The 288,358-nt window shown below is 41.7% G+C and overlaps 6 protein-coding genes across 14 annotated transcripts; 3 read left to right on the top strand and 3 right to left on the bottom strand.

Annotated features, from left to right (window-relative positions):
• Window positions 1-161,425: 161,425 nt before the first annotated feature.
• Window positions 161,426-170,611, top strand: N6AMT1 (N-6 adenine-specific DNA methyltransferase 1). The gene is made up of 6 exons (XM_060273624.1): window positions 161,426-161,928; window positions 165,531-165,617; window positions 166,551-166,641; window positions 167,278-167,361; window positions 167,865-168,006; window positions 170,034-170,611. Exons 1-6 carry the CDS (start codon window positions 161,798-161,800, stop codon window positions 170,138-170,140), a joined length of 642 nt encoding a protein of 213 aa, XP_060129607.1. The 5' UTR covers window positions 161,426-161,797; the 3' UTR covers window positions 170,141-170,611.
• A 1,139-nt stretch (window positions 170,612-171,750) lies between these two features.
• On the bottom strand, window positions 171,751-206,541 carry LTN1 (listerin E3 ubiquitin protein ligase 1). Its single transcript, XM_035116569.2, has 30 exons — window positions 206,382-206,541; window positions 204,247-204,450; window positions 203,387-203,485; window positions 202,784-203,014; window positions 201,192-201,244; window positions 200,346-200,526; window positions 199,955-200,128; window positions 198,722-198,912; window positions 198,046-198,193; window positions 196,031-196,798; window positions 194,031-194,072; window positions 193,547-193,739; window positions 192,312-192,551; window positions 191,284-191,437; window positions 190,893-191,043; window positions 190,333-190,534; window positions 188,878-189,037; window positions 188,541-188,645; window positions 184,511-184,653; window positions 183,947-184,082; window positions 183,474-183,615; window positions 179,409-179,622; window positions 178,458-178,695; window positions 177,691-177,765; window positions 176,648-176,834; window positions 175,778-175,949; window positions 175,441-175,661; window positions 173,965-174,159; window positions 172,963-173,130; window positions 171,751-171,976 (listed from the first exon to the last, which is right to left on the bottom strand). Exons 1-30 carry the CDS (start codon window positions 206,421-206,423, stop codon window positions 171,914-171,916), a joined length of 5,292 nt encoding a protein of 1,763 aa, XP_034972460.1. The 5' UTR covers window positions 206,424-206,541; the 3' UTR covers window positions 171,751-171,913.
• Window positions 206,542-208,679: 2,138 nt separating this feature from the next.
• RWDD2B (RWD domain containing 2B) lies at window positions 208,680-213,862 on the bottom strand. 2 transcript variants are annotated; one of them, XM_035116576.2, is made up of 5 exons: window positions 213,729-213,862; window positions 212,288-212,516; window positions 212,138-212,205; window positions 211,439-211,801; window positions 208,680-209,500 (listed from the first exon to the last, which is right to left on the bottom strand). In XM_035116576.2, the coding sequence occupies exons 2-5, from the start codon at window positions 212,492-212,494 to the stop codon at window positions 209,266-209,268; spliced, it is 873 nt and encodes a 290-aa protein (XP_034972467.1). In that variant the 5' UTR covers window positions 212,495-212,516; window positions 213,729-213,862; the 3' UTR covers window positions 208,680-209,265. The 2 variants fall into 2 exon arrangements, with proteins under 2 accessions (XP_034972467.1, XP_034972469.1); XM_035116578.2 differs by lacking the exon at window positions 213,729-213,862 and adding an exon at window positions 213,436-213,648.
• Window positions 213,863-213,927: 65 nt separating this feature from the next.
• On the top strand, window positions 213,928-231,409 carry USP16 (ubiquitin specific peptidase 16). Of its 3 annotated transcripts, XM_035116572.2 has the most exons (18): window positions 213,929-214,239; window positions 216,892-216,994; window positions 218,227-218,408; window positions 218,798-218,901; window positions 219,829-219,932; window positions 220,162-220,349; window positions 220,779-220,874; window positions 221,506-221,636; window positions 222,324-222,411; window positions 222,862-222,940; window positions 223,552-223,643; window positions 224,190-224,243; window positions 225,326-225,505; window positions 227,146-227,806; window positions 228,437-228,531; window positions 228,766-228,852; window positions 230,455-230,611; window positions 230,709-231,408. In XM_035116572.2, exons 2-18 carry the CDS (start codon window positions 216,934-216,936, stop codon window positions 230,831-230,833), a joined length of 2,484 nt encoding a protein of 827 aa, XP_034972463.1. In that variant the 5' UTR covers window positions 213,929-214,239; window positions 216,892-216,933; the 3' UTR covers window positions 230,834-231,408. The 3 variants fall into 3 exon arrangements, 2 of the variants coding, with proteins under 2 accessions (XP_034972463.1, XP_034972464.1); XM_035116573.2 differs by lacking the exon at window positions 228,437-228,531 and having other exon boundaries at window positions 227,146-227,178; window positions 230,709-231,409; XR_004692664.2 differs by lacking the exons at window positions 228,437-228,531; window positions 230,709-231,408 and having other exon boundaries at window positions 213,928-214,239; window positions 230,455-230,515.
• A 983-nt stretch (window positions 231,410-232,392) lies between these two features.
• On the bottom strand, window positions 232,393-245,001 carry CCT8 (chaperonin containing TCP1 subunit 8). 2 transcript variants are annotated; one of them, XM_035116574.2, is made up of 16 exons: window positions 244,838-245,001; window positions 242,999-243,089; window positions 242,638-242,717; window positions 242,048-242,197; window positions 241,466-241,646; window positions 241,046-241,107; window positions 240,246-240,383; window positions 238,736-238,914; window positions 237,396-237,462; window positions 237,227-237,314; window positions 237,006-237,121; window positions 235,737-235,808; window positions 235,496-235,660; window positions 234,183-234,302; window positions 233,809-233,907; window positions 232,393-232,588 (listed from the first exon to the last, which is right to left on the bottom strand). In XM_035116574.2, exons 1-15 carry the CDS (start codon window positions 244,895-244,897, stop codon window positions 233,815-233,817), a joined length of 1,662 nt encoding a protein of 553 aa, XP_034972465.1. In that variant the 5' UTR covers window positions 244,898-245,001; the 3' UTR covers window positions 232,393-232,588; window positions 233,809-233,814. The 2 variants fall into 2 exon arrangements, with proteins under 2 accessions (XP_034972465.1, XP_034972466.1); XM_035116575.2 differs by lacking the exon at window positions 233,809-233,907.
• Window positions 245,002-260,993: 15,992 nt separating this feature from the next.
• MAP3K7CL (MAP3K7 C-terminal like) lies at window positions 260,994-285,215 on the top strand. Of its 5 annotated transcripts, XM_035115821.1 has the most exons (7): window positions 260,994-261,371; window positions 261,653-261,700; window positions 264,001-264,085; window positions 264,896-265,004; window positions 272,689-272,750; window positions 281,719-281,834; window positions 282,913-285,215. In XM_035115821.1, exons 4-7 carry the CDS (start codon window positions 264,935-264,937, stop codon window positions 283,091-283,093), a joined length of 429 nt encoding a protein of 142 aa, XP_034971712.1. In that variant the 5' UTR covers window positions 260,994-261,371; window positions 261,653-261,700; window positions 264,001-264,085; window positions 264,896-264,934; the 3' UTR covers window positions 283,094-285,215. The 5 variants fall into 5 exon arrangements, with proteins under 5 accessions (XP_034971712.1, XP_034971710.1, XP_034971711.1 ...); XM_035115819.1 differs by lacking the exon at window positions 264,001-264,085; XM_035115820.1 differs by lacking the exon at window positions 264,001-264,085 and having other exon boundaries at window positions 261,653-261,723.
• Window positions 285,216-288,358: the final 3,143 nt, after the last annotated feature.

Raw genomic sequence — 288,358 nt, 5'->3', positions numbered from 1 at the left:
AGGCCACAACTTTATTGATTACAGATGTAGAGTGGTATTGGCTTAGGCATTGGATCTAACCGTCTATATCCGACTCCAGCCCACTCTGCTGGCAGTCTGTGAAGGGTTAACCACCATTGGGTGAGCCCTGCGATGCAGATCAACTAGGAACTCACCCCGGGGCCACCACTAGGGGCATGCCTTAGGCCCTCACCTACCACTGCTTCGGACATGGCCACGCCCCGGACACCTTAAGGGAGTACCCTTCAGCATTTTGGGGGAGGTGATGGCAGCAACCTCCCCCACCACCTGTAACCTTTCAGAGATAATCCAATGCCTACCGCCAAAATCAAAGCTGTGACAAGTTGCTACGAGGTAGGCGGAAACCACCAGGCCAGAGCCAATTTGTCAAGTGGGAAAATTCCTACCAGGCCCCTCAACAGCGACCAACCGAGGTCCATAGCAATGTCGGAAGGAGAGACCTGCCTAATGGGAGGGAGGGCGGGAAAACGCAGCAGCTGGGGGGTCCTGTAAAAGAGAGAGGCCGATTCCCGGCCACGTGCTCGCTTAAATCAGCGAGCCATGCCCCCTTGCAGCGTCCGGATTGGATGCGCCAATGGAGCGCCGCAGCCAGGAGCTGGCCAATGGGCTGGGGGGGTGGCAACCATTCCCCCCTCAGATGTAGGCTTCGTGGTGCCCACAATCTCCCCTCCTCCTACGGCGGAAGGGACTTTATTAAAACTCAGTAAGATCTAGCCCAAAACAACATAGATGTAATGTAAGAGAAGACCATGATATTTTATGATATGTGGCAGGCCTCTTAGTTAAGTGATAGCTAATTCGTTCCTCTCCTGCTGAACAAATTCCTGCTAGATTTGTTCTCAAATATATGTGAACTTCAAAATGTTCAGTGGTCTGGATGAGTCGAGTACAAGCACGCACATCTCTAGATTTGTACTGGAACCTTGGCTGAAGATATTCTATATGGAAGGATCATGAAAGTTGGCTGTTTCAGAAATTCCCAGTATTTCCTGATTTCATATGTGTTGGAGGAAGCATAGCAGTGCAATACCACAAGCACATTTGTGACATTTGAGCATTTGCACGACTCTTTGATGGTTTTTCCTGCCACAATCTTCAAGGAATGAACAGCATAATATTAATGCAATATTTTACAAAAGGAAAACATTGTTATCTTTGTAAAGAGAATGGGGGAATCCTCTCCTTTCCTACATCTCAGACGTATTTCTACTTAATGTTCTTGGTACCACAGTTCATCTCCTTACTTCCCATACAGTATTTATGTTTCCACTGTTCTTCCATCATGGAACACAGGTTGGTGTGACTAGGGTTCTAAAAGCAGTCTCTCATCACCATCAGGCACAAACCAGACACATGCCTGCTTAAACTTGGCAAGGTCTTTCACTATTATGCAAGGAAGGACCTTAGGTCAGTGGAAAACATACATTATGCATACATAAGATCCTAGCTTCAGTTATTGGGAAACAGTTGCCAGTCAGAAAGGACAAGCTAAGCCCAAAGATGGAAGGAAGAATCAGCTCCGACAAATAACAATTGGCAATTAAAATAAATGGAGTATGCAGAAATGGTGAAACTTACTGGAAGAATAAGAAAGCAAGAGAGACTTTTTAAAATAGAATGAGGAAAATTTATTGATTATTTGAAGAAACATTGTAAACAAATCAAAACATTAGCAGGTCTGATATAAACATGTGCAGTAACTGATAAAGATGGGGAAGGTAAGGGGAAATTAGCATGGGCGTACCCAGCGCGGTGCAGGGGGAGGCAGCTGCCCCTCCCTAGAAGCAGGGCTGGTGGGCAGAGACGGAGGCAGAGCACAGCCCGGCGGAGCGCGGGTTTGCCATTCCCGCCGCGCCGCACCCTCCCTCCAGCTCCCCGGCGCGCCCTCAGGCAAGGCCAAGCACGGCGGGGAACCAGAGAGCGCGGCGCGGCGGGTGGGAACGGCGAACTTGCGCTCCGCTGGGCTGGGCTGTGCTCCGCCTCCGCCTCCGCCCACCAGCCCTGCTTCTAGGGATGGGCACAGCCCGGCGGAGCGCGAGTTCGTCGTTCCCGCCCGCCCCACCCCACTGCGCCCTCCCTCCAGCTCCCCGGCGCGCCCTTAGGCAAGGCCATGCACGGCGGGGAACCAAAGAGCGCAGCGAGCGGGAACGGCGAACTCGCGCTTCGCTGGGCTGTGCTCCGCCTCCGCCCACCAGCCCCGCCGGCAGCGCTGCTCTTGGCCGGCTTCTTCCTTGGCGCGGGGTAGGCTGGCCCCGGCAGGCCGGCCGGAGGGGCAACAGCAGCCCAGCAAGCTGAAGGGAAGCGCTGCTGCTGCTGCTGCTATGTGGGGCTCATTCCTCAATCTTCCCGCCCTTGCCCGGAAAGAAGTCCCCAGCCGCAGCTTCCTCTAATTTTCCTGTGTGCCTGAAGGAGGTGGCTCCTTGTGAGGGGAGGCGGGAAAGGCGGCAATTTTGTTCGCCCGCCGACACTGTTTGCCGCCCCCAGCCGGTGGAGGGGGGTGGCCTCGGCCGTGTTTGAGGGCACCTCTCTGGTGAACATGTTTGTGCTACTCGGATCTGGGCCGCCTCTTCAAGCGCCTGCTCGACTCCAAGGTTGGCAAGGGTATCCCCGCTCTCCCTCCCCCCCCTCCACCTCCTATCTCTCTCTCTCCCTCGTCTCCGTTAACTCGGAAGTGAATTGAGCTAAAATCAGAGCAGAGCTTCCTTCCTTGGAATTGGGGAGAGGTGGGGATGGTCCTCTTCCTCTCATTCCCCTTTCAATCCACTGCTGGTGGGTTTCACTACGAGCATGTGCAGCGTGCCTTTCTAGCTGCAGGGCAGGATTACAGCCAGGACTACACCCTGGGTCCCGAGTTTGATTTTCCAGCAGGAACATAGGAAGGGAAATAAGAGAGTGGAATGGGTGGTAATCCAATAGCCAGGCTTAATTGGAGGCGAGGGTCCTCAGGACTTGGCTGCAGGACTGCTTAAGTCCTGAGATGTATGGAATGCTTTGTAAAAAGTGCCTCTGAGCATGTGCAAAAGTAACTGCTGATAATGACGGTGTGAACCCAGATTGCGTACTGTCTTTGCCCCTTTAATCCTGTGGACTCTCATCATGCATATAACACTAGGGGTGTGATTGCTAGAATTAACCCCTAAAGCTTCTGTAGCTCTGCTAGCTGCTGTATGAGGAACTGCATTTATCTGGACCTGTCTGCTCTGCTGGCACTTTGGCATGCTTTTAGATGACACTTTGGCATGCTTTTAGGTAATTTTGTGCAGGAGTTTAGTGAGCAAACCTCCCCCCCACCATGCCAATCACCCACATTGATCACTGATAGCCTTTTCGACTCCCAGTGCTGATCTCTGGCCCTGTTTGTGCCTGGAAAAACCTCTCGCCGTTTTTGATAGGCAGGTGGCTTGTGCCTAGGGCAATCTATGCACATAATGAAAAGCACGTAATAAACACTTACTGGAATTGTACCACTTTAGAACGCAAGGGAGCAGAGCATAATAATAATAATAATAATAATAATAATAATAATAATAATAATAATAATAGTTTGTTTGCGCTCACCACGTTAAACAGCAGCAACTGACTATGCAAAAAACGGCACACATGAAAAATGACATTTGCTTAGATTCCCTTTTGCTGACATTCTCAATTTTTATGCACTGAAAGTTTGGGATGTAGAAAAGGACTCCCATGTGTTTTCTGAAATTCACTGCCACTGCAAGCTTTCCTAGGCTTGTCAGTCGGTAATATCTCTGAACACAGTGATGCAGTATTGTGAGTACCTGTCCATTTCATTTCTCTCCATTTCCTGATTTTTCCAATCTTAAATTTGGTTGTTTCTTCAGCAATTTGCAAATTTTTCCTTAAAAAGAAAAACCCCTCAAAAAAACCTGCAGCCTTTCAATGCACATTTCTTCTAAAGCTTCTTGTGTGACATTACATTTTTGCAAGTAATTTCTGTATTTTGTATGTTATTTTCACCAATATATTGATTATGATGCAGATGCACATGTTTCCCTATTACTTGCATTCTCCTTCGTTTTGGAGGATCACTGCAAAATTTGGATACATGTGGCCCCGCCCCTACTGTGCATTGCCCCCCCTGCCCCCCCCTAGTTTTGATCCTGGGTACGCCCCTGGAAATTAGTAAATAGATTTGAATTGGATATGCAGTAATAAAAAGATATAAAATAAGTAACCACAGAAAGGAAGGGAGGGAAGTCGAGGGGAAGATAATTTAGATTTGTAAAGATTTTGTTTTTCTTATTTAAAATATTTGTAAAAGGCAAAAATGGGGGTGGGGGAATTAAAGGACAAGCTGAATTAGAGGAGCAAATAGTGTAGCCTTGTTGAAAGCATGTTCCTATCTTCCTACCACTGTTGGAATCAAAACGAACAATGATAGCAGTAAATAATAGGCAAAGGCACACTTACTGTAAATGATAGCATTTCCTGATGCCCTGAATTTCTGATCAGGTACAGGAGTTTATTTATTTATTATTAATGAATAAGAAAATATATTTCTGTAATAGTTTGCTGATTTCTGCTTTAGTTAGATAATATTCCATTTTTCTGTATAAAGATGTGCTTGTAAACAGCTTTATTTATTTTTTCATGAATAGTGGTATACAATTGTTTTTATAAGAAATTAAAATAAAGGTCTTGACCATTCTTTTCACAATTTGTTGACAAAGCAATACAGATGTCTAGCTTACCAAATGGCTATACCCACACTGGGGTAAACTGGCAAACAATCAGTTGGAGTGTATGTTTCTAGTAGGGTTTGTGAAGCAGTATATGAGAACTCAAGGGTATTCCGGAGAACTTAAAAGCCTGTAAAAATCCAGCCCATCTCTGGATTTTTAAATGAAGTTTAAAACTTCATTTGCTGTAGGACAGTATAGTGGTCCACCTTCTTGGGAGGAACAAAGGGTAGAGTAGCAAAAGAATGAGATGGGGGTTCAGATATAAAATGAAAGGTTCGCTATGAGCAAATTACTCAGTAGCAACTTGGAGTGGAGGTGGAAACAGGCATATGGAAAACTAAAATACTGGTTTGTTAAAAGAGGGAGGCAAGAATGGAGAATGATTAGGGCAAGCTTCTCACAGCACCTCACAGTGGAAAAAGATTTGAGTGAATGCTATTTTTCTCCTATAGAATGAAATTATCATCCACTTCCAAAGAGCTCAAATAGCACCCAGGACAGCGCTATTTCCTCTCTTGTTTTCAATACTGATGAAGCAAAGGGGTAGAGTCTTCCATTTACTTTCTTATGGCCTTTTATATCAACTCTGGTTTCCGCCAGTAGCTTATATTCATGGATGGGTGGGCAAGGCAGGAAACTCAGATATTCCAAGCAGAGAGCTTGGTCAATCATCAACAGTCAACCAGCAATTGAGATATTTCAAATATGGATGCCTCCTACAGGACCTGGACAAACAAGTGAGATTCCAGCTAGTCATGCCCTTTCCTAGGATACTCTATTCCCCCCTCTTCATTTGTATGTGTTTTCCTCACCCTCAACAGTTGGTAGGCATTCTGTTCCCACTGAGATGATTTGGGTCTAACCACCACCACTTAGGGGACTCCCCCCCCCCAAGACTTTTCATGGCTTGTGTAAACCATTTTGGCTGCATAAGGGTCCACACTTAGAAAATGTGTTTGCTTTGAATATATTATAGGGCATGGTTACACTGCATGTCCACTGCTTTCATTGGCACAATACTTGCGAGTGGTTTCAGAATTGCTCTCCTTTTGCTCTAAATGAGACAATCCACATTCAAGTAAATAGCCATTTATTAGTGCCTTCTTGCTTTCCTGCTATTTTGGAGCATGATTTGCCTATTGTTCTGTAGGGGAAAATGTTAAAAAACTAATACAATATTCTATGGAATATTTTATAGCTTTCCCCTCATTCCTCCAAACTATTGGTTTTATATTCTTTTTCTGAAAATATAAACATATCTGCCCACTCGCAAGCACTACTCTTTTTAAAACATACGGATTCTGGTAAAGCATATTCTATATTCACATCGTTAAAGCCAAAGAAAATACTAAACACTGAAAGTAGTTAGCAGAAAAAAAATGTCTATGTAAAAATGCCTGCCATGCCATTTGACTTTATTTTTACTGAAATGTTACACCTCCGAGAACTCCTACAATAGATACTGATATGAAATGAATATATACTGAAATGAAGAGACATAAGCAGACCTCAAATAATGAGAATGCCAAGGAAAAGAAACCACTGAAATGCCACCTCTTAGTGTGTTGGCCAACAACTTGCAATCCCATCTGCTATATTGATTATGTTACTTAATTCAGTGGGGCTTACTTCTGAATTGGCATACAGAGGATTGTATTGACGGTGTAGACATAGGCCATTGATTTATTAATCCCAATGCATTTGGGGCAAAGACCTCTTCTTCCAGACCCTTCAAGGGTCCCTGTTTTCCGGAGACATCCCCAATTTGGAGAAGCCATCTCAGTTTCTGATTTGATCCCAGAATGTCCCACATTTCCTTAGGACGTCCCTATTTTCATTGGAGAAATGTTGGAGGGTCTTCTTCTTTTGTGATCACTCATAGCCAAGTAAGATTGTTTTCCATAAACACAGTTTTAACAATGAGTCCGTAAGTGACTGCGGAGGCCAATTCTGGATCCACATGTCCTTCCACAGTGGGGACATTGGTTTCCAGGTGGAAGTTGATCACGGTGTGGATTTGCCAAGCATGCCTTCCTCTTAGCATGTTTCTCCCTTGCGTTCTGAGTTTGAGTGTCTTCAAAGCCCATGACACCTTTGGTAAAGGCTGTTCTCCAACTGGAGTGCTCGCAGGCCAGTGTTTCCCAGTTGACAGTGTTTATACTACATTTTTTTAGATTTGCCTTGAGACAGTCTTTAAACCTCTTTTGTTGACCACCAGCATTACACTTTCCATTTTGAAGTTCAGAACAGAGTAGTTGCTTTGGAAGATGATCATCAAACATCCACACAACATGACCAGTCCAATGAAGTTAATGTTGAAGAATCATTGCTTCAACACTGGTGATCTGTGCTTCTTCCAGTGCACTGATATTAGTTCGCCTGTCTTCGCAAGTGATGTGTAAAATTTCATTTTCTTACTCTACTTACCAACTACCATGAATAGGTAATTTACCATAATTTCCGCATATTATGACGTCAAAGATGACAGACCATGCCTAGGTACCCAACAGCAGGGATGAAGAACTCTGCCGGGACAGAGAATACAGGAGATGCAGGCACTCCACAGATACTTACCAGAATCCTTTAGGACAAGGAAGAGGAATCTGTAGTGCTTAGATATTGTTGGATTCCAGCTCTCAACAGCCCTAACCAGCAAGGCCAGTGGTCAGATAAGATAGGAACTGTAATGATTTAATTTGATGTCATCTGTTGCTGAAATGTTTATCTGACAAAGCATCCTTTCCTTCTTAATTGCACATAATTTAAACACAATAACAATTACAAATGTCACTATTGTAAAATAAGCCATTATTCTTGTTGACCTTTATAGTGTCTGACAAAAATCGTGGAGGGGGGGGGGAATCCATCCACTCTCAACCAAATATAATTTCTCCTTTCTGTTGACAATAATGGTTTGGGCAGATTTGTTTCTAGAGCCTATTTACAATAGTCATCACTGTATTACTGTTGCTTACCGGTATATCTTTGGGTTGTATCTTTTAGACATAAATATTTAGTTTTGGTCCATTGTTCTTTAAAAAAATCATTTGGGATTTTTGGGAGTTTTATATGAAAAGACTGTTCAATTAGGAACTTGTTTAATATTGCTAAAATGCATTGTAGTACAAAACTACTTATTTTTTGCTCCATTTTAATCTCATCCATCTTTGCCCCCCCACCCCCATAGCAATACGTAGGAGTTCCCCATGAAGAGCACTATTCAGAGCTTCCACTAGGAAGTTTCTTTGTTTAAGCCACAAGTGGGGACATTGGTGACAATGACAATCTAGTGTTAAGGAAAATACAGTTGACAGAGGAAGGGACAAGTGAAACCAAGAGAGCCCATAAATAAATTGTGGCTGCCTAATTTGAAAGAATAGGGACCCAGGTGGCTCTGTGGTTAAACCACTGAGCCTAGGGCTTGCCGATCAGAAAGTCGGCGGTTCGAATCCCTGTGACGGGGTGAGCTTCCGTTGCTTGGTCCCAGCTCCTGCCAACCTAGCAGTTCGAAAGCACGTCAAAATGCAAGTAGATAAATAGGAACAGCGGGAAGGTAAACGGTGTTTCCATGTGCTGCTCTGGTTCACCAGAAGCGGCTTTGTCATGCTGGCCACATGACCTGGAAGCTATACGCTGGCTCCCTCGGCCAATAATGCGAGATGAGCACGCAACCCCAGAGTCGGTCACAACTGGACCTAATGGTCAAAGGTCCCTTTACCTTTACCTTTAATTTGAAAGAATACAGCCATAGTATTTGATCCAGAGTAACCTCCTTGCAAATTAACGAGTCCTTTTAATCCTCTCTCTCTTTCTTCCTCCCTCTCTCCCTCCCTCCCTCTTTCTTCCACAGATGTAAATTCATTTAATGAAGCACACTGGGCCAATTTTTCAGGGCTGATATATTATGCTGGTAGCTGAGTGACGCTGAAGAATCACCACCATTAAGATAACATTTCTTTTTTTATCCTTTCACTGATTTGGAGATCGTGTGCCCAAGAGAGGCCTCCACACCTGGTTCTCTGATGAAAGCCGACCAGAGGTCTGAGCTGTGAGTGGAGATAAAAACTGCCATTCTGAACAAAAGCCTTGGCATTTTTTCCTCCCACAAACGTTCAGTAAAGGTCAAGCTTTGCAGGCTTGCTATTTAGAGGAGCAAAAGTGGAATAGTCAAAGAGACAAAAAGTTTCAGAATTCAATGGCTGATCACCTGAGAATGAGTTTATTTAATCCAGAGGTGCAGAACCTCAGGCCCAGAGGTCTCATGTGGCCCCTCCAGGTCCTTAGAACAGGTATAGGTAAACTCAGCCCTCCAGATGTTTTGGGATTACAACTCCCATCATCCTTGACCACTGGTCCTTTTTGCTAGGGATGATGGGAGTTGTGGTCCCAAAACATCTGGAGGGCCGAGTTTGCCTATGCCTGCCTTAGAACTTCCCCAGGCCACAGTCGCTCCCCAGCTGCAACTTTCCCCCCCCCAAGCTTCATTCCCTTAAGTGGTTCCACATCTTCTTTGTGCATTTTTGTCTGGCTGGGATGCATTCTTGAACTCAGAAAATGACTCCTTCTTGGCTGACTGGAGGATAGAGAGGGGTGCATAGAAAGGTTGTCTAGCAACTATAACTCTCATCAGCACCAGGCAGCATGGCCAATGGTCAAAGATTATGTGAGCTGTAGTGCAAATCAGGTGTAGGGGTGCAACACTGGTGACCTGTGCCATTTATTTTTCATAGGAGAAATGTTGGAGGGTATGGCTTTATGTGACTCCCAAGTCAAAGAGATAAGTAACTATACAACCTTTAGAAGACATCTGAAGGCAGCCCTCTATAGTCAGATGGGTGGGGTACATATAATAAAATTGTTGTTGTTGTTATTGTTGTTGTCGAATCGGGTTTCCCTATTTTCATCAGAGAAATGTTGGAGGGTATGCAGTCCTCTACTCATTTTTGTGTCCAATTGCACCTTGCAATGTCGTCCTCCGAAGGTTCTTCAAAAAAGAGTGTGACCCCTAAACTGGAAAAAATTCCCCACCTCTATAAAGGATTCCAAAGGAATCCTGTCCTTTGTCAACCAGTGAATTTGAAGCCCTTTGCTTATTGTGCTTCCTCAGAGGCCTAAACCAGGCATCCCCAAACTTCGGCCCTCCAGATGTTTTGGACTACAATTCCCATCATCCCTGACCACTGGTCCTGTTAGCTAGGGATCATGGGATTTGTAGGCCAAAACATCTGGAGGGCCGCAGTTTGGGATGCCTGGCCTAAACAATCCTTGTTTGGTTTCTGATGGGTCATTGTGGCAACTACAAAGTGGCAAAGGTAGCCTTTGCTCTGGTTTATATAGCACCATCAGATTATACATTTGAAGCTGTTTGTTCAGCATGTGTATTCCATAACAATCAGAGAAAAATGCATTTTTTTCCAATATGATATTTAAAATGGGGGGAAAGGAATTACTGAGGGCTTCTTTTCCTTCTGGCAGAAAAGTGTATTGGAAAAAGATTAACTGAGCCAATGTGAAAATGTCAAACAGTTGTTATCAGAATAATAAGAACACCATGGAAACAAGTTGTCTTTATTTTTAAGACAGGCAGTGGGCCTTTTAATAACACAATTTTGGTATCAACTAGAGATCAATGCATCTAGATCAGTAGTCTGTAACTACTTTTCTCCTTTTAAAGATGTCTTTCTATTCCATCTACAGAGATCGTTGCAGTCAAGATACTGTCAGAGCCTTGAGGATGGAAAATTAATCCACAGAACTATCACCACCATCACAACTAATCCAAACCTTACAGAAGAAATTCTAGTATGAGTTAGTGTTACCCGTCATTTCAATTCTGGAGTCGTCTACCCATCGATCCAAAATTATATGCATATCTATAAGTAAGCTTTAATTTGTGTATAAATTATTGGTGGGCATACAAAATGGGCCACATGCATGGGTAATGACTATTTTCGATCATAGTAGAACATGATTGCTTAAAGGATGAAAGCAGAGTGCATTTTCAAATTTTAAAAGAGAACAGGTTGTATGTTGCAGCATACTCGAAATTAACTGCATGTCTGTACTGTATAGATCTGGAGCAAAAATTTGACATTGTATTCTGTTCTACTTGAGCATTACCTGGACATTTATTTATTTCTCTCACAGAAGTCTATCTGCATAGCTTTGACTGCATAGCTTTGACTGAACTGTGCCTTCTGACTGCAAATATTTTCTTTATGCATATTCCACAAAAACAATTTCTAACATGTGGCTGTGAGACAGGAAGACCTTTTCCAGACCAAAAAATGGTCATGAACTTGGGTTATCCCCAAAACAACTCAAAAACATATTTGGTGAGAGGTGGTTGAAAGAATGGGTGATTGAGCCTTCAAAGTATATGGTTGCCTGCCTAGACTCGGAACCCAGAGAAGATAGTAGATTGCACTACAAACCTGCTTGCTTAAGAGTTGTGTGAAATCATAAAATTAGGAATTGGGGATGGTGGTCAGTAAATAGGATAATGAGATTATGGTAAATCTCTTGCATTTGCAAACATATGAAACTGATATGTACTTCCCTTTTGAGACAGAAAAAGAAACATTTGGTAACAAATAGGCCATTTAAAAATATTATTTGGTTGCTGGAGGAGTGACTGTTTAAGCCTACAAAGTTTATTTTCAGCAAATAAGTGGTGACCAAGTAAGATGTTTACTCACCACAGGTAAGGCTGGCAAAAGGGTTACATGTCCAGATATATTCAGTTATTTCCACACTGAGTAGGCGGTTGACCAACATTTATATAGGACTAACAGCTTTATTTGGACTGTGATTGCTCATTTTAACCAATACACACACAGAGAGACACACACACACACAGTGTCAGAGACTCAAAAATGGTCCACTGCATATTGTAAAGGGAGGGAGGCAGGAACAGTTTGCATAGCACTTTCATAATAATGGAAGGGGGTGGGGGAATACAGTGCTATTGCTATAATGAAATAACTAGGCACCTGCTGCTAACTAAACAATATGAGGGTTTATACATAGTACCAGCTCTACCATTAGGCAGAAGAAGGCAACTGCCTTGGGCAGCAGCTGATGGGAGGCAGCAATGACAGCCCCTTGATGTTTTATGAACAAATGGTCATTGTTTGCAATACTGCAATAAAACTATATATAGAAGCATCTGGGGGCCACTAATGGCCAGAGTGCACACCAGCATCCCACCAGATTCTCAGGGTCAAAGTGACCCCCTTGATTACAGAAATATTAGTCCTATTCTGTAGAGCCCACTCTGTACACCTGATGAAGTGCTAAAGAGAATTTCTGTGGCGATTGATTGGCACCTATTTCCCCCTCCCACTTGCTACTTTTGAACTCTCTTCTTTATATGTAGAGTCGAGTCTATATGGTCTCTTTGCTACATCACAGTCTTTCTGTTTCTAGAGATTCTTAAGACAAAAAGTAGAATCTCAAGGAATCCACTGGAAACCTCAAATATCAATTGAAACATGCTCAGGGTTTCAAAGCACTGCCATACCTCAGTGCTAAGTGCAGATCAGGTCAGTTTAAGGTGTAACATAAACATTTTATGTTTCTTGTTATAGTGCTTCCCATCTACATAATTGGGTGATTGTAGCAAAATTGGAAGTGGTTTGCACAATAATTCATAATTTGCTTAACTGATGCTAGATAATTTCTGCTCTCCTGTGAAATTGAATATATTTGAGTTAGCTCATGCATCATTTGTTTTAACATAAGGTTACCAGATCTTTTTCAATGAATCCGGGGACAGTTTTCAACTTCCTACTAAATAGATGGATTTTGTCAGGGGACTGACTTGTAAATCCAGGGACTGTCCCAGGGAAACAGGGATGTCTGGTAACCTTATTTTAACATATACATGGAATTTTTTTAAAAAAATGATATGATGCCTCTGTTTTTAAGAAGCAGTTATTTAGATCCTACACAATATACATATTTAATCATCTAGATCCTTTTATAAACTTATTGGCCTTGCTAGTCAGAAGATTTATGGGCAATCTTCTAATAATTAGTTCCCATGGTAACAAATCTTTGGAAGAACCTGCAAACATTTCTTTCTCAACGCCAAGACTCTGGTCAGTTATTGCCTCAAGGCAACTTACAGAGATGGTCCTGTTCACAGAAATCTGATAGGAAGACTCATTACAATACAGATATAGAAGAAGGATGCTAGAAATTTAATACGCAGTGACAAGATTTTTTGCAATCTAGGCGCTGTTGCAGCTAACTCATACTGCAGATCTTTAAAAGTATAATCTCTATGGTTAAAGTCTTATCTTAATAGGGATCCATATCATTCGGAGGATTGCTAAATAGGCAACACATGGTTCCAGGGGAGGCATCCTAGCGTATGGGGCTTAAACCAGGAGCTCCATGGGTCAGCCAAGCCCCCTGTATGCAATAAGGTGGGATGACAGAAGCACAGAATTGTCTTGTCCAGTATATCAAGATATCTCGCAGGATAGCTTGCTGCTGCATATGGTGGAAGTCAGTGACTACTGGACTGCTGCCTGCCTATCTGCTCCAGGTTTACAGTGGTACCTCTACTTACAAATTTAATGTGTTCCGAACGCACATTCATAAGTCGGAAAAAAATTGTAACTCGAATCCCATAGGAATGCATTGGGAGAAAAAAATCGTAAGTCGAAGCAACCCTATCTAAAAATTCATAAGTAGAAAAAATCCTATCTAAACCGCATCCAAGATGGCGGACGGAGCTCCATTTGTAAGTAGAAACATTCGTAAGTAGAGGTACCACTGTACTTGCCTAAACACCTGACTTCAAATGCATCTATTTCAAAATTTGCTTGGTTTCATATTCAGTGTGCATTTTAGATGTGATTCTGCACCTCTTATTCTAGCCACTACTAGTCCAAAAGAAACTCCTCAAATACATATAGAAGGGGAAATGTAGAATTTTCCAGAATGCTGTTGTGTTCAGATTAAAAAAAGGGCCAAGCTAAATCAGGAGGTCTAAACAGTGAAATTAGTAGTAACATTAGATATGCTCTTTTCTTTTAAAGAAACAAAACAATGTCATAAGCAACAGGAAATTAAATGAGCAATTTTTTGTTTGCTTCAGTTAAACAGAGGTGGGGTTTTTTAAAAAAAACTAGAGATAAATATGTCATGCTGCAAGAAATCTTTATATATATATATATAAAACCTCAGATAAAGTCATTTAGCAACAACAAGAAGACGACGTTGACTGCTGGATGTCCATCATGGTAATAGATGTGGATATAGAGCAGTGTTTTTCAACCTTTTTGAGGCAGAGGCACACTTGTTTCATGAAAAAAACAAGAGGCACACCACCATTAGAAAATGTTAAAAAAATTAACTCTGTGCCTATATTGACTATATATAAAGTAATTTTTCAATTTTTCCCACGGCACACCAGGCAACATCTCGCGGCACACTAGTGTGCCGCGGAACAGTGGTTGAAAAACACTGATATAGAGGACTCTGCCATTGAGAGTTGCTTGTGTATACTTTGAAGCAAGTTGGGGAGCAAATTCAGTGTGGTGCAAACCCACCAGCAGAGCCAGTCCAGCACTTTTGCAAATGCGTGTGCACCACACCAACTTCACTGTTTCCTCTCCCTCTCTCCATGACATTCAGGCATAGGTCAGGGGAATGGCATAGCCCTGCCATGGCATCCACTACTGCCTGAGAAGTGCAGTATTATTGTGTGAGATATATTCAGACCATTGTGTCCACATTTATTTTTCATCAAATGGCCCCTTAAAATGGCCTCTGCATGACAGATGCACCATATGCCAAGTTATTCCTATAAACTGACTGGCCACACAGAATAGCCCTGTGCACCCAACAACTTTTACAGTACCAATCAGTAATTTACCTCATTGTATATAATTGTAAAGGGACGCAGGTGCCGCTGTGGGTTAAACCACAGAGCCTAGGGCTTGCTGATCAGAAGATTGGCGGTTTGAATCCCCATGACGGGGTGAGTTCCCGTTGCTTGGTCCCAGCTCCTGCCAACCTAGCAGTTCGAAAGCATGTCAAAGTGCAAGTAGATAAATAGGTACCACTCCGGCAGGAAGGTAAGCAGCGTTTCCGTGTGATGCTCTGGTTCGCCAGAAGCGGCTTTGTCATGCTGGCCACATGACCTGGAAGCTGTACGCCGGCTCCCTCAGCCAATAATGCGAGATGAGTGGCACAACCCCAGAATCAGTCACGACTGGACCTAATGGTCAGGGGTCCCTTTACCTTTACCTTTATATGATTAAAAAATTCCTTCAGTAGCACCTTAAAGACCAACTAAGTTTTTATTTTGGTATGAGCTTTTGTGTGCATGCACACTTCTTCAGAATGCACACGAAAGCTCATACCAAAATAAAAACTTAGTTGGTCTTTAAGGTGCTACTGAAGGAATTTTTAAATTTTGTTTCAACTCAGACCAACACGGCTACCTACCTGTAACTTTATATGATTGTAAGTAATCTTTTGTCTACCTAACATTCCTGATTTGGGGCTTGTTTGTTTGTTTGTTTGTTTGTTTGTTTGTTTGTTTTTTTTTTTGTTTTGGGTTTTAGCACTGTGCAGGCAAAGTAATTAACATACAGGAATTTGATTTGTGTAGTAAGCAAATACATATCAATGGCTCATAAAATGGGGACACTGCCACACAGAAACAATTTCAAGTGAGCTCTACATGGTAGTCATATTGTAAGATGGATCCCTAAATCTCCCATCCATTAAGGAGGAATAACTACTGCTTGATATTGAGACCATAAACTAAGAATATTATTCATGTACCTAGACAATGAGATAATTCAGGAAAGTGGCATTAGTCTGGAAGTGGTTACAAGATTACAGAGCATAGCAAAATAATCTCATCTTGTTTTCTCTGAGGGGGAAAAGCAGGTCTCTCGTGTAAGGTTCCTTTAATACAGTTGCACTGACTGCCCTCCATTCTGAAACATCTGCAGTTGCATGTGTACTTTTGGTAATTGAATGGTCAAGTCAAAACCATATTTGGTTTTCACCATCCAATTCTGTTTAATATAGGTAGATATATATGGAAACATGTGGGCAATGAAAGAAATATTGCAGTCTACCAATCTAGGGCAGATTTATTTTTATTCTCTGGGCGAAGTCATATAATCCACTCTGAGGATGCAATGTCTTATTGGGGCAAAGTCTTCCTAATAATTTTATGGTCCATATGTTATAAAGATCTGGTTCCAGAAAATGCAAAAACCCAAAAATAAAACATGCAGCTATTCATTTTGCCTTTGCCTTCCATTGCATCTCTTTGACAACTCACCTAATGTCTGGAGGGACAACATCTGCAAGAGGGAGCCTACTGTACTCGTAAACTCCCCATACATTTTAGAACCCTGATCACACAGGTTTCTAAACTGCTGAGGAATCTTCACAAAGACAGCAGGCTCCCTGCTGCAAATGTTTGCTCTGAAACATGTATGGGGTGGCCGGGCCTGGCATGGGAGTGTCATAGAAGAGGCAGGTGCAACCCCCTTACACAATTCTAAATGCAAGACAGAACTGAACATGTGTAACTTACATATCCTTCATATCCTTCACAGAAAACCTGACCTTCAGAGGCTTTATTTTTAAATAAAAATAAAAATAAACACAATGGTTGCCATAAGACCCTCAAAAATTCAGGAGTTCAGTCAAAAGGAATAGTTGATGGCAATCATATTAGGTGGGGCCACAAGCTGGCAGTTCTTAAATATGGGTGCAGGCCTCCATTGTGAGGGAAAGCATCTGGAATCAATATTTTGCCCAGATTGTCCGGAGTTTTGGGCTGGGTTATCATCAATATGCTGATGACACCCAGATCTATCTGTTGATGGACGGCCACCCTGCCTCGGTCCTGGACACACTGACCAAGTGCTTGGAAGCTGTGGCTGGATGGCTACGTGGGATCTGGTTGAAGCTAAATCCTTCGAAGACAGAGGTCCTCTGGCTGGGTCGGGACAACATGGGGTTGGGGGGCCAACTCCCATCTCTTGCAGGGGCTCAATTAGTGCCAGGGCCTTCTGTCAAGAGTTTGGGTGTAACCTTCGACGCCTCCCTTTCCAGGGAGGCGCAGGTTGCAGCCACAGCTAAGGTGGCATTTTTCCATTTCCGCCGTATCAACCAGTTGGTCCCTTACCTCTCTCGCCCTGATCTGGCCACAGTGATCCATGCGACAGTCACCTCCAGGCTTGATTATTGTAACTCGCTCTACGCGGGGCTGCCCTTGAAGCTGACCCAGAAACTCCAGTGGGTGCAGAATGCTGTAGCGAGGCTCCTCACGGGGTCCCGGCTGCAGGATCACATTCATCCAGTGCTTTACCAGCTGCACTGGCTCCCGGTGGAGTACAGGATCAGGTTTAAAGTGCTGGTTTTGACCTTTAAAGCCCTATGCGGCTTGTGACCCTCATACCTACGGAACCACCTCTCCTGGTATGCCCCGCGGAGGACCTTAAGGTCCACAAGCAACAATATTCTGGAGATCCTGAGCCATAAGGTGGCCAGATTGGCCTCAACTAGGGCAGGGCCTTTTCAGTATTGGCCCCAACTTGGTGGAACGCTCTTTCACAGGAGACCAGGGCCCTGCGGGATTTGTCATCTTTCCGCAGGGCCTGCAAGGCGGAGCTGTTCTGCCTGGCCTTTGGGTTGGATTCAATCTGACCCCTGTGCTTTCCTCCCTCATGGTTTGGATTCATGGATTACAGTATTTAAAATGAGGCTGCATTTTAAATTTTAATATTGTATTTTAATCTGTATTTTAATTAATTGTTTTCTTTTCTTTTTCCTGTCTTATTGTAATTTTATTAGTGTTAGCCGCCCTGAGCCCAGTTTTGACTGGGGAGGGTGGGGTATAAATAAAAAATTGTTGTTGTTGTTGTTGTTGTTGTTGTTGTTGTTATTATTATTACTATTGAGGGATAGGATCCTGAGAGAGACAGAGACTTCCTTCCCACACCAGCCAAAATATGGGTGGGTTGAAAGCTATCTAGCAGTGGGCTGTCATTAATTTACATTGGATTTGTGTAACTGTTCTCCTCTTGTCCCACAAGTTTTAACTTGATTTGGGTTTTAAGGGAAGTCAGCAATGTCTTATTCCATTCTCCCTTCTAAGGCCAATGTTGGATCCACAGGACTGTTCACAAAAGCATCAAGTTGCATGTAAGCAAAATTTAAAAGTTTTGTGAAACACTTCCTTAAGCCAAGGCTGTTTCTGGAGAAGGGTAAGAGGTGACATGTCAAAAGAAAGAGAAAATACTTAAGTTCGTTAAGTTTTTAAAAATTGAAGTAAACTATATTTTTGAAATGCACTATATTACAATCTTTCCATCTTCTTGAGATCTCATTGGAGATACCTTCAAAATTCCATCATTCTACTACAATATTATTTTTTCCATCTTCTGATCAGTACCTTTCCAACTCCCCCATTACCATCAAGGAACAGTTTAGTTTCCCCCAGGTGTTTATGTTAAATACCATTCTCACTTGTTTCTTATATGCAAGTATAATACAGTCATACCTCGGTTTAAGTACGCTTCAGTTTGAGTACTTTCAGTTTAAGTACTCCGCGGACCCATATGGATTAATCCACTTTCCATTACTTTCAATGGGAAAGTTCGCTTCAGGTTAAGTACGCTTCAGTTTAAGTACAGACTTCTGGAACCAATTGTGTACTTAAACCGAGGTACCACTGTAGATGAGATCCAGACTTGGTCATGTTTAGAGTAGATCCAATGGCTCTAGCTCAGTGGTACAGCATCTGCATTGGATGCAGAAGATACCAGGTTTAATGCCTGAAAAACAGAACTATGGCAGGGCAACTGGTTCCCCAACACTGGGCACTGAGCTGCAGGGCCCCCACAGAGCTTTGCAACTATGACATAGTGCACTTGCAGAATGGATGACGAGAAGCGGGAAGGGCCAAATTTGGGGCTCACACAGGGTGCCTCTGAAATTTGAAGGACCAGAGTCTGCCCCGCAGACAATACTAAACAAAATGAATCCATGGTCTAAGTAAGTATAAGGCATACTCCTGAAGTTACATTGACTTCAAAGGGCTGACTCTAAGCAAAATGAACTGGTTCTGACCCAATAGGTCTAAGACAGGTACATGCAAGTTCTCCCTTCTTGCTGTCTAGCTGACTCTGATTCCTAAGGAATCATGGTTCCTGGATGGCAATCATGCTTTTAAACTCACTTGGCACCCTGTTCCTGTGGCTTTCTGACTTAAAGCCCAGTCCCTTACCAATTTCCTTTGTACTGAAACCAGCTGTTGAAAAGGCAAATCCCCAAATGCTATTGCTTGAAAAAATATAAGTGGGGAGGGGGAAGGATGCTGTCAAGCAAGGAAACAACCTGAGGTTTTACTCTAGTTTTGATGCTAAGAGCACAAGAAAAGTAAAGGGATTTACTTCAGACATTATTTTAAAGTGTAAAACCGCTAATATCAGAGCTACTGCTGACTGCCAACTTGGATCACCCTCCGGCCTTATCAGCTATATTTTAATCATCCAACTTCAAAGACATTTTCTCAGAACTGATACAGACCTTTAGGTCTTTTTGTTTTGAAGATTGCTAAGTAAACATGGATATTATCTTGCTACAGAGCACTTTTAATCTCCCATGTTAAACTCAACAACATTTCAAGGGCTCTGGTGCAGCAACAGCCAGAAACAGCAGAAGGTATATTATTGCTGACTAATACAACAGACCAAAACAGAAGAGATGTAATATGGCTCCATTAACATGTTTGTGAGAGTGTTGCCACTTACATCAATGTGAGCAGTGCACCCATTGTCTGAAAGTACATAGGGCTTGCCCACATTGGAATTTATTAAATGTTTGCAGCTGTTTGCATTGCCATTTAATTTGAGTAGTCTGCATGACATTGCCCTCAAGCAACCGTAATCTCAATGTTTTCCCCTGTAAAGTTGGTTTTACTTGATACAGGGATAATTCAAAAAGTTGTGGGAAAACGAGCTCCAGACAGCTCCACTCAAGGTCACATATTATTTGTTTTGGTGTTTTTTGGGTGGGTAGATCTATCCTCACTTTCTGTTACTCCCTTTTCCACGCATACTACTTTCACTTCTTTTCCAGCCATGTTTGTAACTATTTTGAGCACATTACTGAACTGAGCTAGCCATGCCTTTGGATCCCTCAGATTTGCACAAAACCAGAAAACTGCACAAGGAAACCACATTAAAAATCGCATGCCAAGAATTGGCAACTGTCTGACTATGTGCTTTTGTGCATTTCCTGGGCAGTGATCTTAAAAAAAATAAGTACACAGCTATCTGCAAACATGCCCTGTTGGTACTAAATTGGCATAACAGAACCAACAAAGGCAGAGATAAACACAAACAGGAACACCTACTAGAATGAACAGGAGAGAACTAAATTGCTTCTTATATACAAATTCAAGTGTGTACTGTAGTGAGGATGTGGACTACTCTGGTCTTATTAAAATGGAGAAAAGGGGGATTAACAGCTAAATAATGCTCAAATGTGGACAAGTCTGTAGTTTTTAATGGAATGACGACACCTAATTTTCTCTAGACTGAGCCCAGTGTGTTTGAAGTGGAAATCATAGAAATCAGTGGTAACATGAGGGAAAATTACTTCCTAATGCTATCATCACACTGAAACAAATGTTGGACAGAAATGGACAGGCACTTCTGCCTCAGAAATAAGACCATGAAAATAGTAGAAAAATAATAAAGAGAAGGAAGCTAGTTTCTCCTAGTCTTTAAAGAAAAAGAAAGTCTAAGATTTTGGGGGCAGGGAAAGAAGAGACCACAGAGTTCTGAATGCTTCAGTTCTAAGGAAGGAAGTCCCATAGATTTTAGTGAATCTTACATCCCTATAATCTGTTTGGAATTACAGTAATAATACATTTCTGAACAGCAATCACTTTCTCAGCTGGACAGGTATTGAGTAATTTCAGAGACAGCTTACTTCTGACAAGCAGATGTTGAGGATTAACCAGAAAGGATGGTTAGCACCATCAGGCCCTGGGTGTGAACCCGCTGCTGGAAGGTGAAATACTGTGGCAGAAGGGGCATTGGTGAAATCCAGGCATAGAAATAAAATTCCAGTGGCTATATCTGGATTGCAACAGAGGAATGCATGAGGAAGTTGGTTGGTCCTCATTTTTAAGTGGACCTGACCAAGACTTCCCAGACTAATACATGGGTCAGAACACAGTTATCATTCGGCTTTTGCACTCCAAATTGTGTGATGCATTTATTGGCTCAAAAAAAAACAACAACCATACCATCATGCATATAAAAAACTGTGTCCTAAGTTAGAATGCATACAAGTACATATACCTTCAGAAAAAATGTATAACTTTTGTCTTATCCACATGCATCTGGGAATGAATTCCCTTGAACTGGATGAAGCTTATATCTGGAAACCACAGAAGAATGAGATCAGGTCCTGCTTGTGGCATTTCCATGGGTATCTGGTTGGCCACTGTGAGAAAAGGTTGCTGAAGCAGATGAGCCATTGGCCTGATCCAGGATGGCTAGTCCTATGTTCTTAAGCTGTGCAGGACTTTTTAAAAGTGGTCACCAATAATACCTTGAATCGTGCTCAGAAATGGACTGGCAATTTATACTAACAATCAAGTAGGTGGTTTCTGCACATGCTGTAGAGGGAGGTAATGGGAAGATGGTGCTTGTCAACCTAGCCTATCTAGAAGGAAAACTCTGATTCCAAACCTCTGCTGCCTTGCAAGATATCTTAGGGAGAAGGGCAAAGGAGTAAACCCCACACAAATCCAGAGTGGAGTCCTTAAGCACCTTGTACATCTTGTTCTAGAAACTCCTGCAGCCAAGCAGGTGCCAAACATATTGCTCTGCTTTCCTTTGGGCCACATCAGTGAGACCTTGTTGTCTGGGCAGTCCTACTGTGACACACACCACTCTGGCTTGAGCCCCAGGGAGGTCACTTCTGTGCTGCTAACATAGCAGTTTGACTTCAGCCCCAGAAGCACCCTCCATTGTGTCTTGAGACAGGATGGATGCCAACAAAAATGTTCATAGCACCTGCTCCGATTAGTAGGTTACTGGCAACATGCTGAACTAATGGTCAGTTCTGAGCATTTTTTTAGATGTAACTGCACATGTAGCCCTTAAAATAATCAACTCTGGATGGTACCGAACCATCCATTTCTCTTGTCAGGTTATCTCGAATCATGAGGATTTACAGTTGGTACATCGGCCTAAGTATTGAAAGATGCTCTGTGTCGTGGTAGCTACTAGCCTCCAGTGAAAGTGCTAGAACTTGAACACCCTCCAAACTGCAAACCTGTTCATTTGGAGGAGTGCAACCCCATCTAGAACTGACCAAACATTGTCTTTCTAAGCAGATGTAGCTTCAGTCTTGCCAGGTTTACATTTTGGATTTCAGACAGCAGCTTAGCACTTCCACAGACTTAGATGTAAATGTGAAATTAGTATGTAATCTATACACTCATCCCGAGGGTTGTATTAAATGAAGGACTACTAAGAATAGATCCACTGAAACTAACTTTAGTCATGCCCATTAATTTCATTGGGTCTACTCTGAGAAGGACTAGCACTGAATAATACCCCAAATCTCATACTGATGTTCAAGAGCATGAAAAACCAAATAAAACGATGTAGAACCCCATATCATAAACATCACGGGACTGTGCCACAATCCCTTAGCATCATGTACTAGAATCAGCCTTCCATGTAGGAATGGAACCACTAGAAATCCATGCCTCCAGCTCCCAACCTCAACAGCTTATTTAGAAGGAAACCATGGTTGACACTGTTAAGAGAAGCAGGATAATTATCTATCCCTTTCTCCTGGCAAGGCAGTTTCTGTGCCAAAAGTAGGCTTGAAGCCAGGCAGAAATGGGTCTGGGCAATTGGCCTTCTCCAGGAATGCTTGGAGTTGCCAAGCCACCACCTGCTCAATCACTTTGTCTCAGAAAGGAATATTTGCAATGGGAAGATAGTTGTTAAAATCTTCAGAGTCTAGGGAGTCCTCACAACTGCTTCTTTCACGGCAGCCAGGACTCCCTCTTTCAATGAAATATCAATTACCAGCTGGATTCAGCTGGTCAAGAGTACTTATTTTGCCAGGTTGTTGTTGTTGTTGGTGGTGGTGGTGGTTGGTCTTTGTCCTTTGATATGGATTAGAAAGAAACGTATAATGAATTTCACCTCAAATGTCACTTCACAATTAACTCCATAATTTTCATATATTTCAATTGCACTGTGCTTTGGACAACAATAATAACTGAGGCTGATCTACCTCTGAATATTTTCCCCTGTTTCCCCCATTAAACCCATTATTTGAGAAATACAACACTGCCATCTATTGTTAAATATTTTGTTTTCTTTTCTTTTTGCCAAATCAATTGACATCAGTCAGGATTCAGATTCAGATAAAATTGCATGGTCACAAGTGCTTCTTCTTCGCAGTAGAGCAAGGAGTGTTGTGCAATATTTGTAAAGCATAATGTGCATAATGTATCACAGAGTTTAAGAGGCAGTTATTTGCCCCAAGGAGCAGGCAGATAACAGCAAACCTTGCCTGGGCCAGTTCACTCCAGTAGAGATCCCTCCGTGGGCCGGATCACTTCCGCGGCCGGGATTTTCAGCATCTGCACAGACACGATTTCTGGTGTCTGTGCAGATAGGATTTTCGGCGTCTGAGCACACACAGATGTGATTTCTGGCACCGTGGAAGCGAGCCCCACACCACGCTGCGCCGGTTTAGCACAGCGTACGGGGGCTCACTGAACAGGTGGCTCAGTTCGGGGGTGACCCATGGGCCTTAGGTTGCCTACCCCTGCTCTTGAGAGTACCATGGACTGCAAGAAGATCAAACCTATCCATTCTGAAGGAAATCAGCCCTCTCACTGGAAAGACAGATCCTGAAGCTGAGGCTCCAATACTTTGGCCACATCGTGAGAAGAGAAGACTCCCTGGAAAAGACCCTGGTGTTGGGAAAGATGGAGGGCACAAGGAGAAGGGGACGACAGAGGATGAGATGGTTGGACAGTGTTCTCGAAGCTACCAACGTGAGTCTGACCAAACTGCAGGAGGCAGTGGAAGATAGGAGTGCCTGGCATGCTATGGTCCATGGGGTCACGAAGAGTCGGACACGACTAAACAATTAAACAACAACAACAACAACAAATAGTCAGACCAATATGGGGATCTTTTTTTCATTACATGTGTTTTGCCTTCTTTACAGAGCACATTACATTACATGGGAACTAGAGGGATGTTCCAAAGTCTTCCGGGGGGGGGGGGGGCTTTCTGCATTTTTGGAAGTGCCACTCAAGAATGAGGGAAGGTAAGGTATGAATCTGAAAGTGGCAGTTCCTTCTATGAAGTAAAGCATATCTGGATGTAAGCAGCTGACCAACAGGGAGTTTCTTACACATTTGTGGCTCTGCATAGGAGAATGGAATTTAAACATAATAAATGTAATAGATGAGTGAAGTGTTCTAAGGTCAAAAGGAGTCAAGGAGAACATCTGGACCAGTACTGCATGATCAGAGAAGTCCAAGCAGGCTAGATCCTACTAGATTTTGCAATTCCCCAAATTCTTTCTGTTCAACGCAAGTTGTAAAATTCAAAAACTAATTTACCTACTCCTTTCTTCTTCTGTGGCCAATAAAGATACTCATCAGTACATCTTTTGAAGGACAGGGTAAAAAAGATTTCATCATAGTGAGACTGACAAACCCCTTTCCTTGCAGGTAAAGCAATAATAGTTCATGTCTTTAAAAAGAGTTCTACTGCCATCCTGTGCCTGGAAGAGAAAATGTATCACTCCAGAACACCAACGATTAAGCAACCAATTTATGCAGTCTCACCCGTCCTTTCCCAAAGTTTAGATTTTGCATTAAAGAGAAACAAATTCTGCATTTGGAATTTACTCAACTGTGCAATTCTGGAACCATTGCTGTCCCTTTTTTTGAAGGGCTGAGTTTGGAAAGGAACAGCTGGAAGAATGAGCACCTCAGAAGGTGTAAAGGCACTGTAAAATGTAGGCCTGAGTCAAATGTGAAATAGCATAATCACCTACACATCACCAAAAAGAGAGAGATAAAATGCATTATACGAACAAAGGACAGGTGAGGACACAATATCCCATAAAAATTGGCACATGTAAACACAAGTGGTGGTGTGGGTTAAACCACAGAGCCTAGGGCTTGCCGATCAGAAGGTCAGCTGTTCGAATCCCCACGATGGGGTGAGCTCCCATTGCTTGGTCCCTGCTCCTGCCAACCTAGCAGTTTGAAAGCACGTCAAAGTGCAAGTAGATAAATACCGGTAGGTACCACTGTGGTGGGAAGGTAAACGGCGTTTCCGTGTGCTGCTCTGCTTCGCCACATGACCTGGAAGCTGTCTACAAACAAACGCCGGCTCCCTCGGCCAGTAAAGCGAGATGAGTCATCCGTGACGGGACCTAATGGTCAGGGGTCCCTTTACCTTTACCTTTAATATATGTATAGTGATGCTATTTTAGAAATAATTACTATAACTTAAGTAGAAAGACAATGCATCTCATAGTGGAGAAGACTGTGACCAGGTGTCCTTTAAACCACACTTGGCCTGGACAGCACTTCAAGGAGAGGACCTCTGTACAGTCCACTTGCCCACCCTAATATGAAGACAACAGGATAATAAAATGAAGGGAAACTTCCAGGCTGACTTTGGGACATACAGGAAGACATCTATCTCATTGGTGGATGACGGGTCTTGTAAGATGTCTGAGTTTCTCCGGAATTGACAGTAAGCAGTAGCAAAGTAGGCAGTGAACAAACCAGCAAGGCACTAAGCTGATTTGTGGACAAGGAAGTGGGTGGAGGCTACATCCAGGAAGGCGAGAAGGTTAAGGGAAAGCACAGAAGCAGGGACAAGATGAGGCACAATCAAGGAGCCTATCAGGAAGCAAGCAAAGGATGTGTAACACAAGCTCTGTCACCATAGGAACCAACACAGATACAGCAGAGCTGCAGGACTGAGCATTTTACCCTGTCCCTGAGGTCACATGGTTGTTGTCATCCCTTCATGTGAGAAGTGGTCAGTTAACACCATACATTTAAAGCCGGGAACCTGCTTTATACAGCTTTATACAGATTCCCTTTTTAGTTATTTTCCAAACTGCTAAAAGGCTGCCACAAGGGCAACAGAGCCCTTTCAGCTACAGTATTTTAACTGTTGCAAACCCTAAAGTTCCAGTATGCATTTGAATTCCTTCCACAAGATAGTGACAGACTGGAAGTACCCAGTAGCTTCAACTGATACTTCTTAACTACTATTTTAAAATAAATGCACGGGGTTGAGAGACAAAATGTAACAATTCTATTGCGTTCTAGTTTTTAAAAGAACTGTTTATTAAGACTTTCCATATCAAAGAAAAACAAGAAAGAAACAATTAAAAAATTGGCAGCATATATACCTATACTGTCGGTTACAGCAAAACATAAGAGCAAAACAGGTATACAACAAAACATTTCTATTATTCACCTAGCTTTGACCTCCAGTCTGGTATTCCCACCTAATGTTTTCCATTGGGATATAATCTAACATTCCACCTACAAGGCAACTTTAAATAACACCCACTTATATACATACATGAACCGCCTGTGTCTTTCCAAATAATTTGCTCTTTTCCAAAATCTAATTTCTCTATCTGAATAATTCTAGTCCAAGATATAGTGCAAAACATGCTTTGCTCAGGACCAGAACTTATTGAGCTCCTGCAGCCTCATAAAGCTTATGAGCATTTATATAAGAAACATATTTCAGGCCCCTATGCATTGTGAGAAAGTATCAGACCATAAAACTGTGGCATTATTATCTACACAAAGCTTACTGTAGGCAGTTTTAGAGTTTACTGGCAGGATTCATGGTTCTAAGACATCTGGCTTTTCTGATGGAAGGATACCAAAAGAAGGGAGTTGCTAATAAAACTAAAAGGAAAAGAAATCTCCTGAATATTGTGATTCTTTTCCCCTAAAACATGTGGCAGAGGCATGGTACACAATGGGGATGATATAGGTGTTTTATTAAGCCACACATTTCCAATGGCCTACATAAGCCACTTTTGGCTTTACCACAAGCAAATAATGAGTTTGTCTCAAATTAATGGCAACGCACATTTTGTGTTCCATCATACATTCTACCTATTATGTATTGTGTATTATATGCTTATACTGAGCTTCTTAAACACTAAGGTAACATCCATGTTGCTGTTGTTTAGTCGTTTAGTCGTGTCCAACTCTTCGTGACCCCATGGACCAGAGCACGCCAGGCACTCCTATCTTCCACTGCCTCCTGCAATTTGGTCAGACACATGTTGGTAGCTTCGAGAACACTGTCCATAGTAACATTCATACCATGCAATTAAAACATTCTTATATCATTTTAGCAGTCATGGCTTCCCTCAAAGATTCCTGGGAACTGTAGTTCGCAAGGCTGGATTACTATAATGTGCTCTATGTTAGGCAGCCTTTGGGGCTGGTTCAGAAGATGCTGCTGGTTCAATTTCAGCGGCCAGACTGCTGATGAGAACTTCTCATCAATAATATGTGAGCGACCCCATTGTTAAACCAGCTGCACTGGCTGCCCATCTGCTAACATGCCAGGTTCAAGGTTCTTGTATTAATTTACAAAGTCCTGAACAACTTGGGGAGCAGGGTACCTCAGGGATAGCCTGAACCAGTCATCCCCAAACTGCGGTCCTCCAGATGTTTTGGCCTACAACTCCCATGATCCCTAGCTAACAGGACCAGTGGTCGGGGAAGATGGGAATTGTAGTCCAAAACATCTGGAGGGCCGAAGTTTGGGGATGCCTGGCCTGAACCCTTAGCTCAGGACTCAGCTATACAGCTGCAAATAAAATACTTTGAGTGTGTTGTAAAGTGCATGATGCAATTGTGACACTAGATGACAACTGTGAGCTATAGCAAATTCTATGCATATTCCAAAACGATTTTTTAAATAATAAAATAAGCATTTTCACAATGTTTTTAACATGTGTATAGATTCCACCTAAGTCACTAAGATCATCTGCAGGAGCATCCTTGGTCATTCCCCAAGTTGGTGAAGCCCATTTGACAACAAGAAACTGAGCCTTTGGTGTCATTTACCCAGTCCTCTGGAATACTATGGAATCACATAGAAATTGGAAGGGGTTAAAAATGGCCTTTGATTACTAAAGTCAGAATCCTGCCTAAAAGTACTGTTCACCCCAGCGTGGACAACTGTCCAGAAGTGCAGCATGGCTGCAAGAAGGCTGCCACTCAACCACAGTTGAGCTTTTGATGCGCGTCTCTGGTGCTTACTCTGGTGGTAAGCACTTTTCTTCTACTCAAGATTCCTCTGAGATCTTGGCATTTCATACTACAAACTATTCATTCAACCACATTGTAAATTGCACTTGTTTTACTTGTGACATTTCATAAACTGCCCTGGGATCATTCAATGAAGGCTATGAGTGCAAATACTAAACAAAATAGTGAATGAAACCCAGGTATCTGACAGTTGAACTTTACCACAGCAGCATTAGTGTCTTTGTTGTTTTATTTTTAATTTTTTTGTGGGGTGGGGGAACCCACCCTTTAGGACTGTGCTTATATAATCACTTGACAGTTTTACAACTGCTGGGAAATCTGTTTTGATTTGTTTCTAGGTAACTGCTGGATTCAAAACACAAGGAAGATCAGAATCAAAAATTGTAAATCTCTTCACAAAGAATATATATGTGCAACTCTAGAAAATTTACAATGGTTGCATTTTGTTATAGCCCTCGAGAAGTAATAAAAAAAACACAGAACTTCATTTATTACAATGTGTCAAATAAACGACCGCTTTAATATATTTTAGCTTCTACCATAAGATTTATGGTTCACATGAACTAAGACTGCTCACCACGCTATATTTTAAAGGAGGCTTCCTTTGTGTTTTGCCTCTCCCCATTTTGGTAAGCTACTCATTTTGCATGACCTCAGATCATCCTCATCCTTGCAATCTCACGTGGAGCAGCCGACTGTAATATATTTATGGAGATGTAGTAGCAAAGGAAACTAATGTCAAAGCATCTCAGAACACATAAAAACCAGTGTTCCTTATCCTTTTTCTTCTTCTTCAACGTTACATAAGACAGAGCTGTGTTGTCTAGACAATCACCAGTGTTATCTGTCAAGTCTCATATAAAATCAATGGTACTGCCTTCTTTGAAGATAACGCACAACAAAGCTCTTTGAGGTGGTCATAATTCTAGCTGCTTCTTATCCCACCATATACTGTACTCATGCTCTCTTCCTGCTCTTAGTTCCCTCTATATCATATGCACTGCTCTCTCACCCATCCCCAACTGTGATATGATGGCCTCAGTCTGGCTAGCCAACTATTATCACCTACCCCACCGCCAGTATTCCTTTGTAGCAGCCAGCCATATTTGGTAACCACATTGCTCCACTCTTGAGGCCAAGTTTCATTATAGGTGAAGACAGTCCTCACATTCTCATATAGTGGAAATGGTTGAGAGGCCATTTGTTGTGTTCCAGGGCATTTGTTTTCATCTGGGAAGGTGTATTCCTCCACCAGTAGCATTTGGCTGGTACTGTGTGCTTGACATCCAGACACCACCAGGCTGTGGGGCAAGGTAGTGATGAAGTTGGCACAATGAAGCACACCAGCAGGATTCATCGGGGATTAGATCCTGCTCAACTTGGCTGTGTGCCCTTGTTCCGCACTGACATCAGCTGATAGGTGGGGGTAGTTTGGGAAAACGGTCTCACAGGCCAACTAGGACCCCTTGGTGGGCCTAGGCTGCTTGGCCTTCTGAGAAGCCAGAAGAGTCATGGTGCATGAAAAATTGTACCTCTGAAGAGTGCTTGCTGAAGGCTCTAGTTCCACACACACACACACACACACACACACACACACACACACATTATAAAAGAGAATAGGGGAACTGAGTGTACAAATATGACATTTCCTAGCATACTACTATCATGCTGATCTGAGTTGTTGCCAGCAAAGCACCATTGTTTGTTTGTGGCTAACTCAATCAGGATTGTGCTAAACAGCATAATCGGGCCAGCATATATATGAAAGCATGCTATACATTTAAGGGGAAGGGTCATAGTTCAGTGGGAGAATGTTTGCTTTGCATGCAGAAGGTCCCTGGTTCAATCCTCAGCATCTCCGGAAAGGCCTGGGAGAGACTTCTGTAAAGCCACTGCCAGTCAATAGACAATACTGAGCTAGATGGGCCAATAGACTGACTTGGTATAAGACAGCTTCCCATATTCCTAAATTCCCTTTTTAGAAAGTTGGCCATTTATCTATGGCAAACGGCAGTAGTTTTCAAATTCTGTGCCTTGTGGGAACAATTTCCACATTGGTTTCACTGCAGAAGTGCCATCATCAGCCATATAATCACTTGTGGGGAATATTATGGGGTACAGCTACGGTATATTCTACAGTACATGTTCAGTTCCTAGAGGCAACTGACCAGGCCTGTTGGGTCTCACTATGTGTTACAAAACACATCCGACACTCTCCTAAAGCTGACCATTGCAGGACAATGTTGATAATGGGTGGCCAAGCCCTCTTTGAGGAAAGCTTGTCCTTCCATTTTGACTCCCTTGTGGAGAGATACCTAGGAGCTGAAGAGCCAGGGGTAGGAACATACACTATCCCAAGTCAGTCTATTTATCTCGGTGTTCCCTACTCTACACTCACTCACTCACTGGTGCTGGTTGTCCAGAGTTTCAGTCCCAAACTTTTTACATGAAAAGCATCTGTTTTGCTGCTGCTGAACTATGACCCTTCCCCCTCAGAGGGATCTTTATTTTGATTTCATTTAATGTGAAAATAACTATAATGTATTATGCATCTTTATTTTTCAAAAGTATATATGTAAAATAATTTGCCAGACTTGGGGAATAAGCAAGTATTTCATAAAAATCAACAGAAACAAAAATGGTAATGCAATTAGCTGGTGATGTAATACAGTTGCTTTTGTTGAGGATCGGGGTTTGGTGCATTTAAGCTTTCCACTTTATTTTTTTGTTTCCCAAGGTGAATTAGAGAATTTTCCACTAGGCTCCTGGGTTGTAACCTTTTGACCTGGAGGGGTCGTATTATTTCCTGATTTACAAGATGGAGCCAGAAAGATAAACCAGACTCTTTCCATGGAACTCTACTGCCTCCTGAGAATGGTCAATAACAAGCAAAATTTATGGACAACTACAACTCTAAATTTACATCTGAGGTACACCTCCTTAGTTTTAAAAAATGAACTCTTCTATCAGCAGTAAAGCAAAAAAACAGAGGTGGTGAAAATAATATTTTGACATTTATATGTAAGCTGAGCACTGGATCACATTACTTATAGACTTTTCCACATGGGGTAAGTGGAATAAAGTAGAATGTACCAGCAACAAACAATTACAATCTCATACCCCCCCCAACATTTCTCTGATGAAAATAGGGAATAATAATAATAATAATAATAATAATAATAATAAGGACCCAGGTGGCGCTGTGGTTAAACCACTGAGCCTAGGGCTTGCTGATCAGAAGGTCGGCGGTTCGAATCCCTGTGACAGGGTGAGCTCCCGTTGCTTGGTCCCAGCTCCTGCCAACCTAGCAGTTCGAAAGCACGTCAAAATGCAAGTAGATAAATAGGAACCGCTACAGCGGGAAGGTAAACGGCGTTTCCGTGTGCTGCTCTGGTTCGCCAGAAGCGGCTTTGTCATGCTGGCCACATGACCTGGAAGCTATACGCCGGCTCCCTCGGCCAATAATGCGAGATGAGTGCGCAACCCCAGAGTCGGTCACGACTGGACCTAATGGTCAGGGGTCCCTTTACCTTTACCTTTTTAATAATAATAATACCCTGCGCATATGACTGGGTTGCCCCAGGCACTCTTGGCTGAACCCAACACATATAAAAACATAATGAAGCATTAAATATTTTTTTAATTAAAAAAATCCCTATACAGGGCTGCCTTCAGATAGCTTGGGGGGTCACATAATGTCATACCCTCCAATGAAAATAGGGACAGCCTACCATACCCTCCATTATTTCTCCGATGAAAATAGGGGCATCCTATGATCAAATTTGATCATCCTATGATCAAATTACTGGGGCAGCTTCTGTAAATCTGGGGCTGTCCCTGGAAAATAGGGACACTTGGAGGGTCTGTAATTGGAAAATGAAATAAAGTCATAGGAAGATAGGAGGTTGCCTTATACTGAGTAAGACAATTTTGCCCATCTAGCTCAGTATTGTCTACATAGATTGGCAGTGTAAGGTAAAGATAAAGGACCCCTGGGTGGTTGAGTCCAGTTGAATAACCCTAAAGGGTTGCCCAAGAGGTCTATTGATTCATTGCATATTTCCAGGACAGATGTGATTCAAGTGTAAGATGAATTTTAGAAAGAATATTTTTCAAGATGCTGTCTCTTTGTTGGTTTATGCAGGCTAGCTGCTCTGCTGCTTGCCTGATATGGTATGGAATGACTGATGATCTGATTTTAAGCACATTTACTTGGAAGTAAGTCCTGTTGAGTTCTATGGGGCTTACTTCCAAGTAGGGATGGATGAATGTATTAGTTTCAGAGTCTCTCCAGTTGTCCTTTTCCAGTCTTTAGTTTGGTTCTTCACATTTCCATACGAGTGGGGGTGAAATTAAGTTCCCATGAAGATTCCTTAGCATTTTAGTGCAAATTTCTCCTAGCATACACTTGTATGCAATTTTGCCTAATATACACATTTTTGCAAAGCAATTTCCCCATGTATAGTACATTTCTGCATGTTATTTTCAGCAGCATATGCAAGGTTTCTTTTCTTTTTTAAAATGCTGACCCAGAGCATGCATTTTTCTACATGTCATGTGGCCAGAGAAATGCATTGCAAAATTCAGAACGGTGCACATTTTGCAAGATGGCTGTACTTCAGTTTGTACATCCTTTCAGAAAGTACAAATTAGGTAGGTTTGCACTGAAATGAGAGATGAATCAAATTTCTTCCCCATCCCTGATTCCAAGCAATTGTGCTTCAGTTTCAAAACAATTCTTTCTATTTTCTTCCATGTATGTGCGTGTTTGGAAAGAACACACATATATACATGTTTATAGGTAAAGCTGATTAAACAAAATCGAAGTAAAAGAGCCATGCAACAAAAAGTAGATCACCCTATGAAAGAAACTGAGATCCATTTTTTCCTTGGCAAGGCGAGCACAATGTTAGATGGCTTAGCTTTACTTTCCATACCATCATAACACACAAATAAACTCTGAAGCAAAAGATTCCCACAACTAAAAGAATTGCTAGCATAATCTACACATGTTTTAAAAACATGCACTTTAAAGTAAAAAAGAAACAACCAATAGCTTCCATTTGCATATTTTTTGTTTGGGTCACAAATCCAAAGTCATAGTTTAAACTTTTCCTTAAGATATGACATATGCTTTATTCTGGCTCTCAAAAATTTAGGAGCGTTCTCACCTATTTCCATGACAATCAGTGCAACTTTTGACTGACTCTAGTAGCCTTTGAAGAAAACATTCCATGCAGGTATATGCGACAGAACTTACAGTCCAATGGTATGAAGCATGTGGGAGGTAGTTGGGGACTCCTGGGATGTTTTCCCCTTCTATCTTCTTAATTGTTGCAAGCATTCTTTGGGCTGGTTGCGTCCATCTTCAGACTTCTGGGCATAGCTGCCAAGTTATCCCTTTTTTTAAGGTAAATTCCCTTATGCTGAATAGGCTTCCTCGTGAGAGAAGGGAAAACTTGGCAGCTATGCTTCTGGGGCTTGACAATATCTGCCAGATGGCCAAGTGAGCATCTGTTCATACATTAATAAGGCTATGAACTGCCCTGAGATCAACAGGTGAAGGGCCCAAAGAATCTAGAATGCCCTCTTCACTCTGCCAGAGATAATAGTAATTTTATTCCTGTAAATGTTCTGCTCTTGGGAGAGTAAGGAGAGTATGCAATCCACTTCTACTTTTTCTCTAGGTGTTATCGGTTCATCCTTCTGGACAACAGGTAAAAAATGTGAGAGCAATAGTTATGGTCACCTGGAGTGGTTTTCCCCTTCTAACTTCTTAAATGTAGGTTAACCTGAATAATAGTTTGTTCCTTGGGTTGGTGTTTATGTTTTAAATCTAAACATTTCATCTCTTTCCCTTACTTTTTCAGGAACTTTCTGCTCTTACCAGTCTGGTCTGGGAGGATGGGAGAACTTCCCCACAGAGGAGCCAAACACAAACTGGCTCTGTCTTCTGTGCTCAGAGCGTCAATCTCTATTATCTCAAAAAAAAAAAAAGAAGAAGAACATTTACGGTAAGCAAATTCCTGTTTTTCCTTGATTGTACAGCTGTCTCAGTCTTCCCTTATCTAAGACAGGTGGCTCTCAGGTGTTTTCTGGAGTGAGTACAAACATGCAACACCCTGCAACACATACATCTACAGCTAGTAGTAGTACAGTCCATATATGTTCTTCTAAATGTGTAAATTATTTCTACTTTACTATGAACAAGGTTACCAGAATGAAAATACTATTGCGTTCCCTAGTAAAATTCATTTTAAAGAGCACATTCTTTTTTTACTTTAGAATATAGAAATCTGATCTTTAGGTGAGAGTACAATCTCACTATAGCAATATGTTAGAATTTGCCCTGGGGAAAGTGTATTTGAAGTAAATAATAACAAGTAATATTTCTCCCTGAAAACTGTGTGTAATAATCAGAACAGCATGTGAAAGGCCTTCTCTTACCCTTACACTTGAGGCCAAATCTAATGAAGTATGTTTGTGTTGGCTGTGTTAAGTTAAGGAGGTGTCAAGACTAGGTACAAAGGTAGGAAATGGTGGAAATGGCACAGAACACTAATGCCCTTGTTGCAATATGGGACAATGGAGAGTGACACACTTGTTCAAAGTTCAGGGGGACTTGTAATCAAAAGCAATAAAAGTCAAGACTTACCATACTCATGCACAATGATAAGTGGGTGAACCCTCATTAATTAAAGAGAGTGCACAAAAGTTCAAAAGGTAGGCCACAACCTTTCTTGAAAAATAAACTGCTGTTTTCTGAGACAAGTTTGTAAGCAAAATCTCCCATAGCTCCTTTTCAGGAAATGTCTGTTGCTATGAAGGCCATAGCTCAGTGGGGAAGCATCTGTTCTGCATGTCAAATCCCAAGTTCATTCCTCAGTATCTCCCATTGGACCGGGAGTGACAGCTGTATGAACTCTAGAGATTCACCATGACTCCCTCAGATTGCCTCTTTAATCAGCATTCATCCAGATTTGGTTGCAGAAAGCTTACGAGCAACTATCTGGCTTTCATTGAACGTTTGCTCTGCTTTGTTTACAGGTAAAGGTAAAGGGACCCCTGACCATTAGGTCCAGTCATGACCGACTCTGGGGTTGCGGCGCTCATCTCGCATTATTGGCTGAGGGAGCCGGCGTACAGCTTCCAGGTCATGTGGCCAGCATGACAAAGCCGCTTCTGGTGAACCATTTACCTTCCCGCTGGAGTGGTACCTATTTATATACTTGCACTTTGACATGCTTTTGAACTGCTAGGTTGGCAGGAGCTGGAACTGAGCAACGGGAGCTCACCCCATCGCGGGGATTCGAACCGCCAACCTTCTGATCGGCAAGCCCTAGGCTCTGTGGTTTAACCCACAGTGCCACCCGCGTCCTGCTTTGTTTACAGGGTGGTTAAACAATAATGAGCATTCATCTCACATTCGTTCTGAGTTGCCTATGGGGTATTGATGTCATCCCATTGGTCATTCTCTCATCCCACTCTTTTCAATGCATTGCCCTGATTCTGTTTTAAAGCGGAGTAGTTGAATCCCTCCCACAAAATACTGGATACCCCTTCAGTGTAGACAACATTGAGTTCCATGGACCAATTATCTGATTCAGAATAAGACAAGTTTCCAGTCTTCCTGGCATGCCAAGTTTAATTGGATGCTCCCAAAGGACACCACACAGTCAACGCTTTTTCAGCCTAGAATTTGTATGATTAGAATAATTCATTCAATTTGTCTAACCTCTACATGTCCACTGTGGTCACCTATATCCATCATTTTCGACTACCAGGCAGAAGAAAATTGCAAATGAAATGTGACTGGTTGAGGGAACTCTTTTTGGAGTTCATTCAACAAGGAAGGTTTTGAAAGACCTGGGCCTTGTGCAATTCCCTCCAAACTCCAGCTGCTGCTTTAAGCTATTTGGCATCTACAGCACAAGAACACCTGGGTGGCACAGCTGCTGTTTTGCCACCCAGGTACACCTGCCTGGAATGGCATATGTCAATCATTTCATACAGGGAGATGAGAAAAGTGTCTGAGACCTTCTGTGATGAAATCAAGATCACTGCTTAGGTTTTTATGATTTCCCACACCTTGGCTCAGATCCCAAGATAAGATAACTTAAGAAGGATGGCTCTTTTTTCTGCCCACTTTCTTCTGACTACATAATGTATACCTTTTCTATTTTGGATGTTTTACAGTGGATATAAGATTGTTGTGTATTATGGTGAAATGTGATGTGCTTCTGAGAGAGAAAAATAATAGAGTTTGCATTTTTTTCATATTCCAAAGCAATGTACTGTAAAGTGATGCTGGGATATGAAGCCTCCTTTCTTACATTTTACTGTCCTTGCTCCTCTAGCTTCTCACACTGTCCTGCCACACAGAAATCAAGATGGCTGAGTGCCAGCATGAAAGTAAAATTATGGAGAAAGCTACTGGACACCTGCAGCTTAGAACACCTGGATTACACACCTGCTGCTATGTTGAGCCATCATCTGTCATGATATATGCCAATCTTATCACTCATTGAGATGAGAAGAGTATCTGAGAATCTTCTATGATGAAATCCAGAGCACAACTGAGGTTCATTTCCCACACAGAGTTCTCTGCTCCATAAATGAATGGTTGACAGCTTATGTGGCGGAGCACTTTGCCTTGCTCTGAACCAGAAATGTTCTGTTTGTACTCAAATCCTAAACACTTAAGCAACATCTTATAACTGAGAATGGAACATTTAACATTGCTGTCTCTCCAAAATCTTCTTCAATCTTCTGTAAGCCACTTTGGAGGTTTACTATCAAGGGGACAGGCAGAATATAAATAGTTTAAATAAGTAAAATACAAAAAAATTGCTCTCTTGCATTATGGATGTTACGTCCAACCCATCGATCCTGATTGATCAGTCGATCAGGGGGTTGATCTTGGTCAATCGCAGGCCCAAGGCAGCCCGAACACAGCACGTTCCTCAATAGCCAGAAAGATAATGGCTCCAGCCCCCACCTGCCCACCTGCTCCCTTCCCTGGGTGGTAGATCACTGCTAGTTTTTATATTGGATCGTAGATCACACCCTGCTTCTTGTTGGACATGCCTGGTATAGATTGAATAAACAGGACCTGCTCAGTGTGAAGTTCTCCTGCTCAGGGAGCCAGTCAGCCATGCTGGTTTTCAAGATGCTCCATTCCAGTCCTCCCCTGTATATCTCTCCCCTTCTGCCAAGAGATTCAACCATCACTGAGCATGCTCAACTCCTCTATTGAAGAAGTTTTTCTAAGGGTTGAAAAAAATACTTCTGCAAATTTTGGAACTCCCCCCAAACTTGTTGATCTCACTTTCTTGCATGTGGATTGTGGCACTTCGATTACAAAAGAACTGAGTATGCTATTAGGATAACTCTACCAAGTTTGCCTTATCTGTTAAGCAGTTAGCAGTGAACAGAGCTGAATATATGCAATGTAAGTGATGTAAGGAACATACACAAGCACACACACACACACACCAGCAGATTGAGATAGCAGTTCCAAGAGAAGATTTAGGTTTGAAATGTAGTTCTTTGCCCATGGAGGACAGGAAGTGACTTGAGCAAATCTGCTTGGCCTTAATGGGTCTTTCTGTTCATGTTGAGAGTGGGGAGGATCAGTTTTCACTTTTAAGCTGCCCAAATGGGAAGCAAAAGTGCTCTGGAAAGCCTGCACTGACAAGAAACCCCTCAAAATATACTGTTGGGACACTAATCTTAACTATAGTAGGGGAAAGACTTGCTGCAAGGAATCAGCAAGGAATTTCTAGAGCTGGCACTGGAAAAGTGGTTCATCACTTAACCAATACATTTTTTTAATTTATCTGCACACAGATTTTGCTGTCTTTTCTGGACTGACTTACTAAAACTAAATGTCAGAGAAAGGTTTCTAGGAGGAGCCTTGAGCTTCCTATCAAAGGAGTTTGAAAATGGTTTGCGACTCTGGGAGCGTCATCATACATCCTCACTTCTCTCCCTTGGCAACCTCATGTGCTCTCTACTTAGGTACGTCACTGGGGAAAGAGTCAGATGCTAGATGGTAGCATCTGCCATTAAAATTGGAACTGTTGCTGGATGGGATATGGTCCAGAATATATCTGAGAATATGACTGTTTCAAAGGACCTGATTTCCAAGACAAGCCAGCCCAAGACATTTTGCTGCAAATATAGCATCTGCTCCCACTTCATGTACAGATTGCCAATTGGACATGATTACAGCATTGGCAATGGGACAGCATCCTCCTTTGCACCTGAAGACACCAAGGTAGTTTGGGAGCTCATCCACACTTCCTCTTTCCCCTCTGATTTGTCCTAGGGAAAACTGCTCTTAAGCACTCAAATTGGAGCAAACAGCAATTTGGGTTTTCTGCAGATTGACGCTGGTTCCAATTTAGCACTAAAGAGCAGGTTTGCCCTGGGAAAGGGGCAGGATAAGCCATGGGGCAAGTGTAAGTGTTGATGAGCCCTTAGCAGACATGAGGCAAGAACTGGAACTTAGGAAATAGCATGAATTACTTAGCTTTAGTCCATATGTGCTAGTTTTAATCAGTAGACTAATCAGCTAATACTTTTGTTTAACTATAGTGTGCGTGTATGTGTGTTTGTTTGTTTGTGTGTGTGTGTGTGTGTGTAATATTGCATTGGATATAGCTTTCTATGCTGCCTTTCACACAGTTCAGTCCTAAAGGCAACTGCCCGCTGGGGTTTCCTTATATATTTGTACGGTGACATAGGAACATGCACTTGCCATGCATAATTAACAGCATGTAGAATTCATACAAGTGCCTGCAAGGAAGTGGCTTCCGCCTAGGAAATCATCAATATGTGAAGTGGTCCTTATTTCTAGATTAGAGTGTTGCATTGTGGCAAATCTCTTTAGAAACAGTGGTTGAGTGCTGAAATTTGAAACAGCAAATAACTTCAGTTTAGTTTCTTGTTATCAGTAATTAGACAAAGTAGAAATGAGCTCACATGTCATGCATACCTCCAAGATATCCTGACTTGTTTTGGAATACTGTAATTGCATTCTGAAGAGAGAATATTCCTGGATCAAATTTACAGCCCTACTTTGAGAAATGTTTCATTGGATTGGCATGCATTAGTGGTGCCTTTGCATTTGAATTTCACCAGCTTATTCTAATGTACAAAAAAGACCATTCACCTATCACTACCTTTTGAATGCCGCTTTCTAAGACTACCTAAATAAACCTGAGGGAATGGTCTAAGAGATAGAAATTAAGCATGGCATTAATATAAAACTGTAGATTAATGAAGCAGCTTTGCAGGAAAGCAGCTCAGGTTTTCCTGTTTCCTTGGTAGCAGATGTAAGCTGTAACGTTAACTACTTAGACATCTGTATCCTTAGAACAAGTTATTCCTTTGGTAACCAATGTAAACATGAGCATGCAGCTAAGGGCTCAAATCCCTCACGATTCAATAAATGCAATTGAATGCAAGGAAATTATTTAATCTACTTTTTAAAGTTTAATAATCTTAACTTTAATGGTAGAGCTTACAATTACTGTATAGTTTTTCATTTCTTAACCGGAAAGAAAACATTCTTTTGTCATGACAGAAATTTATTCTCTAGCAAAGGTACTTAGGTATGAATAATCACATTTGATCCTTCAGGGCATTGTTTTCGTTGTTGTTCATTAATAATAATAAACATTTTACAAAAGTTATTAAACAAAGCAATCTAAAAAGTTGGGATTGCCAATTCCCATGCTGTTTTCAAAGTGTAGCTTTTGATTCTTCTAGCTAGTTGCTCTAGAGGGGTGAGTGGAACACTGCCAGACTTGTATATTACTATAACTATAACTATAACTAACTGTTACTATACATAATATATGCCAGCTCACTTATCTGATTTTAGTACTGATAAAAAGGCCTATGGGATAAAGAACCCTCTGAAACTGTGAATACCACCAGCATCCAACCTACCACAGAGGCAATAAAAATTGAACACACACCCCTTCTCTAGCCCCTGCTTGACCATGGATTTACAGTCACTACCGGTATGTCTTACAGCCACTGCAGTAACAGAAATAACTCTCTCAGTGTGCAACCCAGTTCTCATTAAGGTTGCTATATAATCAGATCCAGGGAAAGAATTGCATTGGGGGGGGGATGTATTTCCGAGCTGTAAAGGTGAAAAATGCAATCCTACACATGTATACTCAGAAATAAGCCTTATTGAATATATGGCGCCAGGAAAATGTGCTGCCTTTATGCGGAACGTAAGGAAGAGCTCTTGTTTGTGACAAACAATGGGGTTTATTTAAAAAAATTAAAGTACTGGGGTGTGTACCCAATTCTTGAAGTCTGTTCTAGGTTCTGCAGGCCTTATACATGGGGTCCCTTCCATATGTACAAATTCCATTATTCTAATGGAAAATACTGAGGTGCTTATGGGGATGAGGAAGATCATGTTGCCTTTGCACCTCCTTGCTCTCCAATTGACTCTGGAAGACATATGTGGGATTTAACAAAAGGCTTGACTAGGTAGAGGAATTTGGCAGCCCAAACCAGAGTGTCGTTTTTTATTTGCACCAGGAGTACTGAAATGGCACCCAAGTACATGATGGGTGACTCTCTAGCAATAAAAAGTGTAATGGTAGTAACTCGTGCCAAAAGTGGATACTGCCAGTTTTTCAGATCCTAGTACACGTAATTATCTTCCGTGACACTTGTAAAGCTTTCACAATGAACATATTTCCCACAAGTACAAAGGCAGATTGATTTTGACTAGCTATCCCTGTACACCAGCTGAGAGGTAATGAGTTTAGACATGATTTAACTACCCTAAGCAATGTGAAATGGCACAGGGGCATTAATGTCTTTTCCTGCTTGCTGAACTTCCCATGTTTGTTACTGTTTCAGTGACCTCAGTTGCATTCCTCTATGTTCCTGGACTACTGCGCGTAGCAGTACATTTTCTCCTCTGTTTTAGATGCTGTTAGGTACACGTGCTTCAAAAAAAAAAGGAGATGTGGATCGGCGGAATGAACTCTTGACGCTGTTACATGTGATCATCTGCCCCAAATCCTTTTGATGAAGAGTGGATTCCAAACTAGACAGATGGTCCCCACTTTCCCACACAGTCAGAAGTTTGAGTGGCAGTGCTTCCTGGGGTTGGCTTCCTTTAGAAGAGTAATCCCTGGAAACTTAAGTTATGTTCACATTGCCACTTATTCTACATGCAGTGCACTCCCTTTGCTAGGTTTGGTAGCCACACTCACATGACATTAGGCGCAACCCATGTCGTTCCTGTACTTACTAGACAAATATTTCTGTTTGTTGCATTTTTTCCTTAAATCAACTTCAGCTTGACTAGAAACAGGATACGGAGTTGGCAACAATGTAAACATTTGAGACAGCCATTGCATGTGCACAGATGAGAGCACACGCACACTTCATGAATAGGAGTTCCAGAGGTGTGTGATCAGCTACTGTGCAACACTGTGCAAAGCTTGAAGAGCAGTGAAGGAAAGCAGTTTGCAGTAATGTGAACATACCCTTAGTGTTTTGGTACTACCACAGATATACAGTCAAGCATAAACAGAGGAAGCAACACACTTTCCTGATAGCTGATGAATCCTCAACCTCACATCAGATTCCCAGGGAGAGCCACTGCAAAACTCAAAATGCTTTCAGCCACTCTCTCTCTCTCTTAGGGACCCTCTATTGTTTAGTCATTATAATTTGTCCTTGTGGTGGTATCAAGGTGGTTTATCTGTGATCCCGCTTTCAATTTTGCTTGGAGCTGCAGATGTTTTGGGGTTGACATAACTGCTGATCAGCAACTGTTGGGAGATTCATTCCCCATCTGCAGTCATAGGTTTATTGTATATCATATGACTGTATGTGTTTTGTTCCCGCAGAGTGGATGTGACGTAGACAGGATGTTTGTCTTACTGTGTTCCTAAGTGGGACTGTTGTTTCCTTTGTTCTTTTCTTTACTGGCTGTGATGCCAGAGAGAGGGGGCCATAATGTAGAGCTCCCAGTCTGTTTATATGTAAATAAAGCAGTTAAGCCTTATTTACTGGCTTGTGTGTGTTGTTCTTCAAGTTTGTGAGAGCAATCGCAATTTGCTCTGTGGGTCCAGTTTAGCCACTGGCCCCCAGGGACGGCTTGATGGTATCAAGGTGGTTATCTGTGATCCCGCTTTCAATTTTGCTTGTACCTGCAGATGTTTTGGGGTTGACATGACTACTTATCAGTAACAGCCACAATCCATGCCTATCTACCTCAGATGATAATTTTCCATACAATGGAGAGCCACTCTTGGAGTAGCCCAAAGTGACCGAGGTTCAAATCCCCACTCAACCGCAAAGCTTACGGGATGGTCTTGGGCCAGTCAGCCCCATTCAGCATAACCTGCCTCAAAGAGTTGTTGTGAGGTTTAAAGGGCAACCCCTCTTTGCTGCCCTGAGTTTATTGGAAGGAAGGAAGGGTAAAAATGCAATAAACAAAATTCACTTTCCTGGTAGATTGGAAGAAAAGAAAAAGTAAAAATGAGTCATGATGAGGTGAAAGCTGTTGCCATGATTTTTTTTTAAAAAAAAGCTGACCACATTAAAAAGGAGCATAAAGTCATAGATCTAGCTCTGCCCCGTTGTTATTTCAATTTGAGCATATGAACTTTTTCCTTCCTTGTAACCTGTACTTGCTTTCTGTGGCCAACTTTAGTTTTACAATGCCACCTGCTTTGGAACAGCAACTTGTACTTGGAACTTGGCAAAAGGAAATGCTTCTATTGCCAATTTTCGATTAAGATTTTTTTATATATAAAAATGTTTTGCGTTACTTCTTCAAGGCAGCACGATAGAAAACCCTTGCAATTTTTTTGTAGAATTACTCAAGAAAACACGATCCCCCCCCTTCCATTAAAAATCATACTGGGTTTTAATTGCAAACACAACAGCTTAGTTCACATGTCATGAAAGAAACCACAAAACAAACCACGAGCCCAGATTTGGATGACATGCTAAACCAAGCCATGTAGCAGAGGAGCAAAATAGTTGCGATCTCCTCTCCAAGAACCCACAGGCTTGTGTGTTTACACTAAGCCATGGTTTGGCTTAATGGTTTATGTAAACAAGGTCAGTGTGTATTGGTTGCATGGATTAGATCTTTTCTGATTTTGCAGACTTCTTAAATATTCTGCTGGACTTTTGTGGAGGAGGATTGGCTGATTCCATCCCAAATTTAAATGCTCTGTAGGATTATCCACACCCCACCCCACCCCTGCCATATGATTAAATTGCTCAGGCTCTCCAGTGGAACCAAGATTTAACACAGCAGCAGCTATCCTGTCTAGATAACTGAATGAGAGGTACTGTACATCATTATGTTATGCTTTTTAAAAGTTTTGTAAATTGCTTAGAGAATTTTTATGTAGCAAGAGACTAGTATATTGGACGAATAACTTCTGTTCATCTTGCCTTACTAATATTTCACAATCCTTCAGTGCCCACTGGGATGCAAGTAGGGTTCCCAACTTTTAATGTCAAATGTTGTGCCACAAGTGCAGGTCCTGGGGGCAGAACCTAGGTCAGAGGCCAAAGCCCAGTGGGCTCTGGCAGAAGCAGAGGTAATGCAAAGCCTTTCCTTCACTCCTATGGCATGAGAAGGTAGACATGGTCAGCTAGCCTATGCCTCCTCCTTCTTCCAGGGTGAAGAATTTGTACAGTGGAATCAGGATAGCTACATAGCCAACTTTCAAGAGGACAGCCATCTCTTTTAAGGCATCATAGGAAGGGCTATGTGGTGAAGTCCAGTTGAAGACAAAGAACCATAAGAAAAGAGGAGGGGCCTTGAAGTTACCCATCAACACCACTTGGACAGCAGACTGAGCAGGCACATGGGTCACCTGAACCCAGTTCTTCTCCCTCCTCCTAAGCAAAGCATTTCCTCCATTATTAAAAGCAAATGAGATACAGCAGTACATGAGACTCGCAAGGGCAGAATGCACTGAAGTACACACAGGTCCAACTGGGCCCGATTGCGAAGGAGGGGCCTTAAATTCAGTTCTCCATCTACTAAACAAAAATAGTGTTTCTTTGTTGGTGAAGACCAGCAAGGTTAAAGCTCTACAGAAGCATTACTCACATCTAGGGCACAGCTAAGTACAGCCCAGAATGGTGCTGCCTGTGACATTGGGCTTCTTTCTTTGGCAACCACACCATGCGCACATTCATTGTATGGAATGGCCAGTGTGCAAGCTCCACACATCAGAACATCTACCCAACTCGGTGCTGTGATCACACAGAAACTTCTTACAAGGGGAGGAGCTTATGTCCTGGTTTTCCTGTACAAACAACCGCACACAGTGCAAAGTTGCTATAGAAAAAAGACTCAATGTTGAGTTCAGGACTGAATATGCAGCCCTGTTATCAGAGCTGCCCTACACGCAAGTAACATGTGGATAGTGCTACTGGCAGCAAAGCATTCTGTACATAAAAGCACACCGCAGCAACAATATATCCATTTCTAACAGGATAACGCCTGGCTCCATAAAATAATTCATTTAGTTGATCCTATTTGTATGGTTTGGATTGATATTTTGAATCTGTATAATACCATATGATTGCTTGCTCTACTGAGACGCATTAAAAGCATCTGAGAACTAAAGTACAGTTGTAAAACAGACCAGGCTCTGCCAATCCAGGTTCCTGTGGGGTCTTTTGTTTTGCCAAAAACCTGTCATCGGTGCACCTATCCCAAGCGGAGGCATGTTGCTGCTAATACTTCTGCGGGTCTGGTTACTGCACATGCACCAACAATGGTTTTTCCAGAATGGCAAAACCCTTCTTAAAAATATTTAACCTAAGCTGAAATGCAAAACCTCCTTTTCCTGCTTGCGCCCACCTATATTTCTAAATGATTCCCATATGCTTTGGGATTCACAATTGTTGCCGGAACACAACAGTGGTGTGATTGTTGAATGGCAATCAGGGCAGTTCAGGTCAAGCTGGATGTGTCAAATTATCTCAGGTTTCTAGCCAGAAGGCAAACTGTTCACTTTTCCACCTACATATATCTTCTGCTTGCCCTCTGCTGTGGTGACTAATGAGTGAAGAAAAGATTGTATATAATTCTACCATCATGCTTTTATGTATTCACTGGAGAACATATTTTCAAGTAAATTCTAAGTCTAATGAATTTCACAGATCATAAACTGTACAGATCTAAATGGGAAGTTTTCTTCAAGTTGGCTATCATGTTGTTAACTCTCTCCATCAATTTGCAGTCTGCTAATGTGTGGTGCTCATGTTTCCTCCTTCCCTCATCCCCACGTTGGATCTATAGAATCTATACATTCACAAGTATAAGATTTTAGCAAAAAGAAAACATGATGCAATAGCATTTTAAAAAACTTGGTGCTATGACCTCAGCAAAGTGAAACATTCCATGCTCACAAAAACTTGGTTGTTAGAAGTCTAATAATGCTTGTAGAATGAGATCCAAATCCACTTGTATCTTACCCTCCACATGTTGAAAACACAGTATAGGGATATAATTTTAAGGAGGAAGATGGTTGGGAGGAAAATAGTTTAGTAGCTGATCCACATCTCAGCATTCCAATGTTCTACATTTAGTTGTCATGCCTATAAAATTGCATTTTCCACCAGCTTTTGAAAACAAGAACTTTTCTTTGTGTAAGAAAAAGATGAAGCTTGTTAAATGACAAAAAATTTCTAAGGCTTCTTTTTTAAAAAAAAGGAAAACGGAAAAAATAAAAATCCTGACTCATGAAAACTACAGCAAAGTAATCAATAAAATATGAGGGTGGTTATAAAAACTATGTACAACTAAGGGAAAGAAGATACATATTTTTTTTAGCAGTGAGGCTAGTTCGGAAGAGTCTTGAGCATGTTTAGTACAAGTAGGCATTTTCTCTTCCAGGCTAGTTGGATAATAGGTTCTGCTAAGTCGCAATATTGTTTGACTCAGCAAAAAGCTGACTGAACAGGTCACTGATTGGCTAGCGTACATAACATACATCTCCTTAAAAATCCCTAAGTTTAGTATCTGGCTTGATATATATTTTTAAAAGGCAGAGAAAATATGGTGTATAAATTTATATATATACTTTTTTTAAAAATTAGACAGGCTGCTGGAATCATGAAAGGAGGAGACTGATATCTGAACCTGCATTCAATGGATTAATACGTATGTCTCATGCAAACTGAAAAGTGTGTTCACATGTGGGCAAAGAACCCGCCATGACTCCTCTTGAAATTCTGTATCTGTCTTCACAGCAAGAGATACTTTTGTTTAGCTCATAAATGGTCTGTTAAAAACACCAGAGTTTGTGAGCATGTAATATGTTGATGAAGTGTCTTCCTGACAAGGTTTAGTTAATCAAAGGAACTTAATATTGCAAAATTGTTTATATGGCACCAGCAGAGATTTGCAGCATGATGAAAGCTCCATTTAAAAAAAGAAGAAGTAACTTTGCCACTTCAATTAACCTTAAAATAACTTAACTGGTCTCTAATAGGCCAAAAAATTGAGAACAAAGAGATGCTTGCTGAAAGTTAATTTTGTTATAGTACCACACTGCGCCATGAAGATTATGGTATACATTTAAACTGGAGTCCCACGCCTCATTAAGACAGATACTTAGACAACATTTTACAAGGCATTTAATCATTTAAGAACCAGAAGAGATTGCAAAGTTATGAAAGCTATGACAATGCAGAATGTACTTCACCAAGCAGAGAAGCTGGGCAGGAATAATTTTCCAAACCATGTTGCAAGATTGTATAAATACTTTATGAGCTGAAGATGAGTGAAGTTGTGTGTTTTATTCCAGCAGAGGCATGAATGTGCATTGAATTAAGCCATGAAATGACTTCTTCGCAAATAGCTGGAACTTGCCACGGTGAGGAACAATTTCAAAATAAAGTGCTTGAAAAATATAGGATCACTGGATTTTTTTTAAGTTGGAGTGCAATATACTGGCTCCCATTATACTATGCCTTGCTCTAAGCTGGTCCCTGGAAGAAACATGACATTCAGAATCTTGGACACATTAAGCAGCTACCCCTGGAATCCTGTGCTTCTATGTAGATTGATGAGGAGGTGTGAAGTGGTTGGTTCTCTGTTTTGCCCATCCACTCTCCTGAGACTGGGCAAAGAATTTAAGTGAATATAAACAAACCACAGTTCCCAGGAGGCAACAAGATCATCCGTTCACCCTTCACATGATGCTGTGTTTTCAGTCTGGTGCCACCTCCAGCTCCAGACTGTTGCCCGTCCTGCAGTGCATCTCTGGTCTCCTGCATCTGACAGGAGATGTTTTGGCCTCTTCCAGCTGGTACAGTATTCAAATTTGCTGCCTGTGTTTGTGGCCAATCATGGGCCACATGGCTGTGAGTATGAATGGGCCCATTTGAGCAGAGATTACAGATAACTCTGATTTGCTTTTTTCACAATTCTGTCATTTTCTGAATAAAATTTTGTATTCAACAACTATTGGGTGTTTGCACTAGAGAAAACCCTGGAATTACGATCTCTCTGTGTCATGCTCACTAAGGGGTCCCCACTCGCCACACATTCCACCTAGCAAAACCTCACACAGAACTAAAGTAAAGCAGAGATTCCTCCAGCATACTTTCAAGGGTAGCCATTAAAATGTCCCGAGGGTAATCTACCAGCAAGTTACTTTTAAAGTTCAGATTTCAAAGACATCAGTGTACAAGAGATATGAGCACTTGTTACTGTTAAGTGCATCCGCTAGACTAAACAAATCATGAGAAAATAATGTTGCATGGCTCTGACTGGAACTGTAAATTAATGAATAATGGATGTGAGGCCAAGATCTTCCTTACTATTTATCAAGACTCATTCTGTTAAAGTATAAATGCTCCTTGAAAGCATCACAAAGGGCACTGCTTTCCATTGCTAGAATTTTACAACTAGTAAACATGCAAACTGGAAGTTAAGGACTTAAAGACAAATACATGCCCCACCCCCCCAAAAAAGCCCCACACATCAGCCTATCCAACTGATCGTAGGTGAGATTAGACCTTTTGACTATTGAGGACTGCACATTGTGCCTCTTGTCAACCCCTCAACCATGCCAGAAGACAATCTCAACAACCTTAGATTTGTTCTGGCCACCACTAGCCTGCGTCACATGTAAGGACTTCTGACGTCAAGCATGTTCAGTACATCCAGAACAATTTAAGAAGCTGTTGTTGTTTTAAAAGAAAGGCTGGAAAGAAGATGAATGGAACCAATGGGGAAGGCTATAAATATTATTTTGGTGTGTCAGTATTTGCAGAGATGTTTTACAAGTATTGAAAAGGTTCCATGGATTTCCTCAGTATTTGAAGCTTTGAGGACACCATTTGAATATACGATGGAATGTACAAATTGGTCTTGTTTGCTCCCACTTGAAGGGAAAATTGTGACAGGAAAAGCCAATTCATTATGGGCATCGCAATGAATCAGACTACTATGCAATAGCCACATGAAAATTTGGGTATGTGAATCCACTCTGAAAATTAAGCCTGCTGAGTCCTTCCAATTTTTCCTTCTGAACTGAGCCTGTGAGAGAACACTTTTCATGAAAGCCATCACTATCTACAGAAATCACTGTCTCGTTTCTTGGTGATTATTCAGAAGGGCTGAAAACAGGGCAGGGGCATGTTTGCCCATTCATAGTGAGTAGCAAAATCTGATTGGGTACATTAAGTTGTGATGTCATCACATTCATAAGACTGAACTTCTGATTGACCTGGATCAGTGGTCCAAGCAATCACAAGATGATAGGTTTGCTGTTATTTGTTTTTTTAAAAAAGAAAAGAAAAAGAAAGACAGTAAACAATGTAAGAAACATGGACAAGAGCACTTTTGTAAACTCTCAGGACTGTTCAGAAGCATGCCTTAATAATGTTTGCTTGTTAACATTTGTCAGTGGAATAGCTTGCTTCCTAAATTCATCCCCTGCAAACTTTGATGAGGAGTCTTCTGCAAATATTTGATATTCAGCATCAGCAAAAGATTCCATTTGAATGTGCAAAGGCACCTTGAGGGGTTTACCAAGCTCTTTACCTTTCCCTAGCCTGGTTACAACAATCAACATGCATTTCATCAGGAGTAAAAAGTTATCATTGTTAAATAACTTCTATGCAGGCCTTGTTTACTTGGAAATAAGGAATGCCACTGAATGTCCAAATCCTAATAATGGAATTTTATTTTATTTTTTGTCATTCTCATATACTTTTGTTTCTCTTGTGATATTAAATATAACTGGGTGCTCACTCTCTAACCCACTTTTCTACTTCTGTCACACAGAAACAAAATGCAGGTGCTTCCAGGGCTAATATTGATCTAACCTACACAACTCACAGGACTGAGAATTAAAAATGGAAGAGGGTCCTGAATACCTGTGGTGGTTCTGAAACTTTTAGGTTTTACATTTTATTTGTTATGAATTCTAGGTTGCGATATAGTTGAGCAAAGCTAACTTCCAGACTCATCGGCTCGCTGGCATGGAGATATAGGGCGAAGGGAAGAAGCTAGCTCAGGGCCAGCCCTGTGATGAGGCAGAGGGAGGCAGCTGCCTCAAGTGGCAGATACTGAGAAGAAGGGAGGAGACAGAACTGTCAGTGCCTTGTAGCCTGCCCTATACCTGCTATGGTACATCACTGCTGTGGTACATCACTGCTGTGGTTTTCCCAGTAGTGATGTATGAAAGTGAGAGCTGGACCATAAAGAAGGCTGATCGCTGAAGAATTGATGTTTTTGAATTATGGTGCTGGAGGAGACTCTTGAGAGTCCCATGGACTGCAAGAAGATCAAACCTATCCATTCTTAAGGAAATCAGCCCTGAGCGCTCACTGGAAGGACGGGTCCTGAAGCTGAGGCTCCAATACTTTGGCCACCTCATGAGAAGAGAAGACTCCCTGGAAAATACCCTGATGTTGGGAAAGATTGAGGGCACAAGGAGAAGGGGACGACAGAGGACGAGATGGTTGGACAGTGTTCTCGAAGCTACCAACATGAGTTTGACCAAACTGCGGGAGGCAGTGGAAGACAGGAGTGCCTGGCGTGCTATGGTCCATGGGGTCACGAAGAGTCGGACACAACTAAACGACTAAATGACTAAACAACAACAACAACAACATGTACCTTGAGGGAGCGCAGCATCATGTCATTCACCTCAGGCAGCAGAGTGTCTTGAGTCAGCTCATTTATTCCACAAAGGAACTGAGGAGAAATTTATTTTCATCATGATAGAGGGACCTATTGTTTCAAGAGTACTTTACCATGAGTTATACTAACTAGTTCCTCAAAGCAAATAAAGTATTTTATGATGTGGCTTAGTGGTTCCACTTATGCTTCTTCAGGAAGTCAAAAGACCACAATACAAACCCTAAAAGAATTAGGGTGTTTTTGATTAAATGTATGAAGCTTGAAACTATGAAAAGCTTTTGTTTTGTTTTTTTAAAAAGAATTCTTGCTTAGCCCTCTAAATTACATTCCAGAGACCTACCGTGTTTCTCACATTTTAAGACACCGTCTTATAACTTTTTTCCCTCAAAAAAACACTGGGTGGCTTATTTTCAGGGAATGTCTTGTTTTTATTACGTCAGGAGCAGTGCCCCTCTTGCTCCCTGGCTCCCTGCGGGGCAGGATTCTTGACTGAAAGAAAAGGACGGGCAACAGCCACCACCAAACTCCGTGAGAGGGAGTCTGAGGGAAGGGAAGTGTGTGCGTCCCTGGCCCAGCCCTCTCTCCCCGGCCCTGGGATGTTCGTGAGGGAGGGAGGGAGGGAGCTCCTCCGAAGGGCTGCTCTCTCTCTCTCTCTCCTCCCAGGTGGGGACTCACTTAATAGCAATCTGCTACACTGGAGCTTCTTAAATTTAAACCAGTACAGTATAATGGAATCTATCTGTGTGATGCAGTACGTATAGCAAATAAGGATCTCTACCAGCCAGCCCAAGACTTAAGAGCGAAAGTTCCAACAATGTAGCACTTTGTAGCACTGATAGCAAAGAGGCTACCGGCTGATAAGAGATACTGTAGAAAACAAGGCAGTTGAGCAGCAATTAAAATGGTAAATGGTAGCAATTGTAGCAATTGAGCCAGCAGGAAAGCGGGGTGAGATAATCTGCTGGTCCTAACTGCTTCTCTTACCCACAAAATGTTAACTTTTAGCAGCTCCTAAACAGCGAGAAGCCACCGGCAGCGATCCCGGTACCAGTAAAAATCCTTAAAGGGGCAGCTCTACAGACAAGCAATAGAAAGAAAAAGAATCCTCACTTTTTAAAAGGTTTTTAAAAGGGGGGAAGGTGGGGGGAAGCGAGAGGTGGGCTCTGTGTGTGTGTGTGTGTGTGTGTGTGTGTGTGTGAGAGAGAGAGAGAGAGACACGCAGGGGAGAGAGAGAGAGAGAGAGAGAGACGCGCACACAGAGTCTCTCCCTAAAGGGGAAGGCAGCGTCTTCAATCGCCCCTCTTTTCTTCCTCCTGTTTCATCTCCTCCCCACCGCAAATGCCACTTTTCTCCTCTTCACTCACACAGCCTAGCTAAAAAAAAAAAAATCGAACGGGAGGGGAAATCACGAGTCTGCAGCAACCAGCAGCTATGGCTCTTCGGTGCATTTTTACAAGCTTTTAAAAGAAATACGTGTCTTTGGAGCGACAGCAAAATGGGGAGAGATTTTTAGGGGGGGGAGTTTGCTGGCGGGAGGGGGGAAGGGTCTATCACTATGTCTTATTTTCGGGTTATGGCTTATATCGCACAATTGCTTAGAAATCCTGCTATGTCTTATATTATGCCTACGTCTTAAAAAAGGAGAAACACGGTATTTAAAACGAACATTTCCAGTAGAAAAGAAGCCAAGAGAAAAGGGATCTGAAAAACCAGCATGTGTGTTCATGCTTACTGATGGACAAGGATTATTTTATTTTTCTAAATGTTTTAATCATTTCAAGTTATATGAATAAAGATATGAACATACAACACAAAAGAAGAATTTTTAAAAAAAGAATAATGCAATTATGAGTACTGACCAATAATAACAGCACACTCTTAGTTCCAAACACTGATAAACTGACTATGTTTTTTGCATAAATTTGCCATCTTGTTTGACTGATATAGTTTGTATGTTCTGACATGTTGGCAACTTCCCATGATTATTTTCATTCATACACAAATGCTGTTTAAGGTCACCAAAGAGCAAAACCAGAAATGTTGATGATTTTTATATGTACTACCACAGAGCCTGTACATTTATGCCTGTTTGCCTGTTAATTGATTTAATTAATGTATATCTTTTAATGTGTTCAAGGTGACTGATGAAGTTCAAACAAATTAATCTAAATCAATACATAGAAACTCCCTTTGTTGTAGGAAACTGATGGTGGAAACTGATGGTGTCATGTGTCCTCAGCAATCATCCAAACAGGCAGCCATTCTTAGTTCCTTCCTCTATGACTAGAAGCTGATGTTTGTGTGCCAGGGATCAACAAATTGTTCAAAACAGGGTGTTTTTTGTGCTGTAATGAAATTTTCATGCTAGGATAAAAATATAGAGAACACAATGATATCTACAGAACAGAAGAGACACAGAGAATGGAATGGTTCTTAAGAACGATGATGGGACAGGTATGAAAACAAAGTGCTAAAAGCACTTTCCATGTACTGAAGATGGCTCAGGTTGTCACCTTTCCCTCTATTCAGCAAATGTAGATGTAAACCAAAGCATTCATCCCATGCTTATATACATTAGGAAGACAGATTATTTTAACATCCTGCAATTCTCTGCAGACAGAGACATTCTGGCTAGAATTGACAGGTATAGGTATCATTTGTATTAAGGGACAGACAGTAATCATTCTTCTTTCAAGGGGTAGTCATTATACAAGAATTGTTATTATTATTTTTAAAGTATTAAGAGAAGCATTAGCATTTAAAAAATCAGAGGGCAATGGTGATGAATAGTAACTCCCCATTTCGGCACAATGCAGAGACCAGTCTTGCTTTACAGATTTCATCCACAGATTTACAGGCGCACTTTCTCGGGCTGCAACACCAGTTTATTTGGCTGTTGCTTTGCCCTGGCAAGCCATGCTCCAAGTGATTCACAACATCAGAAAAGTTTACCTAATGAAATATAGCACATATTTCAAGATAATTCATCAACAATTGCTAGATGTTTCTATACTACCTTTCCAGTAACCCAGGCACTACTTAGGGTAAAGGTAAAGGTAAAGGGGCCCCTGACCATCAGGTCCAGTTGTGTCCGACTCTGGGGTTGCGGCGCTCATCTCACTCTATAGGCCGAGGGAGCCAGCGTTTGTCTGCAGACAGCTTCTGGGTCATGTGGCCAGCATGACAAAGCTGCTTCTGGCGAACCAGAGCAGCGCACGGAAACTGCTAGGTGGGCTGGGACCGAGCAATGGGAGCTCACTCCGTTGCAGGGATTCGAACCGCCAACCTTCTGATCAGCAAGCCCTAGACTCTGTGGTTTAACCCACAGCACCACCTGGGTCCCTACTCAGGGTAGCTTGTAACAATTTAAAATCACAGTCCAATGAAAATACAGTATATTAAAATTCAAAGAAGAAAGCAATAAAAATACATAAATTCAACAAGAAATAAAATGCAGTGTTAAAAACCCATTTAAAAGCATCACCATAGGTAACAGGAAATAAATTTATTTTCTTAAGTCCTATGTAAATGAAGGTAATATTGTAAATCCAGATTCATCCAGTACTCATGCAAATGGAATATGTCGTCTGAGTCAGCAATCATCTCTTCACCAGTCCCAATCTGATTTCAAAACACTCAGAATTAGACATCCTTAATTGCGGGGAACATTGTGTATTCTTTCCTACTAATCAAATTTGTGTTTTCCTTACTTGCCTTTAGCCAGTGCCCTGGCTAAAAATACAGTATGGGTTGCAGTTTAAAGAGTGTAACAAGCAACAAGCAAATTAAAGCATTCAGTTTTCCATTCTCATTAAAAATCATTCTAAAAAGGAATTTGACCAAACTGCGGGAGGCAGTGCAAGACAGGAGTGCCTGGCGTGCTATGGTCCGTGGGGTCACGAAGAGTCGGACACGACTAAACGACTAAACAACAAAAAGGAATGACATACAATTCCTTTTCCCCCCCTGTTATATTTCAGCACATGGTTTCTCAATGGGTCAGATGCTCTGTAAATCATAGCCTTAACTGTACTTTGCTATTTTCACTGGTTCAAAGGATGAGAAAACAGGTTATGCCATGATTCCAGTGTTATGGCCTTCTAGCACTTCATTTGTTGCAAAGGTCTCATCCCTAGTTCCCCAGTCAGCCGCCTCCACCAGCAAATCCTGGTCTTCAGGATGCATTTATGTGATCAAAGAACCGGGTAGGTTTGTTTCCCATATTTGATTCCACATGGCCTTTGATCATTTACAACAAATTCCATTTAGGAGAAAAGAAAATTATCTTAGTTGACAACTAAGAGTTGACGCTCCTGTAGCACTTGACACTGAAAACAGCAGTTACCACTGCAAATCCAAAATATAACTTCATTCTAAATCAAGATTGTTTGCTATCTTTTAAAAGTATCTTTCCAGCACATGTTTCAGACCATGCAACACTTTATTAGGAGTGTTATAAATAAATATTGCTGGGAATTCTTCATTTGTCTTTGGGTTTTATTTTACACAATGTTGAGGGGTTTTCAACTTTGCTTAAATAAAAAACCAGCAGTTTTACCAAATAATCTCAATGCATACAAAACTATAATGGCACTCCTCAAGGTAAATTGTGCTGATGTACCATGGTGGCATCACAGGTCACAGCAGAAAGTTTAAACAATTTCCCCCTTCCACTGGTTGTGAATATATATTGTGATTTGTCGATAACAAGAAAAGCACCATGCCCGCATAGATATTTATGTTAGGGTATTCCAATCCACCTTAAGAGCAGGCGGGGAACTGTTGCATGTCACACATCTGCGTAATACACCAGCATTGTATGCTGGGAACTTCTATTTGTGTGTAGCTTTCTGTTTTGCTTTGGACACAAAGGAGATCAGACATGTTTCTCTTTGTCCTGATTTACGCTTAATAAACCTGCTTGTAAATATGCCCACACAAGCCTCTCGTGCCACTTCTGCTGTCTGCAAGTGTAGTATGCCCAGGCTTCTGAAGTCTGGGACGCTGATTTATGCTGCACCAGGGATCGGAGATCGCCCGGCACTTTGGCCGGCAGGGCTGGAGCCAGCTGGGGGCCTGCCAGTTGCCCCCGTTTCCTTGGTCACGTGCCAACAGTTTATATACTAAAAGTATCTTTGCATAATAGCTGATTTCTAATTTTAACTTTTGACATGGTTTTTATTGTGTGGTTTTATGTATAAGTGTAAACTTTAATTCTTATAAACAGTAATATATAAATGTTTTAATAAATAAACTAAAAATGAATAGCATATATCACGAAACAGGGGGGGGAACTAAGTTGAAAATACTTGTTCTCCTATCAATTCTGCAAAGCTAGCAAGAAATTCAGGGCAGCTTTTAAAAAGCATAATCAATACAGAATGTTCTCCAAACCAATTATAATGGCACCATGTGGAAATGCTTCTCTTTCCATGTCTCTTGCATATTATATTTTAAGATCTCTAGGTGGGTCACAAAGTGCTGCTTCTCCTAGAGCACTGAATGGCTGCAATCATGTGAATCACTTACTTGGAGATAATGATCCCATGGATCCCATTTGCTCAGAGGAAATGGTTGATGGGTTGCAATGTCCGTTCCATGGCACAATCTAATGCCACATGTAATTCTTATTTAGAAACACCTGCTTTTTGGCTTGGTCATAGCTTCCCCATAATACCATTGTTTCTAACCTGAGTAGGAGGGGAGGAAGCAAAGGAACCATTTAAAAATGTTTATCAGAATTACAGCATTTATTTCATAATTGAAATAACTGGCTTCCCAGAAGCAGGAGATATTCAGCTTAGAATACGATGGTGATTATAAGGCCAAATCTTACATTTAATGCACTCTGCTGACTTACTGGATTTCCTTTCTAACCATCACATTAAAGTCTGATGTTACAATGAAATAAAACTTTTCTTACCTTGCATGTACGTCAATGGCAGGAGATCACTTTTCAAAACCTGCTTCAACTCCCTGATGACTCAGCCCCTCAGCATTTTAATGCCTACATAATGAAAGGAAGTAATCCCCCAAGTAAACAGACAAATTGCACCAAATTTATACAATAACTCTCATTTGACATTGTTTAGCATTAACCTGAGTTATGGCTTCTCTCTCTTTTTGTTTACAGTTCATGACCCATTCACAGTGAAAAGTATAATCCATGGGGAAATGTTTGAGCTTAGAAAAATAGGACATTTCTAATATATGTGTGTAGAGCACTATGCAGAAATGGGACAACGATAATAGTAACCTAACAATTACAATTTATGTCCCATTATACTCGAAGTCGCTGACACTGATTGCCTGAGCTGGTATGATGGATTAGAAACTTCAGTTGCTCTGGTAACAAAACAGCTTGCTGCAAAACCGAATTGAAGATTGAATATTTTGAGAGTACCGAAATGGACAGAGCCATCCATCCCCAATGACAAGAAAAAATATTGAATGCTTCATTCTTAATATAAAACGGGCAGCAAAAGAGTAGAGGTAGTTACCCAACTTTACATAACACAAGCAAGTCTTGGAGACTAGGACAGGATAGAGCAAAATTCAGTTGTTAATGCTGCTATGCCAATCCATACTCATTTTTACATAAAAATAAGTCCAATGTTTTAAATGAAAATTATTATTATTTTCATTTACTATGCCTTCCATAGTAGCATAGCCAATATTACCTTCCTATCACAGCACCAGATATGTCTTGGAGGCGTAAGAGGGTTAAACTGAGACTGTTGTTTAATTCCAGAATTCCAGAGAGAAATTCAAGTAATTATTAAAGGAATAGCTGGTTGCCAGCTGTAACTGACCCCAATGACAATGCTTCTGGGGTATGTAAAACAGCAGGTTCAGAGTAATGTACAAATTTGGTTCATTCATCTTATATTGACTGCAAAGGTTTGGAAAACTATTGAGCTAATTCTTCCATTGAGCTTTATTCTTCATTGGAATCAACATTATACAAAAGAATGCTTTGATGGATATTATAGATATTTTATAAAACGTACTTATAATCTTATAACCAGTCTCTTAATGGAGGAAAATGTCACACTGAAATCAGTGACGTTTGTTTCCAAGCCACAATCAGGATCCAGGCAAAGTTAAGTTCGTCCTATCAACTTCAGTGGGAGAGGTTTAAGTAAGGGCTCTGCCATTAATATCAGTGGAACTTCAACAGCATAATCCTTTGCCTGCGTACTCAGAAATAAGTCCCTTTGGGTACAATAAGACTTACTCTCTGGTAGGTGTGTGAGCTGTATGAGCTCTCTCTTGTTCATAGGGAATGTGGATAAGTAATTAGAAGCACTGAGTCAACACTAAATTGTTTCACATATTATTTACAATTTGACAGGAAGGAGGAGGAGGAAGAGAGGAGGAGAGGAGGAAAGAAAGGTTTGCACCATATCCCAAGATGCCATGAACAGCCAAGTGAAATATGGATTGTCAGTCAGTTTGAAATGTTTTGAGTAATTTCCATCTTCTTTTTACAGGCTACACTTTTAAGTAAGGTCCATGAAAGTCTTACAAATATTCCATACTTAGTGCAGTGGGGAGCTTTCCATTTCAGTAGTTTTGTATTAATTTTGTATTAATTCATACCCCAGCTCTAGGTTTCAAGACTGATGGCTATATAAATAAATGATCCAAAATAAATATTGGATTAAATGAAATGTATGCTAAAACTTCAGACCCACTAAGCATAGCAGATGGAGACCTCAACAGGAACTAGTACAAACTGGGCAGGCTACACAAGCCAAGGAAGCAATGCCATTCAATACGCAGCTTTCTTCTCTTTCAGTCACATTGCTCCCAAACATGCAGTCTGACACGACTTCTTTCTTTCATTCTCTTCTTTTTTCTTTTATAAAATGTATTCACTACCTTTCTGTCAAAAAGGCTAAGATGGCAATGTACAATAAAACATGGCAGCATTAAAACAGCAGTCAAACAATAAACAAAACAAAATTCAGCCCAGCAGTGTAAAGGGGAATGTCTGAACTAACTAAAAATAAGCTCCCAGTAAAGAAATAGTCAAGTTCTGAATAAACAGAAATTTCAAAAAGACACGGGTAAATACAGAGATTATCTTAAAAAGCACTGCCCTCAGATTAACACCGGGACTTGTTTTGATTAACTTTTGCAAAACAAATTATGGTGTAAAGGTTTAAAATAGAAAGAAAAGGGAAAACATGAAGGCAGACCCACATTGAGGATGAAGGAAGTCAACTAGAAGAAAAGAAGAACTGAAATATGGTTATATGTTCATTATTTGTTTTGTACTTGCTTTTGTATTTTCTTTTAAAGCTTTCTTTTTTTCTTTTTTAGTGTTGTGTGTGTTTGTGTTGCAAATACACACACACACACAAGTACATAAAAAGGTCTTATCAGTCCATATAAAGCTGAGCAATGGGAAGAGTGGCATGTGGTCCATGGACTAGTGCAAACTTTTTCAGCCGGGGGCCGGTCCACTGTCCCTCAGATCCTGTGGCGGGGCGGACTATATTTGGGGGGGGGTGAACAAATTCCTATGCTCCACAAATAACCCAGAGATGCATTTTAAATAAAAGTCCATGGGTAGGCAAACTAAGGCCCCGGGACCGGATCCTGCCCAATCACCTTCTAAATCCGGCCCACAGACGGTCTGGGAATCAGCGTGCTTTTACATGAGTAGAATGTGTCCTTTTATTTAAAATGCATCTGTGGGTTATTTGTGGGGCATAGGAATTCATATTTCCCCCCCTTTTTTGTTGTTCAAAATATAGTCCAGCCCCCCCACAAGGTCTGAGGGACAGTGTACCAGCCCCCTGCTGAAAAGGTTTGCTGACCCCTGATTTAATAGGTTCCCCCCATGAACAATCCATGTTGAGGTGAGCAGCAAATTCTGAACTAGTTGAGACTTCCCAACTATTTTCAAAGACAACCCATTCCAGTAATTAACCCACAAGGTTAATATGGGAATGAGAGACAAAAGAATGGATGCAGCAGTTTTATCTGGTAAAGGGCACTCTTTGTTGCAGCCACAATCTGTTCATCCAGGAGTAATGCTGGGTCCAAGAGCACTCACTTTCTCTCAGACATGTAGATATACACATACAGCTGCAAATCTGATTTTTCAAGAAGATTACTTCATTTATAGTTAAGGACACCTCCCTCAAACCATGTAAGCATTCATTGTGTGGGATGCCCTTCCCTCTGAGATCTCTCTGGCATCAACTTTGTTTGCATTTTGACACCAGGTTAAGTCCTGGTTATTTGCTGAAGTGTTCAGAAATTGTTGATCTTACAACTTTTTTGATTGCTGATTGCATTTCAAGATTATTTTGTGGTTTTCTCTGCTCTGGATTTTATTTGATTAAAAAAATATCCTATCATTGTCATTTTAATTGTTTGTGTGCCCTGCCCTGAGATCACAGGGCACATTGTAAATGTCTTGACTAAAATAAATAAACTGGTTGAAGCTGCTATGTAGATATGTCGTTGCGGTACAATTCTCTGAGAAACACACAAGGGCAACTTCCCAGAGAATTCTGTCCCTAGTTTTCAGACGTCATTGCATTTTCAGAAAACATTCAGCTTCCTAGAAACTTCTTGGAATTGGTTAGGACACAAGCCTCATTTGTACTTTTCTCTTTTTCATCTTGCTTCCCCCACTCTACTCATCTTTCTTTCTTTCTTCCACGATCATCATGAGAAAGGAGAGGTGATTCATCACAAAAAGGGACATCTCTTGCCCTCAAGTATTGCATGTAAAAGCACATGCATTGGTATGGCAATGACCTCAAGTGGCTTCTTTCTATCATCACATGATGTGAGTTCACTAGTAACAGCTTGAAAAATCACAAGCCATATAATTATGTAAATCAGATCAACAGCTTTCGTAAGACCAAATGTTGCCAATAGATCATTCTGTCCATAACATAACATGTTTAATACGTCTTTGGTCACACTGGTTATATTATGTTAGGTTTATCAAACCTGATTCGAATTTAAAATAGCACTCTGTTAAAATGGAAGATTTTGCCACTGTAATGGGAAGCTATATTGATGGTTTCTGCTCTTCTAAAGCTCTTTGAGATACTTTTGCCACCATTTGCTGAAACTCCATAAATGAAATATACCTTTAGAAGGGTGATTTAACGTTAGTGGCTTATATGTAGATTCAAATGTGTTTTTTGTAAAAATTTGGTTTTGCTGACTTCAGATCTAAGATTTAACACTACCTAAAGCCTGGAATAGTTCAAAGACTGCTATACTGAGCAATGGATTTGGAACGAAGTCAAAAATCCAGATGGGATGAAGCCAGACCAGACCACTAGTAATTGATTCCAAGTACTTGGTGCAACAAACTCAAAAGATGTCTCACACTTCTCACTATCATGAACATTTGATACCCATACTCAGTAATGACACTGCACATCAGCTTTTCTAATGACAACAAAGATATATGGCACCCGCCAAATACACATGTTCACCTGTGGCATAATGTTGTTGTTTTCTGCTACATTACTGGGTGGGGGGTGGGAGAGGGAGTCTCTTTTTCTAATTGTACTTGCAAAGTTATGTAAAAATTCAATTTTTAAGAAACAACAGTTTGAAAAATAAATAACAACATTGCAGTCTTCAAGTCAACCTGATACCTATTGTTTAAAGCTTTTTATTCAGCTTTGTCTGACTTGTACAACGAAAGAAATCAATTCATACTTTCTGCAGTTACATTCCTTTAACTTTGCTGCTAAAAAAGGCAATGATGATCCCCAAAAAAATTATCAGAGAATAGCAAATAATCAAAATTGAGTTATTTTTCTTTGTTATTTAAAGCAGGTTTACAGGCAACAGCCCAATACACCACAGCTTTCCAAATATACTTAGAATAGAAGGAATTTCCATTTGCACTTTAAAACTGAATCTATTCTTTTAACAAACACACACACAAATTAAGAAGAGTTTTGGTGAGTTTTGTTAGGCAGGAAATCCATTATGGAAGCATGCATGCATTTCCACCAAAATACAGAGTCCTAAAGTATGTGATGTTTTTGTAGTTCACTGTTGTAGAAGTCTCCTTCCGAAAAAGAGCCTATGTAGTTACAAATTCTTGATGGGATGCAGGTAGAAGGCAACTTCCCCATTTCTCATTTCCTACTCTTACCCTTTCTGTATACACCTCAGTCCCAGAATATTGTGGATTCTAGAAGGCAAGTGCCACCAATAAATAAGAAACATTGTTTCTAGCATGATGGCAGCTAAGCAGCAATGGTGAGGTCTTCCGTCCATCACTAACATGTGCCATATGGTTCGGAATCACCCAGAAAGCTCAGTTTAATAGGAACTCGGGATCTAACTCACCGGGAGCAAGTTACATAAATGCCACATTCCAAAGGCATGTTTTCATTGATATTATGTGTCTGCATGTTTGACATACAATATTCCCTCTTTTCTTTATATCCACGGGGTTTGTTAGTTTAAGGTAGTACCCAGATGGCAGCTTTCTTTATGCTTGATTTAGCACTGTTGCACTTAAGTAAGAGGGGGAAATACTTCAAGGCAGAGGTACCTTCTTGCATTCATTCTCCCTCCACTGACCTACTAGCAGCTGGTATGTCTTCTGGATTAGCAAATTTACATGGGACTTGCAGATCCCAGGGCCATTCCGCACATTCATGGCAGCAAACATAGGTTTGACATAGAATGGGTATATAGACAGGGACATCACTCTCTTGGCTGAGAATCAGTGTAGTTTTAAGAGTCTCCAGGTCCAGTACAAAGAGCATAAGAAGGGAGAGCAGGGACCTTGAAGTTCCCAACAGCTGTTAATCAAGCAAGCAAGCACACAGGTCACCTTTGTCACAGTCAGGACGCCTATGTCCTGGCCAGGCCTGCACCCAATCTTGTTTTTGTAACTAATCAGAGGCAGCTACAGTTGCAAGTGGCAACAAAATATCTGTGAAAGGAAGAGGAGCAGGTTTGCTCAAGTGTGTTGCAGGTAGAAATACTGTTTGTAATTAACAAATAAGAAAGTTTTGAGAATTTAAATTCTAGATTATAATTGATTATTTAATTGAGAAGGGGATTATAACAAAAATACTGGGGCCTAATTTGAATGGTAGAGTGCCTGGTATCGGGTGGGCAGACCAAAGCAGTCGTCAGGAGAGCTATGAGATTCAGGTGAGGGTCAGATGCCTTGTCAATCCCAGCAGGTATATAACAGGAAGACCTGGCCTGCCCAGGCCACCATGGTATTTAATAATATTGTATGTTCTTTAAAGGAGAAATTGTGAATTGCAGAATTTTGAATACCCATCATCATCCTTGGCTTCACTCAATTTTGTTTATAATTCTCTTCCATTTTCTTCTAGTTGTGAGGGTGGGGGGATGGGGAGGGGCCTCACAAATGGAGTAGCCTAGGGCCTCTTTTCATCTAAATCCGGCCCTACCTGTGGATAATCCTGATGCCTTTTCATTCCTAATGATGTTACCAGAAGTATAACGGGGTCCCAAAAGGGATCCTAATTTCACTTGAGAACAGGCAAACTATTTTCTGAATTTCGGGAAATGGCTCTCAGTTAGCTGGAGCAAATTATGAATCAAGCAGAAAAAAGTTGAAAGCAAAAAGTCACCATCCACCTTTATGCTGGCCCACCCTTGCTACCCCACCTGCTGGGGTATACACTTCAAAAACAATATCTGTAACCTAAAAAATGTAAAGTGGGGGGGGGAGCCTCAGGCTCACTCAAGTCAATACACTTGACATTCAAAAAGCCCTCTGAGCCAGATTTATTGAATTAGTTGCACTAGCAGGAGCTAGTACTAGGAGCCCAGCTACTGCAATGGGGCTTCCCCCATCTCCTTCCTTCATGTTCCTCCTCAAATGGTTTGGGGGGGGGGGTCAGTAGAACCCCAGAACAGTGTGGAGGGGGATGAGAGGGGGGAGTGTTACCTCAGGCAAGTACTGGCGGATGGAGGAATCTCCTTAATGCTACTTTGAATTCCACCCTCCGTCTAGAAACATTTTAAGATATTGTGCTAAAATATATGTTATTACTCAGAAAACAGAAATCTGCGTAACTAACCTTGGAGCACAATTGTTACTTAAGGCTCTTTCGGATAATTCTTCCCCATTCTGTCATTTGCTCTGCCTTTACTTTAGGTGTTGTGCCTCAACCTAGGCTAGTCAGTGGCTCTAAACTACTACAGGTACGCTATATTACTATTATCTATAACCACCAGAGCCAGGGGCAATTCTGTACTGGCACAGTTAATTGAAGACTGAGATCTCTTACATAATATATAGTCTTGGCAAGCACCAAAAAAGACTCACAGAGAGTGGAGAGGTGTGGAACAATTTCAAAACTGATGTCTGCATCTCATCAGTTATACTATTTATGGCAAGAAAGGAAAATTTACCAGAAGAAAAAGACCTGGGCTGCAATCCATATCAACACATTGCCATGGTGCAAAATATTCAGGAGAAATCTAGAATCTGTCAGAAAGCTGGACATCAACATGTTTCTTTCCTTTTTAAAGAGTTGGTTTAACATAAGTACAATGAGTAAATGTGTTTTTTCCCCAATTTTGGCTAAATGACTTGCGTAAAACTGGGTGCCTGAACAAAGGATAATAGAATCATCTAATATTATAGAGTTGGAAGGGACCACAACGGTCATCTAGTCCAACCCCCACAGTCCTTCCCATCTTTCAAAAATATTTTAGTCTGATTATGAAATCATTCCACAGCTCCAAATAGCAATGACATTTGCTTGCTTCAGGTGATTGATTGATTGATTGATTGGTCTCCTGGGGGGGGGTATGCAATCAATCAAATCTTATGTGTGTCCATGTCTCCAATACCTAAGTATTTAAATAAATGATTTCCTGGGCAAAGTCCTGTGGTTGCCCATTTTTCCCTCTGGACCTGCTTACCTGAAAAGTAAGCAAATATCAATAGACAATTATAATCACAGGAACAGAAGTGGGTCCCAAAAACACAGATCTCAGGAGTCAAATGCCAAGAGGTGCCATACCTGCCAAATCTTTCATGGAGAAATCCAGGATCAGCAGCCACATGACACCGGAAGTTGCCGGTGTCGCTTTGCCCATCTACGGGCACCGAAAAGTGCCGGCACCAGAAGTCGTGCCGGCACCAGAAGTCGTGTCTACGCATGTCCAGAAGTGCAAAGCGACACCGGAAGTTGCATCTACGCACTTCCAGACATGTGTAGACACGACTTCCGGCGCTGGCCATTTTCTAGTGCCCACAGATGGGCAAAGCGACACCAGAAAAATGGCCGCTGACAGGAGCCAAAATAAGGGAGATTAACGGGAGAGGAGCTCAAACGGGAGACCAGCAGGAAAGGGTAAGAAAAAAACGGGGGTTTCCCAGGAAATACAGGGTACTTGGCAGCTATGAGAGGTGCATCTTCTGCAAGGTGTAAAGCATTTCTATATTTGTTCCTTTCACTGAAGATGCTTGTTATTGGCATCTATCTGTCTCAAGAGACAATAGTGTGTGCCTCGGGGGGGGGGGGGAGTCAAACCACTGAGGAATCACAGTGCCTGCTGTGGATGTAGAAACTGGTGACTCATAACTGCTGCCTCCTGTGTTGCTTTTGCTGCAGTGGGAGCACCAAAGTGAACTCTCCAGAGCACAAGCTTGGGCAGTGTGTAGGGAGGTCCTGGGCTTCCCAGATGACAAGACCCCACTCTCAGCCTCACTGATGTAGTCCAAAGGAAAGCAGAGCAATTCGTTTGGCACCAGCTTGGCAGTAGAATTTGCCAGAAGGAGGCATATAAGATACCAGCTAACCGTCATGGGAACTTCACTCCAGATTTGTGTAGGGTTTACTCTTTAACCTTTTCTTCTCCCAAAGATATCCCACTAAGCAGCGGGTATTAATTTTATCTCAAGGTTTACTCCCACAGACCTATGAATGAGTATAGCTATAAGACAGCTGAGATTTGGGATCAGAGTTTTCCTTCTCCTATATAGGCTACCTTCCCAGGTTTATGGGCCCCCTCTGCCCCTCATTTCCCTATACAGCATCTCCAGTAAGTGCCTTCTTGGCTGTTGGACCCACTAATGGTCTTGTCTGCTCAACCCTCCAGAGTCTGTATTTATATACAGGGGAAGTCCCTAACTCACTGAGAGTTTGAGACCCATCAGCTACCCTCACCTGGTTTAGCTAGCCAGTCGTAGCCATTTCCTGGGCTGTGGCTGCTGTCACATGCTCACAGCTTTTAGGAGCCACAGGTGATGCTCTGCCTGGACAAATAAGAGGATTCTATGTCTTATTTTCGGGGTATGGCTTATATTCTTTGAATGCTTAAAAATCCTGCTACGTCTTATTTTATGGGTATGTCTTAAAATATGAGAAACAGGGTATCATGCATTCATTCATTCATTCATAGGAACAGTACAATATATTTTGTTGTCTGAGGTGGAGGGGCAAATTATACTGACACCCACTTCTAGAGTCAATGTACATAGTATCCAAAATCATCCATGTTGCACTCACAAACATCCGCTTCCCGAGAATCAGTCGAGGCAAACTTACTGCATCAACTCTGCTGGTATCTGTCCAGACACCCACCCACCAATTTACTGCTTCCTGACCTCTTGCAGCTGGGCTATGGTAGCTGTGTAGCTGAACCCATAACCTATTGGGAATCTCAGATGGGATACAAATGCAGTGGAAGTTGCTTCCAGTACCAGTCACCCCATGGAAACAGCTTAAGGTCCAAATGGTTTATTGTTGCAAAAGACAAGCCTCAGTAAAATAGTTCTGGACCTTGTTATATACAGCTTGCAGGTTTTTGCAGCTACAGATACTGTATAGGCAAATACATGCAAGTTCGGATACATACATTAATCACAGATATAGTTGAAGCACTGGGATTTTACCATAGCAACTGGCTTGGCTGACTTTGCACCTGTGATTTAATCATCCATTGGGTGATTTACATTCATGAAGGAAATTAACCCCTTCCCAGGTCCAGTTGCTGTGTTATCCCCACTCTCAGAAGTGTGGGAAATGGCATCCCAGCAGGGCGTTTCTCTGTGTTAGCTCATAAATTGTGGAACTCTAGATGTGTTTAGCATCTTCTTTGTATACATACACTGAAAACACACCTCTATACCCTGGTCTTTGGCAGTTCAAAGTATTGTGTTTTGTGGGACCCAGTTATTTTGCTGAATTTATGCTGTTCTGCCAGGAATGGTTTTACTTGTTTTTGTAATTCTAACAAAGGGGGGTCATTGTTTTGATAACACTGATAACTTTATGTTACATTGTTTTAACTCCCTCTCAAAGTTTATGGAGAAGAGCAGGTAAAGAAAGCATATAAATAGAACAATCGATAACTGAGCAATAGGGGATCAAATTTTCAGTTAAGTTGGCTGCTATCTGCTATGAAACAAAGTTCGTTCTTTTATTTAACGTTAATAATTAATTTTCTTCCATGATCATCTTTCTCTGAAAATGTGAAGACATGCAGTAGAAACAAGTTGCATAGATACAAATGTGGAAGTGTGAAGTATTCTCAGTCAGAGGCTACTTTTTTGGAAGAACACATGTATAAAAAGGCAATCACATTTAGACCTCATTTTCACTTATCCTGTTTTCTCTGGAGCAGAGATGATTTGAAACAGGATATGCATCATACTGCAGCTATCAGAATTATCTGATCTACCCTGGATTTAAAAGGGTTTGGACACTGTGGTGACAGCTGAAATTAATGAGAATCTTTGGAGGGGCCAGGAAGGAAGGGAAAAGGTCTGATCCTTGAGCATTTAAAATTTACAGTCAAAGAAGTGATGACTGTGGTGTAATATCATAGGTGTCTAAAAGCTTCTTTATGGCTTTACAACCAGAATCTTGTGACCCATTCCCATGCATAAAGGTTCTAATAGCAAAACTCAGCACCATCTGACAACGGGCTACTTTGAGTTACATTTCTCAAAGCATTAATGAAAGGGTTTGATGAAAACATGACCCTCCAAGAACCCTATGCTGTAGGTGGTAATAAACATGGCTTCTTCTACTCCTGTTGTTTTTGGATCTGCACTATTTCAACACAATCAAGTTCTCAACAGCCCATAATGGTGGCAGGATGATGCTCTCCCACTGATCCCATTTGGCCAGGCACATGATTAATGTGGAAGAGATGGTACCAAACTTCCCCATCATGTAAAGTGATTGGTCCCATGGGGTCTGCCTGGATTCCACATCATTCAGAGGCAAACTGGTCCAGCGACTCAAGTACACTATGTGGGTCAGACAGAATCCATGACAGTTCATAAAGTTCAGTTATGGATGGAACCCATACAAATCACCAAAGCACTCCAAAATGAGTCCTCACACCCTGGACAGATTGGACTTCTGAAGCATGTGGTGCTGAGAATTTTACCACATGTCAGGCACTGATTTTGGTAAAATGGTCAGCCTCCCCACAGTGATGGGAAAACTAGTGGTTGTATCAGGTAAGCTAGAGTCAGCCACATTTAGACGTCAGTTTCACTTTTGCTCTTTTCTCTGGATTAGAAAACTCTCTTAAAGTGCTGGGGTCAGACTGACAAGACACTTTAAAAGCAGAGGGCAGCATGATTTGGAAGTGCTCGTCTTGGTTTCATCTGTGCGAAGAAAACAAGTTCTGCAAGTTTGCAACTGATCCTATCTGTGGACAGCACTCATTGGATACTGCTCTGTGATGTCCCCGATTAACCTCACTGTCCTCTGCAAATTCTGGAGCAGTTTTGTGCTTTTTTTAAAAAAAGGATAACATTACTATTTCTATTGATGAATTTATTACAGCAAGAGATATGTGTGGATATGTACTCATGGCTTTTAATGTGAAAATTAAAAGCAGGCAGCCTGTCTGAAATGAGTGGGGAGTGGGGGTTAAGAATAACAGCTGAACGAGCATTCAGCTTGCTGGTATGTACTTCTTCTAAATCAGCCGTTGCCAAACTGGGGCCTCTGTTTGGGGGCTGATGGGGGCTACAGTCCAAATCTTCTCGAGGATACCAGGTTGCTGACGCCCTTTTCTTTCAGCTGAGAAATCTACCATAAGTTCTCTTTCTTTACTGTGTTTTCTTTAACCATAAACGCTCCATAAACAAGCCTTACTTAGCTTGCTAGGTGGTTGTGAAGACAGAATAGGAAAACCCCACGAACCTCCTCAAAAGAGGAGCCTTTACTGGTGACAAATAAATTAAAATGAATTTTGCCGCAGTCTTTTTCTTCTTCTTTTCAATCTTTATTTTAAAGCGCATCTGTGATTTTATCAAATGTCCTTTAGTGTGAATGTCAACATTCACAATTTATGTTCAGACATGATCACTGAACTTATCAATGGTTATGTCATTCAGGGTCATGCCTTGAAACAGCTATGCCTCCTTGATAATGAATTGAATGTAAGACTAAACTTAAGAAGGAAGCCTGTGCTGCACTTCTAAACCCCACCCCATTGGAATTTGTTGGGACAAACTCCAAACACCTTCACGGACCTATTTTTCAGCTGTTACCTCAATTATTCAAAGTGTTCCTTCATCTGTTGACATGATCACATATTGCAGTTTTCATTTATCCTCCCTGGGCCCAACTTTCCTTCCTGTAAAACTGCATATTCTAGAAACTGAACTGTTATGAAACCACAAGGATAATTCAATAAACACATTCACTATAACAGCACTCTTGCCAAGTATTGCCATGGCTACAATGTAAAATAAATGGCTTGTTAAAGGAAATAACAGATAATGCACCTGATTTGATTCTGCATATAAATCCCTGTTTCAATAGAAGTTTCAGCAAAAGGACACTGTTTTCAAGGCCACATTCACACAAGTAGCTGGTTGAGTAACCTTGAATCAGCTGCCCTAATCAACATTTTGTACAGTATTTGTGTCTAACCTCCTGCTGCCACACTCTAGAAATGGAGCACAGAAAAGCAGAGCACTTCAGGCCCATGCTTTGATTTGTGCACAGATTGGGCCTGCAAGTAATTTCTGATCTACTAGTGAACGCAGGTTGCCATATGTGTAGAGCTGAAAAAGGTCCAGGAAAGAGCAATCAAAAGGAGATGGTGCAACTCCTATATGAAGAACAGTTAGACCATTGATGGAGGGGGTTAGCTTAGAAAAAAAAATGAGGGAAAGAGGACATAATACAGATGTATAAATTAGGCCATTATAATCTGGCTTGTGGTGGGAGTGTATGCAAGTGTTAGGATAGGTGATTTGAGAGGTGGAATAGGATAGGATTCTTACTTCAGTCCCATTTCTTTTCAAAATATGAATTAGTCTTGTGGTTAAACTTCTACCGTGCTCTTTGGGGCAGCATGTCCTTCAATAAAATCTGATTTTAAGCTTTATTTCAGTCGATCGATGGATTTTATGTTTTAATGTATTATATATTTTGATGTTAGCCACCCTGGGGAGGGCTGGATATAAATAAATTTAGTAGTATTTTTACTTTCTTGGGTTCCATGATCACTGCAGATGGCGACAGCAGTCATGAAATTAAAAGACGCCTGCTTCTTGGGAGAAAAGCAATGACAAACCTAGACAGCATCTTAAAAAGCAGAGGCATCACCTTGCCGACAAAGGTCCGTATAGTTAAAGCTATGGTTTTCCCAGTAGTGATGTATGGAAGTGAGAGCTGGACCATAAAGAAGTCTGATCGCCGAAGAATTGATGCTTTTGAATTATGGTGCTGGAGGAGACTCTTGAGAGTCCCATGGACTGCAAGAAGATCAAACCTATCCATTCTGAAGGAAATCAGCCCTGAGTGCTCACTGGAAGGACAGATCCTGAAGCTGAGGCTCCAATACTTTGGCCACCTCATGAGAAGATAAGACTCCCAGGAAAAGACCCTGATGTTGGAGAAGATGGAGGGCACAAGGGATGACAGAGGATGATATGGTTGGACAGTGTCCTCGAAGCCACCAACATGAATCTGACCAAACTGCGGGAGACAGTGGAAGACAGGAGTGCCTGGCGTGCTCTGGTACATGGGGTCACGAAGAGTCGGATATGACTAAACGACTAAACAAACAACAACAACAAAGTAGTATGGAAATAGTCCAGATTTATGCAGTGAAAATACAGGAATGTGAAAAAGCATGAGAATAGCAGATAATCATATTGCCAAAAAACCCAAAAAGGTCATATTAAGGGATAATATTAATATTAAGGTCATATTAAGGGATAATATCTGCCCAGTTAGCAAATTTCACTGATGTAAGTAACGTGTGGTTCTTCAGTATGATCCAGAAAAAGTAATCACACAGGCAATTTAAAATGTGTATAAACTTTATCATGGAAGCCAGTAAATATAATCTGATATACCTCTTGTTCTTCTCTTCTGTTAAGGTTTCAGAAACAAAACATACAATCCATTCTTTGCAGTTTGTTTAATCAGATAAAAACTAATTATTATGGTACTTGTGGCTTTTATTTGAAAGTGTTTGGCATGTCTTTGGGGAAATACAATCCAGTTCAAATAACTTTGCATTGTTCATGCACTACATTTTTCAAAAAAGATGCAATGTAAAAGAGCCAAACACTTCGAACTGCATGACCATCAATGTTTAGTTTGAAAATCTATGTATTGGAGAGTCTCCTAACCATATTTAGGTAAAGGTAAAGGGACCCCTGACCATTAGGTCCAGTCGTGACCGACTCTGGGGTTGCGCGCTCATCTCGCATTATTGGCCGAGGGAGCCGGCGTATAGCTTCCAGGTCATGTGGCCAGCATGACAAAGCCGCTTCTGGCAAACCAGAGCAGCACATGGAAACGCCGTTTACCTTCCCACTGTGGCGGTTCCTATTTATCTACTTGCACTTTGACGTGCTTTCGAACTGCTAGGTTGGCAGGAGCTGGGACCGAGCAACGGGAGCTCACCCCGTCACAGGGATTCGAACCGCTGACCTTCTGATTGGCAAGCCCTAGGCTCAGTGGTTTAACCACAGCGCCACCTGGGTCCCATATTTACTCAGAAGTAAATCCTATTGAATTCAATGGGGCTTACACCCAAGTAAGTGCAGTGTTTGGCCCCATCTACACTTAACATTTAAAGCAGTATCATACTACAGTGGTACCTTGCTTCTCAAACTTAATCCGTTCCAGAAGTCCGTTCCAAAACCAAAGTGTTCCAAAACCAAGGCACTCTTTCCCATAGAAAGTAATGCAAAAATGGATTAATCCATTCCAGACTTTTAAAAACAACCCCTAAAACAGCAATTTAACATGATTTTACTGTCTAACAAGACCATTATAATGAAAGCAATAAACAATGTACTGCAGTCACACAATCAATCAATCAGTAGCTGAACTGGGTTCCACACAGTCACAAAAACAAAACAAAAAAGAGCCGCAAAAACAAAAACGCAAAATAAATAGCAAAAACGGACAGACCTCAGCGTAACACTCAAAACAGAAGTGTGGCACTCAAATTGGAAGCATAACACTCAAAACGGAGCACGTTCACATAGCTGCCAAGTTATCCCTTTTTTAAAGGGATTTTCCCTTATGCTGAATAGGCTTCCTCGCGAGAAAAGGGAAAACTTGGCAGCTATGCTTTCAGCTTCTGAAAAAAAGTTCACAAACCAGAACACTTACTTCCAGGTTTGCAGTGTTTGGGTTCCCAGTTGTTTGAGTACCAAGACGTTTGAGAACAAAGGTACTACTGTACAGTACTTTAAACAGACATGGTTTCCCTCAAAGAATCCTGGGAACTGTAGTCTGTTAAAGGTGCTGAAAGTTATTAGGAAAGGCTTATTCCCCTCACAAAGCTAGAATTCTCAAAGTGATTTAACAATCCATCCCGCTTCCCATGGAACTTTGTTCTTTTAAATTAGTCCTACAAAAAAAAATTCTGCAGGATGTTTTGCAGATAACGTTTAGTAAAAGGTTTTTTTGGGGGGGGGTTGTCCACAAAAATGCAAAAATTATGTAGTCCTGAGTCACTTACTGTACCATGAAATTTATTTTCTAAGCCCTTGACTTCAATTGAGCAAAAACATTTTTAGACATTCATGCTCCTAGAAAATAAAAGATAAAGTTCTAAACAGCAAAGATACAGCCATAAATGTGTTAGGTGGCACCAACCCTCTACGCATGTTCTAATTTTAGCACAAATGATGTAGTGTGATATTTCCACTAAGGCAAATGTGAGGAACTGGGCAAAGCCTTTGCAAATTGCCTTGTAACACATTGGTCAAATTGTGTCCCTCCTAATCTGTAACTACATTACATCATGAGTCATTCAAAGGAAAGGGTAGAGTTTCCTGTTCAATTCATTATAGAAAACAGAGTAACATTTAGAAAGTACGTAAAGAACAAGAAATGAGAACTGTACCTCTCAGGTACAGATCTTTTTCCCATATGATTTTCTCTCATTTTTACATCATTATAACTACTGGTAACTGGCTGTGACTTATTTCAGCTAATTTTATTTTTTAAATTACGGAGCTGTAAAGACAGATGTGACAGAAATCTCAAAGGAGCTCAAGCAGCAATACACGTAAAGCAGGAATGGGAAAACTGTGGTCCTCTCTTCAGTCCCAGCAGGGATACAGGAGCTGTAACCCGACAACAGATTCCTCATTTTTGGTATATGGAATCATATAGGCTGAAAGCAGAAACTTCACATGGCAGCTAGGCTTGTTGTTGTTGTTAGTCGCTTAGTCGTGTCCGACTCTTCGTGACCCCATGGACCAGAGCACGCCAGGCACTCCTATCTTCCACTGCCTCCTGCAGTTTGGTCAAACTCATGTTGGTAGCTTCGAGAACACTGTCCAACCATCTCGTCCTCTGTTGTCCCCTTCTGCTAGTGCCCTCCATCTTTCCCAACATCAGGGTCTTTTCCAGGGAGTCTTCTCTTCTCATGAGGTGGCCAAAGTATTGGAGCCTCAGCTTTAGGATTTGTCTTTCCAGTGAGCACTCAGGGCTGATTTCCTTCAGAATGGATAGGTTTGATCTTCTTGCAGTCCATGGGACTCTCAGGAGTCTCCCCCAGCACCATTATTCAAAAGCAGCTAGGTTTACAATATATTTAAAACTATTTTGTTACATGCCAAGTGACCACCAAATTGTTTTTAACTGTCAGGGGGCTTCCACGGGGTCTGCGGGAGGAGGGGAACCGGAGAGCAGATTACAGGGAGCCTCGGCCCCTTCTCTCCAGCAGTACCTCGTCCAGCCAGGAGAGCAGCCAAACCTCCAGCAGGGAGGAGAGGGAGGCAGCTCCAGGATGTTAGGTCTGAGCCATCGCACCACCTCAGCCAAGAGGTCTCAGAGAGGGAGACGCTACTTCCGTCGCCCCAGTTGCGCAGAGGCTTTAAAGAGGGGAGGCGGAGGCTGGGGGTGCCCAAGTTCTTATGCTGGGGTCGAAACCCAATAAACCTGTTAAAAGACAGGTGGGAGTCCGGTGTCGTTACTTGTGAGCAACCACCCCACGATCGTGACATTAACCCATATGTTTGGGTGTAGCAAAATTATGGATGATTAATTATGCACAATATGTGAAAAAGAGTATATTGCACTTGTAATATGTATAAAAGAGACAGGCCTCATGTACTATATTTCTGCAGCATCTTTATAGATATACATACATCAATACATACTCATATATATACAATCATAATAATGGTTGATGTGCTGGTTACATTAAGAAACTTGGTGTGCGGAGGCTTATGATATGTATATAGTGTCATACATATAGTAATTCATATAATATGTAAGGATTGTTCATAATATAGTGGAAATAAGTTCGAGATTTTCCAAAAATTCCATCCCTATCTGCAATCAATGTTCAGTTCCTCTTTTGTTGTGTGCCTTTTAAATATCTTTTTGCAAAGCTTCTCTTGGTGAACACTGCATTTTTCCTCCCATCAGACTACTATATGGTGTTTCGGTATTACATGATCTAGCTAAAACAGGAACTGCCATTTCAGGAAATCTTAGCTAGATAAATTGTGACACGCTATGAACACTATCAAGTTGTCATTCTGATGTCCTGACTTGGCTCATGAGAGGAATTGGCTTCGGTCAATCATCTTCCTAATGGAAATGACAGAATTCTTTTCCCAGGAAAAGTTGTTCGGGTGTAGCAAAAGGAAGGAAATGACCACAGCTTGTTGTAATGGGAGTGGGACAACACCCCCTGACACTTTTCTTTTATATCAAAGTTGGCATCTTTGAATGAAAAATCAATGAGTTCAACCTCAGTCCAGACAAGACTGAGATGTCGATTTGACATCATGTGGATGGCTCATGCTCCCCTTCAAAGATCACAAGCATACTTAGAGGCTACTCTGGGACCAATCTTGGATTGTGTCCACTGTGGCTACAGTGCCTTTTTGATGCTTCAGCCAACTGAGACAACCCCTCGATCATTACAACCTATCTGGCGACTCTTCTGCTGTCTTTCAGGCTGGATGGGTCATTGTAAACTAGAGGTCAGCAAACTTTTCAGCAGGGGGCTGGTCCACTGCCCCTCAGACTTTGCGGGGGACAAGACTATATTTTGAAGATAGAGAAAATGAATGAATTCTTATGCCCCACAAATAACCCAGAGATGCATTTTAAATAAAAGGACACATTCTGCTCATGTAAAAACACCAGGCAGGCCCCACAAATAACCCAGAGATGCATTTTAAATGCATTTTAAATAAAAGGACACATTCTATTTTAAGCCGTATTTTAATAAACTGTTTTTTTTTCTATTATGTTTTATTGTAATTTATATTCGGTGTTAGACCATCCGCGGGCCGGATTTAGAAGGTGATTGGGCCAGATCCGCCCCCGGGCCTTAGTTTGCCTACCCATGTTGTAAACCCTACAGTTTTGATAATAGAGTTGACTCACTGCTGCCTCTACTGGTGACAAATGGTAATTTTAAGCCAGAACTCTCCAATGACCTTGCGTCAATATGCAAATACATTTTTATTTCTAAGAACTTTGGCCCATAAATTGCCTTGTAAATATATGGGAACTGGTTTAAAATTATTGCCTTCATTTATCAATTTCAGGGATGAGTAGCCTTTTTTAGTCTGAGGGCCACATTGCCATTTAGGAAAGCTTCTGGCGTCTACTGGCCACTTGAATGTGAATATTACATTACCTGCATTCTCACACAACCCTCTCTTGTCTTCCATCCAGGAAAGCAAGAAGCATTATCAGAGTTCAATAATAAAATGAAGACTTTTTATTACTTTTCCAGCAGGGATTTTCATCTGAAGTTTCATTTTAGAAGTTATAGTTAACATACCATACTATGCAATTAGTGAACAAGAAAAAGATTTAAAATAAATAAATAAATTGTCCAGTAGCACCTTAGAGACCAACTAAGTTTGTCATAGGTATGATCTTTCATGTGCATGCACACTTTTTCAGATACACTGAAACAGAAGTCACCAAACCCTTATATATAGTGGGAGGGTGGGTTGGGGTTTTTCTCAGAAGGGTAGTAGATTGGGAAAAGATTGTGCCTTCTCTGTGTGTATGCCTCTATGAGAGTACATTTAGACTTCAGTCCTGTGTGCACATTCTGGGAATAAGCTCAAGTGAGTGGGACTTAATTCTGAATAAGCATGGAGAGAATTGAACTGCACAGTGGCAAAAAGAGACTACTTTGTTACTAGGGGACTTAAGCACTTTGTCTCCTCCAAAGGCAACATCTGATGACTTTTAATGTGTTCGGAAAAGTAAACTCTGCAATGTGTGGAAAGACAGTTTGGGGTCCTGAAAATACACAGAGTGCTGTGTTACACTTATTACATAAATGTGAGCTACAAATGCACTCATACCTTCAAATCACATTAGCAGCACTGTGTCTTTTATAAGCATCTCCTGGTACTTATACAAAGCTACTCTCCATGGTCTCTCTTAGCTACACATGGAACCCATCTGCTTAGATATACAACATGCCTACAAGTAGCCATGTTAGTAACTCATTGCAATGAGTTTCAAAGAGGTGCTCCTGGAAGGTTGCGTGAAATTTCAGCAAAATATCAAGTGATGTTTGCCAATGCTTACTCTAAAATATAGCACTTCACACGTGCTGACATCCCGCAATGCCAGCTAGACCAAACAACTCTAAAGGGCAGAAAGAAAAAGCCTCTTCCCGGCTTAAAGGGAGGAGGAGTTGTGGGCTGCACGCGAGACTCTCGCAGGGGGGGAATGGCCAGCATTCCCCCCAGCCCATTGGTCGGCTTCTGCCGGGGGCTCGCCTGCGGCGCGTCCAATCGGGGCGCGCTGGGAGGGGCTGCCATGCCTATATAGGCGAGCCCCCGACAGCGTCTCGCCCTCTTACCTTCGGATTCACCTTACCTTTTCTGATCGCTGCATCGGCTGAAATCACTCCAACGGCGTTTTTAAACGCCACTTCTTCCCTTTAGGTCACAGCTGAAATCTCTCCAACGGCGTTTTTAAACGCCACATCCCCTTCGCCGGGATCACAGCGAGGCTACCCCTTGCGGGGCTGCTCGGGCGCGTCTGCCGGCACCGGCACTCGGCTACTGGACCGCCAGAGATTCCACGCATTTTCCACGCTCGAACGTCGCTTCTACCGCCCGCGATCTCCATTCTGCCTCACTGCGTCGCCTCCCGGATATTGCCCTTCGCGAGCCGCGCCGCGAGCCCCCGCATCGGCGCGACCGTTTGCCGCAAGGAGCCGCTTCCCTGCGCTCCTCATCGCGCTGCTTCTCCCCGTTCTGAGCCGCATCGAACCCTCGCTTCACTCCAACGAGGGCCGTTCCCCCCGCGCCCAGCATAGCGAGGCTTCTCAGGCGATCCGGATCGGCGTGGCAACGTCGCCTCCCCTGTTGGCGGACCTCGCACGATCTCGCGGCTGCTGCCCGCCTGGCGCTTCGGCGCTGGAGCACTCTGTCGCGTGCCGCACCTCTCCTGGCGCGGCGATAGCGCCCGGCATTTTCTGCAAGACGCGGTAACGTACTGGGGATCTCCTCCTTTCCTGGGCGGGCTTTTGGGTGGCAGCCCGGCGGGATTCTTCTTTAAGTTCGGGGGCTTGTTTGGGGAAGTCACCATAGCTACGGCCGCCATTTTGTGCGCGGCCACGTGTCCTGCCTCGGCGGCCATTTTGTGTGTGTGTCATTACTGCCCGGCCCGATCACCGCTTAGTGTGCGCTCGTGCGATCCTTTTTCGGCCGCCATTTTGGGGGAGTTCGGCGCAGGTATCAGCTGCCCGGCCCGATCGCCATCTTGAGTGCGGCTGCGCGTCATTGTTTCGGCGGCCATCTTGAGAGGGTCGCCCCTAGCGGCTGCTGCCTGGCCCGAGAAAAAGTCCATTTGTGAGCGGACACGGCCCCTCCCCCCTCTACCAGCCCTCTTGTGTAGCTCGCCGCTTGCGATAATTACGCGCACTCTTCTGCTTTGAGAGCCGCGCACCCCCCCCACGTCTGCCAAACTCGGGGAGGAACGCTTTATAGTATTTGGTACCCACTACTCTTTGGCAGTCGCTATTTGTTTCCGTTGGGTGGTTGTGGCTTTCAATTAAACTGCTTGCGTTGCTTTAAGAAAGTATTTAGCCATTCGTACTTTAGCTCAAGCTGTGCTGCAATTTACATCGGTAGGGGTAGTATATCATCACAAGTTGTGAAGGCTAGTAGCCCCCCTTGCGCACGGCTCATGGCCTTTTCGGACTGATTGGGGTTACCTCTACAGTCCTCCAGTGTAATTGGTCCGCTGTTTTCACGAGTTATTATATGTGTTTGTATATCTTGGTCACGTCTGATATTTTGCTGGATATTATACACAGAATATAGCAAATTACTGCGTCGGATAATATACCTCAATTTATTGGTTTAAGAGCTCCCGCTTGAATTCCCCATTGGTGCTGGATATTATACACAGAATATAGCAAATTACTGTGTCGGATAATATACCTCAATTTATTGGTTTAAAGAGCTCCCGCCCGAATTCCCCATTGGCGCGTGGGAGGTGGTAATTTTATTCATCTGCGCACTCTAGTAGCATATACAGTTGCCTTAACTCTACAATAATCAGCTCTCTGCAATCAAATGCTTAAACTCATCAGGACATCCATCTGACGGGCGTAATCACTGGCTGTATTTTACGTTGGGACGCTAAACCTTGCATTATTTTTCCTTCTATGTTATACTCCTAAGGTTTTCAGTTTGCACATCTTTATCAATTTAGTGGACGCCATTTCAGCGGGGCTAATTTCCCTCATCTGATTTGTTAATTCTCTGTGGCTTCATCTTGGGGGCGCATTCCTGTGAGTTAGCCTCCCAGGTAGCCCTGGGATTGAGCTGCTTGCTTCCTTTTCACTTTCATTGCAAATCCGTGTTCACTCAGACTAGGCGCGATGGCTCCAAAGCGGAAACAGACCCAGACCGCACCAGCAACTAGCAAAAGGCGCGCCACCAATGCTACCACTGCCAGCGCTCCTACGGTTACCCCTATCCCCATCCCTCCCGAAGCCTTGGCTACCTTGTTTTCTGGCTTTCAGAACTTCTTTCAGCAGGTATCAAGGCCGGGTGCTACAATACAGTTGCTCCCTGCTGAGGGATCTCAGGATTTCGTTGAAGACACGCCGAGAGAGGACGAGGCGCGCCCCGGAACCTCAGCCTCCTGTATTACAGCGGAACCTGGTCGCGTTGGTACCAGATCCCAGTCGGCTTCCGCTGCGCTAACAACTTCATCCGACTTGGCGGCCGTTGGTCCTTCTACACCTAGCTGTAATAATCCTATTTCCCAGTTTTCCCTGGGTACCCCGACTTGTTTGCGCAATCTCAATCTTTCTCAGGGCACTCAACCTAGGTCAAGGAGCCTGTCTTCAAATACCACCTCTGATGGCGAGAACTTGGAGCCTGCGCAGCCCTCAAGTCTGGGAAATAATACGGGTCAGTCGGATCGGACGCGGAAGGAAGCACCACAAACAACCAGCAAGAAGAAGACCAAGAAGATCAAGCACACGGATCCCCATGACGACTCAGGTAATTCTTCTAGTTCGGACGACGACGACCTTACCTTAGAGGGCTATTGGGGCGAGGGCGAGGAACTTGTAGGTCTGCCTGCTTGGGCGCACGAGAGGCGGGCAAACTCGCACCGCAAGACCTTCAATGGTACGCTTGAGTGGCGCGACGGTGCGTTGGTACCAGAGGTTAAGAAATCCACATTTGTGTCTTCGGATTTCATCTTGGGTAATCACTTGTCTAACAAAAAGCGTAACAAGATCCTTAACGGTGATTATGTGGACATGTTTACTCTCCTTCCTCCAGCTAAGATGAAGGGTAAAGGGGAAAAAATAAGAAATAGTTATGGCAAGCGTAGATACAGGGAGCCCAGGGCTGAGCGGACCTTCGAAAATTGGCTGGACGGCTTCCAAATTTATATGGGCACCATTGTGGCCTGCTACCCAAAAAGGGCAATGCACCTCCTGGCCTATATGGCCCACGTCAGAAAAGCTTATGCCCTAGCCGGTGAAGGTCCGGCACTCCTGTACGACGAGGACTTTCGTAGGAATGCCTCCCTGTTGTCCAGTACCAGGTGGGATTTAAGGGACCAGAACTTCTGGGGCGAGCACGTGGGCCCATACATTGAGAAGAAGCAGCCAGACACATTGCGACCTACAAAGTTGGATTATAAAAAATCAACCCGCCGCCTTGTGTGTTGGGAATTTAACAAAGGCACCTGTAGCAGGGCCTACTGCAAGTATAGCCATGAGTGCGATAAATGCCAGGGTTCGCACTCAGCCGCCGCCTGCTTCAAAGGTCGGCAGTCCTTTCGAGGGAGGCGCGGTAACTCTCAGCAGGGGTCAAGAGGTGGATCTGCAGCCGGCCAGGGCGCATCAGGTAACCGTTACTGATCGGTCCTTGGCTTTGGCTTACTCGCCGATTAAATTAGACCCCCTTAAATCCTTGCTTGCACACTACCCTAATAACTCAGCAGCCAAATATCTATGGGAAGGTTTTTCCTCAGGTTTCAGAATTCCAGTTGCTATCCCGCCCCTGTCGGGCGATCCACCAAATCAAAAATCTGTAAAAGAGATGCCCGAGGTCGCCAGGAAAAAGATATCTAAGGAGGTTGCTGCGGGGAGGGTTGCCGGCCCATTTAACACACCCCCTATCTCGAATCTACATATTTCACCATTGGGCATAGTTCCTAAAAAGAACCCCGGGGAGTTCAGACTCATTCACAATCTTTCTCACCCGAAGGGTTTCTCTGTCAATGACGGCATCCCCCAGGAGCTGTGCACGGTCAAGTACGCCTCCTTTGACCAGGCTATCAAACTTATTAGGCGGTTTGGCAAAGGCGCCCTCCTGGCAAAATGTGACATCGAATCGGCTTTCCGACTTCTCCCGGTACATCCTCGAGATTTCAGGTGGCTCGGTTTTAAATTTGAAGGGGAGTACTTTGTGGACAAAGCCATGCCCATGGGCTGCTCCATAGCGTGTTACGCATTCGAGTCCTTTAGCACATTCTTGGACTGGGCCCTCCGTTTCAGAACTGGTTTGGAGGGTGTCACACACTACTTGGATGACTTCCTTTTTTGTGGAGGAGCTAATAACAATGATTGTGCTTACCTCCTAGAAGCCTTTGCCTCCTTAACCGCTTATTTAGGAGTACCTTTGGCCGCTGGAAAGACGGAGGGACCTGTGTCTACCATAACATACCTCGGAATCGAACTGGACACAGTGACACAGACTTCACGGCTACCGGTAGAGAAGTTGGCAGCTCTAAAGCGGACTATCGCAGAGATGCTACCCGTTAAGAAAGTGACCCTTAAACAGATCCAATCCCTCCTGGGCCATCTTAACTTCGCGTGTCGGGTAGTATCTCCCGGGCGACCTTTCTGCGCCAGATTGGCCAGGCTATCAGCTGGCCTCAAAAAACCGCATCACAGGGTGCGTCTTAATAAGGGGGTAAAATCTGACATGGAAATATGGTTGGCATTCCTGGAGAATTATAATGGGGTGTCCCTTTGGCAGGATAATCTGAGGCTCCGGGTGGATTTTCAGGTGCAGTCTGACGCCGCCGGCTCCCTTGGGTTTGGTGTTTATTTTCGGGGCCGGTGGTGCGCGCAACGGTGGCCGGCTGAGTGGCGAAATACTCCTATTACCCGCGATCTAACCTTCTTGGAATTCTTTCCCATTGTCGTGGCCGTGCATTTATGGGCGGAGGAGTTTAAGGATCACCGTGTATGCTTTTGGACCGATAACCAGGCTGTCGTTGGCGTCCTTTCCAGGCAATCCTCCCGATCACCGAGGGTTATGGCCTTGCTGCGTGCCTTCGTCCTCCTATGCTTAAAATTGAACATTTATTTTTCAGCTAAATTCGTACCTGGAATCAATAACGATATTGCGGACGCTTTATCTCGTTTCCAGATGGACCGCTTCCGCTCTCTAGCACCAGAGGCTCAGGAGTTGCCGGAGGCTTTCCCGGAACACCTTTGGAATCTTGGGAACGAGATGTCTTAGAGGGAGTATTGGCGTCGGTTGCCCCCTCCACTCTTAGCACCTACAAGAGAGCTTGGTCCGATTTTAGTAATTATAGGTTAAAAACATTGGGCTCTGGTCCTAACCTCCCCCCCAACAAACAGGAGGTCCTGATGTATCTAGCGAACTTGAGGCAATTGGGCAGGGCTGCAAAGACACTTCAGATTCAAACTGCTGCTATCTCATTCTTCAGTAAGGCCAGCTATTCCATTGACCCGTGTGCAGACTTCTTAGTCCGGAAGGCTCTAGAGGGTTGGCGCAGGTTACAGCCTCCGCGTAGGGATTATCGCAAGCCAATAACCTTTGATATTTTGGCAAAAATTCATAAACTTCTTAGGGTCCTTTGTTGGTCCAAATATGAGGCAAGGCTTTTCTCCGCTGCCTTCTCGATCGCCTTCTTCGGTGCCCTCAGGGTAGGTGAAGTGGTTTGTGAGGGCCCGCCCAATAGATGCAGACGGGGCATTCTACTAGCTGACTTGTCGTTATCAAACAGAGAATTGGTAGTCTGCATCCGCCAGTCTAAGACTGACCAACAGGGGAAGGGTACTTTAATGCGGTTACCCGCTACGGGTCACATTGGTCCTTGCCCAGTAAAAGACACCAGGCGCTTCCTCCATTTGAGGCCCACCTCGCCTGGCCCCCTTTTAATTCACGCAGATGGCTCCCCCTTAACCCGCCACCAGTTTACGCGCATCATGCGCCGGGCAATTTCGTCTTGCGGCCTAGCCCCCTCTGAATATGCAGCCCATTCCTTTCGAATCGGGGCAGCCACTACGGCTGTGCACATGGGTTTGTCGACTGAAAGGATTAAGGATATGGGCCGGTGGAAGTCCAACGCTTACAAGGGATACCTTCGTCCCGCTAAGTAGCTTCCTTTTGCTACACCTGGCGGCCGCACTTATGTTTTTTCCTTTACTTCGCTTTCAGGACGTCTAACTAAGATCTGGATGGTGGGCCATAGCATCATGCATTGGGCCCGGGCGCGCGCTTGCAGACGGAACCTTGGCCCTAATCTCGGGCTGCCACGCTGTTTCAAAATCACTTGGATTACTAGACGGGGTATGCGTTGGTCCGAATTCCTACCGGCTGTGCGGGCTAAGGTTGCCTTGCGGGGTCCCCCCGACATCATGGTGGTGCAACTTGGCGAGAACGATCTGGCTTATCGGAAAGCCATAGATTTAAAATGGAATATATTTCAGGACTTTGACGAACTGTTGGCTACTTGCCCGTCCGTGACCATCTGTTGGTCTTCGCTGCTCGAGAGGCGCATTTGGCGCGATTGCGATTCACCAGCCGCGGTGAACAAAGCAAGGAAGTTTTTGGATATGGCTGTGGCCAAAAAGGTGCTGGCCTTGAATGGACTCGTGGTACCACACCCCGCTATAACCTTCCATGAGGAACGCCTTTACCACACAGATGGCGTGCATCTTTCTGATGATGGCAATGATACCTGGCTGGCTGATGTCCTGGTGGCTATTAAGGATTGGTTGCGGAAGTAGAGGTATTGGCGGCGAGCCCTTTCGGGCCCGATTGGCGGTAGGCATTGGATTATCTCTTGAAGGTCCAGATGTGGTGGGGAGGTTGCTGCCATCACCTCCCCACAATGCGGAGGGGTACTCCCTTAAGGAGTCCAAGGGGCGTTGCCAAGTCCGAAGCCGTGGAAGGTGAGGGCCTGAGGGCACGACCCCGAATGGTGGCCCCAGGATGGGAACCTAGTTGATGTGCATCGCAGGACCCATCCAACGGTGGTTAACCCTTCACCGACTGCCAGCAGAGCGGGCTGGAGTCAGATATAGTCGGTCAGATCCAATGCCTATGCCAATACCTCGCTTCTTCCGTAATCAATAAAGTTGTGGCCTATTCGACCCATTAACCTTATGCTATGTGTCCCGTGTCTTTATTTCTTCCGGGAGATCGCGTGCATTGCCACACAAAGCCTCTTCCCGGCTTAAAGGGAGGAGGAGTTGTGGGCTGCACGCGAGACTCTCGCAGGGGGGGAATGGCCAGCATTCCCCCCAGCCCATTGGTCGGCTTCTGCCGGGGGCTCGCCTGCGGCGCGTCCAATCGGGGCGCGCTGGGAGGGGCTGCCATGCCTATATAGGCGAGCCCCCGACAGCGTCTCGCCCTCTTACCTTCGGATTCACCTTACCTTTTCTCCCACCCACCTCCCCCCGTTCAGGCAGGGTTTCCCTCTGGACGTTACCTACGGACTTCGGTTGGTCGCCGTATTCGGGGCCTGGTAGGAGTTTTTCCCACCTGGCAAATTGGCTCCGGCCAGGTGGTTTTTCGCCTACCTCGTGGTAATCGTCACAACTTGGTTTTGGCGGTAGGCATTGGATTATCTCTTGAAGGTCCAGATGTGGTGGGGAGGTTGCTGCCATCACCTCCCCACAATGCGGAGGGGTACTCCCTTAAGGAGTCCAAGGGGCGTTGCCAAGTCCGAAGCCGTGGAAGGTGAGGGCCTGAGGGCACGACCCCGAATGGTGGCCCCAGGATGGGAACCTAGTTGATGTGCATCGCAGGACCCATCCAACGGTGGTTAACCCTTCACCGACTGCCAGCAGAGCGGGCTGGAGTCAGATATAGTCGGTCAGATCCAATGCCTATGCCAATACCTCGCTTCTTCCGTAATCAATAAAGTTGTGGCCTATTCGACCCATTAACCTTATGCTATGTGTCCCGTGTCTTTATTTCTTCCGGGAGATCGCGTGCATTGCCACACAAGCAAATTCTCTTGAGCACCAAATATATGCAGACTACAGAGAAATTCAGCTGAATTCGCTATGTCATTACAGCACTCTGATGACAAGCCATTTCATTAGTAATATCTGCTATACAAGTAAAGATGGAAGAAAATGATGTGTTAACTCATATCTGAAGATTTTCCTTATATAAAAAGGATCTATTGCATTTACATGTGCCATCTTAAAGAGAGAGAGAGCTAATATTGAAGTAAAATGTTCAGGCAGGGATAATGGGGCAATTTGATCTGCCTTATTGAATGTAAAAAAAAAATATGGGTTTATTCATTGTACTCTGCTAAAGTAAATTGTTGGACCAATATTCCCATAAAGACAAAAGGATCAATCAGTATAAATTAATAACAATGAAAAAAGAAAATGGAGGAGATGGAAGATGGAAATGCCTACACACCACTTGATGTTTATGACCACCAGGAGCAAAACAGAGAGTTTAGAAGGGATGGAGAAGGACAGCTGTAATGGAGCATGAGACTCTTAGTATCAGGTTCATGGGTTCAAGCCCCATGTTTGACACAATACACAGATGTAAACACAGCTATCCTTTCAAAGTCATACTCCTTCAGATTTTGCAATGCAGCCAGTTCTCCAGCAGAGTAATGTGTACAAATATGCATATACTGGGCTAAAGCGAGATACAAATGAATACATTTGTGAACATAACACATACAAATGCATTATATTGGAGGAAATTGCTTTGCAGAAAAGTGTATAATAGGGGAAAATTCATACAAAAGTGTGTATAATAGGAGAAATTTGCACTAAAATGCTGGTGGGTTTTCATGGGGACTTTTTAATAATATAATAACAATTGGAAGCTGATGCGGAATTGTGGAGGACTAAAATTTGTTTGTTGTTTTTAAAAGTTCAAGTTGGAAAAATGTGAAACTGAGACAAAGCAGAAATTGACAGACCTGCCCATCCCTATAGTGTCATAAACTTATAAACCAACAGTTTCTACCTACAGACATCTGAAAGGTTCGTCCACAACAGAATCTTGGGTTTATTTGGTGTGTTTTTTGAACTTTATAATAGGAAAGAATTTCATCACAAGGACTAGACTATACTAGCAATTTTTCCTCACCCAGAATGGATGTTTTCCTCTTTGTTTCTAGTCAGAGATTCTCATTTCAGCATTTCCCATCCTGTTTACAAAATTAGAGGCACTTTTGGCACCACAGATTCATATAGATAGATATATCTTCAGCATCTTTAGCAGTTCGACATGGAAATTTCTTTGCACGGGCCTGTTGCCCTGCAAGCATTTTGCAGACAACAGTAGCACAGTAAGAAGAGCTTTGAAGCAGACACAATCAAAGCAAGGGGTGTGGTTGTGTCTGTGTGTGTACTTGCATGCTTGTGCATGTATTTATGCATGTGTGAGCCTAGATACAGTTTGCATCCATTTCAGAAGCAGCAACATACTCTTTCTCATGACAAAATAAAAAAATTCCTTCAGTAGCACCTTAAAGACCAACTAAGTTTTTATTTTGGTATGAGCTTTCGTGTGCATGCACACATTTAAGCGGGGGCTGGCAGAAGACATAACTTTAATGCAGGGGTCCCCAAACTAAGACCCGGGGGCCAGATGCGGCCCAATCACCTTCTCAATCCAGCCCGCGGACGGTCCGGGAATCAGCATGTTTTTACATCAGTAGAATGTGTCCTTATATTTAAAATGCACCTCTGGGTTATTTGTGGGGCATAGGAATTCATTCATTTTTTTTTTCAAAATACATAGTCCGGCCCCCCACAAGGTCTGAGGGACGGTGGACCTGCCCCCTGCTGAAAAAGTTTGCTGACCCCTGCTTTAATGGGTAGAAACAGTCAACCATTCACACAGTAGTCGTAGGTCTTCTTCTGCTCCACTGACCCTGTGGGTTAACAAATGTAGTGCCCAGAGGCACACATGTGGCCACAGAAGCCATCCCAGGTGCTCTCTGGGTCCCATTTCTCTATCCCTCCTGAAATTAGGCATGAAAAGAAGCATTCTCTTTGAGCGAATAGAATTGGGGTGTGGGTGGGTGTGCATGTGTTGCCCACAACAGTTTTATCCAGTTTACAAATGTGTCCACGGTTTTAAAAATATTGGCAATTCCACGAATTACTAACTTTTCGGAAAGGCCTGGCCAATGTTCCAAATAATGTTTAAAGTGTACACTATTGCTATCAATGCACTGGTGGAGTTGGCTGTCTTATTTATATAGCATGGCTGTGGAATCTCTGACTGATCGTACAGTAGGATGAGGCTAAAGCTATGTCCTGGCACAGTCATAATTTGTACAAGTCCTGCAAGATTGAAATCAGGGTAAAGGTAAAGGTAAAGGGACCCCTGACCGTTAGGTCCAGTTGCAGACGACTCTGGGGTTGTGGCGCTCATCTCGCTTTACTGGCTGAGAGAGCTGACGTTTGGCCATAGACAGTTTTTCCGGGTCATGTGGCCAGCAAGACTAAGCCACTTCTGGTGAAACCAGAGCAGCGCAAGGAAATGCCATTTACTTTCCTGCCGGAGCAGTACCTATTTATTTATTTACTTGCACTTGGTGTGCTTTCGAACTGCTAGGTTGGCAAGAGCTGGGACCGAGCAACTGGAGCTCACCCCGTCGTGGGATTCGAACCACCAACCATCCGATCAGCAAGCCCTAGGCTCCATGGTTTAGACCACAGTGCCGCTTTGCACCCACTTAGCAAGCTAACAATGCTCATCTCCATGCTGCAGAAAGCTTTGACTGCTGTTTTATCTGTACTGAGCTGAGGCTACAAGCACGGAAGTCAATGAGGTTCCCCTCCCCCTCCAATGTCCTCCCTACCCCACTGTTAACAGATCTAGGGTTGTATGATAACATTTGATTGATGGATCACTTTCCCACCTCACAGCAAATCTGATCCTCGGTGAAGGCGTCATGCATAAGGCCAGCACAGCAACTTTGATGGTGGTCGCATAGAAACAAACAAAAAGCAACTGAGCAAGTGAATAGGAGTTTATTTAGAAACTGTAGGAGCCTGATGTCATCTATGGGCAATGCTCGCTCTGGCCCAGGCTTCTAAAATATGAGACACACATGTTGCACATGGTGTTCTCTCATTTGAAAATGGCACAGCCACTGCAGATTTAAAACACTGGCTGTGATCTTGGAGAGCATCCAAGAGTTATATAATTTATCAGACCTCCCCTTGCCCTTAGACATCTGGGAGGTTTGCTTCATTTTTGAGGCTATGTGCTCCTACGGTTTCATTCAAGCAGTTTCACTTCTGACCTCCCAGCCCCTCCCCCTTGCACCCACCCAACTGCGAGAGTGGCTTAGCTCATGCACACAAAACCCACTTCACATAATTCCTCTGACTGACAAGGGACAGAAAACGCTCAGTATGACACTTTCTTGTAAAAGCATAGCTGCATTATGACTCCGGGATTAGAAAAGACACGAGCAACTTTCAGGAAAGGCCAAACTCCTGGAAGAAATAGGATGACAGAAGAGTTGTTAAGGCAGCTGAAAGGCAAGATAATGATTTATTGACAGGTTGGTTTCATTTAAACAGGCTTTTGGCCAGGCTGCTTCAGTTACAGGTGGTGATACATGCTGAGGAAACTATATGTTTTCCTCAGAATTGAGGTCTAAGTTCAGAGATAAAATAGAAAAAGAGAAAAAAAATACACCCCAAGTAGGACAGCTGACAAAACGTTGCAATGTTCCCCAGTCCCTAAGAGGATGTTCCTGTTCAGGGTTCAACCCATTCTGGAACAGGAGCTCTGTAGTCCTGTTTAAGCACCATGCCATAGAGCTTCAGGAAGGGGGAAAGGATATTCCCCACTTTCCTTTCTTTCCTTTCTACACACACACCCCACCCCTTCCACCACCACCAGAATGCCCCCTTCTTGCTGAACTCTGTGAGGGAAAGTCATTCTGCAAGGCCTTGACCCTTATCTTCTCTGCTCCAGGGGAAGGGGAAGCGAGCAGCCATGCTGTGCACCAAAACTTGGCAAGAGGAGGATATTCCACTAGCAGTGGAAGTGGTGGGGTAGGTGGGCAATCTACTGCCTGAGGCAGCTGCTTCACCCCACCTCATGGGTGAGACAATACTGCCCACCTAGCATGGTCAGTTATCAGAGGTGATGGGAGTTGTAGTCTACCGGCATGTGGAGGGGCACAGGTTGTCCAGTCCTGCTTTCGGCCCCTCTTTCTCTCTCACACACACACTTTTCTCTCTCTCTCTCTCTCTCAAACACATACACTCCAGGAACACTCCAGGTTTGTTGCAGAGCTTCCTTTTCTTTATTAATGTGCACACTTCTCTGTTTGCTATGTTGAAACAACTCCTTTGTTGTAATATGGCTCCATTTCACTCCCAACCTGATAGGCACTCAGCCACCTGCATTTGCTAATGGGGGAATTATGTGATGCTGTGGAGGGATGCGGGTGGCGCTGTGATCTAAACCACTGAGCCTTTTGGGCTTGCCAATCAGAAAGTCAGCGGTTCGAATCCCTGCGACAGAGTGAGCTCCCGTTGCTCTGTCCCAGGTCCTGCCAACCTAGCAGTTCAAAAGCACGCCAGTGCAAGTAGATAAAAAGGTACCGCTGTGGCGGGAAGGTAAATGGCATTTCCGTGCACTCGTGGTTTCCACCACAGTGTTCCCTTGTGCCAGAAGCGGTTTAGTCATGCTGGCCACATGACCCGGAAAGGTGTCTGTGGACAAATGCCGGCTCCCTTGGCCTTAAAGCGAGATGAGCGCCACAACCCCAGAGTCGTCCATGACTGGACCTAATGGTCAGGGGTCCTTTACTTTTACCTTTTACCTATGTGATGCTGTACCAACTTTTTTGTATGTCTGTAGCTACACAGTTTAATATATCTTTTGTAAGTGAACAAAATACAGAAATATTTAATGGAAATCCAAAAGATATATGTTCTATGTCATTCAGAGCATATATTGACTGAGCTATGGAAGGCTACATTGGCTGTGTATACACCATACATTTAAAACCTGAATTCTAAATCTCTGGAACCTACCCTGGAACCTGCTGGTGAAGTGCGGGGAATAAATTTATGATTATTTATTTTTGTTGTTGTCATTGTTTCTCCCCCCCCCCAAAGAATCTTGGGAGCTGTGGTTTTCTGGGAGTTGTAGCTATGTAAGGGGTAAATGAATATTTTTTGTGTGTTTGGGGAATTTTGTGTTTTAAATGTCCTTTAAATGCATGGTTTGTTTACAGGTCATGTGTGCATCATTTGATATTTGGGGGGGGGGGTAAGGGAAATGCTATTCAAAGAACAGGACCCAGCTAGATAACAAATGGTGTAGTAAATAATATATCTGCAAGTCAATCTTTATTTATTTTTTAAAAAATCCACGTTAATAGCAACAAACACACTGAACACTGATGAAACGCCAAATGCAAATGTACAAAAACTTTAAACTGTTCAAAATCGCCTGTTCTTTCCATTCTTATTTTGACATCCTGACCTCTGCTACTGTAAAAACCAAAGAACATCTCAACACTGGGTGATATTCCAAAAGAGTTGGGTTATTTTGCTTCAAGCCTACCTTGGAGCGAAATAGAAACTGAAATATTTATGGGCTGAAGTATTGGTTTTTCATCTTTGGGACCACAAATCATGTAACTCAAGCTGTATCTGACATCTTAAATAAACTCAGTTGTCTACAGACACCCTCCCACTAGTTGGGCATGACATAATATGGCTGTCATGAAGAGTTTATAACTGAAATGAGAGACTTCATGGCTCTCTTTTTTTCTGAAGTATAATTTCGCAATCAGGATGGAGAGGAGGAATTAGAGATGGCAGTGTCTCTGGCACTGTAATCCCCAAAGCAGCTAAACTGTAACCCTCAAGCCACTTTGGTTTGGGGGTACACCTCTCAGCTGCTTCACAACTATTTTTACTCAGAACTAGTCCAAATGCATCTGCACCAGTTGACAGCATATTCGGAAAATATCTCCCACTTTGGCCACATAAGAAAATAAGTATAACTGTATAAGAATGTAAGTATAACAGAAGTATAACTGAGCAGAATCCTCTTCTGGATTAGACCAAAGGCCTAATCCAGGTTCAGCATTTTGTTCCACTGTGGCCAGCTAGATGCCTCTGGAAAACATATACAAAGGCAGTAGCTGTCTCTTACTGTCCTTCACATTTGTTATTCAGACCATTTGTCCATGCAGTCCAGTGTTGTCTTACTCCAGCCTCCAAATGTTTTGTACTACAACTTCTTGACCATCATTCCTGAACAATGGCATTGCTGGCTGCAGCTGATGGGTGCTATAGCCCCAAATATATTGGGTAGGAATGGATATATCAGTCGATTTTGGTTTCTCACAGTTTTTCAGTTTTCCAATCTTCAGTTTTCAATTCTGCAATGATTTACATTTTAAAAACCTTATGACAATTTGTCAGCATTTTTGTGAAAATTTCTCTTAATGAACACATTTCTGTATGCAATTTTGACTTTTATACACATTTGTGCATGCAGTTTTATCTAATATAATGCATTTTTTACATGTTGTTTTGTGCAGAACATCATCACAAAATTCAGAGAAGAGCAAAATTTTAAGGATAGTAGGATTTTAAGTCACATATTGCTTTGAGAAGGGCAAATTAGGTGTTTTCTCTTTAAAGTGGAAACAAAATCTATTTTCTTCTCCATACACCCTCCATTTCTCCTCCAGATTCTCGGGGGAGGCTGCCGTAGACAAATTCACACTCTCTTCTCACACATTTTTGCATGTTTTCAACCCTCTCAACACATGAATACATGAAATACATGAAAATTGCATGTATTGAATTTCAGGCTTAACTGTTGATAGCCAAACCAAATATTTTATATGCAAAGACAAGGACTTGATTATCAACATAAAAGAGCTGACAGTGCAATAGTAACCTTTCTAACAGAACTAGAAAATCACCCTCAGTCAGTTCACATTTCATGCATTATACCTTACAGTTAAAAGTGATTGCCAAGACAAAGCATGACATCTCTACAAATTAATTTGCATTTTGAATCAATAGAGAGGAGAATGAGACTTCAGTCAGTGCAAGGAATCAGACTTTTGATCAATTGTCAAGATCAATTGCGTCAACTGAAATAAAACTGAAATAAGAAGCATACTGACATTATTCAAATAAGCCAAGTTCTTCAGTGGATTTAAATCCAGTGAAATTTCAGTGCAGGAGTAACATTTCAGTAGTAGACAGTGTGACTGAAGGCATTACGCACACAATCATCAACAAAATATTTGTTTTCTGTTATTTAATGTGTGTTTCAATAGTAAGCCCTGGTTGACAAAATGCTTGGAAAGCGCAGTTACAAGACTCATACACCTTGGCACGCTAGGGCATAGGACCATATGTTCCCACTTCAAAACTTGTAAATACCAAGGGAAGAACTTTCATGTGGGACTCAGCCAGCAGATCTTTTTCATCCCCATGTAAATCTATAAGCTGCGGAAAGGTGAGTAATTTAGGCTCCAATGGAATCACACAGTTGAGACTTTTTACCAAAATGAAATATAAACCAAATTAAAACAAAATAATTGGATGGAACCACTTGGCTTCCTAAGGATCTTGGGATGTTTTGTGAGGCTACAGAGAAACCTGTGGGTCAGAATGGTAATCTGCACTATGTGGGCAGCCAAAGAGATTGAAATCTCCACCGAAACGCAAACACTACAAATATCCGAGAAGTAGTCCCATTTCTGGTCGTAGAATTATTCTAAGTGAAAACACTGTTTAGCTATCAGAGTTCCAGTATGTTTGTTCTGTATCAATGCCATGAAAACTCAGCTGAAAATTCAATTACTGATTTACATTGGTGCCCAGATGGCAGAGAAGAGTACCTGTAACCTGCATATAGATCGTGTTTAGTGCTCAGATCCAGCATTTCAGATGTCTCCCATGGAGAAACACATCCTGAAAAATGTTGCTAGTCATTTCCCCTCCTTGAATTCCCTTTAAAGCAAAAAGCACCTGATAGACCTCAACTTTTGTTTTACGCTTTTTACTTTAGCCAAAAGTCTTAGCAACTCTGTTCCTGGGTCTTTTCAACCAGCTGCTGCAATGAAAACTCTTGGTGGCACTGAAGCACCTCCACTTTGGAAGAAAGGTGAAGGCACCTCAGAAGTTCAGACGCTTGGGGAAGCCACAGGACCATCTGCTTTTCATACCTGCCCATCAGCCTAAAGACCCAGGATGGATTGCAACATTAAAACAACGTTAAAACCAAGTTTCATATCGTAGAATCTGCTGCCCATCGTTACATTTTTTTGACCAGATTCACCTTCCAATCCGCAACTGGGACAAGGCACTTAAAAAGCATGAAAGTCAGTTGTACTTTGAACACAAACGAATCAAGCTGGTTGATTCAGCTGCAGCTGATTCATCTATTCAGTGTGCCTCGTTCTGTGAGCCAACACAGCTACAAACAGTCTGAACTAGTTTAGAACTGGAGAGCAGGCACCAGGTGTGAATATGGGAAAGATTTATTTCAAACAGCTTTGAAGGTGTTTTCATGCAATGAGATAAGCACATGAACATTTGGAGACGCCTCTGACACAGGTAGAGTGTTATTTACTAACTCAACAGACACTCTATGAGGCACCTTACCCCCTTTGCCTTTTGGCCAACATTTATCAATTTTTCTGGCTTTTTTTACCCTCTTTGTTTTAAATCATGAAAACATGTTGTTGTTTTTATTCAGTGTGCCATTCCGTGTAAATGCATAGCATTGTGAGAAATGTTATTCCAGCTCCTTTCCTCTGTTTATACCAAAGAAGCAAAATGGATGCTTCAGAAATTGTGGGTTTGTTAGCACTGTATTGCATGCATTATCTTTTTTTCCTTTTTCAATGCTTAATGTTTTGTTATGTTATTGCATGCATTATCAACTAAATATCTGGCATGACCCAGGAGGCCAGCTCCTGGAGAAGTTACTAAGAGGTGTGACCTGGCTCTGTCCAGGCTCCCAGGCCTCATTGAGAATAAAGTTTGATTCATACCACTCCACTTCTGGTGAGTTATTTCATAAACCACAGATGGCTTTGCAGACATTGGCCCAATTCATGCATCTTGCTTCAAACTTGTCTCACCCCCTCCACTTCTTAATTGCTCTGTTATTTAAATGGGATTGTTTTATTATGTGTTTTCATTATTAATGTATATATTTTAAGGTTTGTATAATAGGTTTTTACACTTTGTAAACCACTTTCAAATCTGTTTTGGCATTAAGCAGTATATAAATATAATTTAATAACAATAATAGAGTGACTTTCTGGCACAATGCTGCTTCCTCTGCATATTTATAGGAGTAATTATTTTTCTATAAATATAACCATCTTGAAAATTCTCTTTTCAACTAAAAAGCAAACTTTAATATATGCAGTTTCTTCCACAGATCAAATGTCAAGTTTTGATCATAAACAAAGCATTTTGTTGGATGGTTTTGGGGTTTTTTTTTTAATAAGTTGCATAAACACAAGGGTCAAAAGCATATCCAGTTGTTCTTATTTTTAAAGGAATGAAATATGAAATTCTTAAATAGAAAACATGCACAAGCTTTCAAACTCTTAAAATGTTGCTAATAGGGAAAAACTGTAACTCACGCTGCATGGTGGAGGTTTTGCCACTACAAAGGAACTGCTCTGGCTAAATTAAAAAATAAGATAGAAACAGCCTATGGCCTCCATTAATGTGGCCCTAATTCAAGTCCAGTTCAGAAATTCGTAAGGTTAAATGCATGGACGGGAATCTTACATCTCGAAAGAATGACCGTTCCCCACATAAAAGGGGAGGCGCAGCCCCCTGGGATCCCTGGGGCAGCCCTGGAAGTTCGGAGGCCGGCGCTGCCTTCCCGGGCTGGATACTGGTGATCTCTGGCCATGCAGTTACCTGTCCAATCCAGCTCGGGGAGGCGTTGCTGGGGGGATTGGCCAGGTAGGAGGAGGTAACCTTACCTTGAACACGGCTGAAGCAGAGTCATTCCTGGGAAGCAGTCGATGGCTCCAGAAGCATGCAGGTGCTGCTACAACAAGGCTGTTGATGAAGGGCCAGAAAGGAATTTTCCCTGCATTGGCAGGTTTCGCCTTTCCCGTAGCAATTTGTCACAACTTTGGCGGATGCAGGCCTTGGGCGGAATCCTTTAGTCATCTACATAAATGGGGGTGGGGGCGGTGAGCCCCCACCCCACCCCCATTGCGGTGGCAATAACAGGGTTCCTGTAAATGGGGGAGGCATTGACCATATGCAATAGGCTGTCATTGCTCTCCCTCTCCAGCGGCTGCAATCGAAGGGGGGGCAGGCTATCTGCTTGAACATACGTTCTCCAGAGCTAGCCCAACCCCCACACATGCTGGATAACTCTGAAATTACCCAGATCCCCGGCTGGGGGCTGGGAAGCATATACGCCCGATGCCTGAGCCAAGGTCTCCCTACATCCAAATTCTTAATAAAGTTGTGGCCAATTTTAATCCCATAAAACATGGTCTTGTGTCATCATTCCGCTCGGGGGCTGCCTGGGGGCTTTGGGGGACTCCGTCTGACCGCGCAAATGCCTACTTGGATAGTTCTTCCTTGATTGGGATCCCTGTATGGTTGGAGGAACAGCTGGGTAAGTAATCTATTTGCATTCAGCTGAAACATGGGTAGGTACCATCATGCAGGCATCTGTGCTTGGTGTATGGACAGGGACAGGGTTAGAAGCCATAACTTGTGGAGGAGAATTTATAAATAGCGCTTCATAAATGAACAATTCAGTAATTTCTCAATAAATCCATTTTTTCGGTAAATGAGACTTAGACCAAGCATTGAAGCACCACAGTAATAAACATTTTGGTGCCATTGATTTCAGTGGGAACAAGTTAAGCACCTGCTTAATTGTCTTGTTAAAACAAATAACATGATATAAAAATGCTTACATTTGGCAAAATTGTGCCTACTGTGCCTTTTGCTGAATGTCTTTCGTTTGCTGATTCATAACTGAATTTGTTGTCTGAGCTTGTTAAGCTGAAAAAGAGGGCAAATCTTCTACACCTTGGAAGACAAACTATTTGATGGGAGGCGTGTATTCAGTTTGTTTATCCTTTCAAAGGTCTGGTTTCATAAATGTACTGGATTTCCTAGTCTGCTCGCAAACTAATAATCTAATTAGACTGGGAAGTCTTTTTTATTTTCAAAATAATTGCCAAATTAAACTAATAACAGTGCTGTGCCTGAGAGCTGAGAAACATAAATTATAAAAGATGATGGTGATAATAATCATGTCATAATAGGTCTGGCATTTTGATGTGCAAAATGAGTGTCCAACGGCAAAGTTAGTATCTTGCATTACAGCACAGGTGTTAATTATGGCTTTATTCATATTACTTGGCATCTGACTTAGTGAAGCTTACTATGAGAAAATCAACCATTTTGATTCTAGTATATCCATGATGCAGAGATCATGAAAAAGTCAAATACAGTGGTACCTTGGTTTACGAACTTAATGCGTTCCAGAAGTCCGTTCTTATACCAAAGCGTCCTTAAACCAAGGCATGCTTTACCACAGCAGCGGGGGACTCAATTTACTAATGGAACACACTCAACAGGAAGCACAACATATTCTGCTTCCAAGGCAAAGTTCACAAACCAAAACACCTACTTCCAGGTTTGCAGCGTTCTTAATCCAAGTTGTTCATAAACTAAGCTGTTCTTAAACCAAGGTACCACTGTAGATTTAAAAGTATGGGCATGTGCCCAGTAATCACAGAAGATGTATCTTACGATGCAAAAAAAAACCCACACCCAAAAAGTCAGATTGCCTATATAACATTGTTCTCTAAATGGTGTTGCATTGACCAAGGAAAGATGAGATCTTGGGAATTAAAGGCAGGAAACCATATGTGAGAAATGTGAAGAATTTGGAATCACCATGAAGAAAATGCTCAAGAGCACCCTCTCCCTTTTCTGTTCAAGACCCCTTTCCTGAATCCCTTCATACAGCCATCAATGGAGACTCCTTTAATTCTCTATATTGTTTTCATAGGACAGAGTTCACAAATCCCTTCTACCCTCTCACAGGATCTGCTGGACATTTGCTTTAGAAGGCATCCCCATTACCTCAATTTTAAACTTTTGATGTGGCAGGCAATTGATAGGGATTTCAGCTATCACATTATTCACAATTCCAAACAAAATATAAAAAATCCTTCCAGTAGCACCTTAGAGACCAACTAAGTTTGTTATTGGTATGAGCTTTCATGTGCATGCACACATCTTCAGACACTTCAATTCCAAATACAGTACTGTAGTTAGGGAAGTCCACAGCAAGACCCTCTTGTAGGCACACTGTTGATCACTTTCGCACATTGAAGCTCTAGTCTTCCATTCTAGCCCAAAGAAATTTGACCTCACTGAAGAATTGAAAAATTTGGCCTTTTAAAAATAGCTCATTCTTCTCATTCTCCAAGCACATATGGGATATGTCCAAAAATGCTGGCAAAGCATGAAATTAAATCGCCCCCATCCTTTTTTTAAATTCAAAAGTAATCAAACAGAAACTAGCCAAAGCATTTTTTTGGCTTGAGAACAAGGGCTTTCAAATAAGAAATTCCAAACAAAGCATTACTTCCATCATTTTGTAAAATTGTAAACACCTGAAACAAGAATGTATACTGAAAGTACCTCCTGTAGTGTTTATAAAATAACCAGAGTCAGCTACTACAATAGCAAAGTACTAATGCTATGTAACTGAAGATATTATAACACAGTCTAGCTAGTTGCCCATCAATGGCTGAACTGAACATGGAAATCTATCCATATAGATTGGTTGTATCTGAGTGAGTTGGTTGGTCATGTGCCATGTCTACTTTCATGTCCTATTTCCAAGCAGTTTTGAGCTCCACTTTGCTCTTGTTCTCTGCTTCCTTTGTGAGCTTTACTTAATATTATTTAAAAATATGAAAGGATATCATCTGCTAACAACAGGCACTGTGAAGGAAAAGGCAGGCCTCCCACCTGAGCTCAAAAAAGTAGTAATTTATTTTGTGATGCACACCTAATGTGTTCAAACAAATGTCTTTTTACAGGGGCATGAAACCAAATGGCACATATGTATACTGTTTATAATATTCCATTCTGTTTGAATGGTTTTATGGATTTTATAATTATAATGGTTTGATTTGTTTTATAATTGAATATTCTATTGTTGTTCCTTGGACTTTATAATGAAGGAGTGTGGAGATGAGGGTAAGAAATCTTATTGATGTAACAAATGCTATATAATTGATAACAGCCACATTTCAAAAACAAGGGTGAACAATGTTAAACAATGTCAACATGATACTTTAAGTGTAAACTATTTCCTTTTTCTCCAAAAGTAATAGCTTTAAAAATAATAATAAGTAATAAAATTAATGTAACAAAATCACACTCTTAAAAAATGAGCCCTCTAAGTAATGTAATATGAAGTTTGAATAAGACATGGGAAACAATGCCCCTAAGATAGAACTTAGTTTAAATGTGTTTGCTGTACTTCATTCTATGTGTGACTCTTTGTAGTTGCCAGAATTTTGTTAGCTTTGATGCTCCTTGTAATGAGTTAAATATACCTTCTGTTACTTCTGTATCAAAAGTTGCTACTATGTGTATATGCTGCACTTTCATACATATGCATCTGGTCATTGGGCTGCAATGGTTCTGCTTCCTTCATCGCTTGTCATCATCTCTTTTCTTTGCATTCCATTTGGTATTTCTGTAAATGCACCTCTCACTTTCTGACTCCTTCAGCAGGTAATAAGCAAAGTGACCATCTTCAAAGCTGAGCAGTAACTTTTACTCCTTTCATGGGCGATGTCCTGTAATTTGGCAACAATAAGGCCAGTGCCTACCTCTTATGATTATATTTCCCGCTGGGGTTTTTTCCCCCTAATTTTGACTAGGCCTTCAGATAAAGGATATTTGCAGCTAGATGGGACATGGTGAAACCCATATGTCCACAAAAAGCCTTTAAAACAGTAATGATGAAATGGGGTGTCACTAGCTGTTCAACCCACTTCAGTTTTGTCATGTGGTGTGTTTTTTCCCCCAGTTACCTGAGCACGCATGACATCTATTTGCAAGGTGCAATTGCTATAATAAAAGTGTGTTTTTCTATTGGGAGTGGAAAAAATTATTGACATTAACACCAGTGCAGCCGAAGCTGAGAAATGGGGAGTCTGAAATGACACTTCTCATTTGGGAATGTACAGAGTAATTATATAAAAAAGCCCAAGCTCTCCAAAGTGCTATTACAGCACCAGCACCAGCCCTTCTCGCCATCCCTTGGATCTTGACACCCACAATGCTGTTGTAGTCTACTGAAGACCACTGCTGTACCTCTTTTCGTAGTTGTCATTGCCACACTCCCTGTTTACCAGTAAGTTAGAAGGGAAGGTGCTCTCAAGGACGGCAGGATGGGGCTCCCTGCAGGCCTTGTCAGATTCATTACCATGTTCCCAATATTACTTATGGCAAAGATAATCAAGAACCACAAAGGCAACATTAGAAAAGTATTATAGGTACTATTCACTCATATTTATTCTATAAAATGATCCATCTGCTTTTCTGAAGACAAAAGCAATGAGACAACTGATGGAATCGCTCCTTTTTTTAACCAGCAACAGCAGTAAAAGTACCAATTATACAAGTTTAATGATAACACTGGTGCCATTGCTAACTTCAATGAGAACATATAATGAAACCAAATGAACAGCCCTGCTCAGACATTTTTGTGGGGAGAATAGACTCAAAGAATCCTAGATAAGACTAATGGCCCATCCTGTCTCTAAAATTATATCAGGGCCAGACATCTTCTAGGGGGAAAGGAGCAAAAGGCCCATCACATACAATTATATTCTTCAACTCAAAATGAGTGCTTGCCGTTTTGAATTATAGACGTTTTTACAACTATGCAGGCATACTGAGTGACATTCTTCGGTTTCTTTATTATACACTGTATAGTATCACATTTTGGATACAAAGAGGAGGATGCTTCTGATCCAAATTATTATGGAGTGGCATGTGCCATATTGCTTTTAGCTCAGAAAGCAAGGTATAAAATTTTGAATGGAATATTTCTGATGTCTACATCGACAGCCAGAATGGAATGTTACATTAATGAGAATAGGAGGAAATTGACACACAGCTGACAGTCCCAGTGAAAGTCTGTTTAAAGTAAATTGGAAAGCTAAACAAGGCAGATGAAATAATAAAAGAAGGCTGGCTCTTCAGTGTGATCTAAATCAGCACAACTGTATTATACTAATGGAGCAGTGTTAAACTGGAATGTACTATAATAAACTATCTAATTTGAAACCTATTGAAGTGTTAAAGTCTGCTGTCGGCTATCACATGTTTTAAAATGCCCACTGATTTCCAGTTTGAATGGGAATAACACAAGCAAGAGTCCCATGAACTGCAAGAAGATCAATCCTATCCATTCTGAAGGAAATCAGCCCTGAGTGCTCACTGGAAGGACAGATCCTGAAGCTGCGGCTCCAATACTTTGGCCACCTCATGAGAAGAGAAGATTCCCTGGAAAAGACACTGATGTTGGGAAAGATGGAGGGCACAAGGAGAAGGGGATGACAGAGGACGAGATGGTTGGACAGTGTTATCGAAGCTACCAACGTGAGTCTGACCAAACTGCGGGAGGCAGTGGAAGACAGGAGTGCCTGGCGTGCTCTGGTCCATGGGGTTACGAAGAGTCGGACACGACTAAACAACAACAACACAAGCAACAAGAGTTTTTCTGCCTACATCTTTATCTTACCCTATATCCTGGGTTATGATTATTCAAAAATAACATTAGAGGGTGGGAAAGGACTGGTGCATTGATTTTATTTTATTTTTCAAAACTGTATCTTTCCTTCCTCTAGGCCAGTCACAACTATTTTCTGTACCAAAGTATACCTTAGTCTGAAGGAAAAACTAAAAATCAGTTGAATGAATACAGAAGGCTGGAGCAAATATTTGAAACCTAACCACTGTTGAGTGAGGCAAGAAAATGAAGCATGTTTGACTGCCCTCTAAATCCTCTACAGTACTGTGATTTGGCGTTGTGAAAAATGCTCAGTATTTACTCCTGGATTTCTGGTTTCAGCATTTGTCATTGAGAATGAAACTGCAGAGGGGCTGTATTGATTTCCCAGTACCACTCTGGACTCCAGACTTGGTCCAGATCAGGTGCCTATGCTTTGGTGCACAACACTGGCGTTGTCACATCACATTTCAGAGCTTGGAGGCAAATGATGCTATATCCTTCAGGATGATAATGAGGATCCCTCTACTGTTATTGAAGGAACATTCTTACCAGTGTGCCTATCATCCCAGATGTAAACAGCTTGAATATCTGGGATGATAGGCACACTGGTGAGAATGTTCCTTCAATAACTTCAGCCAGGTGTTAGGCCATGGAGGGATAGAGGGCAGCATTGCCCGCAGCACTCCTGATCATCATTGTGGTGTGGATGTGATTCATTCAAGGCACCCCAGGGTGCCACGGCACACTGGTTGAAAACCACCAACTTACACAGTAACTTGATAATTACTTAGGAAGTAGCAGTTACGATGTGTTGCCCATGAAAAATGAACAGTGGTACATTTTTTAAAGCTATAGTAATTATTTTAGTTGAAGGTTTAACTTTAAAATTGAATAATAAGGAGTTAGTGATGAGAATTCAATGTTCTCTCATGATTGCCAACATTATGGTTCTTTTGCTTAAAACGTGCTTACACTGTTTCTGTAATGTTTTTATTACATCATTTATATCCAGAGAATGTAACAGAACACAATACCCATTTTTGAATAGGCATGATGTGGCAAGTTGGTAAAAGTAGGCCCACACTGGCCGTGGATCACTGATCATTTTTTGAACTTCATGTTTATACTGTAATGCTATTTTAAATTTTGGAGGGGATTAGGCTGAGTGCCTGAGGGGCTCTCTTCTAATTATTGGAATAGTCAGGCTAGCTTCCTGGTCAGGTGACAGCCTGGGTGATGGGACATTAAGGGGAACAAAAGAAGGGGCTCTATTCCATAATCTAATGGGTAGTTAGAAGGACAAAGGCAGATTGGAGAGCAGAGAGTTGAGTGATGAGATTTAGAAGCTAGAAGAGAAGCTGCAGACTGGGAAGCCAGAAAGAGTCAGAGCAATGTTTGATTTCTGTTTGAATCCAAGGTTATTGATATATCGCCCAGGCTTAATCCCAGATTAATTTCCCCTCTATATTAGTTTGGACCACAATGAAAAAGGAAGTATGAATTGACAAAGCACTAATCTCTTTTTTTTCTTTTCCTGTGTGGCATAACCATAAATCCCATTTTAATTCTAAAAGGTAAATCCTAGCATTGTTGCTTTCATTATTTTAAAAGGGAGGGTGGGCTGAACATGTAGTGCCAAGATACAATAATGCTAAAACCTTCATCAACCCAAATGTTAACACATCAAATAAATGAATAAATATGCAACACAAAAAAGTTGATGATGAGGTGATCCAGTGCACAGTTATATGCATTTAAATCTTACTGAAATTGATGGGGCTTTAAGGCACCACACGGAGTACTTAACTTAACAGAGCGATTAACATCCCTGATCCACCACACTGAAGGGGTTTTAGATATGGCAAAGAGACAACTGTCCTTGAGGCTGCTAGTCTCCAGTGGTGAAAGAGGTCCCCACAGGACCTGTCAAAGTACTGCTGCAGCAGTATTCCTGCTTGTGGTAGCTGTGGAAACCCACAAAATGACAGATCTGGGATAATCAAGGAGCTGCCCAGATCCTAAGCCAGTCCACCTACTAGCAGTGAGCCCAATCTGGGCATTTCTATAGCACCAGCCTAGAGCCGGCATAGAAAAAAAAAAGGCAGGGAAAACCACCACCCAACCTCTCTCCTGGCCAGATGTAGCAGTTGCTTCCCCAATTTGTTCAGCCCTGCCACTCCCAAATGAGAATAAGGATTGCTTCCAAAATCCTGCCTGGAGTCAATCAGACATAAACATCAGTTTGCAGACTTGCACCACAATGTAAGGTGTTACGCATGGGGAGATTATTTATTGCAGACAGCAAAAACACTAAAATGCCCCCTATGTGGCCATACATGCACCATCTCTATTATGGCAGTGGTCATCCCAGACCAGTTTTATTGAGAGAACTCTCTACTTTAAAAAGTTGCCCAAGCTTATGAATCTGTTTCTTTATCAAAGCTGCTTTCTGGTTCAATTTAAACTCACTGCCATTTTCCGGAAAAACAACAGCAAAGCAACCGCTCCCCTCTCCCCTTGAATTTTAATGTATTTTTTTTCTGAACTTGTCCATACCCACAGTGGCCGAGCTTCATGTTCCGGCACCGGGGGGGGGGGCGGAGAGCAGGCACGGGCGGGGCTGGTGCGCATCCTGGGGCCAGGACATGCCACCTGCTGAGGTATGGCGCCCAGCACGGGCGGGGGGCAGCCACGAAGCACCCCACCGGGATTGCGCTGCCGGGGGCGGTGCGCTCCCCCCCACTCCCCCCACTCCTCTTCCTAAGCCAGCACATGCCCATTGTTGACACAGTTACACTTTTTCTGTGTTGGATTCTGATACGCTCTTCTGCGAACAGGAGGGGCTGAGATGCTGCAGAGGGTCCCATTAGAGGTAGGGAGGAGATTCTATCTGCTGATCACAGTCTCCTTACATCCTCCTGTGCTCAGCTTTCCAGGTGCCACAGGTAACTTCTAGGAGAAGGAGGAATTGCCAAAAAATTCCTGCTCCCGCCCATGAGTAGAAGTCAGTTCGTGGTTGGTCTGGATCCAACAGCCTTCTGTTATTTTCCTACCCATTCTTATCTCCCATGGATTTTCTTCTGGTTCAGTCATGAATTATTCTCTTTATGTAATTTGAAGATTATAGTGACAAAAATGAATTGCATGGAATGATTTATGTGTTAAATTAAATATTGCTCAAGAGCGGTAGCACAGCTTGAACATTCAGTCTATAACTTTCGCTCCTGATTATCCTGAAAAGAAATTAATTGAACTTGTTGCTTTCAAGTAGGTTTGACAATGACATCATCATTCCTCCTATAGCTCTCCTTTTTTTAATAAAAAAAAAATCAACAACCTTGATGCGTGTGCCAATGAAAGTTCTGCACGTACTTTGCATTCCTGTACGCCCTGTCTCTAAAGAACACTGGCACTGGAAGGGAGTTTGCCTGCAGGACACATTAAATCATGTTCCATGCACTTTTGTAATTCTTCTATTAAAATGTTAGTTGGGGGGGGGGGAGAGAAAAGGGAAAAAAATTTACCCCGGTAGCATCCTTCAGAGGGTTATGTTGTGGAAAGAAATAATTTCAGAGCGCTTTCCAGAAAAGAAACATTGTAATGTGTTTGTCGTTTCTCAGCATATGAAACTTGTATAAACTATGCAACAACAACAACAAAAATACAGGAAGGAAATCCTAAGAACATAAGAACCCTGATTGACCAGACTAAGGGTTCATCTGGTCCATGATCTTGATTCTCATAGTAGCCAACCAGAAGCCTCTAAGGAGCCCATAAGCAGGGTTTGTGTGTGCGCCCATGGTAATCAATCAGTGATATGCTGCCTCTGAACATGAATGTTCTGATTAATGTTCAAGGCCAATGAACTTGCTCTCCATAAATTGCCTGATCCACCTTTAAAGCTGAAAATATCCACACTATCACTGAATATTATAAACAATGGCATTTAAACAATGGAGTTATTTTAATTTTAAAAAATAAAGTTATAGAGCGGGACGTGTGCAATGTGAGTATGGCAGCTGTGTTTAGGAATTGACTCTGGAAGTCTCTCTCCAGTTCTTCAAAAAAAAATTGGGAGGGGAGATGTTTTCATCAACGAAGAGGAAAGGAGTCTGCCAAGTTAAGCAAATGTGGACTCTGGATAGGAACAGGCATATGGAATTAGATAGGAACTGGAGATGGCTTTGCTTCTTTTGTCCTAAAAGGTTTTTGATGTTCTGCAGGTCCTACTAAAAGGTAAATTGCTTTCCTTCTCTAATTTAACACATGTTTCAGAAACCAGCTCTGGTCGAAGCACTAAACCATCACAGAGATTGGAATCTTTTAAATATGTCTAAATTGTTCCTAGAGTCTTTAATGGACCACAGTGAAATTATTGAGTTAAAAGCATGGTGGAAAATGGAAGCATCAGCATTTTGTGAGTAACACCATTCCTGAGGGAGTCCCATGGCTAAAACTGCTATCTAAACACATGTTCACATTTTCCACTTTAATATTGTGGAAGTTGTTTACTTAAACACCACGTGTGTTGGGTAGCCATTTTTTTCTAGCCCCTCGTTACATCGTTAAATCTCTTTCCAGTGGGCATTTCGAAGCTGCTGTATAAAAAATAACACGTAAAACTTGTAACATCATACAGAAAACAGTGGAATGAAAAAGGTGATCTATTCCTCTGCTGATCTTGACATCCCAGAGGGTCTGGAGGGAAGGAGGCAGCCTGTCAAATATTTAAATGCAGTGCTTTTTTTCTTTAAAAAAATGTTTAGGGGTACTCTCATGTTGACTCAAGAAAATCACCGTTTTATAGTTCAAATCAGGGAAAATGAATACAGTAAATGGACAAAAGTACGATTCAATAAATGTTTATGGGTATGTGTTCCCCCACATCCTCCCAAAAAAGCACTGTTTAAATGTAAGAAAAGTCTCAATGACAACTTCTAATTCTGAATATGGGTGCAGTTGTTTATTATTATTTATCATTATTATTATTATTATTATTATTATTATTATTATTATTCAAATCCAAATTTTATTCATTAGCATCAAGATAAAAGAAGCAATACAATAAATGTAGATAAAGTATGTATGATACTTTGCATCATGACAATCCAGCTAAAGCTACACTCAAATCAGTTGAACAATTAATAGGGATGCTAATCAGTTAAACAATTAATAGGGTTTTTAATTTTGAGGTGGCATACATTGGTATACAGTTAGTAATTTTTTTAGACCAAATGTCTACATGCAAACAACACATATGCATTGTTCCAACATAGTTGCTTCACACAATTAATAAGGAAAGGATCTGGAACATCCCTCTGTGGTTTCAGAAGAAGATCTTGTACTAGTATCAATGGGCATGTATTAATGAGGAGGAAATGATTTCTTCAAACTAAGTCAAAGTGTAAAGTACAAAAATTCAGAACTAGTTCCTTGGCATTCCATTAACTGAAACAGAACAATGTCATGTTACACCAGATGAAAGCCTGGATCTAAAATTCAGCATGCAAAGTGTTTTTGATTTCCAGATGAAGCCATTTCTCTTGGTGGAAAGTTCCTTTTAAATAATGTGCTACAGAATCTGGTTTCAATGGAGACTTCTAATTCTGGTTATGGGTGAAGTTTGATTTTTCTTTTATTTGGTTCCAAACTTTTAAAAGCATGTCGAATGGCATTATTACTCTTTATACCAAATGATTCCATGTACTAGCATTTGATATTAATATGATTGGGGCTCAGTAAAACAATATCTCTTATATACACAAAACCCTGGGCATCTTGTTGCCATCAAGTGGTTGGCTCCATCTGTTATGGTGACAGTCTTATCATGTCACAGTACAAGGGCAGCATAGACTGCATCTGGAAAGCTAAACCTTTGAGTCTGAAATGGAGACATTTGGTTAACCATTTAAAATGAAGATATAAGACTACAGATAACCATCTTAGTACCAGCTACTCATCACCATATAGGGCCAAACAGTATTTCAGAATTAGCATAAATTCATCTCCTTTTCTTTTTTTTTAACTTCACCACAGACTTCCTACAGCCTGTGGTTTTGTATTTATTGTATAAGGTCACATCACCCAGATCTAAATGTCCCAGGACCAATTTACCTCTAGTGATTGATTCTCCTTAATTCCTAGACCTAGGCTGTGTACACGTTACTGTTTACTTTGGTTCCAGTTTGTTCCCACCCCTGATGTTTGAAGCTGGGTACACATGACATTAGCCACAATCCATATGTATCCCATAGTTTCTTGAGAAATACTGCCATCTAATGCATTTTCCCTCAAACCAGCTTCCATCCATTTTGAAAATGTAAGCTGTAGTTAGGTTGAGGTGTGTCCATTTGGACAGCCATTGTGTGTGCACAGGTGACAGTGCACGCACAGACGAATAGCATCATTGAATAGGAGTTTGGGGCAGGAAAACAAATCAGGTAATGCACACCTGGTGACGATATCCCTGCCACCTCCCTGGTGTGTTCACAAAGCTGTGTTTTAAGACACTCATGTGTACTGATATAGGTGACTTTCCATTTTTACAGGTTTGGGGAGTTAGTCTGGCTGATACCAGTGAGCTCCTTCCAAACCTGTGATCCCATGTACATGGTTAGAATCTATGAGAGGAAGCCTGCTGAACTTCTTGGTGTGAAGCTCTTTATTACACCTAAGGGTTAAATATATATACACAGTGCTAACAAACGCATGTCCTGATACCATACGGAAGGTAGGCTTCATTTGTCTGAATAATGTTGGGTCTATATATGTGGTGGACATATAGGATTAAAATTGGCCACAACTTTATTAAGATTCAGATGCAGGGAGACCTTGGCTCAGGCATTGGGTGTTTATCCCTCCCAGTCCCCAGCCAGGGATCTGGGAGACTTCAGGGTTATCCAGAATGTGTGGGGATTGGGCTGGCTCTGGAGAACATATGTTCAAGCAGAGAGCACCCTCCCCCCCGGTTCGCCACCACTGGAGGGGAGAACAATGACAACCTTTTGGCGTATGGACAATGCCTCCCCTCAAGACCCCTTTAACGGGGAACCCTGGTATTGCCGCCGCAAACATAGCTGCCAAGTACCCCGTTTTCCCCGGTAAAACCATGTTACTTGTATATCAGGAAAACAGTCCAATGTTGTGCTCATTAGTATTACAACCTCAACAGTAACTTCCATATCTGAGCAAATCTTTAAAAATCAAATGCTTTTTACCGAGACAATAAATATAGCTATCTGATACGTGACAATTTCAATGGGAAAATGAAATTGAATTCCATGGACCTGGGTTTTCATATTATTTTCAGTTAGCTGAATGGAAAATAATAAATTAATTAACATATGGTTTCAGTTTTTTCACAACTAAACACAAAAGAATATCAGCTTCCTTAATTGCTCATACTTTACATCTATTCAAACTCACCATGTATTGATAATGTGCTACAGAATCTGGTTTCAATTGAGTCTTCTAATTCTGGTTCCACATCAGGTTTGATGTTTCTTTTATCTGGTTCCAAATATTTTATAGCATGTCAAATGGCATTACTTCCCACGAGTATATAGCTAATGAGGCTAAACAATTTTACAATCTTATAACAACTATCATTTGTGCTTTTTTGTGCACCAGTACTATTGAAACATGGTACATACGTTTATTTCTCAAGCTTTGTTGAATCATAGAATTGCAGGATTCTATGGGTCATGCAGTCCAACCCCCTGCAAAGCAGGAATCTCAACTAGCTCATACATGCCATATAACCCCCTCCCATACAAAAACACACATGTGGAGCACTGGGGTCCTTTGCATCTGAGCAAAGGGGTATTTAGGAATACAGTGGTACCTCGGTTTACAAAAACAATTGGTTCCGGAAGTCTGTACTTAAACTGAAGCGTACTTAACCTGAAGTGAACTTTCCCATGGAAAATAATGGAAAGTGGATTAATCTGTTCCAGACGGGTCCACGGAGTACTCAACCTGAAGCGTACTTAACCCGAGGTATGAGTGTAATTGGTTCCGGAAGTCCGTACTTAACCTGAAGCGTACTTAACCTGAAGCGAACTTTCCCATTGAAAGTAATGGAAAGTGGATTAATCCATTCCAGACAGGTCCACGGAGGAATTAAACTGAAAATACTCAAACTGAGGTATGACTGTAGCTGTTCTTCTTTCTTCAGATAACTTAAGCATCCCTTCGGTAGCCGATAAAACAAAAACAACTAAGTTTTGCAAATTTGATTTACAATAATTCTGTTCACATTTTTTTGGACAAGCTCTAGCAACATGTGAGTAGGTGTCTACTTGCAGAAGGGGGCTTTCCCTTCCTCTTCTTCCTCTTCTCCAGTTCCCTTCCTGCAACTTCTCTCCAGATAGCTGAGGGACACCCCTCCCCCACGAGCAAATTTTGAGGGTGTACAAGGGTTGAAGTTGGGGGGGGGGAACGAAACCAGAAGTCTCATTACACAAGAGGATTTCCATTCCACAAGTGGGTAGACATTATTAGATATTACCCTATATAACCTGCTTTACACATACAATATTACATATACAATATTATCTTCTCACTGCCACACTAGCAGCATCTTCACACAAGCAATGGATGTGGGCAGGTCTCTGACATTAGACAAAAAAGTCATCATGTATTGAGGAGTGCCATAGGCGCACCAGAACTCCAGCACATGTAAGAAGCCAATGATCTGGTTCAAATATATGGAATGATCCTCCCTCTGTTGCTACTCCTTTCTATGAGTTTTTAACACTGCAAAAGGTTATATTCACACAGGAAATTTATGTATGTGAAGCATTATGTGTTTATATCTATGTAGTATCATGTGCCGTATTGACAATGCAATAAATTATATTGTCACATAGAAAGGGTATCCTAGGAACAATTTAATTTTAGTAACAAAGTTAAATAAGTTGCCTCCTATTTTATTTAAATAAATAAATAGGAATCCTGCTAAACAAAGTGAACATAAAATATCCATTGACTCTATCATGCTGTTAGATATTCTGAAGACACTCGGGAAATTTAGTCCACATGTGTGATATTTCATTCCAGAAAAGCTATTAAAAGTGTTGAACAATTTTGTACATCTTTGCTAGTTTGGTGGGTGTTAAGTACCACCTGAGGGATGCAGGTGGCGCTGTGGGTTAAACCACTGAGCCTAGGGCTATCTGATCAGAAGGTTGGCGGTTCGAATCCCTGTGATGGGGTGAGCTCCCGTTGCTCGGTCCCAGCTCCTGCCTACCTAGCAGTTCGAAAGCACATCAAAGTGCAAGTAAGTACCGCTCCAGCGGGAAAGTAAACGGTGTTTCCGTGTGCTGCTCTGGTTCGCCAGAAGCGGCTTTGTCATGCTGGCCACATGACCTGGAAGCTGTACGCCGGTTCCCTTGGCCAATAATGCGAGATGAGAGCCACAACCCCAGAGTCGGTCACGACTGGACCTAATAGTCAAGGGTCCCTTTACCTTTACCTTTAAGTACCACCTATACATTATTTTAAACAAATTCTCTTTTATGGATACGGTAAGTTTTATTCCTAAATTCCATAGTCTTGTCCATTTCACATATTTGATATTATATCCTAGGTCCAGTGCCCATTTAGTCATGACCTCCTTAATTTCTGCAGCTTTTGTATGCCATTCCAGCAAAAATTCATATGCTTTAAACAACATCTTTGTAAAACCTTGTAATACCCCAGTCTCCAATATTGATCTATCATTATTAAAGCCATAATCTTTTTTATCTTTGAGGAATATTTCATTAATTTGGTGATATTCCATCCATCCTGACAATCTAGGTTTTTGTTCTTCATAAGGTCTGATTTTGATTATATTATTGTCTTCTTTCAACAAATCTCTATAGGTTATCCAATCTCCTTTCATATTTAATTTTTTAATTGAAATGTAAAAATGGGTGCATCATTGAGGAAAAATTCTATTTCACAATTATCAGGAGTGTGGAATCCATTATTTATTGTAGGATTGACTAGAAATGTAAGATTTTATTTCTGTACATAACCTATAGCTCCAAAATGGAACTCTGTCCCTGATCCTACCAGAATAAGATTCAGATTATCCAACATTTAGCAGTTAACTGTATCTCATATAAAGCAGGGGATGGGGAACCTTTTCCAGACCTTTTTGATCAACCTTCCATGGTCCACATGCCAGCTGTAGGAGAGCCAGAGGCAAAAGTCGACAGAACAATGGATATGATGTTGACTTTGTCAAGTAGGCTAGTTTTATACCTGCTTTCATGTCTCTCTCCATTCTGACAAACGAGGTTTTATTATAATTCAAGGACACATTCCAGCCAGGAAAAAACACATGCAAGGGTGCTAAGGTAGGCTGGCGAGGTGTGCCTGAGAAAGTGCAGGCTGGGGAGAATCTTGAGGGCCAGGTAGAGCCCTGGAGGCTCAGACCTGAGGTTTCCCATCCCTGCATATAAAGGATAAGCAGTAGCTCTGGTTCATTTTTATATAGCAATCAATATATTTGTTCAGTATAACTTAGCAGTGGTTCCCTGGGTGTGGCAAAGCCACTATGCTAGCTTCATTGGAGAAGGGGAAGGAAGCAGTGCAGCAGTGGGAAGGTTAGTGCAGTGCAAACACACCAGTGGAGCCAACTTACTAAACAGCTACCCACCTGCCAGGAAACTAGCTTAATGCTTCCGCCCCATCCAGCGAGGCACTTCTGGGGTAATTAGAATATCAAATATTCATATTCGCAGAACACAGCTCCCTTTAGAATGATGGCACTGTAGCTAATGAATCTCCCCTTTCCCTCCTTTCTTTTTCTCTTTGCTTATACGTTCCTTCATATTCAGGGCTAAAGCTGGCATTAATAAAACATCGTAAAGTAAGTCACCATCAGCCCAACACCACGACGGATTAATGTGCCAAAAAGCTCAAGCAGGAGACTAAATGTAGCAGATTCCAGAGCAGACAGTAAGTGGAAAGCTGGAGAAACAATGATCCCTGTGACATGGCCAAGTGCTGGCTCACATTTATTTCCTATGAGATAAATCCCAAACCAGCATATCACTATTTCTTTAGTGTCATTTTTGAATGGAAAGAACCAAATAGTTTTCATAGGAATCCTCTCTTTCATTGAGACTGCAGCCCATTTGACCTGCCCCTTGGATATTAACACACACAAACTTTAACTGCAAAAGCACGATCCTCAAAGGAGCAAAAGAATTATCCTCTAGATACTTTATCAAGGTGAGATGAAGTGATTAGATCTTGGAGTGTTAATTCCAGATCCTAATGTAAACCCCAGTTGCATACTTGGTTGGGGCCCATTTCAGAGGTTGGCCCAATGCTCCACCCAGACTGACATGTTGCATAATACATTATGGGCAATAAGGCATGTTCACTAGGGAAAATGAACCTCGGTCAGCCCCCACCAGTCTGCCTTCTTACAAGCAATCCAAGGCTTGTCAACTTCCTCCTCCTCAGGTCTCAAGTTTTGCCCTTGTAGAGCTCATCATGGAAGATGATGGGGACAGAACTAAATCTCTTGGATCTGCCTGTCATGACTAGGCATCTGCCTAATGTTGACCTCTCAACCTTCTGCCCTACTCCAAGTCCCAAGGGACAACCACCACAATTGGGTAATTTAATTGACAACAATTTTATGTATGTACTAAACACACGGGTTCAGAATCATCTGCCTATTATTTCTATGGGATGTACTTTCAGTAAAAGTTCTGGGGGTTGTGGCAAAAGAGCTATTTTTCATCTACTGTGTTCCCCTGAACATCTCCTGTGACAAATACAATCCAGTCTGAATTCTCTCTTCTTCTCTGCTATTTAAGAAGTAAGTGTGTGTGTGTGTGTGTGTGTGTGTGTGTGTGTGTGTGTGTATTCCCCTTGCTTTCTGGCAATGTGTGTGTTTGCATAGTGTTTTCGAAACTAACCTTAGGAAGAAGGGAGAAATAAGAAAGAATGTGCCTTCAGAATGCTAATAGCACAGGTTATTTACTTGGAAAAGTCACAATAATAATACTAGGTTATTTGTTAAGTTATTCTGCTATTTTCTGAAGCATCCACTCTCATGCATTACCACAGACTCCAGAAGGTGGGCATTTCATGATTAAAACCATGTGTCATTAGCACTGACTCTATGCTCCATAGTTGACCGCCATGTGCTGTTGTTCATTGTGCAACAACCCTTCCTTGTGTTTTTAAAATGAATGACCTTAACTGTATTTTTCCACAACACAAGCAAACATAAAGGCCATGAAATTAGGGTTTTAAAAAAACATATTAGGGATTTTTAACATATTATACTTATGACTATAGTTTGCTTCAAAATAAACATTTCCAGACTCTCATCCAAAGAAACAGTTATATAATGAATAACACATTAATTATTCCTGATTCAACTCAATATCTACATTGAACACAATGTGCTTTGTTTTCTGTTGATAAATCCTGTGCAATCTTATTTAACTGTAGCTGTTATGCAAGTGAACTCTATTTTCTTCCTTCCAAATATTCAACTGAAATAAAAGAGTTGTGTGTATTTCTTGCTCTCTACACACATACATACTCAACTGTACCTATACTGTAGATTTCAGACTGTATAATATTACCGGTATGAGGAATATGTCTCATAATCCAGTGGCTCTGAGTGTGCACATATGCTCCAGCAATTTCTTCTTACTCTCAAAATAATAAGGAAGGAAATGGCCAGAACATAATAAACAGACTTTAGTTAGTCCTTTGCAAGTTCTAGAAATCTAAGTAAGCAATACAGGTGTCCCCCCCACTTACACAGGGGTTACATTCTGGGCCCCTATGCACATAAGTGGAATTGCATAAAGTGGGGTAAAGGTAAAGGGACCCCTGATCAGTAGGTCCAGTCGTGACTGACTCTGGGGTTGCGACGCTCATCTCGCGTTATTGGCTGAGGGAGCCGGCATACAGCTTCCAGGTCATGTGGCCAGCATGACAAAGCTGCTTCTGGCGAACGCCGTTTACCTTCCCACTGTAGCGGTACCTATTTATCTACTTGCACTTTGATGTGCTTTCAAACTGCTAGGTTGGCAGGATCTGGGACCGAGCCATGGGAGCTCACCCCGTCGCGGGGATTCGAACCGCCGACCTTCTGATCGGCAAGCCCTAGGCTCTGTGGTTTAACCCACAGCGCCACCCGAGCACCCTCTAAAAATCCTCTAAATAGCTATTTCCCCCTGCTCTCCAGCTCTCTCCCCAATCCAGACCAAAATATCTAGGGTTGAAGGCAGGAGGCTGAAGGACGTGAGGAAAAGCAGCAGCAGCTGCTGCACTACCCTGCCCATCAGTTGTTAGGTGTGGTGACTGAGCAGCCTAAACAAAGCCCCACTGTTCCTCTAGACCAGGAGTCGGCAAGGGAATGAACCTCGCCAGGGCTGGTTCACTCCGGCAGAGATCTCTCTGTGGGTTGGATTGTGCATGTGCATTAGCGCATTTCCAGCGTCTGCTAAACCGGCACAGCACGGCATGGGGACTCGCTTCTGCGGTGCCAGAAATCGCGTCTGCGCAGATGCAATTTCCTGTGTCTGCGTAGACGTGATTTCCGGCACTGCGGAAGCAAGTCCCCATGCTATGCTGTGCCGGTTTAGCGCAGCACGTGGGGACTCACTGAGCGGGTGGTTCGGTTTGGGGGTGGCTCATGGGCCAGTTAAACAAGCCCTGTGGGCCTCTTGTGGCCCATGGGCATTAGGTTGCCTACCCTTGCTCTAGACTCTCTAACATCCTCTTTGAGCTCCGGAGTGGGGGAAAACATCTCACATGCCACAAGGACTCTCCAGCTGTCTCCCACCATTTCTTGGCATCATTCTACTTATTTATTTCCCGGAGTCACGCCTATATGCAGTCGCATGCGAGTAGAACACACATAAGTGGGCAGAATGCCTGTTCCATGAGTAATTAGCCCTGGCTTCCTGGGTATTAGTGCAATGCCTGATATCACATGGGGTTAGGGTATACATCTTGCTAACAACCAGAATGAAGGAAGGTATCTTTTGTTAAGCTATCTCATGTTTGCCAGAATATGTAAACCACCAGCCATTCAGAATGTTTGGAAGCTCTCGCAAACAGCAGCCAATAATATAAGGTCTACATAGTGGGATCTTCTGGTTTCTTAAGCTAGTGATGCATTGACATCCTATGTCAGGTCTTTGGAAGTTAAATTCTAAGTTTATAATTAGGAAAATGTGAAAAAGGAAGTTAAAGGAGCAGCCATCTTATGAGCTCAACATGTTCAACTCATTGGTCAGTAGAGGAATATCCTGCATTGTTTGACTGGAATCTTCAAGTCCATAAAATGCCTAACAGGAATTCCAGTTTGACTTCGAAGTGAGTGCAGGAAATAGTGGATGACGGAAGGCATCAAGCAGTGCCACCACCAAATGATATATATTTTCAACTAATGCTTTAAAAATATTGAGTGGAATTCAGTGTTGTGCTAGTACAATAGTTTCATCAGAGCAAACGTCTATGCTTGACAGACAGAACAATCTCCACTCTTCTCCCCCATGTACTATTAAGAAGCTTTCCCTCCCCCCAATCCCCCTCTGAGCAGATTTGGGGGGCAGGAAGGGGGAAAGCCCCATTGCACTAGCAGGACTCATTGCACTGACTCCCACTAGTGCAACTATTTAGTTGAATCTGGGTCATAATGTGCCGATTCCTGTGTCTTGTGAAAAAGAAGATAAGAAACAATTTATCTACTAGATTAAGTTCTCCTCCAGATTTCCTTTGTATCCTGCATTCATGATGTTTTATGCTCCTGAAGGGTAATAAGTGATCCAGCTTTCAATGCTGTTGGCATTGCAAAGGTTTCAGGGCAGTCATGTGGTTTTATTTCCAGTCAGTGCATGTAACCTCTTTCTGACATCCCGTAACTTCTTGTACTACAAATGTTCTAGCTCTACTTGTTACACTATAGTGCAAGAGTGCCCCTCTGGCTGGCAATACAGTAATGCAATAGCATTGGGGAAGAATCAGAGCAACTAAAAATGCAGACTGTGTGGATGGTCTAATATAAATCCACTACTATTACGCCATTATTGCATCAATCACGTTTCCAAATAAACCTGAAGACACACACACACACACACAGACACACAGACACACAGACACACAGACACACAGACACAACCACCCACCCAAATACCAGTCTGGATGAGCCCTGTAAATTCTGTGTCCTTGCAGGGTTAATTTTGTAAGTTCATTTTACGTACTTTTAAATAACTGAGTTTAAAAATCAATTCCAAAGCCTGCGTCAATTAGGCATTACACGAAGGACCAAATTAGCAAAGCTTTTGCAAGATCCCACGAGGTGATATCTTCTCCATGTGCACACAAGCAAGCTGCAAACTGGCCAAATCACTCTTTAAAAGGCTTGATGCTTTGTCAGAATTTCAAGTCCACTTGAATTCTACACAGTTAGAATTCCTGGCTAAGAAAATACAGAACTGAAAAAGAAAGCAGGTCCAGGAAAAAAAGTCATGGAAAAATCCTGACAGCAGCCACTGGTAAACATAGCAAAATGTGGTGTTTTGACCAAATAAGCTGCACACATCAGTATCGGACAGCATACCATTCCCTTATCTGATGCATTTTCAGATGGCTGTTTGAGCACTTGAATGGAAATTTGCAATTAAATAAGTTTGCAGAAATGGATGGTAATGTATGATGAAATATACTTCCAAGCTTGTCCTCTGCTGCTCCACTCGCAACAGAGAGAGATGCTGAGATTTGGATGTTGCAAAATTCTTCTTGAGTGGGCTGTTAATGTCCCTTGCATTCCATGATAAAATTTTATAACTACTTGCTTTTCCTACATTTCATGTACTTAAAATAAAACAGCCTCGAGAGGCTCATTACCACACACATAACTCTCGCACTGACAATAAACTCTGCATTCCTCTCCTTAATAAGTACAGCCTTTAAAACAGTCGGGCAAGGAGAAACAGAAAGTGCATATTTCACAAATAATAAACTTCCTTTCCTTTGCCAGCCCCCTTTTCCCCCTCCCTTTCTCTTTGGTTCTTTTGTTATTAAACCACATAACGTATCCTCTATGAGGTTTTAGTTATCACTTGGAGAAAAGGAACTATTTTAAAAAGCCTAATTTCACATTCCACTTTAACCTTGCTGCTTCTTTTTCACCAAGAACACACGGTCGGTATTTCGTCCAATGATATGAAGGGGTCAAAAGAAATATTGGCACAATATTTGTGAATCTTTCAGTCTCATATTTAACCAGAACTTCCCTCTGGGATTAAATTTTGTTTCTACTTCAATTTTAATATCACTTCTTAGGGGCCCTGAGTTCTTGCATATATTTCCTATGATGCATCCAAAATTAATCACTGTCAGAGACGGGTGGAATGGGCAGTGAACCGATTCGTTCAGCGCAGACTGTGCTCATTTTCTTTCTTTCTTCTTTCTTTTTTTTTAAACAAAAGACCAATGGAAATTCTATCCCACAGAGATGAGCCATATTAGTGAAAAATTCAGGATTCTAATATAGCCAAAATATTGCCTTAAAAAGCATTCACACCTAAAGCACTCTTGCTTTAAGTCAGTGATGGGGAACCCCCCCCCCCAGCTGTCATTGGACTACAACTCTCATCACCCCCAGCCAGCATGGTCAGTGGCTAAAGATAATGGGAGTTGTAGTACGATGCAATCTATAGAGTCATGAATTCCCCGTTTCTGGTTTAAGGACATTTCCAGACAATCTGTTATAGTGCCATAAATATACCATTGTTACCCTGAAACCTTTCCTTGAGGAAGCGTTGTTATTGCTTGTGAATATGTCAGAGTGAAACAGCAGTATTTTTGTTGCTTGAAATATGTATTTTTTTTCTCAGTGAGGACAGCAATTGCCATTCATAGGGCTCCATGGTATATGACTGCAGAAGCATTCATTAGGTCCATGTATTTAGTCTCATAGCCTGCTGACCCTCCCTATTTCCTGAGACTTTGGTTTTAAAAGACTTTGAGCCATGGAAGCCGTTTCCATTTGAGTGGTTCAAATCTCACTGACTCACTTGGTTACAGTGGTACCTCGGTTTACAAACACAATTGGTTCCGGAAGTCTGTACTTAACCAGAAGCGTACTTAACCTGAAGCGAACTTCCCCATTGAAAGTAATGGAAAGTGGATTAATCCATTCCAGACAGGTCTGCAGAGTACTTAAACTGAAAATACTCAAACCGGGGCATACTTAAACCGAGGTATGACTGTATCAGTGCACCATTAGTTGAGATGGGTATACAGTGGTACCTCTGGTTAAGAACTTAATTGGTTCCAGAGGTCCGTTCTTAACCTGAAACTGTTCTTAACCTGAAGCACCACTTTAGCTGATGGGGCCTCCTGCTGCTGCCGCGCCACCGGAGCACAATTTCTGTTCGCATCCTGAAGCAAAGTTCTTAACCTGAGGTACTATTTCTGGGTTAGCGGAGTTTGTACCGGTAACCTGAAGCGTTTGTAACCTGAAGTGTTTATAACCCAAGGTACAGGACTTGGGCTAGAATTCTAATTCTTCAGAGAATCTAAGGCAGCAAAAAGAGTAAGGTGCGGCTTGTTAAGGTATGATTCGATGACAAGTGTTCTGATGCAATTCCCAGTGAGGTTTTTTTGTGAATGGTGCTATGGGTGAGGAGCAACTTTCATATTTGTGTATAAATGTTCAAACGTTCCTTCTGTTCAACATGGATGTGAAGTTCCTGCACCATTTTGCCTGTAGATGAAGATGCAGTTCTCACCTCCTGTGAGCTCTCCTATGGAACAGATTGTGTGGCAAAATGTCTGTGCAAATGTTTCACAGTATCCCTCTCCATGACTGCATCAGCACTCCTACAGTTGCTGCAGCCAACACAGTGAGAGAGAAAATTGCATGTTCACATCCTTTGAATGGCCCTTTGGGTATAACTTATGATAACTTATCTCTCTGTTTTTATCTCATCGCAGTTTTATAGGCTCTATTTTTCTGGCCATAGTTCAGGACTGGGTGTGGGTATATGACATCTAGATATGTCTGAGTAATTGTGGTTGGCAGACCCTATTACCTAGAGGCAATGCAACTGGTTCACTCGATACAGCTTAGAAGTTTGAGGCTCCTCCAGACTATGGCCACAACCCAACACAGTTAAACGTGATTAAATCCACCAAAGTCAATAATGTGCTGAGCAGATGGCCACAATTATTTTCGAAGTTGTTGCCACAGTTTTGTCACTGGGAGTCAAGACATTTTAAGCCCAAATAGCTGTTTTGCTGCTGGACTATCCCAAGTCACCAAGCAACTATGGCTTGCCAATGTGATTCCCTGTCATGGATTGGCTAAGCCATAGCTCAGTGATAGAACATCTGCCTTGCACGCAGAAGGCCAATCCCTGGCATCTCCAGATAGAGTTGGGAGAGAGAGATTCTGTAGTTCTATTCAGTACAGGTCCAAGACTCCTTGCCCTCTCTCACGACTTTGTAGTTCTTTAGAGCCACCTGACTTGCCTGAGCCACACAGCTGCCATAGCAGCATTCACGTCCTTCCTTCGATGACAGTGACAATTAGCTGCTCTGTTCCTATTGCTCAGCAAGCACCATAGGTGCCAAGTTCCGGATTGAAAGATCCGGGATCAACAGCACCGCGGCACCGGAAGTCGCTTCTACGCATGTCCGCAAGTGCGTAGAAGTGACTTCCGGTGCCGGCGCAGCACCAGAAGAACATGGCCGCTGGCAGGAGCTCCGTAATCCGGGGGAATACGGGGTATTTTGCCATTCGGGACACCTGTGGGAAACGGTAAGAAAATACGGGGGTTTCCCAGGGAAAACGGGGTACTTGGCAGCTTTGGCAAGCACCTCTCTCTTTTTTTAAAGGGAGCAGCCACAGGTATTTGCCTTCTTCTGCAACATTATCTCCTCCCCTCCCCAGCTGTACTGATTGGATGACATGTAAAGTGCATATTGTTCAATTTGTGATCTACATGAGGGAAACCATAGCACAAGGGGGAAAGTGTGTATTGACTGATCGTCTACAATGTTAGCAGCTGCCACTAGAAAAATATGGTGAGGAAGCTGGTGCGCTGGCCTACAGGCTAGTAGTTCACCACCCTTGATATATTTTAACTCTGTCATTTATGAGCATATAAACCTAGATCATATGGGACTTCGCATAAAGCCTTACTTATTTAAGCAACGACCATATCATTTTAATACAAACTCATCTTAGTCAATTTTCATGAGGTGGAATGTGAAAAGAATCCATTCAGTAAGGAGTGTGCAGCATTTCAGAGATTCTTCTCCTGTGTATACATACAGAGAGAATGGGGACAAAATGATTAATAGTGTCCCACTGTCCCTTTTAGGCAAGTTCTGGGAGAAACTTCAGCAGATTTGCTGCCTTGAGGTTTCTGTGTAAAAAACGAAAATTAGCATTGGTTCTCTCAAAAGGCCAAAGTCAAAGATTTCATAAACCTCAGCAAGCCATTCTGTAAACCAAATTCGAATGCTGCACTAACAATAACAGAACGGTAAAACTGGGTCAGTTTTGACGTATGCTAGTTCCACTCTAAGGCGTAATTCGGTGACCTTTTTGGTCCCAAGTGAATCAACACAGAAAGGGAGAAGAATTGGCCCCTATCCACAGGTCTCTGCATGCATGTTTGCTGCTGCTGCATGCTTGCTGCTAAGTGTCAGGATTACCCAGCCCTAACCCTAAATGGGTCACGTTGTCAGCTATTTTTGGGGAAAGGAGAACAGCCCATTTTCCTCTCCAACCAAACAGATCTTGGGTACTATTTTTCAGTGTCGGATTTGTTATTTACTAGGCACAACATGTGAAATCAGCTTACCCTGAATGATATCATTGGTCCATCTTGCTCAGTACTGTATTCTTTCCTCTTTCTGGCAGTAGCTATCCAGGGTGTCTAGCTGAGGTCCTTTCCATCAACTCCTACCTGATACTCTTAAATGGAGGTGCCAGGATTTGAACATGGGACCTTCTGAATGCAAATAATGTTATTTATTACTAGATGATAATGGCTTCTCCAGAAATGTTCCAGTCCAGCAAGGCATACCATGCATACATCTCCAGGTACTGGAGGCAAGTTGGAGAGTGAAAGAGAAAGAGGTCACCTTTAGCTGGGGTGGTATTCATGTTCCAAAACTGGTTTCCATACGCAGGTCACCCTAGCTATACAAGGGTGAAATGTTTCTATCAAAGTAAGGAATAAGGAGCTTGACACATTGAATTTTCTGTAGTACTAGTTACAGGTAGGTAGCCGTGTTGGTCTGACATACAGTAGTCAAAACAAAATTAAAAAAAATCCTTCCAGTAGCACCTTAGAGACCAACTAAGTTTGTCAAAGGTATGAGCTTTCATGTGCATGCACACGAATGTACACTATCTGAAGAAGTGTGCATGCACATGAAAGCTCATACCTTTGACAAACTTAGTTGGTCTCTAAGGTACTACTGGAAGGAATTTTGAATTTTCTGTGTGAGACATCATGTGTTGTCCACTTGCTTAAACAATTGACTTCTGCATGAGCAATGGAGCTTCTCCTTTGCCTCTTCTCCTTTGTAGCAACCAAAATCTGCAAATTTGGGGTGTGCGTGAAGAAACCTTGTTTTACAAATGGATGCCTGCATGTACTACATCAGCTCTCAACCTTTGTGTGTGAATGAAATGGCACTTTTACCATAATATTTCGACGGCCTTAAAGCTCTAGAATCAATGACCAAATACCATTTATTTTATCATCTTTCAAGGAATATGAGCACCTTCTCTCCACTTGTTAATCCAGTCATAGAATCATACCAGTATGTTATTCAGCAATATTTAAACCAGATGCAGTCTGCCATTCTTTCTTTTTTTTCATTCCACTGTGCTTTGCTAAAGTGCTGCTTTCAATAAGAATTGTTGCTTCAATATATTTAAGGATCAGATGTCACCCAATTGCAGCCTCTGATGCAAGTTCTTGGGTTACTCTGGGCATCACTAAACAGTCTCTTAAGTTTGGATCTTGGAGGAAGGGTACAATTATACATGTATTATTTTCCTTAAGTAAATGTTGAATAAATCACTAGATGGATGACTTGCTGCAGAAGTGCCAAACATAGATACTTTTGGTCACATGCAACTCCCAGACTTCATTTCTCTGTTTCCAAGCTTTGGTCACCTGAGAGCAGACATTATGACTCTAAGGCCTAGTTCACATTTTTTTAATGTTCCAGTCAGAGCATCTTCTTTTCAGCACAACCTAATGAAGGAAGTAGTATCTGATCCAACAGACCTACACTGATTTGGTCAAATGATATTTTATTAACTTTGCTCCTGCAAAGTTCTCTTATTGTATGAGGAACATGTTGCAGAACACACCAAAACAAAGGAACAGGGGCACAGGAAAAATATTGTTCTGGGCCCAGAATACCTTAGGAAACATCATCATTTTCATGTCAATTGAGATTACCAGGGCAGCTCTTCTCAGATCTAAAGTCTTGCTTTAGAACAGTGGTTAGATCTGTCAATAGAAGGAGCAAGCCTTTAAAATGCTGTCCCACCCACCCCAAAGAAAACATTGAACTCATTCAAGAAACAGTGGAATGCCCTGTTGTTTAGAAAAAACATTTGGAGAGCTACCTTGAGTGTTTCATTTCCTTCTCTAAAGTGCCAGTGCTGGCTTTTAATTTGGTTTTTTGTTTCTTGGTTTCTGCTGTGATTTTGAAGTATACTTTATTGTTATTGCCTTTCTATCTTGTTCTGTACAAGACAGTTGTAAGCATTTTTCAGTATTGCTGATAATGGATGATCAACATATGATTGTCATGTTCATCATCATTATCTAGGCTTGGGGGAGAGGAAGTTGTGTCTCTGTAATTTGGTGAGCATGTAGCAAATCCATGGTGGAGAAGCCTTGGGCGCTATCAAAATATATGTCCTGAGTTCCCTTCCGCATCTTTCTCTGTCACACAGCAGAAAATTCCCTGCACCTACATATGTTTTAAATGACACCCCTTGAATCTATTATAAACTGTCAAAATGCATACCTGACATTATTAGGCATATTTTCCACAGGCACAAAATGTAAATCACCAGCTTACTATTAAGCAGCAAAAATCCATATATAATTAGCTGCATTTTGGAAATGCAGTTCTATGCGGTTTTTTAAAACAAGAGTGTTCCAAGCCCACAGTCACATATTTCCATAATTTCATCATTTTTATTTGGATGTGAATACAGTTGTATTGTGGCATAGAATCTGCCTCTCACCAGCCTAAACTGTGGTCCTAAAACAATAATTTGGTTTGTGACATTCTCAGAATTAATGATTAAGAAGAGCAGCTTGAACAGGAAATAATGGAACAAATGTTTTAACGAAGCATTGGATGACTTCAATAGGTCAAGATGCAGTCAACATTTATTAATTATATAGGGGTAGAATCAATTCATGCTTATGTTAGCATTCTACTTTTGTCTGCAAATCAGGCCAAATCTGCAAATATTGGGCCAGGAGTGGCAAAACCAGTACAATTCTTCCTTGAAAAAGAGGTGCCAGAACTCACCATGAACGCCTCCCTGGTTCTCTTATAACAGCAATGGCATTTACCTGAGAGGTGCCAAAACTAAGTTCCCGTGTATTCTGGCTGGGGGGGGGCAGTGGCAGAGCTTCATGCTCCGGCACCGGGGGCGGGGCTGGCGCCCGTTCTGGGGTGGGGGGTGAGGCACGCCTCCCAGAGGGGCGGAGTATGCATTCCAGGGCCGTGGCGCACCTCCTGGGGGCACGGCGCGCCTCCCGGAGAGGCATAACACACATTCTGGAGGTGGGGCGTGGGTTTGGGGGCGGGGTGGGCACCCGCTATGGCGCCCCTTGGCGCCCACCCCCATCGCCCCCACTGCCTCTGTCTTCCTATGCCCCTGGGGGTGGGGAACAGCCCTGGGCAAGACCTTCTCTGACAGCCCACTGCTTGGATAGCTTGCGGGCAGGGAAGAGAGAAAGTGGATGACAGAGAAAAGAGAGTCTCCCTCACGTCTGGCTCAGGCCCATCCCCCATTAGCTTTGGATACACTCACTGCTTGCCAGTATATGGACCCCCAACAGATAAGTGATGAGGGAATGTAGCCCTTGACAGCAAAAAGGCCACCCACCCTTGCATTGCTGTGTTGGGAAAGTTCTAATGTCAGGCCAGAATCTTTTCTTTAAACCTAGAATAGCATCATAGTATTAGAGGGTGGTGCATGAAGCTAGATTGCTGAAACAGGACTGGACAGAAGTAACACAAGTGGCTGATTCTTCATGAGTACAGCTGAGATTCACAGGGCTCTGCCTAAGATCCAGAAAAGCAAGAAAGGGGGAAACATTCTGCTATTGTATTTATTCTACAGGAAATAATGCAATGAACTTCAGGATCTGAGCGCTATCTGTTTCTGCAAATGTGACATTTGGAGGAGAAACACATTATTGGAAAACCAGTGTTCCATCCTGGTGTTTTCCAAGCACATCCTCCAAATATGAGTTTTTGCTGCTGAGACCAGGATCAGCTTAAGACATTTTGTTGCCTGAAGTGAAGGACAGAAGGCACCTGAGGCAGCAGGCCAGATTGGGCCATGTGCAAATAGAGGAAGGCATTGTGTGGCAACAGGAGAGAATAACTGGAGTGCTCAGAAAGAACTCTCAAGGCCAGGGCAGTCTCGAGCAGGCCGTGCGGCCCTGGTGCTGAGGGGCGGAGATCGCTTCGGTGCCCCCGCCCTCGCAGAGTGCAGCATGGTTTCCGCGCGGCAAAGCCGCCCAGCCTACCAGCCCGGCGCCCTGGCGCACCGCGCCACCGGGGGTCTACCTAGAGCCGGCCCTGCTCAAGGCCAGCTGCTGCCCCTCATCCAGCATCTGCTGCCAGAAGCAGCTGCCTCAGGCCACCCTGAGGTGGTTGCCTCAGGCATCCCTAAGACATACAGCAGGCTAACAGGAAGTAATTTTTTTTCACTGACTGAGCCAGTGTGGTGTAGTTGTTAAGAGCGGCAGACTCGTAATCTGGGGGACCGGGTTCGTGTCTCCACTCCTCCACATGCAGCTGCTGGGTGACCTTGGGCTAGTCACACTTCTCTGAAGTCTCTCAGCCCCACCCACCTTACAGAGTGTTTGTTGTGGGGGAGGAAGGGAAAAGAGAATGTTAGCCGCTTTGAGACTCCTTCGGGTAGTGATAAAGCGGGATAGCAAATCCAAACTCTCTCTCTCTATCTCTTAAATGACCCTTAGTGTGGCATTGTTGTCTTTGAAGAATGTAGACGAGGGAATAGAGAAAGCTAAATTACCTTCGTAGTTTCACAACATGCCCTAACATGTTATAGTTCCTCTGGATAATTGTCTGAGGAAAGCAAAAATGTTTTGTGCTATAGAGAAGTGAAGATCAGAGTGCGGCTTTGAAATACATTCTATTAATGCAAATAAAACTATATCAGAGAATGTTTTAAATTCTCACTCCATGATAATCCTTTCAGGGTTCCCCCGTCCCCATCCCCCGCCCCCGCCCCCCACACACTGGAGGTGCAATATGTAGCTATGGTGCAAAAATAATCCTTCCTGCCTAAAAAACTGTCAGCTGGTGGTCTGTGTTGTTCTCATTGTTAAGACCTTCAAGTAATTAAGATCAGATTTCCTTCATTTCTTTTAATCGTTAATATTTTTAATAGTCTTGGCAGGTTTCAAAAGAAGCAGATTTTCAAATGAAATCTGTTAAACTTAGTGGTAGGAAGCTTGGTATTTACATAGATTATTTCTCTGTCCCACAACAAGCAAGCATTACCTTTGCCATTTCTATTTCTAAATGACACATTTATTTTGCACGTTTATTTCAGCTCTTATATTCAGCTGCAGCCAACCATAGGTTAGGTCTATTACTGTAAAGCGGTAAAGGATTTTTGCCTTCTAGCTGCATCTGAAAATGTGTTCCAGAGATTTGAAGGATGCTTCAGAACAGCATGGTAAGTGGCACAGATAGCCACTCATGGGGAGCAGGGAGAAGGGAGAATTGGTGAAAATTCTCTTACGCCTCCACTGGAACAAAAGCCATTCCACAATGAAAACAGCAGCAGTGGATTTCACACTGATCCACACCCCAAAAAGTTTGCCACCCAACAGTTCAACAAAGCAGAAGTAAAAAGAGGGTGGAAAGGATGTTGGAGCTGAAAGTAAACAGATGAAGAATATATGTTTAGTTCAACTGACACATGGTCACTTTCAGGAAGGTATCAGGGCTGTGGGATTGTGTCAAAGCATTCATGGAAATTGTGGGCTTTAGAATTGTGCACAAATGCCCTCTCATAATTCTCCACCCTATTTGTGGACAGAGAAATTAGAAAGGGAGGCATTTTACCCAATTTCTCCAGGCACACCTTCTTTACAGACCTTGAACTCCTTGTTGGCTGGCTGTGTTTCTATGTTAAAAGTGTCAATGGATGCTTGGGCGCAAGCAAAAAGAACTGAGATCCTACCATATCTTCCATATGCCAGATATGGAAATGTGAAATTAAAACAGATATACTGAACCAAGCTGAAAGCTATGTATTTAATAGTTTTGTAGAGGAAAACATCATTTTTAATCTATGATGTTATTTGATCAAGATTTGAAACATGGACTTTGTAGTTCACTTACAGGTTTCATAGTCATTATGTTACATTGGACTACTAGGTCTTTTATTAACTGGTGACTTTCCTACACGGGGCTTGCCGATCAGAAGGTTGGCGGTTCAAATCCCTGCGACAGGGTGAGCTCCCGTTGCTCGGTCCCAGCTCCTGCCAACCTAGCAGTTCGAAAGCACATCAAAGTGCATGTAGATAAATAGGCAGGAAGGTAAACAGTGTTTCTGTGTGCTGCTCTGGTTTGCCAGAAGCAGCTTTGTCATGCTGGCCACATGACCTGGAAGCTGTACGCCGGTTCCCTTGGCCAATAACACGAGATGAGCGCTGCAACCCCAGAGTCGGTCACGACTGGACCTAATGGTCAGGGGTCCCTTTACCTTTACCTTTATCCTACACAGCTATTGAAGCACAAGTTGCCCAACTTCCGCCTTCTTTGTTTTTTGCATCTGATTGTCTTGGAATATACCCTGTATGCCACAGAGGTTTCCATTTTAGGGATAGGTTCCCCATGAGTTAAAAAAGAAGAATTATTTGTGTGGAAAATAGACCTGAAACCAAATAGCCAGATTTTAGGTTGTGTGTTTTCTGGTGACATCAAATCAGCTCATAAAAGAACCTACCCTAAGTGTAGGTTCCAACAGCTCCATTCATTGCATTGGGTGGGGCAGTACCACAAACTGTTTATTGTTCCTTTGAAGCAGAGCCACTGACTGAGTGGCCCTAGCCTATACCACCAGTTCTAGTGTCTGCAGTGTCCTAACACTTCCATGAGATGATACAAATGGAAAATTATTCAATTTGCACCTGCAGGGAAAATAAGATGTTTTTATAACAAATAAGTGGAATCTGTTTTCACTTTCTTTCCAATTTCACCTGCTAATTGCAACCATTTTGCAGTACAGATTATGACAATTGATGTCACCTGCCGCCGTTTTAAGTGGTCCCAATTGGAACTTTTGAATCGACAAACAAGCTCCTTGTACTATAGTTTCTTTCATCAATCTTCCCTGTTTTACATCTGCTATGTATATTTTATACTTCTATATAAACTCATTTCTCTCTGACCCAGAGCATATATTTTCAATGTAAACTCTCAGCTGTATAAAGACCACCTATATCTTGCCACCCACATTTTCCAAAAGTGTTTCTGAAGGAAAAGCTCTCTGTTTGCTTTTTGTAAGTCGACGGCCCTACCAATATATATAAGATGCCCCAACTGGGAAAATGATGAAGAAAGCATACTTCTGTGCTGGTCCAAATCCAGAATGGGGTTTTCCCCTTCATAGTGAAAAATGCAAACATTCAAAACGCATGTGGTCATTGCCTCTTGAGCTCTTGTACAGATGGCTGAATTTCAGGGGACGGGGTTCTGTAAGGGGGAAGAGCTCATTCAACACTCAAGAATATATGTTGCAGAAGAGGGACCCTATATCAAGCTGCTTGCCATTTATTTATAACCAAGCCAGCTCTGTGTGACTTTTTGACAAGCTCTTGATAAGTCCTGGACTCAAATCTAAGATTAAGCATCTTGCAACCATTATCAGAAGTCTCTCTCTTCTAATTTAATGGTAGGAATACCTTAACCCCTCACAATATACAAATCTGGAAATGGTTCTGGCTTTTTCAGTGCTACAAGTGTCAGAAAAGCTAGAAGCTAAACAACAACAACCCATTCATGGTGGTAAAAGTGTGAGGACATTCTCTGGTGTTACCTTCTAGTAACAAAGGAAGAGAAGGAGCCATGTGATTTAAAAAAAATAAAAATGGTTATTTATCACGTGCTACTTTTATTTATTTATTTTGAAAAAAGTACAGCTTACAAAAGTCATAATGAAACTGCTGAAGACAATAAAGCATCTACAATGCTGAAACAGAAAAATGTAGGGAGTTACTATGCATAAGGAGTTTGCAAAAATACAGTTCTTCACATGAAAGGGGCTGATGAAGACATACCATTAGAACAAGGATGAGCTGATGGGGTCCATCAAGGGTCTCGGGTCCCCCATCCCTGCATTGCAATGTGGACGCAAACTTCCAAAGTCACATACATACAGCATAGGAGTGGGGATGTAAACTTGGGAGGCAGAGAGAAAGTCTTAGTATAAAAGAGAGAAACCCTATGTTTGAGGATGAGTTGGAGTGGTTTCCCTGGGACTTTCCATTACATTTAGGGGGGGGCATATATAGGTTGTTCCCAAAAATTATCTGTTCAGGTGTATTCATCCATCCATCACTGGAAATTAGAAGGGTGGAAATCTTCAGCGCCACTTAAGTGACATTCAGTTGTGAGTACGGAAGGAGCAGGTAACTAACTATCTGTGGTCTCCTCTTACCTACTCATCCATCTTTTCAGAAAGTGCTTCAATTGGTCTTTTAGTTACTGTTGAACTGGAAGCAAACAAAACAACAGCCACTCAAAATCCTCTTCTGGAATGCTCACCAACCTTTCTTGTGTCACCAAAAGCGGAGTGGAAAATAAGCACAATATGCAGCAATTAACTGATGAAGATTTTCATAGGGATGAACTTTAACATTCAGCTGCTAATTCAGCTGTTAGAAGCAAAACTAAGTGTCCAAGTTCAAAAGCTGGCAACCATCGTTCAAGCTATCAGAGACTGAGTAACTAAAAGCACCACCTGTCTTCCAAGGTAGAATGTGGCTTCCTAATACATTCCTTTCAACCCTGGTAGATGTTTAGGAAGACTCCCCCCTGAAGAAGTTATGTGCCTTGAACAGTTGTATGACAGCAAAAGGTTAAACAGGTGCAAACTTTCCTATCATAGCTCTATGTTGTAGGGGAAAGTGATATTTTGATATTCTGCTTGCCATGTAGGTATTAAAGTCACCAAGTCTCTTTCCCAGGGGGGGGGGGGAGTGAACAGAGTATCTCTGAACTATGGCAGATGCTAAAACTGCAAGAATTCTCTCTACCAAGGAACTTGTACAATATAAATTCCAGTTGGGGGTGGGGAATAAGACAGCAAAATGCCTTCTGTGAGCTGTTTTGTCAAGCTGTGGTTTCTTCCATATTTGAATATTTGGCTCCGAACAGTGTTGGATCTGTTTCTCATAAGAATTTTTAATATGCTGCTCAGTGAAAAGAGAGAGCAGAATATGATGTAACAACAGAGTATAAGCACTGAGAAAGAGATACAGATTAAGGTATCTTATTTTGGACTGGAGATAGCAGATGTTGACAAGACAACAGCTGTCCTAAGTGTGTCAACACATCCGAAATTTCCACCCACGTCTAGCCCACACATTAATGGGTGAACCCAGGAAATCTCTGCGCTGCTAATCTCTGTAGCAGCTGCTTTTTAAAGAAGACACACACACACACACACACACACAGGGTTTGTCTTCCAAAGCTTCTTCTGCAGGGTCCTCCTACAGGTATTCTTTCCTTTTGGAGCTGGATGATAGCTCTCAGCTGACTCTTTTTCCTTGTGCATTATGCCAGATCTCTATGTCCATTCTATATGGCAAGTACATTAGTAATCTGGATAAAAGTGTAAGTGAGGGAAGGGGAAAGCTGCTTGTTTTTATGTCCAATGATTAAAACATGAGCATAAGACCAAATTGTATACATCTTTTTAAATGAAATGTCTTTGCTTTTAAAAAGATCTATCTATCCCAGTGCTATGTATTCCTCTTATCAGCCAGCTGCTACTACCAGGAACCTCTCTGCAGGCCCAAATGATCTCCTGTAATCAGTGCCGGATTTATGTATAAGCTAAACAAGCTTTAGCTTAGGGGCCCCACTCTCTTGGGGGCCCAAAAAAAAGTTTAAAGGGGAAAAAACTTGATGTACATTTCCAAAATATAAGATAAAAAACAAATAAAATAAAAACTACATACAGCAGCAGTGTTTTGTTTTGCTTTGTGTTGTGTTGTGTTGTGTTGGCTCCTATGGTGTAAGTAATGGGCCCTGCCTGCTAGCCTGCTCCCTAAAATATCATTGGTTTGCTCATTTCTAAAGGAACTTTTGCTATTGCCAAATGCCAATGTGTTTGCATTATTAAGTTTGTTGTGAATAAAAAATCATTTTAAGTTAGAGCTTAATAATTATTTCACTATTAATATACTACTTAATTGTTCAACAATTACTTTGATAAAATACATATTTTGTTATGTGAAATGGCTTTAGATACCTATTAGTCCATAAATTACCATACAGCATATATTCAACACAAAAAACAGTGGCAATTTGTTGTTGACAAAGGACAGCTGGACATATAAAGGGCCCCATTACCTTCAGTAGCTTAGGGCCTCATCGAATCTAAATCCGACCCTACCGGTAATTGCACCTGGTGACCAGAGGTCTACTGCCTGATTATGAACGTTCCATTTAAGTAGAGGCTTTGCATAGCTACATTATATGGTGTAGCCATATTTAAAAGAAAAATGGCAGAGGCTCACACAAAGGTCTTTTCCTGTGGCAGTGGTGCGGCTTTCTCTTAATGTTCAGCACCAGCCACTCGCAATATCAGTCTTCAGATAATGGGGTAGGACCAGCTTTGTTACCATGGAACAGGCACCTGGTCAGCCATGGTGAGACCAGGATGCTGGACTATATGGGCCACTGCCCTGATCCACCTGGTTTTTCTTATGTTTTTACATTATGCAGGCTTCTGCATTGTAGGAGCACATCCTCATGCAAGGCAAATGAGGCTGGAGGGCAAAACGATGGGGATTTAAAATTGGTTAATGGCCCTCTAAATGGCATGAGTAGAAAAGGAAGGGACTTGTGGTCCATTCCACGGTGATATTATTGGCACTGTTGAATAAGCACTTAGACTACTAAAGCAACCTTCATCCTCACTGTAAACCGACCACAGTAAATAGATTGGGGAGAAGACTGTGTTTCCCGGGAGCTTGGTGTAGCATTTTGAGCAAGCAGAGATTTCTCTGCAATCAAGTGATGATAGGGTAGTTCAATGGCTGGTTTAGTGATGGATGCACAGACAAACCACAGCACTTAGAGAAATCGTAGGGGTTGTCAAATGGTCAGACGAAATCTCAGAAGTGAAGCTGTCATTAAATCGCCAGGCTCAGAAATGCAGATGGGATAACGAACATGCAACCAGGAGTATTGGTGAGTTGACAGAATTGAGTGGAGGGCCATTGGCCTTCCTATGGATAAAGAAGCCCCTTGTGGTTGGTTGGTTGGTTAGTTAGTTGGTTAGCAAGGCAACTGCAGTTACGGTTGTTAGAGGGTCTGGTCTCAGTTACTTTAAACATCCAAAAATAAACAGCTTTTCTCATAAGGATCTGGTGTCTGTCTTGTGGTGGGAGCTAGAAAATACCTCTATACCACTTTTACAACAGGAAGCACATTAATTTGCTCCGTAGCACTACTAGCAACCTGATCCTTACCATGTTCCATTGATTTCAGTAGAATTTACTTCCAAGTCAGGATTCACCATCGCAGATGCTCAGCCTTGAAGAACTGAAAGAGATAATCTAGTCCACCGGAGCAAATTGACCCATTGAGATCAATGGACGAATTAGTCATTACTAACTCAAGTCCAATGATTGCAGTTGGTCTACTGTGAGTAACACTTAGTTGGATACCACCCAACAAGGAGTATATTAAGTGTTTCTGGAGGAAGTCATTTAAAAACACGTTTCTACTTTTAGAATCAGGTTGCCGGATTTTTTTCAATGAATCCAGGGACACTTTTCAACTTCCTACTAAATAGATAGATTTTGTCAGGGGACTGATTTGTAAATACGGGGACTGTCCCCAGGAAACGGGGATGTCTGGTAACCTTACTTTAGAGCAGGCATCCCCAAGCTTCGGCCCTCCAGATGTTTTGGACTACAATTCCCATCTTCCCCGACCACTGGTCCTGTTAGCTAGGGATCATGGGAGTTGTAGGCCGAAACATCTGGAGGGCCACAGTTTGGGGATGCCTGCTTTAGAGGGAACAGAACAGCTGATTTACACCTCTGCAATCTGAGAGAGATGTTAGCAGGAAAAAGCTAAAGGAATTGGATATTCAAAAGTAATTGATACCTTTGATATAACATGAACAAAAGTTGCCAGAAACAAAAAGTGAGATCGGCAAAGAGAGGATTGTTTTTCTTGGATGGGTTTTAGGTGCGGACTTCTTCCAAGGAAAGGTAACATGGTGACAGAAGCAGTGGTGTGAACACACAAAAACAAAAGCCTTTGATAATATTTTGACGTTTTATCATGTGACAATAAAAATTTAAAGTTCCAGGAAACTTAACAGACTTTGGAAGGGAAATGGTTATCCATGTGATGCAGAAACTAAGGTAAAATTGATTTTCCATCTCATTTTCAAAAATAAATTGTCTCTCGGTGTTATGCTGCCACCTTCAGCATGTAAACTGCTGTGGAGACATTAGCAACCTCGAGAATGGGATACATTCTGTTTCAGAATATTACTGCATGAGTTTTGGATTTACTGGGGTTGAAGCAAAATAACCTTCCTTATTAAGGGGTCCTCTCACTGGCAGCACCCCACCTGCTCCTCACTCCTTTTCAAATTACAATATTGTGTACTGTGGATGACATGCACTCTGAAAGGGGTTGTAAATTTGAAATACGCAACAAGAAAGCTCTGTGCCAGCTTGTCTCCCTCTGATCTTGGGTGCTGTGTTGTGTCATGCTAGTGCAGAAAAGGCAATAAAATCAAATATTGTTTAAAAATAATCAGTGCCTTTAAGATGCAAGCTATGTTTTTTAAGTTATTTTGTGGGATGCTGTTTTAATTCATTCATTTAATATATTTATAGCCTTCTCCTCTTGCCTACAAAGGCTTCCCAGAGCAGCTTACACAGAGTGTGTGCAACAAGGTCTTCAAGCTGACAAGGAATTATCTTTCATCCCAGCTATGAACATGGTTCCTATTGTAAACTGGGAGAAATATTAAAGCATCTCGGTATATGGATCAAGTTGGGCACAAGGGCTGCCACTGATCTTTCAACAGCCATCAGATATACAGAAATTGTAAAGATTGTAGAGCAAATCCTTTGTATGCACAAGGTCCCAGGTTTCATCAATTTGAATTCTGATTCTGACTTCTGTGGATTTAGATACCCCTCCCAGTTTCGTGTCATCTGCAGATTTGATGAGCATTCAGTCCTATCCTAGTCCATTGGCCATTACAGCTGAGGTGGATGAAAGTTGTGGTCCAAAACATCTGGAACGCACAAGGTATGGGGAGGTAGTCTAGCAACTGAGGCACAGGTGTAAAACAAAATATGAAACAGGAAATGAAGGACCCAGTGATCCTGACAATTTATTGTGTTGTTCCAAAATCAGGCACCTAAAGGAGAAATGATGTAAGAATTTGTACTAGAATTTCATAATATATTTTGTGATGACAGTCATTCAGTGTAATGGCTATGAAAATCAGCGCATACACATAGAAAACTTTTTTAAAAATAATAATACAGTGGAACCTCGGTTTATGAACACCTCGGTTTATGAATTTTCGGTTTATGAACACCGTGGACCCATCTGGAACGGATTAATTCATTTTCCATTACTTTCAATGGGAAAGTTCGCTTCGGTTTATGAACGCTTCAGTTTATGAACAGACTTCCGGAACCAATTACACCCATGCTTCAGTTTATGAACGCTTCAGTTTAAGTACTCCGCGGACCCGTCTGGAACGGATTAATCCACTTTCCATTACTTTCAATGGGAAAGTTCGCTTCAGTTTATGAACGCTTCAGTTTATGAACAGACTTACGGAACCAATTGTGTTCATAAACCGAGGTACCACTGTAATACGAATTCTCATGCATGGCTGAAATCCTACAGACTCGGTAAACTAAGTTCTGCTAGAAAGATACAAATTACGAGTAAGCATGTTTGGAATTGAGGTGTTAAGTATATAGAGTTTTTTGTTTTGTTTTTTAGTTTTTTAAATCTAACGGAACAGTGGAGCCCAAATGTATTGCTGACGTTCAATTGGTATTTCGATACTCAAGTGTACTGTAAAATAGCCTGTCTCCTTCTGTCATGCAAGACTGGCCACAGACTGGAATCAACGTACTGTGAGGTCTCCAAAGCCAATGTCACTGCCAGATGAGGTATGTGTGGACCACTCTGTAAAATACCTCAGACATCCTTTCCCCAAAGAGGAAAAAAAAGTTGATGAATTAAAAGAAAAGGCAAGTAAAGAGTGAAAGCAGGTTCTGCTAAAGGGCCCTGATGGATTCTAGAATCCAGAATATTATTATTCCTGTGGGAGATCCATAGTTATTAAAGGAGTGTTGACAGGCAAAATTCCAAAAAGGGTTTAATATATGAGGAATGTATTTCTGGTCATTACCAAGAATCCAGCAATTTTATTACGAAGGGTTCGACATACTTCTCCCAAGCCCAGGGAGGCATATTAGTCACTCAAGCGAAGAGTGTGTTAATGGGTGTCACTATAAATGGAGAAACTTTTTTTACCTCTCGTCGTGAGCACCTCCACATTACCTTTTATTATATACATGGTTTCAGAAGCTTGTAAAACATTTTATAGAATTCCACAGCAATGTGCTGAAATATTGCTGCTGTAAAAGTATAAATTGGACACTTCTGGAACTTTGCAGTGGCAACGAATGCATCAGCTTTTAGTATCCCTACTGAAGTTGTAGCTCAGGATATTAGAAGTGGGACTTCCTGAATATTACCACTCTTTTCAGTTGATAGAAAGGCTCTGCCCGTTTAAATCTCTTCAATAATTAAAGCATATGGACACCTACTGTTAAAACTTATAAATAGCTCATTAAAAACAATCTGCATAGTCAACATTTTGGCCAAATGCTTACTGTTGTATTGGTGGTGGAGGACACACATCAGTATTACGGAAATATGCTTATTGCTGAAAGTTCTGTTACGATGCCTGCAAAAGATTTTATGGGTGCAATAATTTAAAATACCTTCATTCTTTTCAACAATAAAAATATCACACAGCACAATTCTATGCATGCTTACTGTAAGTTCCACTACGTTCAATGGCAGCCTGAAGTCAGAGTCCTGGGGCATTAAGACTAGACTGCAATCCTAACACCATTTACCTAGGAGTAAACCCCATTGAATTCAATGGGACTTACTTCTGAGCAGACATGGTTAGGATTGCACCCAAGCATTGTAGACCCATTGAAATGAATGGGCATGACTAAGTTAGATCCCTTTGATTTCAGTGATCCTACTCTGAGTATCATTTAGCTGAGTATTGAAGCAAAACTGGGGTGGAGGGTCTCACTTGAGATTAAGGAGCGAGATGAGTATTAGAAAAAATATATATGTGTGGATAAGCTCAACAGCAAAATTTTCAGAAAATTGTATCCCTTGTTATGAATCATCTATACCTAAGGAAATTTTGCTGCTATTCCTTTGGATATTTTAAAAAGTCAGATTTTCTGAGGTCTGGGGACAAAAATGGAAGCTGAACAGTGAAAATAGAAGATAAGGTGTTTTGATCAGTTTGTCTTGTAGTTTCCCCATAAAACTGAAAGAACAAATCATGGCTGTCCCCCAGCATTCAAGCTCACCATAGGCTACCAATATCCATGCATTGTGGTCTGCCTGGAGCCTGATAATCAGCCATGTTTTTACAGCTCCAATCAAGTAGTGGACATAGGGTGTTGCTGCATACATGGTGGGCTGCTAATCTGACTTGAGGGTTACAAGTCGTGCAGCCTTCCTGGAAGAGTTAAACCTTTACTCTCTGCATCAAAAAATCTAAGGTGATGTTAGACTTTTAATGTAGCCAGGCTGCCATCATGTGGTTTATGTGGGAAATGGAAGCTGTCCTTGTGGGAAAGGACTTTAGGGTTAGCAAAAGCACAGATATGAATATGCAATATGCATTTACGGTAACCACTTTTGTCACAGATAGAAAGCATGAAAGTTTCCACAGCAAATTGATTCCACCTATATCTTTGAATTTGCTCTAATGTGCAATTGGGCCTTGCAGAAGTATAGTTGCTAATGTTTAGGCTGAGCCTTAAGACTCACTTCAGTAGCAACCACCAACCCCAAAGTCATGGTCCAACTGCCATTACAAGCCAGTTATAACAAGGTTATAAAAATCACATGTTATAGGCAGATAGTACACAAAAAAAGCAATATTCTCTAAATATGTAAGATAAGAAATGTTTAACAAGAACAGCATACCCTCCAACTTTTCTCCGATGAAAATAGGGATGTCCCATTCCATCATGATAATTTTACTATTTGTACACCACACAATCCTACTGGGTTGCCCCAGCCACTCTGGGCGGCTTCCAACATGTAAAAACATGATAAAACAATAAACATTTTTTTAAAAAAACTTCCCTATACAGGATTGCCTTTAGATGGCTTGGAGGTCAGATAATTCCATACCCTCCAACATTTCTCCAATGAAAATGGGGACATCCTACCTAAGGAAAAGTGGGACATTCCGGGATCAAATCAGAAACCAGGATGGCTTCTCAAAATCAGGGACATCTCTGGAAAATAGGGACACTTGGAGGGCCTGGTACATACAAGGTAGCCTTACCCCCTAGATGACATTACAGGTGCCATCTTTGCCCCTTTCCAAAGCAAATGTATATATTGCCTACTGGCACTGATCACACATCAGCGGGGGGGGGGGGGGCATGGCCAGTTAAAGCCTTGGCTTCTGTAAGCAGGGCTACCCCAAACATTCTCAAAAGCCCATGCACACGCTCAGTATGTAAGGATATAAGAATTGTTGTAAGTGGGCCTTGAGACCAAAAGGACATATCCACCTTGACTCTGGCAAGTGTCCTGGACAAATGTGCTAGTCTTTAACTCTGTGTGTATCGTTGACTTGCAATACCAAGTTGGAGTTTCAGTTTCATCCTTTCCCCACATCTTAGGAAAGGGCTTTGTTTAGAAAGAGCATCTCAGACACGTTTGCACCGTGTCCACCAATAGTTATCAATACCTAGCCTTTCTTGCTGCCAGAGGGCAGTCAGAAGGGTTGCACAGATATTAAAATATTGGGCTGATGGGTCTGAAAACAAAACCGGCTGTTTTTTGAAGAATACACAATTCAATACAATCAGTGCTTTTTCAGGGGGTCATCAAGGGTAAGCAGTACCAGCACCTCTCTTTTTTGTCATTAAAAAGTATGGCATTTACTGTAACAATTTCATGGTAAGTACCAGCACTTCACTTTTCTAGGGGGAAAGCACTAAATGCAATAAACAGCTTTCCTGAGAAGATTTAGCTTATGAACAAAACAGCAGGTTCTTACAAATGTTTGCACCTGACAATTTAAGAAAATTCATTTCCTAGAGATACCATGCATTGTATTGTGCCATGTCAGTTTTGAATTTTTGGGCGAATAGTCTTAAAAATAGCCCCGGAACTTCAGAATCTTGCCAACTTTTGTGTCCGGATTTTCACCTTTTGAAATATGGCAACCCTACATAATGATCTCTGGGATTTGTAGTTGTCTCCCTGATTGCAACCTAGAAGATGGGCAGTCCATGAATGGATGTGTCATTCCTTTTATCTTCAGTTATTAATTGAGCCAACAGAACTAAGAATGAAATCTATAACTGAACCACATAAAATGTTGAAAATGCGATTCCAAAGATGGTACAATTTCACTGCCATTTTACAACCTCATGAACAGGCAGAAGTTCATTTCACACCAAGAAGAAAAACATATTCTATTATCGATACTTGATTGTGTTCTTACTTTTTGTCTGCTAACAGCATTCCACATAGACAGTGGACTTGCTGATCAAGCCATAACATCTCAAGCACACAGTGACCTGCCATAAAGTTCATGATGGCACATGTAGCATCATTTCAAAAGAAGGCACCCATATATAGTCATTTAACATTTGCTTTGTCTATCCTAATCCCTTAGGAATCCAAGTCATGTGAATCTGTGTGCCACCTTATTGTGTCTATTTTATGTGAGTGCCTAGCAAATAACTGGCAACTGCAGTACATTTTATATAAATGAAATTATTGCATTGCAAGTTCTATAACGGAAATTTCCAAGTCTGTTTTCACTGCTATCAGTGGAACATCTCTCAGGGACTTGATTACAATGAAGATCAAGCCAAAAGAATTCTTGTAAGTCCCATGATTTCACAATGACAAGCTGCCAGGCTTGGGCTTCATATATTAGTATATTCAAAATGACACTAATAAGATTCCCCAAACCAGGCAGCTATGGTCTCAAAAAAAAAAAAGTATGATACTGCCCTAATTGTCCCTTAAAATATGAAAATCAAATCTTACAGGGTTGTGCGGGGAGAAAGGATAGAGGAGCCAGAGGCAAAAAAAACTGATGTCTTTCTTAGCTGTATTGGAAAGTATTTGTGTGTTTACAGGGCACTTCAGGACTTCAGAACTTGGTTTTTGAAACCACAATGTAGCACAATGTAACAGCAATCTTATATTCCAATTACATCAGCATACTACAGTTTGGGTTGCTCATCTTTTGTGTATTTTCAATTCGCTGGTCACGCTGGTTTATAACTTGATGCTACTCCAGAAATTGTTCTCTTTCTCTTTCTTTTGCATAGACACACATGCACACACAATTTGATATTCAAGGTGGGCATCATACAGACACAGCACACACCCCCTTCTGAATTACATTTTGTGCATTAAAAACATTCTGTATTTCAGAAGACTTATCCAGCACATGGGATGTCTTCATGGTGCTGGGCCGTGTCACATGTTCACGAGCATCATGGCGCCCATTTGGAGGATATGCTAACATATACTGAAACTTAATCACTGGATGATATCCAATGTTACTCATACTTAGAACAGAACTATTGAAATAAACAGACTTAATTAGGCCATGTGTGTCTGCTGTGACTATCAACAAATGATTGATGCATTTGGCGTCATTGATGCGTCTGGCATCATTGTTTGAAGAAAGACCATTTACTGCAGGGGTCAGCAACCTTTTTCAGCCGTGGGCTGGTCCACCATCCCTCAGACCATGTGGTGGACAGGACTATATTGGGGGGGGGGGGAATGAATGAATTTCTATGCCCCACAAATAATCCAGAGATGCATTTTAAATAAAAGTACACATTCTACTGCATCAATAGGAGTATAGCATCTAGATCAAGGGAAGTAATAGTACCACTGTATTCTGCTCTGGTCAAACCTCACCTGGAGTACTGTGTCCAGTTCTGGGCACCACAGTTCAAGAAGGATACAGACAAGCTGGAACGTGTCCAGAAGAGGGCAACGAAAATGGTCAAAGGCCTGGAAACGATGCCTTATGAGGAACGGCTTAGGGAGCTGGGTATGTTTAGCCTGGAGAAGAGAAGGTTAAGGGGTGATATGATAGCCATGTTCAAATATATAAAAGGATGTCATATAGAGGAGGGGAAAATATTGTTTTCTGCTGCTCCAGAGAAGCGGACACGGAGCAATGGATTCAAACTACAAGAATGAAGATTCCACCTAAACATTAGGAAGAACTTCCTGACAGTAAGAGCTGTTCGGCAGTGGAATTTGCTACCAAGGAGTGTGGTGGAATCTCCTTCTTTGGAGGTCTTTAAGCAGAGGCTTGACAGGCATATGTCAAGAATGCTTTGATGGTGTTTCCTGCTTGGCAGGGGGTTGGACTGGATGGCCCTTGTGGTCTCTTCCAATTCTATGATTCTATGATACTCATGTAAAAACATGCTGATTCCCGGACTATCCACGGGCCGGATTGAGGAGGTGATTGGGCCGCATCTGGCCCACGGGGCTTTAGGTTGCCTAACCCTGAGCTGATTTACTGTATCCCCAGCAATGGCAGTTGCTGCCTGGTGCAGCTGTGGAGGCGCCTGGGGGGCAGGAATCTTCTGTTGTATGGCTACCAGTGGCGTCTTCAGCCTCAGCTGGTTGCAGGGTCTTTAGGGACTTCCCACTCAAATTTCAAATTTAAAACAACCAATCAGAGCCCAATGAAAGCTTGAGACATTCCTACACCCCTCAAATGTCTTTGTCTAGTCTAGTGTGATTAACAGGGCTTTTTCTTTTCAGCCAGAGTTCACTAGAGCTCAGCCAGGGCCGTCTTGAGCAGATCGCGCGCCCTGGTGCTGAGGGGCGGAGATCGCTCCGCCGCCCACCCCGCCCTCGCAGGGCGCCCTCCTTACCAGGTCGGCGCCCAGCTTACCAGCCCCCCGCCATGGTGCACTGCGCCACCGGGGGTCTATGTAGAGCCGGCCCTGAACTCAGCTCTGGCACCTCTCAGGTGGGTGCCACTGCAATTCTAAGAGAACAAGGAAGAAGTTCATGGTGAGCTCCAGCACCTCTTTTTCTAGAAAAATAGCACTGGTGATTAATGTCACCAGTGAGCCTATGAGGTTGAGCCCCTGCCCCAGCCTCCCTTAACTCAAAAGGGAGTTTGGTAACCAAGATTTATACCTTGATTGCCTTTAATCATAACTATATCTGCCAACGGGAGAGCCAGCAATCGTGACTAGTCCTCCAATAGCATTTTGAATAGTTTTCAAAATGGCATTTACCAAGCAGCATCAGGAGCTGCTGTTTGAGAAAGAAAAGTCCAAAAGTTTGACTTTTCTCAGGCACATGGAGCTATTTGTGCAATTCTTTCAATCAGGTCCACAAAAACATAAGTCTCATACTGAACTGCAAAGCAATAATTAACTCATAAATTTTGGTTCCAAACCCCAACCAGCAAGATAGTTTATTTACTGGTGTAACTGGTACAAAGGATACTGCAAATAATTTTTGCCAGATTTTTTTTCTCGTCTGAATAACAAGAAAAGCAGCTCTTGGTGTACTGAAACCAGAAATGTCAGTGTTTTGTTATACTTTAATAACAGCCCAATTAACCATAAGATAAATTTAAACAGAATAGAACATATGCATTTTCTAGTCTGGCTAAACAGCATTTGAGGGAAACATTTGTTTGAGTTCAGGAACATTTCCAGAATTAATGCCAAATCACACTATCTCAAAGGGGAAAATATTTAAATTGGCTGTTAACATATTCTTGATAGCAAATCTTTTCAAGCCAAATACTCGATGCTGTTTTTCACTTTAGTATGTTTTGTTCAGTACTCATTACCACTCTAAGAATAATCATTTTTCTTTTCATAACTGCTGGACTAATTTGGTAGTTTTGTGAACATTTCACAATGTCATACAAATCACTTTGGCAAATTTACTTAAGCATGTTCTTTACTGGGCATCTTAAAGAAAAATAACCAGTGGCATAGGCCCATGACTCAAATTCTTGGTAAGCTATTTATTATGTCTATGGCCATATGCTGGTCTCCTACTCCTGCCCCAACTTCTTAGTTTGCCCCACTGAATGATGGATGGTTAAACAGAGAAACAACCCAGCCAACTTGAACAAACAGTTCTAGCCTCTTGATATTCCTGGCCTCAATTCTAAAATCAAATAGGTTCCAGTAAGCTAACAGAGAAGGAAGCGGCTTTTTTCTTACCACACACTAAGGAATCTTGATTATGTAATATCACATTATCTTTCAACCCAGGCTTTCAGCTTGCTGCATTTTTGTGACATTTTGATGATGACATTGCAGGTCACTCTGCTAGACACTAATAGTTGAGATTGGTGCACAAGTAAGGCTGTCTCTAAAGTGGGTCTTTAAAGAGCAGTCAGAGTCAGTGCTAATGGTGAGTCAGAAGATCTGGTTTAACTGGTGCAATTGCTAAACTTTTTGGATGCCCCTTAATGTCACTACTTATCCCTAGGGAACTTTGTCAACTGTTGGGCTATGAAGTCCTATTGTGAATGCTTTAATCCTCACTTCCTAAACTTCCTAAACAGAGAATATATCCGGAAGTCACCTCAAAAAAGCATGCTTCGTTTTTCAACATATGAACTGAAAGGGCAGGTAACATAGTCCATCTACTACACAATCTGCCTTCTCATAGTGCCTCGCTGGAGGAAGCAGAAACATTTCAGTCAATGTCTTGCTCTTCAAGCCAATGCTGGCTACTAACACTATTGCAATATCACTTCTGATAACTGATCGTTTTATGCACAGCCATTTACTGAAAAGACATAGAATCATAGAATTGTAGAGTTGGAAGGGACCAAAAGGGTCATTAGTATTCTCATTATTGTTGTACCAACTCAATGAGAAAAAGGAATTAAGACTCCTGGGTCAGGATGTTCCCATGTTATCCACAAGTACTTACAAGTGCTAATGAAGTCCAAAAGTATATGTGATAATTAGATATGAACAGAAGAACAGGAAACCTATGAGATACTTTTAAAAGCTCTAGTCAAAGTCAAAGTCAGAAAATAGGTAAGATTGTTGTACTAAGCAAATGGTGAAGGATATGAGCCAGCCGTATGGTATTAGCCACAGTGGAGACCTGCTTTTCTAATATAAAAGACACTAGGCTGTGTGTTAGTTTAAAATGAACAGCTAAGATTGTGTATGGGCACCAATTGGCCGCCAAGCTGAAGCCTTGTGAATTGAATCTTTCCTCTTAATAACTTTCCAGCTTTATTTTGCTTTATTTTGATATTTGCTATAACACATTTCCACAAAAGATCAATGGAATGAACATCTTAACTTTAAAAATAACTAGAAAACAGCATAAATAAATAAAACACTTGTGTTCTGCTTTTTTGTCTAAAAGATCATGAAGGCAGCTAACAACAAATCACAATAGAAAATAATACGCATAATTTTCACCAAAACAGATTTTAAAACATTGCAATATTTCTATGAAGGCAAACCATCCATTTTGTTTTTTCTGAGCAACTTTTCAAACAACAACAGAGAGGGCTGACTATTTACCACAACCTGAAAATATATGTGCATGTTTATAGGCATTTCCAAGTTTCTGGAAGAGGGAGAAGGGGAAAGGGATTTGAGTTGATTCTTCAAGTCTGTATTTTTAACAGAACAGTTTATTTTGCAATTTAACATGTGCTGAACACATAACACTCAAGGACTCCATTCAGGAGGAGGGGGTCACATATTTTTCCAGCACTAGGGGCTTATATAAGTATATAGTTGGAAGCACTCATAGTGGTATCTGCTTTTCAGGCCAAGACTGATTTTTATTTGGAAGTGGAAAGAAATGAAACAAGGAAATGAATGGTATACAAAATTTAGTAACACTCTACAAGCCAAATGAAAATGTGTTGACCTCATAGAACAAGACTCAGTCACTGATTGAAAATAATGATTTATAAATGATGGCCTTAGATCTATCTATAGGCCATGACAACTCTGTGGAATGATTTCCAAGTTGTTCACAGTAAGTGTTGATGGTGCTGTAGTGCAAACTAGCTCCAAACACCAAAGGCTGATTTTTTAATAGATAACTTTGTACTGGGGTGGGGAACCCATGGCCCTTTGGGTGTCACTTGACTACAACTCCCATCATCCTTCACTATTCGTCATGCTGGCGGGGCAGATGGCAGTTGGAGTTCAACAAAATGTGGAATTACCGTTATAACTGGTTTGGGAGGGCAGATTTGTTCAAATGAAGCCACAGTCAAATTTGAAGCCACAGTCATGGCCCTATGTTAAGGATTGTGTTCTGACATTATAATAAGATATCAGGAGGGAGGAGGTCCTACAGCTTATAGTTAGAAAACAGTTCAATTGAATTATTTGAAATTTAGTAAGTTTGAGGATAGTCCATGTCAGATTTGGGGTAGAAAGGATTAGAAAATGGCTATTTGCAGTGAGTTAAATATGTGATGAGCAACTTCAGAAGTCAACAAGTGGGGGGGGGGGGTTTGAATGAATTGTGTGACCTGTTTGTAGATTTACTTATTTTTAGGGCAATTTTGTAGTCAATGTTACTCAATGTAGTAAATGTTACTCAATGAGAGCTCACAAGAGTGTTCTCCGCACATGCTAAGTGTGAACCTGCTGTGAGAGAACGTTAAATGTGAGAAAGGAAGAATGGGAATGAGTGACAGCCAGAGGAATATAAAAAGGTGTATCTGTGTGAAGGACAGAATTTGGTGGGGGGCGGGCGAGGCCACAGCCTTAAAGTGTTTACAGTTCGCGTGGTTCAAGAGGATAGAAGTTAGGTGTGAAGGAAGAAATCATGGGAGATGAGTAAGAATAGTTTGAGGGGCATGAAGGAAAGGGGGCAATATATCTGAGGTGCAAATTGGCTGGATTCTGGTGAGCTGCTTTTGATGGCTGGATTCTGGTGAGCTGCTTTTGAAAGTCGAGTAGAGGCTTCAGAAAAAAGGGAGGAAGGAGATTTAGGGGGCTTGAGTGTGCTTAATTTGCTGAATTTCCCATTTTTCTATTGCAACTTTTAAGACTTGCCAATTGACCTAAAAAGCCACATTGGCCCACTCCTGCACCTTTAACAAACATAAAATGTACAGGAATCTACTGGAGTGATTGTAGAACTTGGAAACCAGCATGAACCCTCACTAATTTCACCCAGTGAACGAGTTGTTAAATGAAGAGAAGAAGAAGCAACCAGAGGTGATGGAATGCACCCTATTTCTCATCTCTCCCACTGTGTTTTCCATTGAGGTTCTCGTTTCAGTTTGAAGTTTGCCTGATGAGAGAGTTGTTGGCACAATCTTCTCAAACCATAATTCAATGTGGGTGGCATTGGTTGCCATTTGGGTACTTGTAACATGGAATGGTGGTTTGAATAGCATGATGGTTTCAGTTGAATGGGTTTACTAGTAAAGACACAAATCTGGGACTTGGGTCCACTTTTGTCACTTAACAGCACTCTTTCTCCAAAGCTAGTGGCAAAACTGGAAGTAACCACAAGATAGATTACCATACTATACCAATATTGCCTGCATAACATGTCTATTAAAACCTTTGGAAAACTTTGCTTTGAAAATACTGTATGGTATTTGTAAGGGGGAGGGCTTACAGAGAACAGCCCCCCCTCATCCGAAGCAGCCCGTCTCCCAGCAGTCACGAGAGCAAAGGGTCTGATGGAGGGAGTCAGGAAACGGAAAGGGAGTGCCAGACCTCTGGCAACATCCAAGAGCCCCTGCTCCATAGGCAGGGAGAGAGGGAGGGGGAAAGAGAGGACAGGAATCAGTCAGAATGGAGACCCTCCCCCCCCCCCCCGACGCCGGAATTGAGGAGGAGGAGAAAAGGGAGGTGCTTCACAGTTCCAAGGCTTTTATGTTGGTCTAAAACGCGGAGAGGGGGCAGTGCAGGAATCTGACTCGAGCGAGTAGACAAGAAACAAGCAGCTCGTTACACTGTAAATAATGTGCACTAATAAAAGCTTCTGAAAGACAAGCATGTGGAAGGTCGTTACTCAAGAGTAGTCACAACAACCCTGACAGTATTAATTGTATGTGAATATTTATTTATTTTTAATTATTTAACTTACTTACCAAATACCTATCTAAGAATAAGGGTCACATAGGCTATTATCCTTTCAAGAAGAGCTGACCGATAATAGATGCTTTTGTGAGGAATAAGCAGTGCTGGATTTATATATAGACTAAGTAGGCTGAAGCCTAGGGCCTCTAAATCTAGGGGGCCTTGCCAGCCTGCCCACTCCCCAGTGCCGCAGTCTCCCTTCTCCCAAAATTGTAAACACAAGACTTCATGCAAGGGCAGGGCAACTCAGGCCCAGCAACTATTAGACTCAGGGCTAGCCAGTGGGGCCCAATTTGAAGCAGTGGGGTGCAACTTGAATTTCTTTTTCTTTTTTGTCTGCAAAATCTTATAGATGTAAATAAAATCCATCTAGATTGCCCTGGTGCAGGGGCCCCCTTAGGAGCAGCCCGCAGGGCCCAATTTGGCCCAGTTGCTCCAATTGCCTTAAGGTCAGCCCTGATGAGACTGTGCAGGGGTTGGACCAGGCATCCCCAAACTTCGGCCCTCCAGATGTTTTGGACTACAATTCCCATCTTCCCTGACCACTGGTCCTGTTAGCTAGGGATCATGGGAGTTGTAGGCCAAAACATCTGGAGGGCCGCAGTTTGGGGATGCCTGGGTTGGACTGACAAGCCCTGCACATTCTAGGTCCCTGGTGTCACCATTCAGAGTACAGACTCAAGGACTTGTTATGGAAATAAAGGGGGGCACTTACTGGAAATCAGTTTTGTCACCTCCTGCCCCCCCCAAAAAAACCCCGAGACAATGAGCCCAGCCAGCTTTTATTCACAGTTGCATAACACTAAACTACAGCATGGCCATAAACTTGTACGTTCAGCTGCTGAAATATACACCCAATATGTAGCAATGGAGATTTATGTTACTGCTTTATGAATGAACACTGTGTTTTATGAATGGACTCTGTATTTTGTGAATTACCTAAGAGCCACCAATAGGGAGCTCTGGAATCTGACAGCTAACCAATTGGGTACTACCAAACAGTGATCCCTATTGCTGAAAGCAGGTAAGCAGCAGGGAATGCTTCAGCTCAGCCTTTGCACTGTTGACTGAACACCCCCTGCTGTGCAGATAATGGAGAAAGCTTGTAAATTGTATCCCTTCTGGCATCCTGGCCAACTCTATTATGCTGGTGTAAACCCTGGTGCACCAGAAGCACAGAATAGCAGCAAATAAAATCTGCTCATACATCAGCAACTGATAAGCAATCTTGTTTGTCCTCAGTAACCAAAATTATATTATTAACATATACAAGCAGAAAAGTTGTTTTCCTTCATTTGCAAGGAATCGTACAAAACAAAGTAGCACTAATAAAGAAAAGTTCCAGGGTGGCAACAGAAAGCAAACTAAAAATGCTTTTGCAGTTCATCAGAACTATCCAGCAATATCAAGTTATAGGAAAACTGGTGCTATTTACTGTAATCCTTCTAGTTGGTTCATTGGTTTGGCAACTTCCATGCACATGACGTGTGATGCTAATTATTTTCCCCAAGAGTTAAATGATAACTAATCAGAGGCAGCTACAGGAGAACTATGAGATTCGGGTGAGGGTCAGATGCCTTGTCAATCCCAGCAGTATATAAGAGGCCTGCGGACTGCCCACTTTAAAATCAATTTTGTGCCTTTCACAAAGACCCCTGGACCTATTAGCATGTAATTTGGCAGGTTTGTTGCCCAGAGACACTTCTCTTGTGTCTTCAATTTTCAGCCCAATTGCCCACAAAACACAAGAGGAGATTACATTTAGAGAAACAGTTTGTAGCAGTTAAAAACTGAAGCTAAATGGTTTACAAAATGCCTAACAGACTAGGATTAAGCTCTAATTGGCAACTATGCAAACTGAAGTGATATCATACTTGCAATTTTATTACTATACTAGGGAACCACTTTCAAATAGAGGACTTTCCCCCCTCCCCCAAAAAAAAATCAACTTAATTTTTTGTTATCCAAAATACTTTTTTCTCAAAAGAACAAAGCATACCAAACAGACAACCAGTTAATTTGAACCAGGGCACATCAGAACATGGCAGAACATATTTGCAATGCATGGCAAGAGCCCTTGTGAAATAGTCTCCACTGCATAGGGCAAAACTAGCCAAACATCTTGCAGGGGCACATTGCTTGTCTGATGGCACTCCCCCTACCTAAGAGACACATACAAGAACATAAAACAGAACTTTATAAAATCTCCTGTGCCACTGTGTAGTATGCCTATCTCACATGCAGTCTGCCCCAAAGCACAACCTAAATTACTGAAGTGATGCTCCCAGTTAAACCATTTGAAATACAGATACATGTGCCATTTCCAACAATATGCTAATATTCTTTTTAAAATTCCATTTCTGAAACTTAAGCATCCATTAATATTTCATTGGATTTTTAAAAATGGCATCAGTTATGCTAAAAATATCAAGTGTTTGTCCTTTTGCAGCAGTCAATTTTACTTCTCCTTGTTTTTCCTTCAGATTTCCATCCATCCCAAAAATAGGTTCAAAATTTTATTTGCCAGCAGTCTACATTTTTTAAAAAAATATTCATATAATTTAAAACTGTTTCGGTTACAGTTGTTCAATAAATTAACTGAGAAAGTTTGACATCTAGAGACGCCCTTGATTTTAATTAGAACTGAGGTTGCCTGATTAAATTAAGTTCGTATACTGTGTTCTCTTATCCTTGAAATAGAAGATGTGAGCTAAGTGATTGCATTGCAATTCCAGCTGCCAAATGAGATCATCTCTAGTTTTTTGCTACTACAAGAGCACCTCCTGCTGCTAACATTATAAAATCTGTATTGCTAGTGTCAACTGTGAGCAATGTTTATATGGCAGTGAAGATGTTTGAGCATCTTCACTGAAGATTCTTCCAGGTGTGCCTTTGCGGATGTGTCAGGTTTGAGGCAGCCTTGGACGAGGTACCCTCTGGTGGACTCTCTCAGAGCTATCCTAGGACTGTTATGTCCTCGATTGTCACATCTTAATGTGCCATACATGACTATGCCATATGTCTATGGCTAATAATTTTGTACAAACTGCCATTAATGTGCCCCTAATATAGAAACACAAGAAGTAACTATAAATTACTTTTGATGACTTAGCACTGCATTGCTGTTTATATATTTGACATATTTCCCCCCTAAGAATGTGCCTGGATCATATAAAATAATTACAACTAAGCCAATTGCACTCATGAGTAATTAATTCAGTTGTAATTTGAAACAAGACCTGGAACCATTTGATGGATTTAGCCACAAGGGACAGGTGAAATTGTAGTAAGCATTGCTCCCTCAATTGGGCTATAAATCTATTCAAAGGAATCCAAGAAAGTTTGGCAAAATTGTGCTAAAATAAACTGACTTTTATAGAGATTGCAATTTTTATTTAAGCCATATCCTTTAAGTCCTATATATTAAGGCAACTGCAAATAACACAAGCAGTGCTCCATTGGAGCAGCAATTTACTTTAATAACATTGGTTTCCACTGCTGACAAAATGTTTTGTAAGAAACTCCGGATATAGCAAGCAATTTATAGTGATTTGTGGAATTAAAATACTGTGTGTGTGTGTGTGTGTGTGTGTATGAAAAGTGATTATTTATTTACTTACTTAAAATGAACCACACAATAAAACCAGCCATCATCAACATATATATATTGTATATGTGTGTGCTTATGGGCTTAATTGTCAAGTTCCTCTATCAATAGTGCTGTAAAATTTCTGATGGCCCCCATCTGGAATATTTCACTCAACAAAGCAAAATTGCTGGATTCTTTTAAGTATATAAACTAACCACTATAATTTTCTGGAAGAAAACCTAATTGTATTATTGCTGCAAAAGCAGAGTTGGTGAAATCTAATACCCCTTGGCTGTGTACTTAACAAAAAATGGCTTTTCTCCTTGTTCAGGGTCCAATTAACCATGAGACATTCCTGAGCAAATGCCTAGCTCCCATCCTCATTTTACCAAGGGCTTCTATCAGAACTGCTGTTTCATTAGTAGCTCCTTATCAAGGACATTCCAAACATCAGACTGAGCTCAAACAATTCTACCTGCTGACAGTTAATGAAATAGCCACATAATGCACTTTGGTGTACTGTATCTCAGTGCTGCTCAGTTGCCATCTTGTGAACTCAGAGTGAAGATATAAAAATATATGGGTCATGTGGATCTATACATTTTCAGACCAAGGGAGGGAGGGGGGGACACACACCATTCAGAAAACCCTGAGAAGGCACACACAGAGACCCACCAAAAGCCAACCAAAGACTGCACAGGGCCCACATGCTGCTCACACATGAAAAGAGTTGATGAACTGATGTCACAGTGTCTCCATGAGATTAAGTGGAAGAACAATCCAGCCAGGCATTCCTCCAGTCAAGATTTTAATTCCTTATGTTGCTGTCTCTGGTGGTGTCCACATCATGCTCCTTCTGGGGTAATTTGCCACCCTTGGTCCCCACCTTGCACTCAGCTCTCACCTGTGGCTTGTAGAAGCTATCAGCATGTGACAGCAGCCGTACTCTGGGAAACAGCTTTGAATGGACATCTAAAATCAGGTAAGAGTAGCCAGTGGGTCTCAAACCCTTGGTGAGTTAGGACTTTGCCTGCATGTGAAGACAGCCTCCAGCGAGTTAAGCAGATAAGACCAATAGTGGATCTGACAGTCAAGAAGGCAGTTTCTGCACATGCTGTAGAAGGAAGTGTGGGGCAGATGGGGTTCATCAACCTGAGAAGGTAGCCCATCTAGGAAAAAGAAAACTGATCCTAAACCTCTGCTGTCTTGCAGCTATACTCATCTGTGAGAAAGCCTTCAGGAAATATCCATACCAGCTACCTTGCAGGACATCATCAGGAGAAGACAAGGCTAAGGAGTAAACCCTACACAAATCTGGATTAGAGTCCCTAAGACAGTTGGATGGTGACTTCTGTGCTTCCTTCTGGCAAATCCTGCAGCCAAGCTGGTACCAAATGTATTGCTCTGCTTCCCTTTGGACCACATCAGCGAGGCTTGTTATCTGGGCAGCGCAGGACTTCCATACACACTGCCCAGACTTGCATCCCAGGGAGGTCACATTGGTGTTGCTAACACAGCAGTATGCTTTCATCCCTGGAGATGCACTCCATTGTCTCTCAAGACAGATGGATGCCAACAACATGAAGTTACTCGCAAGCACTATTTTTGAGCACTATGTAAAATGGGAAGGAGGACTGTGCAACCCAGAGCTCACATTGATTCCACAACCCTATTTAGCCAGGAGAAGCTGTTTGTTGTTGACCTCCAGGAGAGGTAGTGTATGTCCCTTCCACAAGTGCCACCACAAATGAGCCAGGTTTCCATCCTTCATCACCCACATATTGACTAATTGAGCTCAGAATGGGATAGGTAGTTTATTTTTCTGATTCATAGGGGAAACATTTTTTTCATATAGATATAGATAGATGCAGAACATAATAGAGTTTCTGTACAATAAAATCTGTTCAGACTGTAAGGGGAAAGATCACATTGACAACAGACTCTTCCCTTGTGTGCTTTGGACAATGACATGCCCATGCTTTGCAAAGTGCCAGGTTAAATGCCTCTAAATAAATGTAGCAAGGAACACACCTGGAAAATAGGCTTATTGGAATTATTTCTTAGTAATGAAATCTAACAATTCCCAAAGAGTTAAGTATCCATTCTTCACACTGTAGATAGAGACCATGTTTGCTGCAAAATAACCCCAAAGATGAACACTATCTGGGTGGGCACTTTGCAAAGTTTTTACATTTGGCCAAGAAAAACTTTCTTCAATTACAAACAGCACAAAGAAAGCAGAGTCTTCTTTTTTCTTCCAATTTCCAATCAGTGTTTCTGTACAATAACAATCTTAGTTGCATGTTTCCTGCTTTTGCTACTCTTGGGGCAACTGTCCCTTCCCTTGCCGGGTCTGCAGATGAAAGGAGCCAAGCCAGGAATTACTCAAAAAGAATGTTGGGTCAAACTACAGGGGGAAGATAGATATTGCTCTATTTTTAGCCATGATGTATTGTCTAGAGTTTTAAAATTCTACCCTGGGCAGAACTCCTGTTCCTTCAAGTACTTAGAAACAAGGAAACATTTAATGGGGAAATATATATAAACATGATCTAATTCCATCTATTTGCCTGTCTTGTCCAATCTTACTAACAACAATTCTCTTGTATCTCAGCCAATGCGTTTTCAATAAAAGCATTACCACTGAGCTATGGTCCTGCCCCCAACATTGCCCCACGGCTTCTTTCATCATGAACATAAGGGGAATTGGCAAAACTCCCATTTGCCACATTTCTCTTGGAAATGCAGCTCTTGTGCAAGGGAACAACATTTTGCCTGCCATCTTACTGAGCGTGAGAATCCTTAAGTTAAAAAGTGTATGTTATGAACCTAGTATAGAACAAGACAGTGAATAAGATACGAAAGGTGGGAATAGGATTAGTACAGGGAGGTCTGTATGTGAATGCCACAATTGTTATCATGCAGGAACAGATACCAGCACTGAGGAAATAGTGTCAGCATCTTGTAAATCAGGCATCCCCAAACTGTGGCCCTCCAGATGTTTTGGCCTACAACTCCCTTGATCCCTAGCTAACAGGACCAGTGGTTGGGGAAGATGGGAATTGTAGTCCAAAACATCTGGAGGGCCAAAGTTTGGGGGTGCCTGTTGTAAATTAAAGGTGCCATTAGAAAAACAAAAACATGCTGCAGTTCAGTACACAAAACATTTAGCTCCTGTGCAGCTATGGTTTTCAGCAAAGCTCCAGCAATAATCTCCCCTTCACTTCTTGTTTCATGCTGTGATAACTGAACAAACAGTATGGGTAACTTCCCTATAGCCAGTAGCATCCAGTGTTTGGAGCTGCCCTCCGGACACCAGTATCACTGTCGTTTATGTAGACAGGGCAAAGTGGTGGTGAGTTCAGGGCTGTGAGGACACACTGGCAACGCCAATCTGACACAGCAGCTATCCTGCCCGCCTCATTCCTATCCAGGTATGCTGCCATCACCGCAGTGTAACAAGGGCAGTTCGGCAGCTCCCCAACATGCTGGCTGCTACTGGGCATAGTTTAACTCAGGCATCCCCAGTCTTGACCCTCCAGATGTTTTGGGACTACAATTCCCATCATCTCTGACCACTGCTCCTGTTAGCTAGGGATGATGGGAGTTGTAGTCCCAAAACATCTGGAAGGCCGAGTTTGGGGGTGCCTGGTTTAACCACTCCAACAGCAAATCCACATCAGATCCCCAATTAGTTTTTACGTCACTTTAGCCAATTTACTTGAGATTTCCCTAATAAAAATGTGCTTAGCAACTTGGCCTATGGACCATTAGTAGTAGCATAAGCAGCAGAAGCATTTAATACACTTGCAGTAAAAAAAAATGCCAATATTATTATGATTTATTGCATTTGTTAGGTGTTTTATGTGAAAAAAAGTTTGGAATCAACTTAACCACAGGGGGGGAATCAGTTAAAAACCAAGTTTAAAAATGACATACAAAACTCCTTTGACAATACAATAAGAAAGGAAAGTCCTACCCCATCATTCTAAAAGGGGAGCATCACAGCAGAGGCTAACTTAACCTCCAAAAGAATGAACCTCCAGAGATAAAAAGTAAGACCCAGTCATCAAACCCATATAATATTCTCACAGATATCATTTGTATTCCCATTGTAACTTAAATCTATGTTTGTATTAAACACCTAGAAATAGATTCTAGAAAGTGCAGTTTGATGGAGCTCATTTAATTAAGTTAATTCTATACCCTGTTTTTCCAGTGCTGATTGTCAGATCCCCAAGCTATCTTCAAATTCTAATCATTATTTTTTTTACAGTTCTGTAAAAGGCATCCATCCATTCAAAACAGTGAAATTCAAGCCATTACCATATCACACTTAATTTTATTTTGACAGCTGCAAAACCCAGTTAACTCCTCCTAGAAGTTTGTCTACAAAATGATTAATTCGACTATGGTTATTTGAGAGAACAGATTTTACTCAGACATATGAACTGACAATAAAACATACTGATGATAAACACCTCAATCCTTAGAGAGCAGTTTGGCAAAGAAGTTGAGGACAATTCATCTTTAAAACGCTGCTCTTTTGGTTATTACCTTTTCCATCAATGCTTAAAAAACAAACACCCCACAATGTTGATTTACACAATTTAAATGTGGCTAGGGAACTTGTCAATTATTTTGTTTATCCCTTTTGAAAGGCTATTAAAAAGCACACTGTATATTTTAAGTCAATCTCTGGAGGTTGGATAAAAGTCATTGATTCTGGTTTTGCCTTAAGACCTAGAAAATACCTTAAGACCAATTGATTTCATTGGGAACTAAGTTCAATCATAAATAACTCATCTTAGTGTTTCAATACGGCCTAAATTCAATTGACTTATGTTAGGAAGGATTCAACACTATGGGATTAGTAACATCGCAAACTTCTGATCCTTCTCAGCGCAAACATTTCTTCTTGCTAGAACGAATGATTCCACCCCCACACACAACTCTTTTTTTGCAGATTCTCCTGACCCTCTGGAGTGGATTTGGAGGACATGGGGGGCACGCAGGGGAAAGAGAGCAAGGAATGCCCCATTGCACTAGCAGGAGCCCTTGTGCTGCCTCCCACTGGGTTAATTGGTTCTGGTCCTATGTGTTTTTATTCCATCTTGTTGTTAGCCATTTTGGGGGTGATGGCTGAAGAACAGAGGCTGGTGTGATTTGCAGAGTCCAGAACTTATGAAGAGCCCATTTCTGAATAGAAATAAAAATATAGCATTATAGTAGTTGAAGAGCTAAGGGACACAGGAATTTAGCAGCTTGCTGCCCAACAGTCGGGTGAAACCTGTTGCAATGATAGCAATCCTCCTTTGTTCCTTGTTTAATATTACTACTCCATTCATGTGCAGTACAAACTTAGCCTAGAAATAAAACCGTTGTCCTGTGAGTACGTGGCCAACATCACCAAAGCTATGACTTCATCACCCCTAGCTATGCACAAAATAATGTTCAATCCTATAAAAAATGTTTCTCCTTTTTCTTTATTTTTTATTTTTTTTTACTGCTGCTCTTTGAAAGCTGTGCACTCTGGTATCCTGGAACACACCTATTTGGCCTCATTGCAGCAAGTCTGTCCTCTTCATGTCCATTGTGTGATAAAAAGTTCCTGTCCTGGTTGCACTGAAAAGAAGCTAAAGTTTTTTTGTGGAAAAGCTCCAAGTATGGCTGGGTTACATGTTCCTCAGCTAAACAATGTCTCCAAATGAAAGGCAATTAAGCTATGTATCTTGCAGGTGATGATATCCATCAAGAAGAAAATGTTTAACTGCTGTAATATAGACTTTAATTACATGACAGAGATGCCGTCAAAACAAAAATATTATTAACTTGAAAGTAATATTTTTTTTTTAAAAAAAAATGAAATAGACCTGTCTCTCTTTTTGGCAACAACAGTCTGTCTTCTCTGAAGAAAAATAATCATATTTAGTTATGTAAAGGCTAAAAATAGATGGTAAACAAAATTTACCAAGAAAGGTTTAAAAATGTGTAAAAAAAAACACCACTACTTTTGCTGCTTCTAACAACAGCGACAACAACAGACTTCACAAGCATTTAGGCAGCCAAAGCCAACATTTTTGTTGTTGTTTAGTCGTGTCTGACTCTTCGTGACCCCATGGACCAGAGCACGCCAGGCACTCCTGTCTTGCACTGCCTCCCGCAGTTTGGTCAAACTCATGTTAGTAGCTTTGAGAACACTGTCCAACCATCTCGTCCTCTGTTGTCCCCTTCTCCTTGTGCCCTCCATCTTTCCCATCATCAGGGTCTTTTCCAGGGAGTCTTTTCTTCTCATATGGTGGCCAAAGTATTGGAGCCTCAGGTTCAGGATCTATCCTTCCAGTGAGCACTCAGGGCTGATTTCCTTCAGAATGGATAAGTTTGATCTTCTTGCAGTCCACAGCACCATAATTCAAAAGCATCAATTCTTCAGCGATCAGCCTTCTTTATGGTCCAGCTCTCACTTCCATACATCACTACTGGGAAAACCATAGCTTTAAATATATAGACCTTTGTCAGCAAGGTAATGTCTCTGCTTTTTAAGATACTGTCTAGGTTTGTCATTGCTTTTCTTCCAAGAAGCAGGCTTCTTTTAATTTCGTGACTGCTGTCACCATCTGCAGTGATCATGGAACCCAAGAAAGTAAAATCTCTCACTGCCTCAATTTCTTCCCCTTTTATTTGCCAGGAGGTGATGGGACCAGTGGCCATGATCTTAGTTTTTTTGATGTTGAGCTTCAGACCATATTTTGCACTCTCCTCTTTCACCCTCATTAATAAGTTATTTAATTCCTCCCCACTTTCTGCCATCAGAGTTGTGTCATCTGCATATCTGAGGTTGTTGATATTTCTTGCGGCAATCTTAATTCCATTTTGGGATTCATCCAGTCCAGCCTTTCACATGATAAATTCTGCATATAAGTTAAATACGCAGGGAGACAATATACAGCCCTGTCGTACACATTTCCCAATTTTGAACCAATCAATTGTTCCATATCCAGTTCTAACTGTAGCTTCTTGTCCCACATAGAGATTTCTCAGGAGACAGATGAGGTGATCAGGCACTCCCATTTCTTTAAGAACTTGCCATAGTTTGCTGTGGTCGACACAGTCAAAGGCTTTTGCGTAGTCAATGAAGCAGAAGTAGATGTTTTTCTGGAACTCTCTAGCTTTCTTCATAATCCAACGCATGTTTGCAATTTGGTCTCTGGTTCCTCTGCCCCTTCAAAATCCAGCTTGCACTTCTGGGAGTTCTCGGTCCACATACTGCCTAAGCCTGCCTTGTAGAATGTTAAGCATAATCTTGCTAGCATGTGAAATGAGCACAATTGTGCGGTAGTTGGAAAGTTATTTGGCACTGCCTTCTTTGGGATTGGGATGTAGACTGATCTTCTCCAATCCTCTGGCCACTGCTGAGTTTTCCATACTTACAGCTTAATACAATGTTGGTTCTTGTATTGAAACTTCTAAAGCTAGTCCTCTATAAAGATCTTTTAAAATCTACAATGTGGATTAGCTAAATATTGGTAAATCAAAATTATCAGATCTAATACAACTCTAGATTATTGGAATAATAAGATTTAATGTGTTGTTTACTTATTTTATACATTAGTGGTCCGGTTTTGATGACAGGTGAAGCCTTGAAGAGCGAGGTACAGAAACTGACAGACCTCCCAGCTAAAACTGTTCAAGTGTATCATCATGGCTGGTGAAATCAAACTCAGGGAGGGTGTGAGAGACTAACCTGGTTGGTTGTCAGTGGTTGCTTCACAGTGTGAGGGGATGTGCCTGCCACCTTAGACGAGGCGGGAGAACAGCTACTACCGAAAAAGCCAGGCTTTGATCCAATCAATTGTCACAACTATCACCCAGTTGCAAATGCCCTGTTTTAGGGAAGGTGGCAGAGAGGTTTGTGGTGGAGCAATTGGACATTCCTGGATGAGAATGATTATCTGAATCCATGCAAGCCTGGGTTTGGGAGCAAATCACCCTTGGTTGCCCTTTGTAGAGAGGACAGGAGTACAACCCTGCTCCTTCTTCTCAAGTTTTCAGTGGCTTATGATACCATTGGCCATTGTATACTTCTGCAGCAAAACTGCAGGCTGGGCATTGATAGCATCATTAGTGGTGCCATTGTGCTGCAGTGGCTCCATTCCTACCTATAAGGCCATGTCCAGAGAGTACTGTAACTCTGGGAGAGTGCTCCTCAGCCCTCTAGTGTTTACACTATGGAACAGTTGGGAACAGTCATTAGGAATTTTGGAATGAAGTACCATCAATATTCTGATGATACCAGCTGCATTTCTCCATTACATCTGAGTTAGGAAAAGCTGTGGAAGCCCTGGACCAGTGTCTGAATGTAGTGGTGGATTGGATGTGAGCTAGTAAGCTGGGCTGATATCCAAGAAAGGCAGAGGCCTTGTGGGTAGATAGATTAGTTGCCTGTTTGGGATGGGGCTGCACTCCTTCTGAAGGAGCAAGTTTATAGATATCCTTTGATCCATCTTTGTCATTAGAGGCCCCAAGTTTCTTGTGTGCAACTTAGCTGCAACTATTCCTGGTTTCGAGTGGCATTGTCTATACATACATTGGTAGCCTCAAAACACAATTATGGTAACACTTTATGTGGGACTGTGATTGTGTCTGGTCTAAATGATGCCGCTGGTGCAGAATGCAGCAGCTACTCTCTCACAGTAGCAGACTGCTGCAATGTATTGGTTACCAAATTGCTACCAGGCTAAATTTAAAGTTTGTGTGTTAATTCACAAAACCCTAAACAACTTGTCTCAGAAGATATGCACTACTTTATGCACAAGTACTATAAAGAACATGTGTTTGATGCTGGGGAATGCACATTAAACACAGTACTTCTGAGTAGACAAGCACAGGAATATGTTGTACAACTGTTATTCCATCTACCCAGCACAGCTTGACATTGTACTATTGTAAGAGCTAAAAATTGCTGTATGTTCCTTTGTCTCGTACAAGCAAAACTATTCTATTAGTCATAATCTGCTAATTGAGTATTTTTAGTGCCTAGCACAAGACCTCAGGCTTCATGCAAAATCACAACCCTATAAAACTTCACAAATGCAAGTCTGTTCTTGGCTGCTGCAATTTTCCAATGTTCTTTGTAGCAGACCTGGATTCATTTTAAATCAGCATGCATGAGCCTTTGCTGAAACTAATTTTTCCTGGCCACCCAAAAGCAAACTGAAGAATTGGACTTGATCTTCAGCCTTGGCAACAACATTATATTGGCCCACCAAGTTATTCGACAGCATTGGTTGTTATGGTGTTACAAGAAACAGTCTGTTTTGTGTACATTCTGAAAGTGTATCTTGCGGATGTTGCATAATCTATTCATTTATTTGTTGTTATGTTGTTGTTAGCACCATCAGCAGCAATTCTATCAGGCTGAAGCAGAGGGGGAGATGGGAAACAGTACCACACAATCAGGTTCCTCCTCCCTCCATCAAGTGTCACCTGGCTGGGGGAAAGGTGGAAAGCAGGGCCACTTTATCTGTCTCTTCCTCCCTCCATAGGCTATCACCTGGCTGCAACAGAAAGAAAGGTGAGAAGCAGGGGCATACCAGCATCTCTTTTTATCAACACCGGTTGGCTCATCTTCCTGAACTGTTTTCATTCCATCTGCTCTTTAGAAGACCTACTATGTAACTTGAAGAGTTTGTGCCAGAGTTTGCATTCTCCCTTCTTCATGCCTTTTGTTTTCTTTTAAATTGCAAGCTGTGGGCCAGGGATTTACTTGTTTTAATTGCTCTGACAGTCTTTTAGCTGAAGCTGGGGTAACATGCTTTAAAATCAATTATGTATTTTGAAAATTTGTTGATTATGCATGTGGATACCTCTTAAGATACAGGAACCAGATTATACATTATGGTTCCCAAGATCAAGGGGTAGGTTTTCATTTATGTTTGGATACAAATGGGTACAATTTTGAATCAAGATGGAAGACTGTACCTTTGAAAGCTGCACTGATTTTATTATTTGTTAGAATTGCCAAACTATGGAGCATGTGGTTGCTTGTAAATACATAAATGTGCATAGTGCTTTACAGAATACAATAGGACAGGTCCCTATCTGAAGGATTTGCAATCAATAAAAGATACAGGGAGACAATAGAGGGTGATGGAAATGGAAACAGAGGTAATAATGAAAATGTGTAATTATGCTTAGCTATAATAGGACCTAGGACCATGTCAAAGGCTTCACAAAAAAGGGTTCTGAAGAGGGATTGGAAGAGACTCCCATTCATTACCATGCTTTGAAATAACTGTACACTTCTCAAAAAAGTGAGAGAATGAAAAATGGAAAGGCAAAAGCAGAAACAGGAAATGGCTGCTGTACATTTCTTTGTAGGAGCTGGTGCTTCTAATGCCAGAAAAAAACATGCTTGCCTGTTTCAGTGTATTCAGTGGCGGAACATTGCAGCCCTCCAGATGTTGCTGGACCACAATTTACATAATATTTGAATATTGGCTATGCCTACTACAGCTGTTGGATATGGGGAGTCCAAAATCTGGAGGGCAACATGGTCCCCAGCCTGGGTGTAGGCAAAAAAAACCCACAACTACATAGGTATTATCTGTGTGTAGGGCAGATTCCATGAGGCACAACTCAAATCAAGGAAGGCATAGTTCCACATGTAGAACTATGGGTTAAATGTGGGCAGGGCTTTTTCGGTACCTCTCAGGTGGACGCCATTGCCATTATAAAAGAACAAAGGAGGCGTTCCTGCCGAGTTCTGGCACCTCTTTTTCCAGAAAAATAGCACTGAATGTGGGTAGGCTCACACAGACCATCTGTGCTACACCAGCAAAGTTGGCTAAAGTGTGCACAACTTGAGTTGCAACCTGTGTTGACACCAAAATAGTTTGACCTGGAAAAATCACCTAGTGGGTTACAGACAGAAATGTACTTTCCTCCTCTACCTCTTCTACACAAAGAGGGTGGTATGGTAGTCAAAGGGCTGGATTTAACTAACTAGTCCCACTCACAGCAGAACACACCCATGCAGCTCCCAGCTGTTCCTCCTGAATGCCCCTGCTCTACTACTGCACTTTGTTGTAGGGCAGAGTTGTGTGTGCTTCGTGATCTGTCCTGTACTCTCTAAACTAGCTTGTTGCCCTAGGTGCAGCTGAAGAGGCACCCTGTGCTTGTACTGAATAATTAACTGCTACTCCACCCACAAGAATGGGATTGGGGCACCAACTTGTCTTTTGGCTCAGATAGCAAAATGTATTAGGTTGGCCTGGGGTGGGGTGGGGTGGGGTGGGGTGGGGGGAGTCTAACAAAGGGGGCACAGGGCAGGCAGAAGGGAATGAAGGCATTCAGTGTGTTGCATACAGACACACTGCACTTTTACAGAAAAATCAGTCTTGTGGTATCTTATTTTTATTTATTTATTGAATTCATATACATATTTTATCCAAGAAGTTCAATATAGCACACATTGTTCTCCCCCTCCCCAGTTAATCCCCACAACAACCCTGTAAAGTAGTTTAGATTGAGTCACCTGGTGAGTTTCACATCCAAGTGGAAAATTGAACCCAGGGATCCTACGTCCTAGTTAAACACCCCCCAAAATGAAGGACCCCTGACAGCAAGTCCAGTCATGGACGGCTCTGGAGTTGCGGCGCTCATCTCGCTTTACAGGCTGAGGGAGCCGATGTTTGTCCGAGCATGACTAAGCTGCGAAAGAGTGATGCCGAGTAAAACATATCATAAGCTTCTGTAGATTTAAGCCCACTTTATCAGACACATGAAGTGAAATCTTAGCTGGAAGGTGTTGGAAAAAAATAAAGTGGAATTTTAATGGCAATGAAATGCAAAATTACAATCAGTGATAAATATATGTTAAATTGGCACCTCTTTTACAGTAGCAGATTGATGATAATTTACACTTTTAAAGAGGAATCATACCCAGCAATCATATCCAAGTTTACTCTTAAGTAAAACAGTCTGTTTAATGGCATGTACTACTGTATCAGGTTAAGTGCACAAAGGAATGAAGCCGCCTATGTATACAGCTCATCCTACATTCAGCACTTTCGTTTTTGCTTAAGCAGTCATGGGAGGGTTTTTTGTTTTAATGTTACTAAGGGGTAATTCCCAACATTTGTCAAACCCATTCCAATCAACGGAGTTCATTAATTTAAGTAGATCGATTCCCTATGTGGCCATTCTGAGAATGATTTCGTCGGCTATCTCCCTATGTTTCCCTATAGTTAGATGACGAAACATAAAGACAGCCCCCTCTCTAAAATTAAAAGATCGTGACCGCCTGCCTTTGCTGCTGCCTTGTTTGGGAGAGTATGACACGCCGCTGGCCAAAGCCACGCTAAAAATCTGGATTTCTCTGCTGGTTCCCGCCTCCGAGCAGCCTTCACTAAGTTCTGCCCTGGAACGTTCACACTGAACCCGGAATTTGGGCTCAGTGCGAGTTGTTTATAAATCGGGGCAAGTTTAAATCCGGACCACATACTTCCTTCCCAGAGGGGCCCTTCCCAGCAGGCAACGCACCGGAAGTCCCTGCTCAGCGAAGCAGCCCCTCTACGTCAAGAAATCTATGCTCATCCAGCAGCCGACCGCTTTTGTGGGTCTTTCTGTGCCTCTCTTGTTGTTGTTGTTGTTGTTTAGTCGTTTAGTCGTGTCCGACTCTTCGTGACCCCATGGACCATAGCACGCCAGGCACTCCTGTCTTCCACTGCCTCCCGCAGATTGGTCAAACTCATGTTTGTAGCTTCGAGAACACTGTGCCTCTCTACAGGACTGTAAATATCTACCACCTCAGACGAAGGGATGTGTCATGATCAGTTTACATCCGGGACTTTTTTTGCGGCTGCGCAGTCTTCCCTCCGCCTAACCGGCCGTTTCTCTCATCTTAGGCGAGACGCAGTTTGTTTAACCCTTGGCGGTGGCCCACGATGATTCCCACTCCGTGGCACCGGCACGTGGGGCCGCAGGGCTCCTTCAGCGAGGTCTACGAGCCCGCCGAAGACACTTTCCTGCTGCTGGACGCTCTGGAGCGGGACGCGGAGGAGCTGAGGAGCGCCAGGTGAGGGAGCCAATGGCAGGAGGGAGGCGGGGGAAGGACGCGCGAGGCCGCTGAGCCGGCGGGGGGGGGGGTGCGCGCGCACGCAAACGGCGGCGGTGCTGGTCGTTTGCACGGCCGCCCCCAGTTCCTGCCTCGCAGCTCTGGCCTCTTTTCAAAAACTGAACTCGTTGACTTCGCGTGAATTTATATTGAAGGTGCTGCAGGTGGGTTACGTTCCGAGGACGTTTTAAGACAGCGGCGTGGACGTTTTAAAGCAGCGGCAAAAATGCAGACCACTATAGCAGATCAAAACATCAAACTGAACCCACTCAAACCTCAAATTGTGTGCATTTAAACTAAAAGTGTATATCCATGTATTTGGAGTTCTTTGAAGTCTGGAAAAAAGAAAAGAAATGTGTGTGTGTGCCTAATAATGGTAAGGAGGGTATTGAGCCCAGCTCACAATACCCATTCCTCCATCATGGCATAAGCAAAAAGCAGATTCCTTAAAAGCACTCCACACGCTTTTTTAAGATTCACTCGTAAAGTAATGTGCACACAACAAATTTGTATGGAATCACAGGCATCATCTGGGTGCATTCAGTGGCAGATGATTTTATAACTGCTTAATATTAGGGTTGGTTATTTTTAAAGATTTGTGCCCCACCCTTAGATCACACATTCTCAAGGCAACTGAAAAAAATATTTTATTTGTTTATTAAATTTCTATAGCATTCTTCATCTGAGGATCACAAGGTGGTTTGGAATATTAAAATACAAAAATGCATAACTTAGTAACAAACAAAAACAATAACTTCCCCACACAGTTTAAAAGATTTTAGGTAGTTCTCAGCTCCATCTGCTACGCAGGCTGAGACCCTACCTGCCCGCAGACTGTCGCCAGAGTGGTGCATGCTCTAGTTCAGTGGTCCTCAACCCCCGGGCTACGGACTGGTCCTGGTCCGTGGATCAATTAAATCAAAACAATCTAAATAAAATATAAACAATCAACGTCCGTCCCCCCCTCAGCGGGCCGTGGTCAAATTATCAAAGTTGACTGGTCTGCAGGGATAAAAAGGTTGGGGAGCACTGCTCTAGTTAACACTCTCTTGGATTACTGCAATGCGCTGTATGTGGGGCTACCTTTGAAGGTGAGCTGGAAACTGCAACTAATCCAGAATGCAGCAGCTAGACTGGTGACTGGGAGTGGCCGCCAAGACCACATAACACCAGTCTTGAAACACCCACATTGGCTCCCAGTACGTTTCCAAGCACAATTCAAAGTGTTGGTGCTGACCTTTTAAGCCCTAAACGGCCTCGGTCCAGTATACCTGAAGGAGCATCTCCACCCCCATCGTTCTGCCCGGACACTGAGGTCCAGTGCCGAAGGCCTTCTGGTGGTTCCCTCGCTGTGAGAAGCCACGTTACAGGGAACCAGGCAGAGGGCCTTCTCGGTAGTAGCACCCGCCCTGTGGAACGCCCTCCCACCGGATGTCAAAGAGAAAAACACCTACCAGACTTTTTGAATGCACCCTTGTTTAGGGAAGCTTTTAATGTTTAATAGATTATTGTATTTTAATATTCTGTTGGAAGCTGCCCAGAGTGGCTGGGGAAACCCAGCCAGATGGGTGGAGTATAAATAATAATAATAATAATAATAATAATAATAATAATAATAATAATAGTTAAATTAGCCAAAGGCTTGGCAGAAGATGAATGTTTTTGCCTGGTGCCTAAAGATATGTAATGAAGGTGCCAGAGGAGCCTCTCTGGGGACAGCATTCCATAAGCAGGGAGCTATTGCAGAAAAGGCTCGTTCTCGTATTGCCACCCTCTGGACCTCTCGTGGAGGAAGAAGGGCCTCAGATGATTATTGCAGGTTCTGGGGAGGATTCATAATGGGGAAATGTGGTCCTTGAGGTATTGTGATCCTGAGCCATTTAAGGCTTTATAGGTCAAAACCAGCACTTTGAATTGGGCCTGGAAACTAGTGGACTCAGGCCAGAATTGGTGTCATATGCTCAAACCCAACATTCAAAACTCCCATTGTTCTAGGCACGTTTTGCAACAAGAAATTTCATTTGCACCAGTAGTTTCTGAGCTCTGGGCACAGTACTGCGCCTAAGATTTCAGATTAAAACTGCAGAGTGGAAGGAAAGGAAGACCTTTTTCTGCCTCCCCACTTCCAGTCACTCTCCGAAGACTGGAGAAGAGACCTTAAGAATATTAGGGGGGTGGGCAGGGGAAGCATGGCTTTGGTGTTTCCCCCAGTCTTCAGAAGAGGACTAGACCATAAATGAATATAAGATTTTATCTGCAGTTCATTCATTTTCAGCTTTGTATTCTTGTTATAAAGTGTGCCTAGACATTCCGTTGTTGTGCCCATAACCTAAGTTTAAGGTGCCATTTAGTTCCTAACTGACATATCTCAGTTTCTAGCACTGCTCAAACTGTTTTGCCCTCATGAGCAACCTGGCCGCTGAATTCTGCACCAACTGAAGTTTCCAAACACTCCAGAGGCAACCCCACATATAACCCATTGCAGTAATCTAAACTAGAAGTTACCAGAGGATAGATGATAGAAGTTAGGCTATCTGTGTCCAGATAGGGGTGCAGCTGGGTCACCAGAGGATAGATGATAGAAGTTAGGCTATCTGTGTCCAGATAGGGGTGCAGCTGGGTCACCAGCTGAAGCTGATCGAAGGCACTCTATGCCACCAAGGACCCCTGAGCCTCAAGAGCGTTGCTGCTGTTTCACGGAGCTTTGAAAGTAGAATTTCCTGATGACTTGTGCTCCATGGATCAGATGTGTCTGTCTCTCACACTGCCGCTTCTAATGGTACTCAAAAACATACCACCTTACTTGATTTCCTTGTAGGGCCTTGCCAGAGCTGGTTATGTCATACTCTATAGTGTTTTCTTCCAATGTAATGGCTTTAGTTGCAGCAAGGATTGTGAACAGTTTCTGCTGAAAGGAGTTCAACCAGCCTTGTGGCAAGATGTTTCTCAGTAGTAGTACTTGAGATTCCCATTTTAAAGTAGTGTTGCCAAGGGGTGAATCTGAAACCTTATATACACAAGATATGCTCTGTTAGAACTATGGCTGTAGTCCAGCTTGATATCTAGGATACACTTGTCCTATAGTTATGACAGTTAACTGTGCTTAAGTGTTTCTAGAGCAAGCATTCATCTGCAGGATGACCCACTGGTTTGGAGGCAAAAGTAGAATACGTACTGGCATTTACAGATGGAAAATATATAAAGAACTTAGGCTTACAGTTTGTTTTGAAAGGCCATCATTAGACTGGATAAGTGCATTTCAAATAGGATTTACTAGTTTAAAAAATCAGAAGTTGAAAACTACATGGAAAATGAATTCAATCTCTTTAAATATCAAGCTTATTAATTTATAAAAATAGAACTTAAGCTTCTTAGTGGGTATAGTAATTCCATTTAAAGTAAAGCTCACAGTGGATAATATTAATCTCAATTTTTTTCTGCAGAAAAATACATTGTATCTATTCAGATATTTTTAAGATATGTAGTCACTGTCTGAATAGTTTGTAGCGGCACAGCCCTCTTTAATCTCATTGCATCCTTATTTTTATGTCTAAAACGTTTAGCATTGAGATCTGCCTTGAAGTAGGATCTGGATCTGGAGTAGTTTCAACATTTTTGGCTTCAATTGCTGGACCCAAAGCGTTATACTTGTAAGTATTTATACGTTATTTTAAATTGTATTGTAGGATAAGTAAAGGCAGGGTGCATATGATTCTAAAATAAGTTAAAAGATATACAGAATTAGATAAAATTATAATAAAAGAATTTCAAATTACGTATAGCAAACCATTATGTCTCTTGTATGACAGCATGGAAGTTAGAAATTTTGCCATTTGTAAAGTTACAAACGGATTTGTGTCTTGCAATAAAAAAGCAAGATGCGAATCTGCCAGGTACCCAGGAAATTTTTGAATTAATGGGAGCAATAAGTTATTCTGGACAGCACAATATAAAGGACATGTAAACACTTTGTGCTGTAGGGTTTCAATCGAACAATTATCACAGGAACATAAAACCAAGATTTGGCCCTTAGAAAATCTATGAAAGAGGACGTTTGAGGGGAAAACATTAAAACGTGCTTTAGTAAAAGCAAAATGATGAATGGCAATAGGAAGAGATGATAAGTAATCTGACACATGAGATGAAGGAGTAACACCCAAGTGTCACGGAGAACATGTCCCCCCCCCCCCAAGCATATGATTGCGTTGAATCTCTATATCGTTTTTATTATTATTTTTTGCTGTGGTAAGATCGTAATTCAAAATTTCTAAAGGCAAGATTCCAAAAAGCAAAAGTTTGGCGTGAATCTTACTAGCCCAAGGACTAGTAAATAAAAGTGGTTAATAAACGTTACCACTATTCTCTCTTTCAAAGCTTAAGTGGCGCAAAATCTCTGCAGTCAGAGCGGATAGGGATATCTTATTGTTGCCAACTACAAGAGAATACTCTTAGAAGGAACTGCAACCTGTGGGTATTTATTTGTATCCATTGTGACAGTTCTAAATGATATTTAATGTCCAGTTATTTTGGTTTATTAAAAATTACTTGTTTTAATTGAAATATGGCTCATTTGCTGCTTATAGGTGTACCGATATCAACCCTCTGGCAGGTCTGTGCACTGTGGAAACAGCCATACATAATAATGTTGACATTCAGCCCATAATTACCGATCTGGTGAGATTCAAATTATAACTCATCCTTTTGATAGGTAATACTGCATACTTTCATAATACCAAACACTTCACTGTGATGTGCTAATATAGCACTATGAGTTCATATTGTTCAGTGAATTAGCTTTTTTGAGGTGTTTATATGCTATTGTTTTTTTACTAGTGACTGTTATGTTTGTAAATTTTAATGTTACTGTTATTATTGTGAGCTACATCCATCTCAACATTGTTGCTTGAAAAGCAGAACACAAATATTAAATCAGATCAAATTCTAAAATGTTAATCCTTTTAATATAGAGGTACCCTTTTTCACTTCCTTTGGAAAATAATTGTAATTTCCAGTAATTTAGTGAGTTAATTGAAAATATCAGTTTTTTGGTTTTGACCTTTTCTTGGAGCATAAAGGCAATGAGACAGCTTTTAGACTGATAACCAGTCTTTTAATAATATGTCAGTCTTCTGTGACCTAACTGGAGGTCATGGGCTAAAGTTGAACCAAACTGGAATAGCTGTAACTCCCCCCCCCCCCAGTCCCAAATTCTTTACTAAATCGTATTGAAAGTTTTACACAAGCAGACTTGTAGAAAATTGTTGGAGGATAAAAATTGTGTTAATTTATTTCATGTCAACTTATGTTTAGGTAACAGCGTTGTTGCCACGATTGCATGGGAAAGTTGATGTACTGCTGTTTAACCCACCTTATGTAGTAACCCCTTCTTCTGAGGTATGTATGCATTTGAGAAAATAGATTATCAACCTGTTGCAGTTGGGTAGCAGTTGTTACCCACTGAATATGTTGAATTTCACTTATCTGAAAATTTCAATTCAGCTGCATTTCCTAAATCTGTTTTCATTATTAACTAGCTAATATTGTCAAGTATTTCTGTCTTCCATTATTACTACTGTTAAGAAATTTGCGCATGCATTTTTTGGATACTTGCAGCCTGGTCTTATGCCTGATCTTATCTCAGGCACCCTCGTGTTGAATGGAGCTCTGCATAGGTTTGCAGACTTCATATCCCGATGATTCTTCAGTAATCATAGACAGTAAGGCCATCTTGCTTAAACAAAATTGGTTAAAAAGCTGAACAAGTATGTGTGACTTAGATAATTGATTGAATTCAAATGTGTTTGACTTCAGTCATTGCAAAGGTCATCTTGTTTTTATTTTGTCTAAAATGCTGCATGGTATGTCAAAGAGCAATTTTCCTATTTCATTTATTCTAGATTCACAGTCATGGAATAGAGGCAGCATGGGCTGGAGGTAAAAATGGCAGAGAAGTTATGGACAGGCTCCTTCCACTGGTGTCAGACTTGCTTTCAGCTAAAGGATTATTTTACTTAGTTACAATTAAAGAAAATGATCCAGGTTAGCAATACTTATGTTCTTTCCCCCCTCTTAAACTTAAGGAGTTTACACTGAAACACTTGGCATTTTTCCTAAAAACAGTTTAGGCTAGTCTTTACTTTATACGTTAAATCTTTTTGGAGAGGCATGCTTTAGAATAATTTTGTAATCCATTTGAATGAGTATCGGAGACAATTTTATGCCAAACTGGATTCAGCCACTCCTGATACTTTATATGAGCTGCATACATCTTGAGTAGTCTGTCTAGTATTTAGCTACTGCTAGTGAAAACCCTTGTGGAAAACACAGAATCCCCCTTCATACCTTATTCACATGAATGAATTCCATATGATGAAGGGAAAGTGGGGCCCCATCCCAGGTGTTTTGTGCTGGGCCAGCTTTGCCCCCTGATGCTTATACATTTAATGTGGATGGTTGCAAAGGTATGTCTCATGCATAGATCAACACTCAATGTGTGGATTCTGAGGCTGTCCCAGCACAGAACATTGAGGATACAGTTAGAAGGAACAGCCATGCTTCCCTTTCATCACATGGGCTTTCTTCATACAAGTAACACCTGCAGGGGGCTAGAACAGGCATAGGCAAACTCGGCCTTCCAGATGTTTTGGGACTACAACTCCCATCATCCCTAGCTAACAGTTTGGGGATGCCTGGGCTAGAATGACCATCATATTTCCTCTAATATCCATTTAGCCTCAGGATCACCTATCTGCTTGGATACTAAATGGGACCACCCAAAAAAAGGTAGACACTTCTACATATTAAGGAGGGGGCTCCTTTGGTATGCAGAAACATGCAAGAACAAACTAAAAATATTAAATCTCTAACATGTCTAAAAGAATGTTGAGGGCAACAGTGGGGGAAGGAAAGAAAAAAACCTGCTTGGGGCTTTAACATAGCAAGGAGGACCTGTGGTTTTTCAGATGTTGTTAAGTCTTCCAGCTCCCATAATTCGTGACCATTGACTATCCTACCTGGGACTGTTGGAGACCAAGAACAACTGGAATGCCACATGCCTCCTCTGACATGCCTCCCCTGCAGTAGGTATTCTGGAGGATTAGGGTCACCAGAGGGACCCAAAAAGGTTACACTTCCCTTTTTGCACTTTACCAAGATTTTTCAGGAAGAGAAATAAAAAGGTCACGCAGACTCTTTCCCATTCTTCAAAAACATTCCTTGCTTCCATCAATGCATAGGACACTTGAGTTTAGGGATAGCTAGCCCCCAACCTAAATCCTTTAACACCGTATAGTAAAGTCGACACAAGGTGACAGGAAGATAGGGAAGAAAAAAGGGCCATACCAGTTCCATTTCTGGTTCCAAAAAGTCACCCACCCCACTCTGAGCTCCAGATTCATCTGTTCCACTCTGAGCTCCAAACAGATTCATCTGCTTCAAGCTGTAGCTGTAAACAGCAATACTTCTGTAAGGGGCTGCAACACTTCCTTGTGACTCGACACGTGCCTATTGCTGCTTAGTCATGTAATCAAAGCTTGCTGTAGAATGGGTTAGTGATCCATTCTTGCCCAGAGTTTCTACATCTGTTTACAGTTGGCATACAGGGGAGTCAGAGGCTGCTAGAATTGAATGTTAAGTAAATGTGAATCATGGAGTAGCAAAGGAAGAGATTTTTTGGTTGAGAGCCAAACAGGCTAGGCTGTGAATAATTATTATTCTTTTTTTAATAGCCAAGTGTGTAGCTCTTAAAATGAGAGAAACTTGGAAATGATAGATAAGTGATCCTTACACTGGTCAGGAATAAGGAGTAAAGAACCTTGCTTAGTTTTCTTCTATATCTGTTCTCACGACAGTGCTGGTAATTAGTATCAGCTTTCTACAGGTTTTTCTTTTTGCCAGTAGACAGGAAATCTAGCTGGGTGTATTGTGTTTGTGTATGGTTTATTTATTTTTTTGCAAAATTAATGCTGAAAGAAATTTGAAGATAATTTTGGCTGATAGTTGTTTAAGAAGGCTAGGACTCATCTGTTGCTTTAAACTGAGCTGTGATTTCTCATTTGTAATTGCAGATGAAATTATCGAAATATTGAGGAAATGTGGCTTAAAAGGCACCAGAGTACTTTCCAGACAAGCAGGAAGAGAAAAGCTCTCAGTACTTAAATTTTGCAAGTCCTGAAGACTACATGTTAAACAAAAACTCCTCTGGAATAAAGGGTTTCAAACTGACCCACTGAGAGCTATAGTCAGGTGGTCTCCAAAAGGTTGCACAAAAGACAATAATACTTGATCCTGTATTATAATGTTTCTTACAATGAAGACAGAAGTTCTTTTGATCAGGACTGAATTTCTTGAACAGAAATGTTGGAGGGTATAGTGTTCGTGGTCCACAGTCCATGTACGCCATGGAAGGCGAGGGGGCTCCACGTCCTCTTTTTTTGCTCTTCAAAATATGGCACCCCTAGTATGCACAGCATTGCACTGGTGGTGTTCTGGAAATGGAATTAACCAAAGCACACAAGCTGAGGCTTTACATACCATCAGTTTTTGTCCGAGATGTCAGAATACCTTGCTTTAATATATATATACTAGTGTCTTCAGCCCGTTAAATAAACGGGCGCTAGAATGCATGCCGGCTCCTCGATCCGGTGCTCCGCGCAGCGCTGATCAGCGCCGACCCAGCAGGCCGCCAGATCAAGGAAGCGGCCTGCCGGGTCGGCACCCAGCAGCGCTGCACGAAGCACCGGGGGACTGGCGGCGGGGAAGGCAGGCGCTTGCTCTATTGCCTGCCTGCATTCCCCACTGCCTGTCACACGAAGATCGGCGGGCGCCGCTTGCCGGGGTTTGTCAACCCCGGCAAACAGCGCCCGCCGATCTTCGGCTGTCCCCCGATGCGCTACGGCTCGGGGAAGCAGGCAGGGAGACGCAACAGCCCGCAGCTTCCCGGGCTGTTGCGTCTCCCTGCCTGCTTCCCCAAACTAAAGCGCGCGGGGGACAGAGCCGAATTGCGGCGCGGGGGGGTGCTTTTCGCCGTTTTCCTTCCCCGAGCTAAGGGGGAGGCAAACGGCAAAAAGCCCCCGCCACGCCGCAATTCGGCTCCGGGACTGGCTTGGCGGTGGCGGGAAGAAGGGGAGGAATTCCTCCCCTTCTTCCCGCCACCGCCAAGCCAGTCCGCAGTGGGGGCTTTTCGCCGTTTGCCTTCCCCCCAGGGGGAGGCAAACGGCGAAAAAAACCGCCGCGCCATACTTTGGCTCGGAGACTGGCTTGGCGGCGGCGGGAAGAAGGGGAGGAATTCCTCCTCTTCTTCCCGCCGCCGCCAAGCCAGTCCCCGAGCCGAAGTGCAGCGCGGCGGGTGCTTTTCGCCGTTTGCCTCCCCCTTCACTCCGGGAAGTCAAACAGCGAAAAGCCCCCACCGTGCCGCACTTCAGCTTGGGGACTGGCTTGGCGGCGGTGGGAAAAAGAGGAGGAATTCCTCCTCTTCTTCCCGCCGCCGCCAAGCCAAAGCCGGCTTCCCTCAGCGCCCGCTGCCGCTTCGGCCGAGGAAGCGCCATCCCATGCCGGAGGTGCGCGGCAAGGCTGCCGGGGGGAGCGCTTCTTTCCCCCGCCGCCTCGCCGCGCACCTCCAGCATGAGACTGGGCTTCGGAGCGGCGGTTGGCGGAGCGGCGGTTGGCCGTTGTCCCTCCGTCCAATCCCTGTGTCTCTGGGGTACATGCGCAGTACCCCAGGGACACACGGGACAACTGGACGCAGGGACAACTTGGACATTATTATATAGGATAGCAATAATAAATAATTATTAATATAAAAAAACCATATACAATTTGTTTGTTACCCTGATCAAACAACTTAAGATTTTTATTTGTAAATCAAGCTAAAATTAGTGTTTCACAGCTAAATCCAACTGTGGCTGTTGATTTTCTTTGAGAAGTTCATTGAAGCAGAGAAGTCATTTCAGAAGAAGGTCTCCCGACAAAGCGGACAGGTGGACTTGTTACTAGATGTAAACCATTTGTACTGAAAGAATAAAAATAAGAATATTAAAAGCAGATTTGACATACATTTTATATTAAATGTAAGGTTGCTAGATGAACAAGTTTTATTTATGTCTTAAATATTGAGTAACTATCACATGTGTAACTTCTGTGAAATTAAAATGAAAGCTATTTCTGAAGCCCATTATTCAATGAGGTTTTTTGCCCATTTGGGTGCTTAAGGACTTAATTGTCCTATTCTAAGGCTTACTACCATGGGCAGATAGCTTTCCTGTATGAGCATACTACACTAAGTTTTCAAGAATGTCAGCTGCATAATTAGTTTACAATGCAGTATGGAAGTAAGTTACGTTTTCTTAAGGGAAAGACTTGCTACTCATTACAAGAGGATTTATCCTCTCAATTTTACTAAAACTCAGCTACTGTTTTGTGGATTTGACTCATAGCTGCCAAGTTCTCCCTTTTTTAAGGGAAATTCCCTTATGCTGAATAGGCTTCCTCGTGAGAAAAGGGAAAACTTGGCAGCTATGATTTGACTACTCCTAAAGCCACTGAAGCTTTTGGTTTCTTATTTGAAACTTGGTTCAGAATTTGTCTATTCCAAACTTAAAAATGGAAAGTAATGCTAGTGGTCAACAAAAGAGGTTTAAAGACAGTCTCTTTAAAGACGGCAAATCTTAAAAAATGTAGTATAAAAACTGACAACTGGGAAACACTGGCCTGCGAGCGGTCCAGTTGGAGAACAGCCTTTATCAAAGATGTCATGGGCTTTGAAGACACTCGATCTCAGGACGCAATGGAGAAACGTGCTAAGAGGAAGGCACGCTTGGCAAATCCACACCGTGATCAACTCCGCCTAGAAACCAATGTCCCCACTGTGGAAGGACGTGGATCCAGAATTGGCCTCCACAGTCACTTACAGACCCATTGTTAAAACCGTGTTTATGGAAGACAATCTTACTCGGCTACGAGTGATCGCCAAAGAAGAAGAAGATTCCAGGTACTTACCAGACAGGCTGAATGGAACTTTTTCTTGCATGTTCTGCAAGCTTTTTTAGGAAGAGAGTAGTTAGATCCATGTATGACTGAGAAACAGATCATACAGTCTTCGACACCCTCAAAGCGTTTATCCACATTGTTTTTCCATAATGCTAAGCCTTCCATTATACTTCCGTTCTAAAAGAAAATAAGTCGTCTCAGGAATCAATAATGCATTATTTCAAGTTTGTCCTTTGAGTATTTCACTTCTCATACTAGTTCACAGTCCTTTCAACTATTTTACAAGGAAGTTTTACCATATCGTGAAAGTTTTTTTTAAAGCATAGCGTCCCACCATTAATGCTGTCTACTACAAAATACAGTGGTACCTCGACTTACAAAGACAATCTGTTCCGCAGCGCTCTTCGTAAGTCAAGGTCTTCGGTTGTCAAAGCGCAATTTTGCACTTCTACGCAGACACAGAACACGCACGCGGTAAAAAGACTTCCGGGTTTGCCGACTTCGGAAGTCGAGTCATTCGGATGTCGAGGTACCACTGTAAAGTACTCCACTGTATCTGGTGACCATTTAGTTCTGTTGCTATAGTTTTAGCAAGAGTTGTTTTCCATAGATCAGAATCTGCCAAGCATACATTTTACTTAATAGCTATACTACACAACTCACTCTCTTCTAAAAAAAAGAACAGGAATTTTGACTGAAGCACCTGCCATTTTAATAGCAAGGGCTATTTGGTAGTGCAGATCTGACTGGATCCATGCTTGGAAAGTACTTCTCTCTCCCTGCTCAGTTAGGGACTGGACTTGCGAGTGCAAATTCAGGAGAAGGCAATTTCGGCACCCATGCAGATAGCATTCAGACTGCAGGTTATATTGAGCTAGACAGAATGGAGCTGTCCAATGGTGAGAAGCTGCCATGCTATTCTGCACCCACCTGCTGTTCAGAGCAGACCTAACCTGTGGATAAATACATGGCAAGGACTGAACCATCATGCTACTTTTAAGTAACACAAACCTGATGAGTGAGATATGTGCTCAACTGTAGCATCCAATTGCGCCATTGCTGCACTGCTACACCAACTCTCTTTCCACTCTCAACAGTTATGGAACCCAGGGGGTAATTTGGAGGAAGCTGTATTATCAGTTCAATGAATATATCATCAACTGAGTAGGTAGCAATGACTTCTCGCGTAGCAGATCGAGCTTTTACCTATGGAAAAACAAATCCATAGCAGGCAGAATACTTGTCAAAAAGGCATATAGCAGATAATTTGGAATGCACCTCAAATATATACATTTGTAAAGTTTACTTGCAATACACTTCTATTCCTCCCCCCACTGAAATATGCGCAACATTTTTAACTAGCCAGAACAGAGACACTGAAAATGGCTGTTTATAGAAGAGATCTGCCCCGGAAACGACAGGACAGTATCTGCAACATTTATGAGCACAAATATATTTGATCTTTTTTTCTATATAATAAGCAGAAGCAATCCTGGAATAGTCCTGTGTGCTACCACAAATATCATGAGGCATTTCCAAACATTAATTTGTTCAGGGATTGATATTAATGGCAGTATCTGCAGGGACCCAGGTGGCGCTGTGGTTAAACCACTGAGCCTAGGGCTTGCTGATCAGAAGGTCGGCGGTTCGAATCCCTGTGGCGGGGTGAGCTCCTGTTGCTTGGTCCCAGCTCCTGCCAACCTAGCAGTTAGAAAGCACGTCAAAATGCAAGTAGATAAATAGGAACCGCTACAGCGGGAAGGTAAACGGCGTTTCCATGTGCTGCTCTGGTTTGCCAGAAGCGGCTTTGTCATGCTGGCCACATGACCTGGAAGCTATACGCCGGCTCCCTCGGCCAATAATGCGAGATGAGCACCGCAACCCCAGAGTCGGCCACGACTGGACCTAATGGTCAGGGGTCCCTTTACCTTTAATCTCATACAATCTCTAAATACTTTATAGCAGGGGTGGGCAGCTCCCAAGAGACTGTGATCTACTCACAAAGTTAAAGACTGACAGTGATCTACCCCCCTTTTGGGGATTCAGGTCAAAGTTTTTGAGCTTTTTTTAAGGTAATAAAGCCCTGTTATGTGGGGTTCAGGTCAAATTGTTGAACTTTTAGGGAGGAGGGAAGGCCCATTTTTAGGGGGTGAAGGGCCAAAATGTTGAGCTTTTAAAGGGGAGCCAGAGTTGTTCAGCTTCTTTGGGGGGAGCCACTGATCTACCAGTGATCTACCACAGATGTCCAGTGATCTACCGGTAGATCACGATCTACCTGTTGGATGTGCCTGCTTTATAGAATCATACATAGACTGCAGATGATCAGAACCCTAATTCAGAGCACTATATATGCACAAACCTGTTTTCCAGAAACAACATTAGATAAAAGTGTGTGCTTCTGATTGAACACTCGATGGTAATTTACTTTCTACAGTATCAGACCTGTCAAAGAATGAAATAAATTTATGTAGATAAGATCATACTAACCATCATTCCATTAAACAACTGTGTACTGGTCTGCACTGAAGATATTTCTTGTAAAGAAAGTACACTGCTGACATATTTGCTTGTAAATTTATCTACAGTGTTGAAGACTCGTTTCTCGCAGCTATTCCACCAAAGACGAACCATGGCTGGCAAATCTTTTAATGTCATACAGTAAACAGAACATGCCAAATGCGGGATGTGGGAAGACAGCAATGAGGTGTCTGGATAACAAATGGGGGAAGTGGTTTGTAAATAAGAACAGTTCAATATCTCCACAGTTGTTTCATACAATGAAAGAAATTCAATGTCAATGAAAGCTAAAACTATTTGGACTGACCTTTGATGTCTAAGTCAAGCTCTTCCGTAAAGTACGTTTTTACATCCTTACTTGGGAGTTCAGCTGTTGATCCTGGAAAGGCTGGGTTTTCTGGCATAAGCCTGAACAGGTGATACAATAGTTTATTCAAACTCTTAGTTCTTCGGAGGTATTGTGAATAAAGAGCTCGCAGCTGGTGGTGAAACCATATAAAAATTATTCCCAATAAAATCTGTTCTCAGAAGCATTAAACTGAAGGAATGTATACAATGAGAGTAATGAAAAGGCTTAGTGGGATTCACAGCAGATTAGACAAGACTGTTTTTATATAAAGCCTTAATACACACTTGCAAGGAAATTAATGGTAATGCAGTTCAAACAATTTTTAAAAAATAGGATACAACATCACAAATACGTATTTCTATGGAGCAATTTAGCAACGTACTCATGTTGCTAAGATTGCCTTGGGTTTCAAGTTGCCAGGTATGAAACATACCCTATGCGCTTCCAAGTCTTTCCTTCTCGCAGCCAGATGCTACAAGACAATATCATTTATCCAAACTGGCATGAGAACGACCATAACCCTTGTTCATATATATGAAAGTACTTTTTCCTCACTGGCAAAAATGACTTGGGAATACTGGTAAAATGGATAGTGGGACACCATATGGCTGCTATTTTGAAGCTCCCAAGTTCTGGGCAAAAGGATTTGAAATGTTTTCATTTGTACCAATGATGGTTTTCAAGCAAAAGGCTTGATTATTTCCTACTGCTGTGGATTAGGAATAACTGGACACAACTGAATTCATTTGTCAGTAGAAGGATGTGGAGAAGTACATGGGTATATGTGTGTCACAGGGTGAGGAGATAAAGATAAAACCTTTTATTCACCTGAGAAGATGCTGCCTTGAAGAAAGTTAGTATTAATTTCCAGGTGAGGAGGTATCCTAAAACAAGGCAAAACTCATCACTTAGTGGTTGAATAACTGCAAACTCTCCAACCGGAATGCCTTCTAGGATGTTTTCCAGTAACTCCTCCTGAGTGGCAAGCACAGTCATAAGAGCTGCTGGTGGGGACCTAAAGTAAGGGCAGGAAAGGTGATAATTTTTACACTCAGACCAGTTTCCATTGTACCAAGCATGTAAGCACATTAAACAATGCCATGTTATCTCAAGCACCTCAATGGAGGACTTTTTCTCCAGGAGAATTTCATTTCATTTTCGTTTCCTTGATGTCAACACCTAGAATGTGCTACCAAAAGGCGACAAAGAACTTCTTCCAGGTCTAAATATATGACTTGGAACTTAAACCAGCCCTACTGAATAAGCCCAGAGCAAGGAGCAAAAAGATCTATACAGACATCAAACAATTGGCTACTCCCAAGGCAGAATCACTGCTTAAAATTGTGAATGTGTTACCCAGTTTAAAGGCTAGTTTGCCCTACTTGGAACGCCATAATACTACCCACCCAGGATTGGAGGCCTGTGAGTCCTGAACACAGAGGTTCAATGGCAGGAGACAGTTATCGCCCTCAGATAGTGTTTGTAGGCTTCCCATAGGCATCTTGTTGGCCATTATGAGAGGTGGGATGCTGGACCAGATGAGACTATGGTCTGATCCAACAAGGTTCTTATGCCCCTAAATGTGAAGACATCAGGAAGAAGAGAACACACAGAGAACATTTCTACTCTTTCCCAGTTCTTTGGGGGGTGTACCTTCTGCAACTATGTGACAGCTCCTGAGGGGTGTGTGTGTGTGTGTGTGTGTGTGTGTGTGTGTGTGTGTGTGTACATACACAAACACAATACTGAAGGATCACAGGTGCATCTTCCCACTTAAGCCTTGAAAGTCCAAGTCTGGCAAGTGGTTGAAACATTTTAACGTTCTACTATGATAGTTGCTTTGTTCATTATATAAATAAAATGAAACGTACAATGATAGCTCCTCCTCTTCATCACCATAGGATTTGAGATCCTCGTCGTCAAATTTAGGCAAGTCAGACATTAACCTGGGATTTAGAAAAATTAAAAAAAAACAAAGTGATTTTATCCATATTTTTAAGGCCCAGCATTATCTGTTCTGAAAAGGATTTAAATATTGGATATTACTAGCAAGTAAGCACACCATTATGTATTGGAAACATCCTTTTACAGAGGTGCTACAAAGAAATAGCTTGCATCATTACCCTCATCCTCAATATTAACCCTTATTCTATTTAGTGCCTGACAAAATAAATATAAGGGACACAATAGTTCAAAACTGGAGAAGATGGAAGAGCAGGGGGGTGAAAGAGACTCTCCATTCATCCCTTTGCTCTCCCTCATCCTCTATGCCCCCTTGGTAAGTCTCTTTATTTAGAATCAGTAATCTAGCAGATGCTCACAGGACAATAGTGGTCACCAATTCCTCTGAGAGGAGGCCAATACCATTTAGTGTAGGAGCTCCTGGTGGATTTGATGTGGAAACAGTAGTCAATCAGTGTGCCTTTCATCTTCAAGGCAGACCTAGAAATCAAGAAGCCCTACATAGGCTCCGGGTTGGAAAGACTGAACCTTTCAAACTAATGTGATCACCTTGAACTAAGCCCAGTAATGAACTGGCAATTGGTTATGTTACGGTAGTATGTTCCCTGGTCTATTTCTAAATACATATTCTATGCTATAACAAGATCAAAGTGTATGTGTGGAGGGGATAACTTACTTATTTAATATGTGGTAGACTGTGATTTGAACAGGTCTAGCTCTGAAGAGCAGCATTGGAGAAAAAGTATTTAACAAGGTTTGTAGTTTATCAGGGAGATTTGTCTTCTGGCCAGCAACAAATTTGGCAGGAAGTTTGTGGTTCAATAGCTGATCCTTTGAAATGTACATTAAAGCTTTCCCCAAAGATTTCAACATGAAATTCTGAAATGATGTTTCCATTGCATCTTTTTCTTTTCCTGTTCAGGCAAGAGAATTCACAATTTTAATTCATCTTAGCAAGTTTACATTATAGAATTATTAGTTCTCCTCCTGGAAAACTATTTAAAAATGTAACATACAAATGTGATATTGTACTCCAAAGGACTCCTCTGATTTACTGACAACTCATCTTGATTTGCACGCATAAAGCTTATGTAGTACAGTAGTTAGACTACATTTGGTCTTAACTGAGCATTCATCCTGATTTCCTTGTTAACATCTTTCCATTAATAATTTGTTCATCCCATACTGTTCAGTATTTTTCCCATTCAATTTCCTAACCACAAAAAAATCCATTAAAAATTTGATTCCTCGTGATAGAATGTTTTAATCTACTTTAACTGTGTAAACCTAAATTTCAAGTATGCCCTTGAATCCCTCCAGAAAAACAGTGACAGTCTGGAAGCACCCAGCACACTAAATTTACATACTTTCCTGAATGGATTGCAAAAAGTGAAGTATTTCCAGAGCACTGCTGAAAGTCTCATTATTATTTTTATCAATGAGCTTAACAGCCTAACCAGGTAAATAGACCACCACAGTATACAAACAGAACAGTGTTGGACACTGAAAGGCCCTGTATTTCTAAGACTGTTAGATAAAACTGCAATCTTAAGATGCAGTAAAGCAGAGTGTCCAAAATATTAGTCAGTTACTTTTCCATAGTATACTTATCATTTGCCAGACTTACTTGTAATTTTTACCAGCAAAGATAAAAGTAAACTATGAATGCCTTCAGAAAAGAATTCCTGCCATTCAGCCATGAGGTTTGGTGGAAGTTTTTCATTGATTTCAGGAGTTGCTGCCTGGAAAAAAGCACTCGAGGCAGCACTCAAGTCGCAGCTGACACAGGCAAACACTTGCACAAGGGCAACAGGAAAGACTGCCTGGCTGTCACTTGTTGTCTGGAAAAGAAAGAAGAACACTAACTTGGGCTCTATTTTTCCTTTTTTTAAAAAAACAAACCTGAGGGATTTTAATAACACCCATTCAAAGAATAATTTTAATCTAAATTAATCTAAAAGTTACACATTTTCTTAAATAATAATAATAATAATAATAATAATAATAATAATAATAATAATTTATTTATACCCCGCCCATCTGGCTGGGTTCCCCCAGCCACTCTGGGCGGCTTCCAACAAAATATTAAAATACAGAAATCCATCAAACATTAAAAGCTTCCCTAAACAGGGCTGCCTTGAGATGCCTTCTAAAGGTCTGGTAATTGTTATTCTCTTTGACCTCTGGTGGGAGGGCATTCCACAGGGTGGCTGCCACTACCGAGAAGGCCCTCTGCCTGGTTCCCCGTAGCTTTGCTTCTTGCAGTGAGGGAACCGCCAGAAGGCCCTCGGCGCTGGACCTCAGTGACCAGGCAGAACGATGGGGGTGGAGACGCTCCTCCAGGTATACAGGACCGAGGCTGTTTAGGGCTTTAAAGGTCAGCACCAACACTTTGAATTGTGCTCGGAAACGTACTGGGAGCCAATGTAGGTCTTTCAGGACCGGTGTTATGTGGTCTCGGCGGCCGCTCCCAGTCACCAGTCTAGCTGCCGCATTCTGGGTTAGTTGTAGTTTCTGGGTCACCTTCAAAGGTAGCCCCACATACAGCGCATTGCAGTAGTCCAAGCGAGAGATAACTAGAGCATGCACCACTCTGGCAAGACAGTCCGCAGGCAGGTAGGGTCTCAGCCTGCATACCAGATGGAGATGGTAGACAGCTGCCCTGGACACAGAATTGACCTGCGCCTCCATGGACAGCTGTGAGTCCAAAATGACTCCCAGGCTGCGCACCTGGTCCTTCAGGGGCACAGATACCCCATTCAGGACCAGGGAGTCCTTCACACCCTTCTATAACAAATCAAAGCAATTTCTTTTTTTCTTTTTTTTCTTTTTTTAAACATACTTTTTATTAATTTTACAGAATACAAAAAAAACAAAAAAACGGTACATACATAAACACCTTTTCCACCTCCTTCCTACCCACCCACATGGGTCCTCCCCTGCCACAGAAGTATCCCATGTATGTGAACAGTCAGAGATGTTCCATTTTATGCTTGGATTTCTGTCCTCCTCCCCCTCCCCTGACCCCAAAGCCCCCCCCTGCCACCAGGGAGCTCCAGCAAACCAGGGCAGTACGCAGGAGGCCATCCATCCAACCATCTATTGTCATACCAAAAAAAAAAAAAGAAAAATAGAAATAGGAAAAAAGAAAAAAAAGGGCAAAAAAAGAGAAAAAAACAATACAAAACAGAAAATTTTTTCTTACATTCATGATTTTAAAACCATATTTTGTGGGCTTCCCCTCCCCCCCTTCCCCGGTTTCCATCCCTTTTTTATCATCTGCAACAGTTTCTTACTTTATAGAAATACACCTTTGTATCTTATACAACTTCAAATCACTGAAAAATCAAACTCCCATTTTATCTTCCCGTGCCTAATTTTTTCTCCCTCTATAAGCCTCCATATTTTCACATTTTCCAAAATCCATTCACTTTTAAAACTATAACTATTCTCAATTTAACCTTACATCCCCGATTACCGGCTCCACCCCCCCAATCCAGCAAATTCCATAATCAGCAGACCAGTTATAAACCTGTTAATCCATCCATGTAATCACAACATCACTTTCCCTTCACCCCACCCCCTGTTTACAGTCTTTTGCCATCCAGGCCACCATACAGGGCCCCTGAATTTCTTCTCTTCTCTGCATATTTTTCCTTCTTCCCTGTGGGCGTTCTGGAGTTCCAATAATACCAATCGTGCCCCCCTCAAAAGCGGGGCATTCCATCCAACTTTTTGTAGAGTAAAGTCATCATTTTTTCCGTGGTGTGCTTCATTTTGTGTTGAATCATCACAGTCCTCATCTTCATCTTTTCCTTCCAAATCACAGTCATCATCATTGTCATTCTCACATTCATCTTTTTCAGTGTCAAAAGCTTCATCTCCTAAAAAATCATATTCTGCCATCACCATCTGAAATTTTTTCTGTAACTCTTGCCGTCGTGTCTCCTCTTGACATAACTCTATTCTTGTTTCCCACATTAAGGTCAAAACAGACCGCTGGAACTCAGGGGAACACTTTTTTGTTGACATAATTCAATCCTGCCAAGGTCAAAACTTGTCACGTGGGGTGGAATATGATCACAGTTTATTTTCTCGACTCCATTTTAACAAGCTGGCTGCATTCTTCAAGTCTTATTAACAATAAAGTTCGAACTCACATTTCACAAACATTTAAACCAGAAAAGAAATTCCACAAAGTCCAGAAATACAAAATGAAATAAAAATTGACTCATAAATCCTGATCAACTCACTGGGTTGCCTGGGCTGCCGGCTCCCGAGGAAAAGAAAGATTTTTCTCAGTCTTTACCTTTTGCTGCAGGGCAGTCATAAACCACAGTCTCTCTCCCCTTCTCACCCTGCATCAAAGGGGAGATTCTCTTTGATGCCTTTGAGGGATCCTTTGAATTGTAAATCTTCTGTTTATGGCTTCGGGTTTCTATTTACTGTCTCTTTTGTTGCCGTGGGGGGGGTGGCTTCCTCTTTTCTCCCCTCTCTCCCAGATCCAAATTGTTTTATAATCCAAATCGTGAGGTTACTTACAATCTTTTCCAATCGTTTTATTTTCGGAAGAATCCAGCGCTCTCCGCCTTCGGCTTGAAGCTTCTCCCTGCTAGAATAACGTTGCCGCTCAAAATGGCCCCCGCGACTTCTACCCTCCTCGCTCCGGAGCTCTTATTAGAGCTAACCGAAGAGTTGGGGAGTCCGGATTTGGGCTATGCCGAGCAAGTTGCCCCCGGGACGCCCTTCCCGAGGTTCTAAGGGGCGCAGCGTCGCTCTCGCTGCCCTCCCCACTCCTAGCAGGGACGGGCCGTCTCGGAGACGAGACGAGACCCCGCCGATCGGCGCTGGCGCTGAACCCGGAAGCCGTCCAAAGCAATTTCTTTAAGTATGAAAATAGGTTCCAATAGTCTTTTTTCTTTCTCTAATGATCCTGAGAACAGCAGGATCTCTCTGTTGGTGAGTATAAGACTCTTAATCTCAGGGTCATGGGTTCGAGCCCCACATTGGGCAGAAGGATTCCTCCACTGTAGGGGGTGGGACCCTCATGGTTCCTTCTTCCAACTCTATAATCCTATGATTCTATGTTCTATATTTCTTTTTTTACCCTCATTTTGACATCATTCTTGTTCCATATCTCTTTGTACAAGGTCAGGTGTAACATTTATCAGTTAAGCATATTTTAGCAAAATAAACTATCAGTTATGTTTTGTTGAACATGTTGTGGAACTGGTGCACGGGACTAGATTGAGCTCAGGTAATCTTAAATGTGTTCTGAAAATTTTGCTTCATAAAAGTTCAAAACATTTATTGTAGCCAATTCTACAGTATCACCATACAATACAGTGGTACCTCAGTTTAAGTACACATTTGGTTCCAGAAGTCTGTACTTAACCTGAAGCATACGTAACCTGAAGCGAACTTTCCCACTAAAAGTAATGGAAAGTGGATTAATCCATTCCAGACAGGTCCGCGGAGAACTTAAACTGAAAGTACTCAAACCGAAGCATACTTAAACCGAGGTATGACTGTAATATTACTTAAGTTTACATGACAGGCCGTTGCTGCTTATTTTAGATTTCTCAAAGGAAGGAGCTGCCACCCAGTGGATTCACAAAGAAAAATATCTGCATTCTCAAGACTTCATGCAGAGGCCTTAATATCATTCCCTACATTTAAGTTTGCTTCTTACCTCTAACCAGGCCAGCATGGAACACATGACAAAATCCCACTCACTCTCCAGCAAAGAGGAAGGATCATTCAGCAACAAAGAAATAAACCGGATCATCTCTATGTTCAAGCCAAGCACCTGTGGGCTTCCTTCCCGTAGATTGCTTGGGGGCAGGGAGGAAAATTACAAAAATGAAAATTAATCAGGCAATACTTTGTAAAGTATTTTTTTCAATATTTGTGAACACTGCAGAAAGCAAAGAGGGATTTCCCCTTCTCTCACACACAGGAGGAATACCTCTGCTAAGATAATGCCTATTAAGACAAAGGGAGATCCTCTAAAAAGGAAAGTATGCTTCTTGCTTCAGAAATATTGTTTACACTTACACAAATTCCAAACAGTTATTTCATTGAATTGCAGCCCTCTTATAAATATAAGCATTTCAAGTGTGCAACACAGACCAGTCATAATAAAACTGTAACAAAGCTACCCACCAGCTGAAAAGAAAGCTGTCCTCATAGTCATTTCGCCAGGATATGATGATTTTTAATATTCCAGGCATTAGATCTCCATAATCAATGCTTCCGCATTTCAAGCAGGAATTTAAAATAGCAAGATACCCAAAAGCTCCTAAAACAGAGTCAAATGCTAGATTTAAAATATCACATTAAATGTTATTGAAAACAACAAGAAAAGCAGTAAATTAGAAACAGAACAAGATGTGAACACTGGGGGTTGGATGCAAGATCAGAAAAAGATAAGTAATTCCTAACGTTCAGCTTTTAAAAGGGCATCCATATTCCATTTTCTTCAATCTGTAATAAATCAGAACTTGTCTAAAAGAAACTTAGATTTACCATTTATCTAATGGGTACACTTAATAATATGCACCTTGGAAAAAAGCACTTAATACACTGACTCGTCAAGAGCTTTATCCTCTTTCAATGAAGAGCAGAAGCAATTCTCAAAGGCAAGCAAACATCTAATTAAATTGGTGCATTAAAAATCTGACTCCTACAAGTTAATGAAACATTGGAGATAATATTTAAAGCACTGACCATCAGTACTGTAAAGTCCACTTTCATTGAAGGTCATTAGTTTAGCAGTGCACTGAATGACTAGCTCTTCCTTGTCTTCCTGAAGTAAAAATGGAGACAGATTCTGAAGTGTGTGCAAGTTGCCTTCCGTTAATGGGAAAAACCTGTCCAAGAAAATGACACATCAGCAGACAATCTGGAAATCAGTATGATGTCCACAGATAAAATGCAAAGTCCTTCAGACGGGCCATGAAACAGGAAAAGTTTTGTTGCAGAACTTTATGAAGAAATAGGATTTGCACAACCACAAACCAGGACCCGCAGAGCATTTATTTGAAACAGACAGGACTCTACACCCAAGGGAATTAAAGCATATAGGAACCGGGGGGGGGGGGTCAGGAATGCTAAAGATGTTCCATTTCTGTTTCCCGTGCTATTTAACATCTATTTGAAGTAACCAAGATGATCAGGCTAAAGCAGGCATCCCCAAACTTCGGCCCTCCAGATGTTTTGGACTACAATTCCCATCATCCCTGACCACCGGTCCTCTTAGCTACGGATCATGGGAGTTGTAGGCCAAAACATCTGGAGGGCCGCAGTTTGGGGATGCCTGGGCTAAAGTGTCTAACAGCTCTGTCACTCATCATTTACACCTACTAGGCCTAGGGAAGCTGTAGAAATAGTGAACAGATGTCAGGAGAGAGCATGTAACTCCAACTTTGTACCAGCTGTACTGATTGATTTGGGCCCAGAAGAGCCATGGCAAAGTGCTGGTTACCTTTAAAGCCCTAAATGACTTGGGCTGTCTGAAAGATCGCCTGCTCCCGTATGGCTGTGCCTTAAGATCAGCTATAAAAGCTCTGCTTGCGGAACTGCCAGCAACATCAATAAGGCTGGTGGTTACAGAAGACATGGCATTTTCAGTGCTGTCCCCAACATTATGGAACTCCTTCCCATGGAAAGAGCAGTTGGCTCTCCTGTTGATTGTTTAAAGGCTCTAAATACCTAGCTTTTAAACACACTTTTAAATGATTGATTTGAGGCTGGTCCAGGTTTATGTACAGTACTATAACTTTTCAGCATTTTACTATTGTATTTTCTATTTTATCACTTTACAGGGGCAGGGGGTTATATGGCATTGTTGCTGGGGATGGGGGGGAAATATGGATTTTAAATGTTTTATTATGTGAGCCACCTTAAGGTGTTATGGCCTGAAAGACAGTACAGGCAACTTCCCACTCGCACAAGCGTTGCGTTCCTGGCCACCGCGCATGTCAGCGGGATGCGCATAAGTCTGTTCTGCCCCACTCTACCCCCTTTTGGCATGATATATGTTATAGGTGAATTAATTCCATCTAAATTCAGAGCTATTGCTGTTTATTGTCTATGTTGTTTAGGAATCAGGTGCAGTGAAACATTATTTCCAGCTCATACTCATGTGATACATGTGCTTCTCTTGAAGAGGGGGAAGGTATTTATCATAGAGTGGCTCCAATTTGGAGCAAAGCTTGAAAATCCAAACAGCCTAGTTATATGATCACTAATATAATAATAATAATAATAATAAATTTTTATTTATACCCCGCCCTCCCCAGTCAAAAACCGGGCTCAGGGCGGCTGACACCAACAGAACCACAATAAACATAAAAACAATTAATTAAAATACAGATTAAAATACAGTATTAAAATTTAAAGTGCAGCCTCATTTCAAGTAGGCCATAAGTGGCTGATACCAACAGAACCACAATAAAACATAAAAACAATTAGTTAAAATACAGATTAAAATACAGTATTAAAATTTAAAGTGCAGCCTCATTTCAAGTAGGCCATAAATCCAAGCCATGAGGGAGAAAAACACAGGGGTCAGGCTGAGTCTAACCCAAAGGCCAGGCGGAACAGCTCTGTCTTGCAGGCCCTGCGGAAAGATGACAAATCCCGCAGGGCCCTGGTCTCCTGGGAAAGAGCGTTCCACCAGGTTGGGGCCAGTACTGAAAAGGCCCTGGCTCTAGTAGAGGCCAATCTAGCCATCTTATGACTCGGGATCTCCAGAATATTATTGTTTGTGGACCTTAAGGTCCTCCGCGGGGCATACCAGGAGAGGCGGTCCCGTAGGTACGAGGGTCCCAAGTCGCATAGGGCTTTAAAGGTCAAAACCAGCACCTTAAACCTGATCCTGTACTCCACCGGGAGCCAGTGCAGCTGGTAAAGCACTGGATGAATGTGATCCCGCGGCCGGGACCCTGTAAGGAGCCTCGCCGCGGCATTCTGCACCCGCTGGAGTTTCTGGGTCAGCTTTAAGGGCAACCCTGCGTAGAGCGAGTTACAATAGTCAAGCCTGGAGGTGATCGTCGCATGGATCACTGTGGCCAGATCGGGGCGAGAGAGGTAAGGGACCAACTGCTTGATGCGGCGGAGATGGAAAAATGCCACCTTTGCTGTGGATGCAACCTGCGCCTCCATGGAAAGGGAGGCGTCAAAGGTTACACCCAAACTCTTGACAGAAGGCGCTGGTACCAATTGAGCCCCTGCAAAAGATGGGAGTTGGCCCCCCAACCCCATGTCGCCCCGACCTAGCCAGAGGACCTCTGTCTTCGAAGGATTTAACTTCAGTCGGCTCCCACGTAGCCATCCAGCCACAGCTTCCAAGCACCTGGTGAGTGTGTCCGGGGCCCAGGCAGGGCAGCCGTCCATCAACAGATAGATCTGGGTGTCATCAGCATATTGATGACAACCCAGCCCAAAACTCCGGACAATCTGGGCAAGGGGGCGCATAAAGATATTAAAAAGCATTGGGGAAAGGATTGCGCCTTGCGGGACTCCACACACCAAGGGGTGCCGCGGCGACAACTCCCTCCCTAGCGCCACTCTCTGTCCCCGACCTGAGATGAAGGAACGCAGCCATTGTTGGACTGTGCCCTGAATCCCCACGTCGGCAAGGCGGTGGTCTAAAAGGTCATGATCGACCATATCGAAGGCTGCTGACAGGTCTAAAAGAATCAGCAGTCCCGACCCACCTCGATCCAGCTGTCTACGGAGATCATCTGTTAAGGCTACCAGAGCTGTCTCGGTCCCATGACCAGGGCGAAAGCCGGACTGAAATGGATCTAGAGCCGATGTTTCATCCAGAAACCTACCAAGCTGTTCGGCAACCACTCTCTCAATTATCTTACCCAGGTACGGAAGATTCGAAACCGGGCGATAATTGGATAGATCTAAAGGATCTAGAGATGTTTTCTTTAAGAGTGGACGCACCACTGCCTCCTTCAACTCCTCTGGGAAAGTCCCTGTGCCCAGGGACAAGTTGATGATCTCACCCAGGGGGGCCCGTACCTCATCTGGACACGCTCTAATCAGCCAAGACGGGCACGGGTCCAGGGAGCAAGTGGTGGGCCTTCCAGCCCGGAGGAATCTGTCTACATCGGCAGGGAGTATCTGATCAAATTGGTCCAATACTGAACTCGAAGACAGTCGAGGGGCCTCCAGTTCCGTTATTGTATCCAAATTGGCAGGGAGGTCACGGCGGAGTGTCAAGACTTTCTCCGCAAAAAAGCTCGCAAATGCCTCACAGCTATGGGTCAAATTCGTATTTAAATTTGGCTGTTCCTCTAGGGTTGTTAAAGACCTGATTATTCTAAAAAGTTGTGCTGGGCGAGAGCTAGCGGATGCAATGGAAGCTGAGAAGTAGGACTTTTTTGCAGCTTTCACCGCCATCTCATAGGCTTTCATAAGTTTCCTGTAAGATGTTCTTGAGGCTCCGTCGTGAGCACGCCGCCATACTCGCTCTAGCCGTCTAAGGTCCCGCTTCATTTTCCGAAGCTCCTCGGTAAACCAAGGGGCCCGGTTTCGGCGGGGTCGCAGAGGGCGCTTAGGTGCGATATGCACTTTTATCACTGCCATCTGATTTTGGACCAGAGCAGTGCTGGTCACATCCTCTCTCTTTATAACGTGAGACACAATGTGGGCCTTTCCTCCCATTTCCTACTATAATCAATGGGGCAGCAGCAGTAGGTGTGATCACAGTCTAAGAAAAACTACAAGCCTACTATCATACCTTTCTGATGTACCGAATAGTCCTTTTATCTCACAGGATGCAATAGTCTCAGTTTTTATCAATTTAGCCATGGTTAAGGCCCAAAGTCGTCCGCAGTCTTTTGATCTATGGAATAATAAAGGTTCTATGAATGACCTGGTTTATTTAAAGACAAATGTTCATTTTTATTAATTCTTGATGTGAATAATTCACAAGGAGACAACCTTCAGATTAGATAACAAAAGTGATACCTGAACAGGAAGAACTGGGACATTTGTTGCTTTCTAATGAAAGCTGTTTGAGAAACAATTGTTTGTTTTTTGAGAAACAATAATTTCAAAAGTAAAAAAAAACCTACCTATTGAATAATATTCTTAATAGGCCATTTGTATTACTGAGTATGCGTAATTTTTCACATGAAATATTCATTACTTGCAGGTGGTGAAGGAATTCAGTAAGAAGGCTGGGTGGGTTTGCTAGTTCTTCAATCCACTGTAAGGCATACAGCTGTTCTGCGACTAGAATAACAACAACAGAACAATATCTGAATAGTATAATCCAGCAAATGAATTCATTGGTAACCTTGTAATGGTTATTAAACATATAATTGAACATGGTAAAATGTATACTGCAACAATCACCAGAGGAAGCTGTTTATATAATGTACGAAGTCCTTTTAATATACATGTTTCAAATTTCTAACTATTATCCCATAAATCAACTACAATCTCATTTTACAGATAGGTAAACTGAAGCTCAAAGAAGGGGGTATATGTGTTTGTCACCTCATTCTAAATCAGGCTACACAATAGACTGTGCAGGGCAGGAGTTCCTTGTTCATATAAGAACTTTTATGACACTGAAAGCTTTCACACACAAGGTATTTCCTATTCATTTCAAAAGAGGAGACGTCTCCATGTACACAAAAAGGTTTCTGCCCTACAATTAAAATAAATAGGGACGCCTGTGCATGTGGGAGTTCTGTGCAATAAACCACAGTGGCCTGTTTCATGTGCCACTATAAACCATAGTTAAGTTTAACTGTGGTTTAAAGCAGGGGTGGGGAACCATTGGCTCTCCAGATGTTGCTGAACAACTCCTTCCAGCAGCCCCAGCAAGCATGACCTATGACCAGGGATAATGGGTGTTTTACTTTACCAAGATCTTAAGGAGCGAAATGTTCCCCATATCTAGTTTAAAGGCAAACACACAGCATGCACAGAGCAAAAATTATGGCTGCTTCACTCCTTCTCTGCTCCTACTGTTGACACTACTGCCAGCAGCTAAGGCATGGTTTGGTTTAAAGTTGTATTTGAACCTCTGCTCATTGTCTGCCTTTTTCCATACAAACCTCAAGTTGTAATCAAGCTTTGTTCTGGCCTTACCAGTTGTGGCTTGTTTGAGGGAGACAAACAATGAGTCTGGGAAACAATGAACATAATGCTAAGACAAACCACAGCTTAGCTCCTGGCAGCAGCAAGAGGGAGGAGCTATGCTGCTGTGATTTTCAACCCATACACCAGCACACAGCACATTCACTTTTAAACCAACTGTGATTTCAAGTTATGAACACACAAGCCTAGTGTAAATCGTAACACAGAATGCATGACAAATGCCACACAATTATAATCCTAGCATATCTTTATCAATTCAGTTTTCAAATATCAGTTGCCCCTTAAAAATATTTTACATAAATAAATGTATGTCACACTTCTGATTGACAACAGGACCCTATAGAAACTGATAAGAAAAGAAATTATAAATCGCAAACAATAAGATTTTTTAAAAGTTTGATTTCTTTCTTATCACTTACTGATATTTTCAGTTTTGCTTCTTTCCACTTCATGGTTTTCAACCCTTTTCCCCAGTATTAATAGTGTCATTCTGCTTAACAGAGCTGCAGTACATAGGTGGCTTGGAAGTTTTCCCATGAAACAAAGCTTCTGATCTTTCACCATTTCAGGTATTTCACAATTCATACTCAGTCTTCCTTCCAAAAGTGGTTTCTTTAACCACTACAGCAACACATAGGAAGTAAAAAAGTTGAATTTCAATTTCCCCCCCGAGACATACAAGATTGTAATTTTTTTCATTACTGTTCACATAATAGGAATATTGCATTAATATTATACATTTTAATAACAGTTATCAACAACTGGCTATAGTTAAAAGTTAACACATAAAACTAATTATCAAGAGACATATTTATGGCACATAGATAACATGCACTCTTCATGCAGAATCTGGTGGCCTGCTCGTTCATGCTGCTTTAGATGCATGTTTGTGACAGCAACAAAAAAATTAGTCCCAAGAAGTTAACAAATGTGGACAGTAACTATTCACTGTGCAATGACACTGTGGAAACTTATATACCTCATTGGATAGAGATCCCCGCATCTTTTCCCATTCAGACTCACTTGGAGTGAGCCAATCAAAATAATCCTTCAGAGTGTAAGTAGGAACTTTGTCAGCTTCCAAAAGTTTAGTCAACAAGTCATGAACGGCTGTGATCAAAACCTGCAAACTGTGAAGAAACCAGGTAATTAAAAAAATAACATATTTCACATCTTTCCATACAACGACATACCTTGAATGTTAAGGCTCACACCTCCATTATTACGGCACCACTGAATTTCATAACAATTTCTTTTTAACTAGGTTTTGAAACCACTTTCAAAGCTTGATTTAAAATCCTGGTGAAAAGACGAAGCCTTGTTAAAACTGTGGTAGCCCCAGCAAAGAAATTAAGCAGCACACTGCTTACCTTTTAACATCCAGCGCTGAGGACTGAAGTTGGCTCTTGACCCAAAATGCAGATCTCTGTAGGAAGGTGCTGTCTTTATGCATGTCGCTAAGGTGATGCACAAGTGAAGTTAAGCCACACAACCATGTGTGCTTCAGCTTATTCACAAGGAAATCTACATCAACGGGGGGGAAATGACCGAACATTTTAACTTCTGACCATAGTGGGGAAGCATTGGTGATACTGCTAAGTCCATGAGCCTGAGAGCAGAATCTTGTCCTTGAGAGTTACTTATGAGCATGGGATCACCCCTCTCACATACTCATAGAAGCTACACACATGCAATCCACAATACACACACCATAAGCCTCACAAAGGCTTTGGGAAGGGCCACCTGAAGGCAGTCCAGGCACCTTGAAGCAGCAGCTCCCAACCGAGCCAGCTCCCTTGCTCCATGCCTTAAGTCAATGTACTTGCCAGCAGTGACAACTTTCAGAGGCTAGAATCTTTCCTCTGTCCTCCCTCACCTCATGCCAGCTTCTCTTCACTTGAATGTTGGAACTGCCACTTCCAGAGCATTCAGGGATGATCACCAGCACTTAGGCATTACTGGAAGCAATATTTTGCTTCAGCTGAATGTACCAGTAGAGGAACACAGCAATACAGGAAGTTGCCTTATACTGAGTCAGACTACTGGTCCATCTAACTTAGTACTGTATTGTCTATACGAGGGGTGGGAAACCTCCAGTCTACAAGCTAAATTTGGCCTGCCAGTCCTCCCCATTTGGCTTCGGAGACCATTTCCCCCAAACCATAGTCTGTTTTGAGATGCTAGGAATTCAGCCAGAGACCTTCTGCTAGTAAAGCAAATGCTCTACCACTGAGCTATAGCCCTTCCCCCATGGAAGTTCTATTGTGAATGGAAAGAAGCTGGTAGATACTGTTGGACTCCAACTCCCATCAGCCTTAGTGGCATAGTCAATGGTCACGGAAGATGAGAGTCATAGTCCAGCATATGGTATCATCAACATATATTTATTGTGCAATACCTGACAAATGTGTTGTATCCTGGCTTTGTGCACACAACTGGAAAATGGTGAGCAACAAATCTTCTGATGAGGGCATCAACAAGCATCCTTTAACTGAGCTGAAAAAGTTAGAGGCTATGTCACAGATGAAAGACACCGATGGTTCTGTGTTTCCAGCTTCGGAAAGATCCTTTGCTTTAGACAGAGCTGCTTGAAGTTTATCAATAATCCTTTTAACATAAACTTCACCAATCAAGGACTCTATTGATTAAAAAAAAAGGGCACATTTTAAGTTACTCCATGATCAATGTGTGCATGCTGAAATTACAGTGCTTACAGCTTCAGGAAACTGGACCAGCAGCTCTGAGATTCTTCCTTTGGCAGATAGGTAGGTAATACTGCACTGTATTTGTTTAGCTATAAGCCATAAAAAACCAGAAAACAAAAAACACATGTAGCATTGAGCAGAAATTTAGCTCTCAATTTCCCGGTCCCCAACACAAATAATGAAAATTATGTTACTTTGTGTGTTCCTTTATCAAACAGCAAAAAGCAAACAAACTTACTAGGTGAAACAAAGTTACAGGTAGGTAGCCGTGTTGGTCTGAGTCGAAGCAAAATAAAAAAATTCCTTCAGTAGCACCTTAAAGACCAACTAAGTTTATATTTTGGTATGAGCTTTCGTGTGCATGCACACTTCTTCAGATACAAAGTTTTCCCTAAAAATATTTTCATGGGGATCTTTAAAAAGTGGGAACTGAATAATATAATGAACAATATCCTCTGTGATGGTTTTACAAAATATGTTGTCTGAAGCGTAATTTCTTACAATGGCCATCCAAAAAAGCAGAGGGCATCATATTAAATCTAATTTCTGCAAAAGTGTACCTATGTGGAGCTAAGTTTATCTGATCCAGATAGTTAGTCTTCTGACTTATTGCATGGGTACAGTCGTGAAAATCTCAAGGAATGGAATAGTGAGCCTATGAGTCAAAGGTTCAGACATAGACTTGATCTTGGTCAAGTGGCTAGCAAGATCTCTGCCAAGTGTATGTTAATCAGCTACTTGCTTTTGGCATTCCATCTCTCTGAAGCCCCGAACCTTGGCTTCTTACTGGCATATTATAAATAATAAATGCAATATGATGTTATTCACCTTAACACCACCATTCTCACACTTCCCACCCATGACAAGCCTGTCTGCCAGTTCTTGCAGATAATTTTATTATTTCCTCAAGTAAACTGAAGCCACCTACCATTTTTAATAAGCTGAGATAACACCAAGCTTAGTAGAGTCCATCTTTCTGAATGAAAAGATTCTGCTGAAGCTACTATCGTTTTCAAACTTGTGTTGCACAAGTCATCAGCCAGAGTTACAAGCTTTTCTCCTAACACATCTCCTTTCAGCCAAGCAGAACTCAATGAATGTTTCTCCGAGTTTGAACATGCCTAAAACATTAAAAATACCAATGTATATTTTAGTGGTGGTTTAATTATTTAATGTCCGAATATACTGTACTACTTATTATAAACAATATAGACATGTGTCTACAGTTAATTACCAATTGTGCAAGTGATTCATCACAGAAAGGGCTTTTTCATCTTAAGCACACACAGAAAATGGGAAAGATATTTACATAAAGTGCAATAAAACTGTCTGTTTAAATAATCTTAAATTCATGCTTCTCTGGATACAAAACTAGTATGTGTAAAAAATACCAACAAATATCTTGAATATACCTTTTGGATTATCTGAAGAAGAATATTCCATTTCAGATCCATCTGAAACAAAAACAGAAAAAGAGAGAACATCAACAATGTGACAAGCAGAAACTTAAAACAATATGTGTGAAAAGTTTAACATTTATAGCCAATGCAGCATAATGGTTAGAGTACTGTACTAGGGTATGGGAAACCTAAGTTGAGCTCCTTGCGGGGAAGGTAGGATACAAATATTTTTACAAACGTACACATAAATCTGCTGCAAGATTTTGCTTAGTATAACTGGACTGTTTCTTCAGAAGATCTGTTCTCATGAGTGCCAAACTGAGAGGCTTCCTTGCGAGTGGTTCTGCCTGTGCGGAAGCCACATCCCCCCCCCCCTTAAAGTAGCCATGCCGCACTGTCATCAGAAGCATGGCAGGTGAAAATGTGGGACAGAGCCTTCTCAGCTGCAGCACCCAGACAGTGAAACCCTCTGCCCCATGTAACTGATTATGCTACTGATTTTGCTTGTGTGCTCTTGATTTCTAAAAGTTTTTTTTTTTTATTGAAAATTTTGAGGATCCTTTGAGCGGAAAAGCATAGTTGTATCCCACACTACTGTTCTGCTTGTGCAGCAGACTCCCACTTGCGTCACTAAATATCCCCCTCCTTTTCTTTTTTGTGCAGCCCCTAACTCATCCTCAAAATCTGCTCCAGGGGGTTGGGAGAGAACATACTGGGCAATTTAGGGTTGCATGGAGAAAGGAGAGGAAGGGGAAGCCCTGTTGTATGAGTGGATCTCCACTCGTGCTGTGTTGGATACAACCCTAACTTTCTAAATTTCAATATGAAATGACTAATTTAGCATAGGTTAGTATTAGACATGTTTTTCTTAGAAAATGATCAGCATCTGCTTATGAAACTACTAGTGTCGTTCAGCCTGTTTAGAAAACGGGCGCTAGAGGATATGTGTTAAGGGCAGGTCCCTCACGGAGGGAGAGCGCGCAAGGGGAAGGCGTGAGGGGAGGCGGAGTCCGGCGCTTGGGCCTAGCCTCCCTCAGCCATGGTGCGCTTCGGCGCGGGCTTCGCCTACGGCGACGGGGAAAGCCTGGCCGCCGGAGCCGCAGCAGCAGGATCCGGAGCAGGGGGACTGGGAGGCTTCGGCGGAGGCGACCGGCTGGCCCGTCAGCAGGAGCGCCACTACCAGCTCCTCTCCGAGCTGCAGGCCCTCGTCAAGGACCTGCCCAGGTGCGGGGAGATGAAGCGGAGGCTGCCTCACCTCGGACTCCCGCCGGCCGGGCAGCGCTCAGGGAAGGGCCCGGACCGGACGGGGGACCGCCTTTCCTTCCTTGGATCCCCACACCTTGGTCCGCTGCCGCCGGGAAACGGGAGGTGACAGGAAGGAGACATCCTGGGGTTTGGAGAAGCGCTTGCCCAGTGCTTCTCCGAACCCCGGGACCTGTCCTTGCTGGACACACACGTGTGCGCTCTCTCCCCCCCCCCCCGCCAATGCTCAGTCCGGCTGGGATCAGCGGTTGGCGGCCGCAGGGAAACGGTAGGTGGGGGGTGGGGAGAGCGCGCGTGTGTGTGCGTGCAGTCTCTGCGCTCCAATCCCTGTGTTCCTGGGGCACATGCACATTAGCGTGGAAAACGGGACACACGGAAAACTTGGACGCAGAGACACTTGCATATTATATAGGATATCACTGCTACCCAATTATTCTATTCCAATCCTAAATATCCAAAATGTTTCATTCCAAATCTGAATTACATAAGAGAAAACTGAAATTCATAGTCAACAAGTAAAACAATTACTAATCCAAACTGTTAAACTTCTCTCACCACCAGTCTACAAAATCATAGCAAATCAAATAGTTCAGTCGGTAGGTAAAGCATGAGACTTTTAATCTCAGGGTTGTGGGTCCAAGCCCCTCACTGAGTGAAGGAGTCCTGCATTGCAGGGGGTTGGACTAGAATACTCTTGTGGTCCCTTCCAACTCTACAATTCTATGAAACTTATTTTTAAGAAAGTGTACCTTTGTTAAGTCATTTAGAATGTTTTCTCTCTCTGGGGCACTGCTGCAGCAATGGAGGACACTATACAAAATATCAACCAAGAAATCCGTCTCTTTTCTCCAGTCTTCTTTAAGCCAATCAATTAGATTTTCATAGAGAAATTGGATAGAAGGATTTTCATACTGAAGCTTTGCAACTTCCTGAATACTGGTCCTATTCTCCAACAGCACCTGGAAAACTCTACTGGAAGCAAAGTTACTGAGGAGAGCAGAGAGGAACTTTAAGTGCCGGTCAGACCTTTGTTCATTGGTATACACAATACTCAGTTCTGCAAGTTTACAAACTAAATCTTCTAAAGGCTCTTTCTGTAGAGGGGAAAGATGTTGTGCATGAATAAGAGTGCCAGGATCATTGCTGCTTCTCATGTCAACCAAATTTTCATGCTCAGTGTTGCTTTCAGCTTCATCATCTTCTGCAAACCTGATCTTTACACCTTTTCTTCTGCTTGGTTTTATCTTATTTTCTGGGTTCTGAAGGATTTGTAGCAAAGAGGACACAGCAGCCAAAGATTTCTCATCTGCATCTATTACATCAATGTGCCCCACACATATAGTTGAAAGGCCATCCCAAAAGTTCGACAATATTCTCTGGAAAGTGGGAGCAGCTCCATCACCACTTGAAATTTCTGCTCGCATGTTCCAAAAGCGCAAGATGTCTGCTACCTCAAAAAACAAAGGTCCATTTTGTAACCTGGGCTCTTTAATCACTGTGTCAATGAGGGGAACTAGCTGTAAAGAGAAAATACATTCATTTTAGTGCAGAGATTAAACTAGGGCATGATGTAGAAAATGTCCGTCACTACAAAAATTGACCCTTCCTTTTGGTGATTTCCACCCACCCACCCAAGTATGGTGAAAAGCAGAGTGGGAGAGAGAGAAGTGGCATGTGTCCAGGCTGCTACCTAATTTGCTGTGCTGTTGCCATAGGCAATGAAAATCGTCACAGCAAACTTAACAAAATGGGGGTTGTGAGAAGGAGAAGAGAATGGTATAGCTAGGTCTGCCATATGTCTGAGATTTCTGGAAGGTGTCCAGTAGAAGTCGCGTTTTTGGGGTGTTTTTGTAAACACCCAAAACTTTGGGGTTTGCCAAAAAAGAGCTCAACAGTTGTGGGGTCTTCCTAAGAAAAGCTCGACAACTTTTGAGGTGTCCTGGATTTTACTTTTTGAAATATGGCAACCCTAGGCATAGCTATAGCAGCAGCAGCAGCAGCCGCCGCCGCAAAAGGGCACAGATAAATGTAAATATTCTGAAAGACAGGGCCGGCTCTAGGTAGACCCCCAGTGGTGTGGTGCGCCGGGCTGGTAGGCCGGGCGCCGCACGGAAACCATGCTGCGCCCTGCGAGGGCGGGGGTGCCGGAGCGTTCTCCGCCCCTCAGCGCCAGGGGGCGCGACCTGCTGGAGACTGCCCTGCTGAAAGGTAAGGTATTTACCACAGACCTAGTTCATTTAGCTAACTGTTAGCACAATCCTTAACAACAATGAGCTGGAGGGGATGCACAGGAGGAGCTGTCCTTCCCAGTTGATTGACAGGGTGAGGGGAGTGCAATTGCCAGCACTGAACAGCTGTTTAGCAGACTGAGGGAAGCACAACTGTCGGTCTAAACTGGGCTCCCCACAGTCTGCCAAACAACTAGTTGGGGAGCTCAGGTGAGAACTGTGGGTGGGTGTGAATTTGCCTGCAACTTGAGTAACTCAAGGCAGGCTGTAAGGAATGCTTGGTGAGCTAACAGGGGAGTGGGGTGGAGGGAATTTAAGTTGCTGGGTAGCTGGTAATGAACTTGGAGCCTGTGGGTTTTACCCTAGGAAGTTTTGCAGTCATAAAGGTGGTGAAGAGAGCCACTTGTGGCTATCCCCTATTCAAAATCCTTGCATCAGAGAGTATTTTAGCCATTCCATTGCATACATTTAGGCAACTGACTAAAACTCAAATTACTAAAATTAGAAGTAAATGATATATTCCCATGAAAAAATACCTGATCATTTATAAGCATTTCTTGAATTTTAATTTTTTCTTCTTCTTCACCTATATTCTGTACCACTGTAAATCGTAAACATTCCATGAAAGCCGAAATGATTGCTGAACATTCTGAACGGCTAGCCATAGCTCTTTCAGTCAACAACCTAGACAAACACAAAATTGAGAAACATCATAAATTTCATTTATAGTTTTGAATTCAAATGTAATTAAAGAGCCTGATTTAACTAATAGGTCCCACTAGTAGATGTCTGCAAGCCTGTGCTAATAGAACGGTCTCCTTAGCACTGTGTTGAATTCTTCCAGTGAATGCTATAGCTTACACTGTGCTGAAAGTGCACTGATTGGAAAATCAGAAACACAGAACTCGATTAGAAGAACAAAGAACAATATTTTTTAAATAGTTATCAATGTATTACTATGATGGGTGCATTGAAGTACACAGAGCACTGATGTTTAGCATCTACAATTTTAACATTTGTTTTAATTATGGGATGCATTTGATGGTGTCACACAGCAGGTGAAGTAGATCTGGGGAGCGAAGGTGAAAATGGTCTTCCTTCCTGGAACACCATTGGATACGACCCATTTGGATATTACCCACTATACATTCCCCTTCATTTCCAAACACGCACATGGCAATCTTTAATCAAACAAGAACTAGTGGTTCATACCCTTGAATTATGGTGGTGAAAAATGTTCTACAATAGTCCAGCTTCGGTTCTGTAATACCATGAGGTATCTTGCTAATGAAAGGCAAGAGATTAGGATATATAATTGTAGCAAGACCTCGTCCTCCTTCTCGAAGGACTGCCCATACTTTTGGCAGGACTCCCTTTTTTGCATTCACATGACTCCAACAATCCTACAGAACAACACAAGGTTCAGAAGTAAATTAAAGACTACTCAGCTAGCTTGGAAAGAGCAAATGCATAATCTATTTCATGGAGTAGCACTGGACCACACTGCAAAAGAAGCATGCTAACTTGTAAATGTAAAGGTAAAGGGACCCCTGACCATTAGGTCCAGTTGTGAATGACTCTGGGGTTGCGGCACTCATCTCGCTTTACTGGCCGAGGGAGCCGGCGTATAGCTTCCGGGTCATGTGGCCAGCATGACTAAGCCACTTCTGGCGAACCAGAGCAGCGCACGGAAACTTGACATACTCACAAATTTGAAAGTTAATGAATGTTCTAAGAGACAGCAGGCAAATAAATGGTAAGTGCAATGATATTTGAGCAGAACTTAAACTAGACCTCTTTTCAGGAAGTCGGGACCTATATATTTGCTTCTACATCAAAGTGATGACATAGTTTATGAACTCAATTTTCCAAGTTTTTGAAACTAATATTCAGCCAAGTGATCAAACTTTTGCAGAACTACTCAGCCTACATTTCACATATTGCAAGTTGTAATAATTGTGGGTCCTGGGTCTACATAAACAGACCTACTGAAACTGATCTATGAATTCTCAGTCTAATGAAAGAGTCAAAATGTCAGAGGTTTTTGATTGTGCTGGCTGAACTAAAGAGAAGCATGCAGTGGGAATAAGCTTGTGCCTATGTATTGAATAATATCAATTATTTTTAAAGAAGCATGGTCTGCATACATGGGTAGGGAAACTAAGGCCCGGGGGCCGGAATCACCTTCTCAATCCGGCCCGCAGACAGTCTGGGATTCAGCGTGTTTTTACATGAGTAGAATGTGTCCTTTTATTTAAAATGCATCTCTGGGTTATTTGTGGGGCATAGGAATTCGTTCTTTTCTTTTTTTTCAAAATATAGTCCAGCCCCCACAAGGTCTGAGGGACAGTGGACCAGCCCCCTGCTGAAAAAGTTTGCTGACCCCTGGTAACAAGTCCCTTAGAATTGTGAGAAATAATGCTTCCATTTAGCCCACTATATTACCTCAATAGCAGTAAGGACATGAAGTACAGCTTCCCAAAGAGTAGGGCATACAATGGCATCACTGTCATCGATGCTGAGAAGAACCGCTGGGCAAACTCTTGATGCTTCAACTTTCATTGACTCAGGAATGTACTGACAAAAAGCAGAAATCAGCTCAAAAAAAGCTGAACGAACCTGAAGGAGAGGGAAATTTAAACATTTTCAAGCAGACTGCAAAAGGTTTATGACCTCCATGTATTGGGCAATCCATGTAAAAATTCACCAATGTGTATGAAAAGGCAAAGAAAAGAAAAAAAGAATGTGAATGAAAGTAAAGGGTTCAGTACAGATAATCATGACTTATGCCATTTTAAAGACCCATTTCAGAAAGTGGACAAAAAGATGAACATACCGGTGGCGAGTTGTGCTTCCCATATTTCCAAAATTTGTTTTGAGTCAGCAGAGGTTTAAGTTTCTCCTCCAATGAACTATTTTCATTACTGGGTAACATACAAATCAATTTCTTTAAAGCTAACAAAGAACATGTTAGAATTCGAAAGAATTTGGCCTCCCTTTCTTCCTCTGGCACAGTTCTATTAAAATAAAAGAATTGAATATATAAGCTATATAGTTTTACAGTTCAGTCATGAACAAAATTTTCATATTTGATTTTAAATCATTCGTTAAAAAGGATAGCACAACCTCACTCTGAAACCTAGTCTTTCTCTGAATATCCCACATTGTACATATACATAAAAATATCAATCTGAGAGGTCTGAGAAACAGTATTAGTCTTAGAAATAATGAAAAGCTTTTTACTAAGCATCACTACCAATATTGCACTACCAAATTAAATCCAACTTCTAATTCACTCTGGACATTATATGTCCTTTATCAGGAAGCAAAATTGTAACAAAATTTTCCAAGCATAAGTTCTCACAAGCAAACTAAACTACTAAACCAATCTGCATTGACTGTGAGATATTAAAAAGAAGGCAGTGTTCTAAACATACTATTGCTTTAATCCAGCAGTGCTCTGAAAGCAAGATAGATATATGGTACACACAAAACTCCCACATATGCAAGGGCTTCTATTTAAGCGAATGAGGAAGTCTCCTTTATATATATGCACACAAAATTCTGGACAGGGAGAAATGCTTCCCATAATTTGAGATAATGGACCTGAAACATGCTTCTAAGTTTTACATATTTATTGTCAATTAATACAAAACAAACATATTTATATAGAGGTACATACTGTGGATCACTTAGTGTATCAGGTGTTTCTTTCAAAAGGTGATCTTGAAGCACCTAGAGAAGAATTAACAAGATGTCCTTAAATGGAAAATAAAATTATGCAGTTCTCATAGAAAAGTTAATACAGTTGTACCTCGGTTTATGAACACAATTGGTTCCGGAAGTCTGTTCATAAACTGAAGCGTTCATAAACTGAAGCGAACTTTCCCATTGAAAGTAATGGAAAGTGAATTAATCCGTTCCAGACGGTCCGCGGAGTAAGCGTTCATAAACTGAAGCGAACTTTCCCATTGAAAGTAATGGAAAGTGGATTAATCCGTTCCAGATGGGTCCATGGAGTACTTAAACTGAAGCGTTCATAAACTGAAGCATGGGTGTAATTGGTTCCGGAAGTCTGTTCATAAACTGAAGCGAACTTTCCCATTGAAAGTAATGGAAAGTGAATTAATCCGTTCCAGATGGGTCTGCGGCGTTCATAAACCGAAAATTCATAAACCGAGGTGTTCATAAACCAAGGTTCCACTGTATTAAGTTTAATAAAGCAAAATTTTTACAACATTTTGTTTCTTTCATCTTAGAATTTCAAAAGCGTAAATCACTTTGAAATTAGTGAGGAACAAAGTGTGACTTTGTGTATTTTTTCCCTCTTGGTTATACAACTATGCATGCCAGGAACATCACAGCTTCTATTTTGATAATATCAGCAGCTACAAAGACCAACAAGTAAAAATGAATTTGCATTTTGTAAGACATTTACTCTCTCTCACTGCCTGCATTGGAGCATCACCATGCATTATGATGTATCATGATGGGTATGAGCTGCAGCAAGCCTTGGATTCACACATTCCTGCCTCCCACTCCTGTGTGGTCAAGAAAATACATAAAAGCTTTTCTTCTGTTTTTAGTAAAATAGCAGCCCTCCTTTTCATCTGAACCGGGGATTGTAGTTTAATACTAAGTCTCAAAACAAGTCAACTTCAAACCATGGGTTATGAAATTGGTTTGTCTTGAAACTAATTACAGTATAGTGTAAACCAGGCATCCCCAAACTTTGGCCCTCCAGATGTTTTGGACTACAATCCCCATCATCCCTGACCACTGGTCCTCTTAGCTAGGGATCATGGGAGTTGTAGGCCAAAACATCTGGAGGGCCGCAGTTTGGGGATGCCTGGTGTAAACTATGATCCTAGTTTTAGACAAAACTTTCTCTGTCCATACTGTATCTGGAAAAATTAAGAAAAGAACAGAATATATATCTGATGTAATTAAGAATCAAACTCAAAACTAGATGTATATCTAATGTGACGACAACAACAACAACAACAACAACAACAACAACAATTTATTATTTATACCCAGCCACTCTGGGCAGCTTCCAACAAAATATTAAAAATACATTAAAACACCAGTCATTAAAAGCTTCCCTAAACAGAGATGTCTTCTAAACATCAGATAGTTATTTATTTCTTGGACATCTGATGGGAGGGCATTCCACAGGGCGGGTGCCACTGCCTGGTTCTTTTCACTCTTTTAAAAAGCCAAAACGCAACTAACATAAACCTTTAACATAGTCATACAGACTGTAAAACTCACATTCAGGATTTCCTCTTTACAAAATACTAAGGCTTCAGGCTGTTTGCTTGGTGGAAAGGCTTTTTCAAATGCCACTTTAGCTGCTGACGCTGCAGGAGAGTAAGTATCACACTGAGCTATCAGCCAGTGTCCCATAAGACTTCTTAAATGAGGAGCCAAATGTTTCTTAACTTTCAAAATAAGCTGCTCAAAAGCTTGCTGTGTTGCTTCTCTGACCCGACGATCATGATCCTACAATAAATATTGAGGGGAAAACTATAGGTAACTATATATATAAATAAACAGGCATACTATACAGGTATACTACTTAAGAGCTCAGTATTTATATTAGTCTCTCAGTTTCTGGAGCAAAAAATCAAAAGCTACTTGGCATCAATCCTGACATTTAAAAACCAATGTATACAATATTATTTCAAGCTTTCCCATACTCCTTTGTAAATATGAGTCGATCATAAAGCACAAAATAGTTCTATACCAAGCCACAAACTTTCTTTAAAACTAATCATGCCCCCCAGTACAACAGAACCGTGCACTGATTTCTTTGAAATTGTCAGAGATATAAACCTGTCCATATTTGCCATAATCCAAGAGTTTAATACTTACAACAGATATTTTACAATAAATTCTAGGCCAATAAGGTAGGACTCCTTTAACAATCTCTGTTTCTCTCTCCTTACACATTGTTCCAAATTCTTGCATAGCCTGAAATTAAAAAGAGAAAATGAACATGATTTCCGAACACTGATAATCTATTATCCTCCCCATATGCTTTCTGACTGCACTTGACTCTACACATGCAACTTTAAAGACTGGGGTAACCTTTTCCACATCACTTTCTGTCAGCTCTGGATAACTATTTTACAGAACATGCTAAAACCATGTAAGGCTTGAACAATATATAAAAGGAAGGATATAAAGTATTTGTTGAAATCATTCCTACCTTTCAAATACTATCAGTGCAAGCATATATGCTTTTCCCTGAGAGTTGAGTGGGACTTACCGGTACTTCTGAATGTACACTTGTATAGGATAAAAAGCTTGGCACCTTGTGAATCACTTGGTAACCCAAAGACTAAGGGTGAATTCTATCCAGATTTACTTGAGAGTAAGTTCAACTGAGTTACAATGGGATTTATATATGAGTAAACAAGCTACATCTCTTGTTGGCATATATGGGACTTGCATCATGATATTGTACTTAGTTTACATAACCAAGCATCAAGTTTAGATGGTCTTAATTCCAAATAAAGTTGCAATCCTAGGCTTGCCAAACCATTAAAATATGCAGCTAAACAAATCACACAATACCCTATAATGCAACAAACCATTTATTAGAAATAAACTGAAAGCAACTATTTTTTTCTTCAATGTATTTCTATCCTCGTGTTATTTGTCTAAACTTGCTTTAAGTAGCATATCCATAAATAATTACTAGGCATTTAAGAGGAGTACAGCAAACCTACTTTTAATTTGGTTGTAACATCTCTCTTGGAAAGTTTTCTCAGCACCATTCGAAAGTCAGCATCCACAAGACTATCTATTTCTTCAGCGCCTTGAATCGCAGGGACATAGCCTAGGTCACTTGAAGATGTGCTGAAGCCAACAAACCCAGGAACACTTCCTCGTTCCTTGGCAAGAAGTTCTGCTGCTCTACCACTGCTAGAGGGCTATTTTTTTAAAAGAAAGGGGGAGAGAGAAATGGAGAGCTTACTTTTATAGAACATTTCTAAAAATTTATGTTTACCAACAACCATTTGGGGGCATATTTTTGTGCCCCAACAGCTGCAATTCTATATCTTATGACTGAAAGAACTAATCCAACTGGCCCAATACCATTATTCTCATTAGTTGCACTGCTGCTTGTTCAAGTCTTAACCCAACACATTTTTCTGTGCTCACAACTCTATTCTCTCCAGAACTCTACATTTTAGATAAATTCCAAAAGAACAGCCATGCAAAAATGATGAGTCCTGGAATCTTAAAATTATTACAATAATTATATTTGTCCTTAAGCTACTACAGGATTCTTGTTATGTTTACATTTAGAACAGTATGGACTGCATTGTTGGGGAACTCTCATGTCCATCCCTCCCCTGCCAGATACACACAGTGACCCTGTTAGCACATAACAACAAGCCAAACCAGGGCTTAACAGGAACATGCGAGTGTGAAGGTTCCCGGAGAACAGATCACAGTGATTTTGCCCTACATTTCAATGGGGGAAAACAAGAAATTGAGAGCAGGAAGAGGCAAAGATAACAAAGCTACAGAAGCCTTGTTCAAACACTGATCATAGGTAGGAATGAACACATGGGCACAAGAATTGGGAACACACCAGCCAATCCTATCCCTGATTTCCACACATTCAGCAGATTATGCACAGTGTCCGCACCTTCTATTTTTCAAGGATATTCATAAGGGACTGTACACATGTAGACTTTTTGCACTAGTTCCAAAAAATGTGGAGTTCAAAGGTGGAACAAGCAGAGTGTTGGTAAGAAGCCAACCCCCTACTTCCTTCTTGGAATAAACACTTGAACAGTGTTGGGGAGGGGGAAATGGGAAACAGGAAGATAATACAGAATAATCTTAAAGCAAAAATCTATGCAGTTAATTATATTTAAGCCTGTTAAAAATCAAGGCTTTGCAGAGCTTCTGGCTACCTTATCCTCACAAGAAACCTGTAAATTGGTTGGGCTGAAGGATTATGTGACTACAGATAACAATTTAATTGCAGCAACATACTATAAGGTACATGTAATTGCTTGGAAAACTGTCCATCTGTATTGTTGTACAAAGTGATAAGGATAATTTAACCACATTTCAATACCTAATCTAGAAACTTGGGGAGCAGGAGAGTGCTAAAATTCTCCTTAACACTTGACAGAGCAATACAGATGACAAAATCACCAGTTTGATAATTTACAACTTGGTATACAGCTGCCTGTGTTTATGTGTAGTGATCTGAGCTTCATTGCTAAGCATAGATTGGAACACATGTCATGTCCAGTATTGTACTCTTACCATACAGTACCAGGAATATATAACACAGATAGGTGTGTTAGCTGAACACAGATTAGCTGTACTCACAGTAATAGCAGGGAAAGAGACTGAAGTAGAAAGGGATGGAGCCATTATTTACATTACAGTACATGTTTATGGCAAAGTGGGGAAGGAAACCTATTCCTGTAAGTTCAGAAATGGAGCCAAGTACAGGGTTCTTCCGCATTAATTGTCAAATACAAAGTCAAGATCATATGGACGTGGCGTGACCAAAGAAAATCAAGAAGCCCTAGCAAAAAATAAAACTTGGCCTCTGAGAATTGTCGTGCTTTCAACTATCCTTAGTGTCCAGATCACTCGAATCAATATTTACAAACTTGCAACCGCTAAAAGGCCCAGGACAGCAAGAGTTCATCCTCTTTTGAGGGTTTTATGTTGCTTGCGTTGGCATAGGCCGCCTCTTTCCCCCGCCCTGACAGACGTTGAAACACGCAGCCCTTTAAAGAGAAGTCGTGGGAACAGGCTCCCCTACAGGCTCTCCCCCACACACACACACACACAAACACGCCACGCGAGCGACGGCAGCCTCACTCACCCGCACGTTGCCCTTCGTTCGCTGCTTGTTCTTGCCTCCCATGGTGGCGGCCAAGAAGTCAGAAGCAGCCCGGGCCCAAGGCAGCTGGTCCCGGGCAACAGACGTGGGAAAAGGAGGGACGGCACTTCCGGGCTCGATGGCGGAGAGGCCGCCGCCGCCGGAGACCGGAGTCTCCTCCCCTCTCGCGCCTCCCTCGCTTACTCTTTCTTGCTCTTCCGTCGAATCACGCCTCTTTCATAACCGCTTTCGGAGTCTTCCAAGGGAGCTCGAGACGCCGCTTGTGGGGGTTGAGTTCAACCCCGTTTGCCTTCTAGGTCCCAACCACTTTTATAAGCCTAAATACGGGGCTAGTCTTCCCGCCGCCGGTTCTTCCACTTTTCCTCTGTTCTTCCCGTGTGCCGGTATTATTAGATTGCAAGCTTCTTCAATAACATGCAGTCGCCGGATTTACGTAGAAGCTTAAACAAGCAATAGCTTGGGGGCACCACTCTCTTGGCCCCCCCCCCAAAAAAAAACTAAAGGAAAAAAACTATGTACGTTTCCAAAATATAAGATAAAAAAACAAATAAAATAAAATCTACATACAGCAACAGTGGCAAATGGCTTGAGATACCTATTAGGTCCATAAATTACCATATAGTATATATTCAACACAAAAAAACAGCAACCATTTGTTGTTGACAAAGGACAGCTGGACATATAAAGGGCCCCATTACCTTCAGTAGCTTAAAAATTCAGTAGACCTAAATCCAGTCCTGCCTGTACCTTTGGGCTCTGCAGCAGAATCAAGACTTTGGGGCTTATACATTTTGGTCCGCAATCTGCTCACCAAGAATAATTGTGTTCTTTTTTTGTTGTTTAAAAAAAAAGTCATCTTCACAGCCACAGGCAGCAGGGTCGAGTCTCACCCCACGCAACATTGATGGACATTGCCATTCAAATGGTGTGCTTGCCCTGTGTCTAGTGATCAATTGTGAAGGGCGGGGCTTACCTCTCTGCCTGGTCCCCACATTTCATTCAAGTTGGCACCCCTGCCTTAAACACTTCATAGGAGGCTAATGTGTGCCCTGAGAAATAGGGCTTTTAAAAAACAAGTGATCTTAGTAGCATACATGGAATCTGACAGCAGGATATTTTCCCCCAGTTTATGATTAGGATAGTGTTCAAATTACGTACTGGAGAACTCTGGGGCTCATTAGACGTAGTTCAATGGAGGATCTGTAAGGTGGATCTTTTCCTGAAAGCCTGCTCATCACTAGTTATTTTCCCTGTAACATGCCGCTGTAGGATACTGGATGTTTAAAAGTTGTGTTATAGGTTCACACATGACAACAATGAGGCCGTAGACTCCTGACCTACAGTTGTTCTACATATAAGCATACACTCAGGAACTTCCAAGTTTCACAGAAGGTGGAAATATAAGGCATAAAGTCTGAAATACCTTCTATAGGATTAGGGATAGCCATTATATATTTGACATAAGCTTTTATATTTTACACCTCTATCATATTCCCCTTACTCACTTTTTTCCTAACCGCCTGATCATTTTGGTTGCTCTTTTCTCCACCTTTTCATCTCCACAGTATCCTAGAACAGTACATAGTATGCCAACTGAGGTTGCACAATTTGTTGTTGTTGTTTAGTCGTTTAGTCGTGTCCGACTCTTCGTGACCCCATGGACCATAGCACGCCAGGCACTCCTGTCTTCCACTGTCTCCCACAGTTTGGTCAAACTCATGTTCGTAGCTTCGAGAACACTGTCCAACCATCTCGTCCTCTGTCGTCCCCTTATCCTAGTGCCCTCAATCTTTCCCAACATCAGGGTCTTTTCCAGGGAGTCTTCTCTTCTCATGAGGTGGCCAAAGTATTGGAGCCTCAGCTTCACGATCTGTCCTTCCAGTGAGCACTCAGGGCTGATTTCCTTCAGAATGGATAGGTTTGATCTTCTTGCAGTCCATGGGACTCTCAAGAGTCTCCTCCAGCACCATAATTCAAAAGCATCAATTCTTTGGCAATCAGCCTTCTTTATGGTCCAGGTTGCACAATAGATTTATATAAATGCTTTATAATATTGGCAGTTATTTTCAATCCCTTTTCTAACAATCTCTAAAATGGAATTCACCTTTTTCATACCTGCCACACATTGGGTTGACATGTGTTGGCACCAGAGTGACAGGCAGACCTGTCGTAAAGGTTTTGCCTATCTATGAGCAACACAAGCACAACCTACCTACCCAATTTTGCTACCCCTAAAGTGGGAAACATGATGATGTAGTCAACCTTGCAAGTGGGTTATGTGAAAAAATAGCTATCGTATTTTGTGATTTGCAGATGAGAAGAACAGATAGAAGTAGTTCATACCTGAAGAATGCTGTGTAGCAAATCAATTCTATATAGTTAGTTTTATCAACGCCCATTCATTTCAATGAGTTTTTTAATTCTGCAAAGGATTAGGCTACATAGGTATTTGAGATTATGGGAATTATTTAGATAAATAGATCAACTGCATTGCTTTATCATTAGCATTGTTTGTCATTAGCATTAAAATGTTATCTTAAATTAAAATCAAACTTGTTTGGACATTCATAATTTATCAGATGTAAATGAGTAAAGTTCTTAGTATTTTATTTATTTTTAAAAAGGTAAAAGCATAGGACAAGATCCAACATTACACCAGTGGATGCGATTGGATTTTCTCCTGCCAACCCACTCCCCAAAATGCTGCAGAAGGTCCCACAACACATTTGGGATGAAAAGGGGAGAGGAGGAGGTACAATCCTGTTGTCATAAACAGAAGCGGGACACCACAATTACATGTCACCCACAGAGGACTGCTAAAGTTTCATTTAAGTGTTCCATGTGTTTTTTTCCACCTCTTGATGATCTATTGTCCTTCAACTCCAAAGTACAGTTGAAAAATATCACCACATCCACTGTCAAGTAAAAAATGATACAATTGTCCCAAATCCATGTGATTTCCTCTGGCACCATGTGCATCAAATATTTTTTCTTCAAAAGCAAAAAATTTATTTTGTTTTCCCATTTCAGCTTCAGTTCCTTCTAAGCAAATGTCTTCTCTGTGACGTATTAAAATTCTCTGCCATGATAATCTTCTGATTCTAAATTCAATGAGAGAATCACAAATTTAGAAAACACAATAAGCCCTACCCAACTAAAATGACTTCTGACTTCGTCCTGTTGAATAAATGGAATTTATTAGTCACAATTAACTTAAATCCTAGTGTTTTCAATAGAACTTAAGACATGGGCTAATATATTATGAAACTGTAAAGGGAACAATATTTCAAAAATGTGACAAAACTTTCTTTATATAATTATTCTTAGAAGCAAAGTGTTGCATTTATTACACCACAGTATCCATTACAATACTCCTAAATCTGTTTTCCATTATATTATATTATAATGAAAGTGGATAACTTATATAAATTACAGGGGAAACCCTCCTAGGCACTTATAGACTTATAGAGTTGGAAAAAACCACAAGGTTTATCTAGCCCAACCTACTGCAATGCAGGAATCTTTCGCCAAATGTGGGGCTCGAACCAACTCTACCATGCTCTACCAACTTTAATTTATTTATATATAACCCCTTACTAAAGAAAGATTCTAATGGACCGTCAGCCTCCTTGCCACTGAGGGGACTATGATTTGAAAAGAGCTAATTTTCAGTATTCACATTCCATGTTAGTGGTTGAGGTGATGAATATTCTCTCTTGAAAGAGAGAGGTTGTAAGAAACAGGATGAAATCACTGGTGAAGACTAGAAGCCATTTACTAGTTTATAGTTCCTGAGCATGCTTATACTGCCTTCCTCACAATGCCACCAGAAACATTTCGGCAACAAAAAGAGGCCTGAACCATGGCTTGAAAGTTTCTTCTGACATTAAGATCTTGGATTGCAACCATGTCTGATCTCAAGACATAAATGGAATTCATAAAATGCCTATACTGTTACTGATTTAAGGTCACACCCACATTGTGCATTTAAAACAGATGGCTTCCTCCAAGGAATTGTGGGAACTGTAACATGTTAAGGGTGCTGAGAATTGTAGCCCTCTGGGTGGTAAACTACAGTTCCCAGGTTTAAGTCATGTTTTAAATTTGTGAATTTCAATATGGTACCCTCCAGATCTTGTAGACTACAACTCCTATCAACCCCATCCAAAATGATCAACAGTCAGGGATGATGGGATTTGCAGTACACAGCATTTGGACAGTACCATGTTGGCTACTTTTAATTTAAGTGACCATCCTGCTCCTACAAGCCTTTGAAAACCTGTATTGAATGCTTTGGTCACCCACTTGCGCCTCTACATCTTTGCCTCTCCTTCTTAAGTTTTCTCAGTTTCTTCTGCCAATGGAGAGCTGAGTCACAGATTTCCATCGTGTTTTTCTTGGCAATGAAACATAGTCACTGACAATCTCATCATGCCATCCCTCTACTGTGAGGTATGCACACACAGGACTTTGAAATATGGAGCCAATTTTCACTTAGCAAAAAGGATCAAGCAACTGCCTAATTGCAGAGCTAAATTATGGTGCTGTAAAGTACCACAGGTGTAAAGTACGCAGGTGGTGCTGTGGGTTAAACCACTGAGCCTAGGGCTTGCCGATCAGAAGGTTGGTGGTTTGAATCCCTGCGACGGGGTGAGCTCCCGTTGCTCAGTCCCAGCTTCTGCCATCCTAGCAGTTCGAAAGCACGTCAAAGTGCAAGTAGATAAATAGGTACCACTCCGGTGGGAAGGTAAACGCCGTTTCCGTGTGCTGTTCTGGTTCGCCAGAAGCGGCTTTGTCATGCTGGCCACATGACCTGGAAGCTGTACGCCGGCTCCCTTGGCCAATAACGCGAGATGAGCACCGCAACCCCAGAGTCGGCCACGACTGGACCTAATGGTCAGGGGTCCCTTTACCTTTACCTAAAGCATAACTAGCAAAATAATATACAGTGAAATATATTGGTTTCAGGAATTTATGATTGAAGTAAACCACCAAAATGTAGCAACTCAAGAATGCAAGATATAAAATGAAAAACAAACCTTGCCCAAAACTCCTCACACAGGCTCTGCTGGCCCTCTACACAAATGATACCTGGTTTCCCAGGCATGCTAAATCCAGACAGAGAGAGTTCCTTAGCCCAATCAACTATATTCTTTCTTTTGTGCTTGTTATAAATGTGATGACTGTAAATCCATAGTCTAGTGAAAACATTATCTGACTTCTGAATACTTGATTTCATCATGCTGGAAGATGAGGGATCTCTACTGATGTATGCAGTGCCATGTTCTTTAATCCATTCTCTTGCACTTAATATGCAGACTTCACCAGCACAGTGTGTCTTCAAGTAGGTTATAAGATCTGTGTTCAGCTGTACCTGCTGTGATCGGCTTATAGATGGAGATCTAAAAGGGGAAGGAATAATGGCATTGTTTAGAATACAAATGAAAGAAGCATTTTAAAAATGGAAGAATCTAGTTTTCCTTAATTATTGGAAATGCTCTGGGGTGACCTTAGGCTCACACAATCTCCTTCCCTTTCTTTCTTCTTGGGTGTGAGGGATAAAGTTTAAATATTCCATTTGCTTGGGGGGAGGGGAGGATACATCCCTGAATTTTCACTGCAGTCATTAGAATCATTATACTGCATAAGACAGTTAAATGCAGACTTTATGTTACAACAGAATAAACAATGCATTTCAACCTTTAGGCCACTTTTCTCTATATCAAAATATGTAGTACCTGATAGTAATTTCTGGAAGAACAGCTGGGTATTTTAATGGGAAAGCACAAAACAAAGAAAGTGGAATCTAGAAAGGAATTCAAAGAAATAGAGATTACTAAATATCTAGTTTCAAATACCATACTTCATTCAGAACAGTGATGACTTACCTTATTTCCATCTGCAGTGTCTAATTCTAAATTCAATGTAAACTGTATTTTTGATGATGGCACTTCCAAGGTGCATCTGTCAATGTGATCCTTCAGTTCTGCTAAAGCCAGTTGGTCAGTCACTTTAAATTCATCTTCATTGGGGAACATACTAGAAAGCAAATCTAATTCAGAAAGTTGTAGTTCAGCCTCTTCCAAGTCGCTCATTTTAGATATGTTTATGTGATTCCTAAACAAGTTAGGGGGAAATAGTGTTAGTACAGTATTTGCAGCTTCTGGTGCTGTATATGGCTATATTTGATGGGACAAACATATGAAATCTTTAACTGGTTCCAAAATATTACCGTTATTTTCTATGTCATTTTTCCACATTGAAAGAACTGAAACACAGATTCCCATCAACATCTATTTTATTGGCAGCCCAATAGAATGCACATTTACTTCCAAATGATTGCATTGGATTGTAAATTTGCATCTCAATCCTATGCATGTTCACTATGATAAGTGTGGTTTACAGTGCATTCCTACACACAACCCAATGCTGAAGTTTAAGATAGCAAGTAGTAGTTCCGGGGGGGGGGGGGGAGTGCAGCAAAGACCCAAGTTTCAAGTGAAAAGCCTATGGTAGGAGGCACCTTTGGATCCACTAGATTCAAATCCTCGTGGGCCATGCCTCAATTATGCCAGCCAGGAGCTAGAATAGCAAAACTCGCAGAAAAATACCACACACACATACTCATATTTTGACCTGGCCAGTTCCAAGCCAACAGGATTTGGGATGCAAGGGGCAATCAGCTACTTTTCTGATCTCTAACCAGGATGAGGATCACTCTGATAGTCCCAGATAAGCTTCCATATGACTGCAGCCTTACAGTGCAATCCCGCATATGCATATTCAGCAACAAGTCATTTGGAGTTATATGAGATTTACTCCCAAGTAAGTGGATACAGGGCTACAGCCTTAGGTTCACGGATTATAGATTATAGACATATTGTTGGATACAAAACCTGTATCAATCTACAGGGAGATATAAATCGAGCTCCACCCTATCCCAAATTAAAATACCATGACCGCTTGCCTTTGCTGCTACTTTGTTGGGGGGCGGGGGCGGGAGAGAGAGCATGCTGGCCAAAACTACACTAAAAACCTGGATTTCTCAGCAAAGTTCCCGCCTACGAGCAGCCTTCCCTTCTGTCCTGGAAAGTGCACAGCGAACCCGGAAGCTGGACTCGATGTGGCTTGTTTATCCTTCGGTTCGCTTTAGATCTGGACCACAGACTTCCTCCCAGGGAGTCCTTTCCCGGCAGCCAACGCACCGGAAGTTCCTGCTCAGCAAAGCGGCCCTTCTACGGTAAGAAATCTATGCTCGGCGAACCGTCAACCGCCCCCCCCTTTTTGTGCCGCTCTACAGGACTGTTGATATCCGCCGCAAATATCCACCTCAGACGCAGAGATATGTCGTGAACCGTTTAAATTCGGAACGTTTCTTTCCGGCTAAGGAGCGCGGGCGACACCTCGGGACTCCTTCAGCCCATGCTGCACAGTTGCTCTCTCTCTCCCCCCCCTTTGCCCTCACCGGTTGCTTCATTTACAGTACTGTACTTTCGTCTCGTCTTCTTCTCCGTGACGCAACGCAGGAGCGTTTTCCTATCGGCTCTGGCTTTTGTCAGTAAGGGCAGACTAGGCGGGTTAAGGTGACGTGGCCAATCAAAGCTGGGGGCTGCCTCCCACCCGGCAAGTTGCGGCGCGTTCTAGTAGAAATTGCAGCCAAGCTCATTTTCTGAAGGGAGAGGAGAGCTGGGCCAGTCGCGAGCTGTGTGTTTCTTCCTCGACTTTCAGCGGAAGCTGCCACGGAGCCGTGTGGACTGTTGGTATCTCCATGCATGCGGGGTGCTGCCGCGGGGCTTTATTTGTATCTCCTTCACCAGACTTTTCGCTTAAAGGCTTGGGGGTGAGTAGTACCATGCCTTTTAAGCCCATGTCGTCGCAGAGGAGGAGGCGGCGGCGGCGGCGGCAATGCCAGGTCTGCTTTGGCTTGCCTTTCTTGGAGAGGCAGAATATTTTGCCCTTCTAACCTGAGACTGCAAACTTCTTAAGGGCTCTACTCCTGGGTATGAAGGGAGGGGAGGAAAAGGTTTTGTGTGACTGCGCAGGAACACGAGCTGGGTCCAAGAAGTGCAGCACTCCCGTGTCCGGTTAAGCAATGTTGCCAATTCTCTTGCTGGTCTTTGGTCCTGTGCCTGTTAAAGGCAGCAAGTTTCGCAGCGGGGCTATTTTCTTAAGATAGAAAGACAGGATTTGGCCCCCGCCATAATTTGAGCACGCTCCCTGCCATTAACGTGCGCTAAGCAAATGGCACTGGCCAAGCAAATCATGGGGATAAGAAGTAGGGAAATGTTTTCACCTGTTTTAAGGTCTGCATGCAGGGCAGGTTAGCTATTTATTCGCAACACTTGGTTTAATTTGTGTTTTTTATATTTCAAATTGTCTTTTTAAATTGTCCAGTAGCACCTTATTGACCAACTAAGTTTGTTCTGGTATAAGCTTTCGGATGCATGCACACTTCGTCATATACTGTACACTGAAGCAGAAGTCACCAGACCCTTATAGGTACACTGAATTTGTTTTTGTGGGGAGGAGAAGCCAGAGTAGGTAGACTATTTTGAAAACGTATGTAAAGTTGTCACAGTAGTCATTCTTGAGTAATCCCTACAGGAGTACAGTTTGCTTATACTGTATTTGCAGAAAGTCTGTTTATTTGTCAGCATGTATCCCTGCTGTGCAGGCAGTCTATGGGGATTGGAATATGAACAGCCATAAACTGGTGTTCATTCATAGTTAATATACACAAAAATGTATTTTCCTTTCTGATTACTGTTGTGTTAAAAAACAATAAAAAACCAAGATTAGGATCTGAAAGCTGCTACAATATAAGCATGGCCAGTGGATCTTTGTTGTTCAGATTATTATTTCTAAAATACTCCAAAGTTTGCTCTGTGTCCTGGCTATTCCTGTTCAAGAAAGTAAAGTACTAATCCATATTGGACACATGGAGCTGAGTCACATGTTTCTTTGGATATTTCCAAAATAGAATGTAAGTTCTATATAATCAGGCTAACTTGTCATTTGCCCAGGGAAGCAGCAACAATAGAACCAAAATATGTTCAAACATGTAGAATATGTGGTAGAGATAACAACAAATCAAGACCACCAAAACATGTACTACTGAAGTTTGTGCTGGCAAATAAACATGTTTCCTAATATTTTCTGTTGCAGAATGTTACATGCTTCTGAGTGTTCCCAAGACAATAGAGAGTACATTTTAAAGTATCTAAATCATAGCTTTGCACACTGTGTGTCATGACGTTAGTGTGTCGGCTGCAGTGTGTAGGTGTGTCGCACAAACACTCCCCGCACTTTCCTGGGGCTGCAAAGGGTTAGTTTAAGCTCCGGTTTGCTAGTAAAACAGAATTACTGTGTTGAGAAATTATGTGTGTCCAAAAAGTTTGTCACCAACTTGAAAAGTTTGGAAAACTCTGATCTAAATCCACACCCTTATATTGTAGCATTTTGTAGTTTAGTATGTGATATCCCATCAGACTAGCTTAACCTGCTGTGATAGAATATGACACCTCACTTCATATTTAGCCTCTGAAATATTATCTGCCGCACTTGTATGCATGTCAGAAATTTTATTTATTTTATTACATTTATATCCTACTTTTCCCCAAAGAAGCTCAGGGTGATATACAGGGGGCTATCCCATTTTATCCTCGCAACAACACTATTGTGACACACAAAAAATGACTTGCCTGTGACCACCCAGAGAGCTTTAGAGTTAAGCAGGGATTTGAACTCAGTATCTTTGCAGTCAAAAGTTAAATGCTATATAATAGACTGCATGAGCACGCTCATTGAGTTGCAGCCTTCCTGTACACAGTAGCACATTTAAGGGATCAAATCTTGGCTTGATAAGCCCAAGATACAAATAACCTTCTAGTAACAGCTTTGTTTCTTCACAGGACAAGTAACCTAAGTTAACCACAGCTTCCAGTTATGTCCAGATTTGAAACTGGTTAGCAGCTTCTAAACAAGTCAGGATATGGAAGCCAATGTCAAAAAATGTCATGCAATCAAGCAAAGAAATAATAGTTTCTTGTATCAAATGTAATGAGAAGCTATGATTAAGTGTAGTTTCCTGAAGGGGAAGAGCAGTGTGGCTACACGCAAGTGCCTGAAGCATATCTCAGCTTCTCAAGCTGACATTTGGTTATCTGAATATGCCCGGTATATTCCTATAGTGCATTCTGCTGTTAAACAAATTTGTATACAGTACTTTGTGCAAACCTTTCAGCTGGATTTTGGGCTTGCTTAGTTGCAGTTTTGCCACTTTCAACCTCCATTTCCAAGGACTGATATACAAGGAAGAAAAATATGACTGGTGACACAAACTCTACCCCACTTGCTCCATGGCACATCCTTATGTTCAGAGTCCATCATCACCTTGAGGAATTGGGTCTTGAATGTCTTCTAGTGTAGTTGCTTTTAGTTTTTTTTAGGTCTGCTTCAAAATTGAGAATGATAATATTTCTTTCTCCTTTAGGCCATAAGTGTTTGACGTGAAATAAAACCTTGGAGCAGCAGCATGGGAAAAAGGCGAACAAAAGGGAAAAACATGCCACCAGATGACTCACCGGATATAGCAGGTATGCTTTGTCATTGCAAATACTGTCAATCAGTTTCATAGCTACGAGGAAGAAAGAGCATATACTCTTATTTCCTTGGCAGAAATTTAATATCTCTATGAAGGTGTTTGTCCTAGTGCAAATCAAATTATGTAGAGAACAACAGTATTTAAATTCATATTTAAGGAGCAATCCCATGATTTAATTTACAGTAGGCCTTAGACTTGCCAAAGGTTTGACTTCAGGAAAAGGTTTGCCCTTCTCAGTGAAATTTATGGGTTATCATTTACGTTTGCCCGACTCCTGTTAACTTCATTGCCTAGTTTTATCTGAATTGGGACAAAACATCTGACAATTAGCTTGGAACCCTGATGCTCTATGACAGGCATCCCCAGACTTTGGCCCTCCAGATGTTTTGGACTACAATTCCCATCATCCCTGACCACTGGTCCTCTTAGCTAGGGATCATGGGAATTGTAGGCCAAAACATCTGGAGGGCCACAATTTGGGGATGCCTGCTCTATGATCATAGTCGTGATGAGAAGATTAAACAGCGGTGTAGCTTTATCCTCAGTATGAAATGGCATAATTGCTTTTCTCCTGCCTGAACCTCCCTGTGTAAAAACAGGTTTGTTGTGCTTGTGATCCCATTATTTCTGATTCTTAAATAAATAATATCCATAATAATATCCAGTTATTAAATCTCTTTTGATGGATATATGACAAAATAGGACATTGGAACAGGGCTTGGGAAAGGACAGAGCATTCATACCATGTCAGAAAGAAGGCAATGACTGGGTTATACAAGTTCATGGAGTTAAAGGAAGACATCTGATTCTTTTAAAGAAAAAATGTTTTAAGAACAAATAAAACAGGTCTTGCTCAGAGAGCTATAGAGCTTTCATTTTGAACAAAAATTCTCAAGCTCTGCTGAAAGCTTTAGTAGAGCAGCACGAGCAACTATTACTTCTTCTTACAGTTCTTTGGCCATATGTCTTAGGTTTTTGTTCATTTATCACACCAGTGTCTCACTGTGCACCCACGAAACTACTGTGGCAGATGTAGAGTTGTATCATTTTTGTTCTCTCGACAACTCTGTGAGGTAGGTTAGGTTGCAGGGCAATAATTTGCCCAAAGCCACCTGGGGAGTTGCACTGTACAGCAGAGATTGGAGTATCTCTACCCCTACACCACATTCGTTCTAAATAATGTCCCTTTAAAATTTGTCTTGCCTTGTTGAAACTTCCCAATAGAACCTGTATGCAAGCATCTTCGCAAAGGATTGGAACAAGGTGGCCTGAAAAAGGTGTTGCAGAATGTGGACTGGAGCTCCTGCCAGGATTGCCGAACATCAGACAGTGAGACCCGTGAGAAATCTGAAGAGGAAGCAGAAGACAGACCTTCAATATGGCTATGCCTAAAATGTGGCCACACGGTATTTCTTTCTCTATAATATGCATCCAATTTTGGGAAATATGTACCTGTAATTGCTTTGTTTCATTAGCACTGAACAGTACTCCTTATAGTGGAACTATTCCTTGTTTCAACTACCGTGTTTCTCCAAAAATAAGACACCGTCATATATTTATTTTGTTATTAAAAAAAACAAAAACACAGTGGCTTATTTTCAGGGGATGTCTTATTTTTTTATTAAGTATGGTACAGTTTAACCTCCAAGGTTAAACTGCCTATCACTATGGCTTATTTTCGGGGTATGGCTTATTTTCGGAGAAACACGGTATTTGAAGGTTTCACTTTAAAAAGTTAAATTCAATAACTGTTGACTTGTAACCTTTATTGTATTTGCACCTGTTGCTATTCCAGGGCTGTGGCAGAAATTCTCAAGAAAAACATGCCATAAAGCATTATGAAACACCAAGATCAGAACCTCATTGTTTGGTTCTCAGTTTGGACAACTGGAGTGTGTGGTGAGTTTGTCAATATTCCAGTTAGAAGGATACATATTTTTTTCCTAAAAGTTATTGGGATTATTATGTAACCTTTTGTGCAGTGTACATGACTTATTTTATTTACCATTTCTGTCATGCTTTGGCTGCATACTTAGATTTCTCTCTTCCTCCTGTATGAGGGGTTCCTCTTTCACTATCTTCCTATAGAAACCATTATGGAGCTCTTATTCTGAGTAGGTGCCAGCACACATGTAGTGCAACATATAACAAGATTCTTGGGCTGTCCTACTAATTAAGGGCCTTGTAACTCATCCCAGAGTACAAACATTATTTCATATTTTCAGTGGCAGCAACATGGTTTGTCATAAATGCTTTCTATTTTCTTGAGTGGCTTAACCACCATAGTGATTCTGCACCCCTTCCCCATCTTGTCATAGCGCTTGTGTTGTAAATTGTTCATAAATATCTCTGGCACACACAAAAAATCTTACACATTAGAAATAAAGGATTAAATAATACATGATAACTAGTAGCAATAATAAAGTACTAAGATTGTGTTATTCTTGTATTGATTTATCAGGAAACAAGAACTCTAAGTGAACTTACTAGAATTTGCTGCTAATATAGATTTAATTCCTTGATTTATACAATATATCAAGTTTAGTCTTAAAATTGCTGTATTTGTCTACTGTGCAAAATTGCTGGTCATAGACAACAACTTCTGAGAACTTAATAACTGGACATTTTGAAGTAAAGAACTGCAGAATTCTAGCTGATGATTTATTTATTTTAAAAAAGGATCTGATAACCACTTTCACATCATATGTTAATACAACTTTATTTGAAATGCATCTACATCATGATATGCACTTTATTTTGAAGCCAGCTGCACTGGGCTTCTGGGTGTCTTTTTTTAATCTTCTTTTATCCTTTTTGTGGACGCAGGTGCTATTTGTGTGACAGTGATGTGCCATATAATAGTTCCAGTCAATTGGGCCAACTTGTGGATTATGTTAGAAAACAAGCACATGTGAACATGCAGAATACGGGTAAGTTCTGAAATCATTGGGACATGCCTACTGATTTAGAAATTGGTGGGTTTATTGTTCACTGTCACCTTCCAGACTAGAATGTACTAGAAATGGCAATTTACTTTTGTAGCACTGACTAGATCCTAGAAGGTCTAGCTTTTCCCTGAGTAGTATTAGTAATTGCTGCATCCCAACAACTCGCGGTTTATTGCATTTTGAAACACAAAATGAATTGTTTTTATTTCAGCATCAAAAGAAGAAGAAAACAAACCATTGGAAAACAAAAAAATAAAGGACCACCGAAATGAGGAAGAGAGGGAGAAAAAAGAGATATTGATGAAGGACAACAAGCTTCATTTAAATGGCAATGCAGAAGTGACAGTGAAGGGCCTCAGTAACCTGGGAAATACCTGTTTCTTTAATGCAGTTCTGCAGGTATGGTGGAGATTGCTAGCAATTCCTAGATTCCTTATTCCCCCCCCCCAAATTTGTGCTGAAGTAGCAGCAGGAGCTTCATTGCTTACCAGTTCTGTTTCTTGACAAATGTCAAGTTGCAAGTTCTCATCTTCTAAATCCCTATATAGCCCGTATGATGAAATGTATTATCCTGAATGCATTTGTCTGATTGCTGGAGAACATAACCTATTGGGGTAGGCTTTGTCCTGAATGCTAATAGCATGAAGTGGACAGGTGGGATTTTTTTGCAGACAAAGCTCATTTTTCTTGCTGAAAATCTTGTTCGTTGCCTTTACTTGAATAAATTGTGGTCTCAAAAGGATTTTGAACATAACGAAATAAGTTTCTAGGTATGACAGTGAGTTCCCAAACGTGTACATCATTGACTCTTTAAAAAATTCCCTACAGAACTTATCACAAACACCAGTTCTGAGAGAGCTGCTAAAGGAGGTTAAAATGCCGGACTTGGCAGTGACACTTGAACCACCAGAATTCTCAATAACGGTATGTTAGCTGTTGTTTCATGGTGTATTGAAATTTTTAAAAGAGGTGGATGTTCTTTGATCAGTCTGGAATTTTGGGGGTGCCCAGGTCAGTTGATGCAGTGGCCTTCCTCAGATACAATGGCCCCAGGCTCATTTACTACCTTATCCTGCTCCTGCGTTATAATGTCGAATATATCAGAAGCTTTCATTTCAGTTTCTAGCCAACCACAGTTGAGCATCATGTCCAAGCCTGAACAGATGTGTTTAGCCTTAATTACAATTTAAGAAAACAAACCAACTTTCACCACTGAAGACTCTCCTTTTCAGGCAGGTGTTCTGAAATCCACATGGTTATTCTTCAGGCCAGGCACCCATGATAGCTCTTTTCCAACCCCTTGACCCATATCCCAGGCATTTTATTTTCTCATGGTTCCCTGACCCTCATGACAAGCTGTGTGAAGGAGGGGGGCAGAAATTCCCATTGTGTGACAATTCTTTTGCACTGGATACAGGCTACAAATTTTACAAAAATACATACACATTTTGCTGAGGGCAATCCAGATGTTTTTCTATATCGCTTCAAATGAATGAATGGCAAATTACTTTTTTAAATGTATCTAATACAAATGTTCTCTTTGTGTGGTGTTCAGGAACCTATGATAGTTACACTTGATCAGCCAAGACCTCTTACACTAGCGATGTGTCAGTTTCTGACAGAAATGCAAGAGACTAATAAAGGAACTGTGACCCCTAAAGAACTCTTCTCTCAGATCTGTAAAAAGTGAGTATCTGCCTGAGTTGTAATGTTAATATTGAAAAAGCTTACATAAAACAATGAATTGCATATATTGGTTGGTCTATAGAGCAATTTGATTTGGTTAAGGCATTTTAGGTTGTATTTCTTCCTGTGCATCGTGAAATGTTAGCATTGTCTTATAAATACTTGAGGCTGAAAACAGGCTTCATGTCCACATGTCTTGGTTTCAATCATGATTAGTTTATGCCACAGTGACCAAGAAAAGGCCTACAGATTATGGTTTGCTGGGAATGAAACAAATCACAACCCCTAGTTTGGACATAACCCCAAGCCCAGGGATCATGTTCCCCTACCCATGATTGGGAGGAGCAAAGCAGCCAAGATCACCACATTCATGGTAAACCATTACCAAGGCCAGTGGTATCAATTTCTAATTAGACATGCAAAGGATTGTGCTGTACATTTATTTAAGAAACCAACCACATGTTTGAGCTTTCTGAAGACTGCCAAAATTATGTAAGGAACAATAAAATGAAACAAGGAAGTTTCTTTTTTTAAACTTCCTCAAATAATGTAAAAAAAACCAACAACCAAAGATATGTTAAGTGATGTGAGCCTTTCTTTTTCCCTACCAAGTTATTTCCCCACTTTTTAAATGTTTCTATGTCCTTACCGTAATATTTTAAACATTTATGTTGTTATATTTAACAGAGCTATACGATTTAAAGGTTATCAACAGCAAGACAGCCAGGAACTGCTTCGCTATTTATTAGATGGGATGCGAACAGAAGAAATCCAAGTAAGTGTCTAGTACAGAATGTCTGCAGCCTGGAACTTCCTGTCCTCTTAGTGCACAAAGAGCATGGAGGAGAATGGGGCAGAACAAAGGTCAAGTGAATGGTTCAGCCCCACTGCGCCATCCACTGCTGCTTACTGGGAAAGGTGTCTATGCTTAATTCTGAGTAAATATGCATGAAATTGGGCTGTCACAGAATCAGAAATGTGAAAAAAATATGTGTATCTTAATTATAATGGAGAGTATTTATTTCATGACACCTTTCAGTATTGGCAAATGAGCCCATAGGCCCCAAAAGCTTGGAAACCCCTGCTTTATAGTACAGGAATATGTAGAGTAGCTGTCTGTTTTTTACTAATTAAGGTGGTGATTAAAATTGATGTTTAGTAGAATAAACAAAAAAAACACAATTGGTTAGCTTTGTAAAACATTTACAATTCTATTTATTTCTAGCGTATTTCTGCTGGAATTTTTAAGGCACTCAATAATTCTACTGATAAAGAAAATGAAGAACTAAAAAAGAAAATCAAAGGTAACAACTTCTATCAGTTCCTCACCTTGGGCATTGTTTCTATATTAATTTTGGTATCCAAAGAGTTGCATATGAAACATATGCACATTTCTGCCCTATCACAACCACACAAAAAAGGCTGCTGAGGATTCTCCAGAAAAGGATGTAGTAAGTGCCAGGGGAAATTATTGAGGAAATTTATTTTCTTCCTGCCTCATGTGCATGCAGAGGTGCCTTCCACTCACACCAGATCCTTGTTGATAAATAATTAACTGAAGGTTGCATCAAAATTGCTTGGCATTCGAAAGCACTTTCAAAAGCAGGTTGTGATACGGGAAAGTGGGGCTGTTTCATGTGTTTAATAATTCCAGTAGACATGAGCAAATACTTTTGATCTTTTTAGATTCCAACCCATCTATTTACTGGAGGAAGAAAAACAATAATTAATATATAGAATGTTCACAGTGCCTTTGGGAACTATTATTCAACTCCATTTCACTTCTCCTTTCCTAGTCAGGAGCTATAATGACTTCATGATGCTCATTGGTTGGGAGTGGGGGTATCATCTTGTTCAACTCTTGTTCAGTCCTCAGATTAAGATAAAGTTTTAATGCTTTCTCTTAATATTTCAGAGTACGAAAAGGGAAAGTCGACACTGAGCTTTGTGGACCGTATTTTTGGTGGAGAATTAACAAGCACAATCATGTGTGAGGAGTGCCAAACTGTAAGTGGCTTTCCTTTTTGATATAACCTAAATAGCTTATAAATTTGATGGCAAGCAGAATGACACAAGGCCTCTCTTTGCTGTTGCTGACTTGAGATTTCTTTAATGACCTACAACCCAGACACTACCTTTGATGGGGGAATGAAGTGAGCATGAGTATATCCTATAGTTCTACACGTGTTCTTGCAGAATTGGAAATTTTATAAGCTGGAGGAGCTGCTGTATAAGATTTCCAGTCACCTATTGGCTTTTACTTGTAATCCCCAAAAATGTTGGTATTTACATTCAGGCGAAAGAATAGAGCGATAATAGCAGCCCAGTCTGCTTTTGTATCTTGCTTTCCTACTTTCAAGAATGGGACTTCTCATCCTTCTTTGGCACCTAATCTTAGCTTTGAGCACTCTCACACACAGCACTGGGATCCCCCCACCCCTGAAAAGCGGGGGATTATTTCTCAATAAACCTATTTTCACATAACTGAAGATATAATGGTTGTTCTTAAACTCAGGCAGTTTTTCTAATACTGTGATAAAATGTGTATTTCAGATTTCTTTAGTTCACGAGTCATTCCTTGATTTGTCACTCCCTGTCTTAAACGAGGTAAGATCAGATTGCTTTGGTTTTTAGACAGTTGTGCTTATGGAATGACTTTGCTTGTGCATCAAAACTTCCTTTCCCTCTCTTACCCCTACATGCCTCCCTCAACTCCCCCAGCCCTGTGGAGCAGATGGTGGGGGATCCATTGAGAGGAGAGTGAGGAAAACTTCAGTTGTGCAAACAGAAGTCATTCTACTGTTGGTATGCTTGTGCTCACAGAAGACCTTTTGATCTAGTAGATGTCTTTGTTAAAAGAAGAGGAAGGGAAGCAATTTTTGCCAATTCCTCCTCCAGCCCCAAGAATTCCCTGAAAAACATTTCCAAAAAGCAGGGGACCCTCCAGAACAGCATGAAAGATACCATAGGATTGCAGAAGAGAGAATAATATGAAATTGATTTCCATCTTCTGTCAGTAACAGGGGGCATCCACTGGCTGAAAGTTCTGCATATATGAGGAGAGGGGTTGCTGATTCCCCCCACCCATCAGCATAGGTGTCATGTACCTCAAGGGACATGCTTTGAGAAAAGTCTTCAAATTTTTTAGAACTTTTTTTTGGGGGGGGGGTGAGGTGTGCAGTAAGAGAATTTCCAAAATCAGGCATATAGCTGTACAAATTTATATGTGTACTACCATTTTATGGGTGCTTGCTCTCAAGCCCATCACTTATATGAGGTTCATTAAAAGCTAATGGAGTAAACCATTCCTCCCTGCTAAAACAGCAGGGACGAGGATCCTTTAACCCTCAAGATATTGTCCAAATCCCATAACCCCAGCTGGTGGTCAGAAATGTAGTCCAGCAACATCGGCAGCAGTGCCTGGCATGCTGGTTTCTCCTGCCTATCAGTGAGATAGTATGTGAAGGAAAACCCTACCCATTGTTCTTAAATTTGAATGTGGTTAAGAAGATTAAAAGAAAACCCCACTTTCCAACAAACTATTGTGAACAATAGAAATATCCAGTTGAATATTCCCTTCCCCCCCCCCATCCTGTTTTCCTTTGTTCATTTGATGTGCCAGTCTCAACCCAAATATTGGGGTTGACGTCCCATCGTGTCTCTGAACTGTTTATCACTTTCTTTTTAAGGGTGGCAAGAAAAAACCCAATAATAATAATAATAATGTTAGAAAAATGCAGGAAAAAGAGATTGAAGATGATGAAGACAACACAGGGAATGATAGTTATTTGAAGGAGAGAGAGGAGACTCCTGGTACAAGTAAGCATCTCCAGAAAAAGGCAAAGAAAATGGCCAAAAAGCAATCAAAGGTTAGTAGAGTAGCAAAGTAGAAAGCAATTCTGTACACTTATCTCTTAAATATGGATGGTTGAAGAGTTGCTACTAGTACTGCACTGAGCAGGGTTTTGGTAGGGGAGTTAAAGAAAGCCCTCCCCCCGACATTTTCCTACTCTTGTGCAGTTGCTTACTCCTGTTTTACACAGCCTTTGTTTTTCTCTCGTCTGCTGTTTGCGCATCTGTTTAACTTGTAAGGACTTCGTCACTGCAGAATCACATGATAATAGCGGATCACCTAACAAGCATATTACGCTGCAATGTAGCCATTAACTGGTAGTGAACATAGGCCTCTTATTGCTCTTATTCTGAATAGAAGGTATGCATCCCTGTTGCCCAGGCATTAAGGCTGGTGCTCCATCTTGCCAGATTGCACTGGCTGTTTCATTGTTCATCTGGACTGCGTAGCAACATTTTCACCTCTGTCCAGTTTTTAAAGTTGAGCATAGTTATATGTGACTAAATGCATATATTTGTACTGCATTACTTTCCAATAGGCATCCCCATCCACATTCTGTCTCTGCTAACCAAGTGTTGAGAGAGCATTGGCATTATTCTAGCCAACTTGGCAAATTGTCAAGGAGATTGCTTATTTGTAAAATAGTGGAATATATGCTCTTAAAACAGCAGTGAGGACCAGCCTTGTTCAGCTTCCATTAGCCTCGGCCAGAATGGCCAGTGATGAAGGATGATTTGGCGGGGGGGGGGGGTTAGCCAAGCAGTAGTAGAGCCACAGGTTCCCAACCCTGTCTTAGGTGCTTCCAGCCCACAAATTGTTGTAAATCCCTTATTTTTACCTATTGTTTTAAGTTCCTTTGGCTGAACTACACCATCTGCACCAGATCAGCCTTACTGCTTACAGCTCGTAAGAGCATCTATATGTAAACTAACTTGGAAGCTCAGTTTATATACCAAACTTAAATGCCGTATCATTTTACAACAACAACCTTTATTACGGTCCATAGACCCATCAATTCATTACAAAGCGATACCCAATGACACCCTGCCTTCAGGTTTCAAAAACATTTTGTTCAAACTTACGAATTGGGATCATTGATTCTTGCAACCGATAGAAACTTCGCCACTGCTAATGTTCTAGCATTTGACCGGTCTTCCAATAGGAACTTGATATAATACTTGTCCGATTTTCCTGGGATCAGGGCTAGCAAGGGTGAAATCAATTCAGCCCTAGCCTGCTTGAACTTTACACAGTGCAGCATAATATGTTTTATAGAGTCTGTGTCTTGGGCACACAAGCACAGTCTTTCCTCGTAGGGGACTCCTCTCATCCTACCCTCCAGCACTGCAGAGGGGAAAACGTTTAATCTGGCTTTTGTGAATAACCTTTGGTAGTTTGGTACAGTCAGGTTTTTAATGTAAGCTGTTAACTTAAAAACATGCCCATATTGTACTCCTACTGCCAACGGACTGCAGACTTCATGTGATCGATGTTGCAGGTCACTGTGTGTATTATCCCAAAGTCTTTGCTTTAAGGTCTTTAGGGCACCTTCATAGCCCAGGTAATAGAAGTATCATTTTATATATCTCTGTACAGCACAAATTAGGGTAATTGTCCTTTTGGTATCCTTAATTTCTTGTGTATTTTCTTTGACAGAACCAACGGCGCCAGCAAAAATTGCAAGAAAAGGTAATCCCACTAACAGATATCTGTGCCGCTGAAAAAACTGAAGGTGATCATGATTGCAGCAGTGAAACTGTAGGAAATGATTCTGAGGGTACCAGCCTAAAACAAGACGAGGAGTCATGTAACCCATGTGCAGAGCAGTGCATGGATCAGAAAGAGAGTATGAATGAGCAAGAGGGAACAACTGAAGTACAGAATGAAAATACAGGAAGTTCTGACCAAGAGGCAAACAATGAAGCCACAATGGCTGTTACCACAGAAGGCTTGGTTTCTGCTGTACAGTGTATTAATAAACGTGACAATCTGCCTGCCAAACACAATAGTCTTGATGAAGATGAGGATATTACCAATGGCTTTAACAAATTATCCTTGGATGAAGAGCCTAGTGACGATTCAGAAAACTTGAATGATCTTCATGATTCTGAGACAAAAATGTATGAAGTAGTAAATGAGGATCCAGAAACAGCATTTCGTACCCTTGCAAACAGAGAAGCTATGAACACAGAAGAAGGTTCAGTGCTTCATTGCTTATATCAGTTCACTCATAATGAGAAACTTTGTGAGAACAATAAACTGCTGTGTGATGTATGCACACAGAGCCAAGTTTGTGGAGCAAAGACCCCTGGAAAAAGTATGCTGACTTGTTCTGTTTTAAAGACAAATCTTTTCTTACCATGTCAGACTAGCATATATAACTTCACAGGGAGCAATGTAGGAAGTGCATGTATAGCTGTTATAAAGGTATAGACAACTGCATGTAGTAGTGTCCTAAGTAATCCTAGAGAATTGGAAATAGTCGTTTAGAGTGAGTATACAATTTGGCTGAAGTTGTATTTTTGAAAACTAATCACATAGTGGCAAAACTGAATGGGAGTAGCCAAAACAAATTTCAAGGTACAAAGTTGGTAAAGGCTGGTATACATTATTTTATTTTATTTTGTATTTTGAATGTTACAAATTTATAAAGGTCATTGTGTTAAAGAGAAAAACTCCATGAAGCATGAGCTCAGAATCAGAGTAGCATAAATTGAGCTCTTTTCAGTCAAAGCAGTCAAAGTTTTAGCATGTTTATTTAAATCTGGAATTTATGGACATTTCACCATGTGCTGAGCAATTTACAAAGAAATAAGTGGGACTTAAAATTTCGGTAGTGTGGGCCTGAAGTCTCAAATTATGTGATCTGTTATATTGCGTTAGAACAATTTCATGACAGCATTCTTTAAAATCTAAGCCATATTTTGTTTTTTGTTTTGTTCTGCAGATGTCAAGAAACATGTATACACTAATGCCAAAAAACAAATGCTTATTTCTCTCGCTCCTCCAATTCTAACGCTTCATTTAAAAAGATTTCAACAGGTATAAATAACTGTTTCTGTAAAAAGTTTTAAGTCCTTGCCTTTATCACTGTAAGCAGCATTGCTAACAGGAAAATGTTTGAGAGAAACTGGGAAAATTCTTATTGCCGTATTACAATTATATTTGAGCTATAAAAGAAATTCTTGTCTTAAAGATCAGCAGCTTTGTTCTTAAATCACTAGATTATGTCATTTTAATGCATTTTATTTGCCACTGTCTCTGCTCTCTATCTAGACTGGATATAATCTCCAAAAAGTGAACAAGCACATAAAATTTCCTGAAGTAATGGACTTGGCTCCTTTCTGCTCAGTTAAGTGCAAGGTAAGCAAAGAAGTCTATTTAAATTTCCACCATTTTTGACTAGCCAATTTCTCATGCAGAACAGCTTTAAAAAGTCAGCTCACACAAGTTTAACCAGTAGAGATGCTTACTTACTGTGTATCCAGTAGAGATGCTTACTATATGAGCATTCAAAACCTGATTAGCAGCCTGTGCTTTTCATATATCTGATCCTACCTTTCTACAGAATAACTTTCTCCCTCCTTCCAATCCCAAATATCCATTTGTTTCTTGAAGCATCCCATTGTCTCAAACTCAGTACATCAAAGACCCAACCTCCTCTTTTCTCTGAAACCCGCCCCTCATAATTTTTGGCTTCTGCCTTCCCTTGAGTGCCCCAGTGTGGTCTTAAAGTAAGCAGCCTAATGTGATGAGGGTGACTGGTTTGGAATAACCACACTTCTCTCCTGGCCATCATGCTGTCCTGGGAAATGCTGTTTCTTTCATTCTAGATCTGACTCATTTAATTGTGAGCTCTATTCTAGCTCCCCCAAGCCCACAGACACTGCTTTTGGGGTAAGATGATCCCCTGGTATTCCCTCAGTCCTGGACCATCAGGCTTCCACCAGTACCTAAAATAAACACCTTGCCCTGTTCAAATACATGTTCATACATTCTTAGGGATGTTACAGGGAACCAGGCAGAGGGCCTTCTCGGTAGTGGCACCCACCCTGTGGAATGCCCTCCCACCAGAGGTCAAAGAGAACAACAATTACCAGACCTTTAGAAGGCATCTTCTGTTTAGGGAAGCTTTTAATGTTTGATGGATTTCTGTATTTTGGTGTTTTGTTGGAAGCCGCCCAGAGTGGCTGGGGGAACCCGGCCAGATGGGCGGGGTATAAATAATAAATTATTATTATTATTATTATTATTATTGGGCTCACCCACACCACTCTTATTTTTGAAAGCTAGGTTGCTCACTGGGGCAAGAAGGGTCTGAGCACAAAACACCAGTCATGCCCTAACTGTACTGGATACCAATTAGTTTCTGGGCCTAATTCAAATTGCTGGTTTTGACCTATGAAGTCTTAAGGGGCTCAGGGCTGTACCACATCAGACTGCATCTCCCCACATGAACCAACCTGAGCCCTACATTGTCATCCGAGGCCCTTTTCTGTGTGGGCGATAACACATGAATGGGCCTTTGCAGTGGTGCTCCCTTTGCCCAAGGAAGTATGCTTAGCATCATCACTCTTTTTTTAGGTGTCAGGCAAAAACATGGCTTATTCACCTAGGCCTTTGATTGTAATTTTAGTGGGGTGTGATCTATTTAGATATACCGTAATTTGTGTATTTTGGGCTGTTCTTTCCTTTAATTTTTAGTCTCATTCTTAGAAAAGAGTGAATAATAAAATAATTTGGCTATGTTTTTAACAAGACACTAGGCTCATTTGTTTGAAATGCTCCTTTTGTTAATAAATAAATGCTGTCCCTTATAGTGTTTCCTGTTTAATTAGCCGAGCTTAGTTATTAAAAAAAAGATAACTGTATACTAGTGCGGAAGAACGACCAAACGTTACGGTTTTTGCTGATACATTATAAAATCAACCTTCTTGAAGTATTTTGGATATATTGTTTTCACAGAATGTTGTAGAGGGCAGTTCAAGAGTATTGTACTCCTTGTATGGTATTGTTGAACATAGCGGCACAATGAGATCTGGTCACTATACTGCCTACGTGAAGACGAGAGCTACTAACAACCAACTTTCTGATCTTGTCCTCCATGGCAAGATTGGACAAAGTAAGTAGCACCAGTGTTTTTACCCTATATGACCAATGTAAAATTATTCTTGCCAAATTACTGGAATTGAATGACACACATCTTTTTTTCTGTTCAGGTTCAGAGACTGAATCATCCAAAGGACAATGGTTTCATATTAGTGATACACATGTGCAACCAGTGCCTTTATCCAAAGTGCTGAATTCACAAGCATATCTTCTATTCTATGAAAGACTACTGTAAATGAGCCATTTTTACAGCTGATTTGAAACCAAGGAAAGTTGCACACAAAAAAAGCTATCATGTTCAATTAACTTAATATTCAATCTACACTGGTTTTGTCTTACCCACGTCTGAACAGAACCTACATGCTTTTAAATAAAAAATAAATGTTTTATCTAACATGAATTTAAATGTGACGTTTTTACCTTTTTTACATTCTAGTGCTACATGGATGCAGAAGTAGGGCTCTTGATCTCTTAAAAGTAGTCACAGACAACTTTTTGCTGAGGGCCACATGTAACTAAGGCTATTTATACAAATGCACCCATTTGTTTACTTCCCAACAGCAACACAGAACAGTGTTGGAGGAATCGGGAGCAGTGGAAGTTAAAAGGTGCTATTAATGTTCCTGTACTAGGTGTAGGAACATGTTTTTTGCCTACCTGTGCCTTAAAGGCTTAGATCGCAATACAGATACAGAGGTCTTCTAATGCAACTTGGGAATGTGCCAGATGAAGTTACCTATTCAGCTTGTTGAAACATGGTGACTTGTAGCCACTAGGAGAGGAACATAATTGGCCATGGGCAGCACGATGTATTTAGTATTTGTGGAGCCTAGAAGAGAAACTAATTTGCAAGAATTCCTGGGGGGGAGGGGGAATGGTTGGATTAATTAATTGGCGGTCTAGGCTCCCATTACACCACATGGATAACAGAAAATAGACTTACCCCACATAGGATCAGAACCTAAGTAGGAAAAACTGGGATTAGATAGATGAGAACAGCAAACAATCCACAGGGACTTGTTGCTACGTCAAGGTATTCACCCTGACTGTTCCATTGAAAGGTGGTGACTTCCTGCAGGAAGTCAATTCTAGAATCTTTCCTGGTTTTATGTAAATATAGTCACTGATTGCTTTAATTGGATAGCAGGCCAATGGCAGAGGTTCTCATTTGTTGAGTGGACTGTAAACCTGTTAGTGATATCCATTAATTTTAGTGGGACTGCTTTGAGTATGACTAACATTAGATACAGTCCTCGCTTCCTGTAATATTGACTTGAATAGGATTTATTACCACATTCAGAACAATTCTGCTTAAAATACAGGAACATTTACATCAGGGGTCAGCAAACTTTTTCAGCAGGGGGCCGGTCCACTGTCCATCAGACCTTGTGGGGGGCCCGACTATATTTTGAAGGGGAAAAAAATGAACGAATTCCTATGCCCCACAAATAACCCAGAGATGCATTCTAAATAAAAGGACACATTCTACTCATGTAAAAACATGCTGATTCCCGGACCGTCCCCGGGCCTTAGTTGGGGGACCCTGATTTACATCATGGTAATGAGGAACAACTTCAGTGTGTTGTAGGTTAGGACCTTTCTATTAAGAGCGTATCCTACAGCTAAATACTGGAATTGGACAGGCTATGGCATGTATTCTCTATGCTCAACAGCATTTCTGCAGCAGGGTCTTTAAACTGCAAGGGTGGCTTTCTCCTGTGTATCTCCACAGAGGAGATGGTCAATGGACTTACCTGTGCAGTAATGTTGTGACCCTTTAAATACATGGGAACATTTTTTACTGAAACAGTTTTTATTGAAATGGTACAAGACAAACATAAGTCTCATAATTTAAAGGTGAGTAACACACATGACAAGATACACAACCCCTTAAGTAGTACTCTGAAAGTGTTCAATCACTGTGGTCATCATCCAAGTCCTTCTTTCCTGTTGGTGGTTTGGGGCCACCAGCTGGTTTTGCCATGATGATCTGCAAGCAAAAGTAGTTGTTAGACCTACATTTTTTTACATAGAATGCATTTCAGATGAATTAAGGCAGGGGTCCCCAGACTTACCGGCGTTTGGGCCGGTTCCCACCACGCCGATCGCGGGGCGGGGGAGTGCGCGCATGCGCACGGGCGCTTACTGGCGCGGCAGCGCGCTTCCAGGGTGGAAAAGTGCCGAAAATCCGTTGTGCGCATGCGTATGGGCCTCCCCCGACCCGGAAGCGCACCAGAAATGACCTCTTCCGGGTCGGGAGAGGCCCATACGCATGCGCACAAAGGATTTTCGGCTCTTTTTTCCCGACCCGGAAGAGCGCTGTCGCGCCGTAAGAGCGGGTGGCGGTGGTCGTCGCGAGCCGGATTGGCAGGCCAATTGGGCCGCATCCGGCCCCCGGGCCGTAGTTTGGGGACCCCTGAATTAAGGTATGACAGAATTGATTTGATATGTATCTTTAGCCTCATCTCTTACATACTACCATAATTAGTATTACAGAAAGGTTATGCAATGAAAAATGTATTCAACCCATAAGTCTTGGCCATAGCTCCAGGACTGTTTTTGCTATTGTATAAAATATTGATTAAAATTATGGAACTCACTAACAGGGAAAAGGAAAATCCTCTTGCACATGCGAGTAGCCCTTGGCTGCTCTTCTGCCATCTCAAAAAGCACCCACCTCCTTTGCAGATGTCAGTTGAACAAGATTGCTATACCCACACTGCTAAGCAAAATGGGGATAGCACTGTTGTCATGAGGAATTGTATCCAAGAATCAGTGATTGTCTGCTGTAAGTTTAAATTTCTACAGATACATGCTTAGCATGAATGCCAAAAATGGAAATCGCAGAATGCTCATTTCCTACAGGAGACACACAAAACTTGGGGTGTTTTGGGTGCATTATATGGTGACAAAGTGTTAACGTTCTGTAAAAAAATTCAATAACTTGCAAAATATGCAACATTAGCACACAAATAATGCTTCTAATAGTGTAAACTAAATCATGCGTATTAGTCTATAGAATAATTCTTCAAACCATGTTTTAGGAATATTAACAGTGTTGTGCACCCTTAACTCAAGCGTGTTGTTAAATTGTGATGTAGCCTACACATAAGTGACAGTGGAAGCAAAAATACACTCATCAGCATCAGGCAGAGGAATTCATGCAAAGTCTCGTTCCTTGCCAACATGAGCCATGATACCAAATCTTACTTCACACTACTGTTCAGGTGCATCTTTCCAGTCATCCTTGTCCCAATGTTCTGATGCTTTAGGGGCTTTTGGACCACCTGCTGCTTTTGCCATAATAATCTATAGGAATTTCACACCAAGCACAGAATTCCACCAAGTTTCAGTTTTAAAAATATTTATGTAAGAGTCTGAATAATCCTTTACTGTATGAAACTGATCATTTGAAAACAGAAGCCTACAAGAAGACCACACACTGCCACAACATTAAGTTAGACCTTCAACTTTAACCAAATCATGTGAAGCATACATAACCTAACAATACTCTAGCAGCTTCCATACCGTATTGATTTAGCCTGATACCTGAAGCAATAAAAAAGCCTATTACACCAACTTACCTGATCAACTCTTAGGATAGTTACTGCAGCATTTGTAGCCAGCTTCATCCCCCAGAACTTCCCAAGGTATGTGTCTAATACACCAGCTTCCAACATATCTTTCACAGCTGCAGTTTCAGCCTGTCAAATGTTAGAAAAAGAGTTCAGCGCCTCTTGACTTTCTGAGCAGATACAGGATTACAAGGAGTTCCACTGATGTCAGTAAATGAGTTAAAGGTGCTAAGAATCTGCCCATGGAACAAAACAGACAGCTAGCTGGTATTAATATTGAGTAAGCCCATAGTATTTTGCATTGAAAGAAGAAAACAATATTTCCCTATCTTAAAAAATCTGTAAGCTTTACATTACAAAACAGCTAGAATAGAAAGGTCATTAAAATACCTGTAAAAAGATTAAGAAAACAGGTGGAGGGGTTTTTTTCTTAAGCCTCCCCAATTGGCCCATGAAGCAGTTCTGGCCAAACCTACCAGTCATCCACCTATTTTGTCAGGTGCAAGACAGGTAAAGCTACAGCACAGCCAAATTCAAAAGGAAGAAACGAGTATGCTCTAACTGCATACACACTATGCCTTTAAAGAACATTTCCCTCCTCAAAAAATCCTGGGCATTGTACAGTCCCAATAACTTAAACCACAAAATTATTCAAGGAGAAAATGTGTTTTGCCTGTGCTTTAAAAGTATAGTGTGTATGCAGCCTAAGTGTACTCCAAATTCTTCCTGTTTACAGATGTGTCCATCTAGAGCAGTGGTGGTGAAACTTTTGGAGACCGAGTGCCCAAACTGCAGCCAAAAACCTACTAATTTACCTATTCAAGCTTGTTGCCAACACGGCAATTTAATATGGGATAATAATATACCGTAATAAAATGAGCTGAGGGGCTGCCCTGAGTTGTTGAGCTTTTGGGGGGCATTGCCCATGATTTGGGGGGGTTGCCAAGACTTGCAGAGCTTTTGGGGGGGCAGAGAAGCAGGAATACAGCTGCCTTGCGGAGATGAACTGCCTCTAAGCTGCTGCTGGCGGAGAGGGAGTGGTTTACTCACAAGGAGGCATGGGGGGGGGGAGCGGCTGCCCAATTTGAAAACCCCAAACGCACTGCTGGTGTGATGGCGCATGCCAACAGAGAGGGCTCTGCATGCCCACTCTGGCACCCGTGCCATGGGTTCACCACCACTGATCTAGAGTGATCCAGAATTCCCACCCCACCCGAGAACCTTAGTTAAAGAGTACTGTTCCCTTGCAGTCAGTCTCCTGGGGGTGACATTCCAGAACACTGCTACCACCACAAACATGTTATGCTGGGCATTAGTCTTACCTCAATATCAAACCCAACATTTTTGTTGCCTTCTTGATGTACAGCGTAGAGCTTAGAAATAAGTTCATTAGCCTTAATTCCAGAATTTTCAGCCAGGGCTCGGGGTATAGCTTCAAATGCCTCGGCAAATTTCTTGATAGCATACTGATCAAGACCTGGACAACTCTAAAGACAGAATTGGATTTTAAGTTGCATTATATGGAAACCTAAATTTAGTAAAGATATGAAGTTTGTAGCTTACCTCTCCATATGACGTGATCTGCTTAGCCAACTCTATCTCTGTTGCACCACCACCTGGAATAAGACGCTTATCCTGCAAGAGAGTTGAAGCAACTACTATTTGAAGTCTATTTTAAAATTGATCTCACTCCCTTTATATTTATCAGTATACTGTCTCATATCCCCCTGTCCCAACTAAGACAGGGGGAGGAGACAACATACTGCACCAAACATAAACTAAAAAAAAACAGACTGTGTGTTGTAACCCAAGTTGAAGGAGACAGTAAATAATTATTGTAAATTGCTTTTTTATAGCAGCACATATTTTTTATGAATAAATATGGCCTTGGAGAACAGAATGGTCTACCGGGCTCCAAAAGAACTACAAGCAGGTACTAGGTGAACCTCACTGGGAAGGATATTCCACAACTAGAGTGTCAACACCAAAAAGGCCCTTTCCCAGAGTGGTTACCCAGTTCACTTCATTTTTCTGGCCACACTAAGAGCAGGAACTCCAAAGAGGAAGCTAAAGTTTGAGTAGATAGCGAAGGCAGGCTTACAAACAAATTAATAGTTGAGCCTAAGTTAAGCATGAAGGCTTGAGAGAGGTTTGTTTCAAAAGGTTGCTTATGTAAAATGGACTGTTATATGGGTGCAACGGACTGCATTATTTTATTATTTATATCCTCCCTTTCTAGAAAATTGTGCCTCCCTAGAAAGATGATAACATCATAGTAAGTTAGCATATCCTTCTTACAGGGTAGCAGATGGTAATGACCTTGTGAGGGGATGAACAGGACAGCTGGATCAGGAGCTGGTGACTGGCATTATCCTCACCTGCCACCTTTGCACACCTGGAATTGTTCCCTCAGAGTTAGGAGGTAAATGGCTCAGAGTAGGGAACTGTCAAGCCAGAGAAGATGACAATGACTACTTTATTTGTAGCCTTTGGGGGGCATCTGTCAATTGGACCACTCAATTTCACATACCACCCCCACCCCAAATTTGGCCAACCTGACTTACTGACACATGTATCACTGTAAACTTAAAACCTTAACTTCTCTCACCCTGAACCAGAGAGTGCCACTCTGGTCTACTGGGGGATAGTATATACTATTGTATATTCCAGTATGGTAGCATTTCTGCAACTGCACACAATTAACTTTACATTTTAACAAGCCAGTAAAATAATGCTCCTCTAGATTCCTGCACTGCTGTGGACCTCAGGGTCCCTTCCAACTCTACAATTCTATCATTCTGTACTAACTTCTGTGCATAGCACTTTACTCACCCGTGTGAGTACTTTGAAAGTGTTGACACCATCATCAATTGCTCTTTCTACATCATCCATAAGATTGTCTGTAGAGCCACGAATTACTATTGTAGAAATGGCACCATCTTCTTTTTCTGCAGGAAAATATACCAAGGTTTGACTTGTGAAATCTGACTAAATGTGAAGTTTCTATATGCAATGTATTAAAAATAATGAGTATACTAAAATAATAAACATACCATGTTTAAAGATAACTACTTGTGTTTCCCCAACTTCTGACAAACACACACTGTCACAGTGACCCATTTCTTCTAGATTAGGTGGTGTCTGGGAAGGAAAAAAGAGGATTATGTCTATGCAAAGGAGTAAGTTTTATTTAAGAAAACCTCTGCTGTTCTCTCTACATACCAGTCTGGGGAGGGCTGTGGCACCAACAGTTTTACATAGTCTCCTGAGATCCCACTTAGAATTCAGCCTTTAAGAAAGGAGATAAAATAGTGTTCAGGTGCAATTTTCATAATCTAGAAATTCTTGTTAGTACCAAACTATTTTTTTCCAGGAATGTTCCCTATCAACATTTTACTTCCTACCAAAAACCCTGTCCTAGGGCCTTTAAAAATAAAAATGGATGAGCTCTCTATCTAGAAAATGGGAATTTGTCTTGTATAAACGACAAAGGTGGCGCTGTGGGTTAAACCACAGAGCCTAGGGCTTGCTGATCAGAAGGTCGGCGGTTCGAATCCCTGCGACGGGGTGAGCTCCCGTTGCTCGGTCCCAGCTCCTGCCAACCTAGCAGTTCGAAAGCATGTCAAAGTGCAAGTAGATAAATAGGGAGCGCTACAGCGGGAAGGTAAACTGCGTTTCCGTATGCTGCTCTGGTTCACCAGAAGTGGCTTAGTCATGCTGGCCACATGACCTGGAAGCTGTACGCCGGCTCCCTCGGCCAATAATGTGAGATGAGCACGCAACCCCAGAGTCGGTCACGACTGGACCTAATGGTCAGGGGTCCCTTTACCATTACTTTGTATAAACACTGAAAGCACCAGTCTCTCTTAAGTAATCCAGAACACATTTTTTCTTAAGAATGTAAGTATATAGTGCCTGCAGGATGAGACCAAAGTATACCAAGCCCAGCAGTCTACAATATCCCAGCAGGCACTAGCAGTCCACCAACAGACTGCAGTTTACCATCTGCCTCTCACCACTGTCCTGTTTAGGAACAAGCAGGGACTCTGGTAATGGTTCAAGGACAGTGCCACTCCATCATGTCCTGCTCGGTAACAGCAGCATTAAAGTGCATTTCATTATTGAACTTTGGCACTCTGGAGTAAAAAACATTGACAAATAATTGTACATATGTACACTATATCATCATCATCCAAACTACCTGAAAACTAAAACCATATTAACTGCACACTGGAAAAGTGTGCATCTGTATAATTCTAAAGAAAATTTGCCACAAATAGTAGCTTGAAGGGGGGACAATTTAAGGGCAAAAATGGTACAAAAGAAAGTGATGAGCTGTTGTGTGCCATGATCCTGACTTGCACGGAGTACTTTCCACCCACTCAGCCCCATCTGTGACTTTGTTCAGAAAGAGAAGAAAACACACACAAGGAGATAATCTTGGTTGAAGTCATAATGTGATGAAACGTATGTACTAATTTACGCTTCAGGAACAAATATGCTATGTATTTCAATTAAATAGGCCAAGAAATGTAAACAATTTACATCTTTGCACCACTTACCTGAGTAACATAATATTATATTTGTTAGCATAATGAAGTGCCATGTCTGCCACTTTTCCTCCTGTAACTACAACATTTGCACCAGCATCAGCAATGCTCTTGACTTGTAACTCCAGTAAGTTTTCCTCTCCTCTGCTAAAATTTGTCAGCTCGGTAGCATTCTTGATGAGTACAGTTCCCTGCAATTATAAAGCATATTCCGCATCATTTTCTTCTTCAACTCCAAGTATGTTTTAAAACAATTAACCTGAAAAACAGGCAATTCCAGAAACGGCAGCTATCACAGAACCATGTTCTAAGTAATGCATATATAGATCAACAGCAACATGTGTCTCCAGGATCTCTAAAGAGTTTAGCAGACTTCAAGGACCAAGCTGCTGAAGAAGCTAGAAAAGGTGATTTATGAATCATGGACATGGTGTTTTTCACAAGGGTTGCTTGGGGAGCATTCCCAATGAACCAATGTCAGGTATGTTCATCTAAAGCAGGGGTCCCCAGACTTACCGGCGTTTGGGCCGGTTCCCACCGCGCCGATCGCGCTGCGGGCCGGAGGGCGGGGGAGCGCGCGCCTGCGCACGGGCGCTTACTGGCGCGGCGGCGCGCTTCCAGGGTGGGAAAAGCGCCAAAAATCCGTTGTGCACATGTGCGTGGGCCTCCCCCGACCCGGAAGTGCACCAGAAATGACTTCTTCCGGGTCGGGAGAGGCCCATACGCATGCGCACAAAGGATTTTCGGCGCTTTTTTCCCAACCCGGAAGAGCGCTGCCGCGCTGCGCACCGTAAGAGCGGGCGGCAGCGGCGGTCGTCGTGGGCCGGATTGGCAGGCTAATTGGGCCGCATCCGGCCCCCGGGCCGTAGTCTGGGGACCCCTGATCTAAAGTGTCTAACATGGAAGGACTTCAGATCCTTAAGAACCTAGTATCACTGAACAAATGTTTACTGAATCATAGACATATAGGACAGACACTCCATGAAAGGACTGCCTGCTGAAATCCCAGCCCAGATATAATCAGCCAAAAATTTGTAATCATTTTACTTACTTACACGCACACACCATTCTTCTGGCATAACTGGAGAATATGCAACAAGAGATCCCTCCATTTGCCCAAGTTTTCCATGGAAGGCAAGAAAGGGATCCCTCACATTGTGCTGGGCATCCAGGGGCAACAAGTCACTGCAAAGTTGTGACTGCTTCCCACTGACAGTTTTGTGGATCCCTGCCTTAACACAGAACAGACTGCATTTGAAAAGGGCTGCAGCTATTTATCTAGTTGCAGCACCACTTTTTACAGTCACAATAATAGGACTGTCCCTCTCTGTACTAACCAAGGTTTTGCCATATCGGCCCGTGAGCAGAACTGCACAAAAGAAGATAGCTCTCGGCCTGGTTCACCATGCAATTGCAGACACAGAAAGGATCACCTTGAGAAAATAAGCAACTACTGTGTATATGTATGGACATACTGCTACTTCCTACCTATTCAATACTTCCAAAGGGTGGGAAACCATACCTTAGTTTCTGTTATCATACCATCAAAAGGGCAAGAATACACAGCTATTTTGGCATCTTTGACAGAAGTAACATCACCTTCAGTTTCTCTTTTAAAAACCATGCCATGCAAAACTGTAGAAGCACAAATGCCAGAACCCTGAAAAGAACAGATTATAATTACTATTCTATCCAAGTTAAGCCACTGAAATCACACTGAGTTGGATCTAGACTGTCATACTTGGGAGTAGATTTCAATGATTTTTAGAAACATACTGCTAAGTCTGGATACAACTAATTTTTTACTTTAATTAATGTGCTATTTAATATGAAAGCATACCTGAACTCTGATTCTATCTGCTTAGGAACAGTTAAATTGCTACAATTTAAAGCATTTGTTTTATCATTCTTATGTTTCTATTTCCACACAGCAAATGATTCCCTACTCTAGCTCTTGCCCAATCTCCCCCACTGATATTTGAAGAGAAATACTAATTAACTTATTGAAGAGAAATTCATTATCTTATTGACTGAAAACCAGAACTCTTTTCTGCAAAATCTACCTAAGAATTTCAGAATCAGTGTGTATAAATGTATCCATATCTACATATGAAGTCTCTAATCTCCCTGGAAAACTGGATAGGAACAGTGTCTGCTAAAAATCCACAGGTGGTATTTTTTTACACCCTCTCCTGTTTTTGGCCCCAATTAAAGTTCAGAGAGAACTGCTTTTCTGAAAACTCCAAGGTTATCAGAACTAAAGCTGCAACCCTTAAACATAGTGACCAGAAGGCAAGTTCCAGTGAAACAAGAATGACTTACTATTATCTTGCACACTCTGATGTTGTCAACATTAAAGTGGCCTGACTCGGGAAGAACAGAGACTGTGGGAGAGTACAAAATGAAAAGTAACATGTTTTTAGGAAGCATTGTTAAGATAGCTAGTCATCTAATTTAGTTATTTTATTAATTACATGCCACAGAATCTGTTGGAATGGCGCCAGTGACAATATTATGCTTTATAACATGAACAAGTAAGTGTTACTCTGTTTTAGACACTGTTGCAGCTTGACAAGAGCTGCTCAGGAAAATACTGTACTCAACTGAAAAACAACATCCAACAAGAAATTAAGAGAAGTGACTTTCACTACAAAAAACAAGCTTGAAACGAACATGAAAATATTTAAGGTATCAAAAACAAAATACTACTGTTTAAATAAAAAAATATTGACATATACTTACCACATGCCTGAGCAATAAGCTTAGTAAGAAATATTTCACTGCCACATTGTTTACTCATTATTGAAGTTTGCAGCAAAGATGCCACTTCTTCAACATCCCGAAGATTTTTTGCAGAGCAGCACACTAGATCAGGAAGTATCTCTAAGGCTTTCTTCAAAGCTTTTTCATAGCCTTCAATCACCTAAAATTAAAGACACTAGCATGTCTGTACTGTAATGCATAAGTTGTTAAAAGTTCAAAGTCAGTTTGATATCTTAAGCTCACGAAGGGTTGGATTCAGACTTCCCAGGAATAAAACTCTGCCAACTGGACACTTCCACAAGCAGAAGCAGGTAAAGTGACCAGTTCTCCCCCTGAAGTCCCATTCCACACAAAAAGAGCCATTTTATTTAGACAGGCACATCTGAATCCAACCCAATCTCCACAATAAACTATAAGCAACTCTGTGTAAGGCAAAATAGGACACAAGTAGGAATGGAAAAATTAAGAAGATAAACAAGAGACTGAGTTTTATACACAATTATTCAAAGATCCTAGAATGCTAATTTGAACAGCAATAATCTGAACAAAATAAAAGATTACCTCTGAAACAGAAAGTCCCATTCTTAGAAGTTCCTCTGCATGTTCTAGGAGGGCTCCAGCAAACACAAGAACAAAATTTGTTCCATCACCAACTTCTTGCTCTTGCATGTGAGAAGCCAAGACAATCATTTTTGCAGCTGGATGTTGAACCTGTTCAAGATTTTATATCAGAGAACACTATTAAGCACATTTGTGTATATTCAGTAAGTAATAGCATGCTTCAATATGTTTTACGCTGCATTACAAATTCAAAACATTTAACTAATTCAGTGCACCTAAATCTTATTATGCAGCAACAGTCATTAAAGCACCTACGTGAAATAGCAAAACTTTGGCATAATTAACAAGTTCTTTATACAATCTTAGCAGCACACATTTCTTATAATCATTCTAATTCAACCCTGATGTACCCATCCCATACACCCCACCCCAAAGGTGTCTTTGGACCCCTTCACAGGGAAACAACACAAGCCTAGAAAAGCTTAGGTTGTAACAGATAGCATACACAATGTTTCTCCATAAATAATCCCCATGTACAAGTCAACATATCCTTAGCAGACCATGAATGAATAAGGCAGGATGGAATTTACCTCCAACTCTCTTAGGATGGTAGCAGCATCATTAGTAACAAAAAGCTTCTCCAAGTGATTGATAACCATTTTGTTCATCCCTTAAAAACAAAAACAAAGAATACCTCAAATATGTGAATGACAATTTAATATAACTAGACAGTGTGGGTCATTATAGGGTCCATAATAACATACTTCTATAAAATATGAATTAGTTCCAGGATTTAATTCCATCTAATTCTCCAAACAAATCATGGCATTGGCTCCTGGGTTTATCAACAAACAAAAACAACATAAGCTGTATTTCTTAATACATACTACATAGTCACCCTGAATTCCTCTTTTTAAGGTTATAATTTATGAATATTTTAAAAAGTCTCACCATTTGGTCCATAGGCTGTGCGAGTTGTTTGAGCAAGCTCTTTACATGCCTGAATATTTCGAAATACAGCTTCTTCTAATCCTGAATAATGCTACATACAAAAAACAAAGTATTTTAAATTAAAGTACATGAAAAAGTATAATATAGTAGCGAGAGAATTATGTGGGCACAGAATAGACAATAATTGCATGACTAGGTTAAAAATGTTGATGACTATGTGTAGATGCCAGGGCGATAGCCCCCAGGACTCTAGAGCTATTTGCAGACATTGGCTGTGCATTTAAAAATCACAGGTCTAGAATCATACAAGTGAGATATAAAAACAAAGACTCATGATGCTATATCAGGGGTCTGCAAACCTTTTCAGCAGGGGGCCGGTCCACTGTCCCTCAGACCTTGTGGGGGGCCGGACTATGTTTTTAGGGGGGGTGAACGAATTCCTATGCCCTACAAATAACTCAGAGATGCATTTTAAATAAAAGGACACATTATATTCATGTAAAAACATGCTGATTCCCGGACCGTCCACAGGCCGGATTTAGAAGGCAACTGGGCCGGATCTGGCCTCCGGGCATTAGTTTGCCTACCCGTGTTCTATTATCAAATACAGGCTTGCAGAGGGTTACTCGCCATCTTTAAGAAAAGGCAATGAACACTGAGTTGAGCCAGTCCTCCACTGTGCCTACAAACTACTGCCCACCAAGTTGTAATCCTGAAGTGGCACACAGGCCAACTGAACAGTCAAACATTTTAAGAATGCCACTGTACACTTGGAGGCTTATTTTTGTTTGTTTGATTGATTAAAGTGTCATTTGTTATCAAGGGCAGAAAAAAGAAGAGCTTGGCCACATAGCCCTACACCTAGCCCTACGCAAACATCTCCAAACAGGAATAGATGGAAACATCACTGTCACTGTCAACATGTCAAACTAGGCCCCAGCTTCAAAGATTCACTCAGTCATAAAACTCATATACTATAAAACTCTTACTATAAACACAAGTAAAACACCAAGTACAGGATGTGAAAGCTCCTGGATCCTTTCCACATAGGTGACCTACAATGGAAGTACATGGACCATGCAGTCACGAGTTATGTACAGTTGAGCTGCAGGGGTGTCTGAAGCCAACCATTCCCACTCCTCCTCCACCACAGCTGCGAAGTTCAGGGTGGCAGGAGGAAATGCAGCACCCTGTCGTACTCTTGAGCCTACGGCCATGGAGGTGGAACAACGCTCAGAAGAGTGAACACAGGAAGCTGCACAAAGCATCCCTGACATGAATTTGAAAGGAAGGTGGCAAGTCAAGCAGCAATGCAGCAGCTGCCTTCACTCTGGGCCGGATCTGCTTCAGAATCGGAACCTAGCAACTCCCTTGAATGAAAACGTCCGCAGCCGGCCGCGAACTTGGCGCGTGCCCCTCACGTCAGCAAACGCAAAAAGACGTCACCGTCACCCACCCCTCTCCGGCGCGCGAGCCCCCTAGTTGCTAGGCAGCAGGCGCGCCAATGAGTGCGGCGAGAGAGACGTCAGGTGACATAGAAGGTGCCTGAATGAAATCTTAGGGCGTGTCCGTTGTAACAGAAAGTAGTCACTGGCCACCCTTCAGTAAGCGGGGGTTGGAGGAGGGAAGCACGTTAATTCTTCAGGCGACTATTAACCGCCAGTGAGCACGCGCCAAGCTAACGGGCTTCCAGTCCACGGGAGATGGGGCCCAGTAGCCCCGCCTCCTTAGAAGCCTAGCTTCTGGAACCTTCTGCGTTCCTTCGCCGCCACGCTCGCGTTTCTCTCTCTCTCTCTCTCTCTCTCTCTCTCACACACACACACACATAAAATCACCCACCTTCGCTCCGTCTTTCAGCATCTGGGCGAAGCCCGGGGCCTTCGGAACGTGCATCGCCATCTCTGCGAGCTCTTGAGCCACACGCGGCCGCGCACACAAGAAAAGGAAGAGACGCCGAGGCTTAGTGGCGGCGCGCGCAGCTCCCGCTTCACACGCAAGCGCAGAAGAAAAAGAGGAGGCGACTCAAGGAAATGGCTGCTGGGAGCAGAAGGCGGGAGGGATGGAGCATGCGCAGCTGGAGGTCCGCGTCAGTTTCCCTTCCCGACTCCGAAGGCTGTTTCCCCTCTGCATTGCCGTGGAGCGGCGCCAAAGGCCCGCTTGTTCTTCTCCCTCCTAGCCTCTGCCGAATGTTTTCGGCTCCCTAATATTAAACGCATTGTGTCGAAGTAGATCGTTTCTGAACCAGATTTGATTTTTCCCCCTGGCTTGAATCCAAACTACGTGACTTGCACTCATGTCCCATTGAAATCAATAGGAGGAATGAGTCATCATTTAGTTCTCATTTATTTCAGTGGGGCTTAGGCTGCAACTCCGAACCCACTTACTTGGAAGTAAGCGCTATTTAATTCAGTGGGACTTCTGAATAGATACCAGTGGGACTTCTGAATAGAGCCAGCTGGGATCCAGCCCTGTAGCTTCTTGGGACCAGATAGAAATTTGTGTCCCTTAATTATTTCTTTCAAGTTACAGGTAGGTAGTCGTGTTGGTCTGACGTAGTCGAAACAAAATAAATAAATTCCTTCGTGCATGCACACGAAAGCTCATACCAAAATAAAAACTTAGTTGGTCTTTAAGGTGCTGCTGGAAGGAATTTATTTATTTCAAGTCATTTATACACTGTCCTTTAGCCAAAAAGGATATCAGAATAACAGGACATCATTACTGAAGGCGGCCCCTGCCCTCAGCCTTGCAAGATGTGGCACATGAGGAAGGAAAAAGAAACGAGAGTGAAGATTGTTCTGTTCAGCAAGATAAAAAGCACTGATGGAACTATTGCCATCCAATTGCACTGCATTCCTTCCTGACGCATGGAAAGAATAGAGGAAGGAAATGGACATTTATTTCTATAAATACTTCAGCTTAGTTATTGCAGAGCAGGGGAAGCAAAAGCGCTAAAAGCTCCATCTTGAGGAGGGATTTGAATCCTAGATTAATTGAGAGGCAGCAAGGAAAAAGCCTGGAATTATTTCAGGCGGCAGGAAACCCTTGGAAAGCTGAGCATAGTGGTGTTAAATGAGCAAAAGTCACAGGAACAAGTGTGTCAGATTATGAAAGTGAAGAGATGGGGGAGACAAGGCCATGGTGGCTTTGGAAGTTAAAGGATGACTGCTTTAAGCAGTCAAGCAAGAGCAGAAGCCTGTGCAGGGGAGGGGCTTAAGGAGGGCTCAACCTCTGGTCAGAGAAATCAGTGCTAGGTACCGGTAGATGTGAGTGGGCAACAGAATACCAGAGAGAGAAATGCTGTTACGGTAAATATCCAGACATGTAATTTTAAAAAAGCAGATATCCGGACATGTACAAATCGGCATGTATTATAATCTGCTTTTAGTTTTAACTCTTGATTTTAAAAGTATTTTGAACAATAAAATTCCCGTTTTTAATTATGTCATATTACAATTTTAATACAGTACAGTCATTGTTTTATTTTTTGTAAACCTCTTAGTTTTATTTGCAATCAAGATGTATATACATTTGTTAAATAAAAAAAATGCATAGACAAGGTGAGAGATGACCCAGGGACAGACCAGAATTTTCACTAAGAGTCAAAAGAGGAATGTCCATATTTTTGTAAAAGGGAAAATACTGTAACATGAATTATTGCTTATTTTCCATTTAGTACCTCATGTTCAAACACAATAGTAAAGGCTACTCTGCTGGCTACCATAGAGGGTTCAATTTGCCATTTAAATTATCTAGTGTCTTTTTAACCCCGCATCCAGCCAAGGTATTTGTCAGTACAGGTATACCAGTAGTAATATGAAATAAATTGATACTCAAGCAGCCACAAGGGGGCAAACTTCCATTTATTTATACAGTACAGTACTGTATAGGCCAGTGATGGCGAACCTTTTAGAGATTGAGTGCCCAAACTGCAACCCAGAACCATAGCTGCCAAGTTTTCCCTTTTCTCACGAGGAAGCCTATTCAGCATAATGGAAAATCCCTTAAAAAAAGGGATAACTTGGCAGCTATGCCCAGAACCCACTTATTTATCGCAAAGTGCCAACACAGCAATTTAACCTGTATATCTCATTTGTTCTGTGTGTTTCAAGTTTCTTCTTTATGACTGCTGTTGTAATAAATAATCATTCATAAAAGTTATTGCTTTGCATTACATTCTTCATTAAATTATCTTTCCATTGAGATATAATTTTGTTATAACTCAGTGCTTTTTTCCTAAAAATAAAAAGTTTAGGGTTGCTGCTTGCACAGGAACAGAAGCTGGATCAGGACTGCTCAGTTGGGGGGTTCATGGCTGCATGGGAGAGGTTTAAAGGAGCCCCCACCTCCACATCAGATCCCCTGCAACCCCGTGAAGGTAGCCAGGCTGAATAGTTGCCGGGGTTGGGAGGGGGGGGCAACCTGAAAGCTGCATCTGAGAGCCCCTGCACCACCTGAAGGCTGCCAGGTGCTCCTCAGCTGATCTGCCCGATCCTGCTCCTGCGTGACGCCTCCGCTCCACTTCTGAGTGCCTTTTCAGTGCCATAGGTTTGCCACCACTGTTATAGCCCTTTCTGCATTACCATGTTGGGGCAGCATCATAAAGTGCTGTAGAAGGAAATAATGACTCACACTTATCTTTTGCACCATGCTTTCTGGGCACAGGTCTGTGATTTCCTGGAAAAGCAGGGACCTGTGCCTAGAAAATGCAGAGGAAAATTAGTGTGGATCAGCCCAGAGTGAGGTTTATGCTACATGAGAATATGATTCTTCCTTCTACATTTGTTTAAAAAACAAAAACAAAGCTTGAAGCAACCTAGGCAGGCTGCACCTGAGCAGAAGAATGGTGGTGGAGAGAATGTGATTTCCTCTCGGGAAGCAAAATAGGAGGGGAAGAGGTGGGGAAGAATATGTACAGGTTAAACAAAAAAGTTTAACCTGTACGTATTCTTTTTTCCCCACTGCCCATAAAGAAACATACAAGGTGTGACCGGAAAGTAGGGTGAATCACCCTTGTATGTGATAATGGGAACTGCCGGATTCATGGACACACGTGGGAAGTGTTCGTCCGTGTCTCGGCTAACATATGCGAATGTGTCTCGGCATTTGTTGACGCCTATGTTCATGCGGTAGCGTTTAGTAGCTGTTAATAATGCAGTGTGTTAATTGGAAATGGAACAGAGTGCCAATATGAAATTCTGTTTCAAATTGTTTGGTTTTTTGTTTGTTTGTTTTTAAAAAAATTGTTTAGTGTTTTTTTAAATTTTTGTTTAATTGTTTAATTTAAACCCAAACAGACAGCCTGTGAATCTGAATGAATTATTTGCTCTCCCAGAATTCTTTGTTTTCCTGCCTCCATCACGTGAAGAGAATGATACCGAACCATTCAGGTCATCACCAACCTAATAAATCTGTGCTTCAGGTAAGACCAATTGTCCTTTCTATACCCATTAAAATGTGTTTGGGTGAGGGGGAGGGGGTTATTGATTTGTTCCTGTTCTTGTTTTTATTATGTATTTTGCGATGTTTGATGTTGTATTTTTATGTTGTGAACTACCCTGAGATAGATACCTCTGAACTACAGATGAAGAACTACTTATTTATTTAATAAGTCAGTTATAAAAAGTAGAGCTGTATTTTGGTTCATGTATTGTTTTTGAAAAAGTGCAAATTAGGTAAGGTTGCCAAATTTCTCCCCCTTCCTACTTTCTTTTTAAAATTATTATTTTGTGCTTTTCCAGTGTTCTGATTACACTTCATGTTTTCCTGTCGTACATTGTTTCTACCGTATACAGACTTCCCAACCCAACACTCTGAGGCCTTTCCCCCCATTCCTATTTGCATGCCGCAGAAAAACCCTCCCCTACCTCTTGAAGTACAACTGTTTGAAATATTGGCAATTTCTACTTTTGTTGTGGTAGGGGTAGGGAATGGGGCTCCCAGAAAGTAGCAGATTGAAAAGACTTTTGGGAAGAGAGTGGCCTGAAAATGATCCTGGTCAATAACAGAAAAGTGACTTTACAAGGAAAACATGCGTGTTGGCAAGAACAGTCTCAGGCCGAGTGAGATGCGTTGGGTTTTGGAGCCTTGCTTCAGCTGGTCTTTCTGAGATTTGGGGTAAGGTGTCATCAGTCTGCTGGTGATATCCAGCTCTATTTCTCTGTAACATCTGAATCAGGGGAGGCTATGGAAGCCATGGACTGGGGCCTGGACTCAGTGGTGGTCTGGATGAGAGCCAAAAAACTGACTCTGAATCCTGGCCACATGGAGGCTATGTGGTTGAGCCCTGATAATCCTTTAGGTTAAGAGTTGGTTTTATGTTTACACATACGTTCATTTCCCCTATCATTACACAATAAAAACTAAAAGCAAAGACAGACAGAAAAATAATGCTTTCTATTCAGCTCAGTACATAACACTTTCATATTCTGAGGAGCAAGAATATGAAACAAAAGCAGCTCAGTGGCTTTGAGCACACAGGATTCAAATGAACAGTGTTAGGGTTAGAGCAGGTATCAGTGTAGACTTGCTCCTCCATCTGTGTCAGTTTTTTTTTTTTAATATATAAAAAAATTGTCCCTTCCTCCCCTGTCAAATGTTCCTGAAAGCAATAGTGAAAATTAGCAGTGATGAAAATGCCGGGAGCCACTTGCAAACACTTCATCTATAAGGAACATTGAATTCCGTATACTGTACTGAGAAAATATTTTGAAAGTTCCAGAGGTAATTAAAAAAGGTAGATTCACCAAATGTTTCAATACCGGTAACAACTCAATAAAGCTGGCATCCCAGAGCTTTGCTTTAGTGCTTATAATTATTAAAAAAATAACACATAAATGCTATAGTTGATATTTCAGACTAACAGGTTGTGACCTAATTCTAATGGTTGTTCCACCAGAACATACAAAAAGCCATAACATTATGATAGATCAGGTCAAGTCTGCCATACAGATATTTAAGAGCTGAGTTCCCAATGCCGTACTCAAATATTAAGGCATCTTCTTAAAATGTCTTCCTTATAACATCTGACTAAAATAAGAGTGAAAAAGCATGTGTCCCCACACACTTGGAATATGTCTTGAATACTTATTTGAGGCTCAGCATCTGGTCATGACTTTGAGTTGGCCTTGATCCTTATTTAGCCACACTATATTCTGCAGGGTGCTTGGCCTTGATAGAGGACCATCCAAAGGTCACAGACTTGGCTGTTGGCAGTTGCCCTCTTTTTACCAGCCAAAATCTATTACTGTACAAATGGAAATCCCCAGCTTATGGACACCTTAGTTTTGACAAATTTAATGAGTGCTCATTAAGGTTTATTTAAAAAAAAACAAAAATAAATGCAGAAGTTTGAAAATATTAAAACACCAGAAAATCTAAGTAATGATAGGATAAAAATATTAAATCATTTTTCAACTGTTGGATTAGCACTGCAGTATATGCCATTGTATGCAGGTGTAATTCGTTATATGTGAACAAGTCTCCAAAAAACACTTGGGGAGTATTCAACTAATTTTTTCTCAGAGTAGACCCATTGAAATTAACGTATTTAACTCCATCATTTTAATTCATTTCTGTGGGTGTACTCTTGAATAAAACTAAGCTGAATATTATCCTTGAAGCTTATTCTTAACCATAAAAATATGATCCAAAAAATGTGTGTTGGAAGCTGCTGTCATTACCCCATTTTTGGCAGCAGCTTGTATTCAGACCTAGATGAGGAGGGACCAGTGAGATCAGAAATACCAGTGGTAAAGGCCATGGGACAGCTAGCCACAGCCACAAGCCCCAACACTGGGCCTGAGCAACGTTCTCAGTCAGTATATCCCCAAACAAGCATATCCAGATACCACAACCCTTATTGCTAAGGTCCACAAGGAACTAACCATCTCCCCATACTCCTCACTGCTGAATCACTAGTGCAGACAACAAACCAGAAGAGAACTAATGAAGAGCAGATAGAGTAATGTACTGGGCTCTAGACCAGGAGGCTAGATAAAAAGCCTGATTTAGACTCCATACTTTCATAGAACCATAGAATTGTAGAGTTGGAAGGGACCCTGAGGGTCATCTAGTCCAACCCCCTGCAATGCAGAAATCTCAACTTAATCACAAATGACCATCCAACCTCTGTTTAAAAACAGGACGGAGAGTCCATCACTTCTCTTGGGGCCCTGTTCTGTTGTTGTATCATTCTGTTAGAAAGTTATTCCTGATATTTTTGTGGGGGAAAGCTTCATTAAAGCTCTATGAGGTTTTCGAGCTCTGATTAATACCACCAAATAGATCCCATTGCCATCAGGTGACTTGATGTGCCCCCTTTCAGGACAGAATATCTACAATATTTAATCTATCTGCTGAATACATTTATTAAAGCATGCTTAATTGAGTAAAGGCATGTTCCTGGTGAAATGGCAATGGATTTCTAAAAACACCCAGTTGTTTAAAAAATCTTAGCTGGCACTCATCATCTAAGGACAAGCATTCCTCCTGGCTTACACAGGTGGGAATGCCTCTTGGTGCAATACATGATGCAATACATGGGGCTTGATGCAATACATGTGGGCATCATCTAAGAATATAACAGTCCCCAAATACTGACTCATTTTCTTATGTCTATAACGTTGGCCTTCCAGAGCGCATGTCTGAGATCAGGAAGAGTGAAAGACAAGTCAAATGTAAAAGGTGAGAACTAAAAATAATGGAATTGCACAAGACAAACCATTAGCTCAACATAAATGGGATATATAAACAAAATCAGTAGTTCCATACTTTCTGCCTTCAGGTTCCTTTGGTGAGGAACCCTTGCATTGCAGAGAATTCTGGGCACACATTCAGCTTGTGCAGGATACTAGCTGGGCATCTTGGAACAATATGCAGCAGCTGCACATTTCAGAAGGGCATATTAGTGATGGGCAACCTGTTTTTCAGGGAAGCCTGTCTGCCATTTCAGGTCATTTCATTGAGGGAATCCGAGAAGGGGCCTTGCTTCAAAACAACTGACCCAAACCTTTGCTGGAGCAATAAACTCAAATATGTAAGAGTTGCTTGGATACGAAACATAAATACCAAGGACAATAGGCTCTGTGATTCATGTTGTGGCTAGGGAATGGAGAGAAATTGTCTCTGAATAAGAAGCATAAATGAAATTTGGCAGGTATAATAAAACAATTGATCTTATGTAGGAAGTTTCAAGATGCCATTGAACTTTCAATGGACTGGACTGGAAAGCAACATCCTTCTGGAAAAGAATCAGAGAATATATGCAAAGTTTGCGGTTCTGCTTCGATGTTAATCAGATTTCATTTTCTGGCTCGATATGTAAATGTATGAGTACTTGAGGGGCAGGCAGCCAAAAAGATGTTGCTGCTTATTTCACCTCAATCTGCCAACCTCTACTCATTTCGCAAAGAATATTTTCCCCAATATATCTATACCAATCAGCTGATTTCTGATTTCACCTGCTTTTTAGCATTGTCTATAGGCAATACTGTCTGGATATCACCAGACATAAATACTAAACAATATTAACATTTACCCTCATCAAGTTGTAATGGTAGACAAATGTTTGGGTGGCAAAGAGATGTCCTTCTAGAGTAGATCAAGTAGATCTATGTATAAAGAACATGAGCCATTTCTGCCTCAGACAGGCACATTTGGCTATAAGAAAATAGTGATGACAGTGCACAAAAAGGAATCTCAGCCAACTGTGAAGCCGTGAAACACGGACCATATGCCTTAAGGGTACAACATATGGTTTGATGAAGAAAACCTTACACACTATAATTGGTATGATTTGTTCAGCTGTTCTCCAGCTATGTCAGTTGGGACAAGGAAATGCACTCAAGATTCTCCTTAGAATCTTCCTCTGTTAATCAATGGCTATAAGAAAATACTGAAGTTTGGGTGGCTGGCAAAAAAGATGTCAAAAGATATTTTTCTGTTCTTGTGGCTCCCTGTGAGAAGGACTGTTATTATTATAATTTTTATTATTTATACAAATTCTTGCCTACCCTTCACTATAAGGTCCCAGGACAGGTTACAATATAATATAGTTATAAAAATCAATAAAACAAGTAAAACTGTTCCAATCATAACAAAACAGTGTATCAAGTAAAGTATATAAGTAAAACAAGTAAAACAATTTTCGCATGCCAGATCTAGTTACCTTTTTCTCTGGCAAAGTTATTTTATGGACACTGCAGTGAAGAGCATTTCAGGAATTTAATTTATTTTACTTTATTTATTCATGAGGCAGGGTGGGATCTTGTGAAATACCAGGGACTGTTACAGCAAGAGACAATTTGGATTGAGTTGTACCCTCTGATTTCCTGAAGGATGCCTGCTAAGGAAAGAATTTTTAAAAAACTAACCTGGACATAGACAGGTGAGCAGTAGGAACACCTGGGTGACAGTGAAGGACTTAGGGAGGCAGTGACAGAAATAAGGCTCCCTAGGAACAGAGAGATGGAAGAAATATGGACCAAGACATTGTGAGGTGCTGCAAAGCCTGCTGGGAAAGAAAGCTGGGTTTGTCATTATTTCAGCACCCACTAAACTACTGCTTTTCTTAGGCAACATTTCTATGTACATCTCAGCAGTTAACTGATATTGCTCAGTATTTAAAATTATATATATAATTTTTATTATATCTGAATCCATAATCTTTAACCAGTTAGCCCCCTGTAGTCTTAAAACACATCAACTTGTATAAAGAACTTCTCAAATATGTTCTCTTGGTGGCGGTGTTTCCCTCTCTTTGGTGCCCTGCTTATCTTGCGATGTTAAAGGAACTGCTTCAAGTTACAGCAAATGCACTCAAAAAGGATATATTTGGGTCGGGGTTCTCGTTTTGATACTAGAAAAAAGGGGAAGTCAAACGTCAGGATGGGTCTTTCATCAACAGCAAAGAAAGAGTGCAGAATTCTTAGGCAATATGTTCCTTTTAAAATATTGTGATTTTTGTATTGAAAATGGGGGAGAGCCATAACTCACAGCAGAGTGCATGCTTTGCACATATGGGACCCAAGGTTCAGTTCCTGGCCTCTTCAGATAAGTCTGGGAAAAGCTCCTGCTGAATTAGATACTGAACTAGATGGACTAATGCTCTCATGGTAGAAAGCAGCTTCCTTATGTGCTTATGCAGGGTCCAGATTTTCTCATGACACTATGCTTCTAAAGTATCTCTATCCCTCTGTTTGGCACAGGGTCAGCAATGGAGGAAGCTGCTCGGGCACCACGGGGCCGCCGGAGTCTGCCTGCCTCCTCCCACTCAGCTGCCCTACAGCTGAGGAAGAGGCAGCGGGCAGACTGTTTGGGTAGCGCGGAGCCTGTGCGCACCAAGCCACTGCGTCTCTCCCAGGAGAGACATGTGGCTCGGGCGTGCTGCTTGCCCCGTGGCGAGTGCCACCTACTGCAGCCCCCTTCCTCTGCCCCTGCACAGGGTCCAAAATATACATGATATATGTCACGTTTTTTAAAGTGTGCTGAACCTGGGCATTGTGCTATCTCTCTCACTTGGAACCTCACACCAGTTTGTTTACTGAAAATTCCTCCCTCCTGTTCACTGTGTGCACCTGCAAGTGGTGTTTACTTCAAACAGAAACTTCAGGGCAAAGCAGCACAAAAAGCTGTGAGGCCCCATGGCTGTTTCTTCTCCAAAAGCACCCAGGTTAATCATGCTTGTTTAAACATGTTATCCCCATGTCATTTGGGCCTCAGTGAATGCCACAGCAAGGCGTTGCGTCTCAATTCCTTCCAGCTATGCTGATTAAAAGTAGAAGTGTAGCTATTCATAAACAATAAAGTCTCCTTAGTGCCCCCTGCCCTGCTCCTTTTGAGGCATGCTTTAAACCTTACATTCAAACTACAAGAAAGAAGATTCCACCTAAACATTAGGAAGAACTTCCTGACAGTAAGAGCTGTTCGGCAGTGGAATTTGCTACCAAGGAGTCTCCTTCTTTGGAGGTCTTTAAGCAGACAGGCATATGTCAAGAATGCTTTGGTGGTGTTTCCTGCTTGGCAGGGGGTTGGACTGGATGGCCCTTGTGGTCTCTTCCAACTCTATGATTCTGTGATTCTACATTTAAATCTTTTGGACCCTCGTTGTAGCTAACTATTCCATGTCTCCCGAGCATATGAAGTTGCCATCATTAGAGCAATGTTGTTTCCATTCTGAACACTCGTCCTGTTTTGTTTTCGGGGAGGTTCTCATTTGTTTGTGGGGAGGTCAGATGATGTTGCATCATGTTATTCCACATTCCCCAGTGTACTCCTCTGCCACTTTCCTTATTGCAAAAAGTGTGATCTTTGGGGGAAGTGGGTTTGTTGCACAAGACTTCCAAGGGATCAAAAGATGTGACCAAATCCTTCTGGATCAAATAAGGTGCAGTAATTAGACTGTCAGACTAGAACTGAGATAACCTTATTTCAACTCAGACATGAATCTCTTCCTCTGCCCACTGCCCCCATGGCCCTTGGCTTTAAATAACTGCATTATAACATAAACAGAACACATATGTCTTTCCTTATTTGTGCATTTAAATTCTAAGAAAAGCTCCACATCTTGAATTTTCTGTGCCTACGGGCAATACAAGCTCTATCCTGTGACTAAAATATATATCTAGGGATGAGAATGTTGGATAGGGCTTGTCTTGTCAGCAGGCACACCCAGTTCAAGATTAGTAAAGGCTCGTAAGATAAATCCACCAATCATTTTGAATAACCTGTTAATATAGCCCCTCACCCCTATACTCCAGAGTAGTTGTTATGACTGAGAGCAGCATATTCTGAAGGCTGTTAGGCTCTGCTCAAACTGTTCATGCCTTACAAGTGAATATTGAGGCTAGAGTTAAAATGTTAAACCCCAAAATGTGTACTTAATGCTCAACAAACCAGGTGCTTAATAGCTTCAAAACAAAGATCCTGATTTTGATTTCATTACAATAGACTAGCCGTTTAAGTAACTCCACCAGTGAACAATGCGCTTTCATTTCTGCCATTTTAGGAAAAAACATATTTGACTGTGTGAAGTAATTCCCCACGTTAGGATATACTCTTTCCCACACATTATGTGCACACAGAACATGTGTGCATTGAGAGTGGCAATGAATTTGCCTAAAGTCATTTCAAATGTCAAAATGTATGGGCATCAGTTGACAACAGAACTTACTGCCACAATGTCACCCTCCTGCCTCGGCACATTTGTTCTCAGTGCGCATAATGTATGAAAGGGGCCAGTGTTTTCCTCCATCTCCTTTGAACACTGTCATCCAAGTGTCAGAACATGTCAAAGTTTATTTTTATAGGCTGACTAATCGCCTCAGACACTGTTTCATCTTTGGTGAGGTCATACACTAGCCAAACGCTACTCTGGCTAAGGGACTGTAATGAGGTGAAAGTAGTGCGGTTAAAAAATAGAAAAGGACAGGTGTTTTATTAGGCAGAAGATTCTGGCCTTTATTTACATATGCAAGGCAATGAATACTTCAGGCTAAATAAATAAACGAATAAAATTACAAACTTGTCAAACTCCCAGTGTCAATAAGTTGTAACGTTTCTAATTCAGGAGATGATAACGTCGGAATGTGTGATGACTAAAACATGATACGTTGTATGTCATCCCTGGAGATGAGCTTGCGTTTCATAATATGATCCTTGATTGAAAGAATTTTGCTCTGGTACCAAACAGTTGATGACTAGAACACATTGGCAGGAAACAGTACATAGCACCACTGCCCCTGTTCCTAAAGGAAGAACAAGAGGGATTATCAGCATTCTGTCCTCTCCATAATACTGAGAAGGTACCCTACTGTATAGCCTGTATGTTTTCAGCTTTTTAAAATCCTGATTTATTTCCGGGTGGCACATATGATTAAGGACTGCAGGAACTGGAAAACGTTTCCAATGTCTTCTAATCCAAATGTTGGTTGGCAACACCCAGGGATAAACAGAGGGGCCTGTGGGAAACTCAAGATAGATCCATATTACATTAAAGATCAAATGTGGAAGAGACCCCAGCTATAATGAAAATACACATTTCCGGAATATTATAGACTGGTAAAAGAATTAGAATATGGGTGAGGAAACTTTAGAGCCCTAAACAGTTTGGCCCCAAGCTATTTATTGGACTGCCATCCTGCCTGCACTTTTAACATCTGCTTCAGGGGCTCTCCTACTGTGCCCACTTCTCAGGTTGGTAAGGTGAATGGCCAAAGGGGACAGGTCTTTCTGTATGGTGGCCCCATGGCTACATAATTTCCTTCCGTTGGACTTGAATCAGATTTCTAAGTTGCAGGCTTTTCAGAAGGCCCTGATATATTTTTTCTGATGGTCTTCCAGGCATGGTTTTAGTAGCTGGATGATGGTCTGGTTGAATTAAAAGAATTACAGGTGAAACTCGGAAAATTAGAATATTGTCGAAAAGTGCATTTATTTCAGTAACACAACTTAAAAGGTGAAACCAATATATGAGATAGATGCATGACACGCAAAGCAAGATACGTCAAGCCTTTATTTGTTGTAATGGTAATTATTTGTCTTTAGGCGGGTCACTTATAAATGGAATGTACGTTTCCGAGCACAATTCAAAGTGTTGGTGCTGACCTTTAAAGCCCTAAGTGGCCTCGGTTCAGAATACCTGAAGGAGCGTCTCCACCTCCATCATTCTGCCCAGACACTGAGGTCCAGCACCGAGGGCCTTCTGGCAGTTCCCACGTTGCGAGAAGCCAAGTTGCAGGGAACTAGGCAGAGGGCCTGCCCTGTGGAACGCCCTCCCAACAGATGTCAAAGAGGAAAGCAACTACCAGACTTTTAGACATCTGAAGGCAGCCCTGTTCAGGGAGGCTTTTAATGTTTAATAGATTACTGTGTTTTATTTTTCTGTTGGAAGCCGCCCAGAGTGGCTGGGGAAACCCAGCAGGATGGGCGGGGTATAAATAATAAATTATTATTATTATTATTATTATTATTATGCAATTAATGAAATGTAATAGCGATGTTTATTTTTGTTTGTTTTTGTATTACTGTAACTATTTGTTTTATTACTGTGGAATTTCCAAAAGAAAGCATTTGTAAAAATTAAAAGAAAAATTAAAAATAATACGTTGCATTACTGAAATAAAATGACGATATTCTAATTTTCTGAGTTTCACCTGTATGTGGAGTGTTGTTTTAGAGGTCCAAAAACTGTATGCAATAGGGATGAGCAGATCTGTCAGTTTTAGTTCTTTCCGTTTCTGTTTTTCCCATCTGAAATTCAGTTGTCCACATTTCTGTAGCCATTTGGTTTTAAAACAAAAACAAGCCCTCAGAGGAGAAAGTTTGGAACACACCTCAGTGTGGCGCATTCTCATGTCATGGATCAGTCTGAACAGTACATTTTTAAAAGTGCAAGATGAATATGACATCATTATCTTGTGTTTTTCATCCGTCCCCTTTCCATAGACAAACCATTGATAACCTAGTCACTCTTCCCCAATGTTGACTGTCACCCATGTCATAAATACAACAGTATTTCCGGATGACTGTTCATTGTGTAAAGTCCTTGAACTTAGATTTAAATCTGTTTCAAGTCCTCTAGATATGTGTTGTCTCTGTGCCCAGGTGGGTGACTTGCCACCCTCAGCAGTTAATAATATCTGAAAATAGATTAAAGTTGGCAGAGGATGGTGGACTTAAAACTCTTAAGGTAGTCTTTTGAGATTCGTGAAAAACCATATTTAGTTCTTTCAGCTATATAGTTAGGAGATATAAATATTACGAACATGGAAAACAGTTATATTTTATTTGTGTCCTCTGTTTACCCAGCAGTGTTCTGCCAAACAAGTGCTTGAAAAATTGATAAATCCAGTGACACAGATAGGCAATTTCTTTTATACATTTCTTCATGATGCTGATATCTTGAAGTAGCTCTCTGAATACTGTACTTTGATTCATGGTGGGCTTGTAACTCAGCACGTTCTGGCTCAACCCATTCTCAGAAAAATCTCGATGTTAACTTGTTGTGATCTCATATGCAGGCCCGTCCTAGCCATAGAGGCTAGTGGCGTGGAGAACCACGGCGCTGGGCGCTGGAAGGGCGCCAAGTGAGCGCAGTGTTCCGGCGATCTGGCCAGGACTGCGCTCCTTCTCCGAGGACTCCGCGTTGCGCCTCCTTCTCGTTTCCCCAGCGCTGGGTTCCGCTCAGTCGAGCTTCGCCACCAGCGCGCGCACAGCGCCCAAGCAGCTCTTGCTGGTCCCGCGGTGCGCGCGCTGGTGGCGAAGCTTGACTGAGTGGAACCCAGCGCTGGGGAAACGAGAAGGAGGCGCAGCGCGGAGTCCTCGGAGGTGGCCTCCCGCTGCTGCCGCGGTCCGCTTGGCACTCCCAGGCCCTTGGAGAGGCACTGGAGGGACCTAGCGCTAGGGCGCTGGGTGGGCTTAAGACGGCCCTGCTCATATGCTAAAGTTCAAACTGAGATGGAAGGTCTATCTGTAACAAGTTCAGTTTACCATGCACCTTTATGCAACTGGCTGAGCAGTAATTTGGCATTTACTGCCAATTTCCTGGGGAAGGACTCCTTGAAAGAGGTTATGTGAAGTAGTCCTTACTATGTCTATTCTGCTGGGCATAAATAATTGCACAAGAGTACTCTGTTCTGAAGGATTGGCCTCCAAATGCCACTGTTAATGTGCCTTAATATAGGATTGTCACTTCTTAGTCTTTGGGGCAAAACATAAAGTAATTTAATAGCTTTTTATGGCTCCAGTGCTGTACACGTTTGCCTGGGGGACAGCTCGTTGCACATGTCTCTGAGTAAACATGTTTAGAATCATGCTATAATTGACTGTACAAACAGAAGACAAGCAAAGTATTTATCAATGTAAACTGAACAAATATTTTCACCGTAAACTTTTGTACAGCCTGAAAATACTTGCTCAGCAGCCTTTGATACCTCTTGGTTGTTCCAAATGAGAGTTTGTGTCACCCTGTCACCTGGTAACAAGCAGCCTTGGGAAGCTGCAAGGCTGGCTGTTCCTTTTGGGGGAAAGATGTTCTTTTAAGATTCGTAGTGTCTGTCTTATTGCCTACCTAATATTCCCTGCTTAACTTGTATATATCCAAGAAAAATATATTACAAAACCTGTTCCATTCCCTCACCCCAGTAACTGATATTATAAGGCAGCTCAGAAATGCTCTACCACAGCAGTCAGAAAAAAGCAGCACTTTACAGCTACTATTAATATGGGAGTTTAAAAAATATTTATACATATAAGCATGTTTCCATAAATACTTTCAGAAGGTAATGCAACATAACTTCAGTATAATCATGATTGTAAAATCATTTAAATGTAAAATAATTTGAACCCAACCAATTTCTAAAAATACATAATATACTACAAAAAACAGTGTCAGAGCTGTAAATAAAGCATATTATATAGACTGAGGAAGGATGTATACATATTGTCATGTGGGGGGATTTTAATGAGACTGTGCAATTTACTAGCTATTAGCTTGCTTGTATTTTCAGCGGTTCTAGCTCTCACATAAAACATCAATTGCAAACTCTATTATTTATGAAAACATATTGCTTCTCTTCCGTTTCAGGCAGTGTAATTCCGGAATGGCTATAGACATGCCTTAAGAAAAATATTAATAGACCTTTAGTATACAGTGCATCTAAGAATAGCCCATTGTCTCTTCATTGCTGCAGGTCTATCGTCTCATTTATTGGATGGTATCATTTTACTGAGCCCAGTTTAAAGCAGCAAACATCTAACCTAGTTGTTAGCTTTCATAGCAGCAGCAGCAGCAGCAGCGGGAGCTATCATTTGATAGTTTGCTTGCAGCCGGTTCAAGTTGGCAATGTCACCCAAGCTGATTTGAGACGCAGACATTTTTGCTGACTGGAGTCAGGCTATCTTTTCCAGTTTGCTGGAATAGACACAGACACTGATTGGGTCATGCTGAAAACATTCCAGTCCTATGAAGCAACTCTGTTTGTATATTTTAGGTTTGGCAGGACTAATGAATTAAAAATCTTGGACTCTTGACAGTTCACTGCTTTAATAATGCCTCTGATGGAAGGGTTTTTTGCCCCATGAAGCATGACAACACTGTAATCCTTCGTTGTTGGAAAAGGAAGGGAAGGGAAGGAACAGTGAAATTGTGAAGGAAAACGGAAAAGGGTGGTCCTGAGGGACTGAAAAGCCTATGGGAAGTGCAGGTAGCAGCATGTTGTCCTGACAGCTGTTTCAACTTCTCAGACCTTGTCAGTTTGCTGCTATGTAGCAGGTGCAGCCTTTTCTTCTATTGAATCTTTACTCCATAAAGGCAGCGACAAGCCAAGGCAGTGGCTGGCCCTGGATTATACAAGTGCAGACACTACTAAGTGAGGTAAGGCAACAGGTGTGAAAACTGAACTAACTGATTGAGTTGTAGCCACACTTGAGTTCTGTTGCAGATTAAAATAAATAAATAAGGAAGGATCACTCTGTTTCACAGGCAATTGAACTGAAGAACTGTTTCCTTGGGGGTTTTTTTAATTGAAAGCTTTTAGGTTTCATCAGGAAAGAGGGAAAAGGGGTATATTTGAGGCAATTCTTTTTAATTTATCTCACTGATGATATTCACACACAGAATGTTGTGAATGAACTTTCTGTCCTTTCTTTGCATAGATTCATTTTCTTTCATTCTCTGAGAGGAAGACCTTTTGAGATTCTTTGGTAAAGTACAGAGAAAACTATATGTATGTATTGTGAACAGGAAAAGTGGCTGCCTTTCTGAAAAGTGGAAAACCAAATATTTTAAAAGAAACTTACATTACCAGGATAAGAGAATGGTTTTTTTTTTTAAAAAAAAATGGCTTTGCTGCAGGCACATTTTAGCTTTGTACTCAAAATCCTTGTGCTTTTTAGCATATAAATTGTTTCATAGCTTGATCACTTTTTAACATGCCTTTCATGCATTGTTCCAAGCTATCCAAAGGATGAACATAGGAGACTTGTGGAGGGAAAAGTGATGATGATCTAGGTTTTCGAAATATATAACCTTTCTTTCTTTCATTCATGCTTTCTGTTTGTTTTGCAGTAGTTTAGTTTGGCCACAATACTGCGAGCAATAAATGATAATTACCATCTCAAATGCTTTTGTTATTGTAAAGAAGAGAAAATAAAGCAGTACTGTATTTAAACTCAATAATAATATTTAATCATACATGTATAGATATGATTTTACATAATTGATAGTAAGCTAAGTGATACATCAATAATATTTGTTATGTAGTTTTAATAGCCTAGTAAGGTAGTTAAGCTAAGGAATATGGATCTAAGTTTGGTTTATTTGCATTGACTAGGGTATAACTTGAGTTCCCAAACCTTTATATGTAAGTCTAAAGATTTTGGCAAGCTCTCTTCAGAACTAACACTGTTACAACCTGTGTTTGTGTAGCTATTAGCGGATTTAGATATTGCCATGATCATCTTACAGCATTTGAGAGAAATGGGACGTATCATCACAGCAAACATATTTCAAAACAAACCATGTACTTACTGCTTATGCTTTAGTAGACCAGGTACACTAACTTTGGTAATTTAGGGTATTGTATTTTAATAGTCTAAATGGGTCACTTTGAGATTGAACACAATATATTTGATGTGTTAGTCTTCCGGAGCCTGCAGATTGCATTAATGTGTCATCCTGAAATGAATGACAACACTCCGTGGCTTAAGCACATGTTTAAATGCTTTTCACAACTAGGATACTGTTACAGTTGCTAGATAAATGCTGAAAGAACAAGGTACATTGGAAAATAGATGTGGGCTGTCCAAATTCATGCCTACTACCACAACATCCTATGCTTCCAGTAGCACCTTAGAGACCAACTAAGTTTGTCATAGGTATGAGCTTTCGTGTGCATGCACACTTCTTCCTACGCTGTTAGAGAATGGTGTTAAGGATTTTTGTGTGTGTGTGTGAACTAGTTCTTGCTATCACAGATTTTTTTAAAGTGCTTCCAAAAAAACCAAAAAAACCCCACACAATAAGACTGCAAAGTCCAGACTTTCTGAAGGTTCTTGCAGTTTTAAGAGCTGCATTTACCATAATTTTCACTTCATAAGACGCACCTGGCCATAAGACGCACCTAGTTTTTAGAGCAGGAAAACAAGAGAAAAAAAAATCTGAATCACAGCCTCCTCGGGAGGAGAGCAATCCCTGCAGAGGCTTGGGAGGGAAGCTGCGTACCTGTCATATGGTTGGCGGGGTGCAGCTTCTATCCTAAGCCTCTGCGGGGATCACTCTCCTCCCGCAGAGGCTTGGGAGGCTTTCCTTCTCCCCACTTTTTTCTCCCCCTCCCCAAGCAGCACTGGCCCCTTTTCCAGCCTCCTCCTCTCCAATCCCTTTCGCCCAAACTCCTCAGGTGACGCCTGCAATTTCTCCCCTTCACTGCTGCCTCTCCTTTGCCCTCTACCATGACTCTCCACTTGCGGCAACCTACCTCCTCTCCCTTTGCCCCGCTTCTCGGTCCCCCTCCTCTCCCTCCCCTCTCTCTTTGCAGCTGCCTCTTCTCGCCATCCTCCGGCCAACATCCCCAGACCCATCAGGGGAAAGGGGAGGCCATCAGCAAAGCCTCTCTCAAAGAGAGCAGCCCGGGAGCACGAGGCAACGTTGCACAGCCTGTCCATCGCTCCCAAACCTTCCCGGGACAGGAGCCACTCCAGCATTGCTGCTTTAACGCGAGCCATGGAGGAGGGACGGATAGATGGGAGCCATATCTCTGCTTCCTTCCCTCCTCCGTGGCTTGCTTTTAAGCAGCAAAGTGGGACAGGAGCCGCTCTAGCTTTGCTGCTTTAAAGCGAGCCCCGGAGGAGGGACAGAAGCGGAGCCATGGCTCCCATCTGTCCCTCCTCTGCGCAGCATTCGCTTCATAAGACGCACAGACATTTCCCCTTACCTTCTAGAAGGAAAAAAAAAGTGTGTCTTATGTTTTAGCAGCACCATTAACCTGACATCATTGTGTCATCAGGTGGTTGCTGTCCAATCTGGATAAGGATGTGGCCCATGGAGCTCAACTCAGGACAACTCATTTACACTGAAATAGTGACAATAAGGTGAGCCACAGGTCATTTGTAAGACACATGGCTCACAGGTTCCAGGATCAGTCCCCAGTTTCTCTGGTTAAAATGATCTCTCCAGTGGCAAAGTTGTGATAGACCACTTCCACAAGCTTTAGGGAGGTAGATATGTATTCGTCTAGATATACCAGTGATCTGACCTATTGCAAGATAGCATTGTATATTAACACTGCCATTTTGTAAGCAAAACCCATTTGTAAAGCAATGGGCTGTTTTGTGCCAAAGAATTGTTTCCCTTACTTTTTCATTCTCGTTTTGTTTAATGGGTGTTCTCCACTACCTTCATTGATCAATCTTTGGTTGTTGGTGGTAGGGTTTCTAAAATGCCTTATATTGTGCAAAAACATGTAGAAATATCTTGGATGATAATGCTTAGAAAGGACTGGTCACAGATCAATTATGCATGTCCGCATGCCTACACCCATTGTGTAGACATATATAATTGCACTAAACCCTGCATTGTCCTAGGAAAAGCCAAGAATGGCAGCCAAATACAGTGAGCATCTCTGAAAAATTGTCTTGGCTAGCAATTGTTAAATGGAAGACTTGGATTTGCCTGGAAATATATATATAATGCCTATGCTCTGCCTCTCTCTGCACTTTGTGGACCTTATATGTGAAAGAATCATGACAGGGAATTTACTTGCAGGTAATTATGCTTTGCGATATTCCTGAACGTGAGAGAGGATTACACCAGAGAAGTTATGAAGATATTTGAAGAACATTCAAATCACATTGCATTGGCTTCTCAAGACCCATAAAATATGCAATATTTATATTTTGCAGCTGGAACACATACGTAAACGCATAGGCTCAAGTGCCCACATGATCACCACCGCAAGGGTACCTGCTGATAAACCGATACGAATTGCCTTCAGTCTAAATGACTCCGCAGGTAAAATTCAAATTGATTAAAGGTTCTTTGTCCTGGTTGTCCATTATTGCCACAAACTGGCACGTCAGTGCCACAGTTTGATTTTTCTTAGGTGTTTGAAATGATTTGGACTTATTATTATTATTATTATTATTATTATTATTATTAAATTTATATACCGCCCTATACCCAGAGATCTCATATATCCATCTAGTTGTTATAATCTTATTAGCAAACCTGTTTTGTTGAAATTGTTTATCAGGGCTCTTACTTGCAACAACAACAAAAAGACACAATCCTAGCACAGCAGGAGGCTGACATTACAGAATTCTGGGTGGATCTTTAGAAGGATATATATATATATATAGTATTAAAAAAAACGAGATTGGGTTAAAAAAATACCTTCCTGACCAAACTGAGGGAAGCTCTCAGGAAACAGCTGGTCTGAATTGTATGTTCCCTCAGAAACAAAAGAAGTAAAAAGTGGGTTGACGTTGTTCTTTATATTACTGCTGACTATTTGTTTAGTTTTGCAGCCTAAAGTGCAGGGTGGGGAGGGAGAGAGTTATGCCATGTATGTGTTACACTCCCTCTGCATCATTTATGTAGAAAAGTTATGTATGACTTAGTTTTCTGAAGGTTTTATAATAATTGCTGCATTAACCATTGGTGTCAAATGTTTTATTTTTTAATGACTAAGATTAATTTCAGGTCCTGAAAGGACTCCTGTACCTTTGAGTCCCTGTGAATAAAACTGCTATTATTATTATTATTATTATTATTATTATTATTATTATTATTATTATTATTATTAACCCCCCATCCATCCATCTGGCTGGGTTTCCCCAGCCACTCTGGGGATCAAACAAAAACTTCCCTAAACAGGACTGCCTTCAGGTGTCTTCTAAAAGTCAGATATGCCATTTGGTGTTTTGTTCTTAGTTGTAAAATGTTTGCTTCTGGTTAAGACTATAAGCTTCAAGGCTCAGTAGAGTGACTGCCTTGGGCAGCAGATGCTACTGGGTGGGAAGATGTTGGACAACAGAGCTGTGCATGCTGCTGACCTGTATATCCCTTATCCCAGCCTTTGGGGGTAGTGCAGGATGTTGTCCCATCACCAGTGTTGAAGCATGATTCAACTGCCTGCTGGCTCAGCTTCCACCCCGCTGGAGGGGTGGAGCGGTCACCTTTCCTTTGCCTCAGGCAACAAAATTTTATTGGGCCTGCTGCCCTACTTGCCAGGGAGTTGAAAAGGTCAGACCAGGAAACTGGAATTTATGAGGGGGGAGAAGCAACTCAGAGAACAAGAAACTTTAAAACAGACTTTATTGTGAAGCAAAGATGCTGAGTGGAGGTGTTGGAATATATATATATAAGTGAGGCTGGCAAACAATGTTTAATGTTTTGTCATGATTTTATATATGCTGGAAGCCACCCAGAGTGGCTGGGGCAACCCAGTCAGATGGACAGTGTAAAACTATTATTATTATTATTATTATCAGAGGAGAGAGCCAGAAATCAAGAGAAGCTAGGATGGAGAGTGCTGCAGAAGCTCCACAGTGCAAGGACAAAGAAGCTGAGCTGAAAGTGAGGAGGCTGGGTGTTGCACTGCAGTGGACTAGAATGAGCAGAAGAAATGGCTTTTTGGTCATGAGTAAAGCAGGGTGGGGCTGTGGTCTAAACCACAGAGCCTAGGGTTTGCCAATCAGAAGGTTGGCGGTTTGAATCCCCGCGACGGGGTGAGCTCCCGTTGCTCGGTCCCAGCTCCTGCCAACCTAACAGTTTGAAAGCACATCAAAGTGCAAGGAGATAAATAGGGACCGCTCCGGCAGGAAGGTAAACGGTGTTTCCGTGCGCTGCTCTGGTTCGCCAGAAGCAGCTTAGTCATGCTGGCCACATGACCCGGAAGCTGTATGCCGGCTCCCTCGGCCTATAGAGCAAGATGAGCGCCGCAACCCCAGAGTCGTCCGTGACTGGACCTTGACCTTTATAGCAGGGAAATAGATTAAACAAGTTTAGGTGGCTCCCCCCCATTGTTCTTATGGTTAATGGCTAACTCTGTTTTAAAAATTATTTTCCTCTACCCCAAACCATTATTACAACAGCTGACAACTTGATTAAACTCTACAGCAAAGGTAGGAACCAGTGGTGGTCCTGAGATTGTTGAATTACACTTCCCATGTCCTTGACCATTGGCCATGCTGGCTGGGGCTGATGAGAGTTAGAACCCAACCAATGGTTCCCCACCTCTGTAGACTATAGGTCATTGGTGATGAAGCACATCTTTGAATTCAGAAGGTACCAGGTTCGATTTCTAGCATCTTGAATGAAAGTAATATTGGGTGGCAAGTAATATGAAATACCTTGTGCTTAAGACCTGGTAGAACTGCTGTCAGAGTACGCAACTCTAGGCCATGCCAGCCACCTCAGACCATGAGATCAATCAGGAGAGCTTTGCTTGTAGTGCAGGCATCCCCAAACTTCGGCCCTCCAGATGTTTTGGACTACAATTCCCATCTTCCCTGACCACTGGTCCTGTTAGCTAGGGATCATGGGAATTGTAGGCCAAAACATCTGGAGGGCCGCAGTTTGGGGATGCCTGTTGTAGAGCGTCCAGCGAGTATTGCTCTTGGTATTTGAATGGAGGGCAGGGCCTTCTCAGTAATTGCACCCTGGTTTTGGAACTCTGTCCCTTTAGAGGCATGGATGGCACCATCATTGCTGACCTTCGTCATCTAGTCAAGAGCTTTCTGTTCTCTGAGGCTTTTAGACGAGTTGTGTAGCTAAGGTTGCCATATTTCAAAAAGTGAAAATCTGGATACAAAAGTTGTTGAAACAAAATTAAGGTTTTTTTGTTTTGTTTTGTTTTGCCAAGGTTGTTGAGCTGGGCACTGTTGGGCACTGTTTCTGGGCCGAATCCCAGCTACCCTTTTCTGCATTGTTTATACTGGTTGCTTTTATTTTAAAATGTATCTGGTTTTCATCTTTCTTTTTATTCTTAAAAACCACTTTGAGACTTTGGATGAAAAGCGGTCTAAAAATCATATAAAGAATTTAAATTTAAAGAAATGGGTAAAGTCTGACCTGTCCAATGTAATGCAGCTTTCTATGCTTAAAATGTTCTTCATAAATTGTATGGAATTGGATATATACCACTGATGGCGATCTCAGGTTCAATCCATGGCATTTCCAATTCATATACAATTAAATTAAGGTAAAGGTAAAGCGGGGAGTGGGTGGTGCTATGGTAAACCACTAAGCCTCTTGGCCTTGCTGATCGGAAGGTCGGCAGTTTGAATCCCAGTGACAGGGTGAGCTCCTGCTGCTCTGTCCCAGCTCCTGCCAACCTAGCAGTTCGAAAGCACGCCAGCACAAGTAGATAAATAGGTACCACTGTGGCGGGAAGGTAAACGGTGTTTCTGTGCGCTCTGGTTTCCATCACGGTGCTCCATTGCGTCAGAAGCTGTTTAGTCATGCTGGTCACATGACCCGGAAAGCTGTCTGTGGACAAATGCCAGCTCCCTGAGCCTGAAGTGAGATGAGTGCCGCAACCCCATAGTCGCCTTTGACTGGACTTAACCATCTAGGGGTCATTTACCTTTACCTTTTTTACCACCATTAAATTGTTAAAAATATTGTGTTAAAGAAATACTCTTGTTAGAAATGAAAATAGTTGTATGGGCTTCTTGAGTTGCCAAAAGAAGTATCAGTATCCAGTATCCTTGTCAAAATGTTAAATGTTCTTAGAGCAGCTGTGCTACCAATGTGACTTGAATCATGTGTTGCCTTTCCTTTTGGGCATTCACTGTGATTCAACTTTCTTCTTTTAGAATATTTGGTTTGATTTTTTTTAAAAAATGCACAAAGCGTTCTGTTGTGAAAAGTGAAACACTTGCAACTGACAATAAAGATGTTGCATAAAATTCAGAAAGTAACAGCCCTTATGAACTTGCTTACTGAGGACTGTAGTGTTAATTATGAGAAGGTAATTAACATACCCAATATTTAAATAGCCACCCTAGGGGAGACAGAAGGATTAGGACCACAGTGCACAACATGTAAGGGATTTAACCCTTTCTCCTCATTACGGTCCTGATGAAAATCCCATCAGCACCAATGAGTATTAGGGCTGGAGGAGATTTTGATTGGGACCATGCGATAACCTCCCCTCCATGTGCTATTATTTTTTTAAAAACTGTCAATATTAATTGCTTAGGCACAATTAGCATCACAACTAGTTGAGGCTTCTGAAAATAGACCTAACAGTTGTAGAGAAGTAGAGCAGATGTACTTTCATCTCTTTGGAATCAAACCTTTTCTTTGTGGGGGGAAATAGTTCTGGTTTGGAGCAAAAGCTACTTGTGGGTAGTGCTGATTGGCTATTGGTCATTACATCACAGGGAGCACTCCTCCCCGGCCCCTTGGGAATCCTCTGAGCAGCTTGTGTGAAAATAACTATTTGAAAATGTTTTCTTTAAAACAATTGTGCAAAGGATTAAAACACATATTGGTAAACATAAATGTAGTACTTTGAAAAAGCGAAGAAAGCTTGCACCTAGGGATTGATACATTTGTAAATTTTGGATTCTCTCAGTTTTTCATTTTTCTCATCTTGAGTCAGTTTCTCTGCAGTTCCCCATCAGCTTGTGATTTATTTATTTTTTTAAGTTCTCATGAAAATTCACCAACGTTTTAGTGTGATTTTCTCCAGATATGCACATTATTGCAAGCAAATTTACCTAATGCAATGCATTTTTGAATGTTATTTTAACTACCAGTAATATGTTGATATTTATGCCTACTGTCCCCTAATATACACATTTTTACACATTATTTGGTTATAGAACAGCACTGCAAAATTTGGAAAAGTGAGAATTGTGAGTGAAAGCTGTGTTTCAGTTTGCATACTGTGATTTAGGGCTTATCCACACTTACCTTTGGCCCTACTCTTTCCAGCCAGAGGTCCACACCTTAACTCTCCATTTCTCAGGATTTTTTCTTTGGTCCTGAGCTTTCCCCATGAAAACTCACTCTTTAAAGTTGAATTGGAGCAAATGTCAGTTCGGGATTTCTGTGGATTGACATTTGCTCCAATTGAGCTTTAAAGAGTGCATTTTCACAGGGAAAACTCTGGAGAGAGAAAAAGGGAGAGCTTTAAATTGCAGACTATGCCTGGAAGGAGCAGAGGACAAGTAAGTCTGGATAAGCCCTTTGGGAGTTCTGCATTAAAATGTCAACCCAACTGCATTTATCCCCCATACCTAATTGCAGTCCTCCTGGAACACTGGCTGGAAGAGCAAGTCTGGTGTCTGACTCAGCAGCTGACTTGATAGAATGAGTATTGGCATCCAAATTCCAATACCAAGAGGAAACTGGATTGGCCACTGTAGCTGAAAAACCAGCTGCAACTCTACTTTTAAAATATTAGGTCTGTCTTCACTCACACCTCTTGCCAAGCATGCTTAGAATTGCAGGTTTAGGGCTTTTCCAGACTCTTCATGGACATCTGTAAGAATCTTCCCAGGACCAGGCAAAGCATGTACATACATAACTAGCGCCGTTTCTGGTAGACCTGGTGACTAAGTGGCAACAAGGCTTAGACACCAGTTCCACTAAGCTGGGTAGACCTGGCCTGTGAAGAACAATACCAAATCTAATCCTTCAATGTTTCCTAGTAGGTATCTACTGCTCATCAACAGGTAGACCTGGTGTCCAGATGACATCCTACCATCTATGGCGAAAGCTGTTAATTTTGTCCCTGGCTCCTTTTACCTCTCCAGCCTTTAATTGCACTGGGTAGATTCACTACTGCCCAATTACAGCTACATTAAAATCCTGGATTTCTGAATTAACAATAATAATAGTACCTTTGACATAGGGAGGATTATTTCCAGCCATACTTGCCTTTATTTCTTGAAAGAATTTAGTTGGCCAAAGTAACAATAGACATATCACATTGTGATATTAGTGAGCCATTTGATATCATATCACATAACATGCATATAAATAAACCAGAGATATTTAGATTAAACCAGATGCAGGAAGAATAAAGCCTTGAGCCCACACCAAACCCACCAAAGCTTTCCCCTTAGCCCAAGCAGTCTCATGCTGCCTTGTGGCAACCAGCCAGGGATCTAGTCATTCCATTCTCATTCCAGGAGAAAAGGAGAATGTAACCACTACCCAGCTGTCCACTCTTGACATTCTGCTATAGTAATATTTGATGGTCCTTCCTCTTTTGTCCTCTGGCATGATCCCAGAATACAAAATACATGTTCTGACTATCTCAGTATGATGTTGCATTTTTAGCCCCTTGTCCCTATAAAATACATGCAAGTAGCAGTCAGGAATAGATCAGGCCTCTGTTTGCATGTACTGTAAGAATAATAGAATCATATAATTGTATTGTTGGAAGGGACCCCGGCAGTCATTCATTCTTGAGATGGGAAAATGCATAGAAGAACTTGACTTCAACAGGCAAGCAGCACAAGCCATGTTCAAGTAACGAGCTGAAGCAGAGAGTTGTACTATGTGAAACCATAAAGTTCTGGAAGGTTTTATTTGCATTCTGTTGGTCATACAGAATGCCGCCTTTCCACAGTTCAAACCATTCTCAAGGTGGCTTACAACATAAAAAATACATAACTGCAACATAACACAAGTAGTTATAAACAGTAAATAAACTTTTAAAAATAGACAATTAAACCAAACAATTTTCACATAAATCATGACAAGATTTATAAAAAAGATACAAAAAAGCAGCAACAACCCTACCCCCCCCAAAAAAAACCCAAACACCCCAGCCCAAGACTATAACTAGTGTTTATCTATGACCTTTCTGGGTCCTGATCCCTTATTTTTAGGGGAAATGGATGCAGTCATTGGGCTTAGACTTAATGGAACCACTGTGTCAATTAAAAGTAATAATAATTAGATTATCTGTAAAACTGTGAGAAAGTTGAACTTAATGATTCCCTAAGTCCAGTGGCATTTAGTACTGTCATTCAATGGGCTGCTATCCAAGAAGGTAGCCTCGGGCTTCTTCACAACTATATGTTACATATTTGATGCTCATGTGATGGATGAAGCCCTAAAGGTGATTCCATGTACAGTAAAATCATTTGCAAAGAGCTGCAACCCTGCACAGACCCACCCCCACCCCCCAAGCAAAGCATATCCGTTTCTTCCAAATTCTCTGTTTCTACTGTAGAGCCTATGCTCTACAGGGGTTGGGAATTTTTTTTTCAAAAGAAGAGCTGCATTCCCATCTGGGCAGTCTTCCCAAGGGCCACACGCCAGTGATGACCGAGGTCAGAGGCAAATGTCAAGTTTACACACACACACACACACACACACACACACACACCTCAAATCTTCCATCCATGCCACCAGAATTCAAAGACACATTCCAGCCAGACCAAAACACGCAAGGGGGTTGTGAAATAGGGCTGCTGAGCTATGGCCTAAGGAGAGTGGGTGTGACTGAGGGCTAGATAGAGGCGCACGGGGGCCATATTTGGTACTCAGGTCCTCCCCTTCTTTAAGTAATTGACCATATTATATGTTTGTATAGATGTTTGTATAGATGGGAAACACATATAAGCATGCACATTTCTTCTTTGCTTTACATCAGCTGATGATGTAGTCTGCCTCTTCATAATTGTTAAGATTTCAAAATAATGATTTAAACTTGTTTTCTTTTCAGATGATACACCCCCTGAGAATGCTTTTCCTTTGGCTTTTCCAGATTTAGAAAAGCAGCTCCAGGTGACTCTTTTATTTAATACTAAAATCCATAGTGTGAACTACGTAACTATCAAAAATGGACTTCTGCTGTTGTAGTGAGTGATTGTCAATGTATGTACTCAAACTATAAAAATGAAAAGCATGGAAATACAGGCTGTTAGACTTTTAAAATATGCCCTTGTGAGTTCCAAAACCTCCCTCTTCTCTTCACAAAGAAAAAGACCACATGTTTGGCAAGCTGAAAATGCTTTATTTACAAACTCTCCAAAGCTCAGGTTCATGTGCTTTTCCATGCAGCATTTAGAAAAGTTGCACAGGCAGTAATACTTGGCTTAGCTACAGTGGTGAAAATTTTTAAATTATACTATTGGTATAGGAACTTAAGAGACACTTGTTAGAGCCATGGGTCTGAGCTTGGAGCAATCAGCGCAGACCTCACAAGTTGAGCTTCTCTGGTAGACTGAGGTACAACAGTAGGCTTGATTCCCTTTCCCCCAAAGTGAGCGGACATGACCTAACTAAGCCTGGAAGGACAACTTGCTTTGTGGTATTAACCCCTTCACACATTAATTAGACTTAAGTATGTTGGTCACATGAGGCTGGTTATCCCACATTTATAAAGTGAAATATCTCTTCCTGAGACAACGGGAGGCCTTCAGGTAGCAAAGAAAAAAGAAATTTCATCCCACCTTGAGCAGTGTTAGGAGGTGATTAATTTTGAAGCAACCTTTCCAGACACCTCTCAATATACCTTTCATCTGACTCAAACTCTTTCTTTTCTTTCTCATTCCCCTCTGGATCTTTCTCCCAGCCACCATCTCCATCTCCATCTTTTCACCCCAAGAGATGGCAGGTGGCAGCTGTAAAGTAGTTCTATGCTGAAATCTGTGCCCTGATCAGTGAAAGAGGCTTCCAGTGTTCTGCCTCATTATCAGGGCACTTGAGAATTTATTTAGAATACTGTATCTGTTAGCTTACCTTTTCCTTGTGAGGGGGCCAAGGGTACTGGGTGAGTTATTCTTTCCAGTAAACATTTCTCCAGTACTCTGCATTCTCCCAAGCTGCGTGCACTTCCTGATCTAAAAAGGCACATGGGAGAAGTTACTCAGGCTAGCTTTCCTGGAGCTTAAGTGAAGCACGGGCACCCAGGAAGTCTGCAAATGCAGTCCTCTGATGAGATGATGTGCAGAATGAAAGAAAGGATACTTCACCCACCTCAGAAGTAAGCTGCTTCACATCACCTATGAGAATTTCACTGAAATCAGCGCTCCCCTTTTTTATAATTTTTGGACATGATTTCTTTTCTCATTGACCGACGGACAATAGTTTAAAAAATGCAGGAGAAATTCTTGGCTCCACACTAATTTAAAGGTGAAAGGAGCAGAAGGCGAGGGACAGAATCTTTCACCCACCCAGAATGTCAGTCCAAGAAGGGTGAACTGCCATTTTTATTTTTAAAGAAAAAGTAGATGGAGCTGCAATTCAGCTCATGGGTTTTACAGTGTGCAGTCCTATGCATATTTATACAGAAGGAAGTTCTGTTGCAGCCATAGTTAAACAGTCTCTGTTATTCCTTCCACACATTTTAGAACTGAATCCAACCCTTCTATAGTAGGAGAAATGTTGCAAAAAGTTAATAATGATGAGCAGGAAAATGGAGAAGCCCTGAGGTCAGGGAAAGGCAAGGGATCTCCCTTTAGGAAGTGAATCAGTGGTCCATTAGTTAACATTTATTGGGGGAAATGAATGGCACTGTTACCAACACAGTGCCTGTGGCTATATCTGCAATGTATGCATGCTAATAACAGGTCAGCTATGTATACATTGTATGCTGCACTATGCAAGCAAGAATAAGATTTAACAGTTTTAAAATTATCCTTACCAGCAAGGTATAATATTTTAAATTTGCAGAAGACTTGGAGAGACAATAAAGCTTCCTGTCATCAACCTTTCTTATATTGTTGAACTAGGAGCAGCTTAATAAATTTACATAAAAACAAGTCCCAGTAAGGACAAAAACTTTGCTGAATATAGACAGCTTGAAGTACATGTTCAAGTGCGTCACTGGAATAAGAACACAGATTCAGACTGAGATCATGCATCTAGAAAAAGAAAGAATGCACTTTCCACATTTGGTTATTTGCAGCAAAGGACCTCTGCTCTTTTCTCTTTCCTTAAATAAAATCTAGACTAGAAGCTTTCTAGCAAAACATTAGCTCAAAATGTGGAAATTCTGCTACCCCACCTCCCATCAGTTTGGTCCCGCTTGTTCTCCTTAAAAGCTGCCTGGTCAAAATGTTACAGTGACAGTAGGCATTTTAACCAGCTGTCTGTATACTTTGCAGTGTGGTGTTCTCTTTGCTCCCTCCCTGGCCTTGCACTTTCTACTGGGTACATGAATCCTTTGGTCCCTAGGCCCCTTTCAGATAATATTTCCCACCTCCCACCCCTCATGGGTCATTTTGCATGTTACCAAGTTTCCCGCCCAGTGTACACTAAAGCAGTCACTGCCTGTATGATAGCAAACATGTATTTGCCACAAACAAACTTTGCATTTCTCAGTATTCACTTGAAATGCAGGGGCCATCACAGGTGCTCAACTATGATTTTAAAAAAATCTTGAAATGCACATTTGTGAATGAAATAAATATAAAAGAATGTATCTCTTTCAGATATCATGCTTCTTCAGTCCACTTTATATATGACATTTAGAAATACTGTACAGAATTAAAGGGTGTATGTCAGGCTTCCTCAACCTCAGCCCTCCAGATGTTTTTGGCCTGCAACTCCCATGATCCCTAGCTAGCAGGACACAGTGGTCAGGGATGATGGGAATTGTAGTCTCAAAACATCTGGAGGGCCGAGGTTGAGGAAGCCTTGTGTATATCATGATGCAGAGCGAGTATTTGGTTTTGAATACACCAATCGGGCAAATGTGTGCTCTTTCCTGTATTCCTCTTTCTTTGTTTTCTGTGCCGTGGGATAGTTTTTCCCGCAAAGGAAAATAAAAAACAGCTACAGAGAAGGTGATAAATAATTAATAGAAGTCTGATTCATAAGTGTTGGGAAACACAGTTCTTACATGTCTTATTACAGTATAATCTAACAGTCATTTGCTGCCTTGTGATCTTGTGAACAGTTCAATGCAAGTTCATATGTATTTGGAAGTATTTAAGATTTTCTGAACATGTCTTTGACACAGATGAAACAGGACAGCTACATGCTTTCCACCTCACATTTAGATCTGGCTATAGTAGGGGACAGACTAAATTGGATGGGCATCTCTAAAGATACAAGATGGAGGCCACTTGAGCTATTAAAATTTCAGTAAGCAATCCATGCAAGTGGCTGACTAAAAATGACATTGGGGGAATGAGAGGCATGGAAAGAAGGAAATGACAGATTTGTTAGACAGATGGGCTGCCTTTCTCTTTATAGGAGGCCAGGGGTGGATGGAGAAAGACACGGGCTGCCTAAATCCAGAATAAAAAAGTTTTCTAGTTTTGGAAAGGGGATTTACTGAGAGGATAACAATAGAAACATTCATGAAAGCCTGAACATATTATAAGGCAAGTTGAGTACTGGTCACAAACCAGAAGTATGCATTTGGTTGCTTTTTAAATAGCCAAGAAAACTATAGATGACTATTAATCCAAACTTGAAACCATGCACTAATTAAGCGTAACATCAAGCAACATCCCTGGCCTATGTTAATTTTCACTACCTTTGTTTCACACGAGAACCACAGTTATCAGTTCTATTTGTTCTTTTCTCTTACCCCCAGATTTAGCTTTGTATTTGGGGACACATTCATTTCCCCCTACTCCCTCAGCCAAAGCACATTTTGCCTCCTAAGCCCTCACTGTAGAACTATAGTCTCATATTTTCAGAATCTCTGTTATGTTTATCCTGCCCTTTGTTGCTATTTTTTAAAATCTGTCCTTACCATTTACAAATGTCCTGGTCTTTACAGATGTCTTGTTTCCTCTCCAAAAACTAAACAGTGGGTGCTTTTATGAGCATTTCAAATCTCAAACATCTTTCTCTTTGCTTTCCACCATCCAACGAACTGTACTAGTGTTTCTTTTAGGCCCTTACCTGGTAGTAGATAATGCTTTTGAAGGAGCGGGTCATGTTTGGAGAATATCCAGGTAGTGTTCAATTAAATTTTACTCAGAGTAAAGCTAATGAAATTAATGGACCTTACTTAATCATGCTCGTTAACTTCACTGGGTCTACTCTGAGCAAAACTTCACTGGGTCTACTCTGAAAGTCTCTGGTGTTTGCTGAACTAGACCATCCTTTGCCCATCTGATGCCCTCCAGTTGATTTTGACTGCAAGCTCCAATCCAACCTAGCTTGATCAATCTGATGGGAGTTGTGATCCAAAGCACTTGGAGGGCATTGGCCTGGTGAAGGCTGAATGGGATTGTGGAATTCAAGCTCCACACAGGTGTTGGTAACAAAACTGGTTTCCTAATGGTGTTCTGTGTAGGAACTTGGCAGCAATGGCCCTACCAATTAAGCAGAGTGCAACTGCTTCCTCTGCTGGTCAATCCTGGCAGGTGGGGAGCAGTGGCAGCCTGTGGTAGGACAGATCAGTGTGTCCCAGGTAATCTGCTTTGCATCCCTAAGCTAACCTGCTGCCCTCAGGTGTGGTGAAGGATGCTGTCCTAGCATCAGGGCTGAAGTAAGACAGAACTGCCATTCTCATCAGCTTCTATATTTTGCCTTGTGATGTGTCTGAATACCAGGTACTGGAAACCACAGGAGGAAGGAGTGTTATTGTGCTTGGGTCTTACTTGTGGGCATCTGGTTGGCCCCTGTGAGAAAATAATGTTGGACTAGATGGGTCTTTGGCCTGATACAGCAGGCTCTTCTTACATTCTTATGTTTTTACTGTATATCCTTCATCTAAGGCAGCAAAAGGTTTTGGGCCAGCCCTTCAGGGTTCTTAGAGGACTCTTGCAGTAGAGCTACTTCTAGACCAACAGAAGGGGTCAGGAATCTAGAAGAATTTATAGTGCTTAAATACAACTCGCATTATTTACTCCATTGATGAGAGAAATGCACCCTGAGCCTGTTCAGGGGCACTTTGATTTGTTCCTACACCTTATGCTCTAGGTCAAGAGTTGCTTAGATGGCACCTCTAGATGCACATGCATTCGCAAAGGCTTTCCTTAGTGTCCACAGTGGCCTCCTCTCCCCCCAGCTGAAATCAGACTTGAAAGAAGCATTCTATTGTAGCTAATATAATAGGTTGTGGTGTGTGCTTGGTTGGTGGGGGCTTGGGAATTTCTCCAGTTTCCCCCAAAAGGTTGGCAACTGCTGTTCTAGGTTAATTCCAAATATTGAAAACAAATGTGGGGGCTGTGTACCCTGGTGAACAGGGTACACAGCCCCCACAAATTATGCCCCATACCTTGGAAGATGTGGCATCATTCCTAAGGGTAGGAATTTTGACTTGCCATAGTTTCCCATTCTCACAGATAATACATACACAAATCCTAGAGTATCTCTGCTCATAACAATAGCCTTTCCCTAAATGTTTATGTGCTAAGAGCTTTTGTTGTGTCCCCTCATGCAGTCCCTGTAAAAATTACTGAAGGAACAGTGATTGACTGCTTGATGTCCACTTTAACCTTTTGTATCTCCCATGGCTTTATGTGTAGCCAGTCTTTAGAAGGAAAATATTGGTGACAGAAAAGCACAGTGGTGAGAATGTCAGGTTTGGAAGTAGGTAAAACCATGTTCAGATTGAAGGAGAGAAGATATTTAAGATCTCCACACACACACACACACACACACACACACACACTGGACAAGGGGTATGGAAACAGCAATAATATTTACACTGAACTCAAAGAGAATTACAAGCAGCCATCTGCTTCTTTGTTGTAGCATTATCACTTATTTAGGTGAAATCATTTGCCATTCTTCTTTTAGTGAACTCTTATTGAAGTGACATATTGAAGGTTAGCGAAAATACTATGCCATTTTAAAAGGCTGAATGCAAGTATGAATGTGCTGTGCCACTCCCAACAGAGTGCCTCCAAGTATTTTTCTCCACAAATAGAGGAGACTAAAAAGAGGGAGCAGGGTTAGAAATAGATTCTCTTTTAGATCAGAGGAATGCTGGGTGCTTCTCAACTGGGCAACAAACTGAGTTAAGATGAATGAACTATGTATTTTCTTTTTCTACTTAAGCAGCTTGTTGCTGTATTGTGAGAAGTTTACTTACCTTTTTCAAAGTGTGTTACACACAGTCCATGGTAACAGACAAATTGTGGCCACTGATTTTCGTCTGAATTAAGGTGCTGCTCATTCAAAGGCACAGAAAGGTGTCTCCAGAATAACTACTGAATGATGATCTAGATCAGGCATCCCCAAACTCCGGCCCTCCAGATGTTTTGGACTACAATTCCCATCTTCCCCGACCACTGGTCCTCTTAGCTAGGGATCATGGGAGTTGTAGGCCAAAACATCTGGAGGGCCGCAGTTTGGGGATGCCTGATCTAGATCATATCAGAATATTTTTATTTACTAGACTTACAATGTCTCATGGAGTTCAGAGGGGGGTTACTCTCAGAAAAGGGAGGATAGGGTTCCAGCCTTAGGCTGCAATTGTATGTATACTTGGGAACAAATCCCACTCTAGACAGGGGAATCTGCTGTATGTCTAACCATGTGCAGGGCACATGGTCTTAAACTCCAAAACAGATGCTTTGAGGTACTTGTGGTCCTCCAGATATAGTTGGGCTTCTAACGTCCATCAACCTCAACCAGCATGACCAATGGGAGTTGTAGTCCAACAGTACCTGAAGGCTGCAGGTTTTCCCCTAAACCCCCCCCTCCAATATAAATACTAAGATCAGTTTCAGGGGTATATAATCGCCTTTTTGTGATGGAAAGAACACAACACTGAAAACTCTCCCTGCATCTTTACATTGCAGGAGAAGATCGGTAGTAGAATAAAAGCTCTCCTTTGGCCGGATTGTCCACCAATGCTGATCTTTAGGAACTGTTGCCAAACCTACAAAGCCCCCCCCCATCACTGCAAAGTATTTTATAAATAAATCAATAAACCCTCCTTAGTGTTGACATGCATAGGACACATTTCGGGGAGGGGGGGTGATGTCTCCTTAACAGAAAAATGTGTGGAATTCCTGTCTGGAAATTTCCCAGAAGATTAGCAATTAGATTTAGTACCAATAAGTATGCTACCTTCTAGCTTACCCCACTTCTTGTGGTCTGAGTTTCAACGGGCAATAACTGAGAGACGTATAAAGTGAACTGAGGTGGGTGCATCACGTAGTTCATTTTCCATTGCGCCTCAGCCTACATTGATGCAGTGAAAACGAAAATAATGGGAACATAAAAGCATACCTCATCAGAAGCTAGAGGACGTGCTCCCTGAACCATGAATTGTGATACATAAACAGTTCCTCAGCAGCAGTAGGTGTCTTGGTGGCAGTGCTGTCCTCATAGGGACAGAGATTGGGTGGGGCAAGGCTGCAGCAAAATCAGAGCAGTTCTGGCAACCTGGGGAGACCCTCCTAGCAAACCAGAACTCACTTGACGTTACCTCAGCCACCATAGTCACTCCTGTCCTGACAGGTTCTGTGCCACCAGGAGAACATCTCTTCTGCCCTCTTCATGAGCCATCACTGGGGTTCTGTAGCATTAAAGAGCATGAATATTAAACTATTTGTTGCATCACTAGCAATGCCCAACCCAAGTGGTAAGGAGTTCTCATCTTTCCCACTCCCCACCCCAGTTATTGTTGCTTGGAGTACTACATCAGAATTTCAGTCTTTCCCCACTTGTCCATCATCTGCATCTGTTAGACCGAGTTGCCTTGACTCTGAGATGCTCTAATTGTGTCATAGTGTTCTCAAGTAGTGTTCTGGGCAGAATCTTTTCCACATTGTTAAATCTAGCATTAAAAGTCTTCATGGCCTTGCTCCATCCTATCTCTTTGCTTAATCTTTGTCCTCCTTTTTGGTGTTCATATCTAGTAATCCAGCAATAGATAATTAGCTCTTGTCCCTGCCCCCAGCTTGAAACCAAAACTCTCTGTATGTGTGACTCAGCTGTCTAATTTCTACATTTTGTTACCCATACCCCCACCCATCCCTCTGTCTCCCCATGTAAAAACTTTAGACTGTAAGCTGCTTGGGTCCACAGCCTGTATTTGCGCATTATGTCACTCTATAAAAAAAATACCTTGAACATAGTTACCACTGGATAATCAGGTATGATTACTCTGTAGAATGAAAATGTAAATTGTGAATACCAGTTGCTGGAAACCACAGGAAGGCAAGAGTGTTCTTGTGCTTGAATCCTGCTTGCTGGTTTCCCACAGGCATCTGACTGGCCACTGTGAAAACAGGATGCTGGACTAGATGGGCCATTGGCCTGATCCAACAGGCTCTTCCTATGTTCTTGTGTAAAATGCTTTATATTTGATATGATTAACAAACTGCAAGGCTGTACATGAATTGGATTGTGATATTATCTGTGTTGCAAGTCATGGGCTATGTAAGGCCATAGCCAAACCACCAGGGCTCTAATTGTCAGAAGTATTACCTCAGGGCCCAGGTTTGGATTTTATATCTTTGGAAATAATCGGTCACTCTTACATTGCCTTCTGTGTTCTATAATTTAGCTTATGTGACTTTGTTGCATTATTTAATTAAATAATTACAGTATTATAAAGCCGAAGCTGTTATTCATAAATATGTGTAACGTGAGTGTTCCATAGAATCAATTAGATCCTTAATACCGTTTGCAAATTAATACTACTATTCTTATAACAGATGCGAAAGGTGTCTTCTTTCTTAAGCTAATACTTTCATGAGACAATGCTCCACTCATTATAAGAACACAAATGATTTCATTAAAATAACATCTCAGTTTAAATTTCATTTCTGATTATTCATTTGAATGCTAAAAACCTTAAACTATTTCCCCCTTTATGTTTATGAAGCCTCTACCTCCTTGCCATGACTCAAAGGAATCTATGCAGGTGTTCAAACAGCACTGCCAAATAGCAGAAGAATACTATGAAGTCAAAAAGGAAATTGCACTGCTTGAAGAAAGAAAGTAAGTGTGTGTTTCCTTTTCTGAATAACTGTCATATACTTAGAAAGGTAACATCTGCATGAAGAATTTCTGCTTTAATCAAAGAGACTAGTTAAAATTAAATGAGTGACATCTAAGTTATGCTTAGAGTAAACTAATTTATTTAAATGGGTCTTCTCTGAATATGACTAACACAGGATATCATTCAGAGAGAGAGAGAGAGAGAGAGAGAGAGAGAGAGAGAGAGAGAGAGAGAGAGAGAGATTTCTTGTATTCCTCCTAAGTGTGTTATTTCTTTTTCTGCATTGTCTGTCTACATTGCAATCTTAAAGGTTAGATTCACAGAGGCATCCATAGGCAAGAGAAAGGCAATCATAGATTCATGTCCTGTGACCTGGAGAGGTTGGGGATGCATATCATTAATGGAGTTTGTCCTTACCTGTTTTGAGTATGGCGTCTTGGCATGTCACCAATACCATCTGGTAAAAATATTATTTGGATCTAAAAATTGCTATCTAACACATTGACTCTCAAGACAATATACGGTAATGTTCTGTGGGTGGTTTTGGCCTGCGTATCTGATGGCCTTGGGTATCAGGCTATCTTGTCATATCACTTTCCACTACGGTTGCTAGATCACTCTTCTTTTTATAGTTTGTCTGAAATCTTGGGAAATTGTTGCCAGTCTGCATAGACAATATTGAACTAGATGGGTCAATAGTTTGGCTCCATCTAAATCAGCTTCCTATGTTCCTATTTGGGAGGAGAAGATATGATTAATTGTAAAATCAAAACCAAATGTTTGTCTAAACATCTCCAATATACATTTATTCAGTTTATTCATGAAGGATTAAGCTTTCAATGTGAGTTATATAATATTTAAATTTTAGATTTAACCGCTTTTAGGGTTCATATGTCCCAGCCAGTATTTTCCCTCTTCCTGTTTCTTATACTGTAACTCACCCTGATACAGAAGTCTTCTGCTAGCTAATAAGAGTCCACAGAACAGCATTTTAATGTGTTTTGCTTCTTTTCATAGTTCTTTGGATCCAAGCCAAAGGGACACAAAGGACATTAAAAAATCTCTCTCTTTTTCCAGAAGGGAGCTGATCTCTAGGCTAGATCAAGCTGAGAAAGAAAACATGGATGCTGCTCAGCTAACTAAGGAATACACAGACCTGTCAGAAGAGAACCGGACACTGAAGCTGGCCCAGACGCAATGTGTCGAACAGCTGGAGAAGCTTAGAATACAGTATCAAAAGAGGCAAGGATCATCATAACTTTGAATGAACCGGTCTGAGCCAAAAAAAAATCTGGGCTCCTGTTCTGTGCTAGGCAAGTGTTCCTTCCCCCTCCAAGGTTTCCTCTGATATGTTGGAACACTTCAATTGCAGAATATGCAAATGTCTAAAATGGATTTAATGCTTGCCAGCCACTAGCTTAATATGTATATTTTTATTTGTTATATAATAGATATTTTATTTCAAGTAACATAATTGAATGCTTAGCTATCCCCATTATATGTCCAAATGGATCAGTGAATATATTTCTTCCAATTTTAGGAAGATACAAGCACACTAGAAACTGATTTGAATAGTCTTTATGTTGGGAAGTGGACCATACTAAGGCATATTAGTAGGAACACTGTTAAATATGGGGAACACTGGAGCGCACGCCTGTTCTTTCATGAACCTAAACAGCTTATGGGAGAAAAACTAGTTCATTTATCTGACAATATATGCCAAAGGGCAATCATACACTGAATAACTTTTAAAAACGAGTAACATGGCACCTCAATCACTTTCTTTAAATAACTATTGCTGTAATCCTATACAAAGTTACCTGGGACTAAGTCCTATTATGCTCATTGGGACTTTCTTCTGAGTAGACTTGCATAGGAACACATGGCAAATTGGCAACAGTGATTTGTACAACTTTGATGTGGCAAGGAAATGGAAAAGGGCACATTTCCTTGTATAGTACTGTACCAATCTTAACATTTTCCTTGAAAGTGAGCCCCATTGATCTTAATCTTATTTTAATGAGCTTGTAGTCTTTCCAAGAGGAGGTCTTATAGATATTTCAGGGACAGGACTTGCTTCTCAATATAAGTGTGCTCAGAATCAGAATGTTTATGTAATCCAAATTAATAATAGTAATAATAATTTTATTATTTATACCCTGCCCATCTGGCTGGGTTTCCCCAGCCACTCTGGGTGGCTTACAGCATATATAAAAACATAGTAAAACATCAAACATTAAAAACTCCCCGATTAGGGCTGCCTTCAGATGTCTTCTAAAAGCTGTGTAGTTCTTTATCTTCTTGACATCTGAAGGGAGAGCGTTCCCCAGGGAAATAATAACCTTTTCTGTGCATGACACCTTGGATTTGTCTATCCAGACTTTCCAGGTGTGGTTCCATGCAGTGAGCCAGCGGTTTGAATGTTGGTGCCATGCGCATCAGAATAGGTCAGTTTTCACACACCATCTTCTTGGCTGCCTGCAGCATTTTGAGTCTGAGTGATAACAGTGTGAGAAACCAGTTTGGGTGACATTTCGAAGCTGATTTAGTGCATAGCAAAGTCTGACTAAGAACTGGGGGCAGAAAGCATTGTGGGAATCGGCCTATATTGCCACATAGCTGCATCTTCAAGCCAAAGTAGATGACTTCAGATGAGATCTGTGATTGGATGTATTGACTTTCCTTCTCATTTTTTTCGTCTTAAAAGCACTCCTATGCCTGCCCGTCCCACCATTTCAATCAGGATCATAGTGCAGAGGGAGGCAAAGGCGTAACCAGATCTCATAACTGGAGATAAAGGAGCTCTTGAGAAAAGTACAGTCTAAAATGTCTGTCTGTGTGTATGAGAAAGAGAGAGAGAGAGAGAGACTTCTCCCTTGCCCTATGTAAATGACAGCCCTATGCATTGTCAGACAAAAATATTATTGAATTCCAGGCAATTCTGAGCATACTTTTAAATCAGATCCATTAATAGTGGTGAGCCCTAGTTCTGAGTATCGACTGTTAGGATCAGGATATTAAAATTATGTGTCATCTTTTTGGCATGCAAGAAATAGAAAAATAACATGAAGATACCAGAGTGGTAAACAGTTAAGATTATATAGTTGTCAGTTGGAGCACCAGTCTGAAAAGCATCACTTGGAAGTAAGTTCAGTAATGGGATTTCCTTTTGGGTAATGTGTTTAGGTTTGTGGTGTAAAAGTAGTGTAGTATCCGTATCAATTTTCTAGGAGAAATAGCTAAGCATAAAAGATTAATATCAAGTATTTCCTTCCTCTATTGGTAACTCTGTTTTCATGAATCAGCTAAAAATTCTTTGTTATACTTCCATTTCTATTCATACAGTATTTTTTTTCATTAAAATACAATTTTAAAAGTTACTTTGTTCCTGAATTTCCTTTCTACTTTGTTCCTGAATTTCCTTTCTCCTGTTAGTAAGTCATAGGTCTGACTGAGATGTGTGATTTGCTTATGCAGTATATTATAAGGTTTCTCTAAGTACAGTACGGGACCCAGGTGGCGCTGTGGGTTAAACCACAGAGTCTAGGGCTTGCTGATCAGAAGGTCGGTGGTTCGAATCCCTGCAACGGGGTGAGCTCCCGTTGCTCGGTCCCAGCTCCTGCCCACCTCGCAGTTCGAAAGCACATCAAAGTGCAAGTAGATAAATAGGGACCGCTCCGGCGGGAAGGTAAACGGCGTTTCCGTGCACTGCTCTGGTTCACCAGAAGCAGCTTTGTCATGCTGGCCACATGACCCAGAAGCTGTCTGCGGACAAACGCCAGCTCCCTCGGCCTATAGAGCGAGATGAGCGCCGCAACCCCAGAGTCGGACACGACTGGACCTGATGGTCAGGGGCCCCTTTACCTTTACCTTTAAGTACAGTACTTTAAACTGGTAACAATGGTTATGGTTCCAACTCAACTAAAGTGCATTGTAAATTCTCATGAAATTAATGGTAGATTTATGGTTATTTAAACCCTGTTGATTTAAACTGGGTTTAAATGCATTTCACTTTAGTTGGGTTAGGGTCTACGGTGTGACAAACTATATTTTAAAATTTGTGTGCGGAATTTACATCCTACGAGCTACAAAAGTTTGTACCTCATTTAAAGAATTTTACAGCTGGCCATTTTTTACTTTCCTCTTCATTTTCAGAACCTTTTCCCATTTCCGTCTTTTAAAACTTCTTAATGTGTATCCTGGCATGGTGAATTCATTCATTAAATTTCTAAACCTAGCTATTTCATCATTCCAGAACACAGCTATTTTCCACCCCTATCTCAAGCCAACTTTAGGAAGGGTTTGATTGGCTACACAGGTAATTCTTTTACAATTTCAGCATTATTTAGAGAAAGCAAAAAGGAGGAAAAGGTTACAACATTTCAGGATTTTTAGTTTAGAAAAAATGTGAGTAAGGGGGAATGTGGTAAGGCGTATCTAACATGATGCATGTTGTGGGGAGGGGGGGGTCATCTAGTGAATTTGAATGCTGGAAGATTCAAGACAGGAAAAAAAGAAACCATTTCTTTATACAGCACCTAATTAAACTCTAGAATTCATTCCCATTAGATGTAGTGATGACCACCAACTTGGATGACTTTAAAAGAAAATTAGATAAATTCATGGAGGATAAGGCTGTCAAAGGCTACTAGCCATGGTGGCTAGGTTCTACTTTCAGTATTAGAGATTATATGTATATGCCTCTGAATATTAGTTACTGGGCAACACGAGTGGGGAGAATGGTGTTGTGCTCATGTCCTTTTTGAAGGCTTCCTATAGGCATCTGCTTGGCTGCTGTTAGAATTCTGGACTAGATGGGCCTTTATTCTTATCCTGCAGGGCTTAGTTGGTAAAATAAAAGCAAATGTGATGTGTATATTTAATATTAGGGAATGGAAGTATACGTTGGGCTGTAACTACATAAACAGTTTTCTATAGGTTGGTCATATTTTGGTTGCTTCTCAATATAGATCTCAATTGCAGCACCTGTGCTATGTCATTCATCTACACAAAGAATCAGAAGCTTCTGCAAATGCAACACATTACCCTCTTCACTTCAGTGAAAACCACATATCTGTGTCGAAACAAACTAAAAAAAATCCTTCCAGTAGCACCTTAGAGACCAACTAAGTTTGTTATTGGTATGAGCGTTCGTGTGCATGCACACTTCTTCAGATACAGTACATGAAAGCTCATACCAATAACAAACTTATTTGGTCTCTAAAGTGCTACTGGAAGGAATTTTTTAAATTTTGTTTTGACTACGGCAGACCAACACAACCACCTACCTGTAACATATCTGTGTGTTCATGTGAATGGGCATGCTGGTCTCTTGCCTCCATGGAAATTAATGAGACGCTCTCATCCCTTGCAAGATGTCAGATGTCACACGGTTTATGAACACAATTGGTTCCGGAAGTCTGTTCATAAACTGAAGCGTTCATAAACTGAAGCGAACTTTCCCATTGAAAGTAATGGAAAGTGAATTAATCCGTTCCAGATGGGTCCGCGGCGTTTGTAAACCGAACATTCGTAAACCGAGGTGTTCATAAACTGAGGTTCCACTGTATATATATACATATATGCATATGTGTGTGTGTGTGTGTGTGTGTGTGTGTGTGTGTATTTGTGTGTGTGTGTGTGTGTGTGTGTGTGTATGATTGTGGAATCAAAAAGAAAAAGCTTTCTCATATAGGAAAATAATGGTCATCCTCTCTGAAGAGCTGACAATATGTTGTGGGGTAGGGGTTAAGCCTATGATTCAATCAATTTTTCATCTAAAATTGTCAAGCCTAGGAGGACAATGTGAATATGGTTCCTAACTTACATCCAGAGCATTTGGTTGGCAACATAATAATACATTTTTTTAAAAATATGTTCTTCCACATGTAGCAAATGCTCAATATGTTTTTCTTAAATATTCCAGGCAGTAAGGATATGAGTCATGCAATGTTGAAACTGCCAGATAAGAGAGTGACTGTAGCATTTTGCAAAGCTGGAATTGAAGTAACAATATTTTGAGGTACATACTGACAACTTCTTGGGGAATTATCCTCTTTGAAAAGGTTATAAATATATACAAAAAAGCAGTTTAATGCTACAGCAGCTCAAGTTGGGTAACCAGGGACAAAACAGGTAAACTGCAGACTCCACAAAACGGAGCCGTCTTAATCTCTCCAACATTTTGTTTGCATTCAGTTTACATGTTGTGATCTGCTGCTTGTACAGGTACAGAATTGCCAGTGGCTGCTTTAGGAGCTGGCTGTGCAGGAACATATCAGGAATCCATTCCATGTTCTATTCATTGTACATTTCTTAGAGAAGCTACACCAGAAAGAACTTTACTCTCTAGAAGTTCTGAGCTGAAGAAAAGGGCATAAAACCCTATTATATGATTTGAGCTGGTTGGGGGACTCTTCTGCCACATTGTCAAGAAGGATTCAACAAATTTGAGAAGTTGTAAAAGTTATTGCTTCTCGGGAAAAAAAAAACCCAAGCAAATAAAACTGGAGAGATATTCTGG

The sequence above is a fragment of the Zootoca vivipara genome, chromosome 4, assembly GCF_963506605.1.
Source record: "Zootoca vivipara chromosome 4, rZooViv1.1, whole genome shotgun sequence".
NCBI classification, from domain to species: domain Eukaryota; kingdom Metazoa; phylum Chordata; class Lepidosauria; order Squamata; family Lacertidae; genus Zootoca; species Zootoca vivipara.
Note: the sequence above shows the minus strand (reverse complement) of the source record. Positions and strands in the feature narration are given on the sequence as shown.

Bases quoted from the DNA above. Each gene is read 5' to 3' on its own strand.
- N6AMT1 (XM_060273624.1), top strand. From the start codon at position 161,798: ATGATTCCCACTCCGTGGCACCGGCACGTGGGGCCGCAGGGCTCCTTC. The intron at 161,929-165,530 runs GTGAGGGAGCCA...TAAAACGTTTAG, and splicing joins GAGGAGCTGAGGAGCGCCAG to CATTGAGATCTGCCTTGAAG. The intron at 165,618-166,550 runs GTAAGTATTTAT...TGCTGCTTATAG, and splicing joins GGACCCAAAGCGTTATACTT to GTGTACCGATATCAACCCTC.
- LTN1 (XM_035116569.2), bottom strand. From the start codon at position 206,423: ATGGGAGGCAAGAACAAGCAGCGAACGAAGGGCAACGTGCGG. The intron at 196,799-198,045 runs GTATTTTTTCAT...TTCTCTTTACAG, and splicing joins AAATGCTTATAAATGATCAG to CTAGTTCCCCTCATTGACAC. The intron at 191,438-192,311 runs GTATTGCACAAT...CCGTTGATGTAG, and splicing joins GGATACAACACATTTGTCAG to ATTTCCTTGTGAATAAGCTG.
- RWDD2B (XM_035116576.2), bottom strand. From the start codon at position 212,494: ATGAGCGACTTGGAAGAGGCTGAACTACAACTTTCTGAATTAGATTTG. The intron at 212,206-212,287 runs GTAAGTCATCAC...ATTCCTTTCTAG, and splicing joins ACACTGCAGATGGAAATAAG to ATTCCACTTTCTTTGTTTTG. The intron at 211,802-212,137 runs GTACTACATATT...TTCCCCTTTTAG, and splicing joins CTTCCAGAAATTACTATCAG to ATCTCCATCTATAAGCCGAT.
- USP16 (XM_035116572.2), top strand. From the start codon at position 216,934: ATGGGAAAAAGGCGAACAAAAGGGAAAAACATGCCACCAGATGACTCA. The intron at 218,902-219,828 runs GTGAGTTTGTCA...TTGTGGACGCAG, and splicing joins TTGGACAACTGGAGTGTGTG to GTGCTATTTGTGTGACAGTG. The intron at 219,933-220,161 runs GTAAGTTCTGAA...TTTTTATTTCAG, and splicing joins TGTGAACATGCAGAATACGG to CATCAAAAGAAGAAGAAAAC.
- CCT8 (XM_035116574.2), bottom strand. From the start codon at position 244,897: ATGGCGATGCACGTTCCGAAGGCCCCGGGCTTCGCCCAGATGCTGAAA. The intron at 241,108-241,465 runs GTAAGTATATGT...ACTCTCCCACAG, and splicing joins GCTTATTGCTCAGGCATGTG to TCTCTGTTCTTCCCGAGTCA. The intron at 240,384-241,045 runs GTAAGTCATTCT...TGTTCTTTTCAG, and splicing joins TCAGAGTGTGCAAGATAATA to GGTTCTGGCATTTGTGCTTC.
- MAP3K7CL (XM_035115819.1), top strand. From the start codon at position 264,935: ATGATCACCACCGCAAGGGTACCTGCTGATAAACCGATACGAATTGCC. The intron at 265,005-272,688 runs GTAAAATTCAAA...TTTTCTTTTCAG, and splicing joins CAGTCTAAATGACTCCGCAG to ATGATACACCCCCTGAGAAT. The intron at 281,835-282,912 runs GTAAGTGTGTGT...CTCTTTTTCCAG, and splicing joins GCACTGCTTGAAGAAAGAAA to AAGGGAGCTGATCTCTAGGC.